The sequence below is a fragment of the Mustelus asterias genome, chromosome 18 (assembly GCF_964213995.1).
Source record: "Mustelus asterias chromosome 18, sMusAst1.hap1.1, whole genome shotgun sequence".
Classification (NCBI taxonomy): domain Eukaryota; kingdom Metazoa; phylum Chordata; class Chondrichthyes; order Carcharhiniformes; family Triakidae; genus Mustelus; species Mustelus asterias.
In genome coordinates, this window is record NC_135818.1 from 59159678 (window position 1) to 59413608 (window position 253931).

General features: G+C 45.3%; 1 protein-coding gene and 1 non-coding gene across 5 annotated transcripts; one reads left to right on the forward strand and one right to left on the reverse strand.

Annotated features, from left to right (window-relative positions):
• The first annotated feature begins 22953 nt into the window (after positions 1 to 22953).
• eml1 (EMAP like 1) lies at positions 22954 to 241740 on the forward strand. 4 transcript variants are annotated; one of them, XM_078234091.1, is made up of 23 exons: positions 22954 to 23158; positions 156781 to 156963; positions 179321 to 179450; positions 193295 to 193429; positions 194495 to 194523; positions 199373 to 199399; positions 201932 to 202061; positions 203956 to 204105; positions 206345 to 206414; positions 206929 to 207039; positions 207138 to 207233; positions 209513 to 209647; positions 211935 to 212034; positions 216631 to 216785; positions 218301 to 218426; positions 219216 to 219347; positions 220550 to 220617; positions 222020 to 222108; positions 224729 to 224826; positions 225609 to 225696; positions 228103 to 228198; positions 236464 to 236594; positions 239553 to 241740. In XM_078234091.1, exons 1-23 carry the CDS (start codon positions 23131 to 23133, stop codon positions 239676 to 239678), a joined length of 2433 nt encoding a protein of 810 aa, XP_078090217.1. In that variant the 5' UTR covers positions 22954 to 23130; the 3' UTR covers positions 239679 to 241740. The 4 variants fall into 4 exon arrangements, with proteins under 4 accessions (XP_078090217.1, XP_078090218.1, XP_078090216.1 ...); XM_078234089.1 differs by lacking the exon at positions 22954 to 23158 and adding an exon at positions 101114 to 101540; XM_078234092.1 differs by lacking the exon at positions 199373 to 199399 and having other exon boundaries at positions 23006 to 23158.
• LOC144507416 (U2 spliceosomal RNA) lies at positions 170519 to 170717 on the reverse strand. The gene has a single exon (XR_013500100.1). It is a non-coding gene; the product is annotated as a U2 spliceosomal RNA (small nuclear RNA).
• Positions 241741 to 253931: the final 12191 nt, after the last annotated feature.

The following is a 253931-nucleotide window of genomic DNA, read 5'->3' on the forward strand; positions in this document are numbered from 1 at the left end:
GCAGCTTCTTCCCTGCTGCTGTCAGACTTTTGAATGGACCCACCTTGCACTAAATTGCTCTTTCTCTACACCCTAGCTTTTAAAAAATTCATTCATGGGACATGGGTGTCAGTGGCTGGCCAGCATTTATTACCCATCCCTGGTTGCCCGTGGAGGACAGTTGCGAGTCAACCACATTGCTGTGGCTCTGGAATCACATGTAGGCCAGACCGGGTAAGGACGGCAGATTTCCTTCCCTAAAGGACATTAGTGAACCAGATGGGTTTTTACAACAATCGACAGTGGTTTCATGGTCCTCAGTAGCTTCTTAATTCCAGATATTTTTCATTGAATTCAAATTTCACCATCTGCCATGGTGGGATTCGAACCCGGATCCCCAGAATATTAGCCGAGCTTCTGGATTAATAGACTAGTGATAATACCACTGGGCCATTGCCTCCCCATATGACTGTAACACTATATTCTGCACTCTCTCCTTTCCTTCCTTATGAACGATATGCTTTGCCCGTATAGCGCGCAAGAAACAATACTTTTCACTAAAGACTAATATATGTGACAATAATAAATCAAATCAAATAAAATCTCTGAGCCAGAAGCTCTGGCTTTGAGTCCCAGCCCAGGACTTGATGGCCAAGGAAAGTGCATTCATAATGCAGTCAAGCAGTTTGAATGTGCCAACCTGCAAAATCCTTCCTAATACACCAATAACAGGCAGTAAGAGTGGGAGAGACTCCTGGCCAGTCACACTCGATGTGGAGTGGTGCCCCTCAAGGTGTAAGCCCCTGGCAACAGACTAGCGAGCTGTTCCAGGAATGAATAGGTATGCAAACAGATGAAAGTCTGTCTGAGTGCACCCCCTAAGTGCTGGAAGAGAATTGGAATTGGAGACTGTTGAGGGATATTGTAGGTCTCCATGCACGGAGTGGCCCGGTCGCCTCCTTGATTTAGATATATTTGATTCCACAAAATTTGGGTTGCTCACCCTATATTTATGTAAAAATAAAGCTGCCCATTTGTCACGTGTTTTGCAAACTTTGATATTGTTAAAGAAATGCTTGGTGCAGTTCTTAGAGCAAATTTTAACTGCTTTCTGTTGTGTCTGAATGTGTGCACTTACCGAGACACAGCATTAATTCATTACAATCTCTGTATTAATATTTGCAAATGCAAAGTGCTGCATACTGGAAGTTTGTTATAAAAATGGAAAATAATCAGCAGATCAGGCAGCATCTGTGGAGACAGAAACCAAGTTACCTTTTCAGGTCAAAGACCTTTAATAACCCTCAAATCACATCACCTAAAAGGTGGATGCCTTGAGCTAACACTGGGAGAGTGAGATTGGGGAGGTTCGCTTCAAGTGAGCAGCAGAGTTTTTGTGAATTGAAAAATAAGGAGGATTATTTATCACACTCTTGCCCTGGAGGTTTTAACGCAACATCTTACACGATAGGTGGGTTTTTTCCGGCCGCGCTCGCCCCTAAACCGGAAAATCCCGCCCGAGGTCAACAGACCTTTCCATGGACCACCTCTCTCCCGCTACGGTTCCCATGACAGGCGGAACGGGAAAAGTCGCCCCACAATATCACACACCCGGGAAACGCCGGGATTTTCTGCCCCCGACACCGGTGGGTATCATTGTGGGTGGAATGGGAGAAATTTGGTGAGGCGTTTACTTTTAAAAGCTTTCCAAATGTTCCTGTCCCACCCGCGATGACGCCTTCTGGTGTCAGGCCTGGAAAATTCCACCCAAAGAACAGATACAGATGAGGAAAAAAAGTACAATTACAGGGTGAAGTAAATTCAGTCTATTTGGTCGCAGGCCTGTAGTTTGTAGCTGGAGTGGTGTTTGTATAAAAGCAGAGGGTTCTCAGCAAGCTGTGAGGTTTCTTGTAGTTGAATTGCCAGGAGGTTGGTTCTCAGGTGAACTTGCAGATGGAACAGTTTGGAGGTGGATTCTTCCTCCCTCTTACAAGGAATAGCTGTTTTGATTTGGCTGCGATGTCTTTCGGTTGGTTTGATGGATTTTTTAAGGTGCTTTTTAGATGGAGTCTCTCATGGTGTTTCTCTGCTCCAAACAGCTTCTGCTGTAGCTGCCTTAACCATGTGACCGATGCAAACCCAAAGTCTTTCCCAAATAAGGCATTGGGTTAAGCTGATACACATCCTGTGTCGTGGTCTTCTACACTTTGAGCGTTTTGAGATAATACAATGGAGGATGGATGAGAGTCATTTTCTAGTTGTCTAGCACCCGTTGGGTTTTAATGTCTGTTGTTTGTGGTGATGCAAGAAGATGAATTGGCTGATATCTCACAACCCTGTTTATTTCTGGCACCTCTTTAATGAAAAGACTTGTGAGCTTCACAAATGGGCTGGGGTTGTCCATATTTTAATGAGTTATTTGCTTGAGTTTTGGGTCTTTTCTGGACCTGATGTTGCCATAATTACATGGTGTATTGTCAACCATTTTACCACTGTTGTGTCCATTGCAAAAAAATATGGCTTTAAAATGTCGTAATAACTTTATGCCAAGACTGGGTGTGAATTTAGTGCAAGGGACAAAAACGATTTGCAAATCTTCTATAGCTTCTCATGCTGCCTTACTTTCACCATCACTATCACTGGAACTGGAGAAGAAAATTGAGGTGGTAGGTTCAATGGAAATGCAAATCATCATACAATGTGTATAAAACAGGCATCTAATGTTGCTGGCTGGTATGGAAAGGGCTGTAACAGGTGCATAAAAGCATCTTGCAGAAGCATTATTTTTAAACAGTTCATCTTTGTTTTGCACTACTGATGAATATTTCGTCAATGGGAGCAGGGAACAATCCAGTGCTGGAATGGGAAAGCCTAAGACACTCTCGAAGCTCAGCCTCAGCAACTGTCCGGAATACATTCTAGAAATTCATTCTCATAGAGAAAGCATAGAAACCCTACAGCACAGAAGGAGGCCATTCAGCCCATTGAACTTGCACTGACAACAATCCCACCTGGGCCCTATCCCCATGTATTTACCCCACTAATCCCCCGTGACACCAAGGGGCAATTTAGCATGCCCAATCAACCTAACCTGCACACCTTTGGACTGGAGGAGAAAACTGGGTCGCCTAGAGGAAACCCAGGCAGACGTGGGAAGAACATTCAAACTCTACACAGATAGTCACCCGAGGCTGGAATTGAACCCGGATCCCTGGTGCTGTGAGGCAGTGGTGCTAACCACTGTGCCACCGTGCCGCTCTCGTTACTATTTGAGCTGTTTTGCTTCTCCCAGTCATTGAGAAAGTTAAAATGCCCCACAGCCATATTGTCTTTGCGCCATATTTCCCTCAACTCTCTATTCACAGCCCCAACCACTGCCCCACCACATTGTTCACGTACACTGACTTCACACAATATATATGGAAATTCAAATGCTTCAAAATATAATTTGAAAAAAAAATGGTGGAAGAAGGAGGGCAAAAGAAACGAATGGAAATACAATTTTGTGTGTGATGTTTTAAGTGAGAAATTCAATCTTTTTATTCGGGCTGCACTCGCCTCACCCCCTGTCAGTGTTCTATAGGCTGTCTATCATCTCAAACTCTGTCACAGAAAGCTGCCAATTTTCAGCAGAGTAATTGCCTCTGGCAGTCTCGTTGTTTTGAAATGATTTTATTCCATTTCTAAGTCTGCTCGGGGATTAACTGCCTGTGTCGCTATGTGATGCAGTGGGAAGATGGGAATTTTTCCCCTTTGAAATACTGTATTTGTTCATCGATTATGTTTGCTACCATGGCGCTGACTCAGTTATTTCTGTTTGGGCAGAGCTGTAATAGCATAAATCTCATTAACTGGTGATAGTCTAAAAATACAGTGTGGGATATCAGTGTGTACTGGTGGGACACTTAAAAATAAGAAAGACTTGTACTTCGATAACCCCTTTCGTGACGTCATTGTGACTCAAAGTGATTCATAGCTTTGAATGAAGTAGTTTTGAAGCATAGTCTTTTAAAAAATTCATTCACAACATGTGGGGATCATTGGCTAGGCCAGCATTTCTTGCTGACCCCTGGGGCGACATGGTGGCACAGTGGTTGGCACTGTTGCCTCACAGCGCCAGGGACTAGGGTTCGATTCTTGGCTTGGGTTCGATTCTTGGCTTGGGTCACTGTCTGTGCAGAGTCTACACGTTCTCCCCAATACTGTTGGGGTTTCCTTGGGGTGCTCCAGTTTCCTCCCACAGTCTGAAAGACATGCTGGTTAGGTGCATTGGCCATACTAAATTCTCCTTCAGTGAACCCGAACAGGCGCCAGAGTGTGGCGACTGGAGGATTTTCACAGTAACTTCATTGCAGTGTTAATGTAAACCTACTTGTGACTAATAAATAAACTTTAAATTTAATTGCCCTTGAGAAGATGGCGGTGAGCCACCTTCTTAAACCACTGCACTCCATGTGGTGTAGATACAGCATGAGATTTTGACCTGGTGACAGTGAAGGAATGGCGATATAGTTGCGGATCAGGATGTGGTGTGATTTGAAGGGGACCTTGCAGATAGTGGTGTTCCCCATGTATCTGCTGCATATGTCCTTTCAGGTAGTAGATGTCACAGGTTTGGAAGGTTATGTCGAAGGAGCCTTGGTGAGTTGCCACAGTGCATCTTGTAGATGGTATATACTGCCCTAGATGTGCGTCAGTGATGGAAGGGGTGAATTTTTAAGGTGGCGGATGGGGTGTCATTGTTCTAATATAGGATGGGGGTTCTCAACCTTTTCACTTCTGAGAAGGATGGCATAGTGGTTAGCATTGCTGCTTCAGGGCACCAGGGGGCTGGGTTGGATTCCGGCCTTGGGTGATTGTCTGTGTGGAATTAGCACGTTCTCCTCGTGTCTGCGTGGGTTTCCTCAGGATGCTCCGGTTTCCTCTCACAGTCCAAAGATGTGCAGATTAGGTGGATAGGCCATGCTAAATTACCCATTAGTGCCTCAAGATGTGTAGGTTAGGGGATTAGCAGATTAAATGTGTGCGGTTAGGGAGATAGGGCCTGGGTAAGATCCTCTGTCAGAAAGTTGGTGCAGACTTGATGGGCCAAATGGCCTCCTTCTGCACTGTAGGGATTCTTTTATTCTACAAACCCCTCCAGTATTATAAAGTTCCACAGACAAGCTGTAATTTTTTTTGGAATAAATATTGGTTAGACAGTTAAGTCTGTATATTTATTACTGTTTTCAGTTTAGTTATGTAAAACCTGCTGTTGTTATTGATGACCAACATTTCTGATATTATGTGGAGGTATCTCACACGCATATCTGTGGTTAGTGTGAATAGTGAATTTTCAGAAAAATTGGGGCAAAAAGGAAAAGAAGAGAGTTTGATTCTCATAACCTGCAGGGAGACACGGTGGCACAGTGATTAGCATTTGTTTTCCATTATCAAGTCCTCAGACTCACTCTTAGAGGATAACTCTAGCTTTAGTTACTCCTCTCCTATTTAAATAGTTACAGAAACTCTTACAATCTATTTTTATGTTATGAGTAGTCTTTGTACACTTCACAACACTTCAAAAAGTACGTCATTGGCTGTAAAACGCTTTGAGAAATTCAGAGGTTGTGAAGTGTTATATAAAAGGAAGTCTTTCTAATAAGTAATAGTAAGGCCTCCTAGTCCTCCCACCCTGCTTGGAATACTCTCTCCTTTGTGAGGGGTGTTTTATTACAGTAAAGATGCGATAGAGCTAGATGCTGTAGAGAGGCACAGTGGTTAGCACTGCTGGCTTACAGTGCCAGGGACCCAGTTTCAATTCCGGCCTCGGGTCACTGTCTGTGTGGAGTTTGCACATTCTCCCCGTGTCTGCATGGGTTTCCTCCAGTTTCCTCCCACAGTCCAAAGATGTGCAGGTTAGGTTGATTGGCCATGATAAATTAACCCTAGTGTCAGTGGGATTGGCAGGGTAAATTTGAGGGGTTATAGGGGTAGGGCCTGGGGTGGGATTGTTGTCAGTGCAGACTCAATGGGCCAAATGGCCTCCTTCTTCACTGTAGGGATTCTATGATTCTATGAGACGCTGCACTGGGAAACCTGGCCTCCCTCCAGACTGATTTCTGGTCAGACACGAGTTAGCAAATATTAAACAATGCGCACCAAATATGCTCATGGACATAAAGAGGAACTGGGGCCTTCCAACAGGATTTGGAAGGGACTGTAAACAGGATCAGGGAATTGGAGGAGTGCCAGGATGAAGCAGAGTGTAAATTGGCTCAGGCACTAAAACCTATCAGTGAGCTACAAAGCAGGCCGTCCATACTCCAGAGAGAACTGAACAGCCGGGTAAGATTTTGGCCCAGAAAATTTATTGTGTAGCACCCATTATTTTTTTGAGGGGGGTGGGGAGTGGGGAAGTGTTGGAGAAACGGACACAGAATGGCCCAATATGGCATGCCACATCTGCACTGGAGTACATATCATGCTGATTGTCCTGTTGTTATCCAAGGCATCCGCCTACAACTGGCTTTACTCCAATTGCTTCAGCAAACCAGGGACCGAACAGCTGTTTGGCCTCTCTGTGAAATGGTCGTGAGTTTTTCTCAGGCAAATACCAAGCACGACCCTGAAGGGCGACGGCAGAAGTTGCCATGCAGAAAGTAAATTTGACGTTTTTTAACTGCCCTGATTCTGTGACCTGGGACGGGATTTTCGAAGTGGGTTTGGAGACCAGGCACCTCGATGAATTGCGAGCCCAAGTTTTAAATGTAAAAGTGGGCTGAGGTGAGGTGAACTCAACACCAAATTTGAGGTGCAGAGTGCCTCCAGGAGGTGGGAGCTGCCAGCTTGGCTCCAGTGGCAAAGACAGGTGGCAGCCATCTTTGACACTGCCGCTGTCCCACTGAGGAGTGCAGGCAGCTCATAAGAAGACCATATGGAAAAAGATGGCGCAAAGTGGCCATGAATGCCAAGTAAAGGTACAGCACTCAGCCTGGCACTAATCAACCTCTCACATTTCCCCAAATAAATCACCAAAACAAATGTCCTTTTGCCTCATGGTAGCCCCAACAGCTGTGCACTAACATGCACCAGATTGTTTGGCTTTATCGAGATAAAAGATTGAAAATCCCATTCAGTTCCGGACAGGACACGATAATAGCAAATTACTGCGAATGCTGGAATCTGAAACAAAAACAGAAAATACTGGAAAATCTCAGCAGGTCTGACAGCATTGGTGGAGAGAGAACAGAGCCAACGTTTTGAGTCTGGATGACCCTTTGCAGAGCTTCTTAACAGGATCCCTTTTGGAGGTTAATGTGCTGCAATCACTTACAAATTGTCCTGGAGATTATGGAGTCCAGGGCTGGACTTCTCCGGATGTTCACGCCGGCGGGATTTTCCGGTCCCGCCAGCACCACCCGTGGGTTTCCCGCCAGCATTGGGTGACATCAATGGGAATTCCCATTGACAGCGGCGGGACCAGGGAATCCAGCCGTTAGCAAACAATGCGCCACCTCCCGCCGGCGGGAAAACGTGGCTGGGTGGCCGGAGAATCCTGTCCTAGTTCTTCCCTCTGGAAAAGCAGTTTTCAAAACGTGCCCACACCTGTTCCTATCCCCAACGGCAATTGAAAACACGCCCAAAGGCCTGCCCCGTGACTGACGGCCTAGATTTCAGGCTGCTACTATGTGTATCCGGCATCCCGACATCCGGGATAATAGAGGGTGCTGTCACAGGGAGGGGTTCCCAACATCATCACACCGCACCACGATAATCCGCTGGGTGTTGTTTGCCCAGATATTGGCAGGCCATCCAACGTCAATGAGAGCGCTAATTAATTCAGGCAATTCAATAGGCAAAGGTCCACAATTGTAAGAGGCTCGTGCATTTTTACAGTCAGGACACAGGGCTGAAAGGGTGGGTGAGGAAGGCACAATTTACACTTCCTCCATCCAGGGTGGGATATGAGGCTGAAGATGAAACAAAGAGTTTGAATATGGGAGTAAACATTTCTTGTGTAAGTCTGCACTGTATTGTTTTCTCTGTGAACCATATTGCTCAGATCCTATGTAAGGAAGGAGGTTTCTATCCGTAAAAGGTATTTACAGACTTGCTACAATACAATCTCCCAAACTCCTCTCTCTCTGTGACCTTCATCATGTCATCCTACGAGAGAGGTACCCTCCTGTTCCCCAAAGTCCTCCCCTAGCCTCCCCCCATTCCCCAACATTCCTCACCCCACCCACTCTGTTCTCCAACGTTCCCTGCCCACCCACCCTGTTCCCCAACATACCACCCAGCCAACCCCCCCCCCCCATTCCCAAACCCCTCCTGTTCCCCAGTGTCCCCCCACACCCCCCCAGCCAGTGTGTGACTCATGTCAGCTGCTGGTCTCAGGCAGGAGTGGAGTTCACATCTACTTCTGGCCCTGACCATCGGGCCAGGCCATCGGGCCTGGCCATCGGGCCTGACCATTCGGCCTGACAATTGGGCCTGGCGATTTGGCCTGGTGATTGAGCCTGACGATTGGGCCTGACCATCAGGCTTGAGAATTGGGCCTGGCGATTGGGCCTGACCATCGGGCCTGACCATTGGGTCTGACCATCGGGCCTGACCATCAGGCCTGGTGATTGGGCCTGCATATGAGGGAAAAATTCAGGCCCCCATTAAAATGGCAGGCCACGTCTGGACTGTGCTCACGCTGTGCCCTCCCTTCCCCTACCTTGGGCTAACCTTCGGCCCTTGGGTCGACTTCTCAATCAGCCAATCTCCCCATCCCTCCACGATATCTTCTAAACCTTCCTCATTTGGTGCTTAGAGAAGGAAACCCATGCTGATTTGGACTGTGAATGGTTGTGAGTATTAGGTCATTGCTTACATTGCCGTTTCACCACAACAAATACTTGTGCCAAGAAAACAGGGAGCGGTTAGCATGCATCCTACCCGATGCTCTGGAGACCAGGTAAAAGAAGAATCAAACAAAGAGCTGTGAAATGTATCCATAGTACCGAGAGTTAAAGAGTCAGATACCAGCCACTTTAAACAGCATTTCTGATGATGGGACAAAGAGGTGAAAAGTAATATGAAAGGAAAGACTCGGTAAAGATTAATAAAATGTCTGAAGGTGCCCATATCATTTGCAAAGGGTGAGATTACTTTAAACAAAGACGATGGGCGCGGGGGTGGGGGAGGGGGGTGGGGGGGGGGTGGAGTTGGTAGAGGGGCGGGGGGGTGATTCTTCCATCCCGCTGTGCTGCTTTTGTAGCGCACCAGGCCGGGAGACTCGAGTGGAGGCCGTTTCGCGCGTTCCCCCCATTGGGCACCACGGCCTCCACGAGTCTCCAAGCACTGGATTTCCAGCGCCGTCAGCTCCGCGCCAGAAAGCGGCGCAGAGCTGCATAATTTATTCAAATTAGCATCTCCATGCCATTTTAATCTCATTAGCAGGTCCAAAGACTTCAGTCCTCCCTCCCCCTCCCCCTGCCCCGTCAGGAGTGTTTCATTCCAGCGGGGTTGACAATAGCTCCTCACTTGCAGGGAGCTGGTGGTCCGACCCCGCTGGAGTGAAGGGGGCATCATCGAGGCCTCCCAGAGGTTGGGGCGCAGCAGGGTGCCATCTTGGCAGTGCCAGCCTGTGCCCCCGGCACTGCTCAAGGGGCAAAGTGCCAATGTCCATGGGCATCTTGGCACTGCCCACCTGACATAGGGCAATGCCAAAAGGGTGGGGCCTCATGGGGCGGGGACTCTAGGGGGGCGATCGGTGGGGGTGGGGTGTCCCACTGCCACTCTGCACTTTGGGCTGAGTGACAGAGGGAGGGTGGCCAGCAATCAGGGCTGGCCATTGGGGTGGGGGTCAGCTTGCTGGGGGGAGGGTGGTCAGGCTGCTGGTTGGGGGGGGGAGGGGGGGCGTCAAGGATGGCCCGGACTCATCCGGGAGACCAGCTATCGGGCCATGAGGGAGTTGTATGGACAGCAATGCGAGGGTCGCGGGGGCTGGCCAGCGATCGGGAGGCCAGCAGACAGTGGCTACTGCACATGCGTTAATCTCGGTGCTGACAGACTGGGACATGCACAGTGGCCCACTCAGCGCTATGCTGCCGGCCTCTCCAGCGGGACTAGGCCCCACCCACTGATTTTTCGTGTGATTCACGCTAGTGCACTCAGCAGTGCGCAGACTGTGGGAGATTCATTTTGAAACTCCCCTGAAAAAGCCAACAGGATTTATTCTGGTTTTTGCGCAAATTCGACACTTAGAATTTTTTTGGGAGTATCGTCCTCAGTGACTTGGTGATAAAAGGCGTGTGGATTGGAGTTGAGCTCCTTGTCAAAATGACACTGTTTATTCTTGCCTACACTACAGTCACCATCTTAAACCAAGCTGCTCGAAGGAATCCTGTAATATTACACACTGGCCCCAATATCTAAAATTTGAGTTATAAGGAGAGGCTGGATAGACTGGGACTTTTTTTCCTGGAGCGTAGGAGGCTTAGGGGTGATCTTATAGATGTTTATAAAATAATGAGGAGCATAGATCAGCTAGATAGTCAATATCTTTTTCCAAAGGTAGGGGAGTCTAAAACTAGAGGGCAGAGGTTTAAGGTGAGAGGGGAGAGATACAAAAGGGTCCAGAGGGGCAATTTTTTCACACAGAGGGTGGAGTGTCTGGAACAAGCTGCCAGAGTTAGTAGTAGAGGCGGGTACAATTTTGTCTTTTAAAAAGCATTTAGACAGTTACATGGGTAAGATGGGTATAGAGGGATATGGGCCAAACGCAGGCAATTGGAACTGACCACCTTATTGGTTTAAAAAAAAGGGGTGGCATGGACAAGTTGGGCCGAAGAGCCTGTTTCCATGCTGTAAACCTCTATGACTCTATTACTCTAATTCTATTTGGTAATATTGATTTGCAGGGAGGTCAGTTGGCTAGACAGCTCGCTAATGGTTCCACACTAACGGCATGGATTTGGTTCCTGTTCCGATTGAGGTGGACTTGGGAACTGCCTCCTCGCCCTGTCCCCAGGAGCAGAAAGAGCAGCAAACCAACAGTGACATAAACTGCTGAGAAAGGCAATCGAGGATGAAGCATCAGCAGCCAATGAGCAGAATATGGAATGGAATATTGATCAATGTCTGTCAATGTTTCTCTCTCCCTTTTTACTATATTACAATCAGCGAGCTAATATTACATTGACATGTTTGGAAAAGGATGTGTAGAAGATAAGGCAAAAAATGGGTAGATGGATAGTGGGCTTATCTCCACACTTCTCTCTCCAGTAAGCCACTGAAAAGGGATACATGAACATTGAGAGGTCTTTTTATTTTAAGCGGAGAAATTCAGTAGAGTGGTGCAGCTTCTAACTTCGCGATAGACCCCTATCTCTATGTGCCAGGGGCAGGCTCCACCACTGGGCACTTGCTGTACATCCTATCCAGAGCTGTGTGAGGGCTACAAGAACATGTAGATGGTCTGCATGCTCTGCAAATGTTGATTTGGCGCTTACCTGATATCACACAACGCGAAGAGCTGATGCCTCAGGATCCCAGATGTAGGTAACAAATATCCAGGAAGCATCTGTATAGTTTGCTCATGGAAAAGCAACCTGAAGATTCAACATGAGCAGTGCAGTAGCTTTATTTAAAGAGCCAGGCACCATGATGGCACACATCCGGCCGCCATCGCCCCAAAACTGGAAAGTCCCACCCAAGGACAATGGACCTTTTCATTGTCCGTCCCCCTACCCCCCCGCCCCACCCCCGCCCGTTACTATTCCCGTGACAGGCGGGATGGGAAATTTCCCCCCAACGTCTGTTTTTTTGGAACTGTTTCTATTGTGAAGTGCCTGGCAGTACTCCGGAATGGCTTTGGAAGTGGTTTGGTGAGTTTTTGCCTGAATGTTGTCACATTGTCACAGAGGTGGCAGGGATGTAGGTGATTCACATACGCACGTGGGCTGCAACAAGTATGGGGGCAGTGGTGGCAGTGCCCAGACTGCTGCACGACAGGGAGATCCAGGAGAGTCAGCAGTTGGGGCAAGCTCTCTGCCAACTCATCGCCAAATTGAAGCTGAATTCCCCAATGTTCCTTGACAGTGGCAGGAGGTTGTTAGCCTTCCGTGCTCATTGGGCACCGCAGGAGCTGAAGTGCATTATTGACCATGCTAATCGCCTTTTGATTTGATGTTTTAAGTTTCATTGGTGCTTTGATTTTGTTTTAGTGGTTCCCCTTTAAGGGACTACCCTTCTTGCTTTGTCCCTCAGTTCACTTAATTTAGTTTAATTGTTTTTTCCCTCAAAGAGTAACAAGAGGATATTTGGCAGTGCACCCAGCATCTTGGTGTACGTGATCATTCAGTGTCCTCCTGTATGCCACCTGTCACAGACAAGGGTGAGACTCAGTAGAAGGAAGCAGAACAGAACTGGCAGGGGCAAGGATGTCTGCATCTCCTGAGCCCCATGGGGAATACAGCTCTCTGCATCATGGAGTTGACTGTGACAGGTCCACAGCATCCCACTTCGCTGAGAATACTGAGGATGACAGTTGCTGTCTTATAACACTTCCCAAATCTCAGCTCACCCTATAAGACCATAAGACCATAAGACATAGGAGCGGAAGTAAGGCCATTCGGCCCATCGAGTCCACTCCACCATTCAATCATGGTTGATTTCAACTCCATTTACCCGCTCTCTCCCCATAGCCCTTAATTCCTCGAGAAATCAAGAATTTATCAATTTCTGTCTTGAAGACGCTCAACGTCTCGGCCTCCACAGCCCTCTGTGGCAATGAATTCCACAGACCCACCACTCTCTGGCTGAAGAAATTTCTCCTCATATCTGTTCTAAAGTGACTCCCTTTTATTCTAAGGCTGTGCCCCCGCGTCCTAGTCTCCCCTGTTAATGGAAACAACTTCCCTACGTCCATCCTATCTAAGCCGTTCATTATCTTGTAAGTTTCTATCAGATCTCCCCTCAACCTCCTAAACTCCAATGAATATAATCCCACGATCCTCATCCTGAACATGCTGCCTCATAGCGCCAGGGACCCGGGTTCAATTCCAGCCTCAGGCCACTGTCTGTGTGGAGTTTGCACATTCTCCCCGTGTCTGCGTGGGTTTCCTCCGGGTGCTCAGGTTTCCCCCCCACAGTCCGAAAGATGTACAGGTTAGGTGCATTGTTCATGCTAAACTGACCCTCAGTGTACCCGAACAGGTACCGGAGTGTGGCGATTTTCATAGTAACTTCATTGCAGTGTTTATGTAAGCCTACTTGTGACATTATTAAAATAAACTTTAAACTACCAGTGGAAGCTTTGCCTTTAACCTGCTCTCACTCCACGGTTGGAATGGATTTAGCCTTTCATTAACCATCTCGTATTTCTATAGTAACTGAGCGAATGTTTGATCCACCACTTGTGTCTTAACCAGTGCAGAATTAGATCCCCTTTCACACCCCTGCAAAGCAATTAGACACCAACAAAAAAGAAAAGAGTTAGTGAGGAATAAATTCAGACAAGAATCACTGTTCTCATTTGTCAGCAAGCTGCATCTAACATTGTCTTCAATGCGATTTGATGTAACTCTATACAATCAGGAGTATAAACCACCACACTGACTAACTGCAGCAAGAAACTTGAGAATAATCAAAGTCGTCATATTTAAATCAATGAACTAGATTATACGGTGAAATGTGGCATAGAATTACATGCAGAAAGCACTTATTGATATTGATCCATAGTGCACTGTATGTGTAATGACTTTTGTATTCATACTGTTGTGCAGTTCTGTTGTGGAAACCCATTCGCCAAGCTGAGTTTCATATCCTCTGCATCAAATATAGTTGCTTAGTTGTTTCTCAACACTTCCAGCAACAATCCCAAACCCTCATCAATGCTTTTGTCACCTCCGGACATAATTACCATCATGCCCCAGGGGTAGACTAGCCATCGTCCACCCTCCATGAATTTCAGCCGATCCAAATTCCTGCATCATTATCCCTTTCCTTGTTAACCTACATGGGCTCTTGCTCCCCCACCAACTCAATGCTTAAATTCTTATCCTTTCTAATCTTACTCATCACTTTTATTCTCCAGCTTTACAACTCTTCCCAGATCTCTCCATTCTTCTCACTCTGGCTCCTTGTGTATCTCCTCCATTCTTCATCCCACCGTTTTTGGCCTCGTCACCAAGTCCATGTTCTGGAATTCCCTCCATAATCTCTCCACCACCCTCTCCTCCTCTAATGCCCTCTTTAAAACCGACATCTTTGACCCAGCTATTCACCAACTCTCCAAATATCTTGTTCTTTGACTTAGAATCTATTGTTTCCTTATACTGTTTCAGATCTTATTTCTACATTAACACTCCAAGTAAATGCAAGTTGTTGCCTCTGCATAACAACATTACTTGTAAATAGACCTGACCATTAGGGTTTGCATGAATTTAACTGTCTAACAGTGTAATATTTCTTGTTTTTTAGAGCAGAAGGCAAGCATGGCTGACATTTTACAGTCTCTCATGTATTATGTCATGCTCACACAATACAATATGAGCTATAAGTATGAACTTATGAAGTATAAATCTGAAATGGACACTTTCCAGTAAAACAAAATGGAGTAGAGAAATCAAGTATCCTTTTCTTTCCTGCCAGTGCAGATAGAACTGCAAGAACGCTGAGCTAATGTTCGGGAGGAATTTCCCATCCCACCCACCATGGGAACCGTAGCGGACATGGGGCGGACCATGCAAAGGTCCGTTGATCTTGGGTGGGATTTTCTGGTTTTGGAGCACGTGCAGCCAGAAAATCCCACCCCTGATGTCTGGACAAGTCTTGACAAAATCATTAAGATGCAAATGAACATTCTGGGCATGTCTTTGAGAAGTCATCAAAATGTAACCAAGCCTTCCTGTGATTAATGGCTGAACTTTTCCAACTAATTAAAAAGATTGGTTTCACAAAACTGCTGCAGACTCTTCGACTCCAAAGTTGAAATCCAGAAAATAGGGTTGGAAAGCTCTATTTTATTAAGCTTGTATGTGGATGAGTGATACCTGAACTCCATTGGCTGAAAGTGGCCTATGCATCAGAAACTATTTATGATGACACATGGCTGAAACTAGGTTTTTGGTCAGGCGATTTAATAAAGCATATTTGGATCAGACAGGAGCAGAAATATCTATACCAGCAAGGGAAAAAGACCCAGCCCCCAGGCTTCAGGTTGGTCTGAACTATCTACCTGAAGAATGTACCAGGGCTTCATTACAGGGCTTTCCTATTGCACTTTATATTAATGATTTGGATGAGAATATAGGAGGCATGGTTAGTAATTTTGCAGATGATACCAAGATTGGTGGCATAGTGGACAGTGAAGAAAGTTATCTCCGATTGCAACAGGATCCTGATCAATTGGGCCAGTGGGCTGACGAATGGCAGATGGAGTTTAATTTAGATAAATGCGAGGTGATGCATTTTGGTAGATTGAACCAGGGCAGGACTTACTCAGTTAATAGTAAGGGAGAGTTACAGAACAAAGTGATCTAGGGGTACATGTTCATGGCTCCTTGAAAGTGGAGTCACAGGTGGACAGAGTGGTGAAGAAGGCATTCAGCATGCTTGGTTTCATTGGTCAGAACATTGAATACAGGAGTTGGGGCATCTTGTTGAAGTTGTACAAGACATTGGTAAGAACACACTTGGAATACTGTGTATAGTTCTAGTCACCCTATTATAGAAAGGATATTATTAAACTAGAAAGAGTGCAGAAAAGATTTACTAGGATGTTACCCAACTTGATGGATTGAGTTATAAGGAAAGGCTGGATAGACTGGGACTTTTTTCTCTGGAGCGTAGGAGGCTAAGGGGTGACCTTATAGAGGTCTATAAAATAATGAGGGGCACAGATCAGCTTGATAGTCAATATCTTTTCCCAAAGGTAGAGGAGTCTAAAACTAGAGGGCATAGGTTTGAGGTGAGAGGGGAGAGATATAAAAGTGTCCAGAGGGGCAATTCTTTCACACAGAGGGTGGTGAATGTCTGGAACAAGCTGCCAGAGATAATAGTAGAGGCGGGTACAATTTTGTCTTTTAAAAAGCATTTAGACAGTTACATGGGTAAGATGGGTATAGAGAGATATGGGTCAAATGTGGGCAATTGGGACTAGCTTAGGGGTTTAAAAAAAAAGGCGGCATGGACAAGTTGGGCCAAAGGGCCTGTTTCCATGCTGTAAACCTCTATGACTCCATGACACTTTGACTCCAGTGGACTAAAACAAATCTGCTACCATGACAATAAATCAACAGTGAATCTGTCCTTCTAAATCTACCAGAGTCTCTTTTCTCCAGCAAATAAAGATTATGGGCCTGTATCATTTAAAGTTGTCATCCTGGGGATAACAGCGAACTCTTGAAATCCTAAAACCTAAGTGCAGGCTACTTTTGTAATCACAATAATTTCCTGATTGTAATTAAAACATTAAAACACACTGGTGTTTTTTATGGTCAGTCGAGAGATTTGATTTGATTTGTTATTGTCACGTGTACTTGGATACAGTGAAAAATATTGTTTCTTGCGTGCTATACAGACAGAGCATAGGGTTCATAGACTACATAGGGGAGAAGGAAAGGAGAGGGTGCAGAATATAGTGTTGCAGTCATAGCTAGGGTGTAGAGAAAGATCAACTTAATATTTGATAGGTCCATTCAAAAGTCTGATGACAGCAGGGAAGAAACTGTTCTTGAGTCGGTTGGTACGTGATCTCAGACTTCTGTATCTTGATCCTGACAGAAGAAGGTGGAAGAGAGTATGTCCGGGGTGTGTGGGGTCCTTGATTATGCTGGCTGCTTAAGGGGAGGCGTCGCCATCATCTCTCCCCTATCCATAACATATGATTATGATTAAAGAGTATGCTTTAATCTGCTTCGGGCGGCACGGTAGCACAGTGGTTAGCACTGCTGCTTCACAGCTCCAGGGTTCCGGGTTCGATTCCCGACTCGGATCACTGTCTGTGTGGAGTTTGCACATTCTCCTCGTGTCTGCGTGGGTTTCCTCCGGGTGCTCCGGTTTCCTCCCACGGTCCAAAGATGTGCGGGTTAGGTTGATTGGCCAGGTTAAAAAAAAATTGCCCCTTCGAGTCCTGAGATGCATAGATTTGAGGGATTAGCAGGTAAATATGTGGGGGTAGGGCCTGGGTGGGATTGTGGTCGGTGCAGACTCGATGGGCCGAATGGCCTCCTTCTGCACTGTAGGGATTCTATGCTGCTTCACACATTACCTCAGTCATTAACAGCACAAAGGAATTAAAAGCGTTTTGGTGCTATGAAAAGCGCCATATGAAAACAAGTTTATTTTTCTTTATATCTATAGAGATTTTGGTTTTGAAACTAGGGGTCACATTTTCAAAAGGGTCTGGACCCCATGTGGCTGTGGTTTGAACATTGTGGGTCTAGGGGTTGTCTCTGGGGCAGTTTCATATTTTCAACCGGTCACTGGGATGGAGGGAGTGGGAAATGCAATCATGGCCAATTAACGGCTAAGGAGCTCATTAAGGAGTTTGTTAAGGGACCTGTCTATTGGGCAATGGAACTTTCTAAGCTCAATTTGGTAAACGGGACAGTCTGGACAATTCAGTGCACAGTTAATGAATTCGCTGTACAGTCACCAGAAACCTTCTCCATGTTGATTTATAATCGACATTTCCTGGATCTCCTTGTGCTGGTCCCAGCGCCTGTAGAATTCTTTATACCATCGTGGACACTGCTGGTCCTTTCAGGAAATGTCTACTCTCTTCAGCTAAGCAGCAGCAGTCCCCAACATGGCTACTGTCTACCTTTGCAGCTGACCTCAGGAAAGCAGCTCCTATCTTCAAGGGGCACTTGGTGCCACTAATTGAGTGCCAAGTTCACCTTCCGGCCAATTAGGACATTTGAATTTGAAAATAGCGTTGCAAGAGCTATGCGGCTTGGGTATAGGGATCGGGACATAAAATTCATCTTGGTATCAGGTTTCCCGACCAGCTTTGAAAGTCCAGTCAAAGGTTTATTAAAGTCAACTTGCAATCATTAATTAAATGTGTTGGGAAGAAGCTCAAAATGTAAAAATAAATTGGTATGATAAATTTACTGTTGGTTCTTGTAACAGAAATGATGGTGTAACAAATTCACTTTGATCCAGCAGATATGCAGTGTGTTATCACTGTGGCATTAACAAAAATGTGTTTTCAGGATGTGGACATTGATGATGAGGCTAGGTTTATAACCCATCCCTCAGTTGCTCTCACAACCTGTAAGGCCACTCCAGAGGGCATTAAGAGTCAAACACAATAGGGCCCAATTGGACACCGGTGTCAGGTTCCCTTTCCTGAAGGAAATGACTGAACAAGTTGAGTTAGTACAATTTAACAATTCTTTTCCTGGTGCTGCTCAACAAATTATTTGATTTGTCTTGGCAAGTCTGAGCGTCTAATCTTTAAATGGTTAAACCCAGTCGATAATCACTCAAAAGGTTGATTATCAGTCATGATCTCATTAAATGGTGGAGCAGACATGAGTGGATTGAATGAATTGTTCTTATTGGGGAGCAGGCAGGTAAGTGAAACTGAACCCACGATCAGATCAGCCATGATCTTATTGAATGGCGGAGCAGGCTTGAGGGGCTAGATGGCCTACTCCTGCTCCTATTTCTTATGTTCTTAAATTATTCTAGAGTACAGTGTATATTCTACTGCCTGTGATTTAGCGAAAGAATGCCATGTATTCATAAATAAGTTCCTTTTCCACCATTCAGCATCAAAAGTGTCGAAGGAGGGTTAGAATCATAGAATCATACAGTGCAGAAGAGGTTCTTTGGCCTATCAAGTCCGCACTGACACATTAGAAACATCTCAACTGTCACCTAATCCCATCTGCCAGCACTTGGCCCATGGCCCTGAATGTTATGATTCAGGTGCTCATCCAGGTACTTTTTAAAGGTTGTGAGGCAACCCGCCTCCAGCACCCTCCTAGGCAGCGCATTCCAGCCCATCACCATCCTCTGGGTGAAAAAGATTTTCCTCACATCCCCCCAAACCTCCTATCCCTCGTTTTGAACCTATGTCCCCTCATGACTGACCCTTCAACTATGATGAACAGCTGCTGCTTATCCACTCTGTCCATGCCCCTCATAATCCTGTACATAGACGTCATACAGGTTTACAGCATGGAAACAGGTCCTTCGGCCCAACTTGTCCATGCCGCCCAGTTTTTATCAGTAAGCTAGTCCCAATTGCCCGCATTTGGCTCATATCCCTCTATACCCATCTTATTCATGTAACTGTCTAAATACTTTTTAAGAGACAAAATTGTATCCGCCTCTACTACTGCCTCTGGCAGCTCGTTCCAGACACTCAGCACCCTCTGTGTGAAAAAATTGCCCTTCTAGACCCTTTTGTATCTCTCCCCTCTCACCTTAAACCTATGTCCTCTAGTTTTAGACTCCCCTACCTTAGGGAAAAGATATTGACTATCTACCTCATCTATGCCTCTCATTATTTTACAGACATCTATAAGATCACTCCTAAGCCTCCTACACTCCAGAGAACACAGTGCCAGTCTATCCAGCCTCTCCTTATAAATCAAGTCCCAGTGGCATCCTAGTAAATCTTTTCTGCACTCTTTCTCGTTTAGTAATATCCTATCTATAATAGGGTGACCAGAACTGTACACAGTATTCCAAGTGTGGCCTTACCAATGTCTTGTACAACTGCAACAAGACGTCCCAACTCCTGTTTTCAGTGTTCTGGCCAATGAAAGCAAGCATGCCGAATGCCTTCTTCCCTACCCTGTCCACCTGTGACTCCACTTTCAAGATGCTATGAACCTGTACTCCTAGATCTCTTTGTTCTATAACTCTCTCCAATGCCCTACCATTAACTGAGTAAGTCCTGCCCCGATTTGATCTACCAAAATGCATCACCTTACATTTATCTAAATTAAACTCCATCAGCCATTCATTGGGCCACTGGCCTAATTGATCAAGAACCCGTTGCAATCCTAGATAACATTCTTCACTGTCCACTTTGCCACCAATCTTGGTGCCATCTGCAAACTTACTGACCATGCCTCCTAAATTCTCATCCAAATCATTAATATAAATAACAAATAACAGTGAACCCAGCACCGATCTGTGAGGCATACCGTGGCCATAGGCCTCCAGATTGAAAAACAACCCTCTGCAACCACCCTCTCTCTCCTGTCATCAAGCCAATTTTGTATCCAATTGGCTACCTCACCCTGGACCCTGTGAGATTTAGCCTTATGCAACAACCTAGCATGCAGTACCTTGTCAAACACCTTGCTAAAGTCCATATAGGCAACGTTGACTGGATTGCCCTCATCGACCTTCTTGGTTACCCCTTCAAAAAACTCAACCAAATTGATCAGGTCACCCCCTCACTCTTCTCTGCTCCAATGAAAGCAACCCAAGCCTACGTAACCTCTCTTCATAACTTAAACGTTCCATCCCAGGCAGCATCCTGGTGAACCTCCTCTGCACCCCTCCAGTGCAATCACATTCTTCCTATAATTTGATTTGATTTAATTTATTATTGTCACATGTATTAACATACAGTGAAAAGTATTGTTTCTTGCATGCTATACAGACAAAACATACTGTTCATAGAGAAGGAGACGAGAGAAAATGTAGTGTTACAATCATAGCTAGGGTGTAGAGAAAGATCAACTTAATGCAAGGTAAGTCCATTCAAAAGTCTGACAGCAGCAGGGAAGAAGCTGTTTTTGAGTCGGTTGGTACGAGACCTCAGACTTTTCTATCTTTTTCCCGAAGGAAGAAGGTGGAAGAGAGAATGTCCGGGGTGTGAGGGGTCCTTATTATGCTGGCTGCTTTGCCGAGGCAGCGGGAAGTGTAGACAGAGTCAATGGATGGGAGGCTGGTTTGCATGATGGACTGGGCTACATTCACAATCTTTTGTAGTTAATATGGCCACTAGAACTGCACACGGTTCTGCTTGAATGATTCAAACCACTCTGCCTCATGCATGCCTCTTTAATTCAACTAAAGGTTTCCAAAAACAGGAGAGGGTCACATTCAGATATGAAAATGAGGCTCCATTATGTACAGAGTAACCCAATGAAATTGCAGCTAGCAATGGGTGCACAGGTTCAGGTACTAGCCCCTCCTTCCAACTGCAGGCCTTCAAAAATGATACATTTCTGCTTAACATTTTTTTGTGGGATTTGAAGTTTAAGTTTATTTATTAACGTCACAAGTAGGCTGACATTAACACTGCAATGAAGTTATTATAAAAATCCCCTTGTCGCCACACTCCGGCACCTGTTCAGGGACACTGAGGGAGAATTTAGCTTGGCCAAGTCACCTAGCCAGCACGTCTTTCAGACTGTGGGAGGAAACCGGAGCACCCGGAGGAAACCCACGCAGACACGGGGAGACATGCAAACTCCACACAGACAGTGACCCAAGCTGGGAATTGAACACGGGCCCCTGGCGTTGTGAGGCAGCAGTGATAACCACTGTGCCACCATGTTGCCCGGTGCTTGAGTGGCATTCCTGGTCTCACCATTATCTTCCTCCCAGTACATCGCTCATCCTTCCCTTCCCTTCCACCTTACACACCCTGATCATAGCAATCTGAATCTGCAGCCCCCGCCCTCCAGCCAAAGCTGCGACCTGTTAACTCAGCTTTGTGGAGGGACTGCCAGATTTTGTATTCGTTTCCTGACAACACCTCCCCCCCCCCCCCCCACCCCCTCCCACCCCCCGCATAAAAAATTGGTGCGGTGTAGCACTCAGGCACAGCCTGCCAATTGGATACAGCTGAGGACTGGCCATCAAAATGGCTTCGGCCTATTGCCAAGGACATCTGGCAAGCACCACTGCGTCGCCCCACCCACCAATAATGTACAGTAAAAATTCCCCTCTTAATATCTGTAATCAGCCTCAACAAGGGATCAAATTACACAGGACAATAGGCAGCCAGTACTTTCCGGCCTCTCTAAAAGTAAACAGATCCCTTATCCGTGCGGTGTCTGTACATTCTCCCCGTGTCTGTGTGTGTTTCCTCCGGGTGCTCCGATTTCTTCCCACAGTCTGAAAGACGTGCTGGTTAGGTGCATTGGCCGTGCTGAATTCTCCCTCAGTGTACCCGAACAGGTGCCGGAGTGTGGCGACTAGGGGATTTCCACAGTCAGCCTAAACTCTACTGCTTGTATGTCAAATGAAGAAAAAGTTCGAATTGATTCATTGAACCAAGCATTTGATATTTTGGTGATAAAATACACTAACCAAACAGAGCTCGAGTAAAAGCCAAGGCTGCATTCTGGCTGTCATTTGGATTGTCCTTTTAAAAGACTGTTTAATTTGTGAACTTCCTAGTGCAGTTTACTGAGTGACGGCTTGTTCTCTGTGTTTTAAAGTTTATTTATTAGTGTCACAAGCAGGCCTACATTAACACCACAATGAAGTTGGTGAGAAAATCCCCCAGTCGCCACACTCTGGTGCCTGTCTGGGTACACTGAGGGAAAATTTAGCATGGCCAATGTACCTAACCAGCATACCTTTCAGACAGTGGGAGGAAACCAGAGCACCCGGAGGAAACCCATGCAGACACGAGGAGAACATGCAGACTCCACACAGACAGTGACCCAAGCCGGGAATTGAACCCAGGTCCCTGGCACTGTGAGGCAGCAGTGCTAATCACTGTGCCACCCACAGTGGCTAGATCTGCAGAAAATTGCAGCGTTGTCTCTGACATGACGTCACGGGAGCACTGATTGGCACATTTTTTACCTTCTTCAGCCACCCTCCAAACTGTGGGTGTACTTTCTTGCCTCATTAATATTTCAATGGCAATTAAAAAATCCACTCTCTCTTTGACCTTGGGTGGGAATCTGATGGGAGCGGGGGGCGGGGCAAAGTAATTTTATCCACCAATAGGAGCAGAGAGCTCTGGCACAGAAGTACATTCTTTGCATCCCATATTGAGAAGCTGGACTGTTTGTTTCCATTAGCTGGGGTGGGGACTGCTGTCAACTTGCAGCTGGGACTCATTACTGTTCACAGCGTGCACTGCAGTGAAAGACCTGAACTGTGGGTTTCTGCTGTGGTTTAGGCATTAAAAAGAAGTGGGAAAGAAGGGAAGAAATCTTAACAATCTCTTTGTGCGTGATGTCTGACTGTGAGGGATTAACTCTGGGTAAGTGCCAGCTCCAGTTTAATTGCTTCATTCTCAGCCCTGCGCAGATTTAAAAGCTGAACGTTCTGCGGTGAATGTGTTCGCCTGTCAGCAAGCTTCAGCAACTCAAACTAAACTTGTCTTTTTATCCTGTATTTTATATACGCAGCGAGGTCAAACGGACCGTCCGCTGATTCCGCACAACTGTAAATATCCACAGGATAATCGAGCTAAAATAAAGACAGCAGAGGTCAGGAGATGGGTACATGAGACACATTTAAACATTTGAAAATAGTCATAGGGCCATTTTTAGAGATTTGCAGTTCTGCTGCGCTAATAATTCCTAATGTTAACAATTCCCTTATAAAGGCAGCTCATTTACATCTTACAAACGTTCGTTTTTAATGTAATTATATTAAAAGGTATCAGGTAATTGTACTTTCTCTCACCTTTTTTTAGAAAGGCTTTGATCTTCCTGGCATTCAGCAAGTTAACCAGAATATATATCAGGTCCTGAGTCCCTCTGACTGACAGGAAAGAGCTTTCATGTTGTTTCAAATTGGACTAGATTGTTTAATTGCCAAATTGACATTTTTGTAACAGTTGAGAAATGTGCTCAATGTTGAAGAGTCGGGAGAATTCTCCCAATGGTCCAATGTGATATTCCAGCATCGCCCAGACCAGAAAAGTTCTGGATTCAATCCCATGTCTGTGCTGAACCAGCACAGGTTGTGAGGGGAGGCCTTCTGGCTCAGCGGGTCAACACATCTGCCTCTGTGCCAGAAGTTCCAGGTTCAAGTCCTACACCTGGACATGTTGGCCATGGAAAGAACGATGCAGCCAAACAGATTGATAATAGACCTGCTATTCCTTTCAACACGCCCATATCAGACATTAAGAGTGGGGCAATTCCTGGTCAGCCATGTTTGATGTGGAGTGGCATCCCTCAGGCTATAACCGCTTGTCTCTCTTTCTGAAGTAGAGAGAGATGCATCTGGTCCCTTGCGGACTGTGGCTCATGGCAGATAGACATGGGGGAAGCACAAGTTCTTCAATAAAAAATTAACATCTTGTGCTATAGAGTGGAGGATCCTTCAGTATTGGCGCCTTAGAATCATAGAAACCCTGCAGGGCAGAAGGAGGCCATTCGGCCCATCAAACCTGCACTGACAACGATCCCACCCAGACCCTATCCCTGTAACCCCATATATCGACCCTGCTAATACCCCTGACACTAATGGACAATTTAGCATGGCCAATCCACCTAACTCGTACATCTTTGGAGCGCTGCTCCTTCATCAGGTGATGAGGTTGATGAGTTGATGAAGGTGATGAATTCACTTACCTGATGAAGGAGCAGCGCTCTGAAAGCTCGTGCTATCAAATATACCTGTTAGACTTTAACCTGGTGTTGTGAGACTACTTACTGTGCCTCCTCCAGTCCAATGCCGGCATCTCCACATCACATCTTTGGAGTGTGGGAGGAAACCGGGGTACCCGGAGGAAACCCACGCAGACACGGAGAAACGTGCAGACTCCGCACAGACAGTGACCCAAGCTGGGAATAGAACCCAGGTCCCTGGCACTGTGAGGCAGCAGTGCTAACCACTGTGCCACCGTGCCACCCTCTGCCAGCATGCCTTCGGTAAGTCAGGAGATATAAATACACCTCAGCAACAACTGTACCCTTTCTATGATGGGTTCTTTGAAATGGCTAAACCCCAAATTGGGATGCTTGTTGATCTCATGAAAAAGAAACAGCCAGAAACACGACATGGACAGCAGCAACTTGCCGACCCCAGACAGGGCTAGAGGCTTTGAATCTTAACTCTCTCATGACCTTTGCAGACTTATCTGGGTTAGATTGGTTGAATTTGGCTGTCTGTCTTCAGACAATCCCACAGCAAGTCATGAAGGGAAATGGCAGCGGGAGGCCATTCTGCTGAATCTGCATCCTGAAAACTGGCTGCAGAAATATTCCTCCACCTCTCGATGGTTATGCAGTCGCTGCCCTGCCCTTTAAGGCTGCTGTAGAATGCTGCAGCTTTGCGGAACATCTTCCAAATATGGTAGGTTCTCCTCAAACATAATTAACCCAAGTCAGGAAAATTGGAAGCAGTCACAGCATGGGTGGCTGGAAATGCCACTTACGGGTACTAATGTCACAAGCTGGTACTGTGCTGATGAGAAATATGCGGGCCTAATTATCTTTACAATAAGACTTGTAATTTTTGAGTACAAAGGATTATTTCACACAAAGCTCTCTTTTTATACTATCCTTTCTGATCTTCCTCAGATTATGATGTGGAGATGCTGGTATTGGACTGGGGTGGCACAGTGAGAAGTCTCACAACACAGGTTAAAGTCCAACAGTTTTGTTTGGAATCACAAACTTTTGGAGCGCTGTTCCTTCATCAGGTGAGTGGAGAGGTAGGTTCCACAAGCACAGCATATATAGGCAAAGACACAATTGCAAGATAATGGTTGGAATGCGAGTCTTTTCAGGTATTTAATTCCAACCATTATCTTGCAATTGTATCTTGGCCGATATGCCGTGTTTGTGAAACCTAGCTCTCCACTCACCTGAGGAAGGTGCAGAGCTCCGAAAGCCCGTGATTCCAAATAAACCTGTCGAACTTAAACCTGGTGTTGTGAGACTTCTTACTGTTCCTCAAATTAGTTATGTTTTCCCCGATGTGTGAACTGAAGGAGGATCCATTGCCACTCCCGTTGAACAAGTAGCCACACGGAGTATTTTACCTCCCATTATCCTTGGCCCAGTCTGCATCCTCCATGGCTTAGGGTCCCCCCTTTTACCTACTGCAGCATATGTGTCTGCCCAGAATATTCAAAAAATCCTTTGGCAGGAGTTAGGATTGAGTCAGTGGCTGGTCCCCAGGACGCACTGTCAAACTGCTTCACCTGAATGATCTCAGCTTACGCCCCTTGGTCAGAGAGTCAGGGTCAATAATTTAAAATTATCACAGAGATTGAGGGAGTGCATGAAATAAATTTAGTTACGCAGAACGGTGGTTAAATCACGCAAAGGTTTGTCACAGAGTTGAGTTGAGGCAGACACACTGCTATGGGAAGAGTAAAGCATTTGAAGCAGGAAAGGATACAGCATCAGGATGGATACCAGGGAAAAAGTTTCAAAGTTTAAGTATTAATGTCACAAGTAGGCTTACATTAACACTGCAATGAAGTTACTGTGAAAATCCCCTAGTTGCCACACTCCGGCGCCTGTTCGGGTACACTGAGGGAAAATTTAGCATGGCCAATGCACCTAACCAGCACATCTTTCGGACTGTGGGAGGAAACCGGAGCAACCGAAGGAAGGCCACGCAGACACTGGGAGAACGTGCAGACTCTGCATAGACAGTGACCCAAGCCGGGAATCGAACCCAGGTCTCTGGAGCTGTGAAGCAGCAGTGCTAACCACTGTGCTACCATGCCGACTGCTTGAGTATCCGAGGAATTACATCTCTTTGAGCAGCCTGGTGTTAGTCTTTTCCAAATGTTACTCCGTGCTATCGACTGGAGTTACAAGATGCTTTTCTCATTGTTCTTTTCCATGATTCAGCCTTTTCTAAAAATAGTGAATTAATTTGGAACACAGTTTTCCTGGAATCTCCGGAGTCTAACCCAGAACCACTCTACGCCTGTGGCCTGATTTAAAAGGCGGGTGGCCTGTTTAAACGTGGGAGTCAGTACAACTGGAATCAGTCACAGAAAAGCACTTCCAAGGTTAGATAGCAAAGCAGGTGCAGAAACCCTGGAGATTCCTTTTCCTGTCACCTTCAATAGTGCAGCATTACATTCGCAATTCCTCCCTGGTATCGAGAAAGCTGACAATCATTTCAATAACTTCATGCATTTTTAATGGTGTGAAATCTGTTTGCTGAGCTGCATTGAGTAACAGTTTGCGGATGTTGGCTAAATGTAAACATGAACATATTGCAGCAGATATCAGAAGAAGTGATGCAACTCTTTTTTATTCTTTCATGGGGTGTGGGCGTTACTGCCAAGGCCAGTGCTTACTGCCCAACCCCAGTTGCCCTTGAGAAGGAAGTGGTGAACCTCTTCAACCTGCAGCCCTTGTGTTGTAGGAACACCCATAGCCCCTGCAAGGGTGTTCCAGGATTTTGACCCAGCGACAGTGATGAACGGTAATATAATTCCAGGTTAGGATGGCGAGTGGCTTGGAGGGGAACTTCCAGGTGGTGGTGTTTCCATGCATCTGCTGCCCTTGTCCTTCTCAGTGGTAGAGGCTCTGGGTTTGGAAGGTGCTGTCAAAGGAGCCTTGATGAGTTACTGTAGTGCATCTTGTAGATGGTACACACTGCTGCCATTGAGCTTCAAACAGGCTGCTTTATCCTAGATGCTACTGAGTTTCTTAAATGTTGTTGGAGCCGTAATCATTCAGGCAAGTGGAGAATACTCCATCGGACTGCCAACAGTCAGTAGAGAGCTGCCCCGGGGAGGTACCGTGTAGATGGTGTAAAGGCTTTGGGAGTCAGGAGGTGAGTTACTCACCCTTAAAATTGCCAGACTCTGACCTGTCGTTGTAGCCACAGTATTTATATGGCTGGTCCAGTTCAGTTTGGGTCAATCAATGGTAACCCCCAGGGTGTCAATAGTGGGGCATTCAGTGATTGCAATGCCATTGGATGTGAAGGAGAGATGGTTAGATTCTCTCTAGTTGGTGATTGCCTGGCACTTGTGTGGCACAAATATTATTTGCCACTTATCAGCCCAAGCCTGAATGTTGTCCAGGTCTCGCTACATACGGACTGCTTGAGAATCTGAGGAGTTATGAACATTGAACTATCATCAGCGAACATCCCCATTTCTAAACTTATGATGGAGGAAGGTCATTTATGAAGTAACTGAAGATAGTTGGGCCAACACACTGTCCTGAGAAACTCCTGCAACGATTATCTGGGACTGAGATGTTTGACCTCCAATGACCACTATTTTCTTTTGTGCTAGGTATGACTCCAACCAGCGGAGAGTTTTCCCCCCAGTTCCCATTGACTCCAATTCTGCTGGGCCTTTCTGATGTCACAGTGGTCAAATGTATGTTGATGTCAAGGGCAGTCACTGACCTCATCACAGCCCTGGTCAAACATGGACTAAAGAGCTGAACTCAAGAGGTGAGGTGAGAGTGGCCCATAGCCCTTACAACATCCAGTGCCTTCAGCCACTTCTTGATAGCACCCGTGGAGTGAATCAAATTGGCTGAAGACTGGCATCTGTTATGCTGGGGGCCTGCAGAGGAGACCAAAATGGATCATCCACCTGGCACTTCTGGCTGGAGGTGGTTGCATATGCTTTAGCCTTGTCTTTTGCACTGATTTGCTGGCCTCCCAGTAATGAGGATGGGAATATTTATCTTCCTGGTAATTGTTTAATTGTCCACCACCATACATAAGTGGATATGGCAGGACTCCAGAAATCTGATGTGATCTATTAGTTGTGGGATCGTTTGGTGCTGTCTATCACATGCTGCTTTCACTCACTGGTTAGCATGCATCTAGTCTGTGTTGGAGCTTTAACAGGTTGACACCTCATTTTTAGTTATACTTGGTGCTGCTCCTGGCTTATCCTCCTGCACTCTTCATCCAACCAGGGTCGATCCCCTGGCTTTGATGAAACTGGTTGAGTGAGGGATATGTCAGACCATGGGGTTACAAATTATAGATGGATATAATTCTGCTGCTGCTGATGGCCCACAGTGCCTTATGGATGCCCAGTTTTGAGACACTAGATCTGTTGTGAATCTAACTCTAATGCATCTAAGCGGTTAGCACTGCTGCTTCAAAGCGCCAGGGACCCACGTTGAATTCCCGCCTTGGGTCACTGTCTGTGTCGAGTTTGCACATTCTCCCCGTGTCTGTGTGGGTTTCCTCTGGGTGCTCCGGTTTCCTCCCACAGTTCAAAGATGTGCGGGTTGGGTGGATTGGCCATGCTAAATTGCTCCTGAGAGTCAGGGGGTCTAGCTAGGGTAAATGCATGGGGTTATGGGGATAGGGCCTGCGTGGGATTGTGGTCAGTGCAGAATTGATGGGCCGAATGGTCTCCTTCTGCACTGTAGGGATTCCACGATCTATGAACTCAGTTAGCATTATGATCGTGCCACACAACGTAATGGAGGATACGTTCAGTGTGAAGGTGGGACTTCATCTCCACAAGGTCTGTGGGCTGGTTGGTCTTATCTATCTTGTCATGGATACATTCATCTGCAACACGCATGTTGCTGGGATGAGGTCAAGTAGGTTTTTCTCTCTTGTTGGTTCCTTCACTATCTGCCACAGAACCAGTTTGGCAGCTATGCCCATTAGGACTTGGCTAGCTTGCTCCATCATGGTGTTACTGAGCCTCTCTTGGTGATGGGCATTATTCCCCACCCAGAGTACTGATTTGCTGAGCGACATAGAAGAAGCAGGAGGAGGTTTCCTTGCTCATGTTGCCATGGGGTCCAGAGTCAATGCTGATGACTCCCCAGGGCAACTCTCTCCTTACTGTGCCATCACCTCTGGTGGGTCTGTCCTGCTGGTGGGACAGGATATACCCATGGATGGTGACGGTGGTGGCTGGAAAATTGTCTGTAACGTATTGTTCGGTGAGTATGACTATTTCAGGCTGTTGTTTGACCAGTCTGTGGGACAATCCTCCCAATTTTGGCACAAGTCCCCAGATGTTAGGTTGATTGGCCATGATAAATTGCCCCTTAGTGTCAGGGGGATTAGCAAGGTAAATATGTCGGGTTATAGGGTTGGGACCTGGGTGGGATTGTTGTCGGTGCAAGCTTGATGGGCCAAATGGCCTCCTTCTCTACTGTAGGATTCTATGATTCTATGTTAGTAGGGATTACTTTGCAGGACTGACAGATCTGGCTGTGCTATTGTCTCCTCTGGTGCCTTGGTCGATATCGGGTTGTCCGTCCTGTTTCATTTGTTTTTGACTTTATAGCAGTTTGTTAGAACTGAGTGGCTGTCTCGGTCATTGCTGAGGGTCTGGAGTCACATGTAGGTCAGACCAGGTAAGGATGGCAGATGTCCTTCCATAAAGTGAACCAGATGGGTTTTTACTACAATCAGTGAGAGTTTCACAGTCACCATTACTAAGACAAGTTTTCAATTCCAGACTTTTTTTGAATTAGCCGATGAGTTTAAATTCAACCGGCTGCTGCTTTGAACCTTTGTCCCCAGGGTCTCTGGACTACTAGTCCAGTGACATTACCACGATGCCACCATCTCCCTAAATGTACTGCATATACTGGGAGACCTGCTGTCAAATCCTAGCTGTGACTCAGATTGTGTCCTCTCAGATGGCATGTGCCAATCTTAGCCAAGCCATTATTGTAGCACTGAGGGAAACTGGGAGGGGATTGGGTTCCAGATTGAGGAGGCTCTCGGTATTTCTGACCAGCTAAGCTCACAGTGGTGAAGTTGGCCAGATGTCCATTATCATCATCTGGGTGGAGTCTTCGATGTGATGCCTGCTGAAGCCAGGAAGCTGGGGAGAATGTAGTAAGTTGTAAAATACCAAAGCACCATCAGGCAGAACTCTCTGTGTGATTGAAACCCGCGAACAATATGATCTGGTTCTGAAGCCAGCAATGCTCCTGCTGCCAAGCTGCTTCCCACTCTCTCGTGTTAATGGAATATCTTTCAGAGCAGGAAAATAAGATGTACAGTTAATCGCATAAACCGATACAGATGTGAGACAACATTTATTTTAAATCATCTAAATCCAGTTTAAGTCCTATCAGCAGAAGAACAATGTGATACTCGAATGTTGATGTGTTTTAGCTGAAGTTATGGAAATTGAGCAAGATCTACCTGAGGACATTTCAGCGCAAGTGGCCATTTAGATAGAGGCAATAGAATTGCAAAGGGGATTCACTGCGTATTTGAAAAAGGGGAATATATCAGAGTTGTAATGTGACCTGGAGGGGTGGAAGTGGGAGGAAGTGAGGATGACCCTCACACTCTCATCTCCACTCACCTCGCAATTGGGCACCAGGAGATGGCGCCGCTGACTGACCCGCATGATTGGGGAGAGCCATAGCCTGAAAGAAGATGCTCGCAGCACTCAATAGCTCCGTGAAGCAGGAGGACTCATTCTGCTGGTTAAATATTATTGGCCTGTGCACAGAAGATTGTATGAGGAAATGCCGCAGCTACCTTAAACTAGCTAACTAATTAAAGCACCACACATGCATTTGACCAGCCATTGGAGGCTGTGACAGCCAAGGCCACTGAAATTCAGAGCATTGTGGGAGGAGCGTTTAGTTGATGTTCCTTTTAGATCAGTTATTACAGTAAAAGTCTTACGAACTTGAAATCTTGTGCAATTCCTTTAAGTTGGTCATTGGGGATTTAAATATCTTTTAAAAAAGTTATTGGTGTCTATGAGGATTGGAACAGAAAGATCTGGCAGAGGTCCCAGAGGGTATCTCTGGCCTGGTTCATTCAGTAACAGAGGCCATTCATACTGCGATCTCGTGCTCATCTGCACATGTGGCTTCCTCCATTGAGAGGCTGGTGACAGTGATGGACAGTCAGATCTGGCAGAGCATTCCGTGGCTGTTGGAGGTGCATGCAGACCTCCATACCACTGCCTTATTACTGGCAAGGCAATAGGTAGATAAGGTGCCTGGAATCTCCACGAGGTCCTCTGCCCTCTCAGATCAGCAGGGAGTTAGAGTTTGTCTTCTGACAGTGAATGAAGTGGCTGCTGTTTCTGTTTCTGGGGTGTTCCTCTCTGGGATCTCCTCCTCTGGACTGTAGCTGCTCAGTTCCTCTGCCAGTGACACCAGTGCTTGAGAGAACCGCAGTGACAGAGGAGGTTCCTGAACCAGTGCAGCAGCCCCTCAGCATTGCCCCCGGGAGGAGGTTCCTGAACCAGTGCAGCAGCTCCTCAGCCTTTACCTTCCCACCCAACCAGGCAACCAGAGTGAGACTGTCCAGAGCAGCACAGTTAACAGCCTCCCTCAACCACAGCTACTGGCCAAGGGGGAGCACCAAGCAGGGCCCCGCTTAAAAGAATCAAGAAAGTTCTATAACTGCAACACATTTTGTTTTGTGGAGAATGTTCCAACCTCACTTTATTAAATGTCAATATTTGCTTATGACAGTCTCGGTGCAGTGATCATGACCATAATGAGATGCGTGGGTGGGATGTGGCGAGCCGGGGGCTGTTCAGGTTTGACCGTCGTGTATGTGCTAATCAGATGGAGCAGTGCAGAAACACAAGGCGCTGATGGGCAAGTGGATCTGGGTTTTCAGCGGGAATGAGTGAGCTTTGAATGTGGATCCTGATTAGACTAGCTGGCTGAAGTGGTGAAGTTGAAGAGAAATGCCCAAAGTATAAGAGCTCCTTGAGCTTCCCTCAGGCCTATAGGAGCGCTCCGAGTTTTGCCCTGGGCTGGGCAGGATTCACCCTCCTTGTGTGAGGAAGCCTGGCACTCCACCATGCCTTTAGCAATGAGAGCTTCTCCTCACAGCGAGAGCAGGCTGTGTAAAGTGCAGCAAACCACCACTGTCTGGGAGACCCTTACTGGGACATAGTGAAGTGAGCCTGACTCTTAATTTTAGGAGAACAATGGCCTACTTGCTGGTCGTTCTGGTTCGCAGTGTGCTTTGTGTTATAGCAGTCATAGAATCATAGAATCCTACAGCGCAGAAGGAGGCCATTTGGCCCATCGAGTCTGCACCGGCCACAATCCCACCCAGGCCCTATTCCATAACCCCCATGCATTTACCCTAACCAGTCCCCCTGACACTAAGGGGCAATTTAGCATGGCCAATCCACCTAACCCCCACATCTTTGGACTGTGGGAGGAAACCGGAGCACCCGGAGGAAACCCACGCCTCAGTCCTTATGTTCCCTACCATATCAGCCAAGTGGGTAATCTTTGTCGGTAAATATCCAACCTTCTAGATGCATTGGGTGGGGGTTGGGGAGAGGGGCGCTGCTGGGGAGGGTGGGGTCAGGGAGGGGGGAATGGTGCGATTGGAGGGGTTGAAAAGCTGCAGCAGCTGGGAGTGCTGGAGAATGTAAGCATCACGGATGCTCCTGGAACAAGGGGCACACAGCTGCTGGCAGTGGTCACAGACCAGTTGGACATTGAGGGAATGAAATTTCTCCTAGACTGCTGGCTGGCCCATAGGAGACACGATGGCCACACTTGTGCAGCCTATAAGACCCTGCAACTGGAGGAATCCAGCAATGACACCAAAGCCTCTGGCTCTCTCAGCCTAACTGCCTCTTTGGTTCTGAACTTGCTGTATTCTTTCGTCTTCCTGAAGAGTGCATCTGTCACTACCATGGTGCAGTGATGTGCAGCCAATTGGGAGGTGGGCCGAGAATGAGCCTGAAACAGAGAAATTCTGTGACCTTCGGAGCCACTGGCATTGAATGTCCAACAGTGCGAATCCACCTCACCTCCTCTGTGTTTATAGTGTACCGAGCTGTGATAGCCTCAATCCCCTCTGGCCTGCTGTCACTTCCCCATCATGAGGCTGTCCCTGCAGTTGGCCAGCAGGCCGAGGTTGCCCATGGCCACTTGCCTGCCCTCTTTCCTTCTCCGGTTCACCTCCTGGCTGGAAGAGGCTCCACCGGAATAGACAATGCCAACGCAATCTGCATGCTGACTATCCAACAGGGGCAACTTTCCAGTGGTAATGAGTAGCCAGGAAATCTCATTCACTTGTTAGAAACTTGTTCAAAAATGGCCCGACCAAGAAGACCACTGGCTCGAGTGGGCCTGAATCAGCCACACATCTCTGCCATTCTCCCAGTCTGTTTAGTGAATGAACCGCAAACTCTGTCACCCGAGTGACAGATCCCTGCAGCTGATGCATCATTGCTTAAAGCCGCTGAGACTCTGCCCCCAACCCCCACCCTCGTGTGGCCTGCATGCGCACCCCATAAAATACAAATCAATTGCTTTTTCAACTACCCTAATTGACCAATTAGTTGATTATTTTTTTTATTTACTCATTCGTGCCACATGGCCATTGCTGGCTGGCCAACATTTATTGCCCATCCCTAGTTGCCCGAGGACAGTTGAGAGTCAGCCACATTGCCGTGGCTCTGGAGTCACATTTAGAGCAGACCAGGTAAGGACAGCAGATTTCCTTCCCTAACGGTCATTAATGAACCAAAAGGGTTTTTCCGACAATCGACAATGGTTTCATGGTTATCAGTAAACTCTTAATTCCAGATTTTTTTTGATTGAATTCAAGTTCCACCATCTGCCATGGGGTGGATTTGAATCCAGAACCCCAGAACATTATCTGGGATCCTGGATTAATAGTTTAGCGATAATACCACTAGGCCATCGCCTCCCCATTTTCCACAATTGTTGAATGGAGTCCTCACTTGGCCCACCATCTACTCTATGTACAATGGCGCCCAGGCATTATGGTGTCTGTACTGGAGAGTGGTATAATTGGCTTCAGTGGCAATGGGACAAGGAGGGACAACAAAGCCGCTGGAGCTCCGACTGCTGATCAAATAGGCAGACATCAGGTTAGGAGAGAATCAGGCTAAGCTGTGATGGCCACTTCAGTCAAAGGGCCCAACAGCAATCAATATCTAGGTTCACATTTGGAAAATGGTTATTTGACTGAGGTACTGACAGGGCTAAAAGCACTTGTGGATCCTTGTTTATTAGAAATCACTCCCCTGCACATGGAGAGGAGTGAGGCTTGGAGGGATGTAGGAATATTACAAAAGTCCTTTAAAGCATTGTATCCAATAATTGAGATCTGGCAATTTCTTGCTTGATTGGTTTTAGCAGCAACCCTGATATATCAATGAGAAAATTAGTCACATTTTCACCAATTCCCGAACGCTGCCTTATGACATACTTGTCCCAGTGGAAGGCAAGTAGAAGACTAATAGATTCTCTTCAATCCAGTCTTAACAATAGATGTGAACATTGTAGGTATTTTGTTTCATTACTGACAATTGACTATTTAGGGATTTATGAAGGAAGTCTATTGTGTAAGACAACCTGACTAACCGCAGTGTTAATTGTCCAAGTATGAACCATTCACTGAATCTGAACCATCTTAGCCTTCTGTGTAGGGGGAATATTTCTCCCTGTTCTTTTTATTCTTTGAATGACGCAGTATAATGGACAATAGGAGATCTTTGAAAATCCTAACTCAACACATATTTTTGGGGGCACATTCATGGCAGAAATGTTTAGTAACTGAGGGAGGGGTCGGCCTCTGACCTTTTGTGTAGTACGACACTCAGAGAATCTCGTTCATTTAAAAATGCATGCATTTGGGAATGGAAAAAGCATCTCATCCCCAGACTTATCTCAATTTGTGTGCTAACTTTTTAAATCCGCAAGATATTGGCCAACAGTTTTTTATTGGCCAAAGCAAGAGAGTTATTTTACTGTTGAGGACACTTTGGATAGAGGGACGTTGCTTCTATATTTTAGAAAGTTATCATTTATCTTGAATAAAATATACTGGCAACTGTTACAATGCAATAATACGTTAAAGGATTTAAATGACATTCGACTGAAGATTTACCAACGTTATATGACCCCGGATGTTTCACTCTTGTTTGTGTCATTTTTTGTCCTAGAACAGTAACTAATAGTGAGTAAATTATTCAGTTCAAACCACACCATTAGCATCTGATTAGAACTCTATGTATTAGTGCTTATAGAAATACATCATCCTCTGTTTTGTCTGATGAAACAGCAAAACTCATCAGTCCTGAGGAAGTGTCTTCAACCTGAGATGTCTGACCTGGTAAAGACATCTTTTGCCTTTCTGTTACCAGCATCCTGGGATTGGGATCATTGCAAACATGAGAGCAGGATCTAAAATATATCTCCTTTAATGCACAGGTGCCCACCCAGTCTCCAGATCTGTTGTAGCTACCACTATTAAAATATCTTATAGCACAGAAGGTGGTCATTTGGCCCATTATGCCGGTATCTACTCCTTGAAAGGACTTGTCCAATCAGTCCCACTGACCTGTTCATCCACAAATTTTCCTTTCCAAGTATATATCGAATTCTCATTTGGAAGTTACGATTGGATCTGCTTCCCTTTCAGGCAGTGCGTTCTAGATCAGAACAATCACTCATATGTCAGGAAAAAAAAAACCTCCTCCTGTACCCTCTGGTTCTTTTGCAAATGATCCTAAGTGTGTGTTCTCCAGTTATGTGGCACTTCATCAAATGCTTCTGAAAGTTGATGTACAGGACATCAGTTGTACTATCTTCATCAACTCTCTCCATTACTTCATCAAAGAACTAAATCCAGTTTGTCAGAATTGACTGATCTTTAACAGTTCCATGCTGGCTGCCCTGTATTAATCCATGGTTTCCCCAGTGCCAAAACAATTTGGCCCAGATTATGGTATGTCAAAGAATCCCTACCACCAGCTATGACTATCACATTATATTCTGCACCCTCTCCTTTCCTTCTCTGCTATGTACTCTATGAACGGTATGCTTTGTTTGTATGGCGCACAAGAAACAATACTTTTCACTGTATCCCAATAGATGCAACAGTAATAAATCAAATCAAAAATCAGTGACGTTAGACTGGTTGACTTGTAGTTGTTGGGTTTAACCCGCTTCCTTTTTTTGAACGAGGGTGTAACATTTGCAGCTCTCCAGCCATCTGGTATCACTCCCATAACTCAGGAGGATTCAAGTGTAGCAGCCGCAGCCTCTGCTACTCCCACCCTTATTTCCTCTTGCATCCTATCATGACTGGGTGGCTTTTCTGCTTTGAGTGCTGCCAAAACACCTCATGTTAATGTCTCTTATTCAAATTCTCAGTACCTGATTCCTTTACTGTGCGGAACTGCCTTCTTCTGTGAATGTAACTCACTTAGTACCTAAGATATGCCCTCTGTTTTTACAAGAAGATTTTATTTGCAGTTGTGAATTGGCTCCATCCTTTCTTTGACGATTCTTTTATGCTTCATAAGTTTACAATGTTTTTTTTATTCCTTTATATGTTGACTGCTACTCTTTTCACAAACACTAGCTTTGTCCTTCATTTCCTTCTCCTCTGCCATTTATACAAATCTAATATGTGGCACTTCATTAAATGCCATTTGAAAGTTCATATACACAACACAAGCCTTTCTCAAAATTCTCCCTTTTATTTAATCAGTCAGGCTTGACAGACGTGATATGCCTTCGTTACAAAGTTTAGAAGATGGTTATGTTTTTAAATTGTCTCTTTAATTTAAGGTAAAATGAGGAAAGAAGGAGCCATGTTACCTGCTCTGAATTCTGCCCAGCAACAAGCCTTGGTGGCATGGTTGCTATGGGGGCAAGAGTGGCTGCAGTCAAGAGAGTTGCTAAGAATGTGCAAGTTGTTCACAGGTCTGGACAAGGGCAGGAGCATCTATGCTAGCCTCTAAGTCTCGGAGGGTGATGTCAGGAAGGTCATTCTTTATAAACAGTTATATTTTAACTGTTTGTTTAATTCCAAGGTAAATGGATTGGCGGTCCAGAAGATAGCTAATTAGAATTTCTACCTGGATACAGGGTCTATGTGATCCACATTACCATAGAGATGTGCTATGAGATAGGAAAAGCCAGTAGAAAGAAATAGTACCAGATTATAATTGTAGTGAGGGATCTTCAGCTATGTGGAAAGTTAAATAGGGCATTTCTTTCCTGTAATTTGTAATATAAGTTGCCTGCAAAATAGTTTTTGGTCAATGTTGCTTTTAGTTTGTTTGTTACAGTGAAAGCATTAAAATAAAATATCACTGAACCTCACAGGGATGAGTCAGTTTGTTGCTACCTGAGACATAGAGAGCAGGAGATGGAGGCAGATCGTCTTGCACCAGTGGCAAAGAAAATGCTAATCCGATTGTTCAATGTACAGAATATGGATGGGAGCTCATGCTCAGATTGAAGAGTGAGTTTGTGAGGATTTGAAGGAGACCGGGAGATTAACCCAGCCAGGACTCGAGAAAAGGGATGTCCAGTGCAATCCCTACAGTGAAAGTCAGTTTGGGGAAGTTACTTGCCTGGGAAAGGAAGCAGGTTATCTGGAGCAGAGAATAGTTTTGTACTGGTTCTGGAAAACAAAAGGGACAGTGTAAATTATAACCATAATGGGAGATCACTACCTGTGCTGAAAGTTAAATGGGGAATTTACTTTCTGTCATTTGAAAAATAGATTGCACAATTGTTTTTTCAGTCAACATTGCTTTTAGTTTGTTTGTTACAGTAAAAGCGTTAAAATTTGAATTCTGGGGAAGGTGCAGTTTAAACTAGGCTGGCTCACTCCACAACGGCCATCGGCCAGTGATTTACCTGACACAGGCCTTCCACTCCATACGGGGAGTAGACTACCAAGAGCTGCTGACCAGTGGAATTGCTGGCAGCTTTCCGGTCCGAACATTGCCACTGGAAGCAGTGGCCACTGTCATAGAGTCATAGAGGTTTACAGCATGGAAACAGGCCCTTTGGCCCAACCTGTCCAAGCCGCCCTTTTTTTTTAAAACCCCTAAGCTAATCCCAATTGCCCGCATTTGGCTCATATCCCTCTATACCCATTGAACCCATGTAACTATCTAAATGCTTTTTAAAAGATAAAATTGTACCCGCCTCTACTACTACCTCTGGCAGTTTGTTCCAGACACTCACCACCCTCTGTGTGAAAAAATTGCCCCTCTGGACACTTTGTATCTCTCCCCTCTCACCTTAAACCTATGCCCTCTAGTTTTAGACTGCCCTACCTTTGGGAAAAGATATTGACTATCTACCTTGTCTATGCCCCTCATGTTGTCCCTTTTGTTTTCCAGAACCAGTAAAAAAACGATTCTCTGCTCCAGATAACCTGCTTCCTTTCCCAAAGTAACTTCCCCAAACTGACTTTCACTGTAAGGATTGCACTGGACATCCCTTTTCTCGAGTCCTGGCTGGGTTAATCTTCCGGTCTCCTTCAAATCCTCATTGCTGGGACTGCAACCAGAATCAAACCATTCAGTGATTTTTGGATTTTAAGTCTGTGGTGTTATCAGGCCCAGGCTGCAGATCTCGTTGGGCGGGTGTGGGGGTGAGGCTGGACTTTTGGACAGGGCAGGTGGGAGGGGGAACATGGATATGTGAAGACCTGGTGTGGGGGGGTCAATATAGAAGGCACCTCCCCCTTGACCAGCCAGGCTGCACCTAGCCCCATCCCAATTGGAGGTCATTTATCCAGCTCTAAATAGATTCAAATAATTTTCTAGATCTAGTCTTCCTCACAGGTGTGTTTTAGTGCATGAGGGTGTTTTAGCATAGTCCACGCGCTGGTAACGCCGAAAGCCATGTTTCCTATATCTCCTCTTTTGCTAACGGATGCTAGAATTGGTTCACAATAGATTGCAGCACATATTTCCACCACTGTGTCATGGTGCAAACACAATAGAGGCTTTCCTGGACTGTGAGTGACAGCTCTTGACAAATGCAGCATAGTGTACAGGCCGTGGGAGTGCGCAGAACAACTGGTTTTGCTTAAAAAAAGCCCAAAGGAGAGAAATTCTGATACAATTCCTTCTGAACAGAAATGGCCTAAATTGATTGATGGTCCTTCTAAAATTACACAGGAAAACTAATACACACAGGGAAAAGCATCTACCCTGTTCCAAAACAATGCAGATGCTTTTGGTTATTTGAGACCTGACAGAGCGTAGCATCTGCAATCCATTAGGCGAAGTGTAGGGTAACATATAGGACTCACTTCAATTTCAATGTAGTAAATATGTATTCAAAAAGAGTACAGCAAAACAAATATAGAACCCAATCTTTGCTGGCTATACAAATCATGGAATTTAATTGTGAATTGCTGAATAAAGAGACTGTTGAAGTTTTTCATTTTGCACTCATCAGGACAATTCGCAAGAATGTTCTTGGTATTCATGGATAATAATATTATTGTTGATTTTATCACAGACATGAAAATCAATGTAAGTAACCCCCCCAAACTACCCCTCTTAAAGGAGACATCTGAAACAGAGGAGACAGTCACCGATTTACAGGTTTACAAGTGACCATTCCAAGGAAAGTATTACTAATTGATGTAAGAGTGATGACTGTACTGACATTGGAGTGGTACAGGTGGGTGTCCTTCTGTCATTCAGAGGGCTGCACAAGCATCTGCAGGGTCCATATTTGTACTTTTTCAACTAGAATTTAAAGTTTTATAGTTTATTAGTGTCACAAGTAGGTTTACATTAACATTGTAAGAAATCTCACAATGCCAGGTTGAAGCCCAACAGGTTTATTTGGAATCATGAGCTTTTGGAGTGCTGCTCCTTCATCAGGTGAGTCACTCACCTGATGAAGGAGCAGTGCTCCGAAAGCTCGTGATTCCAATTAAACCTGTTGAACTTCAACCTGGTGTTGTGATACTTCTTACTGTGCCCCACCCCAGTCCAACACCAGCATCTCCACTTCATGGCTACATTAACACTGCAATGAAGTTACTGTGAAAATCCCCTCATCGCTACACTGCGGCGCCTGTTCGGATACACTGAGGGAAAATTTAGCATGGCCAATACATCTAACCAGCACGTCTTCCGGACCGTGGGAGGAAACTGGAGCACCTGGAGGAAACACATGCAGACATGGGGAGAACATACAGACTCTGCACAGACAGTGACCCATGCCGGGAATCGAACCTGGCTCCCTAGCGCTGTGAAGCATCAGTGCTAACTACTGTAAAGACACTGCTAAGTGACTGTTACAGAGCCACAGGGTTATTGTTGTTATTGCTTATTTTACCTTAGGTCTGTCAGGTAACATGAATTCGAATCATGTTGGGACCAGCTCGCCTTATTATTTAGCTGATCTAGGCATGCAGTATGGGAAAAAGGATCCACATGCGATCCTGTCTGTGCTAAGCCGCCATTTCCCTGTCTGGGTGACAGCAGGAACACTGCACAGTCGCACCAATGGCAGGTTTAATGTCCATATTCACCCTGGGCTGGCTGAGCCTAACTGTCGGTGGTAATTAATTCCTCAGCTACTGCGTACATTGGGGAATGCCCTTCTAACAAACTGTCTTCCCCTGTGCCCTTCAGCTTCAGCTGAATGATAAAGCTAATGGATTAAATGTCTTAAGCCCACTGGCACCAGACAGTCTCACCTTTCTCACAAACTCTCAGAGGATTTTAGCATCCCGTCTCATCTTCCCACTCCCAATTTAAACCTGCCCAAGCCTAATGGGTATATTACCAATGGAACACTGGTGGGCTTTTGACTGGAACTAAGATACTTTACAAAATTCACTTCAATTTAAGGGGAGGACATTATGCTTCGTTTGTACAGGACTTTGGTTGGACCTTCTGTGACAAAGGTAGGGGAGTCTAAAACTAGAGGGCATAGGTTTAAGGTGAGAGGGGAGAGATACAAAAGTGTCCAGAGGGGCAATTTTTTCACACAGAGGGTGGTGAGTGTCTGGAACAAGTTGCCAGAGGTACAAGTTGCAAGCGGGTACAATTTTGTCTTTTAAAAAGTGTTTAGACAGTTACGTGGGTACGATGGGTATAGAGGGATACGGGCCAAATGCAGGCAATTGGGACTCGCTTAGTGGTTAAAAAGAAGAAGCGGCATGGACAAGTTGGGCCAAAGGGCCTCTATCCATACTGTAAACCTCTATGACTCTATGACATACTGACTTCAGTAATGTGGAGAAATGCAGCAGCCTATTTGCGCACAGCAAGGTCCCACAAACTGCAATGTGACAGCGAATGGAGAATCGGTTTTAATGGTTAAATAATCAGTTTTGGCCTGGAAACCAGGGAGAGCTTCCTGGATCTAATTGAATGGCAGAACGAGTTTCACAGTTAAATGATCTACTCCTGTTCCTTTGGGTGGCACGGCAGCACAGTGGTTAGCACTGCTGCCTCACAAGGCCAGGGACCCGGATTCAAATCTGGCCTCGGGATCACTGACTGTGTAGAGTCTGCACATTCTCCCCGTGTCTGAGTGGGTTTCCTCCGGTTTCCTCCCACAGGCCAAAGATGTGCGCAGGTTAGATTGATTGGCTATGGTAAATTGCCCCATATTGTCAGGGGGATTAGCAGGGTAAACATGGGGGAGTTACAGGGATAGGGCCTGGGTGGGATTGTTGTCAGTGCAGGCTCGATGGGCTGAATGGTCTCTTTCTGCACTGTAGGGATTCTATTCCTATATTCCTCCAAGAAAGAGTGTTATTTCTTGATTTTCTTGGGAATGTGAAAATGGAGAGTTGATGTTATTGAATAGACAATTGAAGCTGTTACATTTTTAGGCTTGACGGTTGTGGACAAAAGGCCAACTTCATGTTCTGTTGCCTTTGACGTACAAAATGATAACGTCAAGCATGTTCAGCCATTAATTGCTGTTCTACCCAATACTGCTACAAAGCAGCAGAAAGCTTCAGATGCTTTGGTTTTTCATATGGGTAACAAAGCAATCAGATCTCGAGACGTAATTTGTTCTTTTGATTCCGGCGTGACTTTTTCAAAGAAAATTGTGGCACCAGATAGTGTTGAATTCAAAGCTGAGAAGTTACCGTCTACTGTTCATGTTACTAATCTCAGCTCAGTCACTGTCAAACCCACTAAGCTATCCTTCAAGGTTCAGGAAACCTCCTAATCATTTGGTCTTGTGGTTCATTTTTAAAAAATCACTTTATTAGATGATGAGGGCAGCACGGTGGCACAGTGGTTAGCACTGCTGCCTCACGGCGCCAGGGACCTGGGTTCAATTCCAGCCTCGGGTGACTGTGTGGGGTTTGCACGTTCTCCCCGTGTCTGCATGGGTATGCTCCGGGTGCTCCGGTTCCCTCCCACAGTCCAAAGATGTGCAGGTTAGGTTGATTGGCCGTGCTAAATTGACCCAAGTGTTAGGCTTAGCAGGGTAAATATGTGGGGTTATGGGAATAGGGCCTGGGTGGGATTATTGTTGGGTGCAGACTCGATGGGCCGAATGGCCTCCTTCTGCACTGTAGGGATTCTATGATTCTGTGTAGTTGCTGAAATATTTTGCTCAATGCTTTTTCGCTGTTAGAAGTTTAACAACACCAGGTTAAAGTTGGAGATCCTCTCCACTTGTTGTTAAACTTCTTACTGTGTTTACGCCAGTCCAACGCTGGCATCTCCACATCATGACTTTTCGCTGTTAATCAGACTCATTGGGTGGGATTTTCCGGCCGCGCTCGTCCCAAAGCCAGAAAATCCTGTCCAAGGTCAATGGACCATTGCATGGTCCGCGTCCCACCCATTACGATTCCCGTGGAGGGTGGGACGGATTCTTGGGGATGATTGGTGTCACCTTAAAACTCTGAAGGTGGAAGGTGAGGTTTATTGTATTTGCATTTTGGTTACTGACCACTAGAGGGCTCCTGGTGAGAGCGAGTGTGCGACAGTGATTACACTCCAGAAGCTCTCGTTCTGAATGTTCCACCCAGTCTGAAAGAAAAGCAGCCATTACGTTATCACATTCAATTAAATATTTTGTTGAAAGTAAGAATTTTAACAGGGGGGGGAGGGATGGCATGCCGAGCCTCTAAACAATGTTCAAAAAAGAAAGACTTGCACTTCTCACAACCTCGGGACGAAGTGCTTCGCAGCCAATCTAATACTTTCTGAAGTGTTGTCACTGTTGTAATGTAGGAAATGCGACAGACAATTTTCACACAGCAAGTTCCCATAAACAGCAATGTGATAATGAGCCGATCATCGGTCTTAATGATGTGCAGTGAGGGATAAGTATTGACCCAGGACACTGGGGATAACTCCCCTGCTCTTCTCCAATGTAATGCAGTGGGATCTATTACAGCTTCCTCAACAGGCAGGTGGGGGTCTTGTTTTAACTTCTTATCTAAAAGACAGCACCTCCAGTAGTGCAATGCACTCCCCCTGGGGGTACAGAGGCTTTAAAGTTTATCAGTGTCACCAGTAGGCTTAAATTAACACTGCAATGAAGTTAATGTGAAAATCCCTTAGTCTCCACACTGGCATCTGTTCGGGTACACAGAGCAAGAATTTAGCATGGGCAATGCACCTAACCAGCACGTCTTTCGGACTGTGGGAGGAAACCAGAGCACCCTGGGGAAACCCATGCAGACACGGGGAGAATGTACAGACTCCGCACAGATAGTATGACAGTAAGGATAGATTGTCAGTACGTTGTGCCTGAGAGGACAAAGCTCAGTTCCCTGTACAATTTTTAATAGTAAGCACAGCTTGTGTCAGTCTCCTGACAATGTGAGGGGTGAAGGCTAGATGACCTAGGAACAATGGAATTCTTATGGTTTAAAAGAGTAAAAGAAAAGTTCCATTGTGACCTTCCTTTAGGGTGGCTTTTGACTCTCCTTGTCTTTTCTAAAGGTATTTTGAAACAAATAAATTCTGTTTAAAATGATGACACCAGCATTTAGTTAATCCAGGTAAAGCCCTGTTTGTTTCTGAGCTGCTATCGGTTCCAGAGATGTGATATCGAGCCAATATTGTCTTGTCAATGTGAAACAAAGAACAATACAGCACAGGAACAGGCCCTTCGGCCCTCCAAGCCCGTGCTGCTCCCTGGTCCAACTAGACCATTCTTTTGTATCCCTCCATTCCCACTCCGTTCATATGGTTATCTAGATAAGTCTTAAACGTTCCCAGTGTGTCCGCCTCCACCACCTTGCCTGGCAGCGCATTCCAGGCCCCCACCACCCTCTGTGTAAAATATGTCCTCCTGGTATCTGTGTTAAACCTCCCCCCCTTCACCTTGAACCTATGACCCCTCGTGAACGTCACCACCGACCTGGGGAAAAGCTTCCCACCGTTCACCCTATCTATGCCTTTCATAATTTTATACAGCTCTATTAAGTCTCCCCTCATCCTCCGTCTTTCCAGGGAGAACAACCCTAGTTTGCCCAGTCTCTCCTCATAACTAAGCCCCTCCATACCAGGCAACATCCTGGTAAACCTCCTCTGTACTCTCTCCAAAGCCTCCACGTCCTTCTGGTAGTGTGGCGACCAGAACTGGATGCAGTATTCCAAATGCGGCCGAACCAACGTTCTATACATCTGCAACATCAGACCCCAACTTTTATACTCTATGCCCCGTGCTATAAAGGCAAGCATGCCATATGCCTTCTTCACCACCTTCTCCACCTGTTGAAAGTGTTGAAAGTTGCCTCTACTCTTTGTGTGAGCTGTTAAAGGTTACAGTTCACAAACCAAAGTGGTGCAACAGGTCTTAAGCTCCCAGTGGAAGGAACTGGGCCCAGTGAGGTTAAAGCCCGTACAACGATTTTGATTACTTCTAATCACAACACAATCAATTAATTCCAGCTAAAGTGCAGAGTTTAAGTTGAGTATGCCTAACAAGGTGTAAAAAAGGTACATTTTCTTTTAAGCATTCCCCAGAGTTACCCCCACCCCCCCCCCCCACCCCCCCCACTTTTCCCACCAAGTAAGCTGGTGCCAGGCCTCTGTGGTGTTGTTGTATTGCTGTGTGCCAGCAATGAAATAGGCAGAGCCTGTGTCACTCTCCTTATAATTACATGGTCCATCTCGACTCATTGATAGCTGTGACAGCCATCTGAAGTCAAGAACTCATTCTTTGTGAAGAATCATAAGCACAAAGCCCCATCCCATCGCCCCAACAGATCGTTGGGGTACAAGAGCTTCATTATACTTGGGTTTCCAAAAACATGTGGAAATAAATGTAACGGTAGACACATGAATATTTTAACAAATGCCCTAACCGAACAAAGCTGTTATATTTTTGATGTGCAGAGTAAGTCCTTTATATTGGCACAGTGGTTAGCACTGCTGCCTCACCGCGCCAGAGACCCGGGTTTGATTCCTGGCTTGGGTCACTGTCTGTGCGGAGTCTGCATGTTCTCCCTGTGTCTGCGCGGGTTTCCTCCCACAGTCTGAAAGACGTGCTGGTTAGGTGCATTGGCCATGCTAAATTCTCCCCCAGTGTACCCGAACAGGCACCGGAGTGTGGCGACTAGGGGATTTTCACAGTAACTTCACTGCAGTGTTAATGTAACCCTACTTGTGACACGAATAAATAAACTTAAATTATTATTAATCCCCAAGAAGATTTAATTGATACACACTGGTTTGTGATCATACTTTTCAGACCTTGCAAAGCTTAGTTAAAAGTTACAAAATTCCTGTGAGGATTTATGAATAAAGGTTCCTCTGAGAGTACAGAGAAAGGATGACGTGTACTCAGTATGTAGCACTATCTTGTCCTCTCTAAAGAAGGTGTGATGCCGCTTGCTGTTTGTTTTAAAATGAGGAACTTGCTGTTCTTCTCAATTGCACTGACAGTCATCCACAGATATGACACAATTTTTGGCTAAAACTGAATCTCTTGTGAGTCATATAACTGCAGACTTTCATTGTCCTCATTGTGATACAATTCCTTATATCAATATGTGCTCTCTTAAAAACATTACAATTTATTTGGATTTGCCTTAATTGGTGCTGATAATAACGTCATCTGAGATCATGCAAAGTTTGTTGAAACAGAACGGCTAAAATGCAGGATGTTCGTATGTATCACTTAATGAAGTACGGTTATCAAAAGATAAAAAGTGCAGCACCGCATGTGCCTGAACATTTCACTGAACAATTTGATCTGATATAAAACCACAGAATCCCAACAGTGCAGAAGAGGCCATTTGGCCCATTGCATCTGCACTGTATTTCCAAAAGAGCATCCCACCCAGGATCTCCCCTCCACCTCATCCCATCCCTGTAACCCCACACATTTGCCATGGTTAATCCACCTAATCTACGCATCTTTGGACACTAAGGGGCAATTTAGAATGGCCAATCCACCTAATCTGCCCATTTTTGGAAGGGGGGTAAAAACCAGAACATCCAAAGGAAACCTATGCGGGAATGTGCAAACTCCACACAGACAATGACCCAAGGCCAGAATTGAACCTGGATCCCTGGCGCCGCGAAGCAGCAGTGCTAACCACTGTGCCACCGTGCCACCCTATATATGGTTGAAGTTATCAGAATCAGAGAGGTGTGTTGAAACTCGCCTGTCCACAGAATTTGGGAAAAGAGGTTCATCTGTCATTTAATCTGAATTCTACTGAAATTGTTTTTATCTGACATGTCTAGTGAGAAAGGACAGTATAGTCATTTTAGCCTGGCCATTGGTAAGGTAGGGTGAGGAGCTTTATGGGAGGTTATGTAATATTCTATTCAAATTTCAAAACTCTTGGACCAATACCGCTAACTCTGCAAGGTGGATTTTTAATTGCAGCTTGGGCATTCTAGAAGTAACATTCTAGAACCCGCCCAATTTCCATCTGCTTTGATTTTGATGGAAAACTGGCCAACTTCTCCAGGCTGACTGGTGGCCATGTGCATTTTATGTCTTGGCAACAAGTTGAAAATCTACCCCCGTCCTGGGTTGCAGCCTACCTTAGAGGATTCACTAAGGCAGCTTAACCAAGCGATTTATTCCTTGTTATTCCATGCGATAAATTGAGGATAATGTTATCCCAATAAACAATGGACACTTTAAGCAATCATGAGTTTGAAAGTACCCTACACACAAGGAGAAAGTACTATTTGCATAGCGCTATTTGCATAGTTTTGCATTGTGCTTGCACTGCTCATTCACATTTAGCACCAAAACTTTCCATCTCATGAGGTGACTCTCTAAAAATATCCAGTGATAGGGTGAGATCATGTGGGAAAACACTTTCTTTAACCAAGTAGACTGAACCCAACTTTTGCCAGTGGAATAGGAGAGAATTGCTTCAGCTGAAGCCAAGATAACATTGGTTGAAGAGAACAAGAAAAGCTCTTTTGACTGGGGATGTCAAACCCCCCAGATTGTCCCAGAGTCTTCACAAATGAAAGATTAATTATTTGCAAGTAACACAAGAGCAAAATCATAGGGCAGAAAGGAAATCCTGAATGATTTGTTTTCTGACTGACAGTAAGGAACATCCAATTGGACAACACAGAGTCCGTCCACTTCTCATTGACAGGCATTCGGACAGGTACATGGATAGGAAAGGTTTAGGGGGATATGGGCCAAACACAGGCAAATGGGACTAGTTCAGCATGGACGAGTTGGGCCGAAGGGCCTGTTTCCGTACTGTATATCTCTATGACTCTATGACAATGGCAGGGTTTGATAACAGCCAAATTGGATGACCAATGACAGAGCTTGGGATCAGGTGGTTAGCGGCAGGAGTTCATGTGATGAAACCTTCTGGAATATATCCAATTCCATTTTTGTCTAAACGAAACAAAAATTCTAGTAGAATGGACATAATTGCCTCAAATTAATTTTCTTTTGTAATGCAGTTTATTTATTACGATGAATTTTGAAGGACTGGAAAATGCATTTAAACTTTTTTTTTGTATCTTGCATCCGGTTTGAATTTTAGACACAGACTGAAGAGCCCAGTTTGCGATTTGATTTCAGACAGTGTACAGTCTAAGAGTAGCCTCAATGCAGCCTGAGGCAAAGCAGAACCACTTTGCAAGTGAATACTTTAAAGCTAGTCGGCTTCAATCTCGTTACAAACTGCAGGCGATAGTGCACCAACGGTGTTAGCCTCTCGATTCACATCCAACCCTTTTCTCGTCCGGGCTGTCCCCTTTAAAGCTTTCTTGCACAGAGATTCGGAGATGTGACTGGAGAATGGGTGACTTGTCCGATACAGAAAGATATTCTTGGATTGCAGCCTAATTTATTATAGCACAGAATGTAGCTCCTAATCCGGGGAGGGGGATGAAATATTGTCATGTTGCTTGAAAATGTTGCGTGCTCTCGCATGCTAGGAGATAAAGTGCCTCTAGCTGTACTGTACTGGAGCCTAGAAAAAAACAGTGAGTGGTTTGTGAAAACTGTGGTTGGGAAATACTTGTGTATCAGTCATCTAGAATATAGCTGTTGTTTGCCATTGCTTTATAAGTATCAAAACTCCATAGGCAATTGTAGCAGCAATGAAAACATCAAGTGAATACATTTGCAGAACCAAAGGAGTTTCAGCGCACAGTCATGGGATAGACAGCGGCTCCAACATTTTCAAACATCTATCCAGTGTAGGAAAGCTTTTCTCAACTCCAGCACACATCTTTGCAATGCATTGTGCAGAACCATTGAACTTGTGGTTACACGATGCTTGCATATCATCTCCCCACATTCTGCGGCTTAGGCTTGATGTGCCCACATTTGTGCCTCTTCTGGCATTTTACTGTTGTACGCAGTCACACCCAAATATGCGGAGTTCCTCTCACTCTGACCTTCCTGTCCAACATATCCACTGAGAGGGAATCTCATTAACCTCTTTCCCGTCCCACTCAGTCCATTCATCACTTCTTCCTTGGACTCTGCAATCGGATCAACAATCGCTTCAACTCTCTGCATTTCCCTTCAGAACCTCTGTTCACTTGTGAAAAAGGAGACTGCCATTTGCAACATCTAATTCTGGAGGATTGCATTGCCACATGGCTTTTCACTGAAATCTTCCTCGCTGGTGATGCCCTCTTTCCCATTACTGAAGTGTGCCTGCTTGTCTGGGACGAGCTGCCAGAGGTAGTAGTAAAGGCGGGTACAATTTTGTCTTTTAAAAAGCATTTAGACAGTTACATGGGTAAGATGGGTATCGAGGGATATGGGCCAAATGCGGGCAATTAGGACTAGCTTAGTGGCAAACACTGAGCGGCATGGACAAGTTGGGCCGAAGGGCCTGTTTCCATGCTGTAAACCTCTATGACTCTAACCTGCCTCACCCAAATGGCACTGTGGTCTTTATCACCTTGGACAACCTAAACTTCTCTTGCTCACTTTCCTCCTTTGACTGTGTCACCTTCTTTCACCCCTCTCGCTTCTGTTAAAATTCACATTCTCCAATATCCTCAAACCCAAACCTAATCTTCAATATGTCAAGTGTCAAAAAATGTAAACTGAAAAGGAAATGGTGGTAATTTCAGTCTTGAATATTCCTGACCCAGAGCCAAACATTGACAGTGCTTTTCCAATCGGCAAACTTCTTCCAACAAAGCTATAATTAAACTCTGATTACTTGTAGTGATACAGGTTTATGGCTAAGAGAGGTGTAATAATGCACGCTCACAGACTTCGTCAGGAACATAGAAGGTATTTATTAACATGGAAAAACTGTACAGAGGCTGGCAGCCCACTGCTGCCCCACTCTCTACATGTCTTCCACATGTCTTCAGACTGTCTTCTGCCTAATGGAGGACTCCACCCCCTAGGGTAGTTACCCACTCTTGCTCCCCCTTCGCTTCCCCTTTCCCCCTTTTTCTCAATTTAACCTCTCTCCCGCCCTCTCCCCCCTCCATCCATATCTTCATCTGTCACAGCTTACCCCCTGATTTCAGCTTCTCTGCCATTTGGCCATTCACACCTTCTCTTCTCTCTATGGACTGCCATTAGCAGCCTATACCCTTGTTTTTGTGGCTCTGACTCATCTTTCATTCCCTCAGCCCACAGTATAAATATCTCCTTTTAGTTACAACAATATCTCCTTTTAGTTACAACAAAGGATCACCTGGACTCGAAACGTCAACTCTTTTCTCTCCTTACAGATGCTGCCTGACCTGCTGAGATTTTCCAGCAATTTCTCTTTTGGCTATGTACATATTGGCTGCCAGGTTTCCTGCATCACAATAGTGATGGCATGTTAACAGTATCTCATTGGCAGTGAAGAGTTTTGGGCAGTCCCGAGGTTATGAAAGGCGCTATATGAATGCAGACCTTTTCTCTAATTTTTTGGAGAGATCGGCTCGTTTTATTGAAAATCTTGATGACAAAAATGTCTCCACGTGAATTTCTAATTCAAAGACCCCTTTAATGATCAGGTTAATTTTTTAAATTTCCAGGTAGCCAACACTTTAAACAGACAGGCTCTAACCTTGAAAAATTTACCCAAGGATTTCTTGTGATGACCGCATTCTTCTAAACCCTGAATTCAAAGAGGTGGTCGCAACCAACTTTCTCATAATGGCAGCAAGTTAATAAACCGGCACACATCTGCAACATACAAGGATGCCACAGTGACACAGCGCTTAGCACTGCTGCCTCACAGTGCCTGGGTCCCGGGTTCAATTCTGGCCTTGGGCGACTGTCTGTGTTGAGTTTGCACATTCACCCTGTGTCTGCGTGGGTTTCCTCTGGGTGCTCTGGTTTCCTTCCAAAGATGTGTGTGGCTTGGGTGGATTGGCCATGGGAAATTGACCCTTAGTGTCATTGGGATTAGTAGGGAAAATATGTGGGGTTAGTGCCTGGGTGGGACTGTTGTCAGTGCAGGCTCAATGGGCCAAATGGCCTCTTTCTGCACTTTCGGGATTCTATGAAGATTTTTTGGAAACAGGAAGAGTTTACATATTCGTAACTCCATAAATACTGACAAATAAGTGACTATTTTACAGAGGAAGAGATTGTCCAACAGAAGACTATTTCTAGCTAAATCTGCCCAGTGTTAAAAAGTTCTCAAATGCATTAGAACGAGGGGATTTCCTAGCACTTGTGGCAATGTCAAATTCAGTATTATAGCTTTATGAATGAATTGATTCATCCTGCCAGCAGACTAACTTAATGACTGGCACTACCTTTCACCTGGGGGCAGTCAGCATGTTTATAATACCACCATGATATCTGGTCAGCCTGCCACTGTGGAGAATGTAGGCAAAGAAACTAATATTCAAACAGAAAAGTCCACTGCAACGCCTAGAATAGCATTCAACATTAAAATAGAATGACTAACTGGAAAGGATTGAACTTGCCTGTATATATATATTATAGTGTCGCAGTCAGCCACATTTAGGACATGTTCAATGGAGTAATTTCCATCTGTCACTCTTATAATAGACTACACAAGATAACAAACATTGTCATCATTATTTAGGCTAATTAAAGCTTCAATGAGAATAAATCCAAATGATAAAGGCCCATATGTGCACGGTTTAAACCAGCTCCTTTGAGAATAGCTGTGCATTAATCACAGTTACAAAGCGGCTGGGATGAAAATTTCACAGGCATCCACATGAAGCAACTTGACTGAACTGTTCAACAATATCTACCAGACACAGGCCTGTAATCACGGCTGGGTAGTGAAGCTCTGTTCCTACCAGCAGTAATTCCTTGGCCAACACAAAGAGAAGCAATTAGATCCTTCCTTTGCCTGAGAAAGCAGCTTTTAGGTAAAGGTTTTGCATCAAAGGGGCAGACAGTATTTAACACTGATTTGTTCCTCATAATAGTGCAGTTAACTCTTTTCATTACACTTACAATCACTACACTGTGATGTGGCCCCGACATCTGCAGCTGAGGTGCCATTTCCTCCTGCGGCCAGAAGGGGAGAATGACTCTCTGCATTTGAGACAATGTGACCCCCCCTTATCAGCATGCATGGTGGCTCAGTGGTTAGCATTGCTGCCTCACAGTGCCAGGGACCTAGGTTCGATTCCCAGCTTGGGTCACTGTCTGTGTGGAGCATGCGCATTCTCCCCATGTCTGCGTGGGTTTCCTCCAGGTGCTCTGGTATCCTCCCACAGTCCAAAGAACAAAGAACAATACAGCACAGGAACAGGCCCTTCGGCCCTCCACGCCTGCACTGATCATGTGTCACTAACTAGACCATCCGTTTGTATCCCTCTATTCCCAGTCTGTTCATGTGGCTATCTAGAGAAGTCTTAAATGATCCCAGCATGCCTGCCTCAACCACCTTGCTTAGTAGTGCATTCCAGGCCCCCACCACCCTCTGTGTAAAATACGTCCCCCGCATATCTGTATTGAACCTTGCCCCCCTTACCTTGAACTTGTGCAAGTTAGATGAATTGACTATGATAAATTGCTCCTTAATGTCCAAAGATGTGTCAATTAAGGGGATTAGTGGGGTAAATGCCTGGGGTTATGGAAATAGGGTGGGGGCGTGGGCCTGGATAAGATGCTCTGTTGGAGAGTTGGTGCAGGCTTGATGGGCCGAATGGCTTCCCTCTGCACTGCAGGGATTCTAAATCAGGAAAAAAAACCTTACATTTTGAGCCAGCACAATACTCAAATATTTCTTAAACGATTCCAAGACTGTTGTCTCCGCTGGTCCATTCCGGGTGTTGATGATTCTTTGATCAGGAAGGTTTTCCTGTCACTAGGACTAAATTTGCAAGTTTGAACTCGTGACCTGTTGTCTACTGTCCTAACAACATAAAGTAAAGATCCCGCTTTACCTTTTCTATTTACTGTCTTTGACCTTGCGGAGGGCTTCCCAGAGTCATCTCCTTTCATGATTTAAAGATCTTCCCTTATAATTCAATTAATCCTCAGATACTATCGATCAATCTCCTGGCGGTTCCCCTTCCACATCTTGTATGTCTTCCCGTGAGTAAAACTGAGCACATTACTCAGTAAAACCAAATGAGGGAGTTTATCTAACACATATTCATATGACCTTAGGTAAAATAAGTGTGATATAAACTTTGGCTTCAATCCAATGCGTATCTGACTGAAGTTCATTGTTTTAGTTGCGAGAGTGATCAATCCATACGATTAGCTGCGGAATCTGATTGTGCCAATGGGAATTGTCAGTCTTCCGTCAATCCTCTTCATGTTAGTGTGTTAAATTTGATTTGATTTATTATTGTCACATGTATTGGGATACAGTGAACAGTATTGTTTCTTGCCCGCTATACAGACAAAACATACCGCTCATGGATCACACAGGGGAAAAGGAAAAGGATAGGGTGCAGAATATATGAAAGTTGCTTTGAAAACTAGGACTGGTTGTTTGATGTTAAGATATATATATATTAACTGTAAAGAAATGCATTGAATTACTCTGTGTGCTGGTCTACTAAAGCAAAATGCTTGTAACATTGTGGCAATGGTTGGACATTGGCAAACTTCAAGGCAGAGGTATAAATGTAGAATCTCCATAGCACAACATAAGAGTTCTGATTACTTAGACATTGTCAGTGTGAGATCTTAAAGAAGAGGAAACTTTCCAAAGACTGTTTCATCCAAAAGTCTTCACACTTGTAAAATTATTTAAGAAATAAGACCATAAGACATATGAACAGAAGTAGGCCATTTGGCCCATTGAGTCTGCTTTGCCATTCAATGAGATTTAAAATGATCATCCTCAACTCCACTTTCACCATAACCCTTGATCCATTTACTGATTAGAAATCTGTCTATCTCAGTCCTGAACATCCCTAAAAACCCAACCTCTACAGTCCTCTGCAGTAAAGAATTCCACAGATTCATTACCCTCTGAGAGAAGAAATTCCTCCTCATCTCTGTCTTAAATGGGTGACCCTTTACTCTGAGATTATGCCCTCTGGTTCTCTCCCGCAAGAGCAAACAATCTCTCAGTATCTATTATTTCAAGCCCCTGAGAAGAGGCTTTAAAATACCTTGGCCCAGATCTTCCAGTTTCCAGACAGTTGGAGACTGGATATACCCTGGAAGATGTGCCACGGGACCTCTCGGAATTCCCAAAGCACTGACTCCTTGGGACAGTTGAACGGGACTGAATTTCCCATTCCTGTCCCTATTTCCCTTTATGGCATAGTAAGGAAAAAGAAGAAATGAGGAGAAAATAAAATGTTGCCATTAGCACAAAACAGCACAGCTAAAATCTTGACAGGATGAAAAGCTGTTCCTTTTTACTGGTTGTAAAATTGAACAAACAAATGAGGCAGTGGATAGGCTGTAGCAGCTGGGACATGATAGCAGGATCTGCAATGATAACTAATGGACAATACCGTCTTGTTGCAGTTCCTAGAATAGTTTCTGAAACAATGGCACATTGTGCTGTTTGTCTGATTCCTTTCTGATGAGAAGCCTTGACCTTGCTGATTCCAGGCGAGCACTTCTTGTTAGGGATTAAGCTCTAGATGTGGCAAGAAAACAATTTGTGCGATTAGCTGTGGTCTTCTGGCTATTCCATTTACACACACACTTCATCTGAGTAGGTTTTATGACGGAACTATTCCACAAGTAAAGCTTTTTACCTGCTATGCCCAAGAGGTTGTTAGTATCTTACACGTTCATTTTACTATGGCTATTAAGCTGTAAAATTGATTTAAATGGTTTTCATTTGTAGCTGTCATTGTAAACTGGGTCTGAATGACATCAGCGAGATGTTAATACAACAGCTTAAAAAGAGATTATTCAGAGAACATGTCATTATTCTTCCTGTACTATCTCTCTTACCAACTACTGATTAAAACAAATCAGACACAAAAGCGATAGTATGCAGAATCTTGTAGATTCCATAAATTTGCCTCCTCCAGGACTTGATTTATGTGCAATGAACATGAAGTCTATACCAGAAGAACCAATCCAGCTGGATCAGCCTGGAGCTCCTGAAACATGTCCAGGTTATTATTACTTAGTCCTGCATAGTTCTTAGGTGTGGGGTAGAATGGTTGAAATGTAAACAAGCCGATCTGCTGGCTTTTGCATGTTTTTTGCAGATATGGAATGTGATATTGTTACAAGACTGGCTATGTTAGATTAGTTACTGTACTTTACCAACATGGAACTGCATTTACAACTTAAGGTATGATGTATATATGATATTGCCACAGCTGGGCTGAATCACAATGTCGAGTGCATTGAATCTGCTGATTGTTCTTGGGGAGGGAATTAATAAATGGATTCCATTTGTGGGTGGACTTGATTGACTTTTCAAGTCCAGGCAGCACAATGGCAAGTGGTTAGCACTGCTGCCTCACAGCGCCAGGGACCCGGGTTCGATTCCCGGCTTGGGTCACTGCCTGTGCAAAGTCTGCACATTCTCCCCGCGTCTGTGTGAGTTTCCTTCGGGTGCTCCGGTTTTCTCCCACAGTCTGAAAGACGTGCTGGTTAGGTGCATTGGCCATGCTGAATTCTCCCCCAATGTACCCGAACAAGTGCTGGAGTGTGGCAACTAGGGGATTTTCACAGTAACTTCATTGCAGTGTTAATGTAAGCCTACTTTTGACAATAATAAATAAATAATGGTTAGCAGATTGAGTTTATAAATTTGAACACATTGAGATGATTTCCTGTCAAACTATTGTCAAGATGTTTTCATTTTAGTTCGGGTGGTTATTTTGAAAACTAAAGCACTGATTAAACTACTTTTTACACAAGAGGGAAAATTAAACTTGCAATGTGAAGAATATCTTTTAAAAATGCATAAATTATTACCATGTAATGCTGTTTTACCATCTTAAAGATAAGTGACTGTCTCATGCCAACAGCTTTCTAATTTAAACCCTTTTTAATTAAAAAAACTATATTTTTCATTTAATGTCACTTCCATCATTGCAGGATCAGGAAAGTAATAATGTGAATCTGGGAGAAATTTGAAATCCCATTCATGTTTTCATTTATGCTGATAGATGGGATCCCCATTACTACCAGTTTACATCAACTTACTGGAGCCAAAGGGAACAGATAATGCACAGCCAGATCCTTCCTCCTGACAGAGACTGTCAAACTCAGTGAGGGAATGCTATCATTTAGGTGATTGAGCCCCTGTTCACACGAACACAAAAGAAGAGCAATAAAACTGACTTCTTGTCCTCACCAACATTTATACCTTAATTAACACCATCAAACAGATAGAATCATAGGCTGGAATTTTACTGCCTTACCCGTCCCAGAATCGGGGCAGGCGAGGTTCGCAGAACGACATTCTCCGTTGGCGACGGGCGGTAAAATTCTGGCAATAGAGTCATAGAGGATTACAGCATGGAAACAGGCCCTTCGGCCCAACTTGTCCATGCTGCCCAGTTTTTACCACTAAGCTAGTCCCAATTGCCCACATTTGGCCCATATCATTTAATCATTTTATCTCATTGCTGGTTGTTGGGCCTTGCTGTATACAAATTGGCTGCTGGGTTTCCCTGAATTACAGCAGACTATGCTTCAAAAGGCCCCATGTTAGCTGTGAAGTACGTGAGACACTCTGGAACTGTGAGATAAAATCACAAAATCTCAGCGTTGTTTACAGTGCACAAGGAGGCCATTTGCGTCAGCATCAGCTCTTTCAGTGAGCAACTTGCATAGCAGGTCCTACATCTGTCCCGATTGGATCCAGGGCAGGAAGACCCATAGACAGCCTTCCCTCCTCAGCACCAGTGGGAGCCATCAAGTGGTCAATTAATAAGGGCCTCATCTCACTCTGTGACACGTGGGACAGTCACCACACCGGGAGCTGAAATAGCAAACCCTTATGGGGTAGCTTGCAGGCTCGCATGGGATCCTTCATTGTCAGGCATTCAGTGTCTGATTGAGGGTCCTGGCATCAGGAAAAGGGGCTGCCTTCTGAGAACCACCCTCCTGCCTTTTCTTCCGACTCCCTCTGCTCCCCCAGCCAGTGATCCCCCCACTCCGCCATATCCCCATGATCCACCTTGCCTTCAGTAACCTGTGGCCTGCTTACTTCACTGAGCATGGACCTCGGATCCTCTCGGAAGAGCAGGATTTCTGCCCCTGGAAATTTCTCCAAGATGTGATTGACTTTGATGGGGCATAAAATAAATTCTAATTAACAGTGATCAGTGTCTGCAGAACCATGTCATTGCCTTCAGAAACTGACTGGGGAAATAATAGGCAAAAAGTTTCTTATTTTCTTCACACAATTTAATGGAGCTTTGACGGATATATAAGACCTTAAGACATAGGAGCAGAATTAGACCACTCGGCCCATCGAGTCTGCTCCGCCATTCAATCATGGCTGATATTTTTCTCATCCCCATTCTCCTACCTTTTTCCCATAACCCCTGATCTCCTTATTAATCAAGAACCTATCTATCTCAGTCTTAAAGACACTCAATGACCTGGCCTCCACAGGCTTCTCTGGCAAAGAGTTCCACAGATTCACTGCTCTCTGGCTGAAGAAATTCCTCCTCATCTCTGTTTTAAAGGATCGTCCCTTTAGCCTGATGCTGTGTCCTATATCAGAGCATCAAACTCAAGTGCCGATAGTGTCCTATTTCCAAATAAGTCAAAAACCACATTTCAAGTTAAAGACACTTGTGTTCGGTAGAGGTAAAATGCTGACTTGTTGCAAAGAAGTCAGAACTTAGAATGAAGAAGTGAATGAAAGGACAAAATCATGACAATATAGAATGGCGTGTCTAATGTGACTTAGCAATGCATGACTAAGCATTGGAGCTTCACGTTTTGGGACTGCAGAGTCTTTTGCAGTCCTATAAGTTCACATGCTGCCCGTGATATAACGATGACATTTCTGTCAGGCTTCTATTGAGTTTTCAATAGCTGTTTATGTTGTTTGTCCAGAGCTTATGCCAATCTTCCGTCAAAGTTACAATGGGAGACTGCTAGAGCAGCCACAGGAATTCCACCCCCAACATCACTGTACTCATGTTAATTCTTCAACATTGTCAAAGTCAAAAAGGCGTGCAAATAAAAAAAAATGGCAGTGAGAAAATCGAACAGTTGAAGAAAGATATGCCAAGGCTAGCATTGAATTTTGCCGGAGAAGGTTGTGATGAGCCTTAAACTGCGGCATATAGAAAAGACCAAGCCAAAAGGGTGAGAGGGACACGAATTTGATTCCCAATCTGAGATAATGGAGCTCATCCAGACCAGCAGCCCTAATACCACAATATAGACCTCGCTGCCTGTGCCACTCTTGGTCAATGGATCACATGTACCACGCAGAAAGGGGCCATTCCTACCTGCTGGTCCGTGCTGGTCTTTCTGTGCAGTACACGTCTCCTTTTACACTGCTTCATCTCCTCCTATCACCATATCAAGCTACCACTCCACAGTGACCCAAGGCTGGAATCGAACCTGGGTCCATGGGGCGGCAGTGGCATTGTGCCACTTGTGCCACTCAGCTGTATTAATCGTGGTGCACCTACTCACCACTCTTCAATTTATCAAAGAATACAATTCTTTTTTTACATTTATAAACATTACTGCGCTGGTTCACGGAAGATTTTGTGTTGGGTTTTCTACGTAACTGAGTTGTGGGTGGAAGCCTCGGGGAAAAATGCATTTTTAAAAAGATGCAATTATAGGCAAAACGTGTGCCTGGATCCCTGATTGTACTCTAAAGAGAAACTGCTATTTTACAATGAATCCCTACAGTGCAGAAGGAGGCCATTCAGCCCATTGAGTCTGCACTGACTCTTTGAAAGAGCATCCCACCCAGGTCCTATCCCTGAAAACCTACGTATTTACCCCAATAATCTACACATTTTAAGACAGTAAGGGACGATGTAGCATGGCCAAACCACCTAACCTGCATATCTTTGGACACTAAGGGGCAATTTAGCATGGCCAATCACCTAACCCACACATCTTTGGACTGTGGGAGGAAACCGGAGCACCCGGAGGAAACCCACGCAGACACGGGGAGAATGTGCAAACTCTACACAGACAGTGACCCAAGCTGGGAATCGAACCCAGGTCCCTGGCACTGTGAGACAGCAGTGCTAACCACTGTGCCACTGTGCTGCCCTGAACATGCATATGTTTTTGAACGTATTAACAATGTTGTCAGTAATTGCAGCCTGTGCCTGCGGTGAACAGTATTAAATTTATTTATATTTTTAAAATGGCATTCTTTTTTTATTCCATTAGCACTGACATTACAGGAACAATGCAGGCCTTGATATTTGAGTAGCTTTATTACTACAATATTAGTGTACGTTTCAGCTGCTGAATGCTCCAGAGAGCTGCATGTCCAGGGAGATTGTAATTTCTTTGGATCTGGTTAATGCGAACAGCCCTGAAAATGTCTTCCTATTGGATTACCGGAGCTTCAATCAGTTCACTGGGTCGAGAATTTGAAGCTAAATCAGAGCATATAGTTAAATATAAATGTTGCTGAGTGTTCCTGTCCCTCCAGTGACAAAAAATCTCTCCCTTCGACCATTGACCGCCCCCCCGCTTCCCCAGAGAAGGCCGGGGTAAAGGAGAAGCCGGAGATCTGAGTCAGGTTGCCGGAAACCTGATGCAAAATCTCCTGCTGCTTCCAGAAGATTAGGAAGCCTACAGGTCATTTAACGCCTCTCGATGCACGAGTGCAGCCAGGGAAGACTTATCTAGGAAAGCTGGAGGATTGCATCGACTTTATATCACACACACAGATGATCTGAATGAGATCTATCTGATGCTGCAAATATAATTGGGGGTTTTGGAGTTTGTGAACTTCTTCGGCCAGTTCCATGGAGACCAAATTAATAGGCCTCGCTTATTCCTTTTTTTGGTCCAAGGGACCAAAAATTCAATTGATGTTTGACCATTTGCTGTTATTTGGAACTCAGTTGGGAGCAGTAGTTCTGCCGTGCTCTTCTCCAACTCTCTCAAATTAGGCCAGCTCCCAAACAATGGGCAGATAGAAATAATTGGCATCTGGAAGTTAACCAAGTGCATTAGCAATCAGCAGTAACCCACAATGTGAGCAGAAAGTAAATTGGCTTATTTTCACTCACTTTTGATGCTTCGGCTGATGTACAAATTTAAGACAGCGGGAAGGCTTTAATATAAAGCACTTTTTCAGTCCAGATAAGACCGTTAAGTCTTGACAAATACAAAATTAAATTATTTCCAAGGAAAGATATCTCCTGCAGATATCACCATAGGTCATTGAATAATCCACCTTTTACATTTCAGGCCAACTATTTCTGGGAACAGATGTGCTGAATCATTTTCATTGCTGCTTTTTTATAACGAACTGTGCTTTAACTCTGAAACAAAGGGACCTGGCGGCTCTGCATTGGGCTGTTGGAACCGAGTATCTTGGGGCCAGGTAGTTAAGATGAGATCGTTCCATCCTTTGTCTTCTGTTGTAATCTACAAGAGCTGCCCATTGTGATAACACCCGAGCAAGGTGTAAGTGAAGAGAGCAAAACATTGTTTTCCACATATTGTCGAGGTGAATTAATGTAACTCTGTAATGTAATGTAGCTATATAAGACCCTCGTCAGACCCCACTTGGAGTACTGTGCTCAGTTCTGGTCGCCTCATTACAGGAAGGATGTGGAAAAGATCGAAAGGGTGCAGAGGAGATTTACAAGGATGCTGCCTGGATTGAGTGACATGCCTTATGAGGATAGGCGGAGGGAGCTCGGTCTTTTCTCCTTGGAGAGATGAAGGATGAGAGGAGACCTAATAGAGGTGTATAAGATGTTGAAAGGCATAGATTGGGTGGACTCTCAGAGGCTTTTTCCCAGGGTGGAAATGTCTGCTACGAGACGACACAGGTTTAAGGTGCTGGGTGGTAGGTACAGGGGAGATGTTAGGGGTAAGTTTTTCACACAGAGGGTGGTGGGCGAGTGGAATCGGCTGCCGTCAGTGGTGGTGGAGGCGAACTCAATAGGGTCTTTTAAGAGACTCCTGGATGAGTACATGGAGCTTAATAGGATGGAGGGTTATAGGTAGGTCTAGAAGGTAGGGATGTGTTCGTCACAACTTGTGGGCCGAAGGGCCTGTTTGTGCTGTAGTTTTTCTATGTTCTATGTTCCTCACAGCACGCAGTAATGGAAAAGACAGTGCTATATTAGGAGGAAAGACAGTCATAACCATAATTACAAAGACTAATTTGCCCAAGCTAGAGTTGCAAGAAGAATATATTAGAATATTTATTGTGGATATTGAGATAATTACTCAGTATGCCAACATAATACAGTCTTAACCTTGAATATGGTTCCAGTATAATCATCTTACTTGTGCAAAATGGAGTATTGTAACCTGTCTAATAAACTACTTGCAAATAGAAATCATTGTGGAAACTAAACTGAGATAGAAAAGCCAAATAACAAGTATACAAATATATTGAGTGTTTTGTTGTAATAATCTTACCAAGGGCATCTTCCATCACCATCACCCTTTATTTACAAAGTGTCGCTCAGCAGCTACAGTGTACAGGTCAGCCCCACATCCTTTGACTCCTGGCCTGAGTGGAGCCAGCTGGTTTTAAATCCCCCACTGCTCCTTCCCTATTAGGTGGGTCTCCACTCGCCTCACAGGGGAACTTGTACTCTACAAGATCCATTGGGAGATCTATTGACGATCCCCCGTGGCCATCATAACATCCCTCTCCCTTCAAGTCCATTTCTTTCCCAACATCCCCGCCACGGGAGGGCCTTTCAACTGCTTAGTAATTGGCCTGGCGTCGATTGGAGGCAGGACCGGATCAGGGTGTGAAGTAGATTGGAGACCTTCACTTCCAAAGGGAGCACCGTAAGCACTGGTTCCCCTGAGGTCTCACTTCAGTCGGGGCGTTGGTCTCTTCTGCTTCCTTCTCAGAATCCGTGTCCTCATCACCCGCAGAGGCAGGCATAGAGTTGACATCTAGATGTGGCTTGATGCTGGCAATGGTCATCTCCATGGCTGGTAATGATGTCTGCGCTGGCACGGACTCCCTACTCCTGAGATGGTCCAGCTGCTTCCTGACAATTTTGCCTTGCACTTGGACCATTAAAATCCCAGGGACCCAACTGAAGGCACCTCTGAAGTTCATCATATGGATTGCTTTGCTGGTTTTGAATGTTCTTTCTGTCCTTTCACAATCATAGCTCTTCTTCTGGTTTTCTTGTTGGGACTCCACGCTCCCTGCCATGTTTGGGAACAGTAGACTTAATCTTGTCCAAAGCCTGCGCCCCATTAACAATTCCGCTGGGGTGATTCCTGTCACTGTGTCCTACAGTCGAATAAAAACCACGCCAGTTTGGTCTCTATGGATGCTGCAGGTTGTTTCTTCATGCTGAGCTTAAAAGTCTGCACCGCCTGTTCAGCCAACCCATCCGATGATGGGTGATAGGGTTCTGCCCTAATGTGTTTGATTCCATTGGAAAGCATGGAGGTCTGAAACTCGGTGCTAGTAAAGGCAATGCCATTGTCAGAGACCAGGACTTCAGGTATCCCGTGCATGCAGAGACATTGCCGTAGTTTCTCAATGGTAGCATGGGAAGTGGTGGAGCTCATGCGATGTATCTCCAACCATTTGGAATGCACATTGACCATAATTAAGAATATGGAACTCAAAAAAGGCCTGGCGAAGTCCACATGCCTTCGCACCCAGGGCTTACCAGGCCACTCCCAGGGATGTAGAGGGGGGAGGTTTTTGATTCTCCTGGCACAACTCACACTGCCTGACCAAGTTGGCAATGTCTGCATCAAGGCCGGGCCCCTATACATAGCCCAGGCTAGCATTTCAGCTTCAAAATCCCAGGGTGGCTATGGTGAAATTCCGTAAGTATCAGTCATTGCCCTGGGCTAGGAACAGCTACATGGGAACCCCAGAAGATGATGCCATCCTCAACACTGAGCTCGTCTTTCTTCATCAGACAATGTAGCTTTAAGACTTGATTACCTGTGAAGACTCGCATTCCAATCATTATTCTGTAAATTGAGTTTGTGTCTTTGTATGCCCTGTTTGTGAACAGAACTCCCACTCACCTGACGAAGGGGCAGTGCTCCAAAAGCTAGTGGCTTTTGCTACCAAATAAACCTGTTGGACTTTAACCTGGTGTTGTGAGACTTCTTACTGTGTTTACCCCAGTCCAACGCTGGCATCTCCATATCATTGATAACAGGCCAGAGTCCTGCTATTGATACATGTCAGTGTAATGTTATTGATAACATGTCAGTGTTGGGTTATCGATGGCGTGTGAGTGTTGTGTTATTGATAACGTGTCAGTGTGTGTTATTGATAACATGTCAGTGTTGTGTTATTGATACATGTCAGGGTCATGCTACTGATACATGTCAGTGTCGTATTATTGATAACGTGTCAGTGTGATGTTATTGATAACATGTTAGTGTCCTGTTATTGATACTGTGTCAGTGGTGTGTTATTGATAACGTGTCAGTGTCATGTTATTGATAACGTGTCAGTGTCATGTTATTGATACACGTCAGTGTCATGTTACTGATACATGTCAGTGCCATGTTATTGATGCATGCCAGTGTCATGTGATTGATACGTGTCAGTGCCATGTGCTTGATAACACGTCAGTGTCATGTTATTGATGACATGCCAGTGTTGTGTTATTGATAACATGTCAGTGTCATGTATTGATAACATGTCAGTGTCATGTTATCGATGCATGTCAGTCATGTTATTGATACATGTCAGTGCCATGTTATTGATACATGTCAGTGCCATGTTATTGATACATGTCAGTGCCATGTTATTGATACATGTCAGTGCCATGTTATTGATACATGTCAGTGCCATGTTATTGATAATGTGTCAGTGTACTATTATTGATACATGTCAGTGTCATGTTATTGATAACATGTCTGTGTTGTGTTATTGATAACATGTCAACATCATGTTATTGATAATTATTACTTTAGCAGCAGAATCAACTGGCAGCTAGTGATATCGGATTTATATTCCCAGGTTGCAAATCTGACTCCCACAGACAGGTTACTGCTCAATCCAGGCATGTTCACGTTGGTCTGTATTAAATTCTAATACATGAGGAACCTGGGCAAGACCACCCACACTCAAAACAATTAAAAGTTCTGCGTTAGTTTACTAAGTAAAGTTTGAGCTCTCTTTGGAATGTGATTAGAGGTTAACTCTAGTGTAGTATTCAATAAAAATGTTGTGCAATGGCTCCCATTGGCATGTTTCACACAGTGTTCTATATAGTCAGATGTGGAGCCACTTCCAGACTTAGACTATCAATTTTGCCTCATGTTCTTTGGTTTTCTGATCCAGATATGTCAGTGTAACTGAATGGAGTTTTGATTCCTATTACAGAAGGGCATGGACTGTAGTTAGGACTGGCAATCCTCCAGGATTTTCCTGGCATTTCTGGAAATGAATCACCCGGCCTCTGGTGTGAACAACCAGGGGAAAATCAGTCCCGGGGCCATTGAAAATAATTGCGTGTTTAATTAACTTTCTTGGAATACTTGCATTGATTTGTTGCGGAAGACACTTGCAATGGGAAAATATGTGCATTAACTGGACGGGCAATTCATAGAATCAGAGAATGGTTACAGCACAGAAGGAGGTCATTGTGTCAGTTCTTATCTTAAGCAGGAGGAACTTGCCTCCTTGCCCCTCCCTGTAGCCCTGCAATTTCTCCTTTTGGGGATGGCCAGTCGTGAAACCTTCAGGAGTATGTGACGCAACCTGCAGCTGGCACCAAAGTTAGATGACACTAGGTCTTGTTTCCTGTTCCTAGTAGCTGCAGCCAGAGGCATGAATCTGTAATTATCCACCAGGAGTTCATGGTCTAAGTATTGCTGCCCTGTGCACATGAACTGCCTCGTTCCAGAAAAACTGATTCAATGAATTCCATGGATTAGCACTGGTGAACTCAGGGGAAAATGAGTCATTTGCAAAGTGTCCCCTGATTAATTCGCTCCCCATCTTTAATAACATGATACTTTGTTTAAGTTTATTTATTAGTATCACAAGTAGGCTTACATTAACACTGCAATGAAGTTACTGTGAAAATACCCTTGTTGCCACACTCTGGCGCCTGTTCGGGTACACTGAGGGAGAATTTAGCATGGCCAATGCACCTAACCAGCACGTCTTTCGGACTATGGGAGGAAACCGGAGCACCCGGAGGAAACCCACGCAGACACGGGGAGAACGAGCAGACTCCGCACAGACAGTGACCTAAGCCGGGAATCGAACCCGGGCGCTGTGAGGCAGCAGTACTTGTGAGTGGGGAAAATGTCCTCTCATTCAGACAACAGAAATAGGGTGAAAAGAGGCGAAACAGCACCACAAATAACTTGGTGCCAGTGCACTTTGGGTACAGTTTAACTCTTTTTGTCACAATAATGAACTATCGGGATAAAGACTATTCTAGATTGCAAATGAAATTTGTAATCAGTGTGTCGTGCAGTAAATGAAGTCTAAAACTTCTGTCACATGATTTTATGGTTTACAGGAAGATATTAATGTTGAAGGCACAAACTTGGAATCACAATGTTTTTTTGGAATTTTGATTTAGTTCCCCTTCAGCACTCCGTTTGTTGTGATTGTATCATAGCAACGGTCTCCTTGTTGCTCCTGAATTTCTAAATTACTGTTATGCAAAAGTTATTACCATGGAAACAGGAATGAAAAAACATAAACAGAAAGATATAGAGAACATGACATTATCAGCAAATTTCTCTCTGGGTCACAAGCCTGGACTGGGTGTGAGGATGTAATAACGATTGCTTTTCCCAATGCAATGAATTTAGTTCAGTTGCCCCCTGATTGTATTTTTGGGATCGGTGGGGAGGGATCAGCTCAATGTGGCAACGTTACAAAGTGTGAGAACTGAGTTCTGATTTTCCCTTCTCCCCCCTCAAGCCAGGTTGTGGGAGGATTTGGCCTGCGTGAGAAGGCAGTCACTCAGGTCAACACCTGCTTGAGGTTGCTTCATGTCCCCTGCAATGTGACTCTTATTCTCATCCAGTCACTGACCCACATTCATTCTCCGATAATCACTCAGTGCCACCATGGAACTTTCGTGTTCACATACTCACCATTCCAGATCCACACTCACTCCTCACTCACTCACTCACTTAGTTACTCTCATATTCACTCATTCTCACTCCACAACACTGTCTCACAGCACCCCTCTATTCTAAATGCATTGACTCTCTCACTCGGTCTCTCACTCGGTATTTCACTCGGTCCCTCACTCGGTCTCTCACTCGGTATTTCACTTGATCTCTCACTCGGTCCCTCACTCGGTATTTCACTCGGTCTCTTACTCGGTATCTCACTTGGTCCCTCACTCTGTCTCTCACTCAGTATTTCACTCGGTCCCTCACTCGGTATCTCACTCGGTCCCTCACTTGGTCTCTCACTCAGTATTTCACTCGGTCCCTCACTCGGTATTTCACTCAGTATTTCACTCGGTCCCTCACTCGGTATTTCACTCAGTATTTCATTCGGTCCCTCACTCGGTATTTAACTCGGTCTCTCACTTGGTCCCTCACTCAGTCCCTCACTCGGTCCCTCACTCGGTATCTCACTCAGTATTTCACTCGGTCCCTCACTCGGTATTTCACTCAGTATTTCACTCGGTCCCTCACTCGGTATCTCACTCGGTCCCTCACTTGGGGTTTCACTCAGTCTGTTACTCAGTTTATTCTCACTGAGGTTCACGCACACACTCGCTCTCACTGATTCACTCTCTTGCTCACCCAATAACTCACCCCTTTTGCTCCCATTCACTGATTCTCTCACACTCATTGGGCTGAATGTTTCCCTCTGTGTATTCTCAAGGAATTCACTGCTGGACCTGGGAGAAGTCAGGAATCTGGTGTTTGGGGGATGCGACTGCCTGAACCCAATCACATGGCAGCGAGCTCATGAGTATGGTTGATGCGCCCCAGAAACAGTGCAAAGCCTATTTTGCCAGCAAAACAATGCCGGTAAGATCAGGTGAGGCAACAAACTGGGTGCAGACCTGGTTTTTTGCCACCCGCCAAATCTTACCAGCTTGCCTCACTGCAGGCTGGGCGGGATAAGGTCGCAAGATCAGGGCCATGGACTGTGTACAGCAGACACCTCAAAACCCCGGAGAAATACCACCAGTGCTGCTTCCGCAAAATCCTGCAAATCCATTGGCAGGATAGGCACACCATCATCAGTGTTGTCACTCAGGCTGACATCCCCAGCATCGAAGCATTGACCACACTCGATCAGCTCCTCTGGGCAAGGCCACATCGCCCGCATGCCCAACACAAAACCCCCGAAACAAGCGCTGTATTCAGAGCTTTGACATGACAAGCAACATGTCGGGCGAAGGAAACACTTCAAGGAGACCCTCAAAGACTCCCTGAAAAAGTGCAACATCCCCACCGACACCCGGCCCTGGCTCAAGACTGTTGAATGTTGAGGAAAAGCCGGGAAGGAGCTGAGAACCAAGTCTCATCATCCTGAGTGCAAGCTGAAGCCAAGTGCCAACAGCGAAAGGAGAGCGGAGCAACCTGGGTACCTCACCCACCCACTCCTCCAGCCACCATCTCTGTCCCTGACAGAGACTGTAGGTCACGCATTGAACTCGCTCACTGAGAACATGTTTTTAGTGTGGAAGTAAGTCATCCTCGACGGGCAGCTTGGTCGGTGCAGACTTGGAGGGCCGAAGGGCCTGTTCCTGTGCTGTAATCCTCTTTGTTCTGGTTGACCCCAAGGGACTGCCTAAGCAGAAGAGCAGCCATTGGGCTCCAGCTGAGGGACTGGGTAGAATGTCAAAAACACTACTTCCTCCACACTGCAAGAGTGAGTTTAAATAGTGAATGAAAGGGAAGCGGGAAAAGCAGAGACATTGAATGGTTAGGGTCCAGGGCGGGTGTTGACGCGTAAAGTATTCCCCCTCATGAGCTTCCATGGTTGCGTCGGCTGTATGTGTGCGCATCACCGGGATCTGCACGTTCTTCTGCGCCTTACCCGGATTTCCGATGAGGGTGAGGATTGGGTGAAGCGCCGGGCAGCCCGGCACCTCATGGGAGCAGGGGGCATTCGGCAGTAAGGAATTCTCTGCGGCACCATTGGGAATCTCACTCCCATCTCCCCTCCCCTCCTCCTCATGGTTGCAGCAACAGAGGGAGCACAGCACTGGGAGAGATCCAAGAGCTGGATGGAATGCCGGAGATTCATCCCCTCACCGAGGCAGAGTTAAAAGCCCGGGAGCTGGCAGGGGGGGACAATATCTGACTCCAGTTTGGATTGTCACATGGGGAGAATGAGGATGAATGACGCCTGTCCATCATTTCCAGCTAGTGATGCAGCTGCTGCATCCACGATTGGCAGTTTCCCTTGAACATCATGGCTCCAATCATTGTTTTGATGCTTAGGTGATGGCCTAGTGGTATTATCGCAAGAGCATTAACCCAGAAACTCAGCTAACGTTCTGGGGACCCGGGTTCAAATCCCGCCACGGCAGCTGGTGAAATTTGAATTCAATAAAAAATATCTGGAATTAAGAATCTACTGATAACCATGAAACCATTGACAATTGTTGGAAAAACCCATCTGGTTCACCAATGTCCTTTAGGGAAGGAAATCTGCCATCCTTACCCCATCCGGCCTACATGTGACACCAGAGCCACATCCATGTGGTTGACTCTCAACGCCCCTCTGAAATGGGCTAGCAAGCCACTCAGTTTAAAGGGCAACGAGGGATGGGCAATAAATAGCCAGTGATGCCCATGCCCTACGAATTAATAAAAAAATTCTGCAGGGTGGCCTGTTGTAGAATGTCAAACAATCCCGCTGTGTTCCAGCAGACACCAGCTCGGAGGAAGAGTCTGGGGGTGGGATTTTACGACCTCATTCGGGCGAGATCGCAATATCCCGCCTGAGGCCAACGGGGATTTCCGTTCTGCGAGCCTCGCCCACCCCAATTCCGAGGCGGGCAGGGCGGTAAAATTCCGGCCTGGGTGTCTCTGAGGGTGCAGTGTCACATGTGTGCCCTGTGCCCAGTACCAGAGCGGATGCACAGACCCCTCATTGGGAAGGTGCTGGCGCAGGATCACCATCTGCTGAACAGCCCCCAGTCACGCAGCCCTGGGAGGCAGTGAAGGAGTGAGGCCACTGCCAGTCGGAGGATTGTTAGAGGGCAGCTCCCTGCTGTGCCCCAGGCTGACGACGGGCCACGTTTAGCACTGGGCTGCGTGCCACTGTCATTTAAATAAACCGACAGCACAATGTTGGCCTGCTGCCGGGATTACTTTGAACCTGTGCATGTTAATCACGCATCACGGCCCAGGCGCCTGTTTTCAGGGGCTATGCAAAATGCATTTGGGTGAAACCCCCAGCACTTTCGGGTAGTGGAGTTGGGCGAAGATAATAAACTTTGTCCTTGGCCGGCAGAGCAAATATCACACGCACAAAGCCTGGGATGGAATGAAGTTAAAAATGGAACATGAGAAATTGGCAGTGTTGAGTTTCTCATTGTTGGACAATAGGAACCTCTGTTATTTACTGCAGAGGGCAGTGCTTGGAGGATGGCTTTGCATGAAGTTTCAGAAAGCTGGCATCTCTTCACAGGACTCTGCAGGGAGGGAAGAAGTACTGAAATTTTTGCCTACCCCGCAGTTCAGCCACCAGTGGAATCAGCCAGTGGAAAATGTACAGGAGCAGCTGGGAATGAGGTTGTCCATCATTCCCAACTCCTCCTGGCCACTCATGGAAAAGTGCTCAGCTTCCACTTGGCATATCCCACAGGGTGCACAGTGGTGACTGGCAGATGAGCGAGTGCAGAGTGCTGGGATACTGCTCAAGCCACGCCATTCTAGGGCACAGCGTGTCCAATATCTTATGCACCTCAGTGCACATAAATGCCAGCTTTGTCTGTCCCTCAGTTGACAGAATAAACGTTACTTGCGGTTTCCAACCGTTCTGAAAAGCTCTCACTCGCTGGGGAGCATTCTAAGGTGCAAAATGCCACAGTTCATTAACTCAGAAATCATTGAAGACGCATTGACCAAAGTAAAGTTTTTAAAGTTTATTTATTAGTGTCACAAGTAAGCTTACATTTACATTGCAACAAAGTTACTGTGAAAATCCCCTAGCCACCACACTCCGGCGCCTGTTTGGGTACACTGAGGGAGAATTTTAGCATGGCCAATGCACCTAACCAGCACGTCTTTCGAACTGTGGGAGGAAACCAGAGCACCTGGAGGAAACCCACACAGACACGGGGAGAACGTGCAGACTCCGCACAGACAGTGACCCAAGCTGGGAATCGAACCCGGGTCCCTGGTGCTGTGAGGCAGCAGCGCTAATCACTGTGTCACCGTGCCGCCCATAAGTATGATTTTAGAGATGAAAATGTAAAATGCTGGACATGCTTAGCAGGCTATTGCAGCGTCAATGGAGAGAGAAACAGAGATAAACGTCCGTAGGCTGTGACCTTACATCAGAACTGGATGCTGTCTGACCTGCTGAGTATTTCCAGCTGAGCCTATTTTTAAATTCAGACTTTAAGCAGTCGCAGCATTTTGCTTTTCAATGTGATCTGAGACCAGATGGAGGCTATTGTCATTTTGATGGTGATTGTTGACATGCTGCTCTCTGTTTTTATTCTATTCGTTTTGTTAATATCTACTTTGATTTCTGGTGTTTCTTTTTAATTTACTTCCGCTAATAAACACAGAGAAAATTAAACATTAGAATGGTGGAAATGAAGGAGTGATTCATTCAGAATATTCGTCACAATCCGCTCTGAGCTTTTCATAATTTACACGAAACCTCATAGGGCAAATGGTGCTGGGGCTAGAATCACCATCAAGATTAGATCCAGAAACAAGTGAGGCTAAAAATATACCACGATTATTATACCATGAATCAGCTTCTTATTGCATTTTTGTTAGCTTAATTATAAGGAAAACTTTATTGAATAATCCAGGGTGATGAGTACAGCATCTTCAATGTCATCATGTTAACTCTTCTTCTTGTTTTGTGGTAGAGTTGCATTGAATTGTAATAAGAAGATTGACGGTTTGAATAGCACATTGTAACCTGACTTCAATTAGGTTCAAATGCCTCACACGACACTCTCTTTATTTTGTCAAATCTGTTCCCTAATAACTGCCCCTTTTGACACATTAGCCATGTGCAATAGTCCAGCACAGCTTATTTTACAGTAACGGAGAAGGCAGGAGTAACAAGACTTACTATTCATTGAAATCATAGAAGCTCTACAGTGCAGAAGAGACCATTCAGCCCATTGAGTCTGTACCGACTCTCTGACAGACTTACCCAGGCCCTATCCCCCATCCTATCCCTGTAACCCCACACACTTATCATGGCTAAATCTTCTAATCTACACATCTTGGGACACTAAGGGGCAATTTAGCGTGCTCAATCTACCTAACCTGCACATCTTTGGAGTGTGTGAAAGCACCCAGAGGAAACCCATGCAGACATGGGGGGAATGTGAAAACTCCACACACAGTCAGTGACCCAAGCCGGGAATCGAACCCGGGTCCCTGGAGCTGTGAGGCAGCAGTGCTAACCACTGTGCTGCCCCAAAATTTCAGCCGCCCAACGTGAGGCTCGAACCCGTGACCCTGAGATTAAGAGTCTCTTGCTCTACCAACTGAGCTAGCCTACTTGGTCACTGCCACTCATTAATGCACCACAGACAGTGATAATTATGAAGTTACTTTATTCCACAAAGCCTGATTCTTGCAGAAGACTTTAACACCCACCACAGAGTAACAGAAGGTGCAGGTTTTGCGGTAAAGTAATAGTGAGGCTATGAGCGCTCAGCATTATTCAGGAGTAAAACCAGCAACTTCTGACATCTGTACATGCACAGTTAAATATGGAAATAAGGAAGTTACTGTGCAAGTTGTCGTGCTCCTCCAGAGGCTTCACTATGTTGATATTCTGCCAAGAGTCCCAGCTTTGAAATACAATGACAGAGTAAGGTTCGGTCCCAATGTGATAGATTCCCACTTAAATTTGCTGGAAAAAGGTTTTGTCCATTCCAATGTAAATATGTCTTTAACAGCAATTTGTGTCTTAATTGGTTAACAATATCTGACACTGAAAATTATTTTTTTACAAATGTGGAGTCTTATTTCATCAAATTTTAATTGTTCTTAGAATTTTGTTAAATTTTCGCTGCGGCATGGTGGCACAGTGGTTAGCACTGCTGCCTCACAGCGCCAGGGACCCGGGTTCGATTCCGGCCTCAGGTCACTGTCTGTGTGGAGTTTGCACATTCTCCCTGTGTCTGCGTGGGTTTCCTCCGAGTGCTCCGGTTTCCTCCCACAGTCCAAAGATTGGCCATGCTAAATTGCCCCTTAGTGTTAGTGGGACTAGGAGGGTAAATATGTGGGGTTACAGGGATACAGACTGGGCGGGATTGTTGTCAGTGCAGGCTTGATGGGCCAAATGGCCTCCATCTACACTGTAGGATTTTATGATTCTAGAAAATATTTAAATAAGGTTTTAAGATTGCTTTCTTTCTGTCTCTTTAACCTCTTTGTCTTGATCCCATCTTTCTTTTTGCCCTCTTTATTTCACTTTTGTGCATGATTGGACATCGGATTGAATACTCGACCTTGCACTTTGTAATTCAGACCCTCGCATGCCTTGGTAAAGATTCTTCAGTCTGACACTTGCCCTATTTACACAGTTCCCAGACCCACGACGGAAGATGCCATGTCGAAATAGATTCCTGCTCACTGCAGATTCCAGTGTAAAATCAACTTTGGGCAAGTGTTAGTCTGATGAATAGAATCATAGAATCCCTACAGTGCAGAAGGAGGCTATTCGGCCCATCAAGTCTGCACTGACAACAATCCCACCCAGGCCCTACCCCTATAACCCCATGTATTTACCCTGCTAGTCCCCCTGAAACTCAGGGTCAATTTAGCATGGCCAATCAACCTAACCTGCACGTAGAACCATAGAAACCCTACAGCGCAGAAAGAGGCCATTTGGCCCATCGAGTCTGCACCGACCACAATCCCACCCAGGCCCTACTCCCATATCCCTACATACCTACCCGCTAATCCCTCTAACCTACGCATCTGAGGACACTAAGGGGCAATTTTAGCATGGCCAATCAACCTAACCCGCACATCTTTGGACTGTGGGAGGAAACCGGAGCACCCGGAGGAAACCCACGCACACACGAGGAGAATGTGCAAACTCCACCCAAGCCGGGAATCGAACCCAGGTCCCTGGAGCTGTGAAGCAGCAGTGCTAACCACTGTGCTACTGTGCCGCCCCTCTGGATTGCAGGAGGAAACCGGAGCACCCGGAGGAAACCCACCCCGACGTGGGGAGATTGTGTAAACTCCACACAGACAGTGACCCAAGCTAGGAATTGAACCCGAGTTCCTGGCACTGTGAGGCAGCAGTGCCAACCACTGTGTCACCCATAATGTTCACCACCGACCACTAAATCAACTAAACATTTAAAGTTCAATAAAAAATTATGCAGGACAAGTATGAGATGGACAAGTGCAAGGCCCACAACAAAGGCTGTGGGAAGAGAATGGGTCATCAATGGGTGTGTCCCCTGTGTCATTTTAACTGTCCACCCTCCTGATTTCTGCCAGGTAGGCAGCGTTATAAAAAAGTCTTTATCTCCACCATTTAGGTTCCCTTTGTCTTCATTCCTATGACATCTTGGTCAATTACACAAACCCCTCCTTACCCTTACAGTATAAATCTCTCCTATTTTCTTTGTCTTCAGCTCTGACTAAGGGTCATCCAGACTCGAAACGTTGGCTCTATTCTCTCTCCACTGATGCTGTCAGACCTGCTGAGATTTTCCAGCATTTTTCCTTTTTGTTTAAAACAACTCCTATTTGTAGCATACTCCCAAAACCTCCTTAAAGTAAAGTAAAGTTTATTTATTAGTCACAAGTAGGCTTACCTTCACACTGCAATGAAGTTACTGTGAAAATCCCCTAGTTGCCACACTCCGGCGCCTGTTCGGGTACACTGAGGGAGAATTTAGCATGGCTGATCCACCTAACCTGCACATCTTTGGAGTGTGGGAGGAAACCGGAGCACCCGGAGGAAACCGACACTGACACAGGGAAAAAATGCAAACTCCACACAGTCACCCGAGGCCGGAATTGAACACAGATCCCTGGCACTGTGAGGCAACAGTGCTAACCACTGTCGTACCATGCCACCCCTTAGGTCTTCACCCGGAGTTGTGAATAATTGCGCAATCAGTTTAGATCAGAGAATTGGATGCTGACCTAGATGGATCGTTTGGAAAGACAGTGCCAGCTAATGAGTTATTAAAATAAGTCACTTTCCTGAATCATTATTTTGCTGCTGTAAGCCTCAAAATACAATCTGGCCTGATTGATGTCTTCCCTGGGACTGCCTGGAAGAGGCCAAGGGAAGAAATAGGAGGATTCATTTGAATGCAGGAATCCATTCAAGTGCCTACCAACATTGGAACAGGATTTACTCCACGTAACCAAAGGTTCACCCATACACAACCTTGCAAAAATTGCATTTCTAATGTTTGGTGTTGCACATGTGAAAGGGACAGTCAGATCTGCACCAGACACAGTATTTAGATACAATTCGGTCACAACTTGTGTGCACCTACAAGATAAAACCTTCCCTGTAACTGAACAAGAAACTACATTTCACTCGCTCATAACTGTAACACCTGGAGGTCTTGCCGACTTAGAATCCTCATTACCATGTCCCCATACATGCAGTAAACTGGGATAGTTAAACATTAGTCCTTTCTCTTGTGTATACGCTTTGATGCAATATGTGCCTCAGCTTTGATGTTACTTGTACTATAAAACGCTCAATCTAAAAGGATCAGCGTGTAGTAACCTACTTTTACTCATTATATGAGTTGAAAAAGAGTTACTGACGTACAAATTACACTTCAGCTGGTTTGCTTGAATCATAAATTCATCAATATGCTACGCACATGAAGGATATGGCCTCTGAACAGAAAGGCTGGAGGATATTGGTTCATTAATTATGCTGAGCTTTTGTACTCAGTAAAAGAACCCAAGGCCTCCTCTGTAATTACAGGTGAGGGAAGATCATTAGATCTTCCTTCCTCCATTCAGAAAGATCTTAAAAGTAACTCCAGATTCAGCAGCTAATTATTCCCAGTGATCCCGGGATTCCACCTTCTCGATCTGATGGCCCACATTGATCTTTCTCGGCGTAAAGCAGAACTTTTCGATGTCAGGCAAAAGCAAACTGCTCCGGATGCTGGAAATCTGAAATAAAAACAGAACAGCAAATCAGGCAACATCTGGAGAGTGACAGACAGATGTTTGGGGTCTTTCATCAGAATCAGAACTCCCCTTTTCACAGCCTCCAGTGCTTGGTAAGCCTAACCAGACAAAGTAATCTGATGTGATCTTAGATGCTGTATTGTTCTGATTCCATTTTATTGGGCATTTTGATTGTTTCTCTGCTTTGTCTTGGCATATTTCACAACAAGCACACAGGGCGGCACGGTGGTACAGTGCTTAGCACTGCTGCCTCACAGCTCCAGGAATCCGGGTTCAATTCTGGCCTCGGGTCACTGTCTGTGTGGAGTTTGCACGTTCTCCCCGTGTCTGTGTGGGTTTCCTCCGGATGCTCCGGTTTCCTCCCGCACTCCAAAGACGTGCAGGTTAGGAGAATTGGCCATGCTCAATGCGTGGGGTTACAGGGTTAGTGCAGGGGATTGGGCCTAGGTAGGGTACTCTTTAAGAGGGTTGGTGAATGCCTGAAGGGCAGAATGGCCTCTTCAGCACTGTAGGGATTCTATGAAGACTCCAAGGTCCCAAGATTACAAGTTTACTGCAGATAAGGAAGGCTATTTAGCCCAGCTTAAACCTCAATCCAGAAAGATCCCAATCTTCCACTACTATAGCAACCAGTTCCCCAAAATGACTTTAGACAAATTCTCGCCCCCCCCCCCCCCCCCTCCCCCAAAATGGAACTGAGCGCCACTTCTGTACTCTTCATTGTATTTTGCTGGTTGCCACACACTTCTAATGAGAACTTGGAATGCTGGTGGCATACATGGCAGATAGGAATGCTGGGGCAGTGGAGAAGCTGCCATCAGCTGAGAAATGCAACAGGTACGGTAAGGAGCTACAAAAGAGGGAAGGCTCTGCACCATGCCACAACTTTCCTGCCCAACTCCATTGTCATAAACATCACACTAATTGAGAACAAAGATGGCTTGAGTGTTCTTTTCAAATGTAAATTGCAATTGTAAATATTTCACATGACATTGGTTTCACTTTATTCTTGCATACATCACTGTTATTTGTTGAGACTAGCTTAGTTAGAGAGTTACGTGCATTGACATGCCTCATGGCACACTAATGCACTATCAATCAAGTCAAGACTAGTTGTGAGCAAGACAAATAGGCTTTTATTAGCAAGAACTTGGAGCCATCCCTGTCGGAGATCTGGTCTGTACTGAAGGCTAGGGGGAGGAGCCACTGCCTTTATACCCGGACCAGGGGGAGGAGTCTTGGGCGGAACCGACAGGGATGTGCCACATACACAGGTAATAATAAATACTAACAGTGGTTAACCACCACCGATAACAGATAACAGTGGTTAACCACAACAGATAACAGTGGTTAACCACAACAGATAACAGATAACAGTGGTTTACCACACACACATTGATGACCATGATGTGGAGATGCCAGCGTTGGACTGGGGTAAACACAGTAAGAAGTTTAACAACACCAGGTTAAAGTCCAACAGATTTATTTGGTAGCAAATGCCATTAGCTTTCGGAGCGCTGCCCCTTCGACCTGACGAAGGAGCAGCGCTCCGAAAGCTAGTGGCATTTGCTACCAAATAAACCTGTTGGACTTTAACCTGGTGTTGTTAAACTTCTTACACCTTGATGACTCCAGGGGAATTAGAGACATTTCCTTAATTGTGGAAAAATAATATTGTCTTTTTTTGTTCAACCTTTATTGAATGTTCAATATTGTACTTGCCACTCTGTGGGGATATGGCTAAACTTACAGGCTCAGCTGTCCCTCCCTTCTATGCATTGTAAAGGACAATGTCTGAGATCACTCTCAGCAGGGATGATTGAAATGTTTAAGCTCTGTACAGACTCTGCCAGCCAACACCCTGAGGTGGATGAACATGTGGACAATAGTGACCCTGCTGTGTAAGCCCCTCATTTTCATACTGGCTGACTGTTCCCACCACCTTCCCACACTCCAGAGGCCAGGCCCTTCCCATTTCACTCCTCCATGCCACCGACCCCACTCCACACGCTCCCAAGTGTGAGACCCAACCCGCTGCAAACATGCCGCTGAGTTCATGTTGAAATTTGGACACTTTTAAGATAATCTCAGGCATGGTGCAGAAGGCCTCTGTCTGCACTGTAGAGATTCTATGAATTAAGAAAGCTTGATATGTCCGATTTAGTTTTCACTGTCAGGAAAGCAAAATTTCAGCTCCTGCCTAATTCTTTCACCACTTTTCCCACTGCAGCAGGCCCCATAAGTCCTCCCCCCAGAAACTCTTTAACATATTGATCACTCCCCTTGTGAATAAACATTTCCTGATCTCACTGAAATTATCTTTCGCTCATTGGAACCCATGAGCCCTTTGATGTAATAGTTAACTTTCTTAATATCCTGAACAATCCTCTTAACATTCTTAAGATCATTCATAAGATCATCGTGCTTCATTTCCAAGGAATAAAACAGTGAGGATCTCTTCATTACTCCAATTTCAAACATTGCCATCCTGGGTGCTGCCTTTTCTCTGCAATATCTTCATTCTTTGTTTTTTCCTGTTTCTTTCTTCTTGTTTTTTGGTGAGTAGAAATGCTTGCTGACTAGAATTCTTTACAATTTTACCATCATCTGATGTTTGCTGTGGCAATTCAGCGTCCATTGGAGTGTGGACTGTGGGAGGAAACCGGGGCACCCAGAGGAAACCCACGCAGACATGGGGAGAATGTGCAAACTCCACACAGACAGTGACCCAAGCCGGGAATCAAACCCAGGTCCCTGGCACTGTGAGGCAGCAGTGCTAACCACTGTGCCACTGTGCCACCCCGCCTTTATTGTTATCCATTTTGAATACTGATACTGCTATCAGCCTGGTTCTAATCTTACGAGTACATTCCAATATCATTTTGCAAATCTCCCTCTCGGCACTCAGGAATAAACATCATCTTTGCCTGGGGATTTTTTTTGTTGTTTTGAGACCATTTATTCTGTCTAGGTTAGCTGATAGTGACATCAATGATTACACCTTTGTGTATAGGCATACTGCTCCTGCCTGCTCTTGTGAATATGGGAAAGAGATTATTCAGAATATTGACAGTTTTGTGCTTATCCTCAGTCTCGAGCCTATTTATGGCTTTGATGGTTTGCATCTCTTACAAGGCTCTTCCAATTGTTTTAAGGCTGCTTGCGTTTGCTGCCAACGCCAGGTATGTACCGTTGTTCTGTTTTACTCTCTGCCACAGTGAACCTAACAGTTGGCAATGTAGCTACAAGATGTTTCTCTTAGTGATGTGTTGGTAGAGCTTATTTGGAAGGCAGGAAGTCTTGTGGCACAGTGGCAGCATCTGGGTTCGAGTCCAATGCCAGAACTTGTTGGCCATAGAAGGAGCGTTCAATCGGTTGGGGAATCTGCAGTGGTTGTGATGTCTGTCTCTTTAAGACGGCACAGCAGAAGAGGGGTCACCTTTCTTGAGGGACCAATGGGAACCAAGAGCGGATGGTCACCCCAGAGGGTGGAGTCCTCTCTCAGGCAGAATACATCTGGAAGTCATGTAAGGACTGGAGCAGCCAGAGGCTGCTGCTCCAAGTTAGCCTAAGGCTGAAAACCCCTGTGCATAGTTTCTCTTTATCAAAGCCTGAAGTATATTGAAGGTGCTGGAAGTGCCACTACATAGCAGAATCCTCCCACCACTTCCTCCACTATTCTGCAAAGGGTGAAAAGGAACAATGTGGGTGCAGAAATCCATTTTAAAAATATTGGAAGAGAATTTAAATCATTATACCTATTACCACCCTGGGACACTTGGGCAGCACAGTGGCACAGTGGTTTACACTGCTGCCTCACAGTGCCAGGGACCCGGGTTCAATTCCAGCCTCTGGTCACTGACTGTGTGGAGTTTGCACTTTCTCCCCGTGTCTGCGTGGGTTTCCTCCAGATACTGCAGTTTCTTCCCACAGTCCAAAGATGTGTGGGTGAGGTGCATTGGCCATGCTAAATTGGCCTTAATGTCTTGGGATGCATGGGTTAGTGGGGTAAATGTGTGGGGTTGCAGGGATAAGGCCTGGGTGGGACTGTGGTCGGTGCAGACTCGATGGGCCGAATGGCCTCTTTCTGTACTGTAGGGATTCTATGATTCTGCAGTGCAGAAGGAGGCCATTCAGCCCATCAAGTCTGCACCAACCACAATCCCACCCAAGCCTGATTCCCGTAACCGCAGATATTTACCCTGCTAATTCCCTGACACTAAGGGGCAATTTAGCATGGCCAATCAACCTAACCCACACATTTTGGACTGTGGATGGAAGCCAGAGGAAACCCATGCAGACACGGGGAGAATGTGCAAACTCCACACACACAGTCACCCGAGGTTGGAATTGAACCCGGGTCCATGGCGCTGTGAGGAATAGTGCTAACCACTGTGCCACCGTGCCCCCTTAAGTGACTTAAGTGACCTCTTAAGTGACTTAGTTCAGGCTGCCATATCCCTGCACGTCGACAGTACAAGTGGTTCACTGAAAGACATGGCTCACATATTGTAAGTAAATAAGGGAGAACTGCAGTGTGTTCACTCTTCAATCTGAGTATCTTTAATGGTCTGTTCTGTAAAAAGGAATTGTAAGTGAGACTTCCTATTGAATAACATTGGGTACCAGAGTTTGCACACTACACCTTGAGGACCACTTACTGGCAGTGTGAATAACATCTAACAATGAACTAGGGCTGATGGAACATGACCATAGGCCCCTTTGAGGGGGAGAGCTGACAGGTGGAGATTTAACCTGAGGGTCACCACACCTCAGGCGAGGGGAAAGGTTGAGAAAGCGGGGCCTTCATGAATAACCTCAGCACCCAGCTATGAGAAACCATTATCATGATATTTTCTCTAAAAGCATTTCTTCTGTACTGAACTATCCACCAGGATAATATTTGATATGTTTAACTTGTTTATTGATAGACACTTTTGCTTATTTTGGTCAGAGTGTGGGCTCCTGGCATCTATACATCAGCACTCTCACTGCTAAAAATTTACCCGAAAATTATAGACCAAGGTTTTTATGGATCCGTTATAATGGCGAATAAAGATTTAGCAGAGTTAAGGTTGGGAGATTTCTGTGTAAGAGGCCACAAGAGAAGGGTTACTTGCTTTTGAATGCTCATGGTGTGTAGGGTTGTCATATTTTGCCAAGTCCAACACAAACCTTCAATGAGCACACATACTTCAAGAAATAGGGATTGTCATCTTGTGATATGTTCCCTGCCTCTGAAAGTAAATCAGTGTTGAAAGTAAAGGTAAACGACACAGGCAGCATGGTGTCACAGTGGTTAGCACTGCCGCCTCACAGGGCCATGGACCCGGGTTCGAATCCGGCCTCTGGTCACTGTCTGTGTGGAGTTTGCACATTCTCCCCATGTGTGCACGGGTTTCCTCCGGGTGCTCCGGTTTCTTCCCACAATCCAAAAATGTGCCGGTTAGATGGATTGGCCATGCTAAATTGCCACTTAGTGTCAGGGGGGTTAGCATGGTAAATACATGGGGTTATGGGTATTGGGATTGCTGTCAGTGCTGGCTCGATGGGCCGAATGGGATTCTATGGTTCTATAAATACCTGTCAGTGCTGATCTCCGAGAAAGGTAGTTGTGGAACATTCTTATGCTGCTCTCCTACAGAATAAAGAGAGCAAATTCAACACACAATACTGAACTAGTTTATTTTTATCATGACTAAAAGTCTTCCTTTTATGACAAAGTCTTGCAAACCATTTTTTTCATTGAGAAGATAAAGGATTAACTTCTGACACTGGAGTCATTCAATCAGTTCAGTTTTTGATTGGATTTCCTATTTTTTTAAAAGGTTGTCCAAAATTAACACTGGAGTGTGACACTCTACTTTGCCAGTAGCTTGGAGTGGGCAATCTGCTTCTCACCCAGTTTTCTTTCCCAACAATGTACCGTTGATTATTGATTGTTTTGTGCTGCTCCTGGAGACCAATTTAATCCCCAGTTTATGTAGCACTTCACCAGGATGTGCCAAAGCACCGTATGTCAAACTGGTGGATTATTTTGGAATGCAATCACTGTTATTTGGGTAAACACTACAGCCAATCTGCACACTCTGTTAAGAAGCCACAAACTGCAAGGAAATGAATAACCGGAATATGGGTTTTTGGTGTTGTCCGTTCATGCTTTTCTTTGACGCATACACCTGCTCAGACAGACATGGACTTGACATCCTGATTTGATACGATTTAATTTATTATTGTCGCATGTATTAATATACAGTGAAAAGTTTCTTGTGTGCTATACAGACAAAGCATACCGTTCATAGAGAAGGAAAGGAGAGAGTGGAGAATGTAGAGTTACAGTCATAGCTAGGGTGTAGAGAATGATCAAGTTAATGCGAGGTAGGTCCATTCAAAGGTCTGATGGCAGCAGGGAAGAAGCTGTTCTTGAGTCAGTTGGTACGTGATCTCAGACTTTTGTATCTTTTTCCCAATGGAAGAAGGTGTAAGAAAGAATGTCCAGGGTGCATGGGGTCCTTGATTATGCTGGCTGCTTTTCCGAGGCAGCAGGCAGTGTAGACAGTCAATGGATGGGAGGCTGGTTTAAGTGATGGATTGGGCTACGTCCACGACCCTTCCTAGTTTCTTGCGGTCTTGGACAGAGCAGGAGCCACACCAAGCTGTGATACATCCAGAAAGAATGTTTTCGATGGAGCATCTGTAGAAGTTGGTGAGAGGTGTAGCAGACATGCCAAATTTCCTTAGTCTCCTGAGAAAGTAGAGGTGTTGGTGGGCTTTCTTAACTATAGCGTCTGCATGGAGGGACCAGGACAGGTTGTTGGTGATCTGGACACCTAAACATTTGAAGTTCTCGACCATTACTACTTCGTCCCCATTGATGTAGACATGGGCATGCCCTCCACTACACTTCCTGAAGTCGACAACTATCTCCTTTGTTTTGTTGACATTGAGGGAAAGATTATTTTCATTGCACCAGTTCACCAGATCCCACCCAAAAGGTAACAACTTCCAAGATGTAATACCCCCTTGTGACAACTCTGCTTTAACAACCTGAATAATGCGCTGAAACGTGTAAACTCACAATCCCCTGAGTCAGATGGAGCAGAGCTTTGAACAGAGCCAAGTTGACACTAGGGGGCAGATTTTCTTCTCCAGTATCTGGATGTCAAAATCTGGCGAAAACAGTTTAGACAATTTTGGGCCTAAACTACTCCTGGTTTCATTTTACTGGCAGGAAAATGAAAAGCAGATAGTCCCTGCATTTACAGCTAGCCGGATTGCTTGAGGTGTTGAAGAAGAATAAGTGCGTTGGGACGGAATTCTCCCAAAGAATTTCTAAGTGGCATAATGGTGATAAAGCGGGAGTGGTCCGTGCGAGTCTCTCAGGCGCACTCCAACTGCCATCCTCCCGCACTCAGTCACGTCTTTGGAGAGTTGGGAGTTTCACACTCATACTGGGGAAGGGGCAGAGCCTAGACACACCGGTGAGTCCAGCTTTTGAGCGTTCAAGTGTCATTTCGCAAGGGTGACCTAATCTCACAATGCACAAGGAGACCTCCTCCCTCACCCCACGGACATAAGGACCACCCCCACTCCCTCATTGGCAATATGCCCCCCCACCCCCTCCCAACACGGGTTGTCAGCATAGGGACCCTCACATTGGGTGTCACCGGCCAACTCCTGGAATGCCCCCCCTATTGGGACTCCCGACATGCCCCCCCCCCTCCCATTCAGACTGCCTTCATGATCCATCCCTGCACGATCCCCCCCCCCCGCCGCTTCACATCCCCTCCCCCCATAGCAGCCCCCCCCCCATCATGGCTCCCACTCAGGCCCCACCCCTTTGGCACTGTCGAACGGGTACACTGGTGGTAGCCAACTGTTGCCACCTGGCTGTCAGGTGGCGGCTGTCGGACACCTCCGGTATTCCAGTGGGCACTGCCAGTGTGCCAGGTGAATACTGCCTGATGGGCACCGCCAGACCATGCCCCCGAGCACCGGGGGCTTCAGTGGCCTCTGAGCCCCCCAGCGTGATCATTGTGCCAGGCCTCTGTTGGTGGAAACCAGGAGTGATTCTTGTTGTTATCGCCCCGCGCCCGAAGGCCGGTGAATTCCAGGCGCTGGGATTTGAATGGGCTCTGCGCATTTAAATACTACTTTAAATATGCTAATCGGCCTCGCACGCTTTTTGGGCCAAAACCACTTTGTGCCATTTGAAAGAGGCCGGGAGAATCGCAAACTGTTTGGTGCCGGGTACAAGCCGGATTTTTATGCTGGTACGTTATTCTCCAGGACCGGGACAATCTACTAACAGAGCGGCAAGGTCAGAAAATCCCCCCCAACGTCACTATCGTAATGATGTAGGGTCATAGAATCCCTACAGTGCCGAAGGAGGCCATTCGGCCCATCGAGTCTGCACCAATCACAATCCCGCCCAGGCCCTATCCCCATAACCCCATGCATTTACCCTAGCTAGTCCCCCTGACACTAAGGGGCAATTTAGCATGGCTAATCCACCTAACCCACACAGTTTTGGACTGTGGGAGGAAACTGGAGCACCCGGAGGAAACCCACGCAGACACAAGGAGAACGTGCAAACTCTGCACAGACAGTGACCCAAGCTGGGAATCGAACCCGGGTTCCTGGCACTGTGAGGCTAACCACTGTGCCACCGTGCTGCCCCCATCATTGGTTACTATGCTTCTAATGGTTTCTATTGGAAGCAAGCACCAAAACTTAAATGTGATTAATGCCATTCGCTTTGACAGAAGGTGGTAAGCTGACACACCCTGAGAGCTCAATGCCAGGCAAGTTCCTGTTTGAGCCATTGACATCAGCTGCATTGTTTAAAAAGACCTGCTGGGAAATAGTGCATAATTTTTAACATTAAGAGGGTGTGGATGAGCTGAAGATAAACAACAACAACTGCGAGAACCATTGCGCACTGTGCCTTTCAATACAACACAGGAAGAACCAGTTCCAGAGTCTGCAGCTTGTAACTACAAGAGGAGTTCACACAATAAAGATCTCATTTCTCATTCAGTGATGCCTGAACCATTGTCACAATAGTTAGTCAGAGCACTTATTGAAGTGGCAGGTGTGTTTGACTCCACATCAGTATTTCTTATATAGACTGGTCAGCCCAATCTCTGAAATGTGCATTGACTTCCTGTCAGAGGCATGTTTACAGAAGCCTTCAACTACCCCTGACAGTAAGGTCAACTTGTGTAATGTTTTGCTCTTGCGTCATTTGAGCTCACCAGTTGTTTTAGACTGTGTAATGCCATCAGCGATGGCCAGCGAGAAACAAAAAAAAAATGTATTCTCCATTTTAAATTCTCTTTTCAAGAGGGAGGCAATACATTGATGGTGGTTAAGGTATTCAATAATTAGTCATTCATTCCTTCTCTAAAATGCACACTACTGTGATCATAGAAACCTTACAATGCAGAAGGAGGCCATTCAGCCCATTGAGTCTGCACTGACAACAATCCCACCCAGGCCCTATCCCCATAACACAACATATTTATCCTGCTAATCCCTCTAACCTAGGCATCCCGGGACACTAAGGGTCAATTTAGCATGGCCTATGCACCTAACCCGCACATCTTTGGACTGTGGGAGGAAACCGGAGCACCCGGAGGAAACCCACACGGACACGGGGAGAATGTGCAGACTCCGCACAGGCAGTGACCCAAGCCGGGAATTGAACCTGGGTTCCTGGAGCTGTGAAGCAACAGTGCTAACCACCGTGCCACCCGTGATGTGTGTTTCTGTCAAGAAAAGAGAGTTAACAATGAATTCTGCAGAAATGAAATGAATAAAAGACAATAAATTAACTATTCTGTTCTCACAGTGACTTATAGAAACACAGAAAATAGGAGGAGGAGTGGGCCATTCGAGCCTTTGAGCCTGATCCGTCATTCATTCGCCTCATTCCACTTTCCCTCCCATATCCTTTGATCTCTTTCGCCTCAAGAGCTATATTCCAACATGCCTCAACTGCTTTCTGTGGTAGCGAATTCCATAGGCTCACTCTCTGGGTGAAGAAATCTTTCCCCATCCCAGTCCTAAAAGTCCTACCCTTTATCCTTAGACTATATCCCCTGGTCTGGACTCCCCCACAATCGGGAACATCCTTCCTGCATCTACCCTATATAGTCTCATTGTAAGTTTCAATGAGATTCCCCCTCATTCTTCTAAACTCCTGCAAATATAATTCTAACCGACTCAATCTCTTCTCATACGTCAGTCTTGCCATCCCAGGAATCAGTTAGTCAACCTTCGCTGCTCTTCCTCTAGACAAAGAGCGTCCTTCCTCAATGAAGCAGAGCAAAACTGCGCACAATATTCCAGGTGTGGTCTTACTAAGGCCCTGTATAACTGCAGCAAGACATCCCTGCTCCTGTACTTGAATCCTCTCGCTATGCAGGCCAACATCTGGCTGTATTACAGCTCGCTATGGCTCCTGCTCTGTCCAAGACTGCAAAAAACTACAAAGGGTCGTGAACGTAGCCCAGTCCATCACTCAAAACAGCCTCCCACCCATTGACTCCACCTACTCTTCCTGCTGCCTTGGTGATGCGCGATTAAATCACTCGGGAGGCTGGATCGTACCCAGGAAATAAAGACTTTTATTAGTAACAAGAATGGAGCATACTATATAACAATACAATCCCAGACTAAAGGGTCACCAGGCAGTGCAGTGACCTTTATACTCCTACAGGTAGGCGGAGCCAACCGGAGTGTACCACAGAACAATACCAACAGGTAGAACACCCCAACCCTAATCCCAACAGTAACAACAGGAACATATGTACAAGCACCCATAGTGCTAACCATCTATCGTTCAGTACCCATAGTGGTAACCATCTATGGTTCACCACACTTGGAAAGGCAGCCAGCATAATTAAGGACCCCATGCAGCCCAGACATACTCTCTTCCACCTTCTTCCATTGGGAAAAAGATACAAATGTCAGAGATCATGTACCAATCGAATCAAGAACAGCTTCTTCCCTGCTGCCATCAGACTTTTGAATGGACCCACCTCATCTTAACTTGATCTTTCTCTGCACCCTGGCTATGACATTCTGCACTCTCTCCTTTCCTTCTCTATGTACGGCATGCTTTGTCTGGATAGCACGCAAGAAACAATACTTTTCACTGTATACTAATACATGTGACAATAATAAATCAAACCAAATCAAATCAAACATACCATTTGCCTTCTTTACCGTCTGCTGCACCTGCATGTTTATCTTCCATGACTGGTGTACGAGGACCTTTAAGAGTATTGATAGACAGAGGGATCTGGGTGTACAGGTACAGAGGTCACTGAAAGTGGCAATGCAGGTGGGGAAGGTACTCAAGAAGGCATATGGCATGCTTGCCTTCATCGGCCAGGGCATTGAGTTTTAAAATTGGCAAGTCATGTTGCAGCTTTATAGAACCTTAATTAGGCCACACTTGGAATATAATGTTCAATTCTGGTTGCCACACTACCAGAAGGATATGGAGGCTTTGAAGAGGGTGCAGAAAAGATTTACAGGATGTTGCCTGGTATGGAGGGCATTAGCTATGAGGAGAGGTTGGAGAAACTTGGTTTGTTCTCACTGGAACAACAGAGGTTGAGGGGTGGCCTGATAGAAGTCTACAAATTATTAGGGGCATGGACAGGGTGGATAGTCAGAAGCTTTTTCCCAAGGTGGAAGAGTCAATTACTAGGGGGCATGGGGTTAAGGTGCGAGGGGCAAGGTTTAAAGGAGATGTACATGGCAAGTTTTTTACATAGAGTGTAGTGGGTGCCTGGAACTCGCTGCCGGGGGAGGTCGTGGAAGCGGATACAATAGTGACTTTTAAGGAACGTCTTGATAAATACATGAATAGGATGGGAATGGAGGGATATGGTCCCTGGAAGGGTAGGAGGTTTTAGTTCAGTCGGGCAGCATGGTCAGTGCAGGCTTGGAGGGCCCGTTCCTGTGCTGTAATTTTCTTTGTTCTTTGTTCTTTGAGGACACCCAGATCTCGTTGCACATTCCCTTCTCTCAATTTATGGCCATTCAGATAATAATCGGCCTTCCCGGTTTTGTTACTGAAGTGGATACCCTCACATTCATTCACATTATGCTACATCTGGCATGCATTTACCCACTCACTAGCTGAGCCAAAACACACTGAAGCATCTCTGCATCCCCCACACAGTTCACCCTCTCATCCAGCTTTGTGGCATTTGCAAATTTGGAGATATTGAATTTAATTCCCTCATCTAAGCCATTAATATATATAATGAGTAGTTGGGGTTCCGACCACTGATTCCTGCAGTACCCCACTGCCTGCCATTCAGATAAAGACCTCTTTATTCCTATTCTTCGGTTGGAATTTTCTCAAAGAAATTCGAAGGGTGCGATCTTACCGACCGTTCAAGCCACGCTCCCACTGCTGCGAAGTCAGAAAAATTGGTACCCAGCCAAATTTCTGTTCACTGCAGTGGTAGGTTTTCTTGCCGTTTTTCAGCAAGGTAGGCAATAGGAATTTACAGCATTCTGTGCAATACAGAAGCTGCAATGCAAACCTCGCCGGGAGTGGGCGGGGGGGGGGGGGGGGGGGGGTGGGGGGTGGGGGGGCGAGGTGGGGGGGGGGGTGGGGCATGGAGTCTCAGTTCACCTGAGAAGCCGGCTGCTGAGCTCTCGGGGCGCCATTGCGCAGGCACCCCGATCTCCCAGTGCACCATGTGCACTTTGCTTGTTTCATTACTTTGTTGACTAATCTTTTCGCAATGCCACATAATCAAACCACATCACTGGTTTCCATCCAGATTGCCTTGTCTCTGAGCGCAAACACGGAAGAGAGTTCAGGCCTCAGTGTTGCTAAACAAAGCCAGGTGAGAAGATGTTGCAATAAAGAAAAGCCCCAGTGAATCATCAAAAGAAACATTCACATTGCGAGGAGTTCTGGGAGATAGGAAAGCGAGAATGACGCAGGCAATGAGAGGTGGTACTTTGCGAAACTGATTTCAGACAAAGAATAGCCATGACTGATGAGGGTCTGAGAACAGAGTTTAAAGAATACATTCCCTTTGAGCCTGTTCTGACATTCAATTAGATCACGGCTGATCTATATCTCGACGCATCTTTGCCCCATATCCCTCGGCACTCTTACCCAACTAAAAAACCGACAGCCACACAGCCTTTGTTGGAGCGTGTGCTGCATTGCCACTGTGTGAAAAAGTGCCTTCTCGTTTCATTCTTAAATCGCCTAACTCTAATTATTCTAGATTTGTCCACCAGAGGGAATAACTTCTCTGTACCTATCCTATCAAATTGCTCAGCATTTTAAGCACCTGAATCAGATTACCCCTCCACCTTCTAAGCTCAGGGGAAGGCAAGCCATTTTTTATGCCATCTATCACTGTAATTTCAGCCTTAAGCACTGCTGTCATTTTGGTGAATCGTTATGTGTATGCTCTCATTCCCGAGGGTACAGAGTCTAATAGCTGAACACACTGTTCCAGGTGGGCTCGAGGCTCTGGCAGGTATCATGTTCTTACTTTTGAATCCCAACCCCCTGAGAAAAGGCCAGTGTGCCTTTGCAATTAGTTTTTGTACTTGTGCACTAGCTTTGATTTGTTTAAATAGACACCTAAATCCTTTCGTTTCTCCACAGATCCTATTCTCCCATCATTAAGAAAACATGCTCATTGCTCCCAGGCCAAAACGTGACTATTTTGTTCTTACCCATGCTGAAATCCATTTGCCATGGTTTTGCCCAACCACTTAGTCTGTCTCTGTCCCTATGTGGCACCCAGTTCCCATCCAGAAAATGTCCTCTGCCTCCCAACCTAATGTCATTCTGAAAGGAACTGGCATTTATATAGTCCCTCAATTATGTCATCAAATCATGGAATTATAGAATCATAGAATCCCTACAGTGCAGAAGGGGCCATTCAGCCCATCGAGTCTGCACCGACTCTCTGACAGAGCATCGTACCCAGGCCCACTCCCCCACCCTATTCCCGTAACCCCAAAAATCTCAGTGTACATCATGCAGCAAATTATTTTTTAAGTACTGTGATGGTTGAGTTGTGGGAAGCCAGTGGCCTCTACGATATTGGTGTTTCATTTCACATTCACCCATCCATGAATCAGTTTCTGACATTTGCATTGCTAAATTCAGCTTCCTAAGCCAGCAGCAGGCTTGACGTTGCAAATGCTAGAATGGTTGTAAGCAGAGTGTTTTGATGCACTGCCTCTCCCTTGCCTGCTCAGTTAGTGGTTTCCTTGGCATTTCTTTGCAATGTTAATGTTTCTTTCAATGACTCACTGGGACATTTGCTTCTGGCAGCAACTTCTCACCTGGCTGTGTTTCTAAAGGAGAATTTTGACTGCGTTTACACTCCGAGACAATGCGATCTAGATGCAAAACCATTACCGGATTACTTGCAAGATTAGAAAAGAAGTCAAAGAAATAATTAGGATGATGAAGTTAATATGAAATTAAATTATCAAGGAATAGAAAATTAAATAGTGAGATATTGCGTGGACACATAAATCGCACATTTCAAAATGGAGATAAAGCCACTAAGAATTCTTCAATTTTAAAATCCTCATCTTTGTTTTCAAACTTGTTCCTAGGCTCTTTTTTCCCCATCCTTGATTTGATTTGATTTATTATTGTCACATGTATTAGTATACAGTGAAAAGTACTGTTTCTTGCGTGCTATACAGACAATGTATTTTTTTTTGTACTTTTCCAATTCAATCAAATCAAATCCAATTCAGAGTCTCAACAAGTTGAGACATTTCAGATCCAGGCTGACAAGACAGGGCAAGCGACCAAATTACCCTGTCCTGGGCCTGATCTACATGAGCCAAGCTGATTGGAGGAGCAAAGCAACACCTCCTCCAAGACTTGAGCTCATTTGCATCTTAGCCAAAAGGCGGAGATACCACTTTTAAAAATTGCTTCATATGAAACATATGAAGCTTCAATGTAACCTAATGACCTCAACCAAGTGCAGCATCCAATCCATACTACACTTGATCTTAGCCAAAAGGCCGAGACAATGTATACCGTTCATAGAGATGGAAAGGAGAGTGCAGAATGTAGTCATCTCAGTCATCTCCTCCAACCCTCCGACATCTTCCCGCATTTAATTCTGGCTGTTTGGGCATCCCAATTTCAATTTCTCCACCATTTCTGGCCAATCTTCAGTTGCCCTGGACTTAAGTTCTGGAATTTCCTCCCTAAACTTGTCCACAGCTCCACCATTCTTCCTTCCAGCTGTGCCTTGAAACCTACCTCAGCTCTGCAAGCTATCTGCTCCTTTGACTCTGGCCTCTCGTGATTCACCTCTCCATGTATCCACCATTGCCTTCAGCTCTCTGGAACTCATGCTCTGATGTTCCACCCGTAAGCCCTCTGCTTCCCCAGTTCTCAATCTTGCTTCAAGTCCAAGTCCTTCATCATTTTATCTGCTTCTTAGTCTCAACATCTTTATTGCGCATCTGTGACATCCTCATTGTGCATCTGTGATGATCATTGAGGTCTTTTTCTTTGTTAAAGAACAGCACAGATGCAGGTTATTGTGGATATGCATTGCCATTTGAATGTTCCTCTCTCTGGTGAAAGATGCAGTTCAGGTGAAGCTAGATAAACACAGGAGGAATAAAGGCGGGTGGGATCCTCGAGCCTCCCAGTCGCATGTTTCTCGGTGACGGGAGATGGCACGCCGTTCACTGGCGGTGGGATTTTCTGGTCTTGCTGCTGTCAGTGGGATTTGAAGTCACCCCATGCCGCTGGGAAACCTAGGGATGGGGGTGCACTGTCGACGGAACCCGACAATCCCACTGGCGAGAACGACCAGAGAGTTGTTAGGATTGGCTGAAGAGGGGTGGGAGCAGGATTATATAGAGCAAGGATCACCTAACGCCCTGCTTATGTGCTGTAAATCTGATGTAATTCTATACAGCAAGCAGTCCAAAATAGTATTTTACTATGATGGACAAAGTGGCAAATCATGAATTGGTTTATTGATATAAAATAGACAATGAATGGTATACACATTTTACAATGAGTACAATGAACATCTGTGTCCCTTGGTTTTGACTAATAATAAACATGCAGCTCACTGATGCTTTGAATATGAGCTTACCCTAACTTCTAAAGCTGAACTGGTCCCGACGCTTTCAAGGTAAAGTGGCTCCTGTTAATGTTGTTAGAACCCCCGATGACTCTATCACAGAGGGAGGGGGAGGATTCCCTATCACCTGACTTAAGTCAGTGTTTAGACAACATACTTTCCATGATTTAATTCATCACAATGAATATTTTAGCAACCCTAAGCGAAGACAAAACGGACCATATTTGTTGATGACCTAAATATTTATTGATGATGTAACTAGTTCAGCTGGCTGACCTGCTGAATCTCTCCATCGTTACAGAATAGAACGTTTACATGATTAAACAACCGTACCATCACCATACCATGTGAGAGGCTCGAGGGACCCCCTTGTCTGAGACCCATGGGTGATGGAGTGAACTACTTTGGAGCTGACAATTTTTACACACAGCTAGAGTCATAGAGATATACAGCACGGAATCAGGCCCTTCAGCCCAACTCGTCCATGCCGACCAGGTTTCCTAAACTGAATTCATCCTACTTGCCTGCATTTGGCCCATATCCCTCTAAACCTTTCCTATCCACGCACCTGTCCAAAAGTCTTTTAAGTGTTGTAATTGTACCCGCCTCCACCACCTCCTCTGGCAGCTCATTCCATATACGCATCACCCTCTGTCACCTACCCGCAAGCCAATTTTGTATCCGATTGGCCACCTCTACCTGGATCCTAACTGTATTCACAGGGATCCATTCCTGATTGTTCAAAGGGATTTCCCCCCTTGTACACACGGAATCACTCCTCAATATTCACACAGTCACTCCTCATTATTCATCTCCTCATTATTCAGTGGAATCTGTCCTCATCCTCCACATGAATAATCTCAATCTTAATATTTTTTTATGTCCTCCCCTGAAGTTGACGTGTGGAGTGGTATGCTTCCACGAAAAGAAGGCACTGTCTGACGCTTTCCCTGAACAGCCATCCTTTATACATGAGCAAAGACAGTAAGGTTAGACTCCTGACTCCACCATGGAGATAATCACACCCAGGACTGATTCTGTTCTTAACCAACATCTCTGCAGAACTTCCGGCTGGGGCCACAGAGCAGTGAGAAGGGGTGGAATTCTCCAGCCTTTCCCACTGACACGATCTACCAGTCCCGGTAAAGTCGACCCTCACTCTGGATTTCCCAACCACGACACGGACAAGGAATGTAAATCACCATCACTTTCAGCGGGACTGGAAGATCCCACCTTGGCTGATGGTGAGCCTGCCCCATTATGGGAAAACCTGCCATGGAGGGTGGCGGGGGAGGACTGGAGAATTCTGGGAGAGGAGTGGAATGTAGTATAGGGGTCTGGCACATGCAGGGTTAATGTGGGACTGAGTATAGTGATGTAAGAGAGCACATGGGCCATACCCAGGGGTCAGTCTTGTGCTGGACAGAGATGTGTGTACAAGCAAGTATGGAGACAACTAGTTTTAACCCTTTACTGCATATATACACATAGTTCTTGTAGTTAATAAATACATGCGGTTAACCTACCAAAGACTTTGTTAAGACCGATCGAATGGTATCCAACACCCTACAACACGGAATACCTGACTGATCTTTTTCCTTTGGTAATCCAAGTTATTCATTAATTTTTCAGATCTTTGTGGGTTAATTTCCTTCCACACACCAGGAGCACACAGGTGGCTGCTCTGACTGGCGTGGGACAGCAACATCTGAGTTTCCTTCACTCTGGGGAAGCGCATTATCTCTTTCACTCCCCTGACAACCAAGCTTAAAATTCAGCATGTGGGAAATTTCTGGAGATGAGACTTTATAAAGATGGTGTCCTGTGAATCCCTGGCAAAGAGACACATGAGCTGCAAGTAATTTTAGCATCTTTTCCTAGTTAAATAAACTACGGTAATTATCTTAATTCAATATCAGACTGTCCATAACTGCTGGCCACCACTTCATGTTTCATGCCCCTAATAGTCATCGCTTGTGTGATTTTTTTTCTACTTGCTTACTTGAGTACTTAAATCTGACAGGCATGGACTCGAAACACAATGTTTCAAACTCCGTTCCTCTCTTGAGGTTGGCCAGCTTCCAGCAAAGAGGGAGAAGAAACAATGGTGGAGTAATGGTTACTATCCTGTGGGACATGCCACCTGACTTCAGACTGTGGGAAAATCTTTCATCTATTCACAGGGTGCCATTGTGCATTGAGTGCTTAATCTCTAGTACAAGCAGGGAGCTAATGCCGAAAGATTATCTGAAATAAAACACCCATACAGCTCCACTCATTCGATTAAAATCTTTCAGACACTTAATAAAGATCAAATATGGCAGCAACATCATTCTACTCAGTCATTCCAAACAATAAAAAATTCTAGACCAGTTTACATCTGTATCCAGATACATCTGTATCTTGTGTTTATTCTGTGGACATTATAACCCTGTAAAAAATGTTCAGGTGTACTAAAGGGGGGAAGAGGTTGAGCTGCACGTCAGATTGTTTTTACAGTTTAATGTTAAACTACCACTGCTTTTTGAGAAAACAAGCAAAGGCCTATTAGGGTGTCTCACTAATGTTTGTGTTCATTAGAAGGAACATTGGAGAAGGGAATCTTTGTTCAAGAACTGTGTGTTAGTGATACACCCCAACAAAAATTTCAGAGTGGCGTTTTATCTATGTACACACTCCTCTCTGAATGGACTTTTTTTTATTCGTTCATGGGATGTGGGCATCACTGGCTGGGCCAGCGTTTATCATCCATCCCTGAGGGCAGTTAAGAGTCAACCACATTTCTATGGGTCTGGAGTCACATGTAGGCCAGTCCAGGTGAGGACAGCAGTTTTCCCAGCCTAAAAGACATTAATGAAACAGATGGGTTTTTTTTACAATGGTTTCATGGTTACCATTAAACTTTTAATTCCAGATTTTTATTGAATTCAAATTTCACCATCTGCCATTTTTTTAAAAATAGAAACCCTACAGTGCAGAAGGAGGCCATTCGGCCCATCGAGTCTGCACCGACCATAATCCCACCCAGGTCTTACCCCACATATTTACCCACTAATCCCTCTAACCTACGCATCTCAGGACTCTAAGGGGCAATTTTATTTTTAACCTGGCCAATCAACCTAACCCGCACATCTTTGGACTGTGGGAGGAAACCGGAGCACCCGGAGGAAACCCACGCAGACACGAGGAGAATGTGCAAACTCCACACAGATAGTGACCCGAGCCGGGAATCGAACCCAGGTCCCTGGAGCTGTGAAGCAGCAGTGCTAACCACTGTGCTACCGTGCCGCCCATTGTGGGATTCGAACCTGGGTCCCCTGCGCATTACCCTGGGTCTCTGGATTACTAGTCCAGTGACAATGCCAGTATGCCACTGCCCCTGTTGCTAGTGATAGCTTGTCAGTTTATTTGTCCAGGAGGAACTGGACTGAAGTTACCAGACTATTCTTACTTTGGGATCTTACAGCTAGTCCAGGCGACCATCAGAGTAGTCTGGATTAGATCTGAACCCTGATCTACAGCAACGAAAGGCCAGCATCAGGCCCATTCCGTTACCTCATGGGATTTAATGTTGTAGGTATAGGAACCCTGTCCCTTCTGGGTGCTGTCAAGACATCAAGATGTTAGAGGTTAATTTACAATTTAACATGAGTGTCAGTGCTTCGGACTGCAGGCTCTGATGGGGACGGGCAAGGAGGTGGGGGGATGGGGAATTTTACACCGTCGGTTAGTATGCTGGATCCCCCATTCCATCCCACTGGATGGGGAAACTGTTTAGATGGTTAATGGCCATTTAAGGCCAGTTTTCAGAGGGCAATTGGGATATTTCAGTCAGTGTTCAGCCCCTACAGGCAATGGGGAATGGGGCAGCCCTCACTTTTCTACAACTTCTCATGTGCTGACCCACCCTACCCCCCGATCACCAGAGAATTGCCTCCAAGGGGTCCTCGGATGCCATTTGTCTGGTGCTGGGCAAGAGGCAGAGTCAGAACGGATGGAACTTTCTGGCTGTTCACGCCAGCAGGATCTTTTGTGCCTGCTGACAGAGCGCCCCCACCGCGGGTTACCTGGCGGGTGTGGATGGTGGGGGTGGGGTTGGAGTATATGGGAAATCCCATTGACAGCGGTAGGGACCAGAAGATCCTCCCACCGGCCAGTGGCATGCCGTCTCCTGCCCGAGAGAAACAAGTCGCAGGGTGACCAGAGAATCCCCACCCTCTGCTTTTAAGATTCTGTATCTCTGCCATTGCTGAGTTCTTTAGCCATTCTTGTCCTCCCCATAAATATGTGGAATATTCAGTAACTTTTAGTGAAGCATGGAGGTGATGAAGGTTTGTATTATGGTTTTAGCATAGTGCGAGAGAGTTAAAAACGTGAGTGGGTAATGTTCTGAAAGTGGAAAAGTGGAGTTCAGAGTGGAACAAACATGTGGTAAATTTAAGGAAATCCATAAAAATTAGATGTGTGCAGGTTGTGATTCTGTCCATCAGCAAATGAAGGCTGCTGTGTAAAATTAGATTGGCGTGTGTCAGCAGGATATAATGGTGTACGTCTGCCGAGTAAACTGGATTTCCTTCTGTAAACGACTTTATTGTTTTTAACATCCTGTGTCTTGAAGGCCCCATCCTCTTGTCTGCACAACTTCACTGTGAACTGATTCCATAGGCCATGAATACAAAATATAACATCCAAAGCTTTTTATGTATAATAATGAGAGCACGGTGGCACAGTGGTTAGCACTGCTGCCTCACAGTGCCAGGGATCCGGGTTCGATTCCAGTCTTGGGTCACTATCTGTGTGGAGTTTGCACTTTCTCCCCGTGTCTGTGTGGGTTTCCTCCGGGTGATCCGGTTTTCTCCCACAGTCCAAAGATGTGCTAGTTAGGTGGATTGGCCATGCTAAATTGATCTTTAATGTCCCAAGATATATAGGTTGGTGAGGTAAATACGTGGGGTTACAGGGTAAGCCTGGGTAAGAGTGGGCGCAGACTCGATGGGCCAAATGGTCTCCTTCTGCACTGTAGGGATTCTATGATTCTCTGACACAGAAGAATTCATTTTTCCTTCTTTGTGTAAGGTTCGCCATTTTGGAACCCCTGAGGTAATTCCAAATCGTGCTTTCTGGTTTTCAATGTAAGCTTCCTTTTTCTTCAGGTTTAGCCTCTCTGCTCTCCTCCTGCCCAACTCTCCTGAAGGCATTGAATCCTCGCTGGGATACAATTCAGCAGGTTATCTGAGTGCGATCCACACATGCATACTTCCAGCAGGGATTGGTATAGAGATTAGGACTGGCCATAATGCAGCAATGCCAATTACAAATCTCCTTCCACTTATTGCGAGATCAGTAACTCAGCACAGCCTGGGATCAAACCTGAAAGCTTCCGATGGGTCCGTGGTGCAACCAGTCCCTGGGTGAGGTTCCCCAAATTTGTTAACCTCGGCCAGCACCCTTAAATTGTTATCCCCCGGGTGAGGAGGGATGGACTGACTCCCTTCCATTATTCAACCCCCTCAGCTAGCCTTAACAAGATTAATCTAAAAAGATTGCCTTTGCAGATACCTTAAAAGAAGTCACGTTAACCAGGCTTTCTTGAGTCAAAGAAAGAGTGAGTTTATTAGCCACTAAACACAAGAAAATAAAATACATGCATATTTCTGATCCGTATGAAAATTTAATCCATTGTAAGTAAGTTAAAAATATATATTTGTAGCAGTCCTTGGCACATGAGGAGTAGACGATTGAGCGGTTGTGATTTGTGATATGAGTAGTGATGACTTCAACAGGTGAATTGTCAGTTTTGGGAGTCCACTGTTCTGCAGTTTAGTTTAGAAGTTTCCCGACCTCTTTTCAGCTGTGGTCTTCGCCGACTTGGCTTACTTGCACCATCAGAGGGAGAGATGTACCTGCAAAAGCTTTTACAGCTGCTGCTGGTCGGCTTTTTTCTTCAGTGTCACACACATGATGAAACTTCCAGCACTAGTGCACACACAGAGACAGACACATACACACACGCACACACACGCACATGCACGCACATGCAAATGCACGCATATGCACACACGCATGCACATGCACACACATGCACATTCACACACACATACATGCACATACAGACACACACATGCAAACGCACGCACATGCACACACACACGCGCGCACACACGCGCACACACACACTTTTATCCCAGTCTTTGCATATATCTGAGAGTCAAAATTCACAAATCCATCTGGACATTTCTCACAGGGTGTTTCTTGTTGAGAAGACACTTATCTCCCATTATCCCCACTGGGGATGGCAATTAGTTTCTGTATGCTTTAGCCTACTTAAGACAGTAATAAATCAACTTTATAAGAAATACTTTATAAACTTTATGTTGGGCCCGTATTCCAGTTCAATTGCAGATGCTTGTTGAGTGATTGAGCGGAGTGGGTGAGTGTGAGTTGCGTAAAGACCATTGCTTCAATGACAGTTTTGGCTGTTCAGTGATTGTCAACAATGTTGTTCATAATCCACCAAATGACTAAAGCACCTCAAGATAGCCTGAGGTTGTCAAAGGCACTACATGATTGCAAGCCTTTCATTCTTTCGTGTACCAAAGAAGAGGAGTGATTTTAGCTGGATGTAATTCTACACAATATTGGTATGTGTTCATTTCTTTGCAAGCACCATGAAGGCGATGTGATTTATTTCAATTGAACAATATCCTCTGATAATCTGCCTGTGGTTATCCAATCAAACAAGTCTAATTAAATATTTTGAGGAAAAATCATAGTTCCTGAACAGTCATTTGTTAAATGTATTGCAGTTTGCTTCCTATCACAAAACTACATTTTTAATTCTGCTTTGGATCTGGGGTTGGCATTTCTTATACTATTTTGTGTAACCTACTACATTTCTTCAGCTAGTGGAGTTACAGGTAGAGTCTGGTGAAAGACACTTGAAATCTTGCAAAGTTGTACATTCATTTTAAAACCTGAAAAGTGGTTGCTGGTGTTTTTATTTCGTTCAGCAGAGCTGCTTTTTGTAGTTTTATTGTCGCTTGATTCACTCCACCCCCGTTCTCACCTCCACCCCCATATCCACAACTCCCCGACTCTCCTGCTGTGCACAGCACATGAGTAGAATCCTTGCTCAACATGAAGCACTAAATAATGTATTTGTGCAAAATTTGGGGACATGACTCCTTCTTGAAGGGGGTCCCAACCATCCTATCCATGGAGAATAGCAGTTTAGGCCTCATTCAACCAATACAACATTGGTGAAAGTCTAAAGTTACAAAATGGATCTTTACTTTAGAGGTTGGATGGGCTTGGGTTGTTTTCGTTGAAGCAGAGAAGACTGAGGAGCGACCTGTACAAGATTATGAGGTGAATGGACAGAGTGGATAAGGAGCAGCTGTTCCCTTAGTTGGAGGGTCAGTCATGAGGGGACATAGGTTCAAGGTGAGGGGCAGGAGTTCGGGGGGATGTGAGGAAAAGCTTTTTTACCCAGAGGGCGGTGATAGTCTGGAATGCACTGCCTGGGAGGGTAGTACAGGTAAGTTGCCTCACATCCATTAAAACGTACCTGGATAAACATTTGGCACATCATAACATTCAAGGCTATGGGCCAAGTGCTGGTAAATGGGATTAGGTGGGAGTTCAGGTGTTTCTCGCAACCACTTTTCAGGTTTTAAAATGAATGTACAACTTTGCAAGATTTCAACCCAAGCCCATCCAACCTCTAAAGTAAAGATCCATTTTGTAACTTTACAAAGGGCCTCTTCTGCACTGTATGATTCCATGATCCTACTTCGGAATCATTCAGAATTAGGCAGCAAAATAAACTGACTCCATCAAACTAACCTGCTTATTACACCTGGCTTCTTTCAATGAGCATTGATATGATCATTTATTTCTTAAATAATTCTTTCAAAAAGCCTGACAGGAATAATAGGAATGAAACTTAAATACTCAGTAAGGAAATATTGGTGATAAACTGACCTTAGGTTCATTGAAACCTCAATGCCGGATACTGTCGACAGCAAACTGAGAATGTGTGTGTGCTAAATATACTGCAGTAAGCTACTTCACTGGTGTGCAGGTACAGGAATTATTCTCAAACATTAACTCTCATATGGCCAAGTATTGGAGTTTATTTATTCATTAGTGTCACAAATAGGCTTACATTAACACTGCAATGAAGTTACTGTGAAAATCCCCTGGTTGCCACACTCCTGTGCCTGTTCAGGTACACTGAGGGAGAATTTAGCATGGCCAATGCACTTACCAGCACGTCTTTCAGACTGTGGGAGGAAACCAGGGCACCCAAAGGAAACCCACGCAGACACGGGGAGAACGTGTAGGCTCCACACAGACAGTGACCCAAGCCGGGAATCGAACCCGGATCCCTGGCACTGTGCTAACCACTGCACCACCATAGAGTTGCTGCCCCTATCTGGAGCACAAAGCTGCATTTCTTTTTTGTCAAGAAAGGACAAAACTAAAAGCAATAGGCCGGAGACATCTTGCAGGCATTGACTTGGGAATGAGAATGAAAAATCAGTTAAAATGTGTCTCCCCCTCGCTTTTCACAATTGCCAGCTACAAATAAACTTAATTAACTTCTTTAGGTCTTGAGAAAAAAATCCTATGGCGGGAGTCAAACCCCAAATACTCCGCAGGCAAATCCCTCTTCTAATAAACTGCAGGGCCTGCCGCTGAATGAATGGAAGCACTTGGGAAGCAATTTTAGAATAAAAGTCTTTGGGAAGAAGTCGAGTCTCCTGTCACTAAATGCAGTTTGTACACAGCTTACACCAGCAGCATCGCCCGGCCCAGCAATCTTTGAATTGGGGGGAAGCTCATTCATAAGATGAAGCCATCTTCATTCACTGTCGCCTGTGCTGGCACTGACACTCTCCCTGCTTGCTATAGAAAGCTCTTGCCTTGCTGCCGTGACAGGCTCGATGCAGATTAGCTGATGGAAATGGCTGCTTGATCATAGGTTGTCTGCTCAGCCTGAGTGAGACTGAGAGATTCCTGTAGATTTCCCCTCTTTACAACTTCCTCCCTTAATCTTTGCCCAGGTCTATTTCACGCCCAGTTTAGCAGCAGCCACCCCCACATCAGCTGGTCGGATGCGGCAAGGGCGACGTGGCTGTAGTTTAAAAGGATGCTAGTGCTGTTTTTACCGCTCTAACATTACCGTCAGGCAAGAACTACAGTTTGGCAGTCCCTTCTCTCTCCCTCCCCTGTCTAAGACATTCAGCTATCCCCCCCCCCCCCCCACCCCCTTGCGAGCTGCCTGCTGAGGAAGTTTGGAGTCTGAACACGCAGCAGCGTTAGAAGGAGACTCGGAAGGGAACACACACACAGCAAGAAACTGATTGAATGGGTTGCGATGGTAACTGACACTGGCAGGGAGACCCCGGAAAACTGGATGGTGAATGGGGGACATCTCCAGTGGCAAGCAGACTAAGTAAGGGAGAGAGTGGAGGAAACAGCTTCAGCATGGAGGACGGCTATTCCGGCTACAGCAGCCTCTACGACACCTCTTCGCTGCTTCAGTTCTGCACTGGTAAATGATCTGAGCTTCTTGCTGTTAGCTTTTTAATACAGACAAATCTATCAGGGGGAGAATTTAAGACCTACGTTGTGGCGTTCTTAAAAAGGTCGGGGATCCCCTTTATAGATATTATTGCAGGAGTCAAGCAAAATTAATCAGCCCCAGTGATCTCAGCTAGGCCACTTTCGGCTTCAAATTGAATTGTGTTTAAAATGGGAAAGTTCTTGGGCTTTTCCATAACTTAAAAGATTCATTTTATTCAGCCCGTTGCAGCCTCGGATGATGGTTCTGGGATAAATTGCTGCCATGCACTAACTGAGCCTTTATAGATTTGCAATGCTGCTGCCGATTACATTGTGTTCTTGTAACCTTTTCCGAATACATGCAGCCGAAGGAGTTAGTCGTGTGAATGTGATATATGTGTCGAGGCTGGTGCTGATAAAAAAAAGATGTTGAGTTTTTGGATATTCAAATTACGTCTTTTACTCAAATCCTAGTGTCATAGCAACATGATGCTTCTATTCAAAGAAGTTGACTTTCCCCTGTTGTACATTTTGGGAACATTTTTTTCTGTACTCTGGGTGCTAAATATATTCAGGTTGTTGTTGTACAGTGCATTATGTAACAAAAATTGACCAGCTCTGACGAAGGGTCATCCTGACTCGAAACGTTGGCTCTATTCTCTCTCCCCACAGATGCTGTCAGACCTATTGAGATTTTCCAGCATTTTCTGTTTTTGTTTCAGATTCCAGCATCCGCAGTGTTTTGCTTTTAAATTATTTTTTGGTGCTAGTTTTCTTGATTCCCTATCCTTCATTACCATCATTTCCAATAGTGAATGGAGCAAACTTTCTCCCGTACTATGTGACCCTGTGTCACTTTTTGGGCTGCTGTCAACAAAGCCCCATAGGGCCAACACCCCTTCCGACAAAGGGGACTCTGATTGCATTTGAATCCCAACTTGGTGAGCTACTGATGCCAAGTGGTCATTACAAGGCAGCTCGCCAGGTTTGGGCTGTGATAATGTTGGCCAGCTGAGAGGTTGGTAGCACCTGGTGTGGGGGGGGCGAGGTGAAGGTGTGGGTAGACAGGACACAGGGACCAAGTCCAGGCCAGGAATGGTTCATTATATTGTATAGGATTAGCGGCACAGAAACAGGGCCATTCAGCCCAACCAGCCAGTCCTTGTCAGTGTTTAAAGTAAAGTAAAGTTTATTTATTAGTCACAAGTAAGGCTAATATTAACACGGCAATGAAGTTACTGTGAAATTCCCCTGGTCGCTACACTCCGGCGCCTGTTCGGGTCAATGCACCTAACTGGCACGTCTTTCAGATTGTGGGAGGAAACCGGAGCACCCGGAGGAAATCCATGCAGACACGGGGAGAACATGCAAATTCCGCACAGACAGGTACCCGAGGCCAGAATTGAACCCGGGTCCCTGGCGCTGTGAGGCAGCAGTGCTAGCCACCGTGCCGCCCATATGCGCCACTCGAGCTTCCTCCCAATCTTTCCTCATCTAAATCTGTCACCATCGATTTCCTTCTCCCTTGTCTACTTTTCCCTGAAATGCACCTATATTACTTGTTCAACCTCTCCCAATGGTGGAGAGTTCGCGATTCCCATCCCCTTTGTAGGCTCGTACAAATAATGATAAACTTACCTTTCTGGGACCTTTCTGCTCTAATGCCAGTGGAACATGGTGCATACTCTGACCTCTTTCATCCTAAAATGACAATTAAAGCTCTGATGTATGTCATGGGGCCCATATTTATACATTAACAGGGATCTAACACCTGAACCAGGTGTAGCCTTCAATTGGCCCCCAGTGAAAGTTGCAGCAGCATGCGGGCTGTCGTGATTGGTGAAATAATTTGTTTGGGGATCTGTTAAACTGCCCCCTGAGTACCAATTTCAGCCAGTTGAAATCAGCCCACTATCAGTCATGTATAGGCTTTGTGCGTGTGACAACACATTTACTGTATTTTTATTTATTTCCCCTCACATTATTTAAGTAAAGTCACGTTGTTTTAGAAAATAAAGCTGATTTGAGGAGAGAGAGGTGAATTTCCAACAGGTCCTTTGGAGATGAAAGTTGTAAATAACAACACACTGCCTTGTGACGTACAACCTGAATCCACTCTGTACAGCTGCCATATAGGCAGCGTCTAATGTTCTACTGACACCAGTTAATTATTGATTGGTAAAACACTCCAGGCCATATTGCAGGACACTATCTAAGAAACAGTGAAGCCAAAATAAGTCAGAAAGTAGTGGCTGGTTGATGCCAAACTTGAGTTAGCAAATCCGGTTGATAGTGTGAGGGAGGAAAACTGGAGGAGGTAAAGAATGTGGAGGTTTGTAACGCTATGATAGGAATGGGTTTAGGTGGGAGACGTGTAACCAGACTTGATTTCAACAGAGTTAGATTGCCATGAGTGGACTGCAATTGGTACCACCCCAAACGCCACGCGGAACAGTAAATGAGATAAGTGAAACCAACCATATGATTTAGGCAGCCTCCAAATGATGTGGTTCTCATATATTCTTTGCACAGTATAATCTTGATTAGGTGCTGCCTCTAGAGGAAGCAGTAATGCCTGGATACCAATTCCCAAATGTCAGGCTGACAGTTCATAAGGGGTGGGGAGAGAGTGGGGAGGGGGAGAATGGGGAGGGGGGAGGGAGGAATGAGTGGGGGTGCTGGGGAGAGGAAGTACAATATTCTAAATTCCAACTGAGCTGGAAGAACATCTGTGCACTAAATGTGGGCATCTGGTTTGCAACTTGTAGACATGTCATCACCTCAGTGGGATTCAGGAGATGTGTTAATAGCTGGCCTGAAGAAGACTCATTGATAATGATTGATAACAATGGGTAGGAAAGGAAAGCTGTCCTCTCTTTTTGCTACTGACCGGCCATGCCGCACACAACTGAAATTTAGCAGCTAGTTTTGAATCGGGCCTTTGCGGGTTTACATCACCCTACTTAGGAACGGTGGAACAGTGGTTAGCACTGCTGCCTCACAGCTCCAGGGACCCAGGTTCAATTCCGGTCTTGGGTACCTGTCGGTGTGGAGTTTGCGCGTTCTCCCTGTGTCTGCGTGGGGGTGCTCCGGTTTCCTCCCACAGTCCAAAGATGTGCGGGTTAGGTTGAGTGGCCATGCTAAATTGTCCCTTAATGTCAGGGGGACTAGCTAGGGTAAATACATGGGGTTACAGGGATATGGCCTGGGTGGGATTGTTGTCAGTGCAGGCTCATTGGGCCGAATGGCCTCCTCCTACATTGTAGGGATTCTTTGAACAGTAGATTTAAGACAATTATTTCCATCAGATGGTGATAAAAAGACAAAGTAGCCGAGTTTCAGTGGCCAGGAATGCAAAGAGTAACTGCGATATTAATTTAAATGGACTCTGGCAGTAATTCTATTCTTCACAAATGGATTTATTCTTTGGGTGGTGTAAACAAGAATTAGTTTCCAGAGCTGGCCCCAGTGTTTGGATGTCAGGAGCGTGTTTACGTTTAGTTGATCTGGCAATTCCCTTTACACATGAAGGAAGAGATAAGCAGCTCCGGGGAATTGAAACGACTTCACTGTTGTGCCAGGCAGGGGGTTGTGCTACAATTACACGATGACAATTCCACGCAGCAGAGACAGAGAGCAATTGCTGAGAGCAGTGCTTCATGTGGAAGCCACTGCGACTTGTACTAATTCAGTTCCCGGCTTTATTACAATAGCTGGGGATGGAACGGCTGAGAATCCAGATGGCTCTTCTGCTGTCTTCACGTTGCCATGGAATTAGGTGGGGAGGGTGGGGGGGGGGGGGGGGGGGGGAAATACCTCAGCGTTTAGGTCAGAATGTTTTGGTTTTGGAGAATGAGAGAGCTACAGGCTGCACAGAAAAAAACCCAGAGAGGTAAATTATTCCATTTACTCTGCTGCGCCTTCAGATAGAATAATTCAACTTTGTATTGGTCGGACATTTCTCATACCGGCATTCATTACAGCATCAGTCTGTGGGCCACATGGTCTCATCCAGTAACTGTATTAAATAGATAGAAACACAGGGTCACAGACTTTACAGTTATAGAGATTTATGGTGACACAGCCAGATTACAATGTAACAGCCTCTGTTTAGCTACAGTGGATAAACTGACCTGTTATTCATGTCAAAAACTATACTGGTGGAAAGCAATATGCAAGCAGTCCACGCTGGATTTTATTAGTGTGGCTGAAAATTCTAATTGACGAGAGATAAATCATTTGCTGTGATGCCCGTTATATTTTGAACACCCAACACGCCTCAGATATGCACCTTGGGCAGGATTTTCCCGTCGAGCCCACCCCGAGGCCAGAAATTCCCGCCCAAGGTCAACGGACTTTTAGCTCATGCGTTTAATTCTCCGTCTCACTTACCACAATTCCCGCAGAGTTATGCGCCCCTGTCTTTATTTTGTGACTTTTTGAACATTTGTGAGGCTTCATTTTCTTTCAGCAATAACCAAGAACTTGACCTGATCAGTAACAGGACAAGGGGGCACTGTATTAAAATTAGGAGTCGTCCTTACAGGACAGACATAGAACATAGAACAGTATAGCACAGGAACAGGCCCTTCAGCCCATGATGTTGTGCTGAACATGACGCCAAATTAAACTAATCCCTTCTGCTTCCCTTGGTCCTTTTCCCTTTATTCCTTGCATATTCGCTTATCTAAAACCCCCTTAAGCACCTCTATTGTACTGGCCTTCCCCACTACCCCTGGCAGCATGTTCCAGACACCAACCACTCTGTATAAAAAAATTGCCCCTCACATCTCCTTTGAACTTTCCTCCTCTCACCTTAAGTGCATGCCCGCTAGTATTAGACATTTCAACTCTAGGTAAAAGATTCTGACTGTCAACCCTATCTATGCCTCTCATCATTTTATAGACTTCTATCAGGTCTCTCTCAGCCTCCACCGCTCCAGAGAGAACAACCCTTGTTTGTCCAGCCTCTCTTCATAGCTCATAATCTCTAATCCAGGCAGCATCCTGGTAAACCCCTTCTGCACCCTTTCCAAAGCCTCCTCATCTTTCCTGTAATGTGACGACCAGACATGAGGAGAAACTTTTTCTCTCAGAGGGTTGGAACTTTGGAACTCTCTGCCTCAGAAAGCGGTGGAGGCGGGGTCACTGAATATTTTTAAAGCGGAGGGAGATAGATTCTTGTTAGGCGAGGTACTCAAAGATTACCGGGGGTGGATGGGAATGTGGAATTAGAAATACAAATAGATCAGCCATGATCTCATTGAATGACAGAGCAGGCTTGAGGGGCCGAATGGCCCACTTCTGCTCCAATTTTGTGTTTCTGTATATTCGTATAAAAACTGCCCCAATGTAATTCACAATTAGAAACAATGTAATGGTGATATAGATTAAGAGGCGACTTGTCAAAAACATGGGTTTTGGAGACACTGTCAAAGTCAGAAAGAGAAGGGATTGAGTTTGAAGGTGCGAGTTTGAAGAAGAGGTGCCCAGGCGAAAAGTTTTGTCACAAACCTGAAGGGAAGGAATGGGAGTTGAGCAAAAGGGTGGAAGATTAAAGCATCTGAGATGAGCAAGAGCATGAAGAGATTTGAAGAAGATGACGAGGAGGTTGATACACTGGGAGAGATGGAACCGGTTTAGGTCAGATGGAAAGTGGCAGAGGACAAAAAACAAGGAGTGGTATTTTGGTCAAGTGGAGTTTACGGAGAGTTGAGAATAATGGAAAGGAAGACATTGGAATATTTGAATCTAAAAATATGCACGGATGAGGGGACAGTAGTGAAGGATTGAGGTAGGAATGGAAATGGATAATGTGGTGGAGGGAGGAATAGCTGGTCTAGCCGATGAGTTGGGCATTTATTGGATTTATAGTTCAGCTCAGGATTGAAACAGATGTCAATGTTGGTTCATTCCAAGTAAGTGGCTGAGGGGGCATGAATGCAATCAGTGGTGAGGAGTTAATGATGGGGTTCTGGACAGTATCTTGGTTCTCCAAGTTAGAATCATAGAATCATATAGTGACAAAGAGACCCTTCGGCCCATTGAGTCTGCACCAATGCGTGAGAAACACCTGACCTCCCACCTAATACAGCACTTGGCCCATAGCCTTGAATGTTACGTCGTGCCAGGTGCTCATCTAGATACTTTTTAAAGGATGTGAGGTAACCCGCCTCTACCACCGACCCAGGTAGCGCATTCCAGACCGTCACCACCCTCTGGGTAAAAAACGGTTTTCCTCACATGCCCCCTAAACCTCCTGTTCCTGCCCCTCACCTTGAACCTACGTCCCCACATGACTGACCCTTCATCTAAGGGGAACAGCTGCTCCTTATCCACTCTGTCCATGTCACTCCTAATCTTGTTTACCTCAATCAGGTCACCCCTCAGTCTTCTCTGCTCCAACGAAAACAACCCAAGCCCATCCAATCTCTTTTCATAACTTAAATGTTCCATTTCACGCAGTTGGCAAGTTCAGTTGAGGGAAGTTATTGCATAACTATAATGGGTCCTTGCCCATCAAGTGTACTGTATAGTGGACACCTGTTTGCTTTGTTGCAAAACCCTCATGATTTACTGGAGTTTTGGTGCTCTCGGGTAGTCATTGGGACAGGCTATCTCTGTTTTTAAACATTTTCCAAATTGTCGTGATAAGGGCAAGTGGATATAGTTTTATTACAGCTGTGCTATATTAAGGAAAATATGTTTTTGTCCACATAGCTGGAGCCATGTCCTTCAGTAAGGTAGGACTGTGAGCCTGTCCTTATACAGCAACTGGCAATTTCAGGAAGTGAAATGAACTCACCCATAATTTGCCACACTGCCTTTTTGATAAGTGGCAGTGTCATAATGAATGTGTGTGTGTTTCCTGCAGTCTGTAATAACTGTGTGACTGATTTTTCATTAGACGTGATAGGAATGATCCTCAAAGGTCTCTTATTCCACCATAAATACGGTTTTATCTGCTAGATTGCTGAGATGAGAAGGTACTGTGCATATGCAGGCTGCCAACGCTGGTAAATTTGGGATAACTGCATGCCCAGTCCCTGATTGTCTGATGATGGGTACCAGCCATTTCGTGACAGTCCAATGATGACCACAGTCCAGTCCCTGACAGTTTAATGTCAGCTGTGTATCCAATTCCCTGCAGTGAAGTAGCAACCCGGTATCCAATATCCTGAATGTCTAATAGAGTTTGCGTTTTTAACTCCTCATGGTCTGGTGTCAGCTCTGAATCTTTAACATTGTTTCATTCCTCTTTTGAGATTGAGCTCTGCACTCTGCTTTCCTCAATATTGCCTTGACTGCCGAGAACATGGGTATTGGAAGGGACCATATCTGACAGATTGATCAGGGATCATCAGCATGGTTTTATTAGGGGAAGATCATGTCTTATTAATTTAATAGAACTTTTTGAGAAAGTAACAAAGAGGATTGATGAGGGTCATGCACTGGATGTTGTCTACATAGATTTCAATAAGGCATTTGACAAGGTCCCACTTGGCAGGTTGGCAGAAAAGTGAGATCCCTTGGGATACAGGGGAAGATGGCTGGTTAGGTCCAAAATTAGCTCAGTAACGGGAAGCAAAGGGGGTTGATGGATATTTTTGTGAATGGAAAACAGTTTGGAGTGGTGTTCCACAGAGCTCAGCATTGGGAACCTTGTTTGTCATATTTATTAATGATTTAGACTCCACTGTGGGAGGCACGATTTGGAAATTTGCAGATGACACAACAATTGGCCGCATAATTGATAAAGGATAATTGTCGACTCTGGAATGATATCAATGGTTTGGTTGGAGTGGGCAGAGAAGTGGCAAATGGAATTCAATCGGGAAAAGTCTGAGGTAATGCATTTGGGAAGGGCAAAGAAAGCAAGGGACTGCTCAATAAACAGGACGATATTGAGAGGGGTTGCGACACCTCACCCCGTACATACATACCAGCTGTCAGGTCTAATCATGTGTAATCTTTCAATGCACAGGAATATGTGCCAATTCCTGTATTTCACAGCTGTGAGCACCAACAAGTCCTGCCACTTATAAAGACATCTACTCCAGGTTGGAACTGGATTCAGTGCTTACCTTGGCAGAAGGTCATTGAAATTCTTCCTGCACTGGATCCAGGTCTGTTGCATGACATCATGTTAGCTGACCTGATCTGCCACCTCCTTTGTTGTTAAGCGTGATGGCCCCCTTGTTCTGTCTCGTGGCAGCAGGAAGTCCTGTTGGGCACTGATTACCTCCAGCAGAATCCACGGGTACCCATCAGAAAAGCCATTGGCATACTGTCCCTGGGCATTTCCATCCCTCCTGGCATAGCTGCTGAGTGCAGATGACATAATCATAGAATTCTACAGTGCAGAAGAAGGCCATTCGGCCCATCGGGTCTGCACCGACCACAATGCCACCCAGGTCCTATCCCCATAACCCCACGCATTGACTCTAGCTAATCCCCCTGACACTAAGGGGCAATTTAGCATGGCCAATCCACCTAATCTGCACATCTTTGGACTGTGGGAGGAAACCGGAGCACCCGGTGGAAACCACACAGAAATGGGGAGAATGTGTATACTCCACCCAGACAGTGACCCAAGCCAGGAATCGAACCCGGGTCCCTGGCGCTGTGAGGCAGCAGTGCTAACCACTGTGCCACCGTGCCACACCCCATCGCAGGGGATCAGGGCTACAAAAACAAATCCAGTGGCGATGGCAGAGCAAAGCTGGATCATTTGCAGGAAGCAGTCCAGGCTCCAGGTAAAGAATTGGGATGAATGTTCCTGTGTGTGATTTAAATTCTTGGCCTTTTCCTTGAGTTGTGGTTTTCACTCTGACAAGCTATGCAGTATTTTTGCAGGGGAACTGCCTTGATCCCAACATAATTAACAAACTTTTGATTCAGAGCTTCTTTTTGATAATGCAGCCACCATGTACAATCATTGTAAAAAGTAGTCAGACCCCTGGAAACACCAAACAGCACCCTGAGGCTTTGGGAATCTCCGTTTAAACGCCCCAGCTCGCACTCTAATTCCTCCCGGTGCCCGCCCACTTCCTGCCCCGGCTGCCAGTGCTGAGCCTCTGTCAGTGCACCTTTCATACTGGTTGGCAATTAACTGACTTGCCAATGTGGAATTGATGCCCAGAGCTGATAGCGGGTGGGGCAGTTTCCCATCTGCCTCCGCTCCTGCCAATCGCGCTCCCCTGCCAGGCCTGGCAACAGGTTTATGGACCCACAATGACGTGATCGGCATTGCTGTTGATTCTTTGCGGGTTGGATTGTTTACATGAGGGCATGCAGCCTCAAATTGTGGCCCATGTAGCAGCTCTGATGTTAAAGCGAGATTGTTCTAACCAGAGGAGACGGCAGGTTCACCTGGGCCTGCCCACTCATTGAGAAGTGTCAGAGATGAAGGGGAATCTACCTTGCCCTCTGCCTGTTTGAGATTATTTCCATGAAAATAGCCCATTGCCAATGAAGCACAGCTGTACTCCTGTTCTCAGTGAACAGGAATGCAGCTGTGAGTTTAACTTTTTGGTGATTGGCAGCAAATATTTCATTTTTGTACTTAGTTTCTAGGATTTCATGTTTATTTTTGTATCTATTTTGCGGAATACTATTATGCAGCTTAAAGCAAGCATGATCATGACAAACATCTCTCAGGGTTAACTCTGTTGTTGCCAAAGCACAGATGGCACTGCAGAATGAGTGCTCAGATGCTAATGGCAAATTCAGGCCACGCATTGGCTTAATGTGTATGCCACGTTGGCCGGGTAACTGTTGACTCTGAGTCAGAATGTTGTGGGCTCAAGTCTTGCTCCAGGACTTGAGCACATATTTTAAGACATAACTCAGTGCTCAAAGAGTGCTGTAATATCGGAGAAGATACCTTTCAAATGAAACATCAAACTAATGGGGCGGCACGGTGGCACAGTGGTTAACACTACTGCCTCACAGCGTCAGGGACCCATCTTCGATTCCAGCCTTGGGTGACTGTGTGGCGTTTGCACATTCTCCCCATGTCTGCGTGAGTTTCCTCCGGTTTCCTCCCAAAGTCCAAAGATGTGCAGGCTAGGTGGATTGGCCATGCTAAATTGCCCCTTAGTGTCCCAAGATGTGTAGGTTCGATGGATTGGCTATGGTAAATGTGTGGGGTTACGGGGATAGAGCGGGAGTCAGTGCAGCCTTGATGCCTTCTGCACTGTAGGGATTCCATGATTCTAATGCTATCTTTGTCTCTTCAATTAGATGCAAAATAATGCATGGGGCGGCACGGTAGCACAGTGGTTAGCACTGCTGCTTCACAGCTCCAGGGACCTGGGTTCGATTCCCGGCTTGGGTCACTGTATGTGTGGAGTTTGCACATTCTCCTCGTGTCTGCGTGGGTTTCCTCCGGGTGCTCCGGTTTCCTCCCACAGTCCAAAAATGTGCGGGTTAGGTTGATTGGCCATGTTAAAATTGCCCCTTAGTGTCCTTGGATGCGTAGATTAGAGGGATTAGCGGGTAGAATATGTAGGGATATGGGGGTAGGGCCTGGGTGGGATTGTGGTCGGTGCAGACTCGATGGGCCGAATGGCCTCTTTCTGTACTGTAGGGTTTCTATGATTTCTATGACTTCTATGATAACCAGTGTACTTTTTTGAAGAAGAAGAATGAGTGCTCCCAGTGTCCCAATCAACATTCTTCCCTCAACCAAAATCACCATCAATAATTATCACTTTGTGTGGAACCTTATTGTGTCCATGTTGACTGCCCAGCTCACTTTGAAATTAGTGCCAACATGAACAGCAGTGGTCCAAGAAGGCGGCTCACCACAACCTTCTCAAGGGTAATTAAGGGTGGGCAACAAATGCTGGTCTAGCCAGCGATGCCTACGTAAATTAAACAAAAACTATACTTCAAAAATATTTAATTTGTTTGAAGGCAGTTTGGGGCATATTGAAGATGTGACTATATAAATTCAAGTCTTTCTCTCATTCCTCAGCAGAAGTTTGTCAAATCCACATTTAAACTTCTATATCCAAAGTGCAAAGCTACCACTGGGTGGGTTATGATTAAAATATTCAGTGTTGTCAAACACTGGCAGTTTTTACCTTCAGCAGCTGCTGTAAATATGCGACCAACCCAAACAGTAACCTAGTGAAAAATCTATCCCATTATTTCTGGAATAGTTAGTTATAAATATTAGGGCCCTCAGGAAGGCATGTTCTGCATAGACCAGTATAGCTTTATTGAGGCCTAATCAGGGTATACTTTCCTACAAAAAATATGGTTAGACATAATAAACCCCTTCTAACATTGTGCTGCAGATGTCACTGTGTTCCTCTTCATTTATTGTTGTTAAAGCTGTTTTGTGTACACCTTGTTGTCAGTGTGCTGTTATGTCAACTGCTGTTAAAACGTATAACCTCAGTACTAAAAAAAAATCAGCTGATCTCTAATTATTCTATGACAATAAATAATACATAACAATCTATAATAATAGCCTAATATATAATAAATGAAAGTGAATGAGATAACGTATAACAAATAATATGTATTATAATCTGGATTGTATAAGAATGACCTAATCTATGATTTCCCAGGTAGACATCTTTCAGCTTGTTCTTGCCCTGCTGAACTGACATCTTGCGATCTTGATTCTATTTATTCTTTCCTTGTCCACTTTCATCACATCTACAATCACAATTCCCCCAACGCCTTCTTCATAACACTTTCCTGGCTCCTTTCCCTCCATGGCTGGCCCTTCTCTCTACTCCTCCATTACTCACCAGCACGCTCTGAAGGATTTCCATTCCTCCAGGAAAAAACTGCCAACCAGCTCCACCCTCCTGCCCCGCCTAGACTTCTTCTCACACTCAACAACTTATTTAATTCCACTGACTTCGGAATGAAAGCTGTTGCTGTGGGATGTCCTTGGGTGGTATTTTATGCTCCCCCGCTGGCAAATTTGGTGGCAGGTGGTATTTAATTAAACGGGGATCCTGCCACCTTCCTGCCTCCACCCCAATTAAGTCATGGTGAGAAAGCCCATGGATGGCGTTCCCAGCCCATCGCCCATTGAAGCCCTTAGAGAGGCAGTTGATTAAACCAGTGGCAGGCAGGCAACACAATGAGCAAACCTGTGCAGGCTGCTTGTGGTCTGCTAGGCTAGGGTTCCCTCATTCAAATGCACTCAATGCTCGATCAAGGAACCAGGCATTGTAAAGGGGTGGCAGGGGTGGGTGGGGGTGCAATGCCTAGAGCCCCCCTGCCCTTGTTGTGGACCCCCCCCCCCCCCCATCTATTTCATTTTCTGCATTTCTACTCTCACCCTTCCCAGAACTAAAATAGGGTTTCCCCTGCCCTCACCTTCTACCCCATGACCTCCACGTTCAATGGATCATCCTCTGCCATTTGTGTGATCACATCACCAACTCGTATCCCCACACCTTCTCTTTTAGCACTCTGAAGAACAACCTCTCTTATGACACTCGGATTCACAAAGTTTAATGTAAGCTTGAGGAACAACACTGCTCAGACTCTTCCCAAAATTAATTATAGAATCCCTACACTGTAGAAGGAGGCCATTCAGCCCATCGAGTCTGCACCGACTCTCCAACAGAGCATTTTATCCAGCTCCCGCCCTATCCCCGTAACCCCACGTATTTACCCCACTAATCTACCTAACCTCTACATCTTGGGTCTCTAAGGGGCAATTTAGCATGGCCAGTCCACCTAACCTGCACATCTTTGGACTGTGGGAGGAAACCGGAGCACCCGGAGGAAACACATGCAGACACGGGGAGAACGTACAAGTTCCACACAGTCACCCAAGGCCAGGATCAAACCTGGGTCCCTGGCGCTGTGAGGCAGCAGTGCTAACCACTGTGCCACTGTCAAATTCCAGACTAAACACAGAATTCAACTATTTCTGCCCACATTTTTTCAGCAGCTTTTTATGTTCATTCTGCTATTTCCATGCCCGATTAAGCACCACCTCCTGCCGCTCCCAACATTTACTTGCGTTGGGAATGCCATTGCTACCTGGGAGGCCGTCAGACTATATCTGGCAGCTCTTCCCATGGGATTGGCTGTCATTGGGCAGTCAGCTTTGGGAGATGGTTGGGCAGTGGGCCATGCTACAGCCCCTTAATTGGCTGCCTTGAGTAAAATGCTGCCCTCAGTTCCCAATGCCAGCCCACACTAGTATAGGCCTTGCGTTCAGCTACAGGACTATTTTCCTGCTGGAAAAATCCAACCCTCTGTTTTTTCTCTCTTCGCTGATTCTGTCAGACCTGATGAGTGAATATAGCTTTTCCTGCATTTATCTCAGTGAATCTACGTATTATTAAAAATCTTGTGCATTTCCTGTTGAACTTCTTGTTGTCGTGGTTTTTATGTCCTGCTTTATGTCAATCTTAAATTTGAAAATCCTGATATGAACATTAAGAACAAAAGTCCTTTCAAAAGGATATGTCACACCTTTCAAGACCACAGCTTTACATCAAACAGCTTTACATCAAAGTGTTAGTCGCTGTTGTATTGTGTGAAATGTGGCAGCCAATATGTACAAAGCAAGCTCCCACTGAGAACAATGTGATGAACAGAAATCTGCTTGTGCAATATTATTTGTGCCATAAATATAGGCCAGAACACTGGGAATAACTCTCCTTTGATAAAGTGCTGTGGGATCCTTGACAAGACCCGAGAGGGGTCATTGTGCGTGCAACAGCATAGTTGCAGATTCTGACCAGTAAATGATACTGTGCAAAGAGGTTTTGAGGTCTCCCAACTCCATTGCCGTCTTACACATTAAAAACAAAACATTCATTCAAACATACAACTCAGGAGCCGGAGTAGGCCACTCAAACCTGCTCCGCCCTTCAATAAGATCATGGCAAATGTGATTGTAACCTCCACTCCACATTCCCTCCTATCCTCAATAACCTTTCACCTCCTTACTTATCAAGAATCTATCTTGCTCCGTCTTAAAAATATTCAAAGACTCTGATTCCACTGCTTTTTAAAGAAGTGAGATTCAAAGACTCACGACCCTCTGAGAGAAAACAATTCTCCTCATCTCTGTTCCAACTTGGTGACCCCTTATTTTTTAACAGTGATCACTAGTTCTAGATTCTCCGACAAGAGGAAACATCCTTTCCTCATCTACCCTGTCAAGGCCCCTCAGGATCTTATATATTTCAATCAAGTCACACCTTTAAACTCCAGTGGGTACAAGCCTAGCCTGTCCAACCTTTCCTTACAAGACAACCCACCCATTCCAGGTATTAATCCAGTAAACTTTCCCTGAACTGCTTCCAAAGCATTACCATCCTGCCTTAAGTAAGGAGACCAATATTATATGCAGTACTCCAGATTGGTCTTACCAATGCCCTGTATATCCTCCCTACTTTTGTATTCAATTCCCCATGCAATAAATAATAATCTATTAGCTTGAGACAATTCACACCGCTTTAATCTGTGACTATCCCTCTCTCCACGCACACTGTTTGTACCTGTAAAGACTTGACTACCTGTAAAGACTCGCATTCCAACCATTCTTTACATTCCAATCTGTAATTATCTTGCAATTGTGTCTTTGCCTATATATGCCGTGTTTGTGAACCTACCTCTCCACTCACCTGATGAAGGAGCAATGCTCCGAAAGCTCGTGATTCCAAATAAACCTGTTGGACTTTAACCTGGTGTTGTGAGATTTCTTACTGTCTCTACTTCCTGTTAGGGAGCCAATTTTTGACCCATGACAATATGTTACCCCCTATTTAATTTTACACAAATGCCTTCTGGAAATCTAAGTACAGTGCATCCACTGGTTTCCTCTTATCCACAGTACCTGTTACTTCATCAGCGACAACACTGTGAGTTCATTGGCGTGTTAAAATTTCATGTTGCGTTTATCTCACTGAACTGGTTCTTAGTTTATATACTAAGCATATTTTTGTGAGAATTGGCAGGTCATAGGGAGTGTCCCTATCTTATGAGTTTCCATTAGTCTTGCTCAGAATGTTATCTAACAATTGAAGTGAATAGTTGGCAAACATGCCTCATATCCACTCCTCTTAGATTCATTCTTCACAACTGGAGTGATTCATCTGCCATTAGCTGTCAGCCACATTTGCTTCCTTACATATTATGCAAGACTACTTTATTTGTTTGTGGTTTCAATCCCAATTGCTTGAGCAATGTTACAAATCTGAGAAACCGGCTCTTTAACAAATGATCACCATTTTCGAAAATGAAACACCAAGACTAAACAACCTGCTGCAATACTGAATACTTTATCTGATCATCTTTCCTTATTTACTCTGTGTACCCTCAATGTGATTCATGCAACAGGAGCCAGTGAGAGTGAGCTGCGGTGAATGTTATGTTTGGAAGTGGGATGATATAGTTTGACTTGTTTGCACACAGTTTTTCTAACATCCTCCTAACACTTGCTAAAGTGCATTGTAATGTAGAATGCCGATGCGCCCAGAGTGGAACTTGCTGTGTATCTGATTGAGGTGTACAAGATTATGAGAGACATGGACAGAATGGTTAAGGGGCAGCTGTTCCCCTTAGTTGCAGAGCCAGTCACGAGGGGACATAGGTTCAAGGTGAGGGGCAGAAGGTTTATTGGGGATGTGAGGAAAAACTTTTTTACCCAGAGGGTGGTGATGGTCAAGAATGCGCTGCCTGGGAGGGTGGTAGAGGCGGATTGCCTCACATCCTTTAAAAAGTATCTGGATGAGCACTTGGCTTGACATAACATTCAAGGCTATGGGCCAAGTGCTGGTAAATGGGATTAGGTGGGAGTCAGGTGTTTCTCGTGCTCCAGTGCAGACTCGATGTGCCAAAGGACCTCTTCTATACGGCATGATTCTATGATTCTATAACTGCTCTGAGCAGATTAGTCGCAGAGTGGATGATGTACTAAAGTGTGCAGTTCCACCAACCTCACTTTCTTATTCAAGTACACACTTCATTTTTTCTCTTTGGTTCATGATCAGGCTAACTTCTGTTTGATGCCTGGAGTCTCTATTCTCTCTCCAGTTGTACCATCCTTGTGGTTATTCAGGTAGATCAGGCTGATGTCCCCCTGGATATATTGGATAGGCTGATCCGATGGCACAGTAATTAAAGATGAAGGATGCATTTCAGTAAAACTTAAATCATCCATCCAGAGAAATCCTATTGTCCCTCCCATTGTAGCATCCATCGTTTCTGAAATGATTCCAGGATATTTTGCCTCCCTTATTTCGGTTTATTCAACGTGCTTAGAGTGAAGAAGAATTTCCTGACATCGGAACTGAAATGACTTGACAAGTCGGAACCTGCCTTTGAGTTCTAATCCAGCACTTCAATTTAAACATATACCCCAGGTTAACCTTTTACTAAACCTTTAAGAATTTAATACACCTCTATGAGGTCACCTTCTATCCCAAGCTGTACAGCTCATTCTGACCCAGGCCTGACACTGGAGATTAGCCTTGTGTTGTTTTCTGCAATGCCTCCAGCATGTGAATGCTTCGGTCCCTTCATTGTGACTATTACTGAACACGGTATCCAAGGTGCGATCTAACCAGAGCACTGCGCCAGGATCATTATCTCCACTGACTTTTATTCTGTGGTTTTGACAATGTATTCGGCATCCTATTAACTTTGTTGACTGCTGCTGTTGGTTAGCATTGAGGTTGGACTAAGAGGAACTCAGTGCCAAGTTAGTAATAGGGTATGAATCACCCACTTGCATCCAGAAATCATCAGCTTACTGGAATGTGTTTATAGGTTCCTTCCAGCTTCTCCCACAAACTCTTTCAATTGTTTAAACCAGCTTAACCAGTTTTACTGGCGAACCCAATTGTCCCCTATAACCTCATTTAAATCCATTACTAATGAACATAATATTGCCAAGCTGCATTCCTTCCAACACTATGAAGCTAACTAGCAACTACACACTGATTGTTTAGTTACACATGGCGAATTAATTCTCTACACGTCACAATACTAGTTGCATGTTAACCCCGGTACAGCTAATCTGGGATAAGACGTGAATGTCATGAACTCTTGGTAGGGTCTGGATTGCGTCTACAGCTGCTGTCAGGGGGTTAGTTTCAGAGGGAGTGGTGGCACTTGTCTTACAAACATCCTACCTGGGGAAAAGGTGGCCAAATGGAGGGAGCTCTAGCCTTCTCCTTCCCTCATGAAGAAAACAAAACAGAATGAGTATTAGTTAACAAGTTAAACTTATAACAAAGTTGCCAGAAACTTGTATGACAATTAAACATCTATAGATTCATGGCAAAATGAAAATCGTAATTAATCCACCAATCAGTCCTTCATGTAATGTAGTGCATGGGAGAGAAAAGATACTTTATGCGCTAATATTATTTGCAGTTTCTCTCAAGTACCTTGTAAAGAAATGTCAGAGGTAATAGTGGATGCGTTAGTGATTATTTATCAAAACTCGTTGCATTCTGGGGTAGTGCCGGTTGATTGGAAAACGGCTAATGTTACGCCGCTGTTTAAAAAAGGAAGGAGACAAAAGGCGGGTAACTATAGGCCGGTCAGCTTAACGTCTGTAGTAGGGAAAATGCTGGAATCCATTATTAAAGAGGAGATAGCAGGGCATCTGGATAGAAATGGTTCGATCAATCAGACGCAGCATGGATTCATGAGGGGAAAGTCGTGCTTGACGAACATGTTGGATTTTTATGAAGATGTGACTAGGGCGGTTGATGGAGGAGAACCGGTGGATGCGGTGTTTTTGGATTTCCAAAAGGCGTTTGATAAGGTGCCCCATAAAAGGCTACTGAAGAAGATTAGGGCACACGGAGTTGGGGGTAGTGTGTTAAAGTGGATTGGGGACTGGCTATCCGACAGGAAGCAAAGAGTCGGAATAAATGGGTGTTTTTCCGGTTGGAGGAAGGTAACTAGTGGCGTGCCGCAGGGATCGGTACTCGGGCCGCAACTGTTTACCATTTATATAGATGATCTGGAGGAGGGGACGGAGTGTAGGGTAACGAAGTTTGCAGACGACACAAAGATAAGTGGAAAAGTGAATCGTGTGGAGGACGGAGAAGATCTGCAGAGAGATTTGGACAGGCTGAGTGAGTGGGCGAGGATATGGCAAATGGAGTATAACGTTGATAAATGCGAGGTTATACACTTTGGAGGAAATAATAACAAATGGGATTACTATCTCAATGGAAACAAATTAAAACATGCTACCGTGCAAAGGGATCTGGGGGTCCTTGTGCATGAGACGCAAAAGCCCAGTCTGCAGGTACAACAGGTGATCAAGAAGGCAAATGGGATGTTGGCCTATATTGCGAGGGGGATAGAATATAAAAGCAGGGATGTCTTGATGCACCTGTACAGGGCATTGGTGAGGCCGCAGCTGGAATACTGTGTGCAGTATTGGTCCCCTTATATGAGGAAGGATATATTGGCATTGGAGGGAGTGCAGAGAAGGTTCACCAGGTTGATACCGGAGATGAGGGGTTTGGATTATGAGGAGAGGCTGAGGAGATTGGGTTTGTACTCGTTGGAGTTTAGAAGGATGAGGGGGGATCTTATGGAGACTTATAAGATAATGCGGGGGCTGGATAGGGTGGAGGCGGAGAGATTCTTTCCACTTAGTAAGGAAGTTAAAACTAGAGGACACAGCCTCAAAATAAAGGGGGGTCGGTTTAAGACAGAGTTGAGGAGGAACTTCTTCTCCCAGAGGGTGGTGAATCTCTGGAATTCTCTGCCCACTGAGGTGGTGGAGGCTACCTCGCTGAATATGTTTAAAGCGCGGATGGATGGATTCCTGATCGGTAAGGGAATTAAGGGTTATGGGGATCAGGCGGGTAAGTGGTACTGATCCACGTCAGATCAGCCATGATCTTATTGAATGGCGGGGCAGGCTCGAGGGGCTAGATGGCCTACTCCTGCTCCTATTTCTTATGTTCTTATGTTCTTATGTAACAAGGTCATATTTGGGATTCCTCTCTTTGTAAACTAAGAATAGAGCTAAATACGGTTTGAAATGAAAGTAGTGTATGTCCAATCAGATTTTGTCCGTATACACTACGATGACCCATGGTGGCTACAGCCATCCAAGTGTTTTTTTTAAACATACCCATGGTACATAATAGAAATGACATCATGGCAACATTTATTTATCACAAGCAGTTTATGTTCTTTGGTTCAGTGCAGTGACATTGGTTTACACACACACACACAATCATTTCAAACAATAATTCTATACTTAGCAACTGTATCCAGTACATCAGGGCCAATGTGCAGTCGTAATACACACAATGGTGGAACAATGGTTAGCACTGATGCCTCACAGCGCTAGGGTCCCGGGTTCAAGTCCCGGCTTGGGTCACTGTCTGTGTGGAGTTTGCATGTTCTCCCCGTGTCCACGTGGGTTTCCTCCGGGTGCTCGGGTTTCCTCCCACAGTCTGAAAGACGTGTTGGTTGGGCGCATTGGCCATGCTAAATTCTCCCTCAGTGTACCCGAACAGGCGCCTGAGTGTGGCGACTAAGGGATTTTCACAGTAACTTCATTGCAGTGTTAATATAAGGCTACTTGTGACACTAATACTTAAAAAATCCACTGGTTCTGTGCTGTTTTACTTATAGCACAGTAATCTGTTGTTTCCCCTCCCACTTATTAATGTAAGGTGGGAATTTGTCTCGCCGCAAGTGTTGGGTCACCAGTGTAACACAAGGCACTCATCTCAAGCTGTTGGTTTAACTCTTACAAAGGCTTTAGTGACAGCAGTTAAGTAGCCTGGGAATTCTCCATCACTAAATTATAAATGCTAACCTTTCATTAATCCAATATTTTATTCATAAAAGCAGAAAAAACTTGAATTTTTGTTCTTTCATGTCCCCTGGGCGTCCCAAAGCTCTTCACTTTGAAGTATTTCCGCAGTTTAGTCATTGTTGTAGTGTGGTAAAATACAGCAACCATTCGTACAAACAATATCCAACAGGCAGCAATGAGATAAACCTGCTTTCGACAATGTTCATTGTGGAATAAGTTTTAAGTTTAAATTTAAAGTTTATTTGTTAGTGTCACAAGTAGGCTCACATTAACGCTGCAATGAATCCCCTAGTCACCACACTCCGGCACCTGTTCAGGTACACTGAGGGAGGATTTAGCATGGCCAATGCACCTAACCAGCATGACTCAGATTGTGGGCAGAAACCGGAGCACCCGGAGGAAACCCACGCAGACACGGGGAGAACATGCAGATTCCGCACAGACAGTGACCCAAGCCGGGAATCAAACCCGGGTCCCTGGTGCTGTGAGGAGGCAGTGCTAACCACTGTGCTAGTCAGGATACTAGGGAGAACTCCACTGTTACTTTGCAAAAATATACGATATTCATTAAATATTTGAAAGAAACATTACAAAACATTTCAAATTGTCATAGAGGAAAGTGCAATGATATTCACATTCTCTACAGAGAATAAAACATGCTCTCAGTTGTTTCAATACAGTAATGAAGGCATTGCAAATATTTCAATATTTTCATTACACAGAGTACGAATGGTATACATCTGTCATGTCACACTCTCCGGTGACTCAACACAATTACACTGCAATGTACAGTCAGAATTAAGCTGACAGTCTGAGGGGTTTTACATCGTTACCAGTCGCTTGGTGTACATTGAATGAAAAGCCTTACAGAGTGGCCTTTCCCCTTCGCCCGGGGGACATGCGGAAGCTGCATTGAGCTTGGAGAACTCCAGTGATCTTCTTCAAATAATGCCAAGGAACTGTTTACAGCTTCCTGTAAGACAGCACCCCTGACAGTATAGCTATGCTTCAGTACTGCATGGCGGTTAGCACTGATGCTTCACAGCGCCAGGGACCCAGGTTCAATTCCAGCCTCGGGTGACCGTCTGTGCGGAGTCTGCATGTTCTCCCCATTTCTGCGTGGGTTTCCTCCCACAGTCCAAAGATGTGCAGGTTAGGTAGATTGGCCATGCTAAATTCCCAAGATGTGTAGGTTAGAGGGATTATTGGGGTAAATATGTGGGGTTATGGGTGGAATGTTCTGTCGGAGAGTCGATGCAGACTCGATGGGCTGAATGGCCTCCTTCTATGCTGTAGTGATTCTATGATTCCGCATCAGCCTGGGTTATAACTCTGGTGTCAGGTTGAAACCCACAAACTTCTGATTCAAAGTTGAGCATTTTTTTATCCATTCGTGGGACATGGGCATCGCTGGCTGGCCAGCATTTATTGATGTGGAGTTGCCGGCGTTGGACTGGGGTAAACACAGTAAGAGTTTTAACAACACCAGGTTGAAGTCCAACAGGTTTATTTGGTAGCAAATGCCATTAGCTTTCGGAGCGCTGCTCCTTCGTCAGATGGAGTGGATATCGAACGAAGGAGCAGCGCTCCGAAAGCTAATGGCATTTGTTACCAAATAAACCTGTTGGACTTTCACCTGGTGTTGTTAAAACTCTTACAGCATTTATTGCCCATCCCTGGTTGTCCGAAGGCAGTTGAGAATCAAACACATTGCTGTGGCTCTGGAGTCACATGTAGGCCAGACCAGGTAAGGACAGCCGAATTTCCTTCCCTCATGGACATTAGTGAACCAGATGGGTTTTTCCAACAATCAGCGGTCATCAATAGATTCTTAATTCCAGATATATTTTATTGAATTTAAATTCCACTATCTGCTGTGGCGGGATTCGAACCCGGGTCCCCAGAACATTAGCTGAGTTTCTGAATTAATAGTCTAGTGATAATACCACTAGGCTATCACCTCCCTGGTGACTGAACTGACACCACTGAACTAAGACTGAGACAATAAACAATAAGCACAAAACCCACGGACATACATTTGGCACCGGATTCACACTCATCTTGCACTACCAGAAATAAGTGTCGTTACTTTTTTCTGCTGGTGTGCACGAGCATGCTTGGCAGTGACTGTATAGCTTTCAAGAGAATGCAATCCGGGATATTGGTGTTCCAAATTCTGAAATGAAATGAATGCTTTAACTGTTTATTAAGTTGACATTCTTAAGGTCTTGGGTTCAATTTCATACTTCCACCGAGTCAGCCCATTCCAATTAGGAAAATAGTTGGGACGTCAGCGGGGAGTCTTATCCCAGTGTGATTCACTGCTTTCCGTGGAGGAGGGAAGGAAAATGGCTGCAGGACAGATCATCATAATTAACATGTGGGTTTAAATCACTGGGACTATGCTCACAAAATAGTAACGCCCACAGAATACACAGGGAACATCAAATAGAAATGTGGAGCAACCTTCTGTCAGATTGATTCACATTTCATTGCAGCCAAAGAGATAGATGTTATACAGTACCGTACAGCACAGAAACAGGCCATTCAGCCCACAGATCCATGCCAGTGCTTGTGCTCCACTCAAGCCTCCTCCCACCCTTCATGCAACCCCCTTCCTCTATTCCTTTCTCCCTCATGTGTTTATCTAACTCCTCTTAAATGCATCTGTGCTGATGGCTGGAGCCACTGCTTGTGGTCCTGATCTCCACAATCTAACCACACTCGAGGTTGAGGGATTTTACTTCCAAGGTTAACTTGGAGAAGCTGGGCTTGTTCTCCCTGGAGCAAAGGAGATTGAGATGAAATTTGATCGAGATGTATAAGATTTACATAAGGTCGTCAAAGACAAGCCGATTCCTTTAGCTGATGGGGAGGTGGTGGTGTAATGATATTGCCGCTGGACTAGCAATCCAGGGACTCAGGATAATGCTCTGGGGACCCAGGTTCAAATCCCGCCATGGCAGATAGTGAAATTTGAATTCAATAAAAATCTGGAATTGGAAGTCTAATAATGACTATGAAACCATTGTCGATTGTCATAAAAACCCCTATGGTTTACTAATGTCCTTTAGGGAAGGAAATCTGCCGTCCTTACCCAATCTGGCCTACATGTGACTCCAAATCCACAGCAATGTGTGGTTGACTTCTAAATATCCTCAGGGATGGGCAATAAATGTTGGTCCAGTCAGTGACTCCCACATCCCACATTAGCTTTGTTGACTGCTGCTATTGGTTAGCATTGAGTCTGGTCCAAGAGGATCTCAGTGCCAAGTTAGTAATAGGGTATGAATCACCCACTTGCATCCAGAGATCATCAGCTTACTCGAATATGTTTATAGGTTCCTTCCAGCTTCTCCCACAAACTCTCTTTTAATTGTTTAAACCAGCTTAACCAGTTTTACTGGAGAACCCAATGTGTCCTCAAAAACCACATAAATCCATAATAGTGCCAGGCTGCATTCCTTCCAACACTGTGAAGCTAACTAGCAGCTACACACTAATTGTTTAGTTACACATGCCGACATGGGGGGGTGGATGGGAGGGGGATGTGGCACAGTGGTTGGCACTGCTGCCTCACAGCGTCAGGGACCCGGGTTTGCATCCCGGCTTGGGTCACTGGCTGTGCAGAATTTGAACATTCTCCCCACGTCTGCGTAGGTTTCCTCCGGGTGCTCCATTTCCTCCCACACTCCAAAGATGTGCGAGTTAGGTTGATTGGCCGTGCTAAATTGACCCTAGCTTCAGGGGCATTAGCAGGGTAAATATGTGGGGTTACTGGGATAGGGCCTGGGTGGGATTGTTGTCGGTGCAGGCTCGATGGGCCGAATGGCCTCCTTCAGTACTGTAGCGATTATATGATTTCTACGATCCCATGAACAAATTAAAAAAAGGACCAAGGGACACACGTTTAAGGTTTTGGTCAAGAGACACAGGGGATGTGAGGAGAAACTGTTTTGTGCAGCAAGGATAATGATCTGGGACTCGCCGCAGTGGTGGAAACGGAAACAATCAATGAGTTCAAAAGGAGGTTGGACGGGCACTTGAGGGAAATCAGCTCACAGAGCTACAGGGATAGAGTGAGGTAATGAGATTGATTTCTACAAAGAGCCATGATGGGCTCGATGGGCTGAATGGTCTCCTTTGAGCCATAATGATTCTGTGACTCTAGGTAAAGAAGTTTGTCATGAAATGTTTAACAGTGACTTTCTTATATTTATGTCCTCTGGTTCCAGTATTGTCACAAGTATTAACTCAGCAGCAGGTGGGAGTGGGGTTGCTCTCTATGGGGGTCCGTTCCGTCATTCAAAGGCCTCATTATGGACCCAGCATCTGGAAGGGAAATCTCACTGACACCACCCACCCCTCACTCCTCTGGGGCCTGGGAGGCTCTGGTAGATGTAATCCCAGCAGCAGCCACTGCCTCCCCTTTGGCACTGCTGTTCAATGGAGCTGTTGATCTCTGATTGGCTGCCAGCAACTGACAGGTGGGACTTCCATCCTTGGGGTCCTTGATCCTGGGGAGGTTCACCTGTCAAGTGCCTGAGTGGAACAAGATGTGGGCCTTCTCAAAAAGGGATGTCTAGCTTGTCTCCCACCCAGTCATCCAGCCAGCAAGCGAGACATCTGTCCCCTCACAAGATGTAGCCCTATGAGTGAGAGCTCTCTTAGATTTTAGAAATTTAATTTGTTTTCTTCTCCACATGGTTCCTGAGGTCTACCCGTAATAGATACTGGGTGAGTGGCATGGAGATGGCACGGGGAATTATGAGGGGGCATGAAGATTGGGTGCAGGGTGAGAGGTGAGGGTGAGAGGGCCCAACAGCCTTTTATAAAACTGGGCCGATGTCGCAGAGAACTGGCTCACCTCCGTGGCCAATATCTTCCACAGAGTATGTGTCCTCCTCCTTCTTCCTTGTGGCAAAACAAATTCTAGATTTAGTTTGGTGACTGTTCCCTCAATTGGGCCAAAACATACAATGAGTTAAGGGCACAATTCTTCCTCACACTATTGAATTATTTTCCCTCAAGATTTCCACAATCTGGCTTCTGTCCCAGCTAGTAATTAAGATTACTATGGTTACTAACAGCTAGGGAATGTAAATAGAGATGACAGCAGTGAACCATGACAACTTTTAAGGTTTACTGTTGCAACCACAGCATTACACTCCTGCACTCCTAATAACTAGCACTTAATACACTTAAATTCTCTGCAAGAAATGGTTCTCAGCACTGGATCCCAATGGATATACTCAGGTAATAGTCAATCTTGTGTCAGTGTTGACAGCCCAGCTTTCCAAGGACACTCTGCTCCAACTCAGCTAGAATCCGTAGTGTTTGTGTGAATGGTAAAATGGTAAGACAGAGAGAGATAGGTTCTTTGTAATAAGTCTTCGGAGGCAGAAGTCCCTTCACCAAAATCCCTTTATTTACAATTCCAAAAGCAGTGCACAGAGTGCTGTCAGTCAGCAGTCTACCTTCAGGAGTGCCAGAGGAACTGACACTCCTGGTTAAATACAAAGAAAAGACTCCCTGATTGGCCCGACAATTGACTCCTTAATCAGGGACATCTTTTTGTGTCCAACCAAATAAACAAAATCAACTTAACTTAGGGACTCCTTAATCAGGGAGTTCATATTCCAATAGGCCAACCTCAATGGCCTGATTGAAGTCATTACATTCTTGATTGGTAAGGGGATCAAAGGTTACGTGGAAAAGATGGGAGAATGGAATTGAGAAACCTATCAGCCATGATTGGGTGGTAGAGCAGACCCGATGGGCTGAATGGCCTAATTCTACTCCTATATCTTATGGTCTTATGGTAGAAAGTCTTCCTCACTTAAATATTCAGAGTCTTATAAAGATTTGGACATCTTTCAAACTAGCGCCACTTTTTAAATCTATTTCAGTAGAAAATGGACCAGGTTTACTGATGTTGTTTTCCAGTTTCACATTGATTTTATAGAATGGACACTCTGGCCTGTTCTCACTGCTTTTATATAGAGGTGACGAGTATAGTACACAGGAGTTTCTACCCTATGGTATTGGTCAATAACTTCTAGCAGGTATCACACATGAACGAAACAACCTGCCTGGACATAGCAAAATGCAAGAGGATTGCATAGCTACGAACCGACAGGCTCCAGAGTCTTGGACATAGTAGTGGGATTTTCCAGTCCTGCCCACCGCCAGAATCGTCCAGTCCTGCTGAAAGTCGATGGACTTTTGACTGGGCCACCGAATTTTCTGCGGGCGGGTCCCACCGTGACAGGGCTGGAAAGTCCAAGCCTGTTCACTCTCCCCTTGAAAAATAATGCTTTCTCCTTCCTGTTTCTGAGAATCACCTCTCCTCACAATTTCACGGTTGATTGAAGCATGAAGCAGAGTTTTATTTCTCTCCCCACCTCCCTCCCATGAGGGCTAGGCTGCGAGGTGGAGAATCGTGGGGAAATATTTTCATCCACTCGACAAGCTATGGGACAGCTACAGATTTATCAACATCATTTCTGAGCCCAGAACTAAACTGATTCCTCAGAATGTGATCAGTGATAAAACGAGTTATCTGCCAGTCACAATGCGCTTTTGTGATAATGATCATTCAGTGCTTCTCAGGCAGCCATTTAATCAAATTACAAGTTGAAATGATTGCTAATCTTTCTGTGTGCAATAATTGCCTGACACTGACTCAGTGGAATGTGGGAGAGTCCAGTTTTCATGCCGGGTGCTGCACACACTCATGATGATCTGGGACGGAGTGAGTGACAGGCACAAAAAAAGAGATTGTGAGGAGAGGTGATTCTCAAAAACAGGAAGGAGAAAGCATTATTTGTCAAGGGGAGAGTGAACAGGCTTGGACTTTCCAGCTCCGTCACGGTGGGACCCGCCCGCAGCAGATTCGGTGGCCCAGTCAAAGGTCCATCGACTTTTGGTGGGATTGGATGATCCTGGTGGTGGGCGGGGCTGGAAAATCCCACTACTATGTCCAAGACTCTGGAGCCTGTCAGTTCATTGCTGTGCAATCCTCTTGCATTTTGCTATGTCCAGGCAGGTTGTTTCGTTCATGTGTGATACCTGCTAGAAGTTATTGACCAATACCATAGGGTAGAAACTCCCGTGTACTATTCTCGTTACGCCTATATAAAAGCAGTGAGAACATTCTGAAAGTAATTTGCTGTATGGGATGAGACTATATACCAGAATAGACCAGTTGGGCTAGATGGCCAATTCCTGTGCTTTGTAATTTTATACGCAAAGTGTCTTGATCCATTTTGGCAATGTAGAGGATTATATGAATGCAAATATTTCCATTTCTTTCCAAATCTCCACTAGAGCAATTTTCAAACTTCCATTTGGCAGGAACAGAGTAGAGGAAGAGTTAAAATGTGGGGGGTGGGGAGATGGTCTGTTCACTCCTTTTCTGATTTTAATGATGCCAGTTTGGAGACAGGTGAGATGCCTGAGATTCTGACAATAAATGCTGCATTGATAGCTATCCTACCAGGTGATGCTGTCAGGACTTCAAAGAGAAGTTTAACAAAACTTCCTTACTGGGTTAGGAGTGTTCCTCCAGTATCTCACAATTATTGGAGGCCTAGGGCCCTGGGTTACCAACCCTTCTCCCCCAAAACCCTTCCCACGGCGTACATCTCCCCACTTCCCTCCCCTCCCCCTCCTTTCCCCTCCCAACCCTCCTCTGCCCACTCCCCTCCCACCCATCATCTATCCACATGATAATGAATTAGGCTGATTAGGTGAATAATCTGACCTACTGGTTTAAAAAATGTGTTTTTATTAAATTGGTTTTTAAACCTTAAAATTGAACTGAGATTTTGTGTCAGTTTCTTCAGCCCATTGTAGTGAGTACTCCTAAAATGGGAGATAAAACTGGTATCACCATATTGCTTTAATGAAGGCTTGTGTCTGTCAGAAATAGGTAATTAGTATAAGGTCAAAAACAAGCCAAGTGACCGTGTGCAAGGAATAATGGGAAATGACTGAAATCTACTGAAAGATATACAATTTGTCTGTTCCAGCACCAGATATAATTTACCCCTGAGCTACAGTTTCTATGAGAACAGTGAACTAATTGGACCTTTATTTGTACTCGTTATGTTGTTGAAAACACTTCCTTGTAAATTTGGGCCAGTACTAATAATTCAGGTGACGAGAAACTGTTAATCGACTCCCAGTTGACAAGAATGAAGCTAGAGGTTAATTCAATCTGAATGTGAAGGATAAAGCTCCTCCTTATGTGCCCGGTGATAGATGTGTGTAATTGAGAAAGCAGGCAGTGTTTTCACCCTTTGACCTCTCCCATACACTGTGTAGGAGGAGGTATGGGAATCCCCCAGTCAGATTCCAAACTGAATTATCCAATCTAATTATTCCCCCTCATTTCTCACAATCCCATTCCTTCCTCTTTCCTCTCACCACTCTATTTTTACGGAGCTTTTCTCCACTTGCTCCCATTTGTATCACAGTCTAAGTCCATTTCCTTTTGAACGCTAAGAGCAGAATTTTCCGATCCCGCCAGTGACAGGTTTCATGGTGGGCAGGAGCCGATCGTTCGGAGTGAGGCCCCAGAGTTGGGTTTGCCTGTGGGAAAAATGAATCGGAGTTTTCCCCATTCCGCTTTCTCGGCAGGTTGGCTTTCCCACTGATCCATATCAGGAATGCCATCTGCATGTGTTAGCGCCTCAGGAATACTCATTAAAAATGCAACTTGTTGGAATTGAGGAGCTCAAGATCTGAGTGAAAGACAGTCGAAGTCTCTGGATTGATGCCAAGAGGTCAGCGTGAGAGATTAAAGGATGTTCTCAGGACCTGTGGACCTTGTAGTTGGGCTGAAAGATCTAAGACAGTCCTGGGGATCTGTGGACCTCATAATCGAGGTGAGAGATTAAAGGATGTTTTGGCGACCTGTGGACCTTGTAATTGGGGTGAAAGATTCAAGACAGTCCTGAGGATCTGTGGACCTCAGTCGGGGTGAGACATTAAAGGAAGCCCTGGGGTTCTTTGGGCCATGCTACAGTATTATGCATGACATGTGTGTCGTGTTCCCACTCCAGGGATGGGCAAGGCCTGTGTGTTCAATGGGGATCAGGCACAGCTTAGAGTGCAGAGTGTTATCATAGTCTCACAGTCAGTAAAGATGGGGTTGTCTGGGTCGGTACTGGGCTACAGATGGGATGGTCATGATCAGGGAAGCCAGCTGCAGATTGTAAATAGCGAAAAAGCAATTAAGCGGGCATATGCGAAACTCTCCTGTGGGAAGGCGGTTACCTCTGTATGTAACTGAGCGCACTGCCCTCAGGGCGGGGAGGGGAGAGGTCCATATGGGACATGGGGACATCAACAGTGATGGGTTCAGGAGAGAGGGCAAGAATGTCCACCACAATAACAATGGGATCCAGGATTACCGGGGTAGGTTGGAGAAATACCAAAGGTAGTTCGATCTGCACACTGTGAGGCTCCAGGGACATCAGGGGAGCCTAAACTCTGAGAGTGAGAGGGTTGAAACTGATCTGAAAGTGAAAATGAGGCAGCAGCATCCCGGGATGCTGACGTTATAATGCAGTGTACAATCAAAACTGGAAATGAATCTGCATCGGAGGGATTCAGACAGTGTGGGAGGGGCCCACGGCTGGATTCACATGGGGCATTCTAACATTGCTTAGAATAACACCGTGGAAACAGAGTCTGAGCTGATAAAACTCAGGAAGAGTTTATTGAGATGGTGCAAGTGGAGCCATGTCGCTTCAGCGTGAGACTGCAGGAGACATTGGGTTCACACTGAAGTTGGTCAGTTTGAGCATTGACAGAGAGGAATGTGAGAATGGAGGATACAACCAAACAGGAAGGGAGCAGAATTCCTGGATATCTGCACGGTGATCAATGAAAGCCCCCAAGATGCTTTCTCCCATTGGTCTGGCTAACGGGTCAAGGGCATCCAGTCATTGGAATGTGTTAGTTGGGCATATTCAGTATAGTAGATCAGACATAGTAAGGGGGAACACATCCTGGATGTTTTCAAGCCTCCTCCATCCTCTCGGGGATTAAGTTATCAAGTATCAGGCACCTTGGTCATCTCGATCTGTGAGGTAGCATGGCAGTTGGAGCACTGGATCAGAGAAAGGCAAGTTAATGAGGCGTGAGAACCCAACCCACCAATCGGCACTAATCCCGCCCGCCACCACACTGGGGACAGAATCTTCCAGCCCTTCCTGCCGGCGGAATCTTCCAGCCCTTCCTGCTGGTGGAATCCTCCTGCCTCTCCTGCCAGCAGAATCTTCCTGCCTTTCCTGCTGGCGGAATCTTCCTGCCGGTGGAATCTTCCGGCCCTTCTTGTCAGCGGAATCTTCCGGCCCTTCCTGCCGGTGGAATCCTGCCGCGTTCCCCGGCTGTGGGGCAGACAAGCCATGCAAAAGCCCATCGACTTTGATGGGAGCAGAAGATCCCACCAGTGGCCAATGATGTGTCGTATCCACTGAGGGAAAACCTGCCGCGGAACATTCCACCCTGAACCTGAGAGTCTTATTTTGCCAAAATTATGAACATCTTGATGTTTCAAACACATTATGCCATTGAAATAAACAGATGGCTTTATATCACACCCTGAACCATTTTACAAATATTGGGTAGATTTTCAAGTACCCTTATTAACAAGCTATTACTCTCTTGATGGCTCCTTTGCTGCTTTCCCGTATTCTATTTGGTGTTTACCAACTACACTGGCATTTAAAAAAAATCCAATGTAACTGGCACACTCACAACTCAACACACGGAGGGTTAATTTAACTGAGAAACATATCAGCCATGATCGAATGGCAGAGCAGACTAGATGGGCCAAATGGCCTAATTCTGCTCCTACGGGCGGAATTTTACCGGGTTACGAATGATCCCACCTGAGGCCAATGGAGAATGCTGTTCCTCGCCTGGAGTCGGGGCGGGCGTGCCGGTAGATCTCCGGCCTAAATCTTATGGTCTTATGCTAAAAAATGGCTTAAAGCCAAAGGTTTACGCCAGTTCCCGGATATCACAGTGCCTGACTTTAAATAGTTTCAGACCCAGTAGGGGAGTAAATCATTGACGGGACTAAGTAAGTGACCCAGGCAGGAGGTGCACTGTCCCTTTGCGAGTGTGCGACTTGACACTGCCACCATTTGGACTCGGATTTTGCCAGCACTACTAACCAATAGGAGTCGTCAAGATCCAAGTGTGACATTTCAATTCATTCACAGAAATCCTTCCTCTTGGAGAGTAACATCACACAGAGTCATGTGTATTTATAGCCTGAAAAATGATTTGATTTTCTAACTATGATCTCTGAGCAGTTCCAGCTGAGTTGTGCTGAGAAACAGCCCTAATACCTTTGTTCAGAATTAGAAGGAGTATAATTTTCCACACGGCTGCCGTTCGCTACTCTTCCATCCTTGATGCTGCGATTGACATTCAGGGAAGTCGCAGAACAACCCAGTCTTGTTATCCTAACTCGTTCTCACTTTTAATTTGATTCACAATAATTTGGCCAAATTTAGACTTAATTTGATTTGAATGATCATTTGCCACGCGATGATTTGCATTTATTTATTTCGATGTTGATCCAATCTAGTGCATCACTCTTAATCTATCCACACAAATGATGTTGTGTCTTTCTGATAATTCCATGCCCAGCCTCCTTTTGTTATCTGTTTTCAGTTCTCCCTGGTCAATGGTGTTTTAACTACAACCTCTGTCACTCAATGTCATTCTGATGAAATGGAAAATATTGCCTGGCAATTAATCCACTATCTACAAATCCCCAGCTCATTGGGCACAAGTCTGTTTACTAAACAGGAGTTATTTAGATCACACAGTTAACCACCAGTCATTACAATAGGTGATGAGGAAACTTGGGTGCTGTGGTGGGTTGGCATGCAGCTTGTTACTTCATAGGATTATAGAATCCCTATAGTGCAGAAGGAGGCCATTCGGCCCATCAAGTCTGCACTGACAGCAATCCCGCCCAGGCCCTATCCCTGTAACCTCACATATTTACCCCACTAATCCCTCTAACCTACGCATCCCAGGACACTAAGGGGCAATTTATCATGGCTAATCAACCAAACCCACACATCTTTCAGACTGTGAGAGGAAACCGGAGCACCCAGAGGAAACCCACACAGACACAGGGAGAATGTGCAAACTCCACACAGACAGTGACCCAAGCCGGGAATCGAAACCAGGTCTCTGGCGCTGTGAGGCAGTAGTGCTAACCACTGTGCCACCGTGCCGCCCAGGGGACTGAGTTTAAATCTAGCCTCATTGATCAAATTAAAGTTGATTTTTTTCTGCTGGTCGTAGGGATCTGAGGTGAAATGAATTTTGGATATGCTCAAAACTACCCACAAGTAGTTGTAAATTACAAATTTGGCTTCGGGAGAGCTCTGGGAGGGATGTGGGGGAATGAAACTGTCCCACTGACTAAGATGATTCTAGATTGTAGTTAAAAGTGAAAAAATATAGGATTGTTAATCAGTCATTGTTGTCTTTGGTCTGGTGTGTGATAGTTGTGACCCTGGATTTGCAGATCAGGCTGTAGTTGATGCTGTGAGCAAACACTACCTTTCATATAATGTTATGCTAAATACTGACAAGGTAGTCTCTAGACAAAGCTCTACATGGAACCATCTTTCTCCATACTCTGTTATAATGGCCGAAATTCTCCGGCCCTTCCCGCTGATAAGATCTTCCAGTCCCACCAGTGCAGACCCCCTGCAGAGGGTACCCCAGTGACAGAGGGTGGGAGCCACGGAAAAAACCATTGGTATCATTGGGCTGGGTAGATTCCGCCACCAGCCAATTGCGGGCCACATTCGCCACCCCAAAACATGCCACGGTGGGGGAGGGGGAGGTGGAGGGGTTGGGGCCACATAGAAAATCTAACCCAATGTGTCTTATGTCACTGATCATGCAGACTTTATATTTACATATATTGAATCTTTATATGCATCTCACCTCAAAAGTTAATGGTGACCACGAAACCCGTCTGGTTCACTAATGTCCTTTAGGGAAGAAAATCTGTTGTCCTTCCCTGGTCTGGCCTACATGTGACTCCAGATCTACAACAATGTGGTTGACTCTCAAATGGTCCAGCAAGAAGTTGGTGGGCAATTAGGTATGGGCAACAAATCCCACATCCCATGAATGAATTTTTAAAATAGAAAGGGAGTACACTATATATCTGTTACCATTTGGCATTCATTGCTTTGAAACCAGGAACAGTAGCTGAGTCATTATATTGGTAACCCTGTTGTATATCATTATGTGTCTCCAGTAACATTAGCCCAACAATGGTCATGGGCAATTTTCAGTCTTTGAAGCCTCGAGTAACTAGATTCCATTTGCTATTTTCTTTTGTCATTTATGAAAATTGACAGCCTGCAAAGTTTGAAAGAGCTGCTTATAATGCTTTGGTCTCATTGGTGGGCAAGTTTTAAATCAAAATGTGCAGATGTGTTCTTATCCTCAGCTTAAGATCAGTACAAATGAATGAGAATGTTAATTTAAACTTCACATGTGGCCCAGAGGCCCCATGATTTGTGTCTGTATGCAGCCCATAAAGACAACCGTTTGGACATTCCCGCATTATAGATTCCTCCCTGTTGTGCAATAAACCAGGGGAAAGTCAGACTTGTCATGTTGCTGTGATACTTCACTAAGCTGAACTTATCCTGAAGTGTTGTATTCAATGACAGTTATCCCGAGTTTCAATGGTCACCATCATGATCTCCTTCAGTCAACTGTTTCTTCAGATAAATATAAGCGCAAAGTTTCTCCCCTTCACTGGTTTCCCTCTTTCTGTTTCTCGGTGGCAGCAGGGGGGAGATGTACAAGAAACCAACAGCTAGTGGGAAATTGCATCAGGAGAGACGTAACATTAAATTGATTGCACTTTAAACTCGTGTTTTTAAGTATTTAAAATTACAAGGAAAACAACGATAGTTTTAAGGGATTTATATTTGTATTGATAAACATTAGAAATAAGGTAAAGTTTTAAGTAGATTTAATGTGCCGAGAAGGGTAAAGCCTGTAGTTAGATGCTTGTTGGACCGAAGTGTTTGTATGTGTGGGGTTTTGTTTCAATTCCAACTGTGATTCTATTGTGCTTCGAGAGGGCCATGGCATGAGGAATAAATAGTAGTAGCAGTGGTTGCTTAACAACTGGATGCCCTTGTAAGGTAGGAAAGCTTTGCAGATTTTGGTTTTAGCTGGATATATTGCAGCTGGAGACAGAACACTGGGGAGTGAACATCTCTCAACTCTGTCAGAGGAAAGATGGGACAGTATGAGAGCTGCAAAGAGGCAGACTTCCAAAAGCACAGGTTACAGTCCCAATAACCAGGGAATTGGGACAGAAAGAATGTCTTAATATGATTGGTATCCTTCAGAAGAATTCACGGAAAAATAAACAAAGTGTTCTGAGTTAAAGAGACAGTTGCAATAACCAAATTTAGATTGGGAAAGTGGACTTCAGAGGTAAATCAAATGTTTGATGCCATTTTAATAGAGCCTGGGTATTGAGAGTTAAAGCAATTGTGAACAGCTTGTACAGCAGTCAAGGCAAAGAAATCCTACAGGGGATGGTGTAAAACCTGGACTGGATTTTCTGTTAAAAATAGAGTGGAAGCTTTGTTTAAAAGTGTTTTTTTGGAAAACTGGACTGGATTTCGGAATGCAAACTGCTAAGGGAAAGCATTATTGTGAGAGAAGATTTTAAAGCATGTTTTTGGGAGTGGAATTGGGAACTCTCACGTGACAATCTTCTGAGGAGATTTTGAAGACAAATCCGTTGACACCAACTTGTGTTCAGCATGGAGTACATGTGTTTGACCACAGTCATCTTGTGTGCTTATAAGAGACTTTGTGTTAATGAGATCCATGTAGCTGAATGCATTACGTGACTCATGTTAATCTTAAACTCTGTGTCTGATTGATAAGCTAAGGGGGGGAGTAAAGGAGGATTGTATCATAATCCAATGTTTTTTTCTTATTATTAAAACTAATTACCGGTCTTGTGAGCGAGGGTTCCATTCTGGGACCTTCCCATCCAATTATAACACCAATCGGAATCATAGCATATAGAAATGGAAGGAGCTAAGCTTCAAGTTGTAATGAACGCTATCCCATTACATTCATTCAAGGTTTATAAAATAATGCACTCTATGGTCTAAAAATTAAGACAGAAGTGCAGCCTGAATAATCAAGTTAGAACACACTGAATGTTTTTAATGTTATTGAATATTTAAGTGTGTTGTCATCTTTGTGATGTGCTACGCAAACTAGCTTGGAAACAGCAGCTGGAGATGAGAAGAGGTCACTATATGAGATACCTGCATTGGGACAATGTTCACCAACTGCTTCTTGTGACATTTGTCTAAGCTGCGACATTTCCTGAAAGTGCTCACAACGCAGATTCCACGTGATCCCAATTAAAATCAACTGCGAAGCTCTCCAAAGAGTCTGAGTGAAATTTACTGAGGGTAGCGAAGGTAGTGGGGGCTGACATCTGCCACTGAGAATCCTGAGGGAGTTATGTCCCTAACTGGCAGCAGGAACCTTGCCACCAGCACTCCCTGCTCCATGGGAGACATTTAATTGCTGCACTTCCTCCAAAGAGCAGAAATCCCAGCCCCGAGAGCAGTCGGCCAGTCAGAGGCTGGAAGCTCTCCGTACCAGCCGGTGCCACCGAGATCAGTGGCTCCTGCCAGTTCTCCACTTTGACCTTCATTAGGGATGTCTGGAGAAAGTGAACTGAAGATAGGTTTGGGGTTATAGTGAGAGGAGGAGTGGGGTCGGAGGAAAGGCCATGGGTTTGACTCTCAGCGGGACCCACCACCTTCCCGCAGTTGGCTCACTTGATCAGGTGCGGCGGAGTCCTTTGAACAAGGTGCTGCCCTCTACAAGGCCGCGGCAAAGCCTACAGGGTTTACTGGGTGGTTAAACACCAGCAACAGTGGGATGGGACTCTTAAATGGGCATAAATTGCCCCAGAGACTCAACTGACATCTGCAAGCCTTCGTACCCCAGACTCAGTCAGAGGGAGCAGGAAGGTGGTGGGATCTCCACTCCACACCGTCCTGCTCAATCATATGGTACTCCCACCTTCAAATTCACCTGGGACATTAGATTCCACTCTGTGGGTGCACTAACCCACCGTGAGCACAAACGGTGACGTGGATGCAAAATCTAGGAAGCATCGGGAAATCAGATTCTTGCTCACCTGCTGTTAACCGGTGACGGGTGGGAACCTTATTTCAATACTTTTTTATAAATTTTAGTGTGATGAGTGGGCTTCCACACCTTGTCATCCCCCTCACCAACGTGACCTCATGTTGGCAAGGTTTACAACTGCTTTTTAAAAGTCAAAGGGAACCTGCTGGAGGTGCACAGGTAAGTATAGCCCTGGAGGGGATTTGATTTGATTTATTATTGTCACATGTATTGGCATACAGTGAAAAGTATTGTTTCTCGCGTGCTATACAGACAAAGCATACTGTTCATAGAGAAGGAAAGGAGAGGGTGCAGAATGTAGTGTTACAGTCATAGCTAGGGTGCAGAGTAAGGGAGGAAGGACATGTCCGGGGCCTGCCCCCAGCACCCTGGCATTGTCCCCTGGCACTGCCAGGGTGGCACTATGGGCAGTGCCAAAGGGCAGTGCTAGGGATGCCAGGGGAAACATTGGCGGGGGGATGGGGTTTCCTCTGTGCATGTGCAGGGGTTCATATTTTAATATCGGAGCCCTTTAAAAATAGGCGCACCGATCTCGGAATTTCCGTCAGCCGGATTTTTCTGACCCTAGCCCATCCCGCCAGGGTGATGCCGTGAGCCACGCCTCCAGACATTTTGAATGAGGCGGGAAAAGCCGGCGGTGTGGTCGGTGAGCTACGCACTGCTATCCCACTTGAGCCAACACATTGAAAATAAAAACTACCCCATTGTGGTGAACCATCGTTGGTTACCACTGTGGGGTTGTTCTAATGTTGTTGTTGGGCTAGGGTGTTCACACTGTGGGATTGTTCTAATGTTGTTGTTGGGCTAGGGTGTTTACACTGTGGGATTAATACACCTGTGGTGGTTGCTGTTGTGGCACATATTAGTCGGGCCCCGCCTCCTGGGAGAGGTATAAGACCCCCTGCTCGGGCGGGACCCCTTCAGTCTGGGGTGGTGTACTTGTGTTCTAATAGTTCCATTGTTAGACAATAAAAGCCTTCAGTTACCGAAGCCTTGTGTCTTGTGCTCGATTGACGTGCATCAATTTTATTGTCTAAACACTAAGCTCTCGACGGAAAGGAGAGTATGGAACAAATGCTAAAGCCAGAGCGTCTGACGCTGGATCCACGTGCGGTCGGCGCCTCTAATACCTTCGACCACTGGCTGAAGTGTTTCGAGGACTACCTGACAGCCTCTGCAGCGGTCATCACAGATGACGACAGACTCCAGGTCCTCCATGCGAGGGTAAGCGACACTGTCTACCTCGCGATCCGTGCGGCCACCACTTACCCGAGGGCCCTCGAGCTTTTAAAAAAGTGCTACACGAGACCTCCCAACGAGATCCACGCTCGTTACCTCCTCGCTACACGACGTCGGCAGTCGGGCGAAACCATGGAGGATTACGCCAATGAGCTCTTGCAGCTTGCCAGGGGCTGCGACTGCAAAGCTGTGTCGGCTGAGCAGTACATGTACGACCTCGCCCGAGATGCGTTTGTGGCAGGGGTAGGGTCTTCGTACATCCGTCTCAAGCTGTTGGAGAAGGGGAATCTCAACCTGACCCAAGCTATGGAGATGGCTGAAATGCTTGAGGCGGCTTCGAAGAGCTTGGTCCTGTATCCGGAGGACCACGTGGAGACAACGTGGCAGGAGCAGTCACAAATCCCTCCTCGCCCCACGGGCTCGAAGTGCAATATTATGGCGTGCTCCCATATAGACCCGACGACGGCGGCAGCTCCAGGTGGCCCGCGGTGCTACTTCTGCGGAGGAGCCAAGCATCCACGGCAAAAGTGTCCTGCTAAAGCGGTGGTCTGTAATCAATGCGGTAAAAAGGGGCACTACGCGAAAGTCTGCAGATCGAAGCCCAAGAACGGCAGTGCAGCCTGTGACCCTCCAAAACGGGGATCATCACCATCGACGTCGAAGTACCCACGAGGTCCGTCCACGTGCGAGTCCAGGACGACACCATTGTGGTCGGCGGAGTCGGAGGGAGATGACCACCAGGAGTCGCTACACTTGGCGCCCTCAACCATGTGCGATCCATGGGGGCGGCCATCTTAGTCGACGACAACCTGGAGCGACCAGCAGGGGTCCTCAGCATCGACCTCAGCTGCCTGCAGTGACGTCCAAGGGCCAACGGTGGCGTCGATCACCCTGAACCAGGCTAAGCATCACAGGCTTGACTGTTCAATGATGAACATTAAGGTAAATGGTCGTACAGTTTATTGTCTGTTTGACAGCGGGAGCACTGAGAGCTTTATTCACCCTGACACTGTAAAGAGGTGTGGACTCCAGGTTCTACCTGCCAAACAGACAATTTCTATGGCATCACGGTCCCGATCTGTACCGATCCAAGGACGTTGTGTGGTAACTCTGAAAGTGCAGGGCACAATTTACGAGCGATACAGGCTCCTTGTGTTGCCGCATCTTTGCGCACCAATTCTCCTCGGACTAAACTTTATGGCCCACATGAAGAGTGTGATCCTACAGTACGGTGGGCCACTCCCTTCGCTGACAGTAGGGGACCAGCTGCAGCCTCCAAATTGTCCAAAGCGCCCCGCATGCAATCTTTCCACATTAAAGATCACCACACCCTCGTTATTTAAGAATCTGGTACCAGGCTGCAAGCCCATCGCTACTAAAAGTAGGCGTTACAGCGCTGAAGATCGGATCTTCATCAGATCTGAGGTTCAGCGGCTCCTCAAAGAAGGGATCATACAGCCCAGCGTTAGTCCGTGGAGAGCACAGGTCGTGGTGGTTAAGAGCGGGAACAAACCCCGGATGGTCATTGATTACAGTCAGACCATTAATCGATATACGCAGCTGGATGCGTATCCTCTCCCGCGCATATCTGATATGGTCAATCAGATTGCGCAGTACCGGGTGTTCTCCACCATAGACCTTAAGTCCGCCTTCCACCAACTCCCCATCCGCCCAGAGGACCGACATTACACGGCTTTTGAGGCGGATGGTCGTCTGTATCAGTTTCTTAGGGTTCCATTTGGTGTCACCAATGGGGTCTCGGTCTTCCAGCGTGCTATGGACCGAATGGTGGACCAGAACGGGCTGCGGGCTACCTTCCCGTACCTGGATAATGTCACCATCTGCGGCCGTGATCAGCAGGACCATGACACAAATCTCCAGAACTTTTTGCGCACTGCATCTCGCCTGAATCTGACCTACAACAGGGAGAAGTGTGTATTCCGTACGCGCCGGTTAGCCATCCTGGGATACGTAGTGGATTTTAAGGGCCCCCTTCCCTCAACAGACCGGAACGTGTACTTTCTTAACATCATAGACGAGTACTCCCGGTTCCCGTTTGTTGTCCCCTGTGCGGACACGTCGACTGCCACGGTGATCAAGGCATTCCGTGATCTTTTTACCCTGTTCGGGTACCCCAGCTATATACATAGCGACAGGGGCTCGTCGTTCATGAGTAATGACTTGAGGCAATTCCTGCTCTCATACGGGATTGCCTCTAGTAGGACCACGAGTTACAACCCTAGGGGCAATGGACAGGTGGAAAGAGAGAATGCTACAGTCTGGAAGGCTGTCGTATTGGCGCTGAAGTCCAAAGGCCTTCCAGTCTCCCATTGGCAGGAGGTCCTCCCAAATGCGCTTCACTCCATTCGCTCCCTCCTGTGTACGGCAACCAATGCTACTCCCCACGAGAGGATGTTCTCATTCCCTCGGAAGTCGTCCTCGGGGATATCTTTACCAGCCTGGTTGACGTACCCAGGACCCGTCCTTCTGCGGCGACATGTAAGGGCCCGCAAGTCCGACCCCTTGGTCGAACCGGTCCACCTCCTCCACGCCAACCCTCAGTATGCCTATGTGGCATATCCTGACGGGCGAGAGGACACAGTCTCGATCCGAGACCTGGCGCCCGCAGGGGACGTAGCAACTCCTGTCGCTCCCATACCCCCTGTCACGAATCCCCTATCGCTTATTTCTTCCCCGGACGTGGCGCGGTCAGCACCGGGACCAGTGCATAACAGTTATACTCCCATGTACAGCTTGCCTGAGACTCGGAGATCGGCGCCACCACAGAAGGTACCGGGATCCCCTGCATCACCGCTTCACCAGGGTCAACCGGCCCGTGAGTCCTCGAGGGGACAGCTGGATGCTGTTTTGGAGAGAACGCCACCGCAAGCACCTGCTCCGGTGTCACCGCCGGTATTGAGGAGGTCACAACGACGGTGCGGTCCTCCAGACCGTCTGGACTTGTAGATTGTTGACTTTTTTTTATATAGTCTGTTTTCGCACCCCGCCGGCCTTTGTTCTCAAAGGAGGGGTGAATGTGGTGAACCATCGTTGGTTACCACTGTGGGGGTTGTTATAATGTTGTTGGGTTAGGGTGTTTACACTGTGGGATTAATACACCTGTGGTTGTTGCTGTTGTGGCACATCCCAGTCGGGCCCCGCCTCCTGGGAGAGGTATAAGACCCCCTGCTCGGGCGGGACCCCTTCAGTCTGGGGTGGTGTACTTGTGTTCTAATAGTTCCATTGTTAGACAATAAAAGCCTTCAGTTACCGAAGCCTTGTGTCTTGTGCTCGATTGACGTGCATCACCCATGTTTCATTAATCTCCTTTGTGTACGATCGTAATCCATCCCGATTTATTGCTTGACATGATATTGGCTGAGAAATTAGGAATGGAAGCCCAAGACCTACTGTCGGAGCAGTGACAGGGCCGGATTAAATTTTTTATAAATGTGGCACAAGTTCTGTATCATGAAATTAGACAAAACATGTAGAAAAATATTCTTAACATAAATCTAAATATTCTAAACCAAGGAATAAAACATCACATGAAGCGTAGATTTGATATTCTAAAAGTTTAACAAATGGAAAGGACGAGATTACAGCACCGCACCCCCCTCCGACATTGACATTCCTCACAAACTAAACGCAGGCACCCTGATGCAATGCTGCTTGGCTTTTCACTGAGTGTAGGGCGTGTGCAGACTTTATAAGGTTTCTGCACAGTTTTTTAAAAACATAATAATGGTTTTGTGGTGCGCAGTTTCCCAGGTACAGTGTGTTATCATTTACCCTAATGATAGACATTTCATTTTTGTTTAATCAGGCTCCAGATAAAACTACTTGCACTTGTGGAACAGCTAAAATCTGAGATGTTAGACATTAGAAATAATCCAAGAAATCTTGGCTTTTATAACAATGCCTTAATGCTAATATATTTAGTTAGCTGGGTAATTAACTGTACTAGTCAGTGAATGTTTGTGGAATATATAAATGGCACTCCTTATACATTGACAAATGGTCATCTGGACTCGAAACGTCAGCTCTTTTCTCTCCTCACAGATGCTGCCAGACCTGCTGAGATTTTACCAGCGTTTTATTTTTTGGTTCCTTATACTATGATTGTTCTTTCCTAAACTATATCATTATCTTCCAGACAAGCTGCTTCCAAATGATACTGTTTAAGCAACTTGACTATCCTAGTCGTTAAAGCTTATGTCTTGTTCCACCCTCCCTCTTTTCTACCCAGTCACTATCACATTCAAGAAATACAGGCTGTGAATTGTCATTGTATCCCAGTGCCATCATGGGCAGCAGGAATTACACTGGCAGCTGGCAGAATACTGATTTTGTTTCACTCACCAAGTTGCTTCAATGTGAACTGAGGAAACTCAGTGCATACTCAGTAAAGATAAGTGATATTCTGTGTGCGCATTGTCCTTCATTAGCTGTCTGAGAGCAAGATCCAATTCACCGTTGTCCAGGCTGCCACTGGCATTGGGCTGGTACAGCCAAGGGCTGATATATGTTTAGACGACTGGATGAATTAAATCACTACTTACGGACAAATGGGGCTGGATTTTCATCTTCGAGTTGGGAAAATATCCAGCCCGGTCTGCCTGCCTCAGGAGCAAGTGCAAGAAGAATGGGAATTACATTTCGGTGGGGAAGTTATGTGGGGAATTGGGGGTTCTGGGGCGGTACAAGCTACAGTTGAGCCAGCCAACCTTGAAAAACTTTAGAGGCAGCCACAAGGGTTGCTGGATGTGGAAGTGGTTGTTTAAAAGGCTCGCCTTTTAAACAGAAAGGCTTTCCTTCTCCCACTCCTCACACTCCCCACACTCCCCATGCTCCATCTATGCCACCTCATGTCCCCCCATGCCAAGCAATGGCACTTCCATGCCTATTCACCCAATATACACTGTATAGAAACAATTAACCCTATAGTGGCTGTATGATATGTTAAAAGAATCATTTAAACCATCACTCATTGATAACTTTCCACTTTCTCAAAAAAGCTATTTTTTACTGCAACCCAATTAAAGTGTTAATCATCCAGAGCCTTTAATGTATCAATAGCAGAAACTGAAAGCACTTGAAACCTCTTTATCTAGCAGAAATAGACATCTATTATGCAATTGACAGAAGAGATCAGAGCTTTCAATCAATCAATGTTTTCTGTCAGTCAAGAGAGCTGGGACATCCATTAGGGTACTAAAACATCTGAGACTCAGGAAAAGCATGCCTCCCCCCAAAAGAGTGAAATGGCTGAATGGAGAAGGTACAGCAATATTGTATAAATAATTGGTAAGCACAAGCAATTTACCATTAGTAATAAGAATGGGGAAAAAGCTCCTCCAACTTTTCCAAAACTTTAGCTCCAGCAGCATCCTTTTCCTATTCAATGTAATGTCCTTCACTGAACTATCATAGCCACTTATCTCCTTCTTAGGATTTTTTTTCTGCTCTTAAAGAACCTTTGGAAGTAATTGCTTTAACATGAGATGTAATATTTAGCTGTAACTGGCAAAGCCAATGAAGTTACTTGCAAATGTTGATTCACTCAGCATTGCGTAATCTTGGCAAATTTTATCATCATTATAATGCATCTGTTGTAGTTTAAACTGCAAAGATTATTTAATTGATAAGACCTTTTAATTAAATGACCAATTCAGGGAAAATCACTGCCTGACTGCCCTTGACGAGTTGCGGGGTCGAGATCCCCATTTGACCCTATTGTCGGGGGGCTGGTCCAAAACCCAAAATCTTGCTCCTGATATCAACTTGGAAGTGATCTGTGAGTCCACTGTAACTTGTTCAACAACATATGTGATAATGGAGCAATTTCCAAACACAAACTTCTGTATAATTGTTTAAACCCCTCAAAGGGCTTGCGGTAGATTTGCAGTTTGCCGGAATTATGAACCGCACCATCGGTATTTGTCACTGTCGGGCTCTGTAAACTATTATTTTAAATCTGTAAACTATTGCCGCTGTCCCTTACTTTCCCACCCTGCTCGACAGAAGAACATCCTCTTTGTAGTATGTGCTGGTATTGGTTTTATTGACGTTGTCCATATGTTGCCTCCATGGAGGAACAGCAAGTTGTTGAGGTGTTTATTCCAGCCATCTGCTCTTTTGTGGCTATTTGGCATCTTAATATCATCCTGCACAACCAGTACGATAGGTTTTTGATGGAGCAAGGGAGATATTTAATAAGCTTTGTAACAGCAGTTGTTTTCTTACTGACTAGAAGAAATGTTAGATAAATCGTTGTCATGATTCTTCTCATTTAATTGTAAATGTTCCAATCTTAACATGCTGCACAATGTAATGCCTATCTATCAGAATTCATTTTTCAATCTCACACGTCCTGTGATCAAGAAAGGATAAATGCACAGGGTGAATGAACGCTTTCAGTTAATCAGCAATTTGCATTGTTCCCGAAACTTCTTCAAAACATGTTAAGCAGTGGACATACTCAGTGCTTGAGATCATTCACAATTCTGGTCTCAAAACCCATAGGGGATTCTCATTAGTTTTATTAGTTGGGTCACTTTGCAGTAGTAGAGTTTCACAGACTGGCAAATGTTAGCATGCAATATGTTATTCCCGACTAAAGTATAGAACTGCCATAGGCAGCATAGGATTCAAAGAGCTATTTTCTGCGGATATGTGATACAAGTTAATCATCTTGGACATTGATCTCCAAAGAGCATGCAATTATCAGTGCTTCTGAAACCTAACAATCGAACAAAATCTATCTATTCTTGCCAGTTTTTGCTGCAAAATCAATTCTCAAATGTGATTCGGTCCTTCCAGCACCTCACCTGCCAGATCCTCATAAAGACAAAATACTGCGGATGCTGCAATTTGAAACAAAAACAGAAAATGCTGGAGAGCTCTGATGAAGGGTCATTCTGACTCAAAACATTGGCTCTATTCTCTCTCCACAGATGCTGTCAGACCTGCTGAGATTTTCCAGCGTTTTCTGTTTTTGTGTCAGATCCCCACATTGTTCATTGAAACTAAGACACTGGGCGAGATTCCCTGGCCTCCCGTCAGCGTTCTTTTTGGCCGTGGGAGGAGGCACGCTGTTTGCTAGTAATGGGATCCTTTGGTCCCGCTGCTGTCGATGGGAATTCCCTTTGAAATGGCCCCACACCACCGGAGAACCCTTGGCAAAGGCTGTGCCGCCGGCGGGACCAGAGAATCTTGCCAGTGTGAACGCCAGCTTTGTGACGCACCAAGGATGAGCTAGAATGAGAAACATAAGGTGCAGTTGTCACCTTGGTCATGGGGGAAATGAGAAACTTCTTTAGCTTTATTGATGTAGAAAGGTTGAGGGGTAAATACTGCAGCTGAGAATGACTTTAGTGCCTGATTTAAGTATTTTGCATGCAGCCCACGCAACTTTGTAATTTGACTGCCTTTATCACTGGAAGGGTTTACACTCCAATAATGAAGGTTTCTCAGGAGCAGGGTATGTTGTTCCCAGTGGGTGTACCTTTGCATGCCATTTATCATCGAGGGGCAAGCAGGAAAGGGTGGTGGAAAGGACACAGGTCAAATGAGAACATTAGGGTGGCATGGTGGCACAGTGGTTAGCACTCCTGCCTCACAGAACCAGGGATCTGGCCTTGGGTCACTGTCTGTGTGGAGTCTGCACGTTCTCCCCGTGTCTACATGGGTTTCTTCTGGGTGCTCCGGTTTCCTCCCACACTCCAAAGATGAGCGGGTTAGGTTGATTGGCCATGCTAAATTGCCCCTTAGTGTCAGGGGATTAGCAAAGTAAATGCATAGGGTTTCGGAGATAGGGCCTGGGTGGGATTGTTGTCAGCGCAGGCTCGATGGGCCGAATGGCCTCCTTCTGCACCGTCGGGATTCTGTGATTAGTGAGAGAATACATGTTGGATGTGTGTGCTTCATGTAAGAGATATTCAGGGAGCACCATGACCTGCAGTCTTGATTGTCTGTCCACGCAGCTCTGTCTGCAGCTATGAAGCTGATGGCTGCACTAAACCTGCAATCCACTGGGTCACGTCATGCAGCCACAGGGAGAATCTGTGGAGTATTAACCAGGGCGCACATTGACTTTAACATCACAGCAAGGCAGCAATGAGATAGGGCCACCCAGTTTTACCAAGATAACAGCTTTAACGAGATTCATTGTGCAAATTAAATCCTCGCCAACCTCACATTATCGAGCTGAGGAAGAATTGGCACTTGTCTTTGCATCTGCGTGATTCCCTTTCCAAATTAAAATCAGGGTATGTCGTTCTCTCTGAGTGCAAATCATGTTCCATGTCGTTACAGCATTGCATCTGAGGCACTGGCAGCGTAATCTTTACTTACTGTGTGGCGTGTACTTAATAGCACTTAAATAAGTTTGATAGTTTGGGGGCACTCAGTATAGGTGACAGAGACAGGACAAAGGGCCACAGGCTGAAGTTCATTGTAACAAGGCATGGAGACGGATTGAGTGCGACACACTAACAAGGTCGAGGCAATGAGAGTCCCTGACAGTTGCCAGCAAATGAAGCATTTGGTTTTTAATAAGAACGCCACTCTTTCAAAAGAGACCCTGCTGTTTATAAATAACAAGCGCCAAAATATGAAGCACACATCCACCAGAAGGGTCAGTAGTTGGCACAGATTTCATGCACCCCAGTAAAAGAGTGAAACAAAAGACTCGGTCGTTGTCCAGAGCACTGAACTGGTATTAATTCAAGGCACTATGGACAGTTTACCCATTTTAATTTCATTTTATTTGACGGCTTAAAACAAAACCACACATTTGTGTTCGTGCAATTGAAAAGCTTAGAGATAAGGTTCTAGCTGACCCAAACCTGAAATTTTGAAGTTAGGGATTTGGTTTTGCACATTTTCCATGGTAGTGTTTGATGCGCGATAAATCACACGGGAGGCAGGATGTACTCGGGAAATAAAGGCTTTTATTGCCAACAATAACAGAGCTACTATATACAATATACAATCCCAGACTAAAGGGTCACCAGGCAGAGCAGTGACCTTTATAGCTCTCCCAGGAGGCGGAGCCAACTGGGGTGTACCATAGGACTATATTAACAGGTAGAACAGCCCAACCCTAACCCCAACAGTAACATATCTACAGTCTCATAGTACTGGCCAGACCATGGCTCAGCACTCCTGGTGGGAACCAACAATGGTTCACCACAGTGTTGAACTGGACATTAACAGGGGCTCCTGCCCTGACCAAGACCGGAGGAAACTACAAAAGGTTGTGAACAAAGCCCAATCCATCACGCAAACCAGCCTCCCATCCACTGACACTGTCTACACTTCCTGCTGCCTCGGAAAAGCAGCCAGCAGAATGAAGGGCCCCACGCATCTTGGACCTATTCTCTTCCACTTTCTTCCGTCAGAAAAAAGATACAAAAGTCTGAGATCACGTACCAACCGACTCAAGAACAGCTTCTTCTCTGCTGCCATTAAGCTGATCTTTCTCCACACCCTAGCTATGACTGTAGCACTACGTTCTACACCCTCTCCTTTCCTTCTCTATGTACGGTATGCTTTGACTGTATAGCGCGCAAAAAGCTGAATATCAATACTTGTGACAATAATAAATCAAATCAAAGATTCAAATGAGAAACCCTGGAATCGGGTTTTCCCACATGCTGTGGAGTTTTCATTTCACAGGGATTGCTTTTGTTCCTGACAACTGTTGGAATAAACTGCAGGCTTGTTAGTGGGCTGGCCACAGCAGCGGGTGAGTCCAATCCATTAGCTGAAGCGGGGAAGGGTCAGATTCCCAATCCTGGGGGACTGTCCGATTCCCAATATCTGGGATGCACCCGATCTCTGATCCTGGAAGTTCGATCCCCGAACATGGGGATGGGAAGTTTCTGATCCTGGAGGGTCTGATTCCAGGGGGCCTGATCCGGGAGCCCAATGTCCAGCCCCTGATTCAAAACGGTCCAATCTTCAATCCTCGTGGATCACAGATTCCCAATCCCAGAGGTGTCCGATCCCTAGTCTCAGTGAGGGGATCTGATTTCCGATCTCAGGGTGGGGTCTGATCCCTGATCTGGGGGTGTCCCGGGAAGACCTGGTCCCCGATCCCAAGGGAGGGTTTGATTCCTAATCCCAGGGGTCTTGGTATGGCAAGGTCCGATGGGAAAGGCTGGGGGTCGAGGCAAAACACTTGTACTTCCCCTGGTCCACAAGCAGTGCTGTAAAGTCAGTTCCCTACTCCGTTGCCATCATTCTTCTTTAGCTATGGGATTTCCCTCCCCCTTGCTCCTGTCTGTAGAATTGGAAGAGCTGGAAGTGGGCTGGGGTCAGTGTTCAGAATTTTGAAATGTTGACATCTGACCTGAACCCAACCTGAACCCAACCCCCCAGTTCTGGTGCACTAAAATTCAGCCCATCGTCTGCATCTGAGAGGCAGGTCATCAATTATTGAAACATTTGGCAGTCTGATACTCTAGCCATGTGTGAAGCTGCGGACCTAATAGATTATTACCATCTGCATGTTGAGTCCCTTATAAACTAACGCTTGCCTATGTGTGAAATCACGAGTGCTTCTGTAATTATAGGATTGCAAACTACAACAGCCAGCCAGTTGTCTCTCTCTGCTTCTTAGCACCAGTGTAAATGGGGCTAATAAGTGACCCACAGCTGCTGCCCCATTTGCACGAGGTGGAGGAGGTTAAAAGCCACCCTAATGTTTTTCACCGTGCTGCTTAATGTTTATATGATAAGGCAGCAAAGTTTCGAGCATCATGAAAGGCGAGCATTCAGCCTGCACAGGCTTTTTCAAATAGTTATTCAATTAGTCCGATTCCCTCAATCTTTCCTGCAGGGTGGCACAGTGGTTGGCACTGCTGCCTCACAGCCCCAGGGACCCAGGTTCAACTCCTGGCTTGGATCACTGTCTGTGTGGAGTTTGCACGTGCTCCCCGCGTCTGCATGGGTTTCCGCCGGGTGCTCCGGTTTCCTCCCACACTCATAGAACATAGAACAGTACAGCACAGAACAGGCCCTTCAGCCCACGATGTTGTGCCGAGCTTTATCTGAAACCAAGATCAAGCTATCCCACTCCCTATCATCCTGGTGTGCTCCATGTGCCTATCCAATAACCGCTTAAATGTTTTTAAAGTGTCTGACTCCACTATCACTGCAGGCAGTCCATTCCACACCCCAACCACTCTCTGCGTAAAGAACCTACCTCTGATATCCGTCCTGTATCTCCCACCACGAACCCTATAGTTATGCCCCTTGTAATAGCTCCATCCACCCGAGGAAATAGTCTTTGAACGTTCACTCTATCTATCCCCTTCATCATTTTATACACCTCTATTAAGTCTCCCCTCAGCCTCCTCCGCTCCAGAGAGAACAGCCCTAGCTCCCTCAACCTTTCCTCATATGACCTACCCTCCAAACCAGGCAGCATCCTGGTAAATCTCCTCTGCACTCTTTCCAGCGCTTCCACATCCTTCTTATAGTGAGGTGACCAGAACTGCACACAATATTCCAAATGTGGTCTCACCAAGGTCCTGTACAGTTGCAGCATAACCCCACGGCTCTTAAACTCCAACCCCCTGTTAATAAAAGCTAACACACTATAGGCCTTCTTCACAGCTCTATCCACTTGACTGGCAACCTTTAGAGATCTGTGGATATGGACCCCAAGATCTCTCTGTTCCTCCACAGTCTTCAGAACCCTACCTTTGACCCTGTAATCCACATTTAAATTAGTCCTACCAAAATGAATCACCTCACATTTATCAGGGTTAAACTCCATTTGCCATTTTTCAGCCCAGCTTTGCATCCTATCTATGTCTCTTTGCAGCCTACAACAGCCCTCCACCTCATCCACTACTTCACCAATCTTGGTGTCATCAGCAAATTTACTGATCCACCCTTCAGCCCCCTCCTCTAAGTCATTAATAAAAATCACAAAGAGCAGAGGACCAAGCACTGACCCCTGCGGCACACCGCTAGCAACCTGCCTCCAATCCGAAAATTTTCCATCGACCACCACCCTCTGTCTTCGGTCAGACAGCCAGTTACCTATCCAATCGGCCAACTTTCCCTCTATCCCACACCTCCTTACTTTCATCATAAGCCGACCATGGGGGACCTTATCAAACGCCTTACTAAAATCCATGTATATGACATCAACTGCCCGACCTTCATCAACACACTTAGTTACCTCCTCAAAAAATTCTATCAAATTTGTGAGGCACGACTTGCCCTTCACGAATCCGTGCTGACTATCTCGGATTAATCCGCATCTTTCTAAATGGTCGTAAATCCCATCCCTAAGGATCCTTTCCATCAATTTACCAACCACCGAAGTAAGACTAACCGGTCTATAATTACCAGGGTCATTTCTATTCCCTTTCTTAAACAGAGGAACAACATTTGCCATTCTCCAGTCCTCTGGCACCATCCCCGTGGACAGCGAGGACCCAAAGATCAACGCCAAAGGCTCTGCAATCTCATCCCTTGCCTCCCACAGAATCCTAGGATACATTTCATCAGGCCCAGGGGACTTATCGACCTTCAGTTTATTCAAAACTGCCAAGACATCCTCCCTCCTAACATCTATTTCCTCCAGCCTATTAGCCTGTAACACCTTCTCTTCCTCAAAAACATGGCCCCTCTCCTTGGTGAACACTGAAGAAAAGTATTCATTCATCACCTCGCCTATCTCTACTGACTCCATACACAAGTTCCCACTACTGTCCTTGACCGGCCCTAACCTCACCCTGGTCATTCTTTTATTCCTCACATAAGAGTAAAAAGCCTTGGGGTTTTCCTTGATCCGACCCGCCAAGGACTTCTCATGTCCCCTCCTAGCTCTCCTAAGCCCCTTTTTCAGCTCATTCCTTGCTAACTTGTAACCCTCAATCGAGCCATCTGAACCTTGTTTCCTCATCCCCACATAAGCTTCCCTCTTCCTTTTCACAAGACATTCCACCTCTTTTGTGAACCATGGTTCCCTCACTCGGCCATTTCCTCCCTGCCTGACAGGAACATACCTATCAAGGACATCCAGTATTTGTTCCTTGAAAAAGTTCCACTTTTCATTAGTTCCTTTCTCTGACAGTTTCTGTTCCCAACTTATGCCCCCTAATTCTTGCCTGATCGCATCATAATTACCCCTCCCCCAATTGTAAACCTTGCCCTGCCGTACGGCCCTATCCCTCTCCATTGCAATAACAAAAGACACCGAATTGTGGTCACTATCTCCAAATTGCTCTCCCACAACCAAATCTAACACTTGGCCCGGTTCATTTCCCAGTACCAAATCCAATGTGGCCTCACCTCTAGTCGGCCCATCCACATATTGTGTCAGGAAACCCTCCCGCACACACTGCACAAAAACTGCCCCATCCAAACTATTTGACCTACAAAGGTTCCAATCAATATTTGGAAAGTTAAAGTCCCCCATGACAACTACCCTGTGACCCCCACACATATCCATAATCTGCTTAGCAATTTCTTCCTCCACATCTCTATTACTATTTGGGGGCCTATAGTAAACTCCTAGCAAGGTGACCGCTCCTTTCCTATTTCTAACTTCAGCCCATATTACCTCAGTGTGCAGATCCCCCACGAAGTGCCTTTCCGCAGCCGTTAAACTATCCTTGATTAACAATACCACTCCTCCACCTCTTTTACCAGCTTCCCTACACTTAGTGAAACATCTATACCCCGGAACATCCAACAACCATTCCTGTCCTTGTTCTACCCACGTCTCCGTAATGGCCACAACATCGTAGTCCCAAGTACCAATCCACGCCCCAAGTTCATCTACCTTGTTCCGGATGCTCCTTGCATTGAAGTAGACACACTTCAACCCACCTTCCTGTCTACCAGTACCCACCCTTGACCCTGATACCTTCCCCAATACCTCACCACCCTCACTGACTTCTGGACTACAACTCCCTTTCCCACTCCCCTGACAAATTAGTTTAAACCCCCCTGAAGAGCCGTAACAAATTTCCCTCCGAGGATATTGGTGCCCCTCTGGTTCAGGTGCACCCCGTCCTGTTTGTACAGGTCCCACCTTCCCCAGAACGTGTTCCAATTATCCACGTATCTGAAACCCTCCCTCCTACACCATCCCTGCAACCACATATTTAACTGCACTCTCTCCCTGTTCCTCAACTCGCTATCACGTGGTACCGGCAACGTACCAGAGATGACCACATGTTTCGTCTTGGCTCTCAGCTTCCAGCCCAGCTCCAGAAATTCCTGCTTTAAATCCCCGTCCCTTCTCTTACCTATGTCATTGGTACCAATGTGCACCACGACTTGTGACTGTTTCCCCTCCCCCTTCAGAATCTGGAAAACACGGTCTGAGACATCACGGACCTTGGCATCCGGTAGGCAACATACCATCCGTGAGTCTCTTTTGCTGCCACAGAATCTCCTATCTATCCCTCTAACTAACGAGTCCCCAATAACTATCGCCCTCCCGCTCTCCCCCTTTCCCTCCCGAGCCACAGAGACGGACACAGTGCTGGAGATCCTCTCACTGCGGCTCCCCACTGGTATGTCATCCCCCTCAACCGTATCCAAAGCGGAATACTTGTTGCTAAGGGGAACGACCACCGGGGATCCCTGCACGGACTGCTTCCTCCCAGCCCCTCTCACCGTCACCCATCTGTTTTCAATCCTCGGAGTAACTGTATTCCTAAAGCTTGTGTCTATGGCCATCTCTGCGTCCCTGATGATCCTAAGTTCATCCAACTCCAGCTCCAGTTCCCTAACACTCCAAAGACATGCGGGTTAGGTGGATTGGCCCGTGCTAAATTGCCCGTAGCGTCAGGGAGACTAGTTAGGGTAAATGCATGGGGTTATGGGGATAGGGCCTGGGTGGGATTGTGGTCGGTGCAGACTTGATGGGCTGAATGGCCTCCTTCTGCACTGTAGGGATTCTACAGATTTGCAAATTTTTCCTTTTTGAGTATTTACCCAATTCTCTTTGGGATTGAAGTTCTGATCGAATCTGTTTCCACCGCCCTTTCAGGGAGTGTATTCTAGATCATAATAACACTGTGTGCAATTGATGTTCCCACCCTTTATTCATATTAGTGAAATAAATAATGTTTGGCTTTAATTAAAGTTTTGCGTCTAAAAATTGCCAAAAACAGCCACTGCGCTGTGTGGAGATTTACATTTCCTAGACATCAATGCCGTACAAAATCTTTTCCAGTTCACAGCACGTGACATTTCAAAGAAATCCTCGTCCATGTAATTTTCCCTAAAAGGTGCTGGCATCTCTAACGACATGGCAGGGAATACCACAGGTTATAGAGCAAGTTTCAGGAAAGCTTGAGCTCATTGTATAGTGCTCAAAACAACCTCTCGAAATGTTTCACATGCTCTCGTAGAAAGACACACAAAAATACATTTGGAAAAAATATTTCCTATGCACAAGTTCTGTATGAGATTTCTAATTTTCTGAATTACTTTTGTGGTGAAATGGTCAGTAACAAGCAGTTTTTATTCAATGACAGTGGGTGGCACAATGGCACAGCAGTTATCACTGCTGCCGCAGCGCCAGGGACCCAGGTTCGATTCTAGCCTTGGATGACAATCTGTGCGGAGTCTGCACGTTCTCCCCGTCTCTGTGTGGGTTTCCTCCGGGTGCTCCGGTTTCCTCCCACACTCCAAAAATGTGCGGGTTAAGTATATTGGCCATGCTAAATTGCCCCTTAGCATCCAAAGGTGTGTAGGTTAGATGGATTAGGTTAGGTAAATACGCGGGGTTGCAGGGATAGGGCGGAGAGGATGAGCCTGGGTAAGATGCTCTTTCGGACAGTCGGTCCAGACTCGATGGGCCAGATGGCCTCCTTCTGCGGTGTAGGGATTCTAATCACATTCCAATTGCCTGAATTTTTCAACACGCAACATAAGCCCTAGCAACAGAAGATGTGCATTGTGTGCAAGATTGAGTTCACGGCTTTCTCATGTAGTGAAAATAGGACCTGACAGCAGCTGTGCAATGGCAATACAGGAAGTAGAGATGAGCAGATCACCAGTAAGCTAAATCAGTGCCCTTTTTCCGAATTGAATTAAGCTTGTTAGCCAGCTTGAACTGCCTCAAATCCTTTTTGTCGTTAAACCTTTTCAAATGCAAAGTTGTGACCTACATTACACAACCGTGGCGCCCCATATGGCAGGGACACATGCTCAACATTGAACTCTTCTTTCTGAACCAGAGTCTCTGAAAAAAAATTAACCCTTTTAAGGGACTTCAATAGAAGTTTTATTCCAAAGACAAGATTGTCTGTTTCCATTTTCACTGCACTGTAATGTAAACACACTTTGTAAACACACAGCCCTTTGTGTTGTACACTGTTAATACGACATTTCCATGGATCCGGAATGTTTGTTCTACATCTGTATCCAGACTTATCATTACTACTATAATGAGGGTGGACTCGAGAAGCAGGCACCCTGAGTACAATTTCACTGTATCCTGTCAGCCTGGTTGAAATTTGACCTCCATGTCAAGGGCTGAGAGGGACTTGCACCCAACTAAACCCAAACTCAGCCGCTTTAGTTAAATAATGCACGGTCGGACTGGTATTTTCAAAGAAATGATATTTTAGAATCATAGAATCCCTACAGTGCAGAAGGGGGCCATTCGACCCATCGAGCTTGCACCGACAACACCCAGACCCTATCCCCGTAACCCCACATATTTACCCCACTAACCCCTGAACACCAAGGGGCAATTGAGCAAAGCCAATCAACCTAACCCGCACATTTTTGTACTGTGTGAGGAAACCGGAGCACCCGGAGGAAATCCACGCAGACACAGGGGAAAACATGCAAACTCCACCTGAGACCAGAGTTGAACCTGGGTCCCTGGCGCTGTGAGGCAGCAGTGCTAACCACTGTGCCACCGTGTCGCTGTGAGGCAGCAGTGCTAACCACTGTGCCACCGTGTCGCTGTGAGGCAGCAGCGCTAACCACTGTGCCACCGTGTTGCTGTGAGGCAGCAGTGCTAACGACTGTGCCACCGTGTCGCTGTGAGGCAGCAGTGCTAACCACTGTGCCACCGTGTTGCTGTGAGGCAGCAGTGCTAACCACTGTGCCACCGTGTCGCTGTGAGCAGCAGTGCTAACCACTGTGCCACCGTGTCGCTGTGAGGCAGCAGTGCTAACCACTGTGCCACCGTGTCGCTGTGAGGCAGCAGCGCTAACCACTGTGCCACCGTGTCGCTGTGAGGCAGCAGCGCTAACCACTGTGCCACCGTGTTGCTGTGAGGCAGCAGTGCTAACGACTGTGCCACCGTGTCGCTGTGAGGCAGCAGTGCTAACCACTGTGCCACCGTGTTGCTGTGAGGCAGCAGTGCTAACCACTGTGCCACCGTGTCGCTGTGAGCAGCAGTGCTAACCACTGTGCCACCGTGTCGCTGTGAGGCAGCAGTGCTAACCACTGTGCCACCGTGTCGCTGTGAGGCAGCAGCGCTAACCACTGTGCCACCGTGTCGCTGTGAGGCAGCAGCGCTAACCACTGTGCCACCGTGTCGCTGTGAGGCAGCAGTGCTAACCACTGTGCCACCGTGTCGCTGTGAGGCAGCAGTGCTAACCACTGTGCCACCGTGTCGCTGTGAGGCAGCAGTGCTAACCACTGTGCCACCCTTTGTTTTGATCAACCTGATCAATGAATCTCCAGTCGCTGTCTATGTTCTGTCATGGGGGTGCAAATACGTAAACTAAATGAAAATTAAAAGCATGAAAAGAACAGAACAGCCAGTGTTGAGATAAGATAATGGGTTACATTGTTTTCACTGTAATATATAAACATTGATCATTAACAGAAGCTCCTCTTAATGTTGTTATTCAGCTTAAAGTCTCTTCCATTTGGTCTCTTCAGTTTGTGTTTCTTCTCTCTCTTGCCTCAGATGACAGTGCGTCTGCAGCTAGCAGCATGGAGATGACTGATCGGATTGCCTCCCTGGAACAGCGGGTACAGATGCAAGAGGATGAAATTCAGCTGCTGAAGTCGGCGCTGGCGGATGTAGTCCGACGCTTGAATGTTTCTGAAGAGCAACAGGCCATGCTGAACAGGAAAGGACCTACCAAAGGTAACCAAGAGGCAGAGAGCAGGAGGGTACAACTTCACTGCAAAGAGATAACACATCAGAAGCATATACTGCACTGCAGCCGTACTGACTAGCTCTGAAAAATAACACTTCTCAAATGATTCAGATGAAGTCACGTCATGATACTGAGCCACTTTAATCTATTGTATGGTTCTTGGGCATTTGTGTATATTGCACTTACAGGCTAGGGTAGATGTGCAGGTTAGGTGGACTAGCCGTGCTAAATTGCCCCATAGTGTCCCAAGATATGTAGGTTAGGGGGATTAGTGGGGTGAATACGTGGGGTGACGGGGGTAGGGGGGGGTGGGGGGCGCTGAGTAAGATTCTGTGTTGGAGATTTGGTGCAGACTCGATGGACCAAATGACCTCCTACACTGTAAGAATTCTATGTCTTAACAGCTACACAGTAAGAAGTTTAACAACACCGGGTTAAAGTCCAACAGGTTTATTTGGTAGCAAAAGCCACATAAGCTTTCGGAGCTCCAAGCCCCTTCTTCAGGTGAGTGGGAATTCTGTTCACAAACAGGGCATATAAAGACAGAGACTCAATTTACATGAATAATGGTTGGAATGCGAATACTTACAGCTAATCAAGTCTTTAAGAAACAAAACAATGTGAGCGGAGAAGCTACGGCATCTCCTCCGGAGCTTTCAACATGTCATTGATGAAGACGAACATCTCGCCAAGGCCATCCCCACACCCCCACTCCTTGCCTTCAAACAACCGCACAACCTCAAACAGACCATTGTCCGCAGCAAACTACCCAGCCTTCAGGAGAACAGTGACCACGACACCACACAACCCTGCCACAGCAACCTCTGCAAGACGTGCCGGATCATCGACACAGATGAATGAACACCACTCGACAATCACCAGGCAAGACTGTTCTCTTCCTGTTGGGGAGCACTTCAGCGGTCACGGGCATTCAGCCTCTGATATTCGGGTAAGCGTTCTCCAAGGCGGCCTTCGCGACACACGACGGCGCAGAGTCGCTGAGCAGAAACTGATAGCCAAGTTCCGCACACACGAGGACGGCCTCAACCGGGATATTGGGTTCATGTCACACTATCTGTAACCCCCACAGTTGCCTGGACCTGCCGAGTTTCACTGGCTGTCTTGTCTGGAGACAATACACATCTTTTTAGCCTGTCTTGATGCTCTCTCCACTCACATTGTTTTGTTTCTTAAAGACTTGATTAGTTGTAAGTATTCGCATTCCAACCATTATTCATGTAAATTGAGTCTCTGTCTTTATATGCCCTGTTTGTGAACAGAATTCCCACTCACCTGAAGAAGGGGCTTGGAGCTCCGAAAGCTTGTGTGGCTTTTGCTACCAAATAAACCTGTTGGACTTTAACCTGGTGTTGTTAAACTTCTTACTGTGTTTACCCCAGTCCAACGCCGGCCTCTCCACATCTTAACAGCTACAGGCAGGAGAGAGGCAAAGGAAAGAACAATTTCCTGGGGCAGCACGGTGACACAGTGGTTAGCACTGCTGCCTCACAGCGCCAGGGACCTGGGTTTGATTCCTGGCTTGGGTCACTGTCTGTGTGGAGTTTGCACATTCTCCCCGTGTCTGTGTGGGTTTCTCCCACACTCCAAAGATGTGCGGGTTAGGTAGATTGGCCATGCTAAATTGCCCCTTAGTGTCAGGAGGAATAGCGGGGTAAATAATGGGGTTATGGGGATAGGGCCTGGGTGGGATCGTGTTCAGTGCAGACTCGATGGGCCAAATGGCCTCCTTCTACCATGTAAGAATTTTATGTCTTAACAGCTATAGGCAGGAGAGAGGCAAAGGGACAAACAATTTCCCAGATAATTTGAGTTTCAGTTGCAGGGGGTGATTGTGGGTTGGACAATGGTGTGGGTACGAGTGTTTTGTTCCTGTGCTGAGGGCAGTTTGTCTCTGTTGGTTCGGGTGATTTATCCAGTGTTTGCTTTTGGGGAGTATGATAGCAGTGGGGGATTGGGTGATGGGGGGCAGGTAATATTGCTTTCCTCCACTGTGCAGAGGGATGCCTTTTTGCAATCTGTAAACAGTGACCCAGGAAAGGGGTTTAGGAGGGCGAACCAAAGATTGGGTTAAAGGAATACCGGAGTTGAGGAGGTATTTCAGAGGAAGAGGGGGAACCCATGGAATAACAGGACTCGAGCAGTTGAAAGCAAAGGGCCGATGCACATGAGACAGTGAGGAATAGAGACCTCGGGAGAGACACGGGGCCTGAAAAGGTAGGCCGGTGATGTGACGGGGACTTTAAAGACCAAAACAGAATGATGACTTTAAATTGGAAGCACAAGAGACGAGGAGGCCATGATTAAGTTTAACCACCGCACATTATTCCCGCCGTTATTTCTTTCCTTTTTCTTCTCTTCTGACGATCCTGTGCTGGAATTTGAATCCATGTGGATTGGTTACCCTCCACACCTTGCCTAATGCGTGAGTCTCGATTTCAGGTACTGATGGGCTGTTTAACCACATCGTGCATCACAGTTAAATCCAATCCTGCCCTCATCCAATGGCTCTTCATGTGCACTTGCAGTAAGAGTCAGTGGGCATCAGGGGCAGAAAGCTTTGTCCCGGTTCCTTCTCCCGAGCTCAGGTGTGTTGATTCCTCTCAGACTGTGATGAGTCCCGGTTGAAGTTGAAACCTTCCTCATGGAATGGCCAGCTGCTCAACTGATATTGTGGCATGGTGACACAGTGGTTAGCACTGCTGCCTCACAGCGCCAGGGACCCGGGTTCACTTCCAGCCTTGGTTGACAGACTGTTGGAGTTTGCACCTTCTCCCGTGTCTGCATGGGTTTCCTCTGGGTGCTCCGGTTTCCTCCCACAGTACAAAGATGTGCAGGTTAGGTAGATTGGTCATGCTAAGCTGCCACTTAATGTCCCAACATGTATAGGTTGGGGGGGGCGTGGAGGATGGGATTGGTGGGGCAAATGTGTGGGGTTACGGGGTTGGGGGTAGAGATGTTCTATCCGAGGGTCGGCACAGGCTCGATGGGCTGAATGGCCTCCTTCTGCATTGTAGGGTGTCTATGATTCTATGTCACTTAGCCAGTTTTCAGCTTCACATTGATCCATTCAAACAGAATTTAGAGAAGATATCGGCTGGAATTTTCTGGCCATTCACACCCCACCCCGCTGCCAGCGAGACTGCAGACTTTGGCACTCAGCCAAATCTCCGTTCACTGCAGCGGGACTGGAGAATCCCAGCTGAGGGCGAGGTTGGAGAATTGCAACCCATTTTGTAGAGAATTGGATTCCAACTTTCTTTGGACAGTTTTATCTTGAAGGAGTGTTGTTGACCACTGATGTCTCATTCTCCTGCTGATAGCGGCTCTTTCTCTGCAATTCATATATCCCAGATATTTGTGGTTGCCAAACTTTGAGCAGGACGATATCTTTCTACTGAGACCTGCTTAGGACAAGAACCAGATCTGAGCCCATAGCCAGGAAAGGTCAACCTGTCAGGTACCATTCTACCTTCCATTCCCTATGACATCAAACCCCCTGAAGGAACATACAGTTTTAAATAAAAATCAATTATCAGTAAATCTTTATAACAGCAGAAAGGTTGTTTGAGTTATTAGCAGAGTTAGTCGAGTATTTGGCAATGTAATATTTGTCACTCTGATGACTGGAGTTCACTTTTTAGCTGAACACAGAAGGAGACCAATTGGCACAGCGGTCAGCACTGCTGCCTCACAGCGCCAGGGACCCAGGTTCAATTCCATCCTTGGATGACTGTGTGGAGCTTGCACGTTCTCCCTGTGTCTGCGTGGGTTTCCCCCAGGGGCTCTGGTTTCCTCCCACAGTCCAAAGATGTGTGGGTTAGATGGATTGGCTATGCTAAATTGCCCCTTAGTGTCCAAAGATGTCTAACTGAGATAGATTAACCATGGGAAATGTGTGGGTGTTACAGGGATAGGGCAGGGGAGAAGGCCTAGGTAAGATGCTCTGTCAGAGAGTCGGTGCAGACTCGATGGGCTGAATGGTCTCTTCTGCGCAGTAGAGATTCTATGATTCTAGGAGACCATTTGTTCTTTCAGTGCTGGCCAATTTTATTCACAATGTTTCACATCAGTGTTTTCCCATTTGCAAACTGCACAGAATTACTGAAAGCAGCAATTTCTCTCAGTCTCAATTTATCTCAATTCATCATCAAGCTTCAAGTTTGGAATTGATGAGTAGAAAATTCAACTCTTGCAAATCTGATGAAGTTGATGAATAAACGTTGAAGGCCTAACTACCAGGGAACCAGTTACACATGGATTTAGATTTTTAAGTTTATTTATTAGTGTCACAAGTAGGCTTATCTTAACACTGCAATGAAGTTATTGTGCAAATCCCCTTGTCGCCACGCTCCGGCACCTGTTCGGGTACACTGAGGGAGAATTTAGCATGGTCAATGCACCTAACCAGTACGTCTTCCGGACTGTGGGAGGAAACAGGAGCACTGGGAGGAAACCCACGCAGACACGGGGAGAACTCCACACAGACAGTGAGGCAAACTCCACACAGACAGTGAAGCAAACTCCACACAGACAGTGAAGCAAACTGGGAATTGAACCCGGGTCCCTGGAGCAGAGGCAGCAGTGCTAACCACTGTGCTGCCCTAATATATAGATTCTTGACCATTTGGTACTCAACTAGATGCAAATATATATAGATACTCAACCACAGTCAAGTAGTTGACAATTAAGGATTCTAAAGCATACAGCACATGATTCAAAGTTCTTTCCCACCAGGCAGTGAATACATTCAACAATTAGAGACTCAATTACACACAGTTGCACAACAGTCAGAGACTCATTCGTACAGGTTCTAAAGTACCAGGTCCTCCAATACATGTCCGTATACAATCACCAGAGACTCACGTATGTACAGGTACTAGCTTAGATACGGCCTAAACCGGGATCTTGGGTTCATGTCACACTATCGGTAACCCCCACAGCTTGCCTCCTGGACTTGCAGAATCTCACTGGCTGTCCTGTCTGGAGACAATACACATCTCTTTAACCTGTGCCTAATGCTCCCTCCACTCACATTGTCTGTACCTTTAAGACCTGATTAGCTGTAAAGATTCGCATTCTAATCAGTATTCTGTAACTTGATTTTGTGTCTCTGTGTGCCCTGTTTGAGAGCACATTTCCACTCCATCTGACGAAGGAGCAGCGCTCCGAGAGCTAATGGCATTTGCTACCAAATAAACCTGTTGGACTTTAACCTGGTGTTGTTAAAACTCTTACTGCAGGTACTAGCTTACCAGGGAAAGTGACTATTTCGCATGTATCACCATTGAAAGTAGTTAAAAGCAAGGAAATTAATTCTCCATGATTAGGTTATATGCTGGTCTTTTCAATGACTATTTACTGCCCAGTTTGTGTTTACCACGGTGGCTAAAAATATGTTTTGAAACTCAACTTTTAAAAAAAGTTACTAAATTGGGCAAGATTTCTTTTATGTGCAATTAGTAACATAATTCTAAATCTATTTATAAAGGATTAATTTTAATTGTTACCCCACATTGGAACGCTCCTCATTGCAAAGGGATATACCAATTAAGTCGTAGGGGGGGATTTTCTGGCCGCACTCGCCCCGAATCCGGAAAATCCCACCCTAGGTCAATGGACCTTTCCATGGTCCGCCATCGCCGATGGGAAAATTCCCTCTAATATATTTGCCATACTTGCCACATTTTGAAGGAAGCTCTAAAGCAGGCTCTTTGGCTAACTTGGTGCTACCACTGGAATAGTAAGTGTTTCTTTTATTCATTCAGGAGACATGGGCATTGCTGGCTGGCCAGCATTTATTGCCCAACCCTAGTTGCCCTTGAACTGAGTGGCTTACTAGGCCATTTTCGAGGGCAGTTGAGAATCAACCACATTGCTGTGGCTCATGTGTGCTGGGAGTTGAGAATGTTTGAGGGTATATGTTGCGTTTCGGTCACAGAATTGTGACGATGCTAGTAACGCAGGTGGCCAACAATAAAGTTTTGTGAGAAAAAGAATTACCTTCACTTTAAAATTCCACAGAGGCATTACAGAAATTTTCACTGCTGTACAAGACTTTAAGTAGGACATTCGCTTGGGCCCATTCTCAGAAATCCTGTCCACATCAATTAAGAATAAAATAAAGTTGCCCCAACCTTTGCCAGCACACTTTAATTCAGGCATCAAGGTTAATATTGTACCTTCAATATTTTGAACATCATGGGATCCAAATCAGAATTGGTTTAAATTTATCCAATTGAAACTGCTTTGAATTCCCACAAGGACATGAAGGACTTTTCAATTTATTAATCCAGGGCTAATTATTCTTTAACAACAATAACAAGGGCAGCACAGTGGCATAGTGGTTAGCACTGCTGCCTTACAGAGCCAGGAACCCGGGTTCGATTCCCGGCTTGGGCAACTGTCTGTGCGGAGTCTGCACATTCTCCCCATTCTCCGGGTGCTCTGGTTTCCTCCCACAGTCTGAAAATGCTGGTCAGGTGCATAGGCCATGCTAAATTCTCCCTCATTGTACCTGAACAGGTGCCAGAGTGTGGCAACTAGGGGATTTTCACAGTAACGTCATTGCTGTTGTGTTAATGTAAGCATACGTGTGACAATAATAAATAAACTTCTAAACTTGTCATAGAATCCCTCCAGTGCAGAAGGAGGCCATTCGGCCCATCAAGTCTGCACCGACCACAATCCACCTAGCCGTATCCCCGTAGCTCTATGTATTTACCCTGCTAGTCCCCCTGACACTAAGGGGGAATTTAGCACGGCTAATCCACCTAACCCGCACATCTTTGGACTGTGGGAGGAAACCGGAGCACCCAGAGGAAACCCACATAGACATGGGGAGAACATGCAAACTCCACACAGACAGCAACCCAAGCTGGGAATCGAACCTGGGTCCCTGGCGCTGTGAGGCAGCAGTGCTAACCACTGTGCCACCGTGCCGCCCTTTGACTTAAACTTGCATTTATATAACACAGTCATAAACATTCCATGCCATTCAGCATGGGGATCAACAAAATAATATTTTTTCTATAAAAACTGTCCAACATTAGTATTTAAGTGATTATAGTACATTTCTAATAGTTTAGGAAACATACTACAGTGTTCTAAGATCTAGTTCATGATAAATAGATGAAAGGGTGGCTTGCATTTAGTCTAGCTGTTCAGTTCCTTTTTTTGTTGCTACCCTTTGTTTACAGCTCTCAGAACCTAGCTCTGAAATTCTGTTTGGTCTAATGATATTTTCAAAGGTGAAATGTGACAGCTGACTTCAAAGATTGTTATTAATAGCCAGCAGGTCATTAATGATATATTGTTCAGCCCTCTCTGCTATGATATATCTTCACAGTGTGTGCAGTTGTAAAGCTGGCAGTGAGCAGAGGCAGCAACTCCTGAGGATATTAGGGGAGTTCCATTTTCTCCTGCCTGATGCGATTTTTGTATCAACAATTTTCCAACAACTGTTATTTTAGTAATTGTTTGAAAGAATGTCAGAATCAGTTTCGGTTTTAATGTTACTACTCCATTGTTCATAGAATCATAGAATCTCTACAGTGCAGAAGGAGGCCATTTGGCCCATTGAGCCCGCACTAACAACAATCCCACCCAGGTCCTATCCCCGTAACCCCACGTATTTACCCAGCGAATCTCTCTGTCACTGAGGGGCAATTGAACATGGCCAATCCACCTAAACTGCACATCTCTGGATTGTGGAAGGAAACCCACGCAGACACGGGGAGAATGTGCAAACTCCACACAGACAGTCACTCGAGGCCGGAATTGAACCCTGGCGCTGTGAGGTGGCAGTGCTGACCACTGTTGATCAGTCCCTCACTGTTCAAAGCCTACAATTAAAATGCACAATTGTAGTTATATTGTTCGTATGTCTGCCTATTTCCCACTAAATTGGAAATCAGTTGTCTTTCCCTGAGGGAAGGAAATCTGCTGTCCTTACCCGGTCTGGCCTACATGTGCCTCCAGAGCCATAGCAATGTGTTGACTCTCAACTGCCCTCGGGCAACTAGGGATGGGTAATGAATGCTGCCAACCAGCAATGCCCATCTCCCACGTATGAATATAAAAAAAAGTTGGAGCCACTGTCCTTTACTTAGAGAGTTTCAGGTTACAGTGCTGACACTTATAAACCCTGCAGTGTTGGGATGTTACTTCTGTGCAACTTTTTAACCTTCCTTTCAAAGCTACTCTACTTCCAGTTGCTCAGCCCATTGATCTTTTGTTTTATTTATGTAATTTTGTTAAACTTTTCTTTCTGGGATCTTTATTATTTCAGTCATATTTACATTTTATTTTCCTCTTTTTGTCTGTTTTTCTTTGCCAAATGCTTCTCTTTATGGATCTTTAGATCAGGCAGCATCTAAACGAACAGAGGCAGATAAACAGGGCAGTGCTAACAGACCAGGTAAGCATCTGAGCTCCCTTCAACTCCAGATGATAGAAGCTCCCCACAGAATAAGATGCAATTTGCAAGCATGTGGAAGATGCTGACAACTGTGTTACTGTGACACTCTAAATTAAAATTCTCGAGCTGTTGTCAAGTGCATTGCTAATGAATGATGATGGATTGAATGAAAGGACATTTGCTTCACAAAATGTTGTCATTAAGTTAATGAAACCTGCATGACTATACAATAATCATTTTTATTTAAAGCCAACGAGTTAATTTTCCTTTCTCGCTCTCCTTGTACAATATTCCCACCTGATCCAGTGGTTTATATCAGGATCAGGAGCGTAGGTGGACAGCTTCCTCTAAGCTCGAAGACCGTCTGCTGGAAGGTGCCGGAAAAGTATCATCTTCGACTGTTCCTTCCAAACCTTGGGGCTATGCCAAGCAGCAATGTGGTAACTTCTCAGTCAACTTGAACGAATCAGGAACTCACCACGTGATGAGTGTTTGGGAATTGAATCCATCAATTTCAGTTGCACAAATCATGATGATAATGAACTGACTTCCAATAATATCTCTACGTCAAAAACAGGCTTTCTTCATAAAGGACAGAACTGGTAAAATGCAACACAATACCTTTCAGAGCCACAGGACATTCAAAGTACGTTACAGACAATCAATTAGTTTTGAAGTGTACAATATTTCTTTGTTTGGTATTTATCTGAATATCTCCCACATTGGGTGAGATTCTCTGTCCTCCCAGCCGCATATTTCCCACCGGGGGGAGAAGGCGCGTTGTTTGCTAGCGGCGGATTCTCTGGTCCCGCCACTGTCAATGGGAATTCCCATTGACGTCACCCCACGCCGGCGAGAAACCCACGGGTGGGGGTGTGCTGCCAGCGGGACCGGAGAATCCCGCCGGCGTGAACAGCCGGAGAATTCTGACCATTATTCGTAACTGTACATTTGAATGATTCTTGATGGAGATTTTTTCACTGTGAAAAATGCACAATTTACACAACATACTAAGCTATTGACAATAACTTGCATTTTTATACTGCACTTAATGTGGACTAGCAGCCCAGATTGAAATGTCATTCAGAAATGTCTAGCCAAAGAAGTTGAAAGAAGCGACTAAAATCTTGGTCGAAAGAATGAGATTTGAGGAGGAGAAGGAGGTGGAGAACCAGAGGAAGAATTCCAGAACAAATAGACAGAGTTGACAAAGGCTGTCTGAAGAGTGGGATATACAATTGTCCGGACTCAACGCAATGGTCAGGTGGAGGAGGGGAATTTTACATTCGAAGGAACTTACAGAGCTCAAGGTGGCTGAGGTTATGAAGGGAGTTAAGCACAGTAAGAATTTTCAATCGGCGATATTCACGGAACAGGGATGTAATCAGTGGTTTGTGCTCAGTCCAAGAATGATGGTTTCAGCCTATCCAATGTCTAACTGGAGGAACTCCCAAGATTGGATGTCGGAGAAGCAGGTGACCACACAAAGACAGTTAAGTCTTCAAGAAAGGAGGTGGAACTGGATACTACAGTGTACACTGTGGCGCCATGGAAGAACAGGACAAATACCAAATTATGCAAGGCAGTATTGTGTGAATAATATTGGGGAATGTGTGCATGTATCCATTGTCCTGGTTACTTATTCTAGACGGTCTGTGCAGTAGGAAGAGAGAATGATTTTCCAGGCTACAGAAGACTTGTGAGGAAATCATGTTGTAAGATGTTAATAGTTGGTTTGCAACCAAATAAAGCAAAGGGCAACAGCCATGGAAGACGTGAATTATGGGCAAAATCTTTGCTGGGCCACAGGGTAGCGCCACTAAAATGGGCAGATAAAGCTTACCATTCTGTTCCTGCTTCCATTCTGCTGAAACCATATAGCCACCAGCTCTGCGGCCACTGGCAAACTTCCTGCAGTGTCTCCAGCCAGGACAACAACCAACTGCATTTGTATAGTACCTTTAATATAGTAAAACATCCCAAGGCAATGCTGCTTCACAGCGCCAGGGACCCAGGTTCAATTCTGGCCTCAGGTGACTGTCTGTGCAGAGTCTGCATGTTCTCCCTGTGCCTGCATGGGTTTCCTTTGGGTGCTCCAGTTTCCTCCCACAGTCCGAAAGACGTGCTGGTTAGGTGCATTGGCCCTGCTAAATTCTCCCTCAGTGTATCCGAACAGGCGCAGGAGTGTGGCGATTAGGGGATTTTCACAGTAACTTCATTGCAGTGTTAACGTAAGCCTACTTGTGACACTAATAAATAAACTTTAAAAAAACTTATAAACTTCACTGAAACATTTACTTAAGGACACAGCTGATGGTAAATGCCGATGTGCTCCAAATCCCAAAGGGAAAATTAAACAACTGGCCCCAACTGTATTTTGCAATTTGGTATTAGATGTGAAATCCAGACAATAGCATCCCATCCTTTTGGCTTTTTTAAAATTTGATTTGATTTATTATTGTCACATGTATTAGCATACAGTGAAAAGTATTGTTTCTTGCGCACTATACAGACAAGGCATACCGTTCATAGAGAAGGAAACAAGAGGGAGCAAAATGTGGTGTTACAGTCACAGCTAGGGTGTAGAGAAAGATCAACTTAATACAAGGTAGGTCCATTCAAAAGTCTGATGGCAGCAGGGAAGAAGCTGTTCTTGAGGCAGTTTAACATGACCTCAGACTTCTGCATCTTTTTCCTGACGGAAGAAGGTGGAAGAGAGAATGTCCGGGATGCGTGGGGTCCTTGATTATGCTGCTTGCCTTGCCAAGGCAGCGGGAAGTGTGGAGTCAATGGATGGGAAGCTGGTTTGTCTGATGGATTGGCTTCGTTTATGACCCTTTGTAGTTTCTTGCGATCTTAGACTGAGCAGAAGCCATACCAAGCTGTGATACAACCAGAAAGAATGCTTTCTGAGGTGCTCCTGTAAAAGTTGGTGAGAGTTGTAGCGGACATGCCAAATTTCTTTAGCCTCCTGAGAAAGTAGCAGCATTGATGGGCTTTCTTAACTATAGCGTCGGCATGGATGGAGCAGGACAGATTGTTGGTGATCTGGACACCTAGAAACCTGAAGTTCGTGACCATTTCCACGTCATTCCCATTGGTGTGGGTGGGGCAAGTCCTCCACTATGCTTCCTGAAGTCGGTGACTATCTCCTTCGTTTTGCAGATATTGGGGGAGAGATAATTGTTGCCGCACCAGTTCAGCAGATTCTCTCTCTCTTTCCTGTACTCCGTCTCATCATTGTTTGACATCAGACCCACTACGATGGTTTCATCAGCAAATTTGAAAGTCGAGTTGGAGGGGAATTTGGCCACACAGTCATAGGTGTATAAGGAGTATAGTAGGGGGCTGAGGACACAGCCTCGTGGGGCACTGGTGTTGAGGATGATCGTGTTTATTAAGAAATAAAATAACCAACAATAATGTAAACCAGGACCCTATTTTACCATTTTGATTCTAAGTGCTGGGCGGACTTGAAACTGGGAGCGTTTCAGATCCGACTTTTAGACCCATTCTCAGGCGCCCCCATACACACTGCCTGCAAAAGTATCAGTGAGTCCGAATCGTGCTGCACAAGCCTGCGGGCGGGGCTTATCGCGTCCAAAATCCTGCAGCACCGATCGGCACATCCAACTGCACATGCGCAAAAACAAAATGATAGAATATCGCTCCCGGGCCGGATAAAGCCTCCCTCCACCCCCCCAATATTACTGACCCCCTTATCCCGCCACCCCGACCGTTCGTGGGCCCCTCCCCCCTTCCCCCCACCGATCACAGACAGTGTGGCAGCGGACCCCCCCCTTCCCCTCCACTGATCCCAGGCTGAGTGGCAGCAGACCCCCCCTTCCCCTCCACTGATCGCAGGCAGTGTGGCAGCGGACCCCCCCCTTCCCCTCCACTGATCTCAGGCGGAGTGGCAGCAGACCCCCCCTTCCCCTCCACTGATCGCAGGCAGAGTGGCAGCGGACCCCCCCCTTCCCCTCCACTGATCTCAGGCGGAGTGGCAGCAGACCCCCCCTTCCCCTCCACTGATCACAGGCAGTGTGGCAGCGGACCCCCCCCCCCCTTCCCCTCCACTGATCTCAGGCAGAGTGGCAGCGGACCTTCCCATCCCCTCCACTGATCTCAGGCAGAGTGGTAGTGGAACCCCCTTCCCCTCCACTGATCGCAGGCAGTGTGGCAGCAGACCTCCCCTTCCCCTCCACTGATCTCAGGCAGAGTGGCAGCGGACCTCTCCTTCCCTTCCACTGATCTCAGGCAGAGTGGCAGCGGACCTCCCCATCCCCTCCACTGATCTCAGGCAGAGTGGCAGCGGACCTCCCCTTCCCCTCCACTGATCTCAGACAGAGTGGCAGTGGACCCCCCCTTCGCCCCCACTGATCTCAGGCAAAGTGGCAGCGGACCCCCATCCCTCACTGATCTCAGGCAGAATGGCAGTGGACCCACCCCCATTGCCCCCACTAATCTCAGGCAGAGTGGCAGTGGACCCCCATCCCCCACTGATCTCAGGCAGGGAGCCGTCAGACTATCTCCTCACTAACTGGAGAGTCCGAGTCAGACTTTTATGGAGCATATCTTTTTCGTGCCGATTCTGGATGGGCGAACGCGGTGATAAATGGGGAAGTGCCGGTAACGTTGGGCGTGCAGCCCATTAAGATGGCATTTAAATGGCCATCGTGCCTGTTTCAGGTGTGGTCCCGATCGTGGCCATTTTTGGGTCTTGGTAAAGGGCGAACCGGTGCGGAGGCGGATCGCGCTACTCACCTCATGCCCGACTTTACCAAGTTTTCACGCCCAAAAACGGGCGCAACATGATGGCAAAATCTGACCCTAGAAGTACAGCAAACTAAGACAATGGCTACACAGAGTATTACTAATGTAATCACTTCCAAACAATCTTAACTTACCTACCTTTAGAGCTAGCTCTCCTCAAATTGTTCCATAACACCTAATAGATTTTAAAATCTGTAACACAAAATCCAGTAACAGTTTTTAAAAATTTTTTTAATCCAATTCGATCAAATCAAGTCCAATTCAGAGTCTCAACAAGTGAGACATTCCCGATCCAAGCTGACGAGACAGGGCTCTCACCTCCTGTCTTGGGCTTGATCTACATGACCCAAGCTGATTGGAGTAGGCATTGCACCTTCTTCAAGGCTTGATCTCATTTGCATCTTAGCCAAAAGGCCGAGATGCTGCTTTTAAAAATTGCTTCAAATGAAGCTAAAATGTAACCTAATGACTTCAACCAAGCACAGCATGTCGATACTACACTTGATCTTAGCCAAAAGGCCGAGAAGCGACAAAATCCAGTAAGTTTTTTTTATTTCAAAAAATATACTTTATTCATGAAAAAAACCTTTCAAATAAACCATTGCAAAATGACAGATCCAAAAATTACAAACAGTGCAAAAAAAGAATCATTTTTACAGTACAATACTATGCTTATTTACACGACATTACATTCATTACTTGAAACTATATACATACATCAGATTTTACTGTGTGCTGTTATTTTTCAGATTGGCACACAGTTACGCAGTCCGAGGGTGTTCTGCAGTTACCCGGCCCTCAATCTGCCTCAGTTGAAAGGCTTTACACGGTGGCCTTTCCCCATTGTGCCTTTGCTGCGGCTGCCCCAAGCTTGAGCGTGTCCCTCAGCACGTAGTCCTGGACCTTGGAATGTGCCAGTCTGCAACACTCGGTCGAGGACAAATCTTTCAACTGGAAGATCAGCAAGTTTCGGGCGGACCACCGAGTTGATGACCCTCCAGCAGCAGTTGATATTTGTCTCGGTGTGCGTCCCCGGAAACAGCCTGTAGAGCACAGAGTCCTGCGTCACCGAGCTGCTCGGGACGAATCTCGACAAATACCACTGCATCTCACTCCAGACCTTCTTTGCAAAGACACATTCCACAAGGAGGTGTGCGACCGTCTCATCAGCCCTGCCGCCGCTTCGAGGGCAGCGTGCGATGATGTTGAGACCTCGAGCGTGCATAAAGGATCTGACGGGGAGTGCCCTTCTCACCACCAGCCAAGCCAGGTCTTGGTGCTTGTTTGTGAGTTCTGGTGATGAAGCATTCTGCCAGTTGACACTGACAGTCTGCTCAGGGAACCATCCGACTGGATCCACCATCTCCTTTTCTCTCAGGGCCTCTAGGACGTTACGTGCTGACCACTGCTTGATCGCCATGTGGTCAAAGGTGGATTTGCGGAAAAATTTCTCCACGAAGGACAGGTGCTGTGGTACGGTCCAACTACTTGGAGCGTTCCGCGGCAGTGTGGCTAGACCCATCCTCCGCAACACTTGGGACAGGTAGAACCTCAAAAGTTAGTGGCACTTGCTGTTAGTGTACCGAGGATCTACACACAGCTTGATGCAGCCGCACACAAAGGTGGCCATCAGGATGAGGGCGGCGTTGGGAACGTTTTTCCCTCCGTTCTCTGGAGATTTGTGCATCGCTTCCCTCCGGACACGATCCATCTTTGTCCAGGAACAGTTACCGTACCAGGCAGTTGCATCTGTTTGGGGTTGCTTTTAAGGTAAAACAAGCAGCTTGTTTTTCAAGACAAGTTTTCATCACAGGCACTTCTTGCAGGGAGTTACATCAATCCTGCTGTTGGCTGAGGTCTAAAAACAGCTTCCTGCATCGGTTTAATCATCTTTTTTTCCCTTTCGATCTTTCCTTATTTGATTATTTTGGAAAGCGGACCTTCATTTCTTGATGTTAGCTTTTAGAGTGTAAAAGCAAAGTACGCTCACATTATGAACCTTTCTTCACACCTTGTATCTCTTCCTTTGAACCCTTCACAACTTATTCAAATCCATTCATATTCTGCCCTCCACTTTTACCAATTTGCCTCAGGTAAAGATCTGTTTGCAGTGTTGCTACGCTCATCAACATATCAAAGGCAGTAGTTTCATTAACACAGCCACATCTCAACGCCCCCACACCTTCCAAGGTGTCTTTTCTTTCACACTTTTGCTGACTTTAATTTAATAGCTGCTGTGGTGCAGCTGTAAGGAAAACTAGCCTTCTCCCTCCCCGCTGCCCTCAGACCAAGTCCAATGGCCAGTCGCAATTAATATTGGAACCAGCGCCAACAGGATCAGCGAGACAGAACTGCTTAAGTCTGTTCACTTCAACACAGGTCCCAGGAGGGTTGGCAGGAATAATGTTTCGTTCGCAAGGTACTTCTTCAAAATGAAATATTTTTGTTTGGAAAATGATTAGTGATGGAATCACAATATTTATGGTTCCTAACAAATGAAGGAGTCTGATTGATAGGGTCCACTTGCCAACGGATTTGTTCTGAATGTCTCTGATTACCCTATTTTACTGCATTGCAACAGCATGTTCACCAGGCAGGGTTCCTGGCAAGCAGCCATCGCTGATCAACACTGCTGATTTCTTTGCCCTGAAATAGCAATTAACACACGGGCAGAAAGAAGATCTTCAAAAGACACACACTGATCCTGTGCTGTGGAGAAATGACATCCTCTGGTAAATGGCAAACCCTTCACAAGTCACTGTGTCACTATTTTAATTAATGTGCTTGATAAGACAATGAGCCAGAGGACATTGAAGGACTTCAGATGTTGGTCCGCAAGCATGTTCCTGGCTGTGATGTGAAGGACCGAAAAGCACAAAGGAAATAATAGAAGAAGCCACTGAATAAAGTAATGATTTGAATTCTTTCAGGGGGCGATGTTTCAGATTGAATTGCTTAAACCTGATATTGGCATCGTTTTGAGTTGTTGTTAGGTGAACAAGAAGTATGCTGTTTGCATCAAATTTTCCAAAATATGCCTCAGATTTGGACAAGCATCAGATTCACAGGGGCTGGAGAGGAAACTTGCGTGTAATTTAATTTAAAAGCAAATGAAAGGGAAATATAAAAATTGTGGGCGGCACGGTGGCACAGTGGTTAGCATCGCTGCCTCACAGTGCCAGAGACCTGGGTTCGATTCCTGGTTTGGGTCACTGTCTGTGGTATCTGCAAGTTTTTTTCCGTGTCTGCGTGGGTTTCCTCCGAGTGCTCCGGTTTCCGCTCAGTCTGAAAGACATGCTGTTTATTGGCCATGCTAAATTCTTCATCAGTGTATCCGAACAGGCAACGGAATGTGGCAACTAGGGGATTTTCACAGTAACTTCATTGCAGTGTGAATGTAAGCCTACTTGTGACTAATAATAAATAAACTTAATATCGGAACGGAGGTCAGAAACTCGGAAAACCTTTAGAAAAGATCGGAATACTTTGCAACATAATCACATGTTTTTCTTAGCTGATGGGGGAGGGGCTAAGATGTTACAGACTGAAATCAAGAGGCAACCCAAGGAGTAAGCATGAACTTGCAACCAAGTGATATATAGAATGCAGTCTTTACAGCACAGAAACAGGCCATTCAACACAGTGTTTACACTCCACAAAAATCTCCTCCCATCTTCTACTTCCAACTCCATTAAAATATCCCTTTCCCATCCCTTTCTCGCTCATGTGTTTAATCAGCTTCCCCTAAAATACATCCATGCTATTCACTTCCCCCACTCCTTGTGATAGTGAGTTCCACATTCACACCACTCTATGGGTAAAGGATGTTCCTGAATTCCCTGTTAGATTTATTAGTAATTATTTTATGTTTATGAAATTGAGTCCTGGTCCCACCAGCTAGTCGAAACATCTTTGTTTTTTCTACCTTATCAAAATCTTCCATAATCTTTAAGATCTTCTACAACATTACCACCCGGTCATCTCTTTCTCAGAGAAAAGAGTCCCAACCTGCTCGATAGGCAAAACCTCTCAGTCCTGCTATCATTCTGACGAAGGGTCATCCAGACTTGAAACGTTGGCTCTATTCTCTCTCCACAGATGCTGTCAGACCTGTTGAGATTTTCCAGCATTTTCAGTTCTCGTTCAGATTTCCAGCATCTGCAGTAATTTGCTTTTATCATTCTAGTAAATCCTTTTTGATGGAACAACTCCAGCACTTACTTTCTCTGCCTGTGGCTGCGATAGGGGAGGTAATGCTGTAAGAACTGCTATTTAGAAAGAAGATTTTCTCTGACATTCCACTGGACAATCTCCTAAAAACGCCTTAAAAAAACTCAACCATATCACAGACCACAGATGGCTACAACTCTTACTGGATGTGCCGACCGCCATTCTGTATGCTAGAAGCATGAATCCTTCCAGCAAATAGCATGGTCTACAACTGATTCTCTAATGACCCGAGCCCCATAAGGACAGTTTCTCAAGGTCATTTCCCAATAAGTGTGGCAGAGTCTGCAAATAACGTTGGTGACATCTTGGCAGGTCCAACCAATTGAGGAAGATTTTCTGTTGATACAAATTTTTTTTTCATACTGAAAACACAATGCATTGTGATGAGGTTACTTTGCAGCAACATCCTAAATTAAAGTTAGACTGATATCCACAGACATTCCAATGCCATTTGCTGTGCTCTCCCACCTTTTAAAAAAAAATTACTCTATCCAAAAACCAAATTCAAATTGAATTCAATCCGTGGCCCCCACGAGAGGGACAAACAGGATCCAAGTTAACAGGATGAGGCATTGCACCCCCTCCCAGGCTTGAACTGATGCTTCATCTTAGCTAAAAGGCCGAGATGGCTTTGAAAAATTCCATAAGGCGCACCTTGGTTTAACCTCTGATCATTGACTACCCTAGCCTGGGCAAACCACCATCGCAGGTGTCGTCAGCACACCCGCAGTGCAATGGGCTAGCCTCGTCCCCTGCCTGATCACCTCCCACCTTTCAGTGAAGCAAAGCAATGGAATGCACCAACTTATCTGCCAGAGTGGGGCATGTTTACCTCTGTCTGTCGATGGGGTTCACCTCTCGTTCAGCCTGAGCTGCTTGACATGCCTTCATTAATCCTCTCAAAAATCCGTGCCCTGGGATCTCCAATGCTGCTAGGGAAAAAACTCCTTTACAAAGAGTGGCACAAAATCTTGGGAGCCTAAATGCCAGCGGAGAGGGGGGGAAAAAATCAGAAAAAGTGATTAATACATGGGTGAAATACGCTTAATATTATGGGTGTCCTTTTCATGACCTTTATTTACTTACCACTGCCTGGCAATCCAGATATCCATTTCATTCAGGAATGATCTATGGCTGGTGTCTTACATACTGGACTGGTAGATAATGACATGTAAGATGGTCAACTCCCAAGTAAATACTTCAACAAAATGCCTGTCATTTTTGAAGTGAGTGTTTCCTACATCCCTGGCCCCCTGGAAACTGAATCAGTGGTGTTGAATTCCTCCCCTGTGTTCTCCTGCCTGACTGGCACCACTATAATGGATGGCTGGCAATGGGAAGTGCAGGCTTCGTCCTTAACAGTGAGATCATGAAAAAACAAACATATTGGGTAGAAATTGCCGTTGACAGTGTAAATGGTGTGAACGCTTACTGTGTGCAAATAAAATGCCTCTCTGTGCTGTTAGTTACTTAAACAAGTGAATGTCTCTGTTAATGTATCAGAGAAGGATTTGATGTTGTGTCTGGTTTTCAGAATACAACATTGCCAACAGAACCTTTTACCATGTCATCTTTTAATTCTACTAGTAACTTCAAAATTAAGAAATGAATGGCCTACCTTATACGCACACCATAAATACGATTAGATAAAGTTTAAAGTTTATTTATTAGTGTCGCAAGTAGGCTTCCATTAACACTGCAATGAAGTCACTGTGAAAATCCTCTAGTCGCCACACTTCAGCGCCTGTTCAGGTACACTGAGGGGGAATTTAGCATGGCCAATGCACCGAACCAGCACATCTTTCGGACTGTGGGAGGAAACCGGCGCACCCGGAGGAAACCCACGCAGACACGGGGAGAATGTGCAGACTTTGTGCAGGCAGTGACCCAAGCCGGGAATCAAACCCAGATCCCTGGCGCTGTGAGGCAGCAGTGTTAGCCACGGTGCTACCATAGATATATTGATATTGAGACTGCACAACCCTCTGAAAGAGCATCCTAACCAGACCTTCCCCTCTGCCCTATCCCCGTAACGCCCGTGCCTTTACCCCATTAATCCATCTACCTTTGATGCTAAGGGGTAATTTAGCACAGCCAATTGTGACACTACTGTGCCATTAAGAATTGTATTTATATCATGGTTCATGTGGAGGATATGTTAAAATTCAACTGTGTTTAAATGGTGCCACTCTGTCTGTTCCAAGCAGCCCACCTGTTGAGAATGCAGAAGAATAATTGATCCTAGGTATTTGGGCATCTGTTTTAATCTGAGCTAATGCTTTTTTGTTTATTTTTTGGGTTGTCCCCTGGAGTTTCAGAGCAGGGTTTGATTAGGTTGATTGGCAGAGGCCGAGTCATGTGCTAATAGGAGGAGCTAGGCTTACAGAGATAAGCAAGCAGTTTCTGCATGGGTCTGCAAGGAGCAACAGGTTGTTTCCCCCTGTCTGTCTGGAGATTGTAGTTTGGGACTTGCTGGAAAATGGCTATCTCTTTCCAGAGGTGTTCCTGAGGCTTGAGGACTAGCAGCCTGCGTACCAACACATAAGCCTGCTGTTTGCTAATTGATTTTGAAGAGGAGATTATGTCTATGAGAGATATTGCTTAAATTGGAACTAATAGAGATAGATCAGCAGTTAAGAATTGTATCTTGTCATGTTTAAGTATTTCAGTTGGTAAAAGTTATGCTAATTTTTTTTGTTAAAGTTAAACTGTATTGTTAAATAAAGTTTCTTTTAATAAAAGCTTCCTAGTGGGTCAATAGAATCACACCTCGAGTAAAACACCTTGTCCATACCCTAATGCCAAAATCTAAAAATAGTTGGGGGTCTAGTTAACTTCATAATATACCTTGGGGTTTCTGATCTGGTCCCTAACACAAACCACCTAACCTGCACATCTTTGGATTGTGGGAGGAAACCAGAGGAAACGTACACAGACACTGGGAGAACGTGCAAACTCCACATGGACACTCACCCAAGGCCACAATCGAACCTGAGCCCCTGACGCTGTGAGGCAGCAGTGCTAACCACTACGCCGCCATACCATTACATTATGTCTAATATTATTAACAAGTCTGCCTTAGGCAATTAAGGAATTTTTAAAAAGCTGGTCTACAAATGAAGCAATAAAAAAGCACAAAGGGATAATCAAATTCCTTTTTATTTTCCACCGTTGCAGGTGAATATTGAAAAAGTATGCTGGCTGTAACAAACTTCAAATCAACCAGTTTCACTAAGATTTGACTGGTTGATTGCTCTGACTTCTCTTGTTATTGGCTGCTGTTATCATTGTACATGATTTTTGGAATCTAGTGATTCATTTGGAATTATGTTTATGTCGGGATATCCGAAAGAGTGGTTTAGAACTTTAGTTTCTACCTAAACTGCTGGTTAAGATCTTGCTGTTTCACACACTATCCAATAGCATTAATGCAATAAGAACAAAATACTGCAGATGCTGGAAATCTGAGCTAAAAACAGAAAATGCTGGAAAAACTCAGCAGGTGTGGCTGCGTCTGTGGGGAGAGAAACAGAGTTAATGTATGGAATTTTACGACCTCGCTCGGGCGAGGCTGGTAAGATCCCAACCGAGGCCAACGGAGAATTCCGTTCTGCAAACCTCACCCACCCTGATTCTGGAGTGGGTGAGGCGGTAAACCTCCGGCCAATATTGTGAGTCCGTATGACTCTTCTTCAGACATTGATGTAATTGATGAGAGGTATGGACAGAGTGGATAGTCAGAAGCTTTTTCCCAGGGTGGAAGAGTCAATTACTAGGGGGCACAGGTTTAAGGTGCGAGGGGCAAGTTTTAAAAGAGATATACGAGGCAGATATTTTACATAGAGGGTGGTGGGTGCCTGGAACTCGTTGCCGGGGGAAATCGTGGAAGCGGATACGGTAGTGACAAGTACATAAGTGGGATGGGAATAGAGGGATATGGTCCCCGGAAGGGTAGGGGGTTTTAGTTGAGTCGGGCAGCATGGTCGGTGCAGGCTTGGAGGGCCGAAGGACCTGTTCCTGTGCTGTAATTTTCTTTGTTCTTTTGTTCTTTGTTTGTAAGCCCATGTGGTATCACTGCTGACTTGGAAGGAACTCATTTCTAGTATCTTCAACAATTTTGTGGAATTTATCCTTATTTATCTCCAACATGTCCATCTAGTAAATTCGGTCCATCATGGATAGAGCCCAAATGTGTTGAATCCCACCTAAAATCTGAGAATGAAATAATCATTTTTACTTTGAGATAATGCCATTTGGAAATGATCTTTACTACACAAACACCAGCACTTTTCTATTCATGGTGGATCAGGGAAATAATGTAATGTTGAATTTGTGGGCTAAATACTGTTAGTATCGCTGCATTTGCTTTCAGAGTATGCATGCCAATATCAAGCAATGTGTATGAATATTTTGGAAGTATTACTGATATAATGGTTTTGCTTAAAAATAAGGATATGGAACATTAAATAACAGAATCTTTTCTCATCAATGTTTAAGAGGGTGAGCTCTGAAGTTGCACTCTGCGATTATAGGTATGAACATTTACAAATGTTTCAAAGCTTCTACCTCAAATTCCACTCTCTTCTACGCTGGCAAAGGCATTGACTGCTTTGAGGGTATTGTCTCCACTAAAATAGCGGAGAGAAGAACTTCAGACAAGTGAATTGCGCATTTGCATTGATTATCCCACAGGTTAATTCAAAGGCAGTAATCTTTTTGGAACAGAAACCAGAAGTTCCAAATAATGTGGCACAGTAACTTTCCCTTTTCAGTATTTATCTCCTAAGTGAAAACAGACAAAAGAAGTTGCAGTCACTGCATTCCAACAGTCTGACTTATTTACTTCAAGAACAAGAACATTTACTCGACAGTGGGTAGTAACATGCTGTTTGTTTGCTTTACAGCAAGACCCATAGTTCAAGCCCTGCCATTAAGGCCTACAGTTAACAATGGAACTGTACTACCAAAGAAGGGAAGTGGCTCTCTGCCATCTCCCTCTGGAGTCAGAAAAGATGCAACACCAGCAACCAAAAGGTGAGAATGGACTCGGGCAAAAAAGCAGCAGGTACTTTTTAAAATCTTTAATGTAAAATATTAAGATACCCAATTGTTTAGTGCCATTGAGCGAATTTATGTTCCATTCCCAAGTTGTACCCTGAATTTCCGCATGTTAACTGGGAAACTCTCAATATAAATTCTTTTGGAAGTTTTGATAAACTTTCTTCTTTTGCCCTCAAAAAAGATGGTCAGTCATGGTCTTCTTTACTTTGCATTTTTTAGATACCCCAAGATCCTAAAGTACTTCATTTCCCAAAGCAACCCATTATACATTGAAAACACAAGCGTTATACCCACTATATCATCAAATAGTGCCACCATTATACCTCACATAAAACCCTGTTATACCAGATCATATGACTTATAGGATGCATTATACACTACTTCCGATTATCTTGCATAATTCTAATGATATACTTTTTCATATTTATTTCTAAGCTTGCCATAGTTTGCTTTGGTTAATTATGGAGATTCTTTTTGTCATTGTCCACATTCAGTGCAAAACAAAGGGTAAAAGGTAAAGTCACCATAGTCCCAGATGACATAGGCTGCTCTTCCCCTCAAAGCAGGGGGACAGGTGGTGATCTAGCTGGAATAGCATCACACCTCAGGCAAGGTTGAGAAGGCGAGGTCTTCATGAATAACTTCAGCTGGCACGGGAATCGAACCCATGCTGTTGGCATCGCTCTGCATCACGAACCAGCTGTCCAACCAATTGAGCTAACCAACTCCTCAAAGTAAAGAAGACTATGACTGACCAATTCTTTTGAGGATGTGATTAAGGAAAGTTTTTGAAAGTTCCAAAAGAAAGTATAATGAAACTTTACCAGTTAACTTGCGGAAATTCAGGGTACAACTGAGAATGGGAAATAAGTAAGCTAAAAGGTAATAAACAATGTGAGGAATTGTGTTGAGATGCGGTAGTGCTGACTGGGGTGACTCTCAGATTAGGGTTCAGGCCTTCCCTGACATTTTGTAATTTATATTAATGATTTACATCCAGAAAATCAAATTAGAATGAATGAAATCGATAGATGATACCAAATCAGGAGGGGTAGTTCTGCACTGCGTGTAGAAAAGATGAAAATTTACCCCAACAAAATACTCAGTTGCAATGTCTTACTGAAATGTTGATTTTCAATAGGACAAACTGTTTTCCTGGTTTTATTACCTATCGCTTGTATGAAGCAACGTATTAAGATGTAATTAGTCAGAAGTAACATAAAGATGTTGACCACAATTTCTACACTTCTCCACTGAGAAACTCCAACATTCAGACACCTAGAGGCAATTAATTTTAATTGGTTATTCTTTCCTTCTAACTTTGCATTCCTGAAGGCATTGACTCTGCTGGATTACAATTACCCAAGTGACACCCTTACACAATGTTATTCACAAGTCAGTAGCTTTTTTGATCATGGCCTAGTCCATACATGGTCTTAAATGATTGTACATATGCACTTCCATTTGCTGGATAGCAAGCAGGAGCAGGAGTCATGGCCAATTGCCCATTCCCTGACCAGTGTTCTAAGCCCCATTAATGCACTATTATAGAAACATAGAAACTAGAAGGAGGAGTAGGCCATTCGGCCTTCGAGCCTGCTTCGCCATTCATTTCGATCATGGCTAATCATCAAATTCAATACCCTTCCCCCATATCCCTTGATCCCTTTAGCCCCAAGAGCTATATCTAATTTCACTGTTCTAAACTCCAGTCAATGTAATCCTCACCAACTTAGTCTCTCCTCATATGACAAACCTGCCATCCCAGGAATCAGCCTGGTAAACCCTGGCAGGAGACATCTGCCTTATGGTTCAGGTCATGACCTCCATGTCTGGCATGAGCTCCATGGCGCTGGGCTTCGACTACATGGTGCAGACACTGGTGGTAATCCGTGAGTATCTGTGCCAGAGGACAGTGGGGCTTCTGGATCTCACTGCAGCTGCCTCTCTATCTTATGGAGGAGCCCAGGGTCCCCCAAGCACCCGAAGGGAAGAGGATTGGCAGAATCGCAGTCCAGGGCCTTCCACCCAAGAGACCCTGGGGGTGTCCAGCCCATCTGATTCAGCCCATCTGCCAGCCCTGTCCTTCTGAGTGATACACCTCCAACCAAGGAGCAAAACACTGAAGACAAGGCCCGGCCCCTCAAGGTCCCAGCCCCTCAGGGCAAGCTTGTGCCCCCCCCCCCCCGCATCTCTCCCAGCAATGTTCAGGCCTCTCTTGTCTGCCAGCAGTCTTTAGTAATGAGGATGTCATCGGCTGAAAATGTGTGAGGGTCTGTCCACCTCATCAGTAGATGCTGAAAACGCCATGACCCCTGATCTCAGAGGAGGCCAAGCAGCTGAGATGTGTCATTCAGCCTCTCGGGGCCCCTAAATCAGCCCATCCAGTGGCAGCTCACACTCTGCTCTCTGCCAGGCAGGAGTCAGATACTTCACTGAGGATAAGAGGAGCATCGCTCTGTCCTCAATGAAAGTCATCATCCTTCTCCTGCAGCGTCCGGAGTATCACTTTAGTGCCCTGCCCATCAATGTAGCCACCATCACGATGACCTCCCGGAGGCACCACAGAAGTGACAAGATGCAAGACCCCATGGTGGAAGAGATCTTGATGCCCTAGTCCCACTTGTCCCCAAAACGAGAGGCAATAAGGACGCCTTAGCCCCTTGCAGGCCCTGTCCATTGCCCGAGGTCCTCCACGATTTGACCCCCGTCGCCCTCCTTGACCTCCTCCTCCCCATAAATGCAGATGTATTTTTATTTTATTAAATTAGCAAAAGATTGATTTTTTAAAAAATCGGCGGCCTGTTCATTGTATTGTTGCCATGCTGCTCTATTCATTGTACAGTTATCAGTGGTGAGACGATGGTGAAGTGGTAATGTCACTGAACGAGTCGAGGCCCGGTCTAGGGTTCGAATCTCACCGCGGCAGCTGATGGAATATAAATTCAGTGAATCCAACCTGGAACATAACGCTGCTGAAATAATAGTGACTCTAAAACTATCATCAATTGATATATAAAAAAACCATCTGGTTCATTCATGCCCTTCAGGGAAGGAAATGTGTCCACCTTGCCTGGTCTGACCTTACAAGTGACTCCATCGTGGCTGACCCTTAACCATCCTCCCGGAATGGCCTCACTAGCTACACAGTTACAGGGGCAATTAGGGACGGGTAACAAATGCTGGCCTTGCCAGTGCCACCCACATCCCATGAAAGAATAAATTAAAAATAAATTTTTATTTACGCACTTGAACCTTTGGATAATGATTAATTGCTCAACATGCTAACAGAGGAATATGTTATCAAAGCGTCCATTGTGACTGTGAGATTATACAGCTCTATTAACGCAGCCAGTAAGACGAGCTCTTCTATCAAATTTATTTCTCTGTTCACCTCATAAATAGAAGGCACCTTGTCGGTTTCACAGTGAAATGATTTGTTTTACGGCTCTAAGTCTTCACAAATTAGCATTCGAGGATTCCTATTTTAACTTTTTTTTAAATTTCAGCTGTTAGTATTGACCACATTTTTGGCATCTTTCCCAGGAAGAGTCTTCATTTAATTTACACGGATAAATTTATTCCCAGCTGATTTGGACAGTAGGGTAGTATTTTAATGACTTTGCGATTATGTATGCAGAATGGCTTTGCCCGAATAATTGAGTTCCCTTGAACTGGCTACGCAGACCGAAAGATGTCACAGTGACCCAGCACACACATACGTAACTGCAAACGTAGCAAGGACATACTATTAATAGCAACAGTGCAAGTAATTTTAAAATGTCGTTACACATGACACAAAGGTTCTTTTTAATATCAGAATGAGCTGCCCAATGGATAAAACTCCATCTCATTAACGATTGGTGGGACGGGATTAAAAGCTGTCCCAGACGGTCAAATTAATATTGTATTGATTAGCTCGAGTAACACAAAGCTAGAATTCTATAAAGGTTGCTTTCATTTTGACCTCCTTAGTGACTAATATGTTCCAAATTGCTAGTCAAGATAATATTTCTTGCCATATAAATTAGGAGCCGTCGTTAAGGGAAACCTTCCTTCAACTAATTAGGCAGAATTTTTAAATAAAGTCATTATTGAGCATCATTATTGAGCAGGCTTTCAGGCAGGCATTCCACTATCTCTGGTGTATGCTTTTAAAATGAGAACCCTTTGTTTCAAAGAAATGAAGATGTTTGCAAGGAATGATGGTTAATCTCCCTCATACATTGATCTGGGATTGCTTTTGCTTTTTTTTTCACTTTTGCTCCAGTTTTGCTTTGTTGCCGTGTGCAGGTGGCAGGGGCATGGCACTCTGGTGGCACACTCTGGTGGCTGTGCGCTTCATTTCCCATCAGGGCAAGCCCCTGGTTTTACTGCTGGGAGGGGTTGGAAAGGGACCCTGGATCATTCCCAACAGAAAAGAACGGAGTAATGGTGAGCCATTGAGTAATGACTCAGGAAGCCCGACTGGAAAGGAACGTGGTTTATTACAGAATGCAAAGTAAAACCGCTACTGTGGTGTACACACACCAGCCCCTGGCTGGGACTACACTTCAGCAGGTCCAGTCCTGGGCCTGTCACATAAAAGGCTCAGGTGATGAGTTCCAGAGAGGCAGGCCATTGTCTGTTACCAGGGGAACTCTTCCTCAACGACCCCCACAGGGAGATCAATCAGTGATTCCCCATCATGCACACACACACACAAACAAACACACATGCACGCACACACACACATGCATGCACACACACCTACACACATGCATGCACACATACACGCATGCACGTGCACATACATACACACATGCACGCATGCCCATGCACACACACATGCGTACACACATACACACACATGCACACACGCACGCACGCACACATACACACACGCATGCACGCACACCTACACACACACATGCACACACACACACGCATGCATGTACACATGCACACACACCCACACACACATGCATACACACACGCACACATACACACACAGACACACACACATGCACACACGCACTCACTCACACACACACACACCCCGCCACACATACCCCCCACACACCCCACACCCCCCCACTCCCCTTTGGAGATGGTGCAGAGGAATATCATTTGGCAATCCCATCTTGCCAAAACGATATCAGATTCAGGAAAGCTCATTCTATGGGATGATTAGAAAAGTTGTGATCATTCTCCTTAGAACAGCAAAGAGGTTTAATAGAGGCAAAGATAGCTTGGTTCTGACACAGTAGGCAGGCTAGAGTTCAGGGAGTGACGATAATCAGAGAATAAGAGTTTAAGATCACTGGCAAAAGAATCACAGGCGAGAAGAGGAGAATGTTTTTCAATGCAGCAGTTTGTTATGATTTGGAGTGTATTGCCCAGAAGATGAGTGAAAACAGATTTCTTGGTAACTTCCAAAAAGGAATTGGCTACATATTTGAAAATGAAGAATCCGCAGGCACTGGGTAGGGGTGGGAGTGGGGTGGGTGGCAGGGGGAGGAGGGGGAGGGTAGTGGTGTTGGAGGGAGAAACAAGGGAGTGGATAGTTCTTTTAAAGAAGTATAACAGGCCAGATGGTCTCCTTCTGAACTGCATAACACTTTGGACGGAAATTCACTTCCTTAGTTTTTAAATGTGGACTGGAACCATCTCCACATCCCCACCCCGATGACTTCTGAGGCCCGCCCACCTTTGCGATCCTCCAGGAGGTGGACAATGAGAAAGAAGGAGGGCCAGTGGGAGCACCCAAGGATCCAGGTGCCTGCTGGTTCCACCAGGCGAGAGGTGGGTGCTTCCACTGTGGGTGGGAGATCACAAGGGCACGTCAAGAAGAAGACACCCTCTGAATCCTTCAAAAAAATGTTAAGAAAAGAGAGGCCACAGGCCAGCATCGTGAAGGCGGGAACCAACCCTTCCTTAGGCTGGCATCCAGCTCTGGCCTTCTGGCAGTCATGGACCTGGGATGGATAGAGGAATATTAAAGGTGGCCTTGCTGGCCCCCTGGCTGGGAGGCTCCCTGCACCCAACTGCTGCGCTTTGGCCTCACAGAGGACGCCCGTTGTGATGGTCCTGGCAGCAGGACCATTGTGCCACATTTAGGCACTTAACTGCCACTGAGGTGAGCTGGCTGGTTTCGATCTGACCCTGTCTCTATCCAGATTGCTCGGAAGTGGGATTGTCTCCGAAACATGGCCTGACATGCATCTATCCTACCTCCCCCCCCCCCCCCCCCCCCCCCCCCCCACCTCCATAGTGCTTCCCCATCCACAGCTGATAAGATTCAGCTCCATGATTCAAACTCCCTGTGGCACGGTGGCACAGCACTTAGCACTGCTGCCTCACAGCGCCAGGGACCCGGGTTCAATTCCAGCCTTGGATCACTGTCTGTGTTGAGTTTGCACGTTCTCCCTATGTCTGCGTGGGTTTATTCCGGATGCTCCGGTTTCCTCCCACAGTTCAAAGATGTACGGGTTAGGTGGATTGGCCATGCTAAATTGACCTTAGTGTCAGAGGGATTAGCAGGGTAAATGTGTGGGGTTACAGGAATAGGCCCTGTGTGGGATTGTGGTCGGTACAGACTTGATGGGCCGAATGGCCTCCTCCTGTAGGGATTCTATGATTCTATGATTTTCACACAGAAGCCCTGGGCAAAACAAGAATAAATCTCCTGGCAATCAATGTGCACCATCTAGTTATCAAGAGACAAGCATATTAACAGAGGCGGCACATTTATTAACAATTCAGTATCTAACCCAGTTGGAGTTTTAAAAAAAATCTACATGGTTTGTAATATAGTCCCAAGATGTGCGGGTTAGGTTGATTGGCCATGTTCAATTGCCCCAGAGTGTCAGGGGAACTAACAGGGTAAAAATGTGGGGTTATGTGGATAGGGCCTGGGCAGGCTCGATGGGCCAAATGGCCTCTTTCTGCACTGTTGGGATTCTATGATTCTATATCACTGAGAATGCTTGGATTTCACTTTCGCTAGGCAGGCTTTCAGCAAGTGATTGTTCTCACCTACACTCTGTATGTTTTCAACAGATTTTCTTCCCTTTTGTCTTTTGCATGCCATTCATTTTCATCTCTTCCATACTGTACCTCATTTCTGGATGTAGCAAGCAAAGGTGTCTGGCTAACATGTCTGAACTGAATAAACTTGCTAAAAGGTGAGGTTATCTTGAACTCAGTCGAAATAAAAAGTAGAATAGATCAGTCCGCTGGGCTAATACACTTATCTCTTTCTCCACATTTTGTGATACGCTTATCTGGACCCAAAGAGGGTACCCGTAAAGTGCGACAAATACGTTTGCAGCTAGAATAACCAAAATTTTGATTTTGATTTGATTTATTATTGTCACATGTATTAGTATACAGTGAAAAGTATTGTTCCTTGTGTGCCATACAGACAAAGCATGCCGTGCATAGAGAAGGAGAGAGTGCAGAATGTAGTGTTACAGTCATAGCTAAGGTGTAGAGAAAGATCAACTTAGTGTGAGGTAGGTCCATTCAAAAGTCTGATGACAGCAGAGAAGAAGCTGTTCTTGAGTCGGTTGGTACGTGACCTCAGACTTTTGTATCTTTTTCTCAATGAAAGAAGGTGGAAGAGAGAATGTCCGGGGTGCGTGGGGTCCTTAATTATGCTGGCTGCTTTTCCGAGGCAGCGGAAAGTGTAGAGAGAGTCAATGGATGGGAGGTTGGTTTGCGTGATGGATGGACTGAAGAAGTTTTAAACTGACCTTTACAGGGAATCATTGATATTTTCCATGTTAATTTTCAGTTTTTTGCTAAAGCTGCAGAACTGGAGGGGAAAAGTGGCCCCAATCAAGCAATGCTCTCAAATAGCATCTTCCCATGTTCGCAGCATGTGTCACTGGAGGAGGGCATTTATCTACCTGAATCTGAAGTTTAAGGTTTAGCACATCACCCAGTATCCCATTATGGGTTCTGATTTTTAAAGTTTAAATTTTATTTACTAATCACAAGTAAGGCTTACATTAACACTGCAATGAAGTTACTGTGAAATTCCTTAGTTGCCACAGTCCCGTGCCTGTTTGGGTCAATGCACCTAACCAGCACATCTTTCAGAATGTGGGAGGAAACCCATGCAGACATGGGGAGAACGTGCTAACCACTGTGCTACCGTGCTGCAATGATAATCCAAAGAAGGCCTCCTGGTTTCTCGGTGGCTGTAGTTATTTTTGATTGGAGTTATCTGGTTAAAGTGGATCTCATTTTTGTGAGTCTTATTTCCTCTCTTTAGGTTTTTCAATGACAAAGACAAATCAATATTTCCACTCGATCAGAGTATAAGTCTTAGTTAAGGCTGCACTTTTTCCAAAAGCATTCTACACTGTTAAATGAGAAGTAATGTCTTCTCCCTCCGCTATGAAAATTAGCTCGAGGCACTTCCCAGAAGCAGAAATGAACTATGCTCTCGGTACACACCAACCAGTTAGAGAGGTCTCTGTTCAAAAGACAATTGTTTTTTGCGGAAAACTGTGACTTGCTTTATTTTTGCATACGAGCACTCGATTCCTCCAACTGGAATTATCCCTGCTACTGATTTTGGTTCCGTTCTTTCTCCAGTTGTTTGGACAATGCCATTCCTGGAAACTTTAGTACATCCTTAATAATATAAAACTACATCTCTCAGCAATCTAAAGTGACAGTACAACTGATTTGATTTATTTATTATTGTCATATGTATTAGTATACAGTGAAAAATATTGTTTCTTGTGTGCTATTCAGGCAAAGCATGCCGTTCACAGAATACATAGGAGAGGAGGAAAGGATAGGGTGCAGAATATAGTGCTACATTCATAGCTAGGGTGTAGAGAAAGATCAACTTAATATAAGAACAAAGGAACCTTGGCGTGTTTGTCCATAGATCTCTGAAGGCGGAAAGGCAGTTTAATAGGGTGGTGAAAAAGGCATATGGCTCACTCGCCTTTACCAATCGGGGTATAGATTACAAAAGCAGAGAGGTCATGATGGAGTTGTATAAAACTTTGGTGAGGCCACAGCTAGAGTACTGTGTGCAGTTCTGGTCAACACATTATTGGAAGTACATGACACACTGGAAGGGGTGCAGAGGAGATTCACCAGGATGTAAGGATGTTGCCTGGGATGGAACATTTAAGTTATAAAGAGAGGTTGGATGGGCTTGGGTTGTTTTCTCTGGAGCAGAGAAGACTGAGGGGGCAACCTGATTGAGGTGTTCAAGATTATGAGGGGCATGAACAGGGTAGATAGGGAGCAGCTGTTCCCCTTAGTTGAAGGGTCACAAGTTAAAAGTGAGGGGTGGAAGGTTTATAGGGGATTTGAGGAAAAACCTTTTTACCCAGAGGGTGATGACGGTCTGAAATGTGCTACCTGGGAGGGTGGTGGAGGCGGGTTGCCTCACATCCTTTAAAAAATACCTGGATGAGTACTTAGCACACCATATCATTCAAGGCTATGGACCAAGTGCTGGAAAGTGGCATTAGGTGGGCAGGTCAGGGCCTTTCATGCATCGGTGCAGACTCAATGGGCCGAAAGGCGTCTTTTGCACTGTAGTAATCTGTGATTCTGTGATAAGGTCGGCCCATTCAAAAGTCTGATGGCAGCAGGGAAGAAGCTGTTCTTGAATCGGTTGCTGAATGATCGCAGACTTCTGTTTCTTTTTCCTGATGGAAGAAGGTGGAAGAGAGCATGCCCGTGGTGCGTGGGGATCCTTGATTATGCTGGTTGCTTTTCCGAGGCAGCAGGAAGTGTAGACGGAGTCAATGGATGGGAGGCTGGTTTGCGTGATGGACTGGGACTGGAACTGTTGGAAGTTTCACTAAATGCAATTCTGGGTTTCCAATGAAACATTTGTCCCCTTTTTGTCCCCTATTGCATTCCACAGTCCATCCTGTGACGTGTAACTAGCAAATTGCTCAAAGTGATAGATTTTCTAGTAACTCAAGAATGGGCAGCACCATGGCCTTCGTCAGCCGCAGAATTTTTCTTAGTCACAATCTGTAAACTGATGGCCCAAAATACCCTACTTCCCCTCACCCACCCACTCTAACATTACTACCAAATCAGGAGTACAACCATTGTTCAGTGAAGAATCCAGGAGGGAATTGCAGGAACAATTCCAGCCTACAAAATCTTTCTAATCAGAACAAATCTCAGGAGAAATGAGTTCCCCACAGGCTCTTATTTTGTATGGATGTCCATAAGTAGCTATAATTAGTGATGCAGTCAGTGACTTTATCATACATGGCAGCTGATTGGATAGAAATTACCCTGAATGACCTTTTATCATTGCATGTTCTTTCGACATCTCTCAGGCTCTTAGGTAAATGATTTTGAGAGTGTTAGCTGGATGATTACCTTCAAAGCTCATTTAATAGTCATTAGAAACGCAATAAGTTAATAAAATATCCGGCTTGATATGACTCTATGGCAGGGTAAAATGTTCTTCCCACAAGTGACTGACAATAATTTGCCTCCTGAAGGACATTACCCTGTTTCCCTCCAATACCCTGTTTCCTTTCAGTATTTTCTTTGAAAGAAAACGTGTGCTTTGTTGTTTGCACAGATTCGTTGGGAATGTTTGGGGGGCATGGGTTGTGTGGCGCAGGATATAATGGTGGGTATCCTCTGCTGTAAGTGGTTAAATAAAGTGTAAAGACTTCTTGCCAGGTTGCAATTGATGTCGTGTTGTCTTGCTGTTCACTTGTAAATGTCATTCAATAAGTGAATTGAAATGAACGTTGCACAATATTACCACAACTAAACATTGCAATTTCTGTCTATCCCATAGAGAAGTCCATGCACCCATTTGTCCAAACAAGTTTATTGCTTTCGCTTTTCTTATTTACAATATTTATTTTCATAGAATCCTACAGTGCAGGAGGAGGCCCATCAAGTCTGCACCGACTCTCTGATAGAGCATTTTATCCAGGCCCTACCTCCATAACCCCACGTATTTACCCCACTAATCCCCCCAACCTACAAATCTTGGGAGACTCAGGGCATGACCAATCCACCTAACCCATACATCTTTTGACTAGGCAGCCAGAGGAAACTCACGCAGACACAGGGAGAATGTGCAAACTCCAGTCAGACAGTCACTCGAGGCTAGAATCGAACCCGGGTCCCTGGCGTGGTAAGGCAGCAGTGCTAACCCTGCACTGTAGGGATTCTATGATCCAATGAATATGAGGGCAAAGGGAATAGAAGATAAGGCTGATAGCATTAGATTAGAAAGGATGGAAGGAGGCTTGAGTGGAGAATGAATACCAGCGTGGACTATTTAGGTCAAATGACCTGGAGGGGTTTTTTGCTGTAAATTCTATGTAATTCCATGTAACTTGATTCATTTATGGATCCATTAACAAATCCTGACAGCACTTTTCCATTTATCTTTATTTTTCACCATTTCTGTGTTCCCAAAGCCTGTGGATTGCTACTTTTTTTCACATTTTGTCCTCTGAGCATCAAATTATTTACACAGCCTGTTGCTGTGTGTTTCAGATGCAAATTAAGTACCTTTCCTTCACCCCCACAACCCACATTGTAAAGCTAGACCCGCAAGGTTGTCCCTGCTGGTCCACCATTTAATAATTCCCATGTCTAAAACTCGAATGAATTGTTTGAGCAAGACTGCCAGTTTTGAGTGAGTCAGTAATGAAGCGTAACTTGTTCTGTGCTTCAGAGTTGTGTCTTGATCGGGAGTGTCCTAAAAGAAATTCCACCAACACCTCAAATTAGAAATTTCAACGTTGCGTTCAAAATCCTCCGTGTCCCCAAAGCTTCCCATCTCTGTAATCTACTCATGGCCTCCAACCCTCAGGAATCTCCTTTGCTTTACCTCTGAACCCTGGTGTGTGACCTTTGCTCCACCACTGATGGACGTGCCTGCAACCAACGAAGCTCTAAGCTCGGGAATTTCTTCCTCAAACCTCTTTGCTGTAGCACCTTTCTCCACCTTTAAGAATCTTCTCCTAGCCTGCCTTTTTGTCCGAGCATTTGATTTCTGACCTAACGCCCCCTTCTTTGGCTGGGTGTCAATTTTTTACTTTGATTATGCCCATCAAGCGGCTTGTGAGGTTTTACCGCATTACCAGCTTTACATAAATCCAAGAGAACCATTACGAAGATTGCTTTCCATCCTGTAAGTCTGGGCTGGTATTAAACCAGGCTAACCGGAAGCAAAAAGATAATGTTGTAATCCATGACATGACTCGTGTATTCCTTCACTCGTTTTGCTTTATCTCAATCATTTCACATTCAACCAAGAATGATTTATGGGTCGTAGAAATTTCTATGGGAACAATGTGCTAAATTGTACGAGGCTCGGATTCTTTCTCAGTGTACAGATGGTTCTGTGGTGTGCTGGCGGTACACAGGTCATCTGATTCTCACCTGGACAGCTAGTAACCGAGAATGACTGTGTTTTCTCATTGTCTTTTTTTAATAACAAGCAACAATTGGAAATTCCAGTACAAACCATTTATTTTCTCAAGATCAAATGAGGCTCGATTAGAATCAAAGTTCACATTAAGTTCAAAAGCCCACAACAGCTGCCAGGGTAATTCCCGTGTTGTCACATAAAAAGATCAGAATTCCAGGAAATTGATATATTTGCTGAGAAAATTTGCTGTGTCTGGTTCAGCCAGTTGAATCAGACACACAGGGTGGGATTTTCCAGCCGCGCTCACTCCAAGACCGAAAAGCCCACCCGAGGTCAACAAACCTTTGCATGGTCCCCACCCCCCCCACCCCACCCCCGCCAGCTATGATTCCTGTGGTGGGCGGGATGGGAACAGTCCACCCATAGGGTGCGGTCTTACCTGCTGTCCACGCCACATTCCCGCTGCAGCGAGGTCGGAGAATTTGGCGCCCAGCCAAATCTCCGTTCACTGCAGCGGGATGGGAAAAATCCCGCCGGCGTGAACAGTGATAACGATTCCGGCCATAGGCCGGGATTCTCCGATCTTGTCGCCCCACTACCGCTGCCAGCGTGAAGCTGTGAATTTGGCGCTCAGCCAAAGCTTCGTTCACTGCAGCGGTGCTGGAGAATCCCAGCCGTGGGTGTGGTCAGAGGATTCCGGTCATACTTTGCTCTGTGTTAATAGAGTATGGCCAGCATAGGTTTAACATTACAAGGGGTTTAACTTAACAAGGGATCCAATCACTGGAAAATCGAGCAGGATTTTTCCAAACAAATTCAATTTTGTATTGGAGAAGGTGTTTTTGACTCTTCAAGTATCGTCTTGATAAGAATCATAGAATCCCTACAGTGCAGAAGGAGGCCATTCGGCTCATCGAGTCTGCACCGACCACAATCCCACCCAGGTTCTATTCCTGTAACCCCACATATTTACCCTGTTAATCCCCCTGAGACTAAGGGGCAATTTAGCATGGCCAATCAACCTAACCCACACATCTTTGGACTGTGGGAGGAAACCAGAGCACCCGGAGGAAACCCACGCAGACACGGGGAGAACGTGCAAACTCCACACAGTGACCCAAGACTGGAATTGAATCCGAGTCCCTGGCGATGTGAGGCAGCCGTGCTAACCACTGTGCCACCGTGCTGCCTGCTGTCATAGAAAAGTCAGAGAAAAATCATAGAGAAGACCTGGAAAACTAGTCACAAACTGCAGCAAAGACACCGAGGCAAATTTTACCGTCCTGCCCACCACGGGAATCGGAGCGGGCGAGGGGTGGACCATGTAAAGGTCTGTTAACCTCCGGCCAGGTTTCCCGGTTTCAGGGTGAGCGAGGCTGGAAAATCCCACCCATCACATTTGTGAATGAATGAACCATTTTTTTTACCCTAGTGCTGTGAAGAGAAGCAACTCTTCTGAACGAGTGTCATCAGCTGCACGTCGCGAGAGCTTTGGAGAGTCAAAGAACAGCAGGACCCGCACTGGCTCAACCAGCAGTGGTTCCAGTGGGAAAAAGACCAGCGACAGGTAAGCTGAAGTGCTTACGTACATCTTCTAAGATTTCTTTACTGCCTGCAATGTTGAACTCAAGTTTAATGGTACTCTGCCTTGGAGAAGAGGGTTAACATGTTATTTGAGCCTTCCATAGTTAGCAGATAGCATCAGCTGGGGGAAAAAGCACCATTAATGTTCCCTTCCTTAGACTTGAATTAAATCTGTTGGCCTGAGAGGATTTATTATTCTTTTCAGTTTTCAACATCAAAATAACACGGAGTGTGACCCAGGGAGGGGCAAATTTTGCAAACTTCAAATATGTTTTATCAAAATACCAGTTAAGAGCGTCAGGTTTTTATCTTTAATAAGGCACAGTTTAAATGACTATGAGGTGATTTAGATTTGTAGGATCACTAAATAAAGATACCCTAGTTCAGTTCAGGTGTCAGTCAGTGTCTGCTACGAGCTCATCCTGAGGAGATTCTATTTATTTATTAGTGTCACAAGTAGTTTTACATTAATACTGCAAAGATGTTACTGTGAAAATCCACTAGTCACCACACTCAGGCGCCTGTTCGAGTACACTGAGGGAGAATTTAGCATAGCCAATGCACCCTAACCAGCACGTCTTTCGGACTGTGGGAGGAAACCGAAGCACTCGGAGGAAACCCACACACAGGCCTGGGGAGAACGTGCAGACTCCACCCAGATAGTGACCCAAGCCAGGAATCGAACCCGGGTCCCTGGTGCGGTGAGGCAACAGTGCTAACCACTGTGCCACCATGTCGCCCTAATCCTGCATTGATTGATATTGAAGCAATCTGACATGATGTTGATGTTGATGGCCAACTTCAATCGGTGTATTTTGCGTCCGTCAGGCCGATGAGGCTCAGGTAGCTGAATTGACTGAGGGTTCCAGGTAACAGCACTGTGGATGATAACCTGCAGACGGTGGTGTGATGGCTATTGTAGATAGTTCCAAATCAGCTCAACAATTTAAAAAGAAATTAACTGCTATTTTTTAGACAAGAAAAGCAACTGTATGCTGTGTAAGAGTTACTGATATAACGATTGAGTCCAATATTATTTCTTTAACAGCAAACCCAAGGATCCTCTCTTTAATGCAGGTGAGTAGTTACAAACATTATTCCTGTTCAATACTAGTTTTCTGAAGTACTCGTTTAGACTGTCCTGAAATTGTAACATTTCTGCTTTTTGTGCTTTACATCCTTTGCTCATTTAATTTTCTTGCTTTTTAAAATGAAAACTTTAGTCTTTCATTTTGCTAAGTTCTCCAGTGCCTATTTTTGGAAGTAGGTTTAGGGATAAGAATTCGACCAGAATTTCAGGCAGTTGCCGGAATTTTACCTCCTTGCCCACCCGAGGCCAGCGTTCTGCAAGGCTTGCCTGCCCCGATTTCGGGGCGGACACGCCGGTAAAATTCCAGCCAGTGTGTCATCCACATCAGGCATTCATAACATTGCTGAGATAAACGCCATGTGGAACCCAGTGACTGAAGCCGAGTCACAGGTTTTGTGTTGAATGTGATGCCCATTGTATCCTTTTCCTTTCATACATTTGTGAAGGATAGTTGCCACCAAGCAATGGAGGATGTGTTCCCAAGATATTTGCTCTGTTCCTGTTGCCCTCTTCCCATTCTATAAAGGGAGTGCAGCGCAGGTTTACCAGGCTGATCCCTGAGATGGCAAGTTCTGTCATATGAGGAGAGACTAAGTCGGTTCGGATTGTAATCACTGGAGTTTAGAAGAGTGAGAGGGGATCTCAGAGAAACTTATAAAATTCTAACAGGGTTAGACAGGGTAGATTCAGAAAGAATGTTCCTGATGGTGGGGGAGTCTAGAACTAGGGGTCATGGTTTGAGGATAAGGGGCAAACCTTTCAGAACTGAGGTGAAGAGAACTTTCTTCACCGAGAGGGTGGTGAATGTGTGGAATTCACTACCACAAAAAGTAGTTGAGGCCAAAATGTTGTCTGATTTGAAGAAGAAATTAGATGTAGCTCTTGGGGCTAAAGGGATCAAAGGATTATGGGGGGAAGGCGGGCGGGTTCAGGGTATTGAATTTGATGATCAGATATGATCAAAATGAATGGCGGAGCAGGCTCGAAGGGCCGAATGGCCTACTCCTACTTTGAGTTCTATGTTTCACCCAGCCACCCTTTCAAGAGCTGTATATCTTTGCATACCTTCCCAACCAGGTTGACTGTTGGTAACACAGCAGCATGTATAGCCATTAGGATGTCCAGTTCTACAGCATATAGATCATTCTGGCTTCCATTACTCTTTCCCCTTCCTTTGTCCAACAAAATGGAATAAGTGATGTTTAAATGGTATTTCTCATAGTGACAGTATGGGATAGGGCTGATTATATTAATACGCCAATAAAATGACCATTACTGTCTTGACCCTCACCTATCTGGGTGGTTATTGGAGAGACTGTTAAGATCTGTGTAATCAGACCATTGGCAGCTCAGACTGGTTTACTGTTCACGACACAGATATTCTATAATGGCTATTCTTCTCATGCACAAAATGTAGTTAAGTGAGTGATATTCCTCTGGACCTGCAGTTCCAGATAGAAATTCTCTAATGATGGAACAGTTTTTTTTTGCAAAAGAAGCAAATGTGTTGTGAAAACAAACATTTTCACACAATGAGGGGTTCAGGTCTAGAATGCACAACCTGGAAGTGCGGTGGAGACAGGTTCAATCCAAGCATTCAAGAGGGCATTAGACGATTATTTGAATAGAAACAATGTGCAGGGTGTGTAGAAAAGGCAGGGGAGTGGCACAGTCATAATGCTCATTTGGAGGGGAGGTGCAGACACGATGGGCTAAATGACCTTCTTCTGCACTGTAGCAACCCTGTGATTCTGTTACACAACTAAAGGCCAATTTTACCTTACGCCAATTTTTCATGTGCTATTGGGAGAAAGGCAAAATTGATGGAAATGAGGATGCTGTTGCATTGTTCCCAGTTTGCTCCTGTGTAGAGCTACATCTGAACTTACTTTGACTTTTCTGGCATCTGCCCTTGACTCCACATGAAGAGGGTGCAGCAATGTGAGGCGCTTTTACCCACATCTGCTTTAATAGTGGCAAGTGTGGGCAAACAGCCCCCATAAAACCCAGTGTGATTTATTTCTGAGCTGCTGTTTAAGGAATAAGTTAGTATTGTCAAGATCAATCTTTAATTTTAACTTTATAAATATCAAATAGTATTGTTTCAGAACTACACTTCAGAAGTACTTAATTGGCTGTGAGACGCTTCAGAATGTCCCACGGTCATGAAAGGTGTTAAATAAATGTACGTTCTTCTTCAGAGTAGGAGGCACTTGGTGATAAACCTGACGCAAAAAGAAAAGCCACACAGATAAATAAACTTCATTCTATTCCTGCACCTTAATTCTTCACATCAACACTTGTTTCCCATTTGCCTTTACCAGCTGCTTGGCACTATGGTGCAGTTCTCTTACCAACACCCTGCAGAGTAGACAGCAGCAACAACAGGAGCTTGCAGGTAGAATCATACAATGGAATAGAATAGAATCATAGAATCCCTACAGTGCAGAAGGAGGTCATTTGGCCCATTGAACCTGGACTGACAACAATCCCACCCAGGCCCTATCCCTGTGACTCCATGCATTGACCCTGCTAATCCCCCTGACACTAGAGGGGGGGGGATTTTTCCCATCCCGCCCGCCATGGGAATCGTAGCAGGGGGGAAGTGGGGGTGCGGACCATGTAAAGGTCCATTGACCTCGGGCAGGATTTTCTGGTTTTGGAGCGAGCACGGCCAAAAGATCCCACCCTAATGGTCAATTTAGCTTGGCCAATCAACCTAACCCGCACATCTTTGGAGTGTGGGAGGAAACCGGAGCACCCGGAGGAAACCCACGCAGGCACAGGGAGAACATGCAAACTCCACATCAGCCAGTCACCCGAGGCTGGAATTGAACCCGGCTCTCTGACGCTGCGAGGCAGCATTGATAACCACTGTGCTACCGTGCCGAACCTCTGATGTAGCAAAATGTCCCAAGATGCTTCACAGGGAGGGTTATTAGGAGAGATAACCAAAATTCTGATCAAGGAGGTAAGCTTACAAACGATATGTGAGGAAGGTGATGAATTGGGGGTGGTTTATGGAGAGAATTCCATCATTTGAGGCCAGGATACCTGAAGGCATGGCTGTGACTCCTGGAGTAAAGGAAGGGTGGGGTGCACAAGAGGCCTGAGCAGATGGTGAGTTTGGGGAGGGGATTGTGAGACTGGAGGAGCTTACATTGATAGGGAGTTGCTGGGCCACGAAGGGACGTAAATATAGTGAGAATTTCTCAGACTGTATGTCACCCGACAGGCAGTCTAAAAACACTGAGACAATGGGCGGGATTTTACAGCTTCGCTCATCCCGAAACTGTAAATTCCCGCCCGAGGTCAACGGACCACCCAATGCTCCGCCCCTTGCCCACTCTGGTTCCCGTGGTGGGCGGGCCGGTAAAATTCCAGCCAGTGTGTCTGGTCAAGGGAGGTAGTGGACAGTTAGAGCTCAGTAGAGTCATCAGTGTACTTGTAAATGTTGAGCCCATGTCTGCAGATCATGGTATCATGAGGCAGCAGGTAGATGAAATGAGGAGAATGTCAAGATGATGTCCTGGAGGCACTCCAAAGGTAATGGTACAGGGATGAGAAACAAAGCCATTGCTGGTGATTCTCTGTCAATGATTTGATAAGTAAGTATGGTAGCAAACGAGTGCTATTTTACTCAGAATGGAGCAGAGGTTTGCTATGAGGGAAGATCGGCCAAAGAGGAGGATTGGGCATTTGGGGCGGCTGCTTGTAAAGAAATGGCAACGGCACCTTGATGACCCATTGCAGAATGAGAAGAGCGACAGAGTGGGTAGCTATGTGCAGATTCAAGAGAAATTCTTGGGGTGTTGGCAGGAGAGTGGGAAAGCAGAGGCTTTGGGGTGGGTTTGGATAGAGAGGGCAAGAGGAAAATACCCAAAAGGAGAGAACGTGGGGCGGCAGTGGTGTTGTCACTGGATGACTAATCCAGAGACCCAGGGCAATTCTTGGGGACCCAGGGTTTGAATCCCACCATGGCAGATGGTGAAATTTGAATTGAATAAAAATCTGGAATTAAAAATCTAATGGTGACCATGAAGCCATTGTGGATTGTTGTAAAAACCTACCTGGTTCACGAATGCCCGTTAGGGAAGGAAACCTGCTGTCCTCACCTGGTCTGGCTTACATGTGATTCCGGAGCCCCAGCAATGTGGTTAACTCTTAAATACCCTCCGGATGGGCAATAAATGCTTCCTCAGCCAACGATACCCACATCCCATGATCAAATAAAAAAAGTGGGAGAGATTAAGGGGTTGGTGCCAAATTTTCCCCACGGTGATCACTACACAGACTTAGTGGTCTTGAAAAAATGTCTCACTATGTCCGATGTTGCTTCAGAGGCTTTCTTATCCTGCCTCAGTTTTAAATTGGGAGTATTTGAATGAATTTCAGTGAGTTTGAATGAATCCCAATGACTGCTGTTATTAGCAATTTTAATAATGTTGTATGTTCCCAGAGGAGAGTGGCACTCTAAATGTCTGGTACAAAAATGCAGCTGATGATCAGCTGGCCAGGTCAAAGCACATTTATTAATATTGTAAAAAGTCATGTCCGATGATGACCGAGTTGCAATATCCGTTTAGTATCTGAGGGATTGAGAGCCTATCGCTTCCCGACGTATCATGAATGAAATTTGCATGTAATGGATTGATTAGAAATAACCTCACATGTGAAGGTAAGTGAGGGGGTCGTGCTGCTGTGTCACATGTGAGGTTCTTTAGAAGCTGTAAATGAATATGGCTGTGCAGTCCTTAGGACAGGTGTTAGGTAAACCTGACTTTCCTCATACACATCTTTATCTAGCACTTCTGTCTCTGTCTCTGTAATCACAAGGGAAGCGCCGTGTGACGCACTGCAAAGGTAGGTCCCATTTGTGCAATATCCTAGCTCTCTGAACGTACCTGTTTCTTAGCTGTCAGGTCTCATTCACATGCACACGTGGCCCCTTCTGCAAGCATGCTGACATTTTTCCTGCAATTGCGATGCTTTCTTAGCTGGGAATCACTTTTCAATGTCATTCTCTTTGACAATGCCAAACTTTCCAAGCGCATTAAACAGACTTTCCTTGGAGCCGTAACCATTTTGTCATCTGGTGGCGGGATGGGAAGAACCGTGAATTAACGAGGAGGTCTCTTGAATGACTCATAGATCCCTGTGTTGTCTTTGAATTTGGCTTGTTGAGTCATGTGACTGACGTACAGAGAGCTATGTTACATGCCGTGTAGTGCTGCTTGCTTTTTGAGAAGTTTGCATCAGTTCGCCAGTGCCTGAAGAATAAACCACCTTTCAGGATGCAGTTTGTAATATCTGTGTAATGACTTCAATAAGACCCATGAAGTTGGGCTCTAAGAGTATGAGCTCCCTGATTGAGGTCAGAATTGCCTGCCCAATCAGGGAGCTCATTCTCCAAGAACTCAACCTCAGGCATCTTGTTGAAGTCATTATACCCTGCATGAGAGTTTGTCAAAATGTACTAATCTTTCAAAACAACATTCTTGCAGTTTGTCCAAATTTAGTACAGAGACATAACACTCAGTCAGGAGTGACCTTGTCATTAGACACACCACAGAATTGAACATAGTCTTTCCATTAGTAGCAAATCCCATGTAATGAGCAATAGACAATCCTCATTTGGGTGATCATGGGTATTTGTGATGTTTAAATTAGAGCCTCCTGTGTTACAGTAGACATAGAGGGTAATGCTGAGTTTGGGTAATAGTGGAAAGGTGATTGTGATTGAAATCAATGCTAATTTAATCAGGAGGAATGTGAAATACACTGCTGACTCACTATCACCTATTTCACACTATTGCACAAAGTCAAAATCAACCACAGGAAGGCTTCCAACAATAGATTTAACGCTTGTGCTGTCTGCTCAGTTTCTTATCTTTACAGTACAAGTATCATTTCAACTTGCTCAAGGGTTAACATGAGAAATTATTTTTGAAAAGTTATATTAAGGGCGGCACGGTGGCACGGTGGTTTGCACTGCTGCCTCACAATGCCAGGGACCCGGGTTCGATTCCCGGCTTGGGTCACTGTCTGTGTGGAGTTTGTACGTTCTCCCCGTGTCTGCGTGGGTTTCCTCCAGATTCTCCAGTTTCCTCCCACAGTCCAAAGATGTGCAGGTTAGGTGGATTGGCCATGTTAAATTGACCCTTAGTATCAGGGGGACTAGCAGGGTAAATATGTGGGGTTATGGGAATAGGGCCTGGGTGGGACCGTTGTCGGTGCGGCTCGATGGACCGAATGGCCTCCTCTGCATTGTATTGATTCCATGATTATGACCCCAAAACCTTTGAGACAGTGAGCTTTCACTGTTAATTTAAAGTTAAACAAAACTGCCTAGATGAGAAAACTGTCTGGAATAAGTTGCTAACGCTTACACCGTCTGTTGGGGTGTACAATTGGGGTGTACAAGTATAAATCTTTATCCATTAAATTATAATAATGATGCTGATGTCTTATCAGCTGAGATATTGTAAAACAGTATGTTACAATAGTGAGAACTAAGATTGTTATTCTTCATTAATACTGTTAGACATTAAAATCTAACTGAACTCTTATCAATACTCATCTGTAATCATTTTTCCTTCTGTCCTCCCATCTGCTCTAATCCCATGACCATCTGTGTAGTTTCAGTACAGATAATACTGAGTCAGGCTCCACAACTGATTGGTTCTCCTGAGAGCAGCGCCGAGCTCTTTAATCTGCTATTGAACCCTGGAACGACCTCAGTTAAACCTGTTGGGAAGCTTGGAACTCGCAAGTCACCCTCTCTGACCTTACCATTTCCTCCAAGCCCAAGTCAGATTCTCATCAGTCCTACTGCCATGTCAAGGTCTCCAAGTTTGATGAGCCCACTTAAGTCTCCCAGCCAATACTTCCAGATCTGTTTTTAACTCCATAACCTTTGGCGTGTTTGATGGGCTATGAAGGAATACATCTGTTTTGTTTTATTTTTTTATGTGTGTCTGCCATGCACATTTCTATGTTATGTTCTGCTCTACCATGCTTTCTTTCTTTTCCACACTGTTACCTGCATTGAATGCTTTGTGTTGGATGGATATAATATGGACTAAATAGCATGAGCCACTGATACCATTTTGGTCATATGGAATGTGGTCACCCACTGTTGCATTTTGGATAATTTTGCTACATTGTTTTGACATTAGCAACACTCACTGCATGTAATGAAATTGTATGAAACCTTTCATCTAATAAAGACAGTTACGATTTTAAAACAGATTTTGGTGTTGGCTGTACTTTGATTTCTCTCCCTTTGTCTCACTCTCTCTGAATTTTGCTGCCAGTTTGTCTGATCTTCTTGTGCCTTACATAGTTTGTGATAACAAAATATTCAAGAAATGATATTCTCTGTCCTTTTTATAGAGGAAGGATACATTAAAATGTTCCTGCGTGGACGTCCAATCACCATGTATATGCCCCAAGTTATTAAGGAAACCTACAATTTGGAAGATAAAGGTGAACTTCCAGCCAAAAAGCTGAAGCTAGACTGGGTGTATCCTTCGATTTGTAGACTTCAGTGTTGAGTTATTTAACCTTAACTATGTTGTTAACCTTAACTATGTTGTTAAATACCTTTTCATCTCAGTAAGCCACGCAGTGGTAAAAATAGATTTGGTTATGAAAATCATTGAATGAAATGATGGCTGTTTGAGATTCTCATTCCCTGTGAAAATGTCCTGAGGGCTAGATTTTATTTTTGTGTCTTTTGATGGATATGCTTTTATCCTGGGCAGCACAGTGGTTAGCCCTGCTGCCTCACAGCGCCAAGGACCCCAGTTCAATTCCTGATTTGGGTCACTGTGTGTGGAGTTTACACATTCTCCCCGTGTCTGCGTGGGTTTCCTTTGGGTGCTCCAGCTTCCTCCCACAGCCCAAAAATGTGCGGGTTAGGTGGATTGGCCATGCTAAATAGACCCTTAGTGTCAGTGGGATTGAAGGATGAATACGTGGGGTTATGGGGATAGGGTCTGGGTGGGATGGTGATTGGTGCAGACTCGTTGGGCAAAATGGCCTCCTTCTGCACTGTAGGGATTCTATGATTCCATGAATAAATGCCATATCCCAGACCCAAATCTTGTATGAACGTGTTTGAAAAGTGCTTGTCTGTTTTTATTTTAATACCTTTATTTCTATTGCGTAGAAATGTTTTAATCACTAAATGCTTTCTATTTGGTGTGGGAAGGCAGTGCATCGTAAGAATGGGTGTGTTAGATGACTAACGGCTACAACGTGGGGCAAGTCACATAACGAAATCTCCAGGAATACAGTTAATCACAACTGGCAACCTGAAGCGGATAGTGCTAGCAAAGCTGCATTATTGCCTGTTCCTAGCTGCCTTTAGTTAGAATCATATCGCAGTCCCACTGAGAAGCGTGCAGCTAATCCCTGCACTGTTTGGAGGAGGGAATACAAAAGGGCGGGATTTTCTGGTCCACCGCGGGACTGGAAATTTCCGCCCAAAGTCCACGGACCTTCCGTCCCGTCCACGGCAAATCCTGCGGCAGGCAGGACTGGTGTAATGACTTTAATCAGGCCATTGGGGTTGGCCTGTTGGAACATGAACTCCCTGATTAAGGGCCCTGGCGAGACGCGCCATCAATAGGTCCAGGCAGCGGGCGATCGACGGGGCTGTCCATCCTGACTGTTGCCCCTCTACCGCGGCTACATTCACGGCCAGGTGTCTCTGGAGAGGGAGCATGCGGTGTCCATGGGCGCAGTTGACACCTTCCGCGACCGCTGGGCACCGCAGGGGCTGGGGTGTATTATCGACCCCGATAATCACCTTTTGATTTGATGTTTTAAGTTTCCTTTCGACTTTGTTTTTGGTTCGGGCTGTTCCCCCTTTTGGGGAGCTGCCCCTTTTACTTTGTCCTTAAGTTAATTTGAGTTTGTTTACTTGGTTGGTGTCGAAAGAAATCCCTGATTAAGGGCCAAATTGATGGGCCAATCAGGGAGCCTCTTGCTTTGTACTTAACCCGTAGTGTCAGTGCCTCTGGGGTTCCGAGTGTGGACTGCTAACGGAAAGCACTCTGTATGCTGGTGTCAGACTTGTAAATAAAGGGATTTTGGTGAAGGGGCTTCTGCCTCTGAGAACTTATTACAACTGGAAAATCCTGCCCAAAGAAAACAGAATTTGTCTGTGTGTCTCTATTTTTCTCCCATTAATGTTTTTAAGAAAGACACAACCTTTAGTTTTGTTTATTGCATTAATGACAAAGACCTGCATTGGTTTATCAATGTTTTATAACCAATTCACCCGAAACCAGTATTGCCTCTTTTAACTGTGCTATCAAAGCGTCTCAGAATCATACTAACTTTACAGATCCTCTTGACCTGTGTGAAGCTTCACTTCTTACTCCAGTTCATGTCCTTGACCAGTAACCCAGTTATGGCTATCGAGGCCGGGATTGCCGCTGTAACCTGTACCTTCTGCCAACCGGTGAGATTGTGTATTTCATTGCATCTGTGGTCGTACTGTACAATGTGGAGGAACAACTTCAGAGACATTATACCGGCCACAATGATGATGTCAAGTGGTGAGTTTTTAAAAAAACATGAAGGTAAATGTGCCATAGCTCAACCTTGTTGCTGTGAACATTAACTCATTTCACAGTCAACCCATCAGTTATGTATTCCAAAGATGTGCGGGTTAGGTTGATTGGCCATGCTAAAAGATTGCCCCTTAGTGTCCTGAGATGCGTAGGTTAGAGGGATTAGCGGGTAAATATGTAGGGATATGGGGGTAGGGCCTGGGTGGGACTGTGGTCGGTGCAGACTCGATGGGCCGAATGGCCTCTTTCTGCACTGTAGGGTTTCTGTGATTTCTGTATGTCTGATTAATCTTTTCTGGCCTGGGAGCAATTGATTTACATCTGCTTACTGGGCAGCAGGGTGGCACAAGTGGTTAGCACTGCTGCCTCACAGTGCCAGCTACCCAGGTTCAATTCCTGGCTCAGATCACTGTCTGTGCAGAGTCTGCACGTCCTCCCCGTGTCTACGTGAGTTTCATCCGGGTGCTCCGGTTTCCTCCCACAGTCCCAAGATGTGCAGGTTAGGTGGATTGGCCATGCAAAATTGCCCGTGAGTGTCAGGGGGATTGGCAGGGTAAATACATGGGGTTACAGGGATAGGGCCTGTGTGGGATTGTTGTCAGTGCAGACTCGATGGGCTGAATGGCCTCTTTCTGCACTGTAGGGATTCTATGATTCTATGATGCTACTGTAGTGGTTTAGAGTATAAGAGCAAGGAGGTAATGTTGGAATTGTACAGAGCATTGGTTAGGCCACAGCTGGAGTACTGTGTACAGTTCTGGTCACCTCACTATAGGAAGTGATTGAACTAGAGGTGGGATGTTACCTGGGATGGAGCATTTGTGCTATAAAGAGAGACTGGATAGGCTTGGATTGTTTTCTCTAGAGCAGAGAAGGCTAAGGGGAGGAATGTGGGGGGGACGGTGGGGGCATGATTGAGGTGTATAAGATTATCAGGGGTGTGGACAGAGGAGATAGGAAGCAGCTGTTCCCTTGGTTGAGGGATCAATCATGGGGGGGACACAGTTTTAAGGTAAGGGGCAGGAGATTCAGAGGGGATTTGAGAAAAAGCTTTTTCACTCAGAGGGTGGTGGGAATCTGGAATACACTGCGTGGGAAGGTAGTGGAGACTGGAAACCTAACAACCTTTAAAAAATATTTGGATGGGCGCTTGAAATATCATAATATTTAAGGCTATGGGACAAGTGCAGGAAAATGGGATCAGTGTACCTCAACTAAGGAGAATCATAGAATCCCTACAAGTACAGAAGGAGGCCATTTGGCCCATCGAGTCTGTACTGACCTCAATCCCACCCAAGCTCTATTCCCGCAACCTTCATTTACCCTGCTAATCCCTCTTACACTAGGGTCAGCTTAGCATGGCCAATCAATTTAACCCGCACATCTTTGGACTGTGGGAGGAAACCGGAGCACCCGGAGGAAACCCACGCAGGCACGGGGAGAAAGTTCAAACTCCACACAGACAGTGACCCGAGGCTGGAATTGAACCCGGGTCCCTGGCGCTGTGAGGCAGCAGTGCTAACCACTGTGCCACCGTGCCGCTTTTTAAAACAAAAAGTGTAGCATTGGGCAACGCACAGCAGATACCCGGTGACCCCATTCATAATAGGTGCTTCCTACTCACCCTGTCCGTACCCCTCATAATCTTACACATCTCAATCATGTCCCCCCACCCCTTAGTCTTTTCTGCTCTGGAGAAAACAATCCAAGCCTGTCTAGTCTCTCCTTATACCCCAAAGACTCCATCCCAGGTAACACAGGTAGTTATTGTCAATGTAGATTCGATGGGTCGAAGGGCCTTTTCTGCACTGTACGACTCTATGGGGCGAATTTTCCAGTTCCACTCGCTACGGGAATTGTAGTGGGAGATGGACGGACCACGGAAAGGTCTGTTGACCTCGGGTGGGATTTTCCGGTTTCGGGGCGAGTGCGGCCGGAAAATCCCACCCTTCGACTCTATGGTGCGTGTTTTTCATGCCAGCCAGAAACTTGCTGGAAAGTTTCTGATGAGGTAATGTTGCTGATTTTTAAATTGCACTTTTTCCTCACGCTGTGTTGGTGTGTTTATTTCAGCTCTGTTTAGGGTTAAATTGCATGTATGACTGAATATTACCAGGCTTTAGTTGAGATTGATGTACTAATGGCTATTAGTGAATCTAGTTGGGGGATAATATGAGTCATGTCTTTGTGCAACATCTGACATCTTTTCTTCCTCTTTTCCTAGCCTTGCAGTCCACCCTGACAGGATCACCATAGCAACTGGTCAGGTAGCAGGGATAACCAAGGATGGAAATGTGCGTGGTACATTTTATTCATCCAACTTACAGATAATGTTAAGTGAGATAGGAGAGGCTGGCACAGAATGCGTCTCATTTGCTTTGATTGGTGTTTCAATAATGGACTCTCCCACCATCTATTTCAAAGCATCTCTACTCATTTTAATCAGGGGGAGATGCCAGCGTCAGACTGGGCTGGGCACAACACCAGGTTTAAGTCCAACAGGTTTATCTGGTATCACGAGCTTTCAGAGTGCTGCTGCTTCATCCAGTCACCTGATGAAGGAGCAGCGCTCCGAAAGCTCGTGATACTAAATAAAACTGTTGGACTTTAACCTGGTGTTGTGAGACTTCTTACTATGCCCATTTTAATGAGGCTTTAAATAGATCATTAAAACTGCGATGATACAAGGAAGGAATTGTGTGGAAAATCTATTCATACTTGCATTAAAGATTGCTGAGCCAGTTTAGAAATTATTTATTGCTGACTAAACTGAAGTGAACTGAATCTGCCTCTGCTTTATTTTCACAGCAAGCCGCCCCTCACGTTCGAATCTGGGATTCGGTTAGTTTGAATACCCTACACACAATTGGAACAGGTTTCTTCGATCGGTCAGTCACCTGCATTGCTTTCTCAAAATCGGTACGCCTGAGGAGGTATCCACTGCATAGAATTCTTCCTGTTAAGCACTGTTGGGAATTCCATTATGTATGTGTGCTTCCCTTACATTTCTTTTTCAGAATGGAGGCTCTACCTTGTGTGCAGTGGATGATTCTAATGACCATGTCCTTTCAGTATGGGATTGGCAGAAAGTGGAGAGACTAGGTGATATTAAGGTATTTCCTTTCTAAACATTTTTTATGCCAAAATGCTGGATTATTGCAAATATTTTATTTAATTGGCTACTAATTGGCAGGGAGGCGATGGCCTAGTGGTATTATTGCTAGACTATTAATTCAGAAAGTCCGCTCATATTCTGGGGACCCGGGTTCAAATCCTGCCACAGCAGATGGTGGAATTTGAATTCAATAAAAAAATCTGGAATTAAGAATCTACTGATGACCATGAAACTATTGTCGATTGTCGGAAAAACCCATCTGGTTCACTAATGTCCTTTAGGGAAGGAAATCTACCGTCCTTGTCCGGTCTGGCCTACATGTGACTCCAGAGCCACAGCAATGTGGTTGACTCTCAACTGCCCTCTAAACAAGGGCAACTAGTGATGGGCAATGAATTTTGGCCAACCAGCGATGCCCATGTCCCACAAATGAATTTTAAAATTTCAGGAAACAGTGAATCAAATCTCTTGTAATCGGTTCAATCTGATTTTGTGTTATTTTCACCCTGATGAGGGGAGGGATAAGGGAGAGTGTACAAGGGAATTTATAGGCCACAGGAGAGGGAAACTAGCTAGGACTATAAACTGCATCAAAGATATGCAGGAATTACATTTTGTTCAAATACTTACCAGAGTGTGCATCTCAAACATTCCATAGACAGTCATGTTGACAGTTTCTCCCACATATCCTAGAAGTCAGTTTTTTAAATTCATACATGGGCGTTGCTGGCTGGCCAGCATTTATTGCCCATCCCTAGTTGCCCGAGAGCAATTGAGAGTCAACCACATTGCTGTGGCTCTGGAGTCACATGTAGGCCAGACCAGGTAAAGATGGCAGATTTCCTTCTCTATAGAACATTAGTGAACCAGATGGGTTTTTCCAACAATCAACAATGGTTTCAAGGTCATCAGTAGATTCTTAATTCCAAATATTTTTTTAATATTGAATTCAAATTCCACCATCTGCCTTGGCAGGATTTGAACCCGGGTCCCCAGAACATTAGCAGAGTTTCTGGATTAATAGTCTAGCCAGTGTTCCAGCACTCTAGACCATCGCTCATCCATGCACTCCCCTAGAACAGTGGGCCCCAACCAGAGTGTAGCAGCACACGGGTGTACTATGAAGATCCCCTAAGTGTGCTGCGTAAAAAGACTCAAAATGATTCAAAATTAATATAATTAAACTAAAATTAATCCTCGTCTTCAGCTCTGTGGTTGGCGTCTCGAAGGCCCAATGAATCCTGGGCCTCCCGTGTATGTGCCGGCTGGGATGAGTGGCACATGCGCGGTTTAAATCTTTTACATTGGTCAGGCCCATGCCCATGATGAACGGGACTTGGAGCTAAAGGCAAAGATCCCATACGCCTTCATTCACACAAAGCAAAAACTCAAAAAGGGCGCAAAAAACCCTGGGAAAAGCAGGAGAGATTTTTATTTATTATTGTCACATGTATTAACATACAGTGAAAAGTATTGTTTCTTGCGTGCTATACAGACAAAGCATACCGTTCATAGAGAAGGAAACGAGAGTGCAGAGTGTAGTGTTACAGTCATAGCTAGAGTGTAGAGAAAGAACAACTTAATGCAAGGTAAGTCCATTTAAAAGTCTGACAGCAGCAGGGAAGAAGCTGTTTTTGAGTCAGTTGGTACGTGACCTCAGACTTTTGTATCTTTTTCCCGAAGGAAGAAGGTGGAAGAGAGAATGTCTGGGGTGCCTGGGGTCCTTAATTATGCTGGCTACTTTGCCGAGGCAGTGGGAAGTGTAGACAGAGTCAATAGATGGGAGGCTGGTTTGCATGATGGATTGGGCTACATTCACGACCGTTTTTAGTTCCTTGCGGTCTTGGGCAGAGGAGGAGCCATATCAAGCTGTGATACAACCAGAAAGAATCCTTTCTATAGTGCATCTGTAAAAGTTGGTGAGAGTCATAGCAGACATGCCAAATTTCCTTAGTCTTCTGAGAAAGACAGGGAGAGGTTTAAAAAAAAGACCTTGAGGACAGGGAGAAGTTAAAAACAAAGTTCCCCGTAAGGAAAGAAGACAGAAAAAATTGGAGGTGTGCCTCAAAATCTTTTAATAGTATAGAGGTGTGCCATGACATTTAAAAGGTTGGGAAGCACTGCCTGAGAAGTATGGAAGGCATTCCGACAATCATTCAACGAGTATACAGTGTGAGTCAAAGCAAGCAAATGTTCTGAGGTTAACTCTGTGTTTTGTATAATTGTTGCTTGACCAGGACAAGTATATGAATATGTGTTCACTTGTACCCTTGCCAGTGTTCCAATGAGCCAGTCTTTGCAGCAGAGTTCCATCCAACAGAGACCAACATCATTGTTACTTGTGGAAAATCGCACATCTACTTTTGGACACTTGAAGGAGGCTCTTTTGCAAAGAAACAAGGATTGTTTGAGGTAGGTTTGCATTGTATAAAAATCGGAAGCACACGTGAGTTTTTCATGTAAGATAAAAGTGCTTTAAATATGGGTAGTGAAAATCAAGCACATTTCTCCAAAATGTAGAAACATAGGAAATAGAAGCTGGAGTAGGCCATTCGGTCCTTCGAGCCCCCTCCGCCATTCATTTTGATTGTGGCCAATCATCAAATTCAATAGCCTGATCCCCCCTACCCCCCATATCCCTTCACCCCTTTTAGCCCCAAGAGCTATATCTAATTCTTTCTTGAAATCGCACAACGTTTTGGCCTCAACTACTTTCTGTGGTAGCAAATTCCACACATTCACCACTCTCTGGGTGAAATTTCTCCTCACCTCAGTCCTAAAAGAGTTACGCCTTATCCTCAAAAGTATAATCTTGTTCTACCCGCTACACGATTCCTATAACATACCTGCTACTCACATGATGAAGGAGCTGCACTCTGAAAGCTTGTGAATCCAAATAAAACTGTTGGACTTTAACCTGATGTTGTGAGACTTCTTACTGTGCCCACTCCCGGCAACGCCAACGCCGGCATCTCCACATCATACTTGCTTAGATAATGACATAATTCAACTGGAACTAAATCTAGAGGAAACAAGAATATTCTGGAAACCAGGTAACCTCATTAAAAGTGACAACTGACATTGGAATTCTGCACTATTGTCAATAGGATGTCAGTCATGTTTAACAAGGGTGGAAAGTCTTAAGAATAATAAGAGATTATATTTATCTCGGGAATACGAATCAGCAGTGTACCCATTTTTTGACTAATAATTAGATAGGGATGAAAATAGAAGCATACTTCCGCAAAACCTGTTTTCCAATTAGTTGTATGCAACTAGGATTTCCATGTAACTGTAACTAGGAAGTTTGACCATCTTTCAACGCCATATTCTAATCCAGGAATATAAGCCGTAATTCTCTGGGCCTCCAACGCTCCACTACCTCTGCCAGCGAGAATGAAGAACTTGGCGCTCAGCCAAATCTCCATTCACTGCAGTGAAAATGGAGAATCCGAGCCGCGAGCGAGCTCAGAGAATCCGGCCTGTAGTGTTTTTAAGTAAAACCTGCTGTTGTTATATCTTATAAAGATTCTCTCATGGCACAATGGTTAACACTGCTGCCTCACAGTACCAGGGGCCCAGTTTCAATTCTGGCCTTGGGTCACTGTCTGTGTGGAGTGCACCTGTGTCTGTGTGGATTTCCTCTGGGTGCTCCAGTTTCCTCCCACAGTCCAAAGATGTGCCGATTAGGTGGATTGGGCATTGTAAATTGCTCCTTAGTGCCCCAGGATGTGTAGGTTAGGGACATTAGTAGGGTAAATACGTGGGGTTATGGGGATAGGGTGGAATGCTCTCGGAGAGTCAGTGCAGACTTAATGGGCTGAATGGCCTCCTTCTGCACTGTAGGGATTCTATGATAACAGCAGCCGATTGTTTTCCAGGATTGCCATCAGTAATCATAACTCGTCCAATTCCTGACCTGCAACAGAAATATATGGTAACAGGAATGCATTGGACATGGAGGTACAAAATGCTGCTTAGTTCCAATAGAAAGTGAGCAAACAGAATACTACATTCTAGAAGTAAACTGGCTTTGATTACATTCAAGTCTAAGTTTAAGTTTATTTACTACTGTCACAAGTAGGCTTACATTAACACTGCAATGAAGTTACTGTGTAAATCCCCTAGACGCCACACTCCGGCACCTGTTTGGGTACACTGAGGGAGAACTTAGCATGGTCAATGCACCTAACTAGCACGTCTTTCAGACTATGGGAGGAAACCAGAGCACCCAGAGAAAACCCACGTGGACGCGGGGAGAACGTGCAGACTCCGCACAGATAGTGACCCAAGCTGGAATTGAACCCGGGTCCCTGGCGCTGTGAGGCAGCAGTGCTAACCACTGTGCCACCGTGCCGCCCTCAAGGTTGTAACCTGCATTTGAAGTTCAGATGACATTGATTGGCTGCAAGAATAATGGTGTCAACCGTATCTGCGAATGTTTTCAACAAAGTTCCACTCATCAGATATTTTTTCTCTATTCCTACACATCTCAAGAATATCAGGCAGAGTTGAGCGAAGGTAAGTGATTCAGACTGGTGGGCTGCGGACAGTGACTGTCCCTGAAGATGGGTTAGAGTGTCTTGTTACAACGGACATTTGGTTCTTGAAAACTTGAAAAATATTGCATATTGTTCCAAAGAAAATGTAACTTTAAATACTAAATGCTTAATATCTAAATGTATTTGCTTCTTTGTAGAAACATGAGAAACCAAAGTTTGTGCTGTGTGTGACGTTTGCTGAGAACGGTGATACAATAACAGGGGATTCCAGTGGAAATATTCTAGTTTGGGGAAAAGGTGAGATTGAGACAAACTTTGCATTTCAGGTCACATTTTAGTTCCATTGCTCCTTATCTCCCAAATGCCGGTGATATCTAATTCCAATTTCAGCCATTAAATCATGTGCAAAGTAACGTGAAAGGACAGTATTCATGACTAAAAATGTCATCACTGTATATAGTCAGGCTTTAGACACTGGCCTTTTTTCAACAAATGCCCTTGCGACTTCACTTCGTAATAGAGCAACATAGCTTGTAGTGTTACCGACAGCAAAATTCATGAAAATAAGAATGGTGGAACTAAACGTTAACAAGGACTGTACCATTCTTTGTTATTCTACTTTTCGGTAAGACCACACTCAGTGGATCTCTGATCTCCCCAATCTGGCTGAGTTTGGATTATGTGAAAGAGAAAAACATAATAAAACTCTTAGTGTTAAACAACACCCAATACATATTTTTGAATTCAATAAAAATGTATGGGTTCTTCCAAAGATCTGTTGGCCAAGATGGTGAGAAGCTGAACGTGCAGACCAAAGAGAACCAATATTGATGATATGGGCAGCAAGGTGGCACAGTGGTGAGCTCTGCTGCCTCACAGCGCCAGGGACCCGGGTTCAATTCCCGGCCTGGGTCACTGTCTGTGCGGAGTCTGCACATTCTCCCCGTGTCTGCATGGGTTTCCTTCGGGTGCTCCAGTTTCCTCCGACGCTCCAAAGATGTGTGGGTTAGATTGGCTGTGCTAAATTGCCCCTTAGTGTCAGGGGGATTAGTGGGGTAAATAGATGGGGTTAAGGGGTAGGGCCTGGGTGGGATTGTCGTCTGTACAGGCTCAATGCGCCTGACCACTCACATCTATGGCCATGAAGGCCATCAATGGAAAACCCGTGGCGGCTGTGAAATTCTAACTGACCAAAATATCAGCACCCACAGGAGAGGGGGGGGGGGGGGGGGTGGGGGGGAATGTTTGTAGTTACAGCATTATTCTGTATCTCACTAAAGCAAGACATTCACATGGAATCCCAGAGTTCTGGTGATCCATCCAGTCAAGTCCAGGCAACTCAGTCCTGTTTGTGCTTAAGCTTCCTATTGGCTGAGTTCTCCTGTTTGAATTCTGTGGGCATTGGAAAAAGCTGTCGATTGTATTAATGGTGGATCAATCTTAAATTCATAAAAATCATGACCTATTATTATCAGAAGCTCAGGATATTTGCAAAATAATGAGAATGACAACCTGCGCTTTATTGGTGGTTTCTTAGGCTCCACAGTAAGGGGTCTTCAGAGACACAGAACCTGGCTAGTCTTACTCTGAACCAACTGTCAGAATCCTTTCAGTTGAGAAATATTGCATTGGGTGCTTGGGGCATTCCTTCAGGCATGTTTCTGTGATCTCTGGGCCTGAAGATGCAAGCCATGCATCTTCTCAGATGTCAGGTGTGTACCTGCTACTATGGGTTAACCTTTACCGGATGTCGATGTTAGACCCAGCAGAATTGTCTGAATCTGCCTCTGCCTTTCACCAAACTGTGGGTTAATGATCAACTTCCAAAACCGCATTGCATAACTCTGCATTTAACTGGATTACCCCTGAAAGTTCCTTCAATTACGTGATCGAATTAGACCCGTGTCTCTGCTATGTCAATCCATTTACTTATAGCCATCACATTTTAAAAATATGCACCAAGATTATTAGAGCAAGTTGACCATGTTCATTGTATACATAGAAAGGCCCCCGAATGGCATAATCTTCAATCCGGGGGCTGGAGGGTGGGTTGGGGACGGATCCAGGAGAGATTCAGACCCGTTGCTCCCAGAAGTAGAGCATTGGTGGTACCTGAAGTGTTGAGACAGTTTGTTTTAAAAAGCCCAGCTCAGTGCACTGGGACTTTGTCCCAATTTTATTGTGACAATTTAGGCCCACCACCTATGTAGGGACCCCCCCTCATAGGCATTGACTTTGCTTGATTGACATCTTTATGTGTTTATAATGAGTTACTTTTTTCTGTAATCTCTTTTGTGAATATCTCAGTGTTCATTTGCATAAGATTCAGTGGCGTAAAAGTGTTTGGAACTTGTGTTATTGACACTTTAATGATCTATTTGATTGACACTTTTATGGGGTCATAGGAACAGCAGTTTTCTTTTCCCTAGAATGTTTCTAGGCAATGCCTGTGAGTGGGGTCCCTATGACCACAGAAAAGGAGAACCCCCTCCCAATGGAGGAGGGTCATCACCCCTTCTCAGAGCCCCCTTGGCACTGCCCGCTTCTTGTGCCCCCTTGACATTGTCAGGGGGCAACGTCCAACCTTGTCCCTCAAACTCCAGGGCCTATAAGTACTTACGCCCTCCTGATGTGGTCACCACGATTATTTGTGGCTTTTGAAAACCAGCAATGATTCGCGCCAGTGCGGTGGCACAGTGGTTAGCACTGCTGCCTCACAGTGCCAGGGACACAGGTTTGATTCCAGCCTTGGATGACTGTCTATGTGGAGTTTGCATGTTTTCCCCGTGTCTGCGTCGGTTTCCTCCGGGTGCTCCGGTTTCCTCCCACACTCCAAAGGTGCAGGCCAGGTGGATTGGCCATGCTAAATTGCCCTTAGTATCCAAAGATGTGTAGGTTAGGGGGATGAGTGTGGTTATGGGGATAAGGTGGGGATGAGCCTGTGTAAGATGCTCTGTCGGAGAGTCAGTGCAGACTCGATGGGCCAAATGGTCTCCTTCTGTACTGTAAGGATTCTATAATATCTATGACATTACCCCACCCAGGGGAGGATACGTCGTGGGCAGATGGGCATCAAGCTCATTAATTATATTGAAATTTATTTAAATCTATGGAAAACAGGTTCACGTCCTTGCTGGGCATAAACCTGTTTATGGCACCAGCTGGAGCTGGGAAAGTCTCAAACTGAGATCTCATTGGCGCAAATTCTGTTTTTTGCCGCTTGCAAGATTTGTGCCCGTGGCTAATGGGGTCGCTAGATTGCGCACTATGTATTGAACCAATGAACCCTATAGTGACAATGCTATGTGTGGAATTCCTTTAAAAAACACTCATTCAGAAACATTCTAGGGAAAAGAAAACTGTTGTTCCTATGACCCCATAAAAGTGTCAATCAAACAGACCATTAAAGTGTCAATAACACAAGTTCCAAGCACTTTTACTGCACTGAATCTTATGCAAATGAACACTGAGATATTCACAAAAGGGATTACAGAAAAAAGTAACTCATTATAAACACATAAAGATGTCAATCAAGCAAAGTCAACAGTTCCCTCCAGCTGTCAAAATAAATCTCCTCTCAGATAATTATTTTCAGAGTTTGGCCTCTCAGCCAAGCTACATACCCGCGAAACGCCACCTGCAGAAGTTGCAGGTGGCCAGGAGATGCCATCTCCGCAGTGGAACTAGCCAGGTCAGGAATGCAAAGTGTGGGCTTACTACCCACACCCTTTTCCAATGGCAGCTAAAATTGGGGGGGCTGCCAGGAATGGGAGAAAGAATCGGAAATCGGGTCCCTCCTGCCGTTTCGAAATGTCGCTGGAGTTGTTCGAACCTGCGGAAAAGTGGGTCTGTGTGTCGGCAGTGTGTGATGGAAATTCGGGCCTGCACTTACTGTGATTTTCTGCTAAAGGTGAAAATCCAGCCTCCAGACATTTATCAACATTTCAGCAGCTGCACCAAAAATGGTAAAACCCAAGTTGGAGCCTGGAATTCCCAATCTTAGCCAGATTATTGCAAAGACACAGAAATCGGTCAGGATTCTCCCAGCCCACTGCGCTGCTCGAGTCGTGCAGCAGGCCGCGGACATCAGCAGGGGTCTTTGGCGGGACTCGTGACTGGCGTCAAGCCGATCGTGAATCTCCCAGGCATTTATTTCCTGCGTAACCAGCCCGTGCCGGAAATTGGTGCGGGGCTGATTACCATGTGGAAATTCCAGCGGTGTTTACAACTGCTCCTCACCAATGGTGTGCTCACCCTGCTGGTGGGGACAGAGGTCATTGAGGCCCCCCCATTGAGGAAGTTCGGGGACAGGGGGGGGCTGGCCCTTGGTAAATGCCACCAGGGCACTGCCCATCACGCACTGGGCAGTGCCAAGGGTGTGGGGCCAGAGAGGGTGTGGGGCCCACAGGGGGGGGGACAGGGTCTACTGGGGGTGATCAGTACGGGGTGAACCCACTGATACTCTGCAATGAGATCCGTGGGGGAGGAAACCTGAGCACCCGGAGGAAACCCACGCAGACACGGGAAGAATGTGCAAACTCCACACAGTCACCCAAGGCTGGGATTGAACCCAGGTCCTTGGCAATGTGAGGCAGCAGAGCTAACCACTGTGCCACCATGTTATCATGAATGAAACTATCATTGCTTCAAAGAAAAGGAAATCATCATGCTTACAGTAAAATACACACATAGCTAAAAGTTTAGCTTCAGTCCCCACATTGTAATTTGTTGATAAATACCATTTCTCATTATCTAATCTTTTTCCAAGTTACTTTGTAACCAATGAAACAAATAGTAAGATTCTATTTTTTTGAAATGGGATTGGAAATTATCTATAGGATGCATTGTTCATTTTTTTTATTACAGTTGTGTTATTGTAACAACTTATCTTAGGTACCAACCGCATTAGCTGTGCTATTCAGGGGGCCCACGAAGGGGGTATATTTGCACTTTGCATGCTGCGTGACGGCACGCTGGTATCAGGTGGAGGAAAAGACCGAAAGCTGATCTCCTGGGATCGCAATTACCAGAAGCTACAGGAAACTGAGGTGAGGCTTCTGAGCCAATGACGGAATCATTCCTGGGAAACAACATAACAACTCTGGCTCTGTTATTAGATATTCTGGAGCTTACTCATACACCATTGGATATTCTTCCCCTGGTATGGTCCCCTAATTGGTTTCACAGAATAGAAATCCAGTAGTCTTTCTTGGATTGTCCTGGCAATTAAATATTAATATTTGTAATGATTAAGAGTTGGGATACAGTCATTGAAAGATATGTAACATGAACATGTGGTAAGTGTAGAGTGCTGAGGAGGGACAGGCAACCTTGGACTATGGGTTTTGTTTCAGACCATTATAAGGTCACAGAGTCAGAGAGCATAGAACTAGGCCCTTCGGTCCAACCAGTCCATGCCGATCATGGTGCCCTCCCAGCTAGTCCGAATTGTCCACATTTGGCCCATATCCCTCTAATCCTTTCCCATCCATGTACTTATCCAAGTGCTTTTTAAATGTTGCTATTGTACCTGCCTCAATCACTTTCTCTGGCAGATGGCTATATTTAATCAACATCTCCATTATCGATGGTATAATTTCAATTTCTTGGGCCTGTTTTTCTTTTTAGCTCTAAACTAAGTCAATGCCTCAAGTTCATTGCCTTGAACAAATGAATTATGTTCTTTTTATCATCTTGCTATCAAGTTTGTAGTGGTTCCCTCGAGGGCTAAAGTGCTTCATTTTGTTTATTACACAGAATCTTAGGAGGGCAAAAGATCTTCTGTTGAAGTTGTACCCAAATAAGTCGCTAGGATAATGCAAATACAAATCCTACCATCCTGCACAGAACAATGGAAGAATTGTGCTGTTTAAAAATTAAAACACAAGCCAAACAAGTCCTTTAAAACGCATCCCTCCCCCCCCCCTCCCCCACCCCAACCCTTCCCTATTCCATCCACAGCAGCCTTAATGGAAGAGGCCACTCTGTCCCCATTTCCCCCAATAGTACTGGCTCTCTCCAGCAGATGTGTTTCCCACTGGCTGTCCACTATTTGGCTAGCCAGCGTGTAATCGCTGTCGGCAGCCAGTTGCACATTACATCCACTCCTGGCCCTCTGCACACAGAGTGTGATATTCAGGTTATGGGGATGTTTCATATTTCTGTGATGTGCACTTTCATTTCCACTGCTGCTTTGCTTGTAAGTTTTATCAGATAAAAGATCGTGATACCTTGGCATCTCTATAATTTGAAGAAGACCTGTTGCAGGGGTCCATTTTTAAAATTCACACAAGGAATAGGTCTGTGGAACCAGATGATCAAACCTCTATCCAGTGACACAGTCTACAAACTAATCAGTAACACTTAAGGACGTGTTGTTATTCTGCCAACAATATAGCCTAATAATGCAGCAAGTATATCCTGTGAGTAAGTGTAATTTCATTACATTGTTGCCCTGGGAGTGTAAGCTTCCTGTTGCAAGGATAAATGGGCTTCATAGCATTTCCCAGACTGATCAGACTTGTATCGAATCTAACTGTTAACCTCTCTTCTTTCTAATTAAGGTCCCTGAGCAGTTTGGTCCAGTGAGGACAGTAACTGAAGGAAGGGGGGAAGTATTGCTCATTGGAACAACGAGGAACTTCATCATCCAAGGCACTTTATCTGGAGACTTTCACCCAATCACCCAGGTAGGAGCAGATGATTACAAAATATGCAGACTTTATCTGTTCAACTTGCTTGGGTTTCCAGAAGGGATTTTCATAAATCATTACTGCAAATGCATGTAAACCTTGCTCATTTCTCCCACTGATTAATTTCCATTGTAAATCACTCATGTGGAACCCGCTACTGTCAAAGTGGCCCTTTAGACTTGAGATTTATACCCGTCTTTTTGTAAGGCTCAGAACTGGTTGGCTTTCCGTTTCTGCGCTCATTCTTGGCTCTGTCACAAAGCTCCAAAGATAATGGGCAACTGGCTGAATTTCAATTGGCGCTATTGTACTTCTTTTCACTGAAGTTGGAGAGGCGACTTTTTTCTTTTGTTGTTCATCGTATACGGTGGCCAATGAATCTTTGCAGTAATCAATAATCAATGACATTTGAACACATTAGGGAGCAGTCAACTGTAGTCTGTTGTGGAGGACTCGTCCCTCTTTGTGCAGCCTGTGCCTTTGCAATCCTCTTGCTCTGAGAAGCCTTACGGGCCAAGGAAAGTGTTAAACTTCTCAAGCATAGGGCAAACCAACCTTTATTATTTCATGGCCGGTGTTACGTTTGAAGAATGGGTTTTCGCTGAGATGGACGTTGAACGCAGCCAAATAAAAGGTTTTGGAAAACCTTGTCAAAGCTGTGTATTTTATATTAATCCCCAAGGTTTTCCTGACATTATTCCTAACCTGATCTCCAATTTTTTTTGTCTGTTTAGCTCTTAAGGTTCATTTCAAGAACATTCATTCGCTTTACTTCTTCTGCAATAGGGTCACACAGATGAACTGTGGGGGTTGGCCAGTCATCCAAATAAGGAACAGTTCCTAACATGTGGACATGACAAACATATTACTCTGTGGGACGCTGTTGCTCATCAGACCATATGGAGCAAGATCATAGAGGTATCGAGTTGCCAATATTTTCACTCTCTAGATTACTTTGTTGGAAATTGGAAAACTTAGGCAAGTGCATGATACTACCCAACTTGAAAAGAATGAAAAAACATGAGATTAATCAAGAATTAATTAGAGGCCTGAGCTTTAAAGGTGTATAGGTTGTAAGCGGGAGGGCAGCGCCAGGGACCTGGGTTCGATTCCTGGCTTGGGTCACTGTCTGTGTGGAGTTTGCATGTTCTCCCCATGTCTGCGTGGGTTTCCTCCGGGTGCTCCTGTTTCCTCCCAGAGTCCGAAAGATGTGCTGGTTAGGTGCATTTACCCGAACTGGGGCCGGAGTGTGGCGACTAGGGAAATTTCACAGTAACTTCATTGCAGTGTTAATGTAAGCCTTACTTGTGACTAATAAATATACTTTACTTTACGTTATGGTGGCACAGTGGTTAGCACTGCTGTCTCATAGCACCAGGGAACTGGGTTCAATGCCGGCCTCGGGTCACCATCTGTGTGGAGTCTGCACATTCTCCTTGTGTCTGCGTGGGTTTCCACCAGGTGCTCCGGTTTCCTTCCACACTCCAGAGATGTGCGGGCTAGGTGGATTGGCCATGCTAAATTGCCCCTTAGTGTCAGGGGGGACGAGCAGGGTAAATACGTGGGGTTATGGGGATAGGGCCTGAGTGGGATTGTTGTCGGCGCAGGCTCGATGGGTCGAATGTCTTCCCTCTGCACTGTCGGGATTCTATGAAGACCGAGGAAGGTTATTCCAGATTCTGGGAAAGATTCACCATGGGAGACGGTGTGCTGAATCTTAATCGCAACAGGGTGAGAACGAAACATGGAAGAAAGTGCACTTGGGGTTTAGGACAAGCAAGACGGGAAGATTTAGGGGTAGGGAAATTGAAAGCAGCGAGAGTTCAAAAAACAATTTTGGCCAAATCGTTCAAATGATTTTTGCCTTGTAATTGAAGAATTTTCTCCGAGTGGAAACAAAGCAGTCCTTGGCACGGCGGGTGTATGATATGGCTGTAACATAGTTTAGTTATTAAAGCTCTGTTATTGTAAGGAAATGTTTGCTTAACAGGAAACATTCCACCTACATAATTACTATACATGTTCAAACAATAGAGATTTACAATCTCTCAGCACCGTGGGGTTTAATTAATCTATTACTGACAGTCTGTGCTTCTGAATATATTTCCTCCAAATTATAGGACCCGGCTCAGTCTGCTGGTTTCCATCCATCAGGCTCTGTCGTTGCTATAGGAACCCAAACTGGAAGGTAAGTGTAAATATGTGGTTTCTCCATCAGTCAGGCCGTGCGATGCTAATTGCTGTTTTGTTTTGGGTTTTCTTTTCATGCAAATTCACAGCAAAATGAAAGAAATCCAACTGATCTGGAGCAGGTCATGTTTCTATAGTCAAAGTCACGAACAACCATGATTTAATTAATCAATTAAAGCTCTTATTGGGTGAAAAATGGAGAAATTGAGCAAGAATTTCTAGTTTTCGTCTTAACAAGAGAGCTACGCAGCAATAGCTGGACCTACTGGTGCGCTAAGGTGGCCACCGAGGCAGCTGAGAGCCGGGACCGCCCGCCTTGATTTGCTGAGACTTCAACCCAGTTTTGCAAAGGGCTGTTGGGCCCTTTAATCCCCACACCCTTCACCCTATATTCCCTCCATGGCACTCAGACCTCCCCCCACCACGCCACCACCCCCTCACCCAGCTCCCTCTATACCACTCATCTGGCAGTCACTATGTGGTGACAAAAAAGATTAAAGTTCTAACAATTCAATAGAATTCTCAGTGCCAGAGGAAAAAAAACCTCCCATTTATGAAACCCATTCAAAGATTTTAAATCCCCTCAAGTAGTCAATCTTATAAAACAAATAAACTTCTATTCCTTAACCGCATCAGAGATAGCGAATCCTTTAATAGCCTCTTAAAGCTGTCAATCAAAATGTGAACTCAACCCCTGTGCTGAGATCATTTTGAAATTCAGCCAAGCATTCATAATGAGCTCAGTTGTAATACCAGCCCTTGGGAAATGCCAACAATAAATGCTGCTGAAATTGTAGGAACATTTGGTATTTCTTGTTTCTGAGCTGCATCAGATGGTCTGTCAATAAATGCAGTCCAGAAGTGTGTTTTTTTTAAACTCTAACCGACAGCTGGAGCCCCTTCATTTTTAAAGAGCTGGGCATTTAAATATCCTCAGATCATGACACTTTAAGCGGACCTCATTCACCCTTCCAGATCATTTAAATCTGTTTCATAAATCTGTGAATCTCACACCACAGCTGTGCGTGTGCCTTTGGAACAGCAAAAATGGGATCTGTATAAAGTCGGAGCTATTTTCAATTGATCAAGTAAATTTGTGTTTTGCACTGTGCAATTCACGCCTGGCCCCTTTTCACCAAGCGGTGAAAGTGGCCTGAAATGGGGGCAGGATTTCTGCATCTGGGTACACCCCCTCCCCGCCCCCGGCCCCACTGCCCCCTCACCATTTGTACCAGTCTCTAGATTTGTCCCAACTCTGTGAAAATCCAGTCCTATATGTTAACATGTAGCAGTAATTCTGCAAAAGTTGAACGGCAATCTGGCTAGTGCTGCACTTGAGAATGTTTGATGTATGTAGATAGTTCTCAGTGGAACCATGGTTTAATTTATTTCACTGACAGGTGGTTAGTTCTGGACACTGAATCGAAGGATTTGGTGACTGTTCACACTGATGGAAATGAGCAGCTCTCAGTCATGCGCTATTCACCAGGTATGCACCACTTTTACATTGTTGATTCAGACTTTACCTCTAGCATTTTATATTACTGCCTTGCAGAGCAAAGAAGGAATCATCCCAAAACTTCTTGGAATTCCCTAGCTAGCCGCACTTAACCTGGCTGCTGACATCCAGATGCCAAGAATGAATAAGAAAAATAAAAGAAAACCTTAAATAAGATTCAGGCACTGATCTCCACCTATCTACCTGAGTCCACAGGTTCTCATCATTATAATGGCCCAGATGGGCGGCACAGTGGTTAGCATTGCTGCCTCACAGTGCCACCTGGGTTCAATTCCCAGCTTGGGTCGCAGTCTGTGCGAAGTTTGCACGTTCTCCCCGGGTCTGTGTGGGTTTCCTCCGGTTTCCACCCACAGTCCGGAAGACATGCTGTTTAGGTGCATTGGCCATACTAAATTCTTCCTCAGTGTACCCAAATGGGCACCGGAGTGTGGTGACTAGGGGATTTTCACAGTAACTTCATTGCACTGTTAATGTAAGCCTACTTGTGACACTAATAAATAAACTTTAAACTGGTGTGACTTCCCTCATAACTTCAGCTTGTAGCTATGCAATGTGCAGTGATTATTCTCACTCTAAGAATGGTTGTTTTTAATCTGTTCCAGCTGCTGAGCTAGAAATAATTAGTCACCACCCAACAGATTGAGTCTCTCATTTCCAGCAACAAATGCTGCTTTTTTCATGGAAAAACGAAAGCTTTATTCAAAAGAAAATATTTGCAGGACTATGGCAATAGAACAGAGGACTGGGGCTAATTGGGTATCACTTTCAAAGCGTCAGCAGAGGCATAATGGGTTCATTTAACCCCTTTGTGTTCTATCACTCTATGATTCTATTCACTAAACCCATTCTCAAAGATTTGGACAGTTTTTGTGTCTCTCAAGATCTTGGTCTCAGAACTTGACAAGAATGAACAACTCTTGTTGAACTGTATTTTCCAGTATTCAAGTTGATGTTCCTTGACATCTTCCCCCTCAACAGATTTTTAAAATTCCATTCCTTTGTCACATTTTCACATCACAATGCTTTACTCCAGGCCATGGATCTCACTAACATCTCTACAACTGTGGTGAGATTGTGTAGCAATTGGCTGGCAGGTGATATTTTTGACAGGAAAGGATTATGCTTCATTTGCAGCCAAGCTGACCAAATTCTTCCAGGCCAGATCAAAGATACTTGCATAGTCAAACATCTAGAATGCCTTGATTAGATAACATTGCTTTATCACTTTGGTTTTTGACTTGTATTCGCTGGTACTAAGGCTGTGCACCAGCCTCAGTGTGTGCTGGCAGGCTGGCAGTGCGAGGCTTGCACTGCCAGGGTCTCAGGCTGGCAGTGCCAGGCTGTCACTGTCCCCTTGCCCCTGACTATCCGGGTTGCGATCCCACCAGACAGGCCGTTACGTCTGCTTCCCATTGCCTGTCAAGGCAAGCAAGCCCAGATGATTCCTTCCCAGGCTCACAAATAATATTTAAGTTTAGATTTTGATATTAAAATCAGCCTTGCGCCCTTCCCGGATGCGCGCTGATTACGCGCGAAGGGCGAGAAACTGAGTGCAGCTGGCTGTCACAATCTTACTGGCTCACCATGCCAATCGACCGATGGGACAAGCATGGTTTTGTCAACCAGATTTTGTATTCTAGATTTCAACCTCTAAACAATTTGATATTTAACATTCTTACTCTTTATTCTGTTTTTATTTGGGTAATTACTTCTGTCGTTTTCATGTTGTAATGAGATTCATGCTCATGTAACTATTACAGAACGGACTACTGAGTGAAGGATAATCTGACAGGTAGCTTTATGCCAGAGGTTGTGAGGGAGAATTGCACAATTAGTATTTAAATTATTTAAACAAAGATATGTGTTTGCCCGCACCTTAATTAGATCTTTTTCCTTTTTGAATCAAAAATACAATTAAGATAATAAGGTCTTCAATTTTTTGCCTATTTGACACAATCAAAAGCCTACCTCATTGTCAGACACAACGTATGATCATATTCACATCAGCATTGTATCACTGTTTAAGTTTATTTATTAGGGTCCCAAGTAGGCTTACATTAACACTGCAATGGAGTTACTGTGAAAATCCCCGAGTCACCACACTCTGGCGCCTGTTCAGGTACACTGAGGAAGAATTTAACATCGCCAATGCACCTAACCAACACGTCTTTCGGACTGTGGGAGCATCCGGACAGAACCCACACAGACACAAGAAGAACGTGCAGATTCTGCACAGACAGTGACCTAAGACAGGAATCGAACCTGGGTCCCTGGCGCTGTGAGGCAGCAGTGCTAACCACTGTGCCACTGTGCTGCCCGCTGACAATCAATACTGAGTTAAAATTTGAGTAAGACGTAGATATGCAGTATCTGAGTGCTACCATCCTCTAACACAGATTCAAAATGATGGATCTGATGAAAGGTGATTTCTGGGATAGTAATAACTGATGTCACGATTGTATAGTAATGTCAGCTGGTAACGTTATATTTTAATTGGTTATTTTGAGAAAGATGGTGTACTTTTTAAAAGCACAGGTTTGCTTTCATTCCACTATCAGCGATCTATTCTACATTGTGCTTCTTTTTATAGAGGGAAGTTACTTAGCAATTGGCTCCCACGATAATTATATTTACATCTACACAGTCAATGAAAATGGCAGAAAATACAGCCGAGTTGGTAAATGCTCAGTAAGTTGAATTTATTTATGGCATCTTAGTTTAGTGTTATAATGCTGGTTAAATCAGTGGGGGTAATTTTAGATAGTGGTATAAACTGGGAGAATAATATCAGATTGCCCATTTCCCCTAAGTCATTGAATCATAGAATCCCGACAGTGCAAAAGGAGGCCATTCGGCCCATCGAGGCTGCACCGACAACAATCCCACCCAGACTCTATCCCCGTAACTCCAGGTATTTACTCTCCTAATCCCCCTAACCTACACATCTTGGGACTCTACAGAGCAATTTAGCACGACCAATCCACCTAACCTGCACATCTTTGGACTGTGGGAGGAAACCGGAGCACCCAGAGGAAACCCACGCAGACACGGAGAGAATGTGCAAACTCCACACAGACAGTCACCCAAGGCCGGAATTGAACCCGGGTCCCTGGCACTGTGAGGCAGCAGTTCTAACCACTGTGCCACCGTGCCATCCCGTAAAATAGTATTTAACATTGGGAAGGATGCATAATGGACAGCTAATCCAGCATCTCCCCATTTACATTACCCCGATCACTCAAGCCTCAGGGGCTTTTAGAATTCAGTGAGAAATTTCCCTTTTCAGTCAAAGGGCACTGATAACTATGCAGAGCTTTCCTTATGAGAATAAGGTGGTGCAGACATATTTAAACTGCTCTCTAACCTTCTATTGCATGCAACCTTCTCAGCAGCTCCATCGGGGCAGGAGGTTACGTACAATGGTAACCATGTTCATGTATAATCAAGATGTCATCTCTTCTCCCTCATAGGGTCACTCCAGTTTTATCACACACCTTGACTGGTCAACTGACTCGCAGTATTTAATGTCTAATTCTGGCGACTACGAGATCCTGTACTGTAAGTATTGCATTTTATAGATTCTGAATGAAAGTTAGTTTGAATTGGAATTTGTTTTTAAGAGACATCTTGTCCCATCAAAAGGTGATTGGCTTCTGACATCTCAATTTCAAAATTCTCGACCTTGTTTTCAAATTCCTCCATGGCTTCACCCCCCCTCCCGATTTCTGTAACCTCCGACAACCCTCCAAGACCTCGGAGCTCCTTCTATTCTGGTCTCTTGTGCACTCTTAATTTTACCTGTTCCGCTGCTGCTGGCTCTGCTTTAAGCAGCCAGAGCCTCAGTTCTGGCAATGCTCCACAGCATAAATAGTATTCCAAGCAACTGCTGCAGCGAGTGACAAAATGAACTCAAAGGTTTGATTACAGCATCCCCTGTTGATCTAAAATGGAAATGTCTTAGATAAGCATGCATATCTGAATATGGGACTGATTCACATCACAACGTTGTATTCACATATATAATATAACACAGTGTTTTACTCACATATATTCACATCAGTGTTCTCCATACCTCCATTAATATGCTGGTCCATATGTTACAGTCAGTAGGCTGGCATTGAGACAGGGAACTTGCTGGGGAATAAAGATGCAAATGATGGAATTGTCTGTCTGGGGCAACCCGGACTTCTGGGCTTCCCGACCACAACTCCGTCTCCCCCGAGTAAAATTGGGTCTGCGGTGCCTAATCTAGAAAATATAAAGTAGAATTTTGAATTCCGTATACAATCATGCTCAGAAAGCAAAATAAAGACAAAGATAGATGGGATTAAAATTGAAACAAAAGACGCAGAAAGAAAAAGGTGAAAACTTTTTGTTCATTTTAAATTATTTTTTCCAAGTGCAACAATATTTAAGGAAAAGGAGGCCATTTGGCCCATCGAGTCTGCACCGACTCTCCAACAGAGCATCCCACCCAGATCCTAACCCCATAACCCCAGACATTTACCCAGCTAATCTTCCTAACCTGGGGCACTCGGGGCAATTGAGCATGGCCAATCAACCTAAGCTGCACATTTCTGGACTGTGGGAAGAAACTGGAGCACCCAGAGGAAACTCACGCAGACACGGGGAGAATATGCAAAATCCACACGGACAGTCACCTGAGGCTGGAATTGAACCCGGGTCCCTGGCGCTGTGAAGCAGCAGTGCTAACCACAGTGCCACCGTGCCGCATTTATGTAATGCTTCTAAAATCGAATCATCCCAAAGTGCTTGACAGCCAATGAATCAATTTTTAAGTAGAGTAATTTTTATTCATGTGGGGAAATCCAGCAGCCAATTTTCACACGGTATGCTCTACAAATAAATACAGTGACCAAGGAAATTGTCTGTTGATTGAGGGATAAATATTGGGGGAGGCGATGGCCAAGTGGTATTATCGCTAGATTATTAATCCAGAAACTCAGCTAATGTTCTGGGGACCTGGGTTCAAATCCCGCCATGGCAAATGGTGGAATTTGAATTCAATAAAAAATATATATCTGGAATTAAGAATCTACTGATGACCATGAAACCATTGTTGTAAAACCCCATCTGGTTCACTAATGCCCTTTTGGGAAGGAAATCTGCCGTCCCCATCTGGTTCACTAATGCCCTTTTGGGAAGGAAATCTGCCGTCCTTACCTAGTTTGGCCCACATGTGACTCCAGAGCCACAACAATGTGGTTGACTCTCAACTGCCCTTGGACAACTAGGAATGGGCAATAAATGCTGGCCAGCCAGTGACGCCCATGCCCCACGAATGAATAATAAAAAAAATTAAGTCGGACACTGAAAGAACTCTGCTCTTTAAGTATTTTATATCCACCTGAGGAGACAGAGAGGATGTTCTCTTGGATGCCTCGCCTGAACAACAGTACCTCTGTCAATCGGCCACTTCCTCTGAGCCAGTCCAAGGTTCCAGCTGAGATGATGTGCCTAAGTCTAGGAGTGGGGTTTGAACCTGTGTTCTCCTGACTCTGAGGTCGTCAACCAAGGTTGAGAAGATAAGAGAGGATTTCCTTTAGTACAATATAATTGTCCTTTCATTAAGAGCAAATCCCAAATGTTACAATCAAAAAGGCCATTATCTGATAGATTTTTAATTGTTATGTTTGATTCTAATTTGGGGTTTGGACACTGTTGCGAGTTCCATTTTAACTCTTGAAAGTGAGTGGATTTTTGAGTGAGTTACTTCAGTCCCTGTGATTTCAGGTTATCTTCAAACGGATTAGTCTGGCTTAAGGTGCGACGGTAAATATTCCCAGCTTTTGCTGGAAGTACGTTTAGTGTCTTGAACTTGTAGCTTCATGGCTTGAAATGGCTCTATAATTGCCTGTGTAATTCAAACGATATAAAATTCACCACTTAACATTCACTTCAGTTGACTGAATCCTCACATTTTACTTTGTTTCTGGTGTAAAGGGATGCCTTCAGTGTGTAAGCAAGTGGTGAGCGTTGAACACATCAGGGATGTTGAGTGGGCCACTTACACCTGCACATTAGGATTCCATGTATTTGGTAAGTATTCTGATCATTATATCTTAGCTAAATGAGGACTCAGTAAACCTATACTGCTGCAAAAATTAGTCCCATCTCTTTAAATGATTTACAGCTGTGTGATATTCCAAAGGCACAGCCTAACTCATGCCCTGGAGGTGCTGTCTGGTGCTATTAGGGTGCACAATGTTTGTAAATTGTGTATTATTTATACTTAATTGCTTATAGTTGGTGGACATTCGCTGAGGAGCCATAGAGTCCCTACAATGCAGAAGGAGGCTATTCGGTCTATCAAGTCTACATCAACTCTCTGAAAGAGCATCTCACCCAGGCCCACCACCCCTGCCCTATCCCTGTAAACCTGTGCATTTCCCATGGCTAATCCACCTAACTTGCACATTAAGGGGCAATTTAGCATGGCCAGTCCACCTAACCTGCACATCTTTGGACTGTGGGAGGAAATCAGAGCATCTGGCAGAAACCCATGCAAACATGGGGAGAACGTGCAAATTCCACACCAACAGTCACCCAAGGCTAGAATCGAACCCGGATCCCTGGCGTTGTTGGGAAGCAGTGCTAACCACTGTGCCACCTTGCCGCCCATATTCAATTGTACTTCTGTAAATAGAAGCAGACTCAAACTGTGGTGATTGCGTTCGGAGATGCATGTTTTGAGCTTTGCCAAGCTTTTAAAATGAGGCCACCTGAAACTTAACAGATCGCCAGGCATCTGTTTCTCCAAGTTGTCTCATTATGAATGCTTGGCTGCATGCGAAGCCTCACTAATGGATTAGCTCAACAAGTGTCTGTTCACAGAGGCTGCAGTGGATGTTAGCTTTGATTGATTGACATCTTTATGAGGTTATAATAAGTTATTCTTACAATTTTTAAAAAATATCAAAGAATGTTTATTTGGACAAGATTAAGAGATGCGAAGTGGGTAAAACCTCCGTTATTGAAACTATGAATGACAGTGTCTGACTGACGCTTTATAAGGTTGTAAAAGCAGCAGCGTTTTTCAAAGCAGATTTCTGAATGGGTGCTTTTTCACGGCATTTCAAGATCTATCACTGATGTTATGGAACATTGGTTGCGTTCATTGTGCATATTGTGTGAGGGGGCATGGAAGGAGCCTGGGGCAAGGTGACGGAGTGATGGGGTGCCAGGGGTGAAGGCTACCAGCCTTTAATATAGCTGGAGCAAAGTCCCAGTGAAATGAGGCAAGCCATCTAACCAGCCCATCTCAGCATCTGCATCTGAACCACGGGAAATTTTGTGACTCGAGCTTCTACCTCGTTACCAAAAATCCAAACAGTTAAGGTTCATTCCCTGTACTTAATCAAAATTAATTACAAAATATCAAACTCTGAGCAAATGCGCATGACGGCACAGTGGTTAGCACTGCTGCCTCACAGCGCCAGGGACCCGGGTCCGATTTCCAACTTGGGTCACTGTCTGTGTGGAGTTTGCATATTCTCCCCGTGTCTGTGTGGGTTTCCTCCGGGTGCCCCGGTTTTCTCCCACAGTCCAAAGATGTGCAGGTTAGGTGAATTGGGCCATGATAAATTCTCCCTCAGTGTACCCAAACAGGTGCCGGAGTGTGGCAACTGGGGGATTTTCACAGTAACTTCATTGCAGTGTTAATGTGAGCCTACTTGTGACTAATAAATAAACTTTAAACATATATGATGGAATTAAACAAGGCAATTTGTTCCTCAAGTGCTCATGTGTTTTATGATGAGGGCACTGGGGAACAGCATCCAGTGGATCTAGGGTTGAATAGTGGTGATGTGAGTGATCAGGACACAGAGTATAGAGCTATCACATTCACAGCTCCATTGTTCAGAATGTATACTCAGGTGACATATATTCCAGAGGAGTCTAGTGAATGGGAGGGATACAACAATGGTGGGACCTATCACTGGCTGAGTAATCCAGAGACCCAGGTAATGCTCTGGGGACCTGGGTTCAAATCCCGTCATGGCAGATGGTGAAATTTGAAATCAATAAAAATCTGGAATTAAAAGGTCTATTGATGACCATGAAACTGTTGTTGATTGTTGTAAAAACCCATCTGGTTCACTAATGTCCTTTAGGGAAGGAAATCTGCCATCCTTACCCGGTCTGGCCTACATGTGACTCCAGACCCACAGCAATGAGGTTGACTCTTAAATGCCCTCTGAAATGGAGGGCAGTTTGGGATAGGCAATAATGCCCAGTCAGTGACGCCCATAAGAAAGCACAGTGCAAGTACTGACATTAAGTTCGGAAGTGATTCCTGTGTCAGAAATCGATCACATATCGGAGAAAGAAACGTTGATAGTGCCAGACAGAGCTCTCACAGTACACAACCCAGCAAACATAAAAGTGGAAATGCAGGCCATAGCTTGAATAGACTGGACGGTGAAATTGAGGCAACAGGTTGTTCTGATGACAGAAGTCCTCAGGATCGTGAAGTTTTGGTGGCTGCCAATAAAATAGAGAATAAGCTGATAAAAGAGTCAAAACAAAGGAAGTTAGATGATTGGAGTGAGTTTGGCGTTTATTCTGAGGTACCAGATAAGCATTAACCAGTCACATTTGCATTAAGAAAATCCTTCAACTGAAACATGGCTAGTTGTCACAGATTGTGAAGGGGAGTGAGATGATACAGTTGTTAGTGGTTTCTTCCACAGATGGAAACGTAATCTTAAAAAATGTTTTTAATTCTTTTGGCCACATGTTCATGGGAGTTTAGGTCATTCGACACAAAAACTGCATGTCTGCAGAGCAGAAGAGGCAGCAAATATTAAAGGAAAACTCTGGAAAATAAAGAAATGCAACAATGGCCTGAATGATTCTTCAGGATACGATACCTTTTAGTGAGATCTGATTGTGAGGTAGTGAGAGGTCCTTCAGTGTTTTATTGGCATCATAAAGGAAAACTTGCACTGGAGGGGGTGCAGAGGAGATTCACCAGGATGCTGCCTGGGATGGAACGTTTAAGTTATGAGGTTGGGTCGGCTTGGGTTGTTTTCATTGGAGCAGAGAAGTGATGTGCCAAGTGCTCCTCCAGGTACTTTTTAAAGAATGTGAAGCAACTTGCCTCTACCACCCTGGACAGAGTGGATAGGGAGCAGCTGTTACCCTTAGTTGAAGGGTCAGTCACGAGGGGACATAGGTTCAAGGTGAGGGCAGGAGGTTTAGGGGGGGTATGAGGAAAAACCTTTCTACCAGAAAGGTTTTTTCTCACAGAGGGTGGTGACGGTCTGGAATGCGCTGCCCGGGAGGGTGGTAGAGGCAAGTTGCTTCACATTCTTTAAAAAGCACCTGGAGGAGCACTTGGCACATCACAACTTTCAAGGCTATGGGCCAAGTGCTGCTAGATGGGATTAGGTGGGAGTTCAGGTGTTTCCCACGTGTCGGTGCAGACTCGAAGGGCCTCTTCTAAAACGTTTGGGTATCTTCGTAATGCACGTTGATTGTTTAATGGGACAGGAGCCTACAGACTTTGAGAAATGTGTTATTAATAAGATTAGAATAGAATAAAAAAATGGAAGTCAGGTTTGTGGGCCTTTTAAACATATCAATTTAGATATTAGGTCTGGAATAACTTTTAAATCAATAATTCTATTAATAGAGCATTACACCTATCCTGATTAATCCTACTGGGTCATCACAGAAAAGTGAGGTTATTTCTCAGGCACAGATAGAGTAATTATGAAGCTTGATCGGTCAGTTGAACTTACTCTACATTCAAATAGATCGGATGGCAGTTTGATATATTGGAGTTAAGGACTGTGATCAAACCCCCTAAAGTAGAGAATGTTTGAAGGGCAAATGAAACATTAAAAAAATTAAATCTTGATTAATGCATTCTTCAAATTATCATTCTTGGGTGACCAAAAAAACATGAAGCTAATCAGTTTTCGCAATGTTGAAATTCTAATCTTCCTGATGGGTGTTCTAGTTTCATAACTAGGGTGAGAATGGGGAAAATTTGTCCCTTGGGAAGCTACAAAAGTATCTTTTCAAAAGTTTGTTAAAGTTACATTAGTGAGTGAAACACTGGCTTTTTTGGAGGCAACTGATATGGGATTCAATTAGTCCAATATTTTGAGTTAGATTCTGCATTCTGGAGGTAGTATTGACTGTTACATAGATAATTGTTCATTGTTGGCTAATGCGCAGGCTATGAAAAGTGTGAGCGAGAAATGGTAAAGATTGACATTGTTGGCTTGAAGCAATTTTTAACAATTCATTTATGGGATGTGAGCATCGCTGACTGGGCCAGCGCTTATCGCTCGTCCCTAACTTCAGAGGGTATTTGAGAGTCAACCACATTGATGTGGATATAGAGTCACATTAAGGCCAGACCAGGTAAGGACAGCAGATATCCTTCCCTAAAGAACATTAGTGAACAAGATGGGATTTTACAACAATTGAAACTCCATAATGTTTATGGAGCCCGCTTGGATCATAAGTTTTGCACCTTGAATTTGGCTAGGATAAGCATGATGTGGTTCACCTCGGGTATGATTCAAGCAACCCAACAGGGAGCTTTTATCATACAAAGTATATTTAAGAATATAGTTAACATATATGGAAAGAAAATTAGCAATAACTTCTATCAATTCCAAACAAAAACAAACAACGACTATAATGCATAACCCTTAACAAATATATCTAAAATGTTCCAAACAAACAAAACCCTTGCCATAGACAAAACCCTTTAAACAGGTTTAATACAGCAAAGACTAATGCTCTCGTGATACTGGAATTGAGTCCTTTGGTTGGAGAATTGAAAATCTCAGGGGCGATTTTACTATTCTATTTCTAAGTGCTGGCCTCCCCGGGGCCCCAATGGTCTCCGGTTCCACCGGCGAGGCCAAGTCGATTGCTCCCCGTTCATAGGGAGCATGTCCATTCCTCACCGGCGAGAACCTTTCCCGGTGAGGTCATAAAGAGGGTCTGAGCTCAGACAATTGAGTGCCAGGCTCGCTAAGCAGATGTAAAACAGCATTATAATAAATTTCCATCTATTAACCGACCTCCCGCCCATTTCCAGCAAGAGGCTGACCACGCCGGAAATCCAGTGCTCGTAAAATGGCGCAGTCGCGAAAACCCACACCAATCGCACTGAAAGCTTTACACCTGACTTTACCACCGCATCACGCCTCAAAACGGCTGCAACACAATGGTAAAATCGTCCCCTCAGTCTTGTAAGTTCTAGTTGTCCTCTTGATACACCCAGAACAGTTTGAAGCCAGAATAGCTTCCCAGAACCCAAGGTAGACCCTGGTCAAGCCACCAACAGCAGATTCTCTTTGTTTTCAAATAACCAGCAGAGTTTCCAAATAAAACAGGGAGAGAAAGAGACACTGGGCCCGATTTTACCAACACGTTGTGCCCGTTTTTTGGCACGAAAACTTGGCAAAGTCAGACGTGAGGCGAGTAGCGCGATCTGCGCCCGGGTCCGTGCCGATTCCCCCTTTACCAAGCGGCTAAAATGACCACGATCGGCACTGCGCTCGAAGTGGGCATAATGTCAATTTAAATGCATTTAAATTGACTTAATGAGCTGGTTGCCCAACTTTACCAGCATTTCCCCCTTTACCCATCGCGTTCGCCCGTCCAGATTCGGCACGAAACAGACACGCTCGACAAAGGTGTGTTTCGGGCGCTGCAGCTTCTGAAGAGGTAGGTTCAGAGCTTCAAGCGGCTCTCTGACTCAGATCGGTGGTAGGGGTGGGGGGGGTGGGGTTGAGGGGTGGTGGGGGGGCAGGGAGGTGGGTCAGATTGTTCTCTGATGGGGAGGGAGGAGGAGGGAGGCGGGTGAGATTGTTCTCTGGTGGGGGGGAGGGAGGCGGGTCAGATGGATCTCTGGTGGGTGGGGGGAGGAGGAGGATGGCAGGCCAGATCATTCTCTGGTGGGGGGGGGAGGAGGAGGGAGGCGAGTCAGATGGATCTTTGGTGAGGCGGGGGTAGGAGTGGTCCGCTGCCACTCTGCGGGCGATCGGTGTGGGGGGAAGGGGGTCAGGGGGCCGTGATCGGTCTGAGTAGGGTGGGTGGGTGGATAAGGGGGTCAGTTATGTTGTGTGTTTGGAGCAATATCTGTGGGGGCCATCGCTCCCGGGCCACTTTATGTGGCCCGAGAGCGATGTGGCAAGGGAGTGTTTTTCAAATTTCTTTTTTACTGCGCCTGCGCAGTTGAAGGCTCCGATCGGAGCTGCAGGATTTCTGGTACGATAAGCCCCGCCCACAGGCTTCTGCAGCGCAATTTAGATTCGCTGATTTTTTTTCAGGCAGAGTTCGTCTGGGGGCACTGGAGAACAGGTTTCCGAGTCGGATCTGGATCATTCCCAGATTCAGCACTTAGAATCAAAATGGTAAAATCGGGCCCATTTATTTTCAGCTTGCTGTCCCTTCCAAAACTAAAATTTACAGCTCTAAACTGCAGAAGAGAAAAGCTCCTATCACCTGACCTTCCAACCAGTTTTTTTCCTAACAATGCAGAGTCACAAGCATGCCAGTAAAAATAAACAAACCCCCGTTTAAGCAGCAATAAAAGGGCATCTCAGGTCAAGCTGAGGCTGTGAGCTGCAGAGGGCATGATTTTTTAAAAAAAACTCTCTTAAAGGTACACTAACGTCACACAATGGTTTCATGGTCATCATGATGCTTATAATTCCAGGGGTGGAATTCTCCCCCAAAAAATCGAAGTGCCGAATTCGCATACAAACTGGAGTAAATCCCGTTGGTTTTCTCAGCGGGATTTTCAAAATGAATCTCCCAAGCTCTGTGCATCACGGAGTGCCCTAACGTGAATCTCATTAAAAATCAGTGGGCAGGGCCTATTCCCGCTGGAAAGGCCGGTGGCATAGCGCTCAACAGGCCACTGCGCATGTGGTGATCTGTCATAGCGGAGATCGGCGCATGCGCAGTAGCCCCGCACTGCCGGCCTCCCGATTGCTGGCCAGCCCAGCGACCCCACATGGCTGGCTGTTGCACACGCACCCCCCCCCCGCCCCCAAGATTTTTACTGAATTCAAAAGTCACCATTCAAACCCAGGACCCCAAATCTCACCCTGGGTGACTGGATTACTGGTCCAGTACCAATAACACTGCACCACTGCCTCCCCAGCTGAATAGAAAGGAAGGGCAGGATTTTACGGCCTTGCTTGTCCCGGAACCATAAAATCCCGCCTGAGGTCAACGGATGTTCCCATTGCCCGCCCCTCGCCCGTCCGACTCCTGTGGTGGGCGGGGCGGTAAAATTCCAGATGGAATCTCTAAAGTTAAATGGGTGGATGCAAGCAATCAATTTGTTTAAATAAATAAATACATGTCTGAAGAAATTGTTAGGAGTCCAAGAGTACTTTGCACAAAATATGGAGGCCTTTAACTTAGGGGCCAATTTTGAGGCCGCACTCTCCATCTGCAGGAATAGGGGCGCGTGCTTAAAATCCAGAGAGCACGATTCGCGCCGGCGAGTTTCCGGGTTCCAATCTTACGGCCCCTTGTCAGTGGGGTGATGTGAAACATGCTGCAGGACAACAGGAAATTCATTTTAATACATAAGCTTGTCATTTGCGAACACTCTCTCCAAGACTCCCCCCTCACCGGATATTCAATGGTAATCACTTGATGTGAACCTGTCATGGGGGCCCCCCCAGGGGCTCAAAGGTGTGTATAGCCCCCAAGGGACAGGAACATGGCCGGAAAATGGCCTGACAAAGCCCTCTGGTACTGCCCCACTGGCACAGGTTAAACCTGGCAGTGCCAACCAGTGCCACGGGCTGGTCCCATTGGGAGCCTCGTGGAGCATTTGGGGGGTGGGCGCGGTTTCAATCAGATCTGGGTATGGGACGGGAGCAGAATGAGGAGTGGGGGATGCCAGCGATGGGTGGGAGGTGGGGTTTGCTGGCTCTGACTATTGGGGGGAGTGAGGGGAAGGGGCCGATGATCTATGGGACGGAGTAGGGAAGTGCCGACTCCAATCGGGATGGAGAGGGGGTCCTGAGACTTCCGTGGTGGACTGAGGGGCGGTTTACTCAGTATCTGATTGGCGCACTCTTTAAAGATGGCGCCCGATCTCAGGGAAACCGGGTTTTGCCGGCGTGAACCACACCCCCTTGAATTTTTTTGGCAGCGTGTGGTAAGATCTGGAAAGAGAACAGCAGTTCAAGAAGGCAGCTCATCCCCTTCTCCTCAAAGGCAATTTGGGTTGGGGAACAAATGTAGGTCTACGATAGAAATGTACCTGATTTTTAATAACTTTGCTATGTGTGTGTGTGTGTGCTGCAGGAGTTTGGCCTGAAGGATCAGATGGAACTGACATCAATGCTGTTTGCAGATCCAGTGATAAAAAACTGTTGTCTACAGGCGATGACTTTGGCAAAGTGCATCTGTTTTCATGTCCATGTTCACAGCCCAGGGTATGGTTCACTTTTACTCTTTTCTTCATATTGACGTTGAACTTAATTTTCTCCGAATTTCTCCCCCGACCCTTTTAAAATGTTGTCTCTCATCTATTCCATTCATATAATCATAGAATCCCTACAGTGCAGAAGGAGGCCGTTCGGCCCATCGAGTCTGCACCGACCACAATCCAACCCAGGCCCTTATCCCCATAACCCCATGCATTTACCCTAGCTAGTCCCCCTGAAACCAAGGGGCAATTTAGCTTGGCCGATCCACCTAACCCGCACACCTTTGGAGTGTGGGAGGAAACCGGAGCACCCAAAGAAAACCCACGCAGACACGGGGAGAATGTGCAAACTCCACACAGACAGTGACCCAAGCCAAGGATCGAACCCGGGTCCCTGGCGCAGTGAGGCAGCAGTGCTAGCCATTGTACCACCATGCCGCTTCTCAAAGGCCAGACTCGGTGACTTGCTGCCTCTAGGTTTGATACCTCTGCTCTCTATTTCTTCCTCTGTCAGCAATAAGCAGCCTGGCTGGGGATTTTGTGGCCCATCTGCTCCATCACTTTCAAGTTGAGAACCATTGTCTATTGGAAATCGCAACCAGTTTTGGCTTGAAAAGCATCAACACTGGATCTGCAGTCATTTAATGAAATGAATAAATAAGGGTCAAAGACCAAGGGGTCGTGAACCTAGTGATTCCCTGAGAACCATGCCGTCCAGAAGCTGTGGGTCACTCAGAGTCCACCCCCCCCCGCCCTGCCAATCAGAGGCACAGGTGCCATTTCAGTCACATCTCCAGTGCCCGCTTGCTCAGTGGGTATAGAAACTTTGGCATTACCCCACCTGTGGGAATGGCTGTCCAGGCCCAACTGGCCCTCCACCATCCCAATAATTATCCTGTTAGCACCCAACTTAAACTCCCTTGGGGGAACGTGAGCCTTAGTGAGCCTAAGGATGGGAACACCTGATGTAGGAATGTAGGAAGGTCATGTCCGTGTCTGAGTCCTCTTGCCAAGCAAGGGCAGCTGGGTGATCTGTCCTTACAAGGCAGCTCCTGAAGGCCCTGTAAAACGTAATCTCTGCTGTTTTCTATGGTGTTTCATTGAAGTTATGGGGAGAGACTTGTAGATTTATGGGGCAGAAGTGTTCCACTGACATCTGCTGTCCTTTAGCCTGTGTAATATGAATTATATTTCTTTCTTTGTCTTGTGTCTTACTGCTGTTACTAATCCTTATAACAGAAGATTCAGAAATGTTAAATTTCATTGTATGTATGAATATATTTTACATATTGCAAAAAGTTTCAAACCCGTTTACAGCTATATCACTGGAATGAACACTATTGATCTGGAAGGGGACATTTTTGTGGATTAGACGCAATGTTCTTAGAGTCCAAAGAAGGCTCTTAGAATTCTTAAAATGGCTCTGCCAGGAGTGAATGCAGTATGACTAACAAAGAACAATACAGCACAGGAACAGGCCCTACAGCCCAGCAAGCCTGTACCCGATACGTGGTTTCTGTCCCTTTGTTCACCTCTATCTCTATATCAAGATACACCTTGAATGTTGCTAATGTGCCTGCTTCCACCACCTCCATTGGCAATGTGTTCCAGGCACCCACCACCCTCTGTGTGGAAAAACCTTCCCCGTATGTCTCCCCTAAACTTTCCCCCTCTCACATTAAACCTGTGCCCTCTTGTAGTCGACTCTTCCACCCTGGGAAAAAGCCTCTGGCTATCCATCCTGTCTATGCCTCTCATAATTTTGTAGACTTCGATCAGGTCTCCACTCAGCCTCCGTCTTTCCAATGAAAACAATCCGAGTTTATCCAACCTCTCCTCATACCTAAAACCCTCCAGACCAAGCAACATCCTGGTAAACCTTCTTTGCACCCTTTACAAAGCATCCACATCCTTCTGGTAAGTGTGGCGACCAGAACTGCACGCAGTATTCCAAATGCAGCCTAGCTAAAGTTTTATACAGCTGTAACATAACCTGCCAACCTTTATACTCGATGCCCTGGCCAATGAAAGCAAGCATGCTGTATGCCTTCTTGACCACCTTATCCACCTGTGTTGCCACTTTCAGGGATCCGTGAACCTGTACACCCAGATTCCTCTGCATGTCAATGCTCCTCATTGCCATTGACTGTATAATTCGCACCTGAATTTGATCTTCCAAAATGTATCACCTCACATTTGTCCGGATTAAACTCCATTTGCCGACAGTGGACTAGATTTCCAACAAAAGCTACATGAAGCTTAAAGTTCCAGGGAATCGGACTAAAAAGGTTTCCTCCAGTTAGAGCAGAAGTGTTTAACATGCACAGCCTAACGTTAAAAGGTAAAGAAATGCTAGTAGGCACCTGGTGTCACTTGTTTTAGTTTCTTCATGGGATGTGGGCTGTCATGGCTAGGCTAGGCCAGGCCAGGCTGGCTAGGCCAGCATTTATTGCCCGTCCCTAATTGCCCTCAAACTGAATGCTTGTCAGACTATTTCAGAGAGCATTGAAGAGTCAACCTGGAGTCACAGACCATGTGAGGATGGCAGATTTCCTTCCCTCAAGGACATCAGTTGTTATGGTTTCATGGTCATCAGACTTTATCAAAATCAAATGTCACCATTGGCTGTGGTGGGATTTGAACCCGGGTCCCCAGAGCATTACTAGTCCACTGACAATATCATTGCGCCATCCTAGTATCACACTATCATGCCTCCAGGAATATATCCAACTAGGATGGTGACCCTAGTGAGCTCTAGGTGACCCTAGAGCTTCCTCTGAGTTGAATTGGCAAAAGCTGGGTGCACCTTTATTTGATATCTGCAGAACTGAAGTGAGCTGAGGTCTCAGTCACAGTTTGTTTCACCCGCTTCAGATGCAGGTAGGTTACAATTTTGTTGTCATGCAATGTTAATCCACAATGTGCCAATCGAATAGAAAAATAATCTTTTTTTTTAACATTGCAGGCTCCAGGTCACACATACGGAGGACACAGCAGTCATGTAACCAGTGTAACCTTTCTACACAATGACAGTCAGCTAATCTCCACTGGCGGGAAGGACATGAGTGTCATGCAGTGGAAGGTCATTTAAACTGGCCTCCTGCCATGAAATTTGCTCTGGGATTACCACAGCAAATGTAGCACCCGTGGAATGATTTTTTTTGCCAGAAGTTTAAACTGCAACTAAAAAGTGAGAGAGAGAAGTTCCTGCACTTTTACAGGCCGCGATTTGGCATTTCTGTTAAATGTCAAAGATTTTACTTAAACCTCAGGAAAATTAAGCCTCTGCAAGGTTACTGGTGCATTGTGTGGCAGGTGACTGTTTAACAGTTCTGACAGTCACTTCCGAAAACAGACTTGCTCCTGGGCTCGACAGGGGTTCAATATGTTTCTCTGTGGTGAAAGTGAGGGTAATGTACAGTATTGTTTATATGTTTACCCCAACAACATGTCCGCAAACACAACCTTTCATTTTTAAATGGTGAAAATAAGATGTAATGAACTGTTTACCGTCAATACTATATGCACTAAATTTCTTGTACTGACATAAGCTTTGTGTATAATGTGTCTTAAACTTATGTCGCAGTCTGTTCTGTATCTAATTGTCAATCTGTTTCTGAAGCATGGTGAGACTTGACTTCCAGTTGTCACATTGGTGGAAGCTGCCATGTCTTTTCTTCCTCCTTCCCCCGAGAGGAGCCGCAGACTTGAAGACAAGTTCCAGCTGAACTGCAGAACCGCTGACAAATGCATTCTAAGCCTGCAGAGGCTGTTCACAGAGAGAGAGAAAACAAAAAAGCCTGCACTTCTATGACTGTGCAACTTCTACTCCATCTCCATCCACCCACCACCTGCTCCCTGGTAAAATGTTGTATGCATGGATATTTCCCCCATTGTAAATGAGCTGTCCGCTCGTGAGGACAGGAGGAGGACAGGCAGTAAAGACAGGGCTGGTAATACAGCTCACACTTTCAGCAACGTGAAAATATACGGTTTACATTTGGAATGTATGTAGAGATTTTTTTTTAATGGAAGTTATTGGCACATTCTTTAACACTAAGGTTCAAAGGTTTGTTTTGTGACTGACTGTCAATAAATTAAACTAGCTGAAAGGTATCAATGTGAACAGGTGTCCGTGAACTTCTTCCCCCTCCTCCAACCTACTTGAGATTGGCAATATTCAAAACGGGTTCTGCTTTAAACATTCATTGCTTTTAATGTAATGGTCATTGGAAATAATGTGCACAAATAGACACATATGTGGGGCGGCACAGTGGTTAGCACTGCTGCCTCACAGCACCAGGGACCCGGGTTCGATTCCCGGCTTGGATGACTGTGTGGAGTCTGCACGTTCTCCCCGTGTCTGTGTGGGTTTCTTCCGGATGCTCCAGTTTCCTCCCACAGTCCGAAAGATATGCTGGTTAGGTGCATTGGCCGTGCTAAATTCTCCCTCAGTGTACCCAAACAGGTGTCGGAGTGTGGCGATAAGGGGATTTTCACAGTAACTTCACTGCAGTGTTAAGGTAAGCCTACTTGTGACACTAATAAATAAACCTTACATAAATAACACTGCACCTGGAATCTGAATCCAACTTGCATGAATGTGGAAGCTGACTACATGCTTTCATGTTCTTTTGCCAAGGACTGGTATATAAACCATGGAGTCTTGGGGCTGCACCTCAGAGGACCAAGCGAGCATGGAAGGAGAGATCACAAAGTGATGTAATGCTTCCTAAGAAACAAAATTGAGATTCATGAAATGGAAGGGCCAATGTCAGTTTAGACTAAAAAAAAGCCTAAGTACTCAGAACAGTGAGCTGTGGCAATTGGCTGTTTTTCAGATTGGGGGACAGGAGACTGTAGTCTTCCCCAAGTGTCAGTGCCTTTTATGAAATGTCTGAAATACTTGGATCTTAGAACAGAGAGTAAAAGTGCAAAATTTGCCAAAAAATGTGTGACAAAATGTGAGGATAACCAATTAACTGCAACAGGGCATATGCTATATATTTGAGTGGTTGCATGATTGCTTTAAGAGCCGGTCACATGATATGATGGTGCTGTCATTGGGGTGTTTCGCAGACTTCTGTCTTAGTTTCATTTCCTGTTCTGTGCAGAGAACATCTCTTTCAATAAACCTATTGTGTGTTACTTTGAGTCTACGTGTGCAAGCCACATCTTTTATTTTTTGTTTAAAACCCACAGCCCCTAACATAGTTAGGATATTACAACATAGGCCAGCAGTTTAGGCAGACAAGTGGCAGGTGGAGGAGGTTCAAAAACTGGAGAACCTTAAGGCCCTGAAGCAATCAATGTCTGTCCTTGCACGTAGCAGGAAATTCACCATAAGATCAATATTTTTCTGTGATTTCCCATTCGCAAAGCTGTTGGTTAAAAAATCATCAAAAATGCTTCTATCATTTTCCAATAGGTTTGGTGCTAGGTCACCCTGGTGGCATGGGGCCTCCTTAGGTTATGCGCAGAGAGATGTTCCTGGGCTATTTGTTCTCCAAGTTGACAATGGGTTGGGCAGCTGGGAAAATTTGGAGGCGATGGTTATGTGTGAAAGAGTATGAGCATTTAGCCATGAAAAGACAGTGAGAGTAGAGCTTGACATTGTAGAACCAGATGAATAGTAAGACCAATCACTCCCAAAGTGTACCTAAACTTACTGTTTTCAGGCCTGAGGCGACAGAGGTGGTTTTTGCACCAGGAGCAGCTTCCTGCGGTGAGAGAAGCGGAGATACTTTCAAAGGGATCATGGAGGCATCTGCGTCATCCTGGGTGAACAGCCTGCATCAGGACAGGTTTGAATGTGAAAGGGTATTTGTGAGGGAGTTGTGGTGAAATGTTCTGCATTTAATGTGTTGAATGTTCAAATTCAGAGCCTGGCTTCCAATAAATCCAATATCTTTTACAGTAAAGGGAGATCAAATCCCAACAGTGCAGAAGGAGGCCATTCGGCCCATCGAGCCTGCACCAACAGCAATCCCACCCAGGCCCTATCCCCGTAACCTTACATATTTACACTGCTAATCCCCCTGACATTAATGGGCAATTTAGCATGGCCGATCCACCTAACCCGCACATCTTTGGAGTGTGGGAGGAAACCGGAGCACCCGGAGGAAACCCATGCAGACATGGGGGCTGGAATTTTACCGCCACACCCGCCCTGGAATCGCAGAATGGAATTCTCCGCTGGCCTCGGGCGGGATTTTACGAGCTTCGCCCGAGCGAGGTCGTAAAATACTGGCCATGGAGAACATGCAAACTCCACACAGACAGCCACCCGAGGTCGGAATTGAACCCAGATCCCTGGCACTATGAGGCAGCGGTGCTAACCACTGTGCCACTATGGCACCCCAAGATAGCATGGATAAACCAGAAATGCAAGGCCACCTGATGGAGACTTACTTGCCAACATCACCACAAGGTCATGAGGATATCATTACCACAAGGCTACATGCCATTATTTTCCCTGTACAACCAGAGATCTGACAGGCAGATTAGTATCACAAGGCCCTACATTGCTCTTCCTCACTGCACCATGAGCCATTCAGTGGACACATGAGTTTTCTTAAGCCTCAACCTTCCTTTTCCCCGTTACAACAATACATGAAGCGACGTAATAGATACTCTATGGGAACTTGATACTGTCTTTCTGCAGCTTCAGTTTGATTTGGATGTCATTTGGATGTCATTTCTGTAGCCACCTAACCTTAAACCTTCAGGAACAAATCAGTTCAGACATTAATATTATGGAGGTCTGCTGTTGCAATGTGATGGTTGGGTTCATTTGCATCTTTTCTAGTGGTTTACCTGATAAAACTTGAACAGACTAATGGCCTGGTCTTAACTATATGGAAGTGCTAAGTTAATTTGAAATGTTGCTCCAAATAGGTAATGATATTTCGGATATGTAAACCTGATTTACACTATATCATATTTTAAAAGGACTCACAAATGTATGTTGGGTGAAGGTGTTCTGAATGATTTACAACATTTTTTTCTAAATGTGAATACAGTAAACTTTGTGTTATCCGGCACTATAGCGACTGGGCTGAGTCTGACAAAGGGATGGTACCTGTTCCATGCTTGGGCAGCGGTCCCCAGTAACAGAGGCCATTCACTTACTCGAGTGGCTTGTCTACAGTGGCCCAGTCCTTCATCTGGGCAGCGTCAGAAGAAGATGCGCGTGAATCTCAAAGAGTGGCTGCTGTGTACAAGAATAGGGGCCAGGAACCCTGTCCCTGTTACATTGGAATGAGAGAGAGACACTTAAACCTGGTTCAGTACCATTGCTACTCACTGTTTTTATATTTTGATTAAAATAAACTTGTCAGTTTATCAGTGATAACCAGTCGCCATGACTCTAACCTGTAGATAAAGAAATGTGTGTGTGTCAGTGGTGAAATCCATTCTGTCGAGTGTATAACAAGTGTCAGTTGTATCATAAAATCTACTTGGCTTTCCAGCATTTCCGAGCTCTGCCCGGCTCGCCAACCTCCTGACAGAGGCACTGGTGGCCCCTCTGGCAGCACCCACTCTGGGGCATTCCAGATAACAAACAATTTACTGTAATAGTTTTAGAAGCAACCCTCCAAACCAAGTATTTTTTTAACAAATTATTTATCATTTATAAAGAATTTGTTCATGCATTTGGTTATGTATAATTTATTTATGATTAATCATATTCAAATAAATGTAAAGTTGAAAATGATGGTGAAATATTACTTTTTGTGCACCTGAAATTTTGATTGCTTTGTCTTATAAAGGACCACGGACTGATTTGGTTTGATTTGATTTGATCTATTATTGTCACATGTATTATATAAAGTGAAAAATACTGTTTCTTGCACGCTATACAGACAAAGCATACCGTTCATAGAGAAGGAAAAGAGAGAGTGCAGAATGTAGTGTATAGCTAGGGTGTAGAGAAAGATCTAATTACTATAAGGAAAATCCATTCAAAACTCTGATGGCAGCAGGGAAGTAGCTATTCTTGAGTTGGTTGGGACAGGACCTCAGACTTTTGTATCTTTTTCCTGATGGAAGAAGCTGGAAGAGAGTATGTCCAGGGTATGTGGGGTTCTCGATTATGTTGGCTGTTTTGCCGAGGCAGCGGGAAGTGTAGAAAGAGTCAATGGGTGGGAAGTTGGTTTGCGTGATGGACTGGGCTACGTCCATGACCTTTTGTAGTTTCTTGCAGTCTTGGGCAGAGTAGGAGCCATATCAAGCTGTGATGCATCCGGAAAGGATGCTTTCTATGGTGCATCTGTAAAGGTTAGTGAGATTCGTAGCGAACATGTCAAATTTCCTTAGCCTCCTGAGAAAGTAGAGGCGTGGTGGGCTCTCTTAACTATAGCGTCGGCATGAGGGACGAGGACAGGCTATTAGTGATCTGGAAACCTAGAAAGTTGAATGTGAATTGTACACAATTCATGGATAATTCTTAAATAAGTGCTACCTCTTTAAGATATTTGTTTCTTAATTTGGCATAACTTACCAAACCCAGTTTTGAAATGGTGTGATGTGTTGTACATCTTTGATAGCTTGAAGCATGAGAAAGCCATTGATAGGGTGGGAATTTTGTCCTTATTTTTCCCTCCCAAGTAATTATCACCCGTCAACTATTGTGTTTTTCACATTTTAAGAAGTTACATTCCTGAAATGAGGCTATTTCCTGCTGCTATGTGGTCAGGACACTACTAGCCTGATGGCACGTGCTGATGTCCCCCATGGTGTCCGAAGATATGCGGGTTAGGTTGATTGGCCATACTAAATTGCCCTGTAGTGTCAGGGGAGTAGCAGGGTAAATACATGGGGTTACAGGGATAGGACCTGGATGGGACTGTACAGGCTCGATGGGCCAAATGGCCTCCTTCTGCACTGTAGGGATTCTAGATTCTCTGAATTATTCTTCCCAAAGCCTCATAAATGAGGGTCAGAGTTAATCTATTTTGACCTTCAAGCATCTAGTTTTCAAACTTTAATGTGAAGCCTAGTGATCCAGCAAATTGCTGTATTTATATCAAATTAAACAGGTTTACAAAGAGACATGGAATCAAGCTAACTGGTTGAGAACTGTTCAGAGGTTATCTTCCATCTATAACATGCACTTGTGTGTAACTGTTCTTAATTTTTGGACCACATTTCAGTTTTAGTGAATTTTACATTCACTGTAAAATGGCAACATTGAAATTGTATGTGAATTATTTAGATTTACTTTGATTTGCTGGGTGACTTTGAAATGAAGAGATGCTACTGAAATCAAAAGATGAATTTTTGAAAATGAAAGTGAGCTTGTTTCAACATTGAAGATAACATTATTATTGAGAAATGGATTAGAAAGAAACAGGAAGCTGAATCCAGCTGGTAGGAACTAGCTGTAAAAGCATAATCCCCTCAAACAACAATAACATATCCAGGGCCCATCATGCTTTCTCCATCCAGTGTCCATGTAGAGTTATTGCAGCAGAGACTTCCCTTCTATACAATCAGCTGATCAAAAAAGGTTCAGTTATTTTCTACCTCCACCTTACCCGGAAAAATATTCAACCCATAATAAATATTTTTACATTCCTCAACCCTAGTTGGGTGGGCACAGTGGTTAGCATTGCTACCTCACAGCGCCAGGGACCCAGGTTCGATTCCTGGCTTAGGTTACTGTATGTACGGAGTCTACACGTTTTCCCTGTGTCTGCATGGGTTTCCTCTGGGTGCTCCGATTTCACCCCACAGTCCAAAAGACGTGCTGGTTAGGTGCATTGGCCATGCTAAATTTTCCCCCAGTGTACCCGAACAGGCGCCGGAGTGCGGTGACTAGTGGATTTTTGCAGCAACTTCATTAGAAACATTGAAACTAGAAGCAGGAGTATGCTATTCAGCCCTTCAAGTCTGCTTTGCCATTCATTTTAATCGTAGCTGATCATCAAATTCAATATCCTGATCCCCCCTTCCACCCATACCACTTGATCACTTTAGCCCCAAGAGCTATATCTAATTTCTTCTTGAAATCAGACAATGTTTTGGCCTCAGCTACATTGGGTAGTGAATGTAAGCCCACTTGTGACACTAATAAATAAAAAACTTTAATAAACTTAATTCTGATCAAAGAAAACAGAAAGAGAGATAGAAATGAAACAAGAGTTTGTTAAAATAAGGTAGGCTGGGCCCCAGGATGTTTGGCAACCTCATCCAAAACAAAAGGATGAGGTTCTGCTGTTCAGTTTCAAATCTCAGTGAAAAGAGAGAAAGAGGCGGAGATGCCTGAACTTCTGGGACAAAAGGGACATGTACTGTGCAATGCTGAGACCAGAAGACGCAATTCAAGTTGCAATCAGTAAGTGACATTAGCAATGATCCTGCCCACGGAGAACCTGCTTGGAAGGAGACAGCAATGGGTGCCTTGAATGAGGGCTTCATCCAATGTCAGCAACGGTGAAGGGAATAATCGTGAGCTCATCCAACCCTAGACTGGCAACAAGAGAGTGGATAGGCTTAAGAGTATTCCCCTTACGTTTCACTCCCATGTAATTAACAATCTTCAGTTACTGTGTTTTTCAGCATTTAAAAAGTTACATTTCTGAAATGAAGATATTTTTCCTGCCCTGTGGCCATGCGCAGCAGTAACATTGGATTGGGATCGGGAATAGTGGGGAAGCACCTAAAAAAAAGAAAAGGAGAACTGGCATGACTGGGTAACAGGAAGCAATGATGAGCAAGATCCAACTGGGGCCCAAAGAGGTTAAATGCCATAAGGCAGAAAGTATAGATGTGTTTGAATCGAAGAGTCAGTATGTATTTAATGGTTTTCTTCACCTGTATCTATCATAAGATTCTGATGGACCTCTTCCTTTGTTCTCACTAAGCAATAGTTCATTCAGGTATCATTTCCTGAAGACAACAACGCACAAACTAGGAATAAACATTGCAGCCCCTTGAACCTGCTCTGCCGTCCAATACAATCCTAATAGCTCAATCTCCCACTCACTCCCCCCTACCTCCTGATTCCCTGAGAGATCAAAAGTCTGTCCATCTTTTTATTTATTCATTTACTGGATGTGGGTGTCACGGGCCAGGCCAACATGTATTGCCCATCCCAAGTTGTCTTTGAGAAGATGGTGGTGAGCTGTATTCTTGAACTACAGCAGTCTATGTGATGTAGGGGCACCCCCAGTGCTGTTATGGAAGGAGCTCCAGAATTTTGACTCAATGACGGCGAAGGAACGGCATTTCCAAGTCAGGAGGGTGAGTGATTTGGAGGGGAACTTCCAGGTGGTGATGTCCTCATGTATCCACTGCTCTTGTCCTTCTAGATAATAGCAGCCATGAGTTTAGAAGCATCTCGGCTTTGAATATACTCAACAATGGAGTATCCCTCTGGCGTAGGGAATTCCAATGATTCACAACCCTCTTGAGTGAGGATATTTCCCATCATCTCTGGTCTAAACAAACTAAATTCCCCAGCCAGGGGAAACAACCTCTGGTGCCTATCCTGTCAAGCCTCTTCAGAATGTTGAATATTTCAATCCATCTCATTCTTCTGAACTCCATAGAGCATCAGCCCAAATTACTCAACTTCCCATCATAGGACAATCTTCTCGCACCAGGAACCAATCTCATGAATCTTCAGGGTACAGCCTCGGAAGAAAGTATATACTCGAGGGGCCAAAGAGCCTCTTCTGCACTCTATGATTCCTTAGATATGGAGCCTACAGTCAACCGATGTCAACTAATGAAGGATAGAGGAAAACAATATCATTTTCAATAAAGAATCAATGTTCTAAGTTCATGGTTTTCTGTGTGACTCGGAGTCATTCACCAACACCGGGAAACTAGTTTTAATTCAGCTGTATGTATTCAATGGTGAATAATCAGTTTAAGGTTTACGAGAAAACAGATTGAGTGCGACAGAATTTATTGAGCAACATTATCAACAGAAAAATAAATCATTTTCATGACCTTATAAATAATTATATTCTTGCCATAAATTTATCACTGTTGAGTTTTGCATTTTTTTAAAAATCACCTTGCTGCACTTAACTTAATTGAATAGATCTGTTGACTGTGACTAATCTGACTTGTCAGTATTACAGAATGATGAAGTACTCTTGGTGTGAGACATGGGGCTGCTTCTGATGGTCTGGGAGACACAGCACTGTGAATCATCCCAGCCATTACAATTTACTGCTGCACTTAGCCAGCACTGCCTTCCGCCTAACCCTCTGATTTACAAAGTCAGTGCTAATCCAGATCAGTGACCTTTAAATCACAGCGTTACCCCAGTTGACAAGTGCAGACCTGGCACCTCTCGGAGGCTCCAATTATCAGTCCCACATTGGTGTGAACTCCATCCCAAGGCTGGTTCATTCCAATGCCAGGCAGGCATTTAAAAGCAGTGGGCGGGGCTTTACGGCCTCGCTCATCCTGAGGCCGCCTGAGGTCAACGGGCCTTCCCATTGTCCGCCCCTCGCCCACTTCGATTCCCGTCGCGGACAGGGAGGCAAAATTCCGGCCAGTGAGATCAAGAGATCTAGAAATCTGTTGGGACCTGAGAAAAGAAATGGGTGGCACGGTGGTTAGCACTGCTGCCTCACAGCGTCAGGGACCCAGGTTCGATTCCCGGCTTGGGTCACTCTCCATGTGGAGTTTGCACGTTCTCCCCGTGTCTGCGTGGGTTTCCTCTGGGTGCTCCAGTTTCCTTCCACAGTCCAAAGATGTGCAGATTAGGTGGATTGGCCATGCTAAATTCTCCCTCAGTGTACCTGAACAGGCGCCGGGTGTGGACACTCGGGGATTTTCAAAGTAACTTCATTGCAATGTTAATGTAAGCCTACTTCTGACATTAATAAAAAACCTTAACTAGAAGGCTCAGGGATGAACTGATAGATGTTGTTATGATCAGCCGCAGGTGAGATTCCCCAAAAGTTGCTCATCCAGGCGAGACACCTCGATTTGTCACTGTCCGGCTGGGATACCCTCCCTAATTGTCACAAATCCGGGTGAGGATGGATGGTTCCATGTCTTAATTCAACCCACCCTCTGCTAGTAGCAACAAGGTTTAATTTAACAAAGTTCTCTTTCCCTTGGACACCTTTCCCAGACCCAATAATTATGTTTAAAAAGGAGCCGATTCAACCAGACTTTCCTGAGTTAAGATTAAGTTTATCAACTACTAAAAAGATAAGGAGAAATGGTAACACACACATGCATCTATATTTTCTAATGGATTAGAAGAAAAAATTGAGTCCAATAATAACTAAATATAATTAAAAAGTTATACAGAAGAGTCCTGGACTTGCGAGGAGGAGACGATGACGCTTATGACCGTAATGAATTACTTTCAGTGTAGTTGACTTTTGCAGGAAAGTAGTTGATTCTTCGATTCAAGTGTTCTGTGGTTTCGTAGAGATATTTCAGTTCCTCCTTCCAGCTGTGATACTTTTTTGCTGGCTGGTTGACTTCCACAGTCAGAGAGAAAGTTTATAGATATTCCTGCAAAAGATGGCTATTTCCTTTTCTGCATGGGCACTGCTTCTGGCCGTATAATCACACACCTTCAGTCTGGAAAGCTCCCAGCTGCTTTTCCTCATAGCACACACACACATGCACGCACACACACACACACGCGTGCACGCATGCATGCACACACCAGCAGGCACACACACACATGCACACACACACCAGCAGGCACACACACACATGCACGCACACACACACGCGTGTATGCATGCATGCACACACCAGCAGGCACACACACACATACACACACATGCCAGCAGGCACACACTCACGCACACACGCACACACAACAGCAGGCACGCACACACGCACATGCACACACACACACACACCAGCAGTCATACATACACACACGCAGACACACCAGCAGGCAGGCAGGTAGCAGGCCAACTCTTAACCGCCCCCCCCTTCTTTGTACATTCCAAGAGGAAACCAGAATACACTAGTCAGTGTAGGCAATTACACCCAGGGTCTTTGAGATGGGATAGCAATGATGTTCCTTTTTTCTTTACAGGGGATGGTAACCAGTCTTTGGATTCGTTTTAGAGGTATCTTGTCTAGAAACACTGGGACGGGTTCCATTGCCCCTCAGAGAAACACCCTGCAACCATTCCTGTCAATGTCTAACTACATTCTCAGCCATCTTTGGGGTTTATGTCCATTTTAAAATATAAAGCTCAGGTATTTTTAAAGTCCAATATATGTGTGTAATTTCATGTTCTTTTCCTCCATCATCATCGCAAGGTCTTTAAGATTATAAAAGGGGTTGACAGGGTAGATGTAGACAATATGTGTTCACTTGCAGGAGAGATCGGAACTACCGATCATAAATATAAGATGGTAATAAATCTAATAGGGAATTCAAGAGAAACCTATTTCCCAGAGAGGGGATAGAATATGCAATTTGCTACGGCAAGGAATAGTTAAGGCCAGAACATTGTCCGATTGGCCAATAGTTAAGGCCAAAATGATGTCTGATTGTCCAAAATGTCTGATTTCAAAAAGATATTAGATATAGTTCTTGGGGCTAACGGGATCAAGGGATATGGGGAGGAAAGGGAGATCGGGATATTGAACTCGATGATCAGCCATGATCAAAATGAATGGTGGAGCAGGCTTGAAGGGTCGAATGGCCTGTTCCTGCTTCTAGTTGCTATGTTCCGATGTGACATAGGTGCATTTACGGAAAGCACATGATGGAGAAAGGAACAGAAGGTTATTCCAGAGTTAAATAACAAAAATAGGAGGAGGCCCATGTGTAGCATTAACACAGGTATGTACCTGTTGGGCTGTATCGCCTCTTTCTGTATCGTTGACTCTGTGCAATATGATGGGCGGCACACGTGAATGCATTCTGTTCTGCAAGTGCATACCTGGTAATGCCAAAGCCATCCTGGATGGTGGTGAGTTACTGCTTTACAAACCTTTCCCCACTCACTCTTCAATCTCATCCTGAAAGCCGTCATGAAATAGAAACTGGCAATGATGTAGAACCATAGAACCAGAGAAAATTACAGCTCAGAAACAGGCCTTTTGACCCTTCGTGTCTGTGCCAAACCATTTTTTGCCTAGTCCCACTGACCTGCACTTGGATCATATCCCTCCACACCCCTCTCATCCATGAACCCGTCCAAGTTTTTCTTAAATGTTAAAAGCATTTACCACTTTATCCGGCAGCTCATTCCACACTCCCACCACTCTCTGCGTGAAGAAGCCCCCCCTAATATTCCCTTTAAACTTTTCTCCTTTCACCCTTAACCCATGCCCTGTACGTTCTACTTTGGTTTGTCCTTCCAATGTGCAATATCTCACACTTGTCTGCGTTAAATTCCATTTGCCATTTTTCAGCCCATTTTTCTAATTGGTCCAAATTCCTCTGCAAGCTTTGAAAACCTTCCTCACTGTCCACGACACCTCCAATCTTTGTATCATCAGCAAACTTGCTGATCCAGTTTATCACATTATCATCCAGATCATTGATATAGATGACAAACAACAATGGACCCAACACCGATCCCTGCGGCACACCACTAGTCACAGGCCTCCACTCAGAGAAGCAATCCTCCACAACCACTCTCTGGCTTCTTCCATTGAGCCAGTGTCTAATCCAATTTACTACCTCCCCATGTATACCTAGCGACTGAACCTTCCTAACTAACCTCCCATGAGGGACCTTGTCAAAGGCCTTGCTGAAATCCAGGTAGACAACATCCACCGCCTTTCCTTCATCCACTTTCCTGGTAACCTCCTCGAAAAACTCTAATAGATTGGTCAAACATGACCTACCACGCACAAGGCCATGTTGACTCTCCCTAACAAGTCCCTGTCTATCCAAATATTTGTAGATCCTATCCCTTATCACACCTTCCAATAACTTGCCCACCACCGACGTCAAACTTACAGGCCTATAATTTCCCGGATTTCTTTTGGAACCTTTTTTAAACAATGGAACAACATGAGCCACCCTCCAATCATCCGGCACCTCCCCTGTGACTGTGGAATTGCTGCTTTCCTCACCACCCACCCCTTCCGTCCCTCACACCAACCCACACCTTACACTTTGTGTTTTCAGATCGTCAAGAACTACTCGCTGCTCGCCCCCTGCCCCCCCCCCTCATGTGGGAGGGTGAGAGGAAGACCACCTGAGGAAGGAAGACACTTGCAGTCACTGATAATGTGTGAGCTTTAGAGGGTAGTTTCCAGTTGGGATCTGCACGTGTTGAGTCGCCAGGCCCGAGGTCAGCTCATGTGTGAGCTCTGGGTGGGTGAGGATGCAGACAAGTTCCACTTGAGGAAACTCGAATGAGAACTCCATGGGGTCAGGCAAGCTATAGAAAAGAGGTGTTTCTGAAGCACACCTAGATGCTTGGTGCTTTAGTAGATCTGCCAATTAATGGGAGCCCATCCTTGCTATTCTGAAAGTGGCTCCATAGCATACTGGCCACCCTCTCAGTTTCCACTGCAACATAGGCAGGGGCTGCCAGATGTATCAGGGCTGCAGTGGAAGCTCTGGAAGAAGCCATGAGATCCTTGGCATGCAGACTCAGATTATTCCAGGCAGGGACCGTGGACCTGGAAGTGAATGCTCGATGGGACATGCTGGCTCTCACAATGGTTCCAAATCTATGTTCCAGCAGATTGCCAGGATGGCGAAGATTCTACCCTGTTGCAAATGGCCTTTCATGCAAAGGGATTGGAGTACAAGAATAAAGACCTCTTTCTAAAGTTGTGCAGGGTTTTGCTAAGACCACATTTGGAATACTGCGTGCAGTTTCGGTCTCGATGTTTAAGAAAGAATGAACTTGTATTGGAGTTGATACAGTGAATGTTCACTAGACTAGTCCCTGGGATTTTTTTTTATTCATTCGTGGGACATGGGTGTCGCTGGCTGGCCAGCATTTATTGCCCATCCCTAGTTGCCCTTGAGAAGGTGTTGGTGAGCTGCCTTCTAGAATCGCTGCAGTCCATGTGCTGTGGGGTGACTCACAATGCCGTTAGGGAGGGAATTCCAGAATTTTGATCCAGCGACTGTGAAGGAACGACGATATATTTCCAAGTCAGGATGGTGAGTGGCTTGGAAGGGAACTTGCAGGCGGTGGTGTTCCCATGTATCTGCTGCCCTTGTCCTTCTAGATGGAAGTGGCCATGGGTTTGGAAGGTGCTGTCTAAGGATTTTTGGTGAATTGCTGCAGTGCATCTTGTAGATAATGCACACTGCTGCTACTGAGCGCCGAAGGTGTAGTGTGTGGATGTTTGTAGATGTGGTGCCAATCAAGCAGGCTGCTTTGTCCTGGATGGTATCGAGCCTCTTGAGTGTTGGAGC

Coding starts and splice junctions, on each gene's coding strand:
- eml1 (XM_078234089.1), top strand. CDS start 101,474: ATGGAGGACGGCTATTCCGGCTACAGCAGCCTCTACGACACCTCTTCG. Junction 228,199..236,463: donor ATTAGGATTCCATGTATTTG/GTAAGTATTCTG, acceptor TGTGTGCTGCAG/GAGTTTGGCCTGAAGGATCA. Junction 236,595..239,552: donor GTCCATGTTCACAGCCCAGG/GTATGGTTCACT, acceptor TTAACATTGCAG/GCTCCAGGTCACACATACGG.